General features: G+C 42.0%; 1 protein-coding gene across 10 annotated transcripts; it reads left to right on the top strand.

The window, feature by feature from the left end:
• The first annotated feature begins 2,869 nt into the window (after positions 1 to 2,869).
• msi2b (musashi RNA-binding protein 2b) lies at positions 2,870 to 237,137 on the top strand. Of its 10 annotated transcripts, none has more exons than XM_076749652.1 (15): positions 2,870 to 3,129; positions 3,456 to 3,496; positions 3,792 to 3,873; positions 4,439 to 4,523; positions 14,759 to 14,800; positions 79,887 to 79,979; positions 136,482 to 136,530; positions 174,356 to 174,438; positions 187,286 to 187,400; positions 193,040 to 193,114; positions 213,860 to 213,922; positions 226,377 to 226,556; positions 230,587 to 230,741; positions 234,059 to 234,129; positions 235,727 to 237,137. In XM_076749652.1, exons 1-14 carry the CDS (start codon positions 3,068 to 3,070, stop codon positions 234,098 to 234,100), a joined length of 1,167 nt encoding a protein of 388 aa, XP_076605767.1. In that variant the 5' UTR covers positions 2,870 to 3,067; the 3' UTR covers positions 234,101 to 234,129; positions 235,727 to 237,137. The 10 variants fall into 10 exon arrangements, with proteins under 10 accessions (XP_076605767.1, XP_076605764.1, XP_076605765.1 ...); XM_076749649.1 differs by having other exon boundaries at positions 2,891 to 3,129; positions 213,860 to 213,979; XM_076749650.1 differs by having other exon boundaries at positions 2,891 to 3,129; positions 213,860 to 213,979; positions 235,724 to 236,798.
• The last annotated feature ends 5,679 nt before the right edge of the window (positions 237,138 to 242,816 follow it).

Below are 242,816 nucleotides of genomic sequence, written 5' to 3'. Positions count from 1 at the left end.
CGCTGTAAGAGCGATCTAGAGACCCAAACCTCGAACTAGCGCTGTCCGTAAGATATGGAAGATATTTGCTGAAATATGATGTGCTACTTGACTGCAGCGCCAATCATTTTAAAGAGAATGAGGCGTGTCCGCCTTGTCTCCAGGTTGTTTTGGGTTCGGATCTGGTTCCCGACCCTTGATCAGATATTGTAAAACGTCACACCTAATGCGCCTTTTCTGTCACGTTTGCCTTCGCTCTCTTCATGGTATAACAACTGTGAATACAAAGGCCATGATAACAATGTTCAAAAAGCAGAATAATTCACAACCGCGCCGTGAAACCTGGGACCCCAGTGTTTTTATTTGAGCATAAAACAGAAGATGCTCTTCATGTGTTAAATCCACTGTGATTTTTGCACACCTTGTGATGTGCTTTAAAGCCTGTTGTTCCTCAGAGCTCATATTCTGCATCAATTTACATCCTCCCTCCTCTCTCTCTCTGCAGCTGGCATGAGAGGATATGATTTTCTTACATTCACGTTTTAAGGCCCATGCTATAGGACACTGGCACACATTTGGCAGTTTAAACAAAATAATCGTTAATGTATCATCTAGTATCAGGGACAGACCTAAAGTGTCATATTTCATTTTCTTTGACGCTACGTTGCTTCTATACCTTTGATTCAGACAGACAGCTGCAATGTGGACTGTTCCCTAAGTAAGGACTGAAGGTTTTTAGCTGTTAAACTGTCGAAAATGCTGTTATTTGGGTTTTGTCTAAGTCATTGTTTCAAAAACATGCTGCCTGGCCAGATAAGAAATTCCCTCTGATAGTGCCCCGAACAGTCAGCACAGAGAGGCCTATTCACAAAACTCCACTGAATGGGAGTAATGAAAAAAGATCAGTGGTCACGTTTCATGCAGGAATGTTTTGTTGCATGAACTCTCATGCTAAGGTGAATGAAAACTGCATTTACATAGAATCCATTGTCCGAGTTCTGCAAGCAATAATCTGGCATGGGTACAAATGCACAGCAAATGTGTGATAGATCATTTAAGGCCTCATTTGTACATGAGGTTTTTTTTTCTTGTGTTCCACTGATAGCATACTGTGCAGATAATGTATATCAAAAAATATTTTTCCCACAGCAAATGTCACACATGTTCATTTATTCATCCCTTATCCTGCTTCTTTTTCTTCAGGGTCATGAGGGGGCAGAGTCAGCTTATCTCCACATACGCTGTGCAGAGAGCAGGGCTGTCAGCTCATTATAGGTCATCTACACGAGAAGATCTATAATTACTCCACTGTATGTATGAATAGTATATTTTATTGATCCCCACAGGAAAATTCATTCCTGGCTTCACAATGAATATAGCAGTTAAAGGTCAGATCTCGGGGTCAGCTACAGAGAGCCAGTATCTTGCTCAGGAAGCTTTTCAGCAGGTTTTGAACCTGCTTGAACACAGATTTTATGACTCACGGCCTTCCTCTAATAATCAGCCAACCCTGTAATAACAGAGCCGCTCGTTCACTGTGTCAGTGTCATGTTTTGCCTCCTCTGCATGAAAACATGTTTTCATTCCATGGTCAAGTTGGCAAAAATAAATATGCAATGTCTGGTAGAATTTCAAAATAAAACTTGAGCTGAGAAACAGTTCAGGTGACTGTTGCAGTTTGGTTAGTTTTAGCCTCCAAAACTACTTGGCTATGTGTCTGTAAGGGAGTTAATTAAGTTCAGTTACCTACGTAAGTGTACGTACGTTAGGTATGTGACATAGGTTAAGTATGTGAAATAAGTTAAGTTCGTTAAGCCAGTTAACGTAAGTCGTTGACGTTTGGTTTCACAAGGGTCACAAACCCACGTCCCCTGTGTCAGAATCCCCAGGCGGACTTTGCCTCTCTTCATACTTGGTCCTCTGCTCTTGCCATTATTTCCCCCTGCTGGTACTGCACCTTCATGCATGTGTGAACTTTTCACACCTTGGCGTGGGAAAAACGTGGCATTGACACACTGTGCTCTCGTGGATCAGCGGGTCTATTACATGCTTTGGTGTGATACTGGGCTGAATGTGCCCACCTCAACGCCTCATACTGGCCACCATTTAACAGCCCCGTATTTCAAAATCTGATCTTTAGCTATGTTTGAAAATTTTCAGTGTAACATGTTTAAATGTGATATGTAATGTAGTTAATAAATACAGACTTGCATGGTTGGTCCAATAGCATGATTGTATTGACCATGATAAAACCTGGAAAAATGACCTCTTATTGGGCAAATATATGACCTATGTGCATCACAATGATGTTTGCAGGTACCATTAAAAAAAGCTACAGGGTGTTCCTGGGGATTAAACATTCAGTAATTGTTGTTTTCATACTATTGTTGTGTGTTTATAAACAACTCAGCTTGATTTCCTTCACTATTTTCAAATAAAAAGCACAATATCCGCCTTGTTTCACGTTGCATGCACCTTTCAGCTGAATGAATCGCTGCTTACGTCTTGATAAAACAGTCGTGAGCCAGAACAAACAGGATGATTTACGTATTAACACGCAAATAGGTGTTGCCCCACATTTTGCTCCTTGCTGAGGGACTATATTGCACGGCGGAAGAATTACAAACGATTGAGATTAGTTTAAAAAAAAAAAAGCACGCTGCTGCTCTGTAAAGGTTTACTTTTCAGATGAATGATACTATATACTAATTACAACTAACGTTTATTATTATTATTTTTTTATTATTTTTACACTTGTGTCCACTGATTTAGAAGAGCAATAAGCCACTTTCACCTCTAGTGGCTTATTGCTTAATTAAATGAGAAATCGGAGGATTGGTTTGCAGATTGCCTGAATTGACGTCAATTGGATTGGTTAGGTGACACAGGCAGGCTCCGCCCCCTGTGGGCCAAGGTAGAGCATGCTGAGAGAGAGGGAGGAGGGAGCAGGGGGCTGAGCTGATCCCACGTGTGACGCTTTCATTCCCGGCTCAGTAATATTCTCATAGCGGGGCTTTGCATATCTCCTGCCGTATCTGTGTGTGTCTGTCACTGTGACTGTAGTCCAAGCCTATAGTTTGAAATAGATATGGAAGGAGACGGGAGTCAAGCCACATCCGGAAGCCTAAATGATTCACAACATGACCCGGGGTAAGAATCTTTCTAAATTTAATCCTAAGGTACGATTTTTTTTTCATGTTACAACATCTTGGAGAGGACTTCGACTGCCGTGCTGGATTCGTCCCCACAGTACGCACTTAAACCGTGCACGGGTCCGTTTCCAGATGCAGTTTTAAAGACCTGAGCTTTGTAGCGAGAGTGGCCTCCCCCTTTCATGTAGATAGACTATAATTACCAAGCGCGAATGTGTTTCCATAGTCTTCCTTTATCCTTTAAGGTCGCTTTTAGAAGTAGTTAGTCGTCAAAATGGCCGAACTGACATCTGGACTCACTTCTGTTGTGTTTTCCCCTTACAGTAAAATGTTTATCGGTGGCCTCAGCTGGCAAACCTCACCAGGTGAGACTGTTATTCTCTTTTACACCGTATCTCAGGATTTCTTGTTGTTTTGTCGCTGTGACTGAGTGCTCGGTGTAGCTGCTGGCGGTGTATGTGCGAATGTGCACTGTGTGCAGTAGTGTACTGTATGGGATATCTCACCAGTGTGTGCGCACGATGTTATTTTTGATCTCCGTCCATCTGAAGTCCTCTATTCGACCCCTATGCGCATCGCGGGGTGTTTTTGAAATACAGTGACAACAGCATGCCCATATGTTTTCTGTCAAATGACCCGACATATTTTCTCTATTCACAGACAGCCTTAGAGACTATTTTAGTAAATTCGGAGAAATAAGAGAATGTATGGTGATGAGAGACCCCACGACAAAACGCTCAAGGTAAATACAGGGCTTTTCTACTTTTCCTTGCCAGTGCATGTCGCGATATCGCTTACTTTGTTCGTGTTGAGTATTAATCCAGCGTGTTATGTGTGTTTCTGTGTCCGCGCGCGCATGTGTTCGTGTGTGTCCCCGTGTGCGCGCGCCTGCGTGTGGTTTCACAGCAAGCCAGATAAGCTTAAATGCTCACTGCTGTAAAGCTGCAGCCGAATGCAATTTGACATTGACTTTGTGACTGCACCACAATGTTGGTGTAGTGTCGTCTCATATTGTAGCATAGCAGATAATGAGCAGCGAGCTCCTCAGTTTCTGCTTCAAATCTGCTACAGGACGTCCATAATGTGGATTAGAAACACATTTACAGAGAAATATTGCAACATTAATAAGGTCATAGGAATATTATGCCTACTGTTATGCAGTTTGCTGTGGGGAGTCACTGTATATTTTTTTTTAGCATTTGTATTTGCAGTGAATAAAATGTATTGTAATTTTTGCTTGTGTGTGTCTGTGTGTGTATGCATTTTAACATAGTTGTTTTTGTCTCTTTTTTTTTTTTTTTTTGCAGAGGATTTGGGTTTGTTACGTTTACAGATGCTGCCAGTGTAGATAAAGTCTTAGCTCAACAACACCACGAATTAGACTCAAAGACGGTGAGTTCATTTTTATCTCCACTTAAATACATGTCTTTGTTTTCTCATTTTGTCTGTGCCCTGTTCTACCTGTTCTGCCCTGTCATAACTGTGTGACTTTTTACTGCCTGAGGCCTTGTGGGGGAACACCTCTTAGGTTAACCGGCTGTGTGTATCAAGGTCATGTATATGGGCTAAATGCATGATGGGCCCTTCAGCGCTAAGCTCAGCAATAAAACACAACTCCAGGGTTAATATTATGTGTTCACTTTCACTTCTGTGGATGAATGGGGCTGACACGCCCCCTCCGCTGCAGCCACATGTGCAGCATGCATATATCTCATGTTCCACTGAAGGGCGTGCTGTCTCAGGCCCGCTGCCTCGCTATTGTTTGACCCAGCCGATAGTGCATTGTGTCACGACTAATGCGCTGATACAGAAAGGGTGAAAATAGGTGTGCGACGACACCTCCCTCAAATAATATTGCCCGGATGTCAAAAGCAGTCTTCTGTGTTTGTGAGTAAACTAAAGCATAAATGATGCAACTTTTTCACCAGCAAAGTGTCATTCACACTCATCTGCCACCGTGCTGTTATAATTTGATTATATGAATGTAGCAGTGTAACAGCAATCCATGACCGTTAGAGATTTAGTTTGAAAGAATCGTCTGAATTGACTTGCATAAGTAAGGCGATTGATTCACAGACGCCCACGCGCTCATTTATAAAAAACTTTGAACCATTGTGGGTTCGACTTGCCTTTTTGAAATTTGTCAGTAAATGAATAATTAAAGATGCCAGTCGTTTTTTTTTTTTTTGAGAGATGTCTGTAGTGATGGATTAGACAGGGTTCAGATGAAATTATATTTGTCTGGGATTTCTCCTCCGTTGGTGGTGATATCCAGATATGCCGGCATAGTTCTGGAAATGGATCAGTGCATGTTGAGGAAACCTCCCGTGTTTGTTACCTCGGCTGAAGGCAACTCTAGATGGAGAAATATTTTTAAGGGCTTTGAAAGGGAAATTGATTTTACTTCAAGTGGCAGTATATAATGTCCAAATCTGTGTAGGATGTGTAATGTAAGTAATGTAAATTGAAGATTTGTTGTTCAGTGGAATTTTGAGAGCTGACAAAATGTGCCTTCTGTTGGGGAGTAGGCCTTATTTATGTTCCTTCAACTGCAAAGTGTGTTTGTGTTGCTACTCTTTATTTTTATTATTATTGTTATTATTATTATTATGGAGCTCTGTTCTATCTGGCCAGTGTTCAGAACAGCTCAGTGATGGAGGCTTTACTTCTCCAAATGGACTTATGGGTTTAGTGTTTCTTCTGCTCTGAAAATGAAATGATTTAACATCATTAAAAAGATACACACACTATTTCAAAATTATTCACAACACAAAGTCTAAATGCATTATGGGGCACCAAAGATGGCGGCTATGCGGTTGTAAGCTAATTAGTCTCCTTCTTAACCCACCAGAGACCCACCTGTTATGTTTTTGAAATCTCAGGTGGGTCAGTGTCTCTCTCAAACTTAGCTGTGCATTATTGTTCCTATGCAGATGTATTTTCTGCCATGTATGAGCTCTGTCAGCTCTATTATTGTGTTATGGGAATAAGACACACAGTGGTGCTCTTGTCGTGAATCAGTGAATGTGGAGGGACAGCTAAGTTCTTGGCGGTGAAATGGCTACGGTACGACTGATGGTATTGCAAAACTTGCAAACGTCTGTAGAGGGTACATAGAAGCAGGTGAAGGGGCTGCTTGAAGGGGTAATGATACAAACATACTTTGCAGAATCTAGAGCAGCTTGATAACTTCAAGCTTGACATTTTGAATGACAGCTTGACAGTATGTGTATATATATATATATATATATATACACACACACACACACACACACACACATACATACATACATACATACATACACACACACACACACACACATATATACATATACATACAGTAAAGGTCGGGGGGGATATGTGTGAGGGAGGGTTGTACATAAAAATGTACTTAGACCTGCGAGTTGGCTGCACAGCTTCAGTCTTTAACTGGTGCGTGGAGCAGTTGTTGGTTCAGTGCCTTGCCCGAAGGCACTTTGAGGGTAGTGGCAGCAGGAAAGAGTTAAATTCCTTGTGCATTTTTAATTAGTCTGTTAAGATAGTCGCTTGTAGCACAGTGTCAAACCGGTGCTACGTAAGGCCTTTGATTCTTTTTTGTTTGGTGGAGTTACCCAGCTTTGTCCGTAGCTGTATACATAATGCCATTATCAAAATGTAGAATATTGCTGGTCTCCTTTGTATTATGCTGGAATTAAAAGACAGGTTTTTCTTGCTCCTGTGAAGCGTATTAAGTGGTATGCAAAGGTGTGTAATATTACCAGTTTTGATGGTGAGTCATCTCTGTTTTATAGCCATATAAAAATGATACAGAAGCTACAGATATCTACAGAAGTCATTGTATTATATCACACTTATTGTTGGCTGTAGCTGATATTTGGCAGACTTAGGTCATACGCTTCAGACCTGACAGCAGCTCACCCCGAGAACTGAACAGTGACATTTTAAGGTCTGACATCAAATCATCATTTTCTCTGAATTGTAGCCTCAGTGCACAGGCCCAGAGAAGTTTTCTAAACTTGCTCCACATCTGTCCTTACCTAATTGGTAAGTCACTTGAGGCTTGTTGTGAAATCTTTCCTTTTCTATTTAGAATTACCTGTCAGGTATTATCTCTCCTGAAAAAAAAAAAAAAAAAATCCATATGTTTTGGGAGTGGGTTTTCTTTCACAAGTGTTTGAAGTATTGTTTTGGGTGCCTTTTATTAGATAGCATGCAGTGGAGAGCTGACAGGAAATGAGCGAGAGAGGGGGAGGCCTGGCCGGACTCGATCAGGGGCGTTGTGATTACGTGGTCAGTGTCCTAAACCCTCAGGCCACCAGGCTGCCCAAATAAATAACTCTTACTTAGCATAATCGTATCAGATGTTGACTTTTACACAATCTATATTTAAAAAGTTCTGCAGCCAAATCAGATTTACATCCTTATCTGATGTTAATGAAACATTGTTTTTTTCTGCGTGTAATTTATTTGCTCTGTTTCCATGTATTTTGTCTCCATATCCCCAAAGCTGAAATATATTGATGATACTGATAGTCCTGTAATAATAGGGATCTCTGATGGCTTTGTCATAGTAAACAACAGATTTTTGCTGGACATCGTAATCAGATGAGTGTTTGACAGTACAATTGACATACCAAAGACCCCGTTGACTCAAATGCATGCAGAAATTGATATTTCCTCGCTGCTAATGTGCTGCTGTTTATCCGTCAGCGCGCAATAGAAGATTACAAACCTAAGGCAGCTGTCTGGGATGTTTTCCTCACTATTAGTCACTGGGCTGTATCTGCTGTGCCGTTGTATATCTTAACATTCACACTATCAAGATTGCATTGCGTTTGGATCTATCATATCTCTTGTAAAGTTGCTCAGCAGTAATGGAAAGAATGAACCGGTCCAGCAAATGTGGATGGTTCTTGATGTGTTTGCAGATGTTGGTTTGATACAAGCCCTCTACTTTTGTGGCGCTTGAATGAATCCTTACCAGTGTTTTTGTCCCTGCTAAGCTTGAAAGGAGTGAGTGGCTGGAGGTACTGTGACTGTGAACAGGTTGAGTCATATTATTCGCACAGGCAAAGTGGAAATCATACCTAATTTACATTTTTTTCCCCCCCTTGTTTGTTCATCTCGTTTTATTTTACAGATATAGTTGGATGTGTGAATTAAATGCGTATAGCTTTGATATTCTGACAAACACACATAGTATGGTCACTGTTATTATTAGTAAGCAATATTATTTAAAAACTGAAACGAGGAAGATACAAGGATTTCAGTATGGATTGTCATTTTAGCACATTTGCCTGTGGTTGAGATTAAAAGAGCCATAGAATCAATGAAACTGCCACCAGAATGCCAGGATGGGTGAAGATAGGCACCATCACAGTCCTCCTCCTCCTCCTTTTTTTTTTTTTTTTTTTTTTTTTTTTTTTAACTGTGTGCTCTGCTTTTCGTCCGGTTATGAAAACACTCAGACTGGGATGAATGTGAATGAGACATATGGGGAAGCACAGCCGGGGGCTTCAAAACACACATGCTGGTAATTCAGAACATATTTACCATTTTTCATGATGCTTTGTTCAGTTTAGAAATATGCAACTCCGAGCATCTGTTCCCGAGGATGTTTCAAGGCAGGCTGGTATGAACAGGGGAGATCATGGTACATGGTTTTGCATTTGAAAAGTAACAGTTTAGAGTTTAACAAGGCACTCGATTGATTCCAGGTTGGCTTCTGTGCTGTCTTATCTAAAGCAGTTGTGATAAAATTTAAAAAATAATAAAATTTGAGAAAACATCTTTCAGGATCTACCAAAGGTTGTATTTGAAATATGAATTTGTTTATGACGTACCAGTTTAAATGCAGTGTCATTCTTAATGTATTGTTTTCTTGTAAGGAAAGCATAGCCTGTACGGTCTTGGGGTAATTCCAGCCTTTGTTAAAGGACCCCGGGTCAACATAGGTGAGGCGGGAAAAATGCAAGAGGGAAGGATGAGAAAAGGCACGGATGAGCAGCTGTTCTGGGCCCATCTAAACTGTATTCATCAGATAGGATTTGGAGGTGAAGTCAAATCAGTGAGCTGAACTCTGACTCGTTCTTGTTTTCAGTATAGCAGGTGCTCTGTCTTCTGCAGTTAATTATGGCTGAAGGCGTTATTAGTTCATGCTGTATCTGTCTCTTGTCGGTACGTACAGAACATCAGATGTTTGTCAAGCCACTAATGTAATATCTTGTGTAATACCAGTGAATCTGGATTTTCTCATAATGGTGTTGCATATTTTTAAGGAAAAAAAAAAAAAAAAAAGATGGCCAATTTGCTTGTAGAGCGTGACATTGGTGAAATTCTCATTATTGATTTGAGGAGCATAACAAACTGCCTTTCTGAGACGTTACTCCACCGCGAAAATCAGTAAAGATTGACGGCGCAGATATGAAACATTTGTGTTTTAATTTCTTGTCTGTTCTGTTGGTATCACGCGCGCACACCTGTGGACCTGTTCACAAACTTCAGCTGGAAGAAGCTGCAAGCTTTGATAAGCCTTCTCCTTTTAGCTTAAACACCCCATCATCATGCTTGTGTAGATATGTCTTAAGAGAGAGGAAGAGAGTTTACCCAGGAGCTGCATTAATATATGAAATCCTTTTGTAAGATGTGAACTTAAGATATATGCTGTTTCTCTGCCCTGATCCCCCGCAGTTGCATGCAGAAGCGGCCCTCAGAGACCCTGTAGTAAAAGGCTATGGAAGATAAAAGATGGCGGGGTGGGGTTGGGGGGGATTCCTCTTGGTCTGTGCCCATTTATTACGGTGACATATCAGGTTGTATGATGTCTTGAGGAAATCCGCTTTTGTTTTGTGCGAGATCATGTTTCATCATCAAAACAAATGTGCATCCAAACTATTAATTTGAAAAAGTGTTGTTGGGGCGCTGTGAAAAGGGAATAAGGTGAGCAGATACTTTAAAAGTGCTCCATTGGAGAGGCCAGCTCTGCTTTAGAGTGAGGACAAAACTCACACTACACCGGTGTGAGACACTTCACCAGCAGGGCATCTCTTAGCATGTCGCTAGTTGTGCCCTTGTGCTCCTTGTGAGCCGAACTGTGGAAACTTGGTTAGATGCTTAAGATTTATCTGAGATCTGACCCACATTGCATAAGGCACACATACTGTAATTTGCAGAGCCCTTTGACCATGACATCACATTAATGGCTGCCAGTCTGTTGTGCAGAAGAGGCGCCATTAGATGGTTCCACTGATTTAATCAATAGAAGAAATGATGCCATCCATCCTACAGCCAGTTGTAGGTAAAAGATGCTGATCACAATCGTATCCCAGTCTGACCCAGAAGAATAAGACTTTCTCTGGCCGATAAGAAAATGAAATATGTGAATTGGGTGTGACTGAAGTTTAAAATTATGATTTTGCTGTGGCTTATATGCAAAGAAATACATAAACTCATTGGTGGTGTTATTTTTAATGATGCATTTTGATTGCAGTTTTCACAATTATCATTATTATATCACAATTATTTTCATCAATTAATCTGCCATTTTCCTTACAACTGATTAATTGTTTGGCTCATATAACATCAAACATTTTTTACATAGAAATGATCAAAACAGTTGCTGATTAACCTGCTGTTAGATTAATCCTCTAACCTTTGCAGCTTTACATTATACCATTAATTACATTACCATTCAGGTGCATTAAAGTCCTATTGCTTCTTCTTTCAACATGTGAAACAATCCGATTATTACAAGACAACAACAATGGGCACTTCAGTCAAGCCAATCCAAGGAAAGTTTATTTCTATGCTCCTTAATGAAGTGTACTCTCTCAATGACCTTCATACTTCCACAGTATGAAAATAATAAACACAAGAGAATTTCCAGGTGTTTACCTGCTTAATAGTGCTGGCTTCCCTCGTTTGAGCAGCTAATCTAGCAACCAATAAAACATAATGTTCAAAGGTGGAGCACATTCATATTCAGAGCAAATTGTTCATTCAGCTCCAAGTCAGGTTTCTAAATATTTATGTGCTGTTTAGTTTGTATGCACTGCTTGTGATGTTTCCATGATAAAGAAATTTCCTAGAGGGGGGTTGATAAAGTACTTTTACCTCTACTAGATAATAACCATACGGCTCCAGCTGCATGAGAGCTCTAGCTTTTCACACTGCAGTTATTGTGTCTTCAATCCATGATGATCAATACGTTGCAGGAATTATTTTATAGTGTTTAATGTGCTTTTCGGTACACGTGTTCCCAAGCTTCTACATCAGCGTGTGATTTGTTCCCAGAGTCCATTTCAACAAACCAGAGTATGCCCAAACTTTTTGCTTTCAGCTGATATAGATGGAGAAATGTGAAAATTACAGTGAAAGCAATAGCACAGTAAGGGCAGGAGAGTGTTTTCCCCCCCCCCTCCAACCCATTAAGAAAAGTACTTTCTCTAAAACAAAATGGACCAAAACATGCAAGGTAAATCACTAATAGGTATATATTTTTTCAAATTAGTGCTGACATTTTTAAGGCACTGACGGATGAAAACAGACCCAAGTGAAACAACGTTCGCAAGCGCTGTGTGTGTGTGTGGAATTACTGAAACAAGTGCACTATACCCAGGTCTGGTTGACTGATCCCAAACCTGATGGTATGTGTGTTACATAACAAAAAATGTTTCAGGAAGGAAGTATCAGGTGAAACCGAGACGGCATAATCTCTGCTCCAATGGTACTGTCGTCCAGTCAAAGGGTGAAGCATATTTTATAGCTCTCGGCCTTTAGTATGAAGGCACTTACATACATGAAAATCACATGCACGTGAATGTGTAAACCGAAGGGAAACAATTGCTACATCTCCTCATTTCAAATCTCTCAAAGGAGTCATTCATCATAAGTTGTGACCTAAAAAGGTGCTGCTACAGCATTTCTCAGAAGGATTGGTGGGTAAGTCCTCATTGCCTAGTTTGGTTGCATTGCTCGGAGTGTGATTCAACCAATCTGCAATATCATAGCCTCATTTTTAACACAACTCTGAGCATATAATAGTCTCTTTTTGATCATATTTTAAACTGACAGAAAGCAATATGACCTCCGTTGCTGCTGTGTTAAAGTGCTCTCTTGTGCATGTTGAAACTGGAAGCTTCCGAGTGAATAGGAATTCTCAGCAGGACAGGAAAACAATTAGTTTATGCAATATGATGAAATGAGGTTTGATATGTTTTGTATAGGCTTAAAAAGTAAGATACATTACCAAGTATAGGACTTTGGTATTCAAAGCATAATGTGTTGTCTTTGCTCAAATAGGGTGCACACAATAATTGAGTTTGAATTGGTTATGCCTGGGGCTAAGTGCTAAAACAAATCTTTAAATGAAATTCATTACAAGCAGGGTTGCCATACCCAGGTGTTATTGAATTCATTTCTCATTTTGACCTGATTTAGAAAGATAACAGTAATAACTGAGACTGACAGAAAAGATGACAATGACATTGCACATCATGGTTTCCCTTCAAACGCATTAAAACGTAGTCGTACTCATCGGCTTAATTGATCTGCGCAGATGGTGCGTTTTGTCCTCGTGTTCCTTGATTCATTTTCTTTCCATTGTTTTTCACAGCGGGAAGAGATGTCTTTTTCTTAAATAAGTCCATCTGTGCTGAAGGAGGAACTTTTTGAATGCACAGAATATTTAATTGTAAATATTTCAGCACAGCAAAATATGGCACGACAGGAAAATCCCCGTTAAACACAAGTGAGAGATATTATGTCAAAAAAGCTGATTATATCTGTTAATTTTTTTTTTTAGGGAAATTTTCTTTCAAATTCATCGGTATCCAGGCAAAAACAAATAAGGATAAGGTTGCTGTTTGAGATGGTTCCTCCTCATTCTAAGTGCAAGGTTGATGAGACCCCCCACCACATTGCTTCATACCAGTGAAATTAACGAGGAAAATGAAGCTAATGAGATAACAAGAACAAGATGGAGAAACAGGCTGATCTGACGCATCCTCCTGGTTATTTGGCAATATCTGGAGGCGTCACCGGCCTCAGACTCTCATTTTCTCCCTGTCATATTCAATCAGCGATTCCTGCCTAAAATAAAAGCGGGCCTCTGCTGCGACCATGACCAGCAGAATGATGGTGTGGCTGGCCTCCACATTAACTTTTTTTGTTTTTTTTTTTGTAGTGCTTGTGGTTCTTTTTTAATATATATCAATTGGCACCGCCAGATAATTTGTTAGCAGCAATATATTGCTTTGGAAACTAATACACACAGTAATTAGCAGCAGTTAATATGTGGTTTCCTTTCGTACGTTGCCTGATGCAGTGAACGTTGTGCCTAGAATGTGTCATTGAGCCCCATCAATTGTAGACACTTTGCTACAGTAAGTAATGAGGTCAGTGGTGTTGGCCAGCTGTCTTCAAATCCTCATAATAACAAATTGTGCTGCCATTTGTTGGTGCTCAAGATGCAAATTCTTGGTGTTTTTAAGCTTAAAGATCTGTACCTTAATAATCCTGACAGTCACTTAAAGGTCCAGCGTGTAGGATTTAGTGACATCTAGGGTAACATGCACGGAATTAGGAATTGATTTAAATCTATAATATATAACATTTCTCCATTAAAATGATGAGATATATGTTATTTGTTTTAAATTTTGTTGAGTTGTGTACTTACATTATCCCAAAAGCTAAAAACAGAGAAATCCATAATTGGATTCAAGGTAACAGTGCGCTGTTTGGTCACCTGTCAGTGGCGTCGTATCCTCGTGAACCCCTCGAACTTCTGGGTAAACATGAGAGACACCAGATGACACGTCAGAGAATGAGGAAGACAGGAAGTTTCCCATGTTACTTCACGACGTCCTCAAATGACGTCTTTCGTCATTGTGTTCATTGAGAGACCCCCAGTGGCAGAAATTACATAATGCGCGTTTAATAGTATTCACCTGTATCACAGCTATATAACATACTACATCACATTTTCTATCACTCTTTATTTGCATCTGAGTTATCACAGCTGGCGCACATTTGTGCAAGACAGATTGTAGCATATTTAGCAGACCGTAAGCATGACTCTGCCTTTCCTTCGTGAAAATAACTTAGCCTTAACCACCGCGAGGGGCAGAGAGAATACAGTGACGTCAAATTTGACAAAAGTAATGTCTGATTCCAGCAGACCCATTGTGTTCTAAAAATCTGCCTTTCTTTGTTCTTATTATCACTTTTGTTGGGCCATTCACGTGCACTTACTTTGTAATTGCAATAATTCTGACAGCTCTTGAATGCAGCTTTAGTTTCTGAAAATGCTTCTCCAATTCAAAAGCAAACTGTATCACCACAGGCTGATTATGCAGCTTTTGTGAATCTTAATGGCTCCGATAAATTATCAGCATTGTGAACTGAAAATAGCAAATATGAATACCTTAAGTTTTGGACATTTACCGCTATTAAGATACTAGCATTTATTCCTTACCACACAGGGTTTAAAATGACTATGTGAATGGGTGTACTCTGGTTCCCTTTGTGGGCTCAGACTTTCAGAAATATTTATCAGCACCTGTTCACTGCCTTAAAATATCACAGCTTGTCTTTTAACAACAGTGTTGCTATTCTTTTCTCATTCTCAGATTGATCCTAAGGTTGCCTTTCCCCGTCGCGCCCAGCCTAAGGTAAGAATAAATTGGTCACTAACCTTGCTCAAAGAAAATGATTATGTCTCATGTCACTAGCTTACCTAATTTTGTGTGCTCACACAGCAGATACAAAGAGGCAGCGGTTGTCTGTTTGTTATTGTCTGCAAAGACCTAGTCTGGTTTTATTGTTCTCGCCTTCCCTGTGCTGTTTCACCGAAGCAATTAAAGCTGGACATATTAGACTTAAAGAAAATTTTCGGCATGATTGGGGTTGTGTTGCTTTCTGCGTTATCTCACGGTTTTACATCGACGTCAGTGCTTTTACGCATTTATATTTCCATTTCATCCCTCATCATGGTCGTTTTTAATGCAAAGCGTTTTGAAATGAACTCTGTCTTATTCTTCTAATGACGTGCCATTGCAGCAGAGGAATTTTAGTCTGCAATCATATGAAATCACGCTTTATTGTCTGTTTATTGCAACAGAGCACAAGTGGTGAAACCATCTTACTTTGGTAACTTGTCTGTTGGCTCGATGGGGTCGTGACTGAAAGGAGACAGGCTCTAATGTATTTGCAGGGAGCGTTACCTATTGGTTGAAAGTTGTATTCTTTTGTGGAAAAGAGGAAATCTGAGAATGACAAAGTGGAATCAAGATCCAGCTTTTGAAGGTGCACAGTAATGCAAAATGGCGAGAGTTTTATTTTGAAGTGAATAGCCCAATATTAGCCTGACTGAAATGATTGGTGACTTGTCATTGACAGTGATGAACCCCATTTATTGGCTGAATTATCAGTCTATTGAGTTGTTTTTTTGTAGCAGTCTGAGTTGAATGTGATTGAATGGCACAAGTGATTTTAGAAATATCTTTAATCGTGGTGCATGCATGTAGAAATAGTCACAATTAGCATGGAAAGAATGGGTGATTTAAAAAATAAGCCAAACTCCAATCACGCAGGAACTGTCGTGTGAGCTCCTCATAATGCGTATTATCTTTTCCTTTTCTTGATTACTGGTCTCGAGCAGTTCTATTGACAATTAGATTTTCAGCGTGTGCAGATGGTGCCGTGGCGTAGTCAAGGGCTTTGTTGACATGCCCTCTCACACCATCCCCCAGCGTCAATGTGCAGGCTGTAGCACAGCACAGCACAGTACAGTGTAGCGCTATTCAGCACCGCTATCAGGGCTTTTTTTCACCTAAACCAGGTGGAAATCGATAATAGATTTTCTCCTTCCCACTGGATCAGAGAGAGGCATTGTTAAAGAGTTGGTCAGGTTTCAAATGAAGAATTGGCGGTGCGGGCGTTCAAAGCCAGAGCACATGGTGACTTAAGGATATCGGCATATGGTCGAGAAACTACCAGTGTTTGTCCACACTTCGAACATAGCAAGTATATCACTTTAACTTCTGCTGGTCTGAGCCTTGCTCATAAAAGTCGAAGGTGCAATGAAACAGCTCAGATGTTTGATGATGCTTCCAATTTTTAAGTGAACAAGAAACGACTCTTGCTGTTGCGTTTATTGTTAATCTTTTTTAAAACAGTGTTATATATATTTTTTTCACAATGACTCAGAGAAGGAAAATACAATATTTTTGAGCTATTCCACTGGTCTAAACATATTTGTCATTCTACCTTGCATGATTCATAACTCGGTGAAATAATGACACCATAACAGAATTTGTGGCACTGCAAAAGCCTTGTACCAATGATTTATAAAATGGCTATAGGGCAAGCTTGTTAGAGAAGAAAAATGGTTGTATTGAATGTGGATTATAAAGGATCTTAAAGCAATGGGATTAAGCCAGATAGATTAACATTGCATGGGTTTGTACTTTCTGTTCAATTGATTTAAGACCTTTAAAAGAAGTCCCATTCTGAGGTTCCCATTTAGAAAGTCCTCTCTGTTTTGCATTTGCTTTCTTTTGTCCCTCTTTCCCCTCCACTGTCAGGCTGCCTGGCTGCTTATGCAGCTGTTGAATAGGCCTCGTTCTTGTTTAAAGAAGCTCGCCTTGGCAGGTGCCTCGGTGGCACGGGCTTCGGGGAGCAAATCGTGACGAGACCAATCAGCGTTAATTTTCTCACGGCTAACAATGACCTCACAAGTAACCCTGCCAATGACCTCCCACTGCTGAATGCTGCAGTATGGTAAAACTATACAGTATGTACAGCACGTAGACTAATGCTGAAAACAGACAGGAAGTGAAGGTGAACACAGAGGACATTTCACTGTAAACAACTGAAGGTGTTTGCACCAGGATGACAGGATCACAGGAAAAACAACTTGTATCAGCAGGCATAACTGACACTGCCCCAAAACATGGACAGTTCCAGTGTAGAGAGGCGGTTACGGAAAGGAGTTTGCCAAGAAATAATCACAGGGCTGTATTGACGTAGACAGTCCGATTTGACGTATATGACAAAGTCAACTTGGTAAGAGGATTTGTATGTACAATTCTGTAGAATTTTATATGACAAATCAGTCACAGGGTGTGGATTGCCTCTGCTTTGCCCCTCGCATTTGCATATTGTGTTTTTTGTGACCATCTGCCCTAGAATATTGGTAAAGGGCACAAATGAGAGATAACCACAGGACCTGTCAATCAAAGCAAACGTGCTAAAGAAATGCAAAGTGGCACACACGACTAATGAATAATGTCACACCACAAAAGCTTATCTGAAGACTTAAAAGTGGACATTACGTATTAAAAATAGAAGCTGTGCTTACAACTTATGTCAAAGGTATCAATGCAGACTAGCCCACAAATATTCACGGATTAGGTTTCATCTGCAGATGATTGACAGATGAGAATGAAAGGATTAAACAATGATGATGTGATGCAAAGTGCTTTATGCACATTCATTTATGCCTTGTCTGCTCCTAGCCTATTCAGCCTGGCTGAGGTTAGCTGTGGCTTTATAAGATAGGCAGCTAAAAGTAGCTTTAGAAAACCAGGATTTCAACATAAATGTTTCAGCATCTCAACATTTAGTTTCACAAGAAGCCATTCTTAATCCATTCTGTTAATAGCAAAACTTACTTTATTTAATGCAATCCTTGCAGTAGGTACATTATAATGCTTTTTACAGGAAAATAACATATAAAAGATATATATCTCTGAAAAATATTCACATGAGTACAGATCTGAACAGAAAAGTCTGATTTTACATAACACACACGTGTAAATGAAAGCAGACTCCATCCTGTCTGACGGCACCCACCCCCTGCACCTAGTTTCAGACCTTGCCTTCGGGTTCCTGCTTAAATACCCACGAGCCAAAACCAACAGACACAAACACTCAGCCATTCCACTGCTCAGCTCCAGTAGTAAAAGGTAATATCAGGTTGACCACACATCCACGCTCGGTAAATATTGCTTGCCTTTAATTTTAGCAGTGCTGATGTTCTTAGGTCTTGTTACATGTTGTGTTTAATTGCCTTGTGTGGTTTTTGATATTGTGTGTGTTTTTGCTGCCGCACAACCGATTGCCCCTCTGGGGACAAGTGATGTTCCACTTGACTTGATTTGATGATCAAAATACATTCATCACCATTTATTATTTTTTACCATAGTGTCACGACATTACCGGGGTCGCCCCCAGGAAAGTGGTTAGTGGATGTCATACGCACCTAAGCGTTAAGAACTCAGGTTTTCTTCTCCGAGATTGCAACATGCCTCTCTTATCGTCTCAGTCAACGAAAAATACTCGATGCCGCTTTGAATATTTGCCTCCTTCATTAAGTATGTGGCCATTGCTGTGTGATGACGCGTGACTGCTAATTTCCACTGAAGCTTAAAAAGCATAATATTATATCTGATATAGACAGTTGTTTTGGAAGCACAGGTTGGGAGAGGCTGGGCAATATGGCCTAAAATTTATATTACGGTATTTTTTGCTTTTTTTTACAATGACTGTATTTGTCACAGTATTACAAAAAATAAATTGGATACTTTTCACTGCATTGGTAATGTAAGGAAACACATCTTAAGAAATAAAAATGTATTAAAAAACTAACTATTGCAGATGATTTAGCGAAATAGGAATGAAAATGAAGTATAGGCCTACATGTGATTTGGGAGGAGTAACCGGCCCCATAATGCAAGTTAATTAGTAAATGTAATGTAATTCATTCATACAGTGAGACAAATGGTAGGATTAGGCATCTCAACAGCATTTATTTGGCAGAAAAATACAGTAGTCAATGTACCATGGGGCATGCCTATCAAGAACATTTACATCCAGCAGCAATAGACACACATACCAATGCGTGCACAGCAGAGTGTGCTTTCCTGTAACAACAAAACCAGCTGGACTATTAAAGCACATTATTTTTAATATGCTAAATCATTTATCATGATAATGCCATGTTGTGGCAGAAAGTGACGCTTTTGTAATGTGACAAAAGTGGTATACGGACCGCCCCCCAGCAGAGGCTAATATATTTTCAAGTCTGTCTTAAAACAATGCTCACATTTCATATGTGTTTGGAAAGACTTACTGGTCTCCATACTGTCCATAAAGGGCACCCCTCTTTACACACCGCACTGTAAGAAATGTGGCACAAAATCCGAGTCTGAAGTTCAGCTGAAGCTAAGTAGTCAAAAATGTGAAGTATCCCCGTTTTCACCCCCAAATTACCCAAGAGTGATTTTAAAGTCCCAATCCTTAATTTTTTTTTTCTCCATCTAAATATCAAGCTCATCAAGATACCGATGATTCTTTTTTAGAAGAAAACCTGCGTGCCTTTTCAGTATTGTGGCTGTGCGTGGAAAGAAGACAGAGATGAGATGATGCTGTTTCCTGCCGTCTCCGTGTTTGATATTTTCCAGTAAGGTTCACGCTGAAAGATGTGAACGAGGCCTGCTCTCAGTCTCCTGGAGAAATCAAAGCGACGGTTTCCGCCGACATTGCTCGAGATTTACCACTCAACTGTTGGCGTCATTACCGCTGCTGCCGCTGCTTTTGTTTCCCACAGTGGAGTCGCACACAAGCATGGCATGTCCCAGCATGATTTTAATTGCCAGTGGGACTGTGGCCACTTCACTGGGAGATGAGTTCTGATGGCTTGTTATGGAAATGAAAGGAAGTAGCAGCGACCATTTACAGAGCAATGGGCGTAACCCTTTCCTTGCACCTCCATAAAGGGATTTGCTATCTAAGCCGTCCCAAACAGGTTGTCACAATGTCTCTGGCAGTCTTTGGGATGCAGCAAGAAGACTCTATCTGTGCACAAAATAGATGTGTGCTGCGAAGAAGCAGCTGTGACAACACTTCTAGATATTCTGTTTATTTTGCTTGCGATGACAGTTTTCTTTCCGGAAACGTGCCGCTTTAAACTACTTGCGTTAATGTCAGTGAGGAGGCAGGTGAAGTGTGCCAGTACACTGGTTGAGGTAATTCTGGGCTATCAGTCAAAAATACCATCAAAGCAACCAAATTTGACTCCAACCTGTGACAGCTGTGACTGTGGCTTTCCTGTTCGTGGCCTGCTGTTAGTGTCGGCCTATCCCTGGCAGCTGCAGGCCTGTCTCTCTCTTTGTCTCACTCTCTGTCTTTGCTGTCACTTTGTCTTCCTCACTTTGCTTCCCTCCCTCTCTCTCCTTCTCCCTCTGTCTCTCTCTCTCTGAATGGCAAATTGACCGGTACCCTCACCTCCTCCACTTGTCTGTGCCCCCCCCCCCCCCCTCCTCTCAGGGGCTGTGTGCGCTTTATATTCTTACCTGCAGAAAAGGCTCTCAGGTGTATTGTGGTTCTGGAGATTTCAGGTCTTAAGTTTTAATGAAGTCTAATAATAATGCTGCACGAAGTAAATACACATCCTCATCCCCTGTGCCTTTGTGCCGCGTGACATAAACACACACTCAGGCACACGACCGCGTGTACACACACTGTATGAAAGAGGCACAGGTGTGTAGTTTTATACATGAATTCAAAACAAACTTCTTTCATTGTTCTCTTTCACTTTATCTCTCACTCCCTCACTCCGTCTTCCCCTCTCTGTGCTCTTTTCTGTGCTTCTTTTTCAGTCTTTTAGGATTACAAGGCCTTGTAAATCCAGTCTTACACCTTGCTCAGTTATTTGATCTAGATTTAGCATTATGATATTCCCCTTCTCAAAATGATCCTTATTTTAAATGACACAGCTCACTGCTGGGAAAATGAAACCTCTGTAGCTGCCAGCCCCTTTGAATGTCCCTGTGAGTTTATTAAAAGCACCAGCTTCCCCGTTCCAACTCAGATCTGCACAGCTGCATGAGTCTGAAAGAATATTCAAGGACAAAAGTCTTTAATGTTGAACAGAATGCCGTATCAATATCTTTGTTCAGCTTTACAGTTTATGACAATGAGCCCTCCCAAATATTTATTATGTGAAAGGAGATTATTTCTTATTAGACATTTCTTATTTCAAGGCAGCTCCACTGTGCAGATAGCGCACAGAGTGGAAGACAGAGAAGGAATGTTATGTTGTGCAGGCTATTATCCGAATCTGACGTCGCATTTCAAGGCACATGGCACAGGTCTCATCCCAGCGAGCGACCGAGATGCCCAAGTGAAAAGATATTTGCTGTATTTCTCGAGCTAAATGCGCTTTTGCAATGGGTTTCTACAACTGACACTAAATGCACTGACGTTTCACTGAAACCAAGAGTCAGACGGAAGACGACGGGAAAGTGACAAGCGAGTTGATGGGAATTCTTCGCTGTCACTCTCCTCTCACCCCCGGAAAAAAAACACATGTGCAGCCAACATAAATAAACCCTCCTTTAGATGGAGGATGACACAAGGAGTTGTTTTTTCCCCTCCTGTGGTAATGGCTACTGTGCCGAAGCTGGAGATGGGTTTAAATCCCTGACCCGTCAGCTCCTTTGCTTTCAGTGGCCTCTGTGGAACTGCTCCAGATGAAAATGGGGCCAGAGCACAGACATATGAATGACTGTTTGTTTGGTGGTCAGACACAATCACCAACTGAGTGACCCAGTTAACGGGTAGTCAAAGCGATGCTCAGTTTGATTCGTGCATGTTCTTTTTGTGCGTTTGACACTTTCTAAATGTTTCTTCTGTCCCTTTTTTTTTTTTTTTTTTTTTTAAAGCTTCCCTCCAATGTTTACACTTCAGCGGAAAGATAAATGATGTGTAAATGTAAAGGCTAGTGTAATCACTGCAGATATAACATGAACACACATTTCTTTTGTTTGAATAATTGCTTATAAATGGAGAGTACATGCGTGCGATTCTTCTTTCCTCTGCCTCCCTCTGTCTCGGCTCCGGTCTCCTTGGTTGCGGGTGGAGAGTAATTAGGTTTTCTAGGGGATTGAGGGGTTCTTACAATGCTTACCAATGGCAGCAGTCAGGCAGGCTAGTGCTGGCAGGGCAGGGAGGACAGAGGGCTGTGCAGGAGCCTGGCACTGCTAAACCTGATGCTGACTGACAGTAATGAGGACAGCCTGCTAGCCAGGATAGAGAGGAGAGGAGAGGAGGGCATGGTCCTCCACTATACCTCTCAAGACCTCTTATCAAAGCCTCTGTGCACACACATGTGCTCACAGACACACACAACACGAGCACACACGAACAAAAACACATGTTTAATATGTTCTAGGTAGACCAGAGCAAATGCATCACGGGGCCGTGCATTATCAGTCTTATTTTGAAAGAATCAAAGATAAAACCAACTCGTATCCTTTCAAAAAAAAAGCAGCTTTGTGTATTTACAGAGGACCCAAGAAATGGTGTTTTCAGTCGGTTAAAATAGCATGTTTTTCCTCGAATGCATTAGCGGGAAAATACAACCAATATTTAAATATTTGTGTGTGTTATTGCAGTTGCTGTAAGGTTAAAAAAAAGAAAGATTGATAGCTAATAAAATATTAGTGTTTGGTTTTCTGCTGGTCCCTAATCAGACCAATGCCACTGACGGTCTAAGTGGCTGCGGTCAGCACAAACCAACAGTGACACTGACCTTGGGCCCTCCGCAGCTGTAGCACTGCTCTGTATTAGTGCGCTGCGATTATGTGACAGGTGGATTAGCCAGTCGTGTTCGGCCTTTTTCATGATCTGAACATCTTTTTTCAATCTTCTTCAGTCTCCACCCATCCAATGTGAAAAACTAAGATTGTGAATGTAGCGGAGGGCCACTTAACTTTGAAAGTCATCACTTCAGGGAGCGGCTTTGGCAGCTAGAGAGGCCGATGAGGAATGCATTTCCAATTTTTTAACGGTGACCTTTTCGAGATTGCGTTTTGAATGAAATACTGGAAACAATTAAAAAAAAGGGACGTCCAGCTTAATCAGGGTGATGAGTTCCATTGTGTTGTCAGAGGCATCACCTTGCTGTCCACTTTCGAATTCTCATTACTTCTCACCACCTTCGCCCTGTGTTTCTGCTCACAAACACGCGTCCAGGATTTGTACAACAGACAGTGAAATATGTCATCGGTAGTCAGAGAGGCTCAGGTGTGTCAAGATGCGTGCAATTATTACCAACAGACACACGCAGCTGTATAATGCAAAAGAGGCCGTGGAAGAATCATACAAGATGTGTTTCAAAGTACAATTTGTACGTGTGTTTGTGAAGAAAATACAATGTTTATGTATTCTAACGTAATTATGGTCATTTTCGTGCGGATTACATGCATTATATGTACACTATATCTTCTGTACTGCAAAGTGTTCACATACTACAAAACAGATAAATCAGCATATCAGCATGTGTGCTGTAAGTGTAATATTGCATGAAATTGACCTTAATTATCCAAAATAAAAGACGCAAACACTAAATGAATCAATCAATGTTCGCAGTGTCTTTTTGTTGTCAAGCTGCTCATTTGGTTAAATGTGTTTTTATTTGGATTTATTGTCCAGCTGCCTCTTGTTCAGTTGGTTTCTTTTACTCCTAGAGTGTGGTTTTAAACATACAGTATCTATAGTGTATTTGTGATTGTGAAAGTAAAGCTAAAGCCTGATCATTTTGTGTTGGGGCGTGTCTGTCTGATTGGAGGATTGCCTGCCCGGCTTACTGAAGTGTTCTGCCATGATTGGATCCAGGTGTCATTGTAGAGTAAGATATTGGAATCTCGCAGGCCAGATTGCTCTTTCTCACTTTGACGTTGTGTGACAGTTCATGCTCTGTAGTTTTTATGTGCTGCGCTGTTTTTTTTTTTTTTATTTTCCTTCTTTTCTTTTTTTTTTCCGGGGGCACCAGCCTCCTAGATTAAGAATGATATTCCTTTAGCAGGACCAGCCTGTCAGGTTGTGCCATTGTCGGCGGTGTGATTAACAGTGATGGCCAAGAGCTTTTGTTGCCTTTTCCCGGTTCAGCTGCGTGTTTGCAACATGTCCCTGTGTCCATAATACAGTAGTTTCAACATTTCATCCCTTAATTCATTAAAGTATTTAGCAATAATGCTTGGCTCATATGACTGCTTTGTTGTACTCATTGTGGTGGTTTCACATTTAAAGGCACAAGGTCATGGTTTGCCATTACCAAAACCAGTCTAATGTTTGCTTTAGTCACTGCTCACACATAGCGAATAGCGCAACACTCTAATAATAACCAAACATGACTGGATAGGCAAAAATAACAAGCAGCAAACGGAAACATATTCTCTGCTGTAATTACATATTTCAGAACTTACGCTATTATTTTACTTGTCACTCTCGGCAGCTGCGTGATGCGTTTCCTTTGTGTTGCGCCCCAAAATATCTTAACTAGAAGGTGACTGTGGTGTATCTGTTGTCACTCTGATGTATAAATATTATGTAATTAGCTGAAAGCATTTAGAGCATTGCGTCTTTGTTGTTTAATTAAAATATGCCTAAATTATGGGGTATTTTTTTCACTTCAACAGATGTCTTGATAAAAGATAAAAAGGTCGACAGGTTTCAAGAGTATTAGCATAAAACAGCGTAATTGATGCGACGGTCTGATGTCGTAGTAGTTAATGCTGGCGGCCAAATTGCTTGTGATAAGAATCACAGGTCCACCATTCAGTCCAAACCTATCCTCGTACTGTATTTCTGTGATTTCCACCTGATGTTAGAGCCACTGAAAGGCAACTGTTATGCACGTACTTTGCCCAGGCACTGCTTAATAGCTCCCAAATGGCCCCACTGGCAGAAAACCTGCATGGTATTGTTGGTAATAGGAAGGACTAGATAGAATCTGAGGGTTGAGCTCTAACAAAGCATAGCAAGAAAGACGTGCAGGAGTACAGACTTACAGGCATGCTGCTCCACATATATGGTGGGCACCCTCACCTGCCTTTTCTCTGCAGTCACATGCAGGGTGGTCTGTCATTCACTTCCATAATAATGCACAATTTCAGCACCTAAATGGAGATGTAATAAAATTGGTGACTCTTTGTTATCACCTCTTCTGAGCCGAAATCCCTTTGTTTATTTTATGTGATGGAGGCTGCATCGGTTGCAATGTGTCACATTGTGTGATTAAACAATAATAAATGTATGAAATGTGAAGAAATGTACGAATGTGTAAGACACCGGCCAAGTCTTCAATACTGAATTACATGTAAGTCAGGGCGCTAAAGAGCTTAGCTGTTCCTCCACATAATGCCTCGGTCCTCAGCTGTGACCTTTCTCTTCCGCACATCATTCATGATTATACTGCTGACATGTTGGCTCATGCCAATAATTTTTCATTGGAGGCAATGTCAGCCACATCATATTTTATCATCTGGATAAATTTGTGTTGTGTGTGCATGTAGGCTCTCCGTAATTTGTATTTGTCTGTTTATGTGCGCGCCCTAGAGATTAGATTTTGCATTCAATTCAACACAGAAGTGAATTCAGATGTAAACACAATCTGGCAGCAATGGGAAAATACACACATCACTGCTAAATGAGTGATATCTATGACGTGCATAAATAAGGTGTTCGCATGTATGCATGTGAGTCATGAAACGGTGAGTTTGCACAAGAATGATGCACCAAATCCCCGGCTGCACAGACTGAGAGCATGATGATCACACATCAAATGCAAAATGAGACACATTATGAAAAACAATCATTTTGTGTATGATTATCTGAACCATTTTGACCTGTAACTACATTCTAGGTGTTATTGTATATGGATGAACAATTTTCAAATACTGATTTTTTTTTTACAGCCAGAAGCAATAGTCAAAACGAATGCTTTTCATGCTTAATGAAACTGTCTCCAGAGTGATGTTGTTTCCAAGTGCACCCTATACAGCATGCTCCCGTGGCTCCAAGCTTAGAAGTCACAAATACGACTTGTTATATTTGAGTGCTTTGGCTGCAAATAACAAAATGGACCTTGACAAAAGCAGTCATTTTTGTGGCTGTTTTTTTTTTTTTTTATGTTAAAAATTAAGCAGCGTAGAGCTACTTTATGCTGCAGTGGCAAAATCCACAGGAATAAGTGCACAACAGGCATGTAATTGATGTTTAATTAGTGTTATAACAGTGGTTATTATAGACGGACAACATGTCTTTATACATTTTTCCTAACAATAGAAGTAAACCCGTGACTAGATAGTGTTTGTGCTCAATGTGCGACAGTGCTAATTAAGTCTACAGAATACCAAACAATAACATAACAATCCATAATTTCCACACTCACATCAGTTGTTGATGAAGCTGAGTCCGTTTGAGTCTGACCTTGTCATGCAACTCATTTTCTTTCAGTGCGAGGACACCACCCACTCCACTGATCGTAAATGCTACCCACTATTGTTTAACAAAATAAGATGTTTGCCACTGCTTCAGACAGGACTTCAGTGCTCTCTGTTTAATCGAAGGCAACATTTAACTGAAGTAGTTACTGCACATTATCCATCATCAGAAAAGATCCAGTTAACGTCACTGTCAAGTTTGGCTGTTCGTGCATTTGATTTATTGTGTCAATCATGAGATTTTAGCATTTTCAGTCAAATTTATTTGACTTTGAATTGTATATGATCCATCGTGGCAGCACATGTTCAGTGTCTCACCGCTTACAGCTCTGCACCTCGTAGCAATCAACAGTTTTTCTCTGTTGAGAAGGTTTTTTAGGGCAGCCAGTTTGGACTTTCATTTATGGTGAAACTGTCTGTGCCACATGGCGGGGAGCTCATTGCTTTTAAAGGGAATGAGAGGACCTAATTTAATTGACTGTGATTGACACTGGCCCCTACCGCATCTACTGGTAATTTATTCCTTGTAATCCAACCTCTTTTTGCGACTGCACCGCAGGTGTGCCACCGCTGCGCCAGCATCTTTGGTCGCAAAATTACCAAAAATGTGTTCTTGCACATGGCACATGTGGCGGCGCCATGAATTTACACCACTGCCTGTGCTTTCACCTCGATTCATTAAAAGAAGACCCCTTGTGACACTCTGTCGGGAAAATGCAAAAACAACCCCACAAAGGAAATAAAAAGCCTCCTTTCTCTGTGACGCTGCCGCGGAGTCGCGGAGAATGTGAAATAATCAAACAGAGGTAATGCAAAAGCAGGTCAAGTCCAGCTTGTAACAGTTATTTTGTGACTTAATTTTCTCCCGTGTTATCATACAATAATGAAAAGTGTTGACAGATTCATTTCCTTGCTGCTACCGCCTAAGACCATTTTGTGATTTCTAATTGATAGCTACATGCAGCAATTTTATAGCACGACACAATTTTATAGCACTTTTAATTAGTCCAACTTTGACCTTCTGTTCACTTTGCATTTATATTGCTCCAAATTATTTTTACCTTCTTTCCTCATTAACTATTATCAAAAGAATGCAGGCATTTACAACATATTAATCCATATATGCACCGTGTGAAATACGATGAGACTCAAATGAATTGATAATAGTCTCTTACATTAATTGTTTGATTGATTACACATAATTAAATCATCTGTGAAATGAATATCCGCGGCGTCTTTTGACCGCAGAGAGATTTTTTAGTGAAGTACTTACACAACACAGAAGCATATATTTAGAAAATAAGTAAATAAAAAAAATACCTCAGTGGAATGAGGCCGTAACAACCACTTAGTTGACTAATTGACTCAGAGGGGAAGCCCTTACATACATCGTTAGGGAATACAGGTGCATGATGACTCTCTGCTCAGATAAATCCTTCATATGGAACAAGTTAATCTCCCATGTAGTATTGAGAAGGTGTATATTGGTAAATGAACAAACACCACCCACAGATGAATCTCAATTGTCAAGGTGTTCAGTATTCATTTGGACTTCATCCATGGAATGAATTATTGAGCCTGTACGAACATGCGTGCCAGCATGCACACGTGCAGTCATCGCCAGCCAAACATGCCTTTAACTTTTGAAACATTAAGCTGTAACTGTTATTGTGACATTGAGTAATTTATGCTGACGCAATGTGGCAGAGCCTCATGCTGCGTGCACGCCACACAAAGTCCTTGTCTCAGACCTGGCAGTCAGGTGTGTGCAGTGCTCCTGTGCGGTGCTTTGCTCTTCTTGACAATTTGCATCCCATGTGATTCTTGCATCTAAACAAGGGCAATTCCAGAGAGACCATTTGAGACCAGAGGAGAGGAAGGGAGAGAAGGGAAGGGGAGGAGAGGAGGGGAGGGGAGAGAGGCTGAATTTACTCCCACCAGTAAAACGGGGCGGTGAATGACAAGATTCCATTCATTGCAAATGGAAGACGGCAATGAAGAGCAGGCAAGGGAGACTGGCCAGAGCAGTAAAAGCCTTTTATATTTGCTGCAGTTTTCTGCTACTAAAAGTTGACCCATAGTTAGAATTTGAATGGCAGCAAATAGTCAGTAAACCGAAATACGTCGGCTGCAATTCTCAAATTAGACCAACATGGTGTCCAGAAGATAATTAACTCGATAAAGAGGCAAAACTGCGGCTGGATTCTGAACCTTTTCAACATTAGTGGGCTAATCTATAAGTTTGTTCCTGAGAACACAGAGATTGGCAAAATGGCGAGTCACGTTGTCTGAAGTGACTCATTTGCATAAAGTCGACAGGACCTCCACTGGTGTTTACAGCGAACACGAGCATCTATGAATGCATTAAAAGTGCCAAAGAATTCATTAACAGTATTGGTAATTATATGTGGTGCGACTTAATGAGGCTCTCATTTCACTCTGCAGAGTGGACAGTTAGTAGACAGGAAGTGGAAATGTAGAAAATTAAGAGCAGAGGAGTTTCACCCGACCTCTGGCGACCTTCATCCTCGCCTCTGTCTGGCTTTCTGTTGGGCATAGCATATTTGTGTTTGTCAACGTGTGCGCGTATGTGGGCGTGCGAGCGAATGAATGCGTTTGTCTTTCTGTCCATCTGTCTCATCTCTCCACCGTCTTCGCAGTATTGGAGTCTTTATCTGCTTGGTTGACTTTATAACTGTAACACTAGTTTAATTTCCTTACCTGCTTAATTGAAATTCACATCTCTTTCTCCTCATGTGTCTTGCCAGCATGTGCGCGTCTGCGTGTGTGTGTGTGTGTGTGTGTGTGTGGCGGATATTAGCGGAGATGTATTTTCATTCTAAAAGTGGCAAGTGATGGACAGGATCTCACAGACAATGCCCCCCCCCCCCCACACACACACACCTCCCCTCTCCCCACCCCCACCACCCTCAATCTTTTTGTCTGCTGCACCTGTCTTTTAGATACCTTTCAACCTTGTCTCTTTCTTTTGCTCTCTCTATTCCCAAGTCCCCCTTTCCCTGGATTGCCTCGGCTTGATAAATCTGGTGCTAAATTTAGACATATTTCTCAAAGACACCGGGACTAGAAAGAGAGGAGGCCGCAGACAAAATGGCCTCTCTAATCCGTGTTTATCATCTTTTATTTATCTCTGTGAAAAACGTGAGGCCGTCACAGAAATCCCCCCCCCTCCCCCCCCCTTTTGTCTCTCTGTTGCTGCCACAACTTTTTCTGTCCTCCAATTAAATGTCAGTGACCACAGTCTTGTCCCAGAAGGCCACATTTAAACTGACAGCATATTCAAATTACATCATTCAGCTCAGTGGGGTTGTGCTTCATAAAATTAGGGGCTTGTTGAGATTCTAATAGAATATCTCTACCTTTTAAATTACAGCTGCAAATGTGCTGTCAGTGAGTGCGGCCTTCATTACACTCCCCTTACTTCCAAAATTCTTTGTTAGACCTAATATTTTTTGATTACAATATGGCACCCACTGACAGAAATTATGTGTCTGCCCTGGAGTGGTTTCAGCAGCACCTTACAAGCTTGACTCATCTCACTTTTGTGAAGAGACGTGTTAGCCACAGGCTAACACATTAGCAAGAAAAAGCAATAAAGCACCTGAATGTAGACATGGACGCATTAAAACAGCTCTGCGATCTTTGAAGCATTATACTGTACGATCATTCCTTCATTTATTCACAAAGTGAAATAACATTTTGAGTTTTCTAGATGGTTCATGTTCCAGATGGGTCTGTAACCGAACTGGACATGAGCTAAAGGAGCAGGGATGCACAGGTGTTATTAAAGATACCACAGGAGAGACTGGAGCATGTCAGGATATCAATAATATACGCTGGTATGTGTAGAAATCTGTGAAATGATGTTTTGTTTCTGGAGGGGGAGGGACAAGAGACGAGGTTCTGGGCAGCCCAACGTATCTGCTTGGTTTTATTTGTCGAGGTTGAAACAAAGACGGGTTCAGCGCAAGTTGATGTAGATGTTTGACTTGCTACCAGAAGTGCACGTGAATAGAAATCCAGATATGAGACTTCAAGATTTCTTATCTCTAGTCAGCTCACATATTGCATATTTCTGCTTTTGGCTGCTCCCCGTTTGAGGTCGTACAGTCGATCATCTGTTGCCGTCTCACTGGCAAACTGGCCCCGCCCAGCCGGGTGTAGAAATCGTATTTGATGCGACATCGGCTTTTTTTAACCCCGGATGCCCTTCCTGACTCAACAATCACCGTTTAGTGTCTTGCCAGAGGAGCCTTGGACATGCGGAAAGGTGGAGGTAGGATCGAGCCGACATCCCGCTCCACCTCCTGAGCCACAGCCGCCCCATTATGATGCATATTTAGCAGGGATGAAAGTAGTGGAGCTGAACTTCTTATGGCAAGCTAAATTAAACAGAAAACACTGTCCTCCTGTCGCATGACAATCTCTTAAACGTCTTAAAACCTCCCTAAATAGTTTTTACTCATGCTCAATTTGTACTTATTAACGTTGTTTTATTGCATGTGGTGAATCCTGTGAAGAGCACAGCGCTTGTAAAGTGGCAAACTATGCTTTCCTGTAGATGTATTAGTGTATTTTGTAAAGCGTGTTTGCACCAAAATTTGGAATTAGAGTGCAGTTTCTCCACTTTGTTGGATACAGTATATTGATGGATCGATCTGCTGAACAATACACACACTCCTCACTGTAGTGTCTCAAGAAGCAAGGTAATGGCTTGAACAGAAGACTAGCTCCTCAGTCTCTTTCCTTCTCATTGTCGCTGCTTTTATAACTTTCTTATCTGCCTGTTGCCAGTAATACTTCTCCTTTATCCTGTCCTCTATAGCCTGTCTTTGCTCTTGTTTATGTTGATAATGAAGGGTGGAATATTTCCTGCCTGTGCAGTAAAGTGGCATCCTGCGGTGGCCCTCAGCTACATTGTACTGTACATTTTTCAGAAGGGGAGAGAGTAATTAGTTTGCCATTTGGATTCACAATGCAATTATTTGCTAGATTCAGTAACGTTTCTGGTGCCTTTAGATAAACAGTGTCAGTCCCTGAAAAAGTAAGGCCAGGGTGATATTTCACAGAAAAGCACATGAACCACATGACTTCACAAAGTGTCTTTGCTGATTACAATGTAGTTTTTGGTATTTTCAGCAGTCTGCAACATCTATTCTCAACGCTATGTTGCTAAACCTCACATTCAGGTTTTGTTGTATGGTCCAAATCTCTGTCATTATGATCTAGAGAAAATGTTTTCACTGTAATTTTCACAGTTTGCAGTCCAGCTAACTTTCTGATCCTGCCTTTACATCCCCTCTTCAGCTGTTTGATTGGATAGTCGTAGTGCCGAAGACGAATGTAGGTGATTGCTGTTCAGTGAGTCAACTAACCTTCTCCTGAACATATAATCAAAGTTTGAAGAAACGGGGTTCTCCGTGCATCTTTCAGCACTATGCAGCTGAATCAAGTGCTTCTCAGTTCGAGGACAGCGAACTTCAAAGGGGGAAAAAAAAGGGACTGGAGCTCACTGATTGATTTGCAGCCTCTAATTGTGGAAACAGAGTGATGAATGGTAGAGTAAAAAAAGCTCTTGACTTTTTTTTTTGTTTTTTGTTTGTTTTTTTTTTTTTGACTGGCTCCAAATAAATCAGTGTGCTCCAGTCCCTTTTTTTTTCCTTTGGATATTATCCAAGGCATTTTTTCATTTTAGTCAGAAATTTGTGCTTTTGCAGTCATGTTTTAAAGTCGCCTGTGGTGGAGTTTCTCGGGAGTTATCCTCATCAGGGCATCAACCACTGATTATTTCCTTTATAAATGAATCAGCCAATTAGTGACAAACTTTGTCAGTAAAATGTCATAGAATAGTAGAAAGTGCCATTTGCAATTTCCCGCAGTCAAATTACTTGTTTTGTCTGACCAACTGCCAAAAACCTAAATATAGTCATTTTACTATCATACAAGACAAAGAAACACAGAAAACCTTCACATTTGAAAAGTTGGAACTGTCCAATTTTTGCGTTTTCGCCATCGTCAAAATGCTGATCATTTTTTCGTTGATCGGCTAATTGATAAATTGACTAATTGTTGCAGCCAAGCAGTCAGCTCTGCTCGAGCTGATAACAGAGGGAGAGAAATTAAGTCTTGTTTGTTTGACCTCTGCTCGTCGTTTGTCTGGTTTATTTCAGGAAGAAAAAAAATTCCAATTTCAACAACTTCTGTGGAAAATAGTGACGATTGGGAAATAATCCAAACTCTTGCAAATAATGTGGCAATTCATTCAAACTTTTACATTTTCACAATGCTAGGTTAGAGATTCCTGATGGCACGTACACCAGACTCCATTCTTTGCATCTTGCAGAAACAACAATATTTTTTAGATTTTGCTTGAAACCTCAAGTTCAGCTCAAAAGTGAAGCAATTTCTGAAGGCATCATGATAATATACAAAACGTATATGAAATATGTGCCACATGTCTGGAGTGAATACGCTCAGACTGACTTTTTTCTTTAACCTTACAAGTGAGAAATACAATTCTTATTCATAGTAATTGGCTGTGAGGTGTAGCTTGAGCAGACGTGAGGCTTGCATAAAAACCCTGCCTCGCACTCGCCGTCTGACATTTCCCAGTCTTTGATCGATGAGCTTGCCACTGGCTCCGTCACTCTGGGCGAGTCCTTCTCCCTCTGTCACTGAGAACTCTACAAGATGGTGAGGTTAGCACCTCCCTAAGCAAGATTAGAAGCACAGCACCTCACCGTCTCCGAAGACACTGTTACATTGTGCAGCGGAGGCATCCCCAGTAAGCAGGACAAATATAAATCATCAGCGTGTACGTTGGATGACTGTACACTGCAACAGGTGTGTTAACAGTAAGGCTTTGATGCGTCATCACCATCGCTGATTACATTGAATATGTAAATTCAGACTGGATGCATGATTTTAGTGCAGCCCATGTTTCTTTTTAATGGCATCAAGATGTTGTTGTTGTTGTCTTTGATTTGCATTCTTGCCATCCTGTGTTGCAGTAATTAAACTTAGATAATCATATATCACAGTCTTGTATTTCCAGACTTGATAATCATGCAGTTCATTGATATTGACATATTGTAAATTAGTCCCCTCAAACTCACACAATGCAAAAAATGCAGGCAGCTCTGATGAGAAAGAAAATAAAAAAAAAAAATCCTCTGTAGATCTTTGTAAACTGTTGGTACTGACATTTTTAAATCTTAATGTAAAAATATCATTGTGGTTCCTTAAAGTGAATCATCATGATTATCTTTCATTTTGAGGTAATTTGGTTTTAAATCTCTGGGTTAAATTGGGCTTTGTTATGTGGGAGGGAGGTGGAGGGGGGTGATTTAGCCGAGTAATTGCGAGGGTTTGCACCATTATGTAGTCGTCTTTGTGTCAAATGCAGCTTCATATAGCATTATAAGGACCTAATGAGCTTTACAAAATCATTAGAATTCACACACAGAGTCCATTTATTTCATTATTCAGAAAATGTCCATAGTGACACACTTGCATAGTCGACAGTCTCAGTTCATCTAATCTCAGATAGCTTGACAAATTGAACTCTGTGTAGCCGGACATCATTGTCTACATGCAAGTGGTCAACAGACCTTCAATTAAGTGTTAAGTTTCGACGTGCATTGTTTAGTTGGGGTTTAAGAAATTACAGTGCACTGATGTTATTTTACATATTTGCAGTATATCACCCTTTAAAATCAGAGAAATTAAGCCTGCATGCACACAAAACAAGACACTGTAGTTATGAATTAACCTGCAGTTAAAACAATTTAATCTATTATTTTACTTTAATTATAATCCAGTATTAAAACCTAACCAGAGCTCACAAAATTACACATTTTGATAAGTTATTTTGTAGTGTTACAGAATCTCAATTAGTAATGCTTTAGCGACTGAATGCTAAGTTGTTATCAGACAACCTTTAAAGGCAAAGATTGGCCCCTTCGGTCCCAGCTTTTACTTAGCTCTGCGTGATTGACAATGTCTGTTTGATTAGCCACACTCATCGGTTTTGTCATGTGCTGAAAACAGCACATCGTGGTGACTGTCAGCCATTTTAAGCGAGGGGAAGATGTAGCTAATAAAAGTAGCAACATGCAACAAGCAATATTTTTACCACCGTGGAAAAAGTGAATAGATATAATGTTGATAATAGATACACTGACTTTATGGAGCTATTTATTTCAACCCAACTTAACCCCTGTTGACAGCAAATGAGATTCAGCACGTCTGCTTCATGCTGTGGATATTATTTTTAGGTCGTTTATTTATCTTATGTGGTTTGCCCCTGTATTCGACTAAATAGCGACACATTCCAAGTATTTGTTGTCAATGAAACAATGCTGTTGACTTGGTGCTAATTTAAGAAATACTGCTGAGACTGTGCAGATAGACAGAACCGTACTTTCAGGTGCAAACGCAAAAAGGATTAGCAAGTTATCCCGCTCTGTTATATTTATGTTTTACACGGCGTCCCAACTTCTTTGGAATTATAGTCAGAATTATCCAGTTGTGTGAGCGTAACTTCTAACATCTTTTGTCAGAATGTGACCCATTTAAAACCTCGGAGGAAATCTTGCCCACATACTGTGAAGCAACAGGCAGCTGGTCAAAGCCCGGCTCTGACACAATGCATTCTGCAGTGACTGTTTGTGAAAATAAGGCCTTATGGAAATACACAGAGACGGAAACATCCCCCGTGACCTAAATCTAAACTCCTTGCCTTTAAACAAATATATTTTAACCTGTTATTGTCTTAAATAGGAGAAAAATCCCTGACTGGCAACGTCTTATTTTCTCACTGTACATTTGCCTGCGTAGAGCCTTGCCTTTATGTGTTTCTCCGTCAAAATGAGCCCATGTGTGTGTAAAAGCAGGAATCACGCAGTGGAGTGCAATAAACAACACCTTTAGCCTGCACAACGGACAAAAGGACAGGAAGTTCGCCTGCTCTCTTTTGTGGAATATTGTTTTCCGAACTCGGGAAGAGGGAGGCAGCTGAGAAAGCAAGGACAGTGGATTTCTTTTAGGCTCCTGGGTGGGGCTAGAGGCCTCGAGGATGAAACAGGGAGCGGATGGGGGGAAGTAAATGCCAGCGCCCTGCCGTGCAACAGGCATGAAGGCCTTTGACTCGGTTGCCATGTTACTGGCTTTTGGTCGCAGGTATCCTCTCCCTCAGGCTCACAGATGGAGGGCGATTCTTGTGATACGAGGAGGAGAGGAAGGACGGGAGAAGAAGAGGGGCAAAGTTCTTTCACCACAGCTTTGAGGGTGACGTGGTGGTGGTGGTGGTGGTGGTGGTGGGGGGGGGGTCTGGTCTTTGTGCGGCAGGTGGTGGTCAGAGTGGGACCCGTCTACCTGTCTTTGCATCTTGTGTGGAAGTGATAACAAGATTGAAGTCATTGAAACCACGTACAGCACTCGCCCCGCAGTGCCTCTTCCTGCTTGAAGGCACATAGAGTAGTGTCAGGGGGGATTGAATCTGTCATATTTATATTAACTGAATTGAGTAATGGAGATAAGATTGTGCCATTCAAGCAGACCCCTTTCAGGAAAAAAAAATGCAGGTTGTTGTTTTTCTCAATTTGATGTTAAGCTTTCATAATGGAGCCTGATGTCTGAAAGGACTCACATCTGGAAGTCATGGCGAGAGCATGGAGAGGAGCGCTGGAGGGACAGTGAGGAGGCGCCCGCCAGTGGTTCTTCACTGATTTATGGAGGCACATGTGGAAATGGTGACAGGGGCGGAAGAGAGTGGCGTGTGTTTGTGTGTTGGGAAGTATAATCTGCTTTCAATGTAATGAGTTTCCTTTACTAGAAGTAGTTATTAAAACCCAAATACCCAGCTTAATAAAAATGGATTCCGCCGTTTTGGTGCGGTATTAAACTTTAGTTACTCCTGCCTTTTTTCAGCGCTGAGACGGATCTAATGTGCCGTTTAAATGTATCGACCTGCCCAGTCACTAAATGTCAAGCGGCCAGGGAACAGTTGCATGTTAAAAATGTTTAAGCTGCAAACGGTTTATTTACACTGGTGTTGGCGTCGAGAATAAGAGCAAATGTTGTAGCTGAATATTAATGTGAACAGAGCAAATATGTTATTTGCCATCAGATACCACACCCCTTAAAAAAATGAGCACGCACACTTCCACCACTTCCTGACAACAAATCTGAATTTAGGCTTTCGTTTGTTAAGCAGAGACTGCTATTTACTGCTTCAAAGTGCAGGTCACCCCTGCACTAAATGAGTACAAGAGACCCTCTTGGTTTCCACTGTGAATTTGTCCATCATTGGAGGCAAATGACAAAATATTTGGAGAAAATTTCACCCGAGCAGTGAAGAAAGAGAGGCCCCCGGGGTTACACATCTGACTTCAATTCCACTCTTGTCAGGTAGACACAAAGCTGAGGGGCACACACAGCAACAGCAGGAAAGACAGACAGAAAGAGAAACAAACAAACAAAAAAAGAAATACATGTCATCAGGTAGTTTTCTGCAAATGATTCTTCCATCTCTCCAAACCTGAGCCAGTTTGAAACAAATAGCCTGTAGCCTCATACCAAATTTTAAAAGATTAGCCTGATTAACTTAATAAAAACCACATTAACATCATTGCATCAAAGCCTTCTTCAGCATGTACAACGAAATTGTTCAGAATATACTGCCAACGCTCAGTATGCTGCCCAGCCCTCAGATGTTAGATACCCATTGTACAGTCAGACGGAAATAGCTGCCCGCCACTGCTTTTGCTTTAAGGTCTGTCAATAAAGAGATGGCTTGTTCAGTCCATTTTAGGGGCCAAAACAAGCAGGGATATTAACCTTGACAGTGTATTTATGTCCTCAACCCGGTCGTTCTCCAACTGGGAGCCATAGAGCCACTGCAGGGCAGGGTGTGGATGAGCACAAGAAGATATGGAGTGAAACTAATTTGAATTAATATGATTTATGGAGGGAAACTAAACAAGATGCTATCGTGCTGACCTTTACTTCACTAAAATTCAGCTTGGATTCTTTTTTTAATAGCTGCTTCCCCTGTCATTGTTGATCGATAACAATGATTGATAAAAATGATGTGTATGTGTGTGTGTGTGGGGGGGGGGCTGGAACTTTTTTCAGCTTCTGGGCGGGAGAGGGGGGGCATGCCAGAAAACATTTGAGAAGCACAGTCTTAACCTTTGACCTTCCCATTTGCCCACTCAGTTGTTCTACAGGGCAAATAAAAAAAACAGTCTTTGCCCTTTGTGTGTTCACATTCTGCAGCTTTGATTGTGTGTGTGTGTGTGTGTGTGTGTGTGTGTGTGTGTGTGTGTGTGTGCGTGTGCGTGCGCGCGTGTAGGTTTGCTCATCTGAGCGAGTCTGAATTTTTTGCTTATGTATGATGCATCTGGAAAAAAAAAATTACATGCACAGCAGTGGTTACGGCGTGCTTCCTCTCAGGTCTATTTGAGAGAATAATGTCGACTGCTGATAGCAGGGCTTTGATCCGTAACCTATTGTGAGTGTAAAATCAGAAGTGCTAGGCATTTTCTTTGATAATGCGCTGGTAAATAAATTCCACATCTCAGGTGCTTATCATATTAAGTCATATGTAGATACAGTGAGCATCTAAAGGTGCTGGCTAAGACAGGAGTGCAGGTGAGTCTAAAGGGCTCTTGGTTAAGATTTTTTGCAGTGTGTTATTCCCTTGCACCGTGATTCAGATTTTGTTGGCTTTTAGGCTATACTTTATTTATAGATGATAATACACTGCCTAGAAGTGATTGCTTTGATTTTTTTTTTTTTTTTTTTTTTTTTTTTAAACTGGTCTGCCATTGCTCATGACAGGCTGCTGGTATTATTGGGGTGATAAGTCGAAGTTAAGCAAGCCAGAGTGCATCTGCACTTAGTGTTTTTATCCATGGACTAAGCTGAGGTGCTCTGGGAGTATTTAGTGCTCTGCTGTGCTTGTAGGAATTATTACTGAGGCTCAGTGTTCTGCATTTCCCCTGTTAGAGAGCGAGAGAGAACGCGACAGAGAGGGCGAGCGAGAATGAGGAAAAGGGTGAGAGGTAGAGGGAGTCCTGTGTTGTTGGCAACCACAGGCTATATCTGGGCAGTCTGCAGAGACAGGCACGCTTTGTCTCTAGCGTCATTTGCAGCTTAAACAAACAGGTGTGATGCAAGAGCCTCTCGAACAAACACACCGCTGCTCTTCAAAGTGGAGACAGGAAGAGACACCGGGCGAGCGGGAGTGAAGAAATAATGGGGGAGGCATGGCCAGTCAAGGAGAGAAAAGCGCATACGTAGACGGGAGTCGAGCACAAATAAAAGTGTTCTTTTTATGCTGAATTTAAGTCCAATCTGTGCGCTTTCTTAAACTTTAACTCATATTTGTAGGTGTTAGACCGCTATTCTCTTCATTTTAGCTTTCGAAGTTTGGAAAATAAATTGGCCCTTGTTTTTTTTTATTTCTCACCTCCACCAAAAATGTCTGTTTTCTCTCTCTTTCACTCTAGTGCTGATGACAGCCTCTTACCTTCTCTACTGCTTCATCACTCTCTCTCTCTCTCTCTCTCTCTCTCTCTCTCTCTCTCTCTCTCTCTCTCTCTCTCTCTCTCTCGTCACTTGAATCAGAAGTTGAGTGCTGGCTAAGTGAAGGGGTACACAGCGAGTCTGCTCTAGACAGGCCTGAGTGGTGCTGCTGCTTTGCTGCCTTTCTCCACAGCCTTGATTCAGCCCCCACTGATAGGGGACCCAGGCATTACTCAGGCCCCCTGCCTGCCTGATGAGCAGCATCTCTAATCCTTACAGATGTTAACCCTTGCAGCTTCTGTTCTTTACTGTCATCTCTATTCAGCAGACGAAGCATTCACTCATTTTTGTGCATTTTAATGATGCCCCGTTGTCCTTGCTTTCCGGTCCCTCGGTCATAAAAGCTCAAAGTCAAACTCAACTCTTACCCTGTCTCTTCTTTACGTGTCCAGCAGGCCTCATTGTTCTGTCCGCTGCATTGTTCGAAAGCAAAGGAACATGTTTAATTATAATGCACAAATCTGTAAATTGTCTTTTGAAAAAGATATTTCTGTTTCATACAAACAGTAACCGTTAGTGTCATATAAAGGGAATGTATAGTGAATATTTAAATGTGTTCATCTTGATTAAAAGTATTTTTCTGATTATCCCCTGAGATAATCTGTAAACTGCCAAGAAATTCATTAATACTAGATTCAGGGAAGGCATGGGCCACTTTTTCTGGGCTTGCCCCCAACATGTGCTACGGGGCTGCAGATGAGATCCACTCATCGCAGCCAAGCTGGGATCAGAGAGGATGGTGTCCAGTGTGGAATATATATGGCAGGAGAGGGGATGTTAGTGGGTTGTATGGGTGTGGAATTCAGATTTAGGGATGAGTGCCACATAAGTTAAGCAGCAAAGACAATATGGAGCTTGATGTAGGACCCAGTGTCAGCTCAGCCCTTCAATTATCCTCATTATTACAGAATGTCCTCATTTTGCAGACACTCTCACCTGCAGTGATGTATCACAGACATAAGACTTTCTATGAAGAGATGGTGTGTTATACAACCCCAAACATTACTCATCCCAACCATAAGACAGAGACAAAATAGTAGGCAGTAAAACAACAAGCGCACATCACAGGCCTAATTGATGCTCTAATGCAAAGCATCATCCAAGCAGACAGACGGAGAGAGGGTACAGGTTCTCCTTTTCACACATCCTAAGCTCTTAGGCTCAGTAGAGGTTATTTTAGTGGAGGTATATGAGATATAATGATACGTCAGTGAGATCTGCTGGGACAAGAGGAGCAGGTAGTGCAGTAGAGCAGAGGGCTGATTTATGGGCAGGATAAATGATGCGGTGGGTGTCTGCCTGTGTAATAGCACTGTGCTCTGCACACCGCACTTTCACTCAGCTGTAGTTTATAGTGTGATGTGTGATGGGGATAAATGTCAGCTTGGCTTATCTAAGAAGATCTGATATGACTTTAAACTGGCTCCTCTCAAACACTTTGACATGTGTTGAAAGGAAAACTGTTAATGGCACATTGACAAAATGGGAACTGAGATTTTGAAAATTGTGCCGTATTGTTCATAACAAGTGCATAACTGCACAACAAGGATTCATCATTGGCTGTGTTTAACGTGCCATTATGGCTTCTCTCATCTGTCAAGTTACTCGTGAAATTAAGCAGATTTTTCGGAGCAATATTTATTCTTTTGATATTCATAAGATTAAACATATTGGGTTGGGTTGAAAATGAAACCAAACAATACCAGATGCTGCTACTCTGTATTAATAGTTGAAGCAATTATTGTTTGAAAGCTGCAATATTCTCTTTTCACTCACTTCGGCTGTTTAAAAAAAAAAAAAAAGAAGAAGAAGAAGGAGAAATCTACCCATGTGGTGGAAGCCGAGCCAAAGAAGCTTATTTGCTTCTGTATCTATGGGGCAATATTGAAACAGTGAGGGGTGAAAAGTGGAATCCTGTTGCTTGCTCTGAGCATGATCTTAGAAGAGCGCACATTATTCCCATAGTCCTTGTGCAGTGCTTAGCAGCTAACCCCAGGCAGGTATAGTCTTACTGTATATACAACACTGCTATGCTGGGACGCTTGGCAGCACGTTCGCCACAGTGGTAAGTGAAAACAGACTCTGTTATGTGAAGTGTTTGATGGGCTAAGATTGGTTGATCGGAAGGCAGCTAAGAGTGGACGTACAGTCATTAATGTCCTGCGACACCTTAAAACAACACGGTAAGCTTTTCTGTTGTTTGAAGGTTTGATGACAGTGCATATATACTTCAGGAGGTTATTGCAGTTATCTCAAGGCAGGTGGAGAAAGGAAACTGTGTGTGCGTGTCTGTGTGTGTGTGTGTGGTGTGCGCACATCCTCACAGAGAGAGCAGATATTGAAACTGTGGTTTTGAATAGTGTATTGACAACATCTAGGGTCTAAAGGTTTATGGGTTACCCTTTCCCTGGGGGGATGTGAGGATAAGCAGGTGTGACCATCTTTCCCCAAGGCCCTGCCCCTCATGCCGTGTTTATAGCACTGCCTCTAACGATTGGCAAACAATACACTATGGATTTATTCTCATACCAGTACTTATGTTTTCCCTGAAATAGAGTAAGGAAATATTTTCAAAGGTAAGCTGGTTTGTCACCAACACATACACCGCTATCTGTGGCTAGTGGAGGGGGGGGGGTAAAGTCCGTGTTTATCGTATAATCCACTCCTCTCTCGTTGTTTGTACGGTAGTATTGAAATTAAAGTCTGTAGGTGCCAAGCACTGCAGATGACCTGGTAGGTTTGCTTTCCTTGCAGTTTTGCTCGCTAATTTCTATGCCTTGGCCTCCCTCACGCGCCCTGGTAATGAGAAAATGTGCTGTTGTCTTTGTTTGCTGAGCCAGTCTGTCTGGCTGCAGCTCTTCACATTGTTTGAATATAAACAGGAGCAAAATTATTAGCTCACTTGGAGTGGTTCTGCTAAGTGACACAAGCTTACAGTGTGTGGGGCAACCTGGAGCTCTGAGCACAATATATATGTCGTCCGCACACAGACCAAACAGTATCTGATTGCTGGAAAATATACACCACTGTTAATTGCTGTAATCAGACAGGCCAACGTTGCAGATGATTCCTTCGGTTTGATGTGTGATGTATGAGATAATGGAGCCAATGTTCCTCTTTTTTACTGTGTTGATAGTCAATACTAATAAAAACCTACTTGTGGTGAAGGAGATGTGTATTTAAGGTTGAGCCCAAATGTATTTGATGACAGCTGTGAGACTGAGTTTTCACTGCTTATTGATCTTTATACACAACCACAAATTGAGAGTCACACTAGATCGACTACACTGCAGCGATGATGTGCATTTCAGGGAAACGGCTGACTTAGGATTTCAAATCTTTAATGATTTTGCAACTTATTTTTGTATGGAGATGCCTCATTTTGAATATGGTTGACTTATTGGAGAGGAAATTTGCCTGTCAAGATAATATCAGTTTTCTTTTAATATATATCCACAGCTGTTTCTCCAGGAAATTGCTATTTTATTTATTTATTATTTATTTCTTGCTTTATTAGATTTAATAGACTTTGAAAATGAGAAACTTTTCGTGACAGACCTGAGCAGATTTCCCCTTTTCTCTATTGTACACACACACTAGAGATGAGCTATAGATAATGGTCAAAAATTAGATTTCCAGTGACTGGTCTGCAACTTAATTGTGAGGGGAAAAAACTACAAGATAAGAAATGCCAACTTTTGGCACTAACCCTCACATCTGCTGAGCCAGCAAATCCTGAAAGTCTGATCTCAAAATTTAATCAGTATGGCACAACAAGGCCTGAAATCCTGGCTTAAAGTTTTGTTTGCAAGAACAGGTTTAAGACAGTTAGAAATTGTGGTGGGGGGGTGGGGGAGTGGGGTCTTGTCTGTGCATACCTACAGTAAAAGAACATTTACCACAGGATGTTTGGAGCAACATCCAAGGCAAGTTTTGTCTGAGAGATGTGGAAACACAAAGTTCAGGTTAGAAATGTCGTCTTAATTCAATATATTGTTTTGCTGGAGCCTGATTCACCCTTCTATCATCAATCTGACGAGCACCACAAGGAGGAGTCATGACGTAGTGATGCCAAAACAGCCAAAATAGTAGCAAGTTGAGTGTGAGAAAATCCATTTACAGCGCTCTTAGTTTGATAAAAATATTGATACTTTGTACACGTGCATCAATAACATCGGGCATGAGGAAATGTTGAGATATTGTAATATAACACTGTATTGATTTTTTTGTCCTAGCCCTGTTTAACACCCTAATTTGGAAGTAGAATGAGGAAGTAAATGAATGGTCCAGCAGTACTCAAAGACCCATTTTATAGATTTTCAATCTGGTTCCTATCATTTAAATCTGACATAAAAATTCCCACTGTAGTGAGTATCTCCAGAGCCCGACATCACTTTGAGTACAGTGAACAACGCAGGTTATGTAGGTACGTATACTGCAGACTGGGGTCAGTTTACAGCTGTAATAGTGTTAGAACTCTTTCATGTTCCTTCAAAACCCTCTGTGTGTTGACATGTAATATCAACAAGCTTTATGTAATATATTAAATGTATTCAGACTTTTTAAAAAATTTGAAATACAGTTGAAACTCTAATGTATCAAATACATGTTGATGTGTGCATACATGTATTCGTTTGCATGCCTGTCAAAATGTGTGCGCAGGGCATGCAGTAATGAGTGTTTGGGTGACATTTGAGTATGACTGAGGGTGAATGTAAATTGCTTTTTTTATTGTATTATCTGCAGTGTCTTGTTTTTATCACACATGGTAGGCAGAATTTCCCTTAAGGGATGATAAAATTGCCATGTACTTGCTTAGAAGTTGTAGCACCCTCTCTTCTTATTAGCCGTGATAAATGTTAAAATCTGTGCCCAGCTTTATTTCTCGATATAAATATAATCCTTTGTTTGCGAGGTTCCATTTTTAAAGTTTCCCACGAACAGCCAGTCATTTTAGTACCGTGAAACAATTACTCTGATACAGCCTCTCACTTCTGTGTCATCAGCAGCATTATCAAAGGACTATATTTATCAAGTTTGAGCTCCCTAGACTCACCTGTTTTCCCCGTTCAGCGAGGTAAAGTCTCAGATGTCGGATGATGACGCCCAGATACCACACAGAACAGACTTTATGGCTCCGTTTTTTGCTTCACTGCTCGGGACTTATTTTATATTGACACAGACAGCATCAGCTAAGCAATAATAATTTTGTGGCCTAACACTTGGAAATTGTACATCTTTATGGAGCTATGTTACCCAGGCCCTAAGTTTAAACTCATCTCTTATATAAAACAGCTCTCAACCTGGCATCTCAATCTGGTCTTTTCTCTACTAGAGTCTCTTTCCATGTCATTAGTTGATTCATTTACATGACAGATGCCCTCATGCATGCTGTAGAGAGCCGAGGGGTGTACTGCAGCTGAACACCACCTGCAGTGTGAGTTTGTTATTTGAACCCACGGTCTAGAGTTGCCTTTCTGCCCTTCTCATACGCACTTCACTGCTGACCCTGACCGGTGCAGTGCTCACACTGAGGCCAGCAGTACAGTTAAATTCTCACACTTGGCTTCTTTTCTTTTCAAAGTGTTTGTGTTTACATGTGATTGTATACGTGCACCTGTGTGTGAGTGGTCACTGTTATCTGAATTCACGGGTTGCTTCACATAAAAAAAAAAGCAATCTGAATCTCAGGGTAATTTTCAGATGTTAAACATAGTCCAAACGGCCGGCTAAGTTACTATAACACTTCACTGCTGATTGGGGTTAAAAAAAGCCAGCAATCATTTTCAATCATGTACAGACATGGTTTTCTTTCTCGATGGTAGGTGGGATATAAATAAGATTGATGCAGATTTCTTGTACTGCAAACATATAATCTGTCTGCATGATAATTTAGAAAGGGTTTTTTTGACTCCGCTGAACTTAGAAATTCCTATCAGGTAGCAAAAACAGGACTTGAAGGGCTCTAATGAGTGGTTGGTAGAATGTGTTACAGATTACTCTGAAAGTGTGATCTCTTTGATTGCACATCTCTTGACTCTGAAAAGAAGTTTATGTACTTCTGGTTTCTTGAGCAGTTTGTATAGTAATGATTATGGGTGGAGACTGACATTTATATGCAGTGCAGACACAGGCTTACTTGCTACATACTGTACTAGCAGTGAAAAATAACCAATCCAGCAGAGCTATAAAAAGCATCAAAGGGGACAGAGGGACGGTATGGATGGTATGATGGTTTTATGTGTATGTGCCATTCAGCTCATTTGGGGCTTCTGGTTGCTACAAAGGGCGAGTGGCCTGTTGTCGTAGAACCAGGGTTACAATGTGCAACGGCAGTTCTCTTTCCAACAGGCTGTAATAATCCAACTTTGCAGGCTAATAGGGTTAAAGCCCACTAAGGACAGTACATACAGCACTGTGGAACAGGTTGAGCACGATAGCTAAACCAAGAAAGAAGGACAGACCTTGTGTACTGTTTCCACACAGCCATCTTTGGCCACGCTTTGTCACTGTCACTAAGGAAAAATAGATGAGAGGATTCACTGCTTCCCCTTTAAGGGTGCAACCTCTTAAGAAATGAATGGACTGATTGATTAAGCATGCACATGCAATTTTACACTACATAGATACCTAAAGGTGAGTGGCTTTGTCTATAGATAGCCTGTATATGATGTGCATTAGTGATGCGTGGCACAGAACCAGGACTGATCAAGGCGTTTTCTGATTGTATTGGGTTATTATTTCTAGCAGAACTGGAATTTTTAATTTCAAAGAGACATCAGTCAGAGGGGTGGAACGGTTCTGTAACTGAGCCGCGGTTCACACGTCCATGGTCTCGAGTCGCGGTTCCATCTTTCATGTCACTTGTGTCATTTATTAACTAATAATTTCTGCATTTTTTTGGATTTCCTCTGCTGTATCAGAAATCATGACCCTAAAACCGAGGTACATGCAGAGCGGTGAATTTTGTGTACCGTTACACCCATAGTCACAGGGGGCTTTAGGCAGTTGCGAGCTATTAACATTCTCCAAGGTCCTTCCTTTCTCCACACACGCAATCATGCATAGTGGTCTGTAAACTGGTGCTGTGTGTGTATGTGTAAGTGTGTGTGTGTGTGTGTGTGTGTGTACCAGATGTTTTCCTCCTGTGATTTAGGAGCTGAGGAGGATTTAGGAGGATGTTCTGAGATCCGTTTATTACAAACCCTCAACTGATCATGCAGTGATCTCAATTGTTCCCAGCGTTCTTTTGAGCGTCCATATAAGTGAACTGGTAATGAGCAGTGAGAATCGAGTGTGTGTCCTTTTGAAGTACGCTTAATTACACCCCACACTTTAAAAAAAAAGTTACAGCAATAACAGTTACTTCATTTTATCTGATGACATAATCCAAGGAGGAGTCATTTGGGTCCAGTCATTTGATGATGACAAATGGCCAATGAACGGAGGGTATTGGCTCGGGACAAGGATGAACTTGCACTGCAACAAAGACGCTAGCCTGTCCCTCTGCCCGCTAGGTGAGCTGTGTTAATGTAATGGTTGCATCCCTCCAGGGGGTTGATGAAGCCGTGCCCTACATGTATTTCCAGAAGAGTGAGTACCAGAGCCGGTGCACACAGTATGTGCTACATTGCCGCCGTAACACCCAGCCTCCCTAGTTTGCTCCATCAGCCACCTCTCTGTAATCTCAGGGCTTCAAAGCTCCTTATTGTCCTTCCCCGCATAAACTCAAAGTCACTTATTTTCATGAGTCATCCCACCCTGCCTCTTGATAGAATTCCTGCTGTATGTTATCTTTTTCCTCTTCCTCTGCTTTTCACTGTTTATTTACACACCACTGGGGCTGCTGTTTTCTGAAGTGTTCCCAATGATAATGACTGCTGCAAGATAAGGGTTATTTTTAGGACATTGTGTTTGCATTTGACAGAGTACTGGGGAAGCGTTTTTGTAGTAGATTCACTGTACACAGGACTGATTGCTGTTCAATTCTGACATAGTGTTTAACAATATACAGTATAGGACAGACAACATTTTATTAGTCAGCAAAGGACTTTTAGATGATTTTTTGATGACCATAAATATTGATTCAAAGCTTTCAAGTTACCCAGCATCAAGGGCAAAGGAAGCAACCACAAAACCAGGCTGTTCTTTCTGTCTTCAAATACATATTTACGCACGAGCTGCTCTCGTATGTCCCAGCTTCAGTCTTTCTGTTCTGTTCAACTTCATTTGAACAACAAATGTGTATTTCGACCATCTTGTCCTGGAAGAAAAAAGCACACAGTAATTACATCTCGTTTAGACCCCTGAAACATTTGATAGGTGATCCCTAAAGCTGTTAAATCTTTTCTTTAAAGCTACACACAAACAGAGTAGCTGCTATGGGAATAGCAGAAGGGCCTACCGTGACGCAGTCATCACCAGCACAGCTTAATAGTGCCAATTCAACTGGGCTATTCTAGGACACAATAGAGGGGAAAGTGCAAAAGTGGGTTGTGTTAATTGAGTGTGTGGGCTGGATGATTTTTTAAAATGGCCCTGTTAATTGTTCTTTAAGGAATGGTTCCCCAATTGGTGCACTCGGCTGTGGCTTGTTGTGCTACCCAGGGCACGACTGGCAATGGTTATTAAGAGGGCTGTGAGAGCAGCTCTCACATAAGTGTCATCAGGAAGGTTCCCTATTTATTAACGCTTTCATATTAATCACTCATGCCTATCAGAATACCAAAGATGATGCACACTGATAAATGCATTTTATTGAATGGAAACATGATCAAAAGCCTTGCCTCTATCAGCTACATGCAAATACAGAGTGATTCAGGCACTAGCTAAGCCAAGATGTTGTAAGTGGCTAGGTGGAGCTTTCATTTCTAAATGCACCACAGCTTGTAACTGTTTCTGTGTTCGTTTCTCCCAAACTGTTTTGGCACAGGATGATAGAATTTGTACAAGTGTTGTTTTGGTCCAGTTCTAATCAGTCACAGTAATCAGCAGCGTCGTAATGCCGCTTCTACAACACGGCCGGTCTGACATGCCCTGTCTTGAACTGGTCATTGTGTCCATACAAGACAAACATCAAACTCAGATTTCCCGGCATCTCTGTCATCATACTTGACATCAACAAAAGCACAAGATTCCTACCACTAAACATTAACAGCTAACCTGCGAGCTAACAGTTAACGCTATACAAGCACGGGCAGCAAAACGCGGCTACTGTGCAAGTATTAATACTTGAGTGTTTTACAGTTTACAGGAATATTGCTGCATAGTGGTAGCTAACTACAAACGTACATAGAGTTACTAAGTTGCTGACTTGCCACTGACTCTCAGTCGCATTCTGTTTTTTCCCTGATGCTGCACGGTGAATTAATAGTATGAGTTAGTGTTTAAGTCAGCATATATCTGATAGACTGACCAGCATGTATCTCAGTGACAGATCTTTTTGAAATGTTTCGCCTCTCTCGTCTCCCACTAAAATAGTGCAGCTAACCAATAGAGGTCGGTAGGGAGTCTTTCTTAAAGGGAATGTGCCATAATATTGTCCCTGGACATCACACAGAGTTTCAGGTTAATTCAAATACTGTGTGCATATTTTTGAAGATTTTGTCACCACCACAGAAACACTCAGAAACTGCTAGCGATTTGGTTTGATGAATGGTTTACATTCTAATCATGCTTGTTTGTATTGATAACTGATGGTGGTTGATCAGGCTAATTATCAGTTAATTGTACTCAATTTCTAACAGCAGTAAGCAGTAAATGGTTGCTTTTGTGTGTGTATGTGTGTGTGTGTGTGTGTGTGTGTGTGTGTGTGTGTGTGTGTGTGTGTGTTTTAAACTACTCTACTCAACATGATGTGCTTGATGGTGTTATTAATGGCTTCTGATGAAACTTGAAAGCTCAGCATTCCCACTGTCCTTTTTTAGTTTCTCATCAGTGTGTTTAATGTTTCATGTGTATAAAAGGGTTTTTAAGTTATTGTATGATCTCAAACTCAAAATCTAATAGTTGCATGGGTGTTGAAAGTTGCTCAGATTAATTTTGATCACTCCAAGCCCATTTCTAGACTATTTAATCATTAAAATATAAAACATAATGTAATGAGTTGTTCAAGTACTGTTGTTCATTACACAAATGAGCTACATTTTGGCCATAATGCCCCAATAAATTTGTATTTGTCAAAGTGGCCTTGTCCTAAAAATCCTGTGAGGATCCTGGGGCAGAAGAGGCTTCTGAATAACAACAAAGTTAATGCTAGCTGAGCTAGCGCTGCCGTTTTTCCTCAAAAAGCAACATGAAAAAACAGTCACCTACTCGTTATTTAGTTCTCATAACATTCACAGTTTCTCTTGAAAATGACAACATCAGTCCAGCATCGCCCGATCCCGAGGGAGTGGCTACATCAGCCGTGCAACATGCTAATGCCAAGTTCAACAGGCCAACCTCCAAAATAAACAGTGAAACAACATAAAACGGCCAATCTTGTGGCTTTCAAGTTCCAATGTACAGCTGGTATTGATCAACCTTGAGCTTTTACTGTTACCGGTGCCTGTTGAGAAGGCAGTCCGGACTAGAATCCACACGCAGTTTTCCAGTCATTGTTTGGACATTTCCATCAGCAATAAGGTCAATTCACTGGGTCGTCACTTCCTCAGATGGTGGGAGTCAATGAAGACTTTTGTGTTGGTTCTTGGAGCCAACAAGAAATTGCTGTGCTTTGCTTGCACCTTACACATCCTTGTGTTACTGGAGCAGACATTGATGAGGAAATAACAATGGCTGACAGCGAGGTCTATTCACTAGGTTTTAGTGGGCAGGGCGGTCATCAAGCTGGAGGTGGTGCTGTGTTACATAGTGATGCAGACAAGTAACAGAAGAAAAGACTGGACTACTGACAAGGCGTTTCAGACAGTTCAGGAGCAGCGTTTTCTGTGGGACAAAGTGACTGCGTTTGGCGTGGACTTCTGGATTTATAACTTTGCATACATTTTACATACACAAAAAAAGCTAACGCATGCCAAAGTATGAGAGGGCCTCTTCAAGGTGGAGTCAGTGATTGATGCTTCGACTTGCATGTAGTTGAACAGTCAGCGTCTTTTGGAATGTGAATTTGAGTTCCGCCCAGAAACTTATTGTTTCTCATGGATTTTTGATCTCAGGGGCACAGCACTGTTGGCCAAGCAATAGGACATATAATGTAATAATTAATAATGGCCCTTTTGCTCTCCCTTCAGAAGCGGAGCAAATAAGCTTCCCATCCCCATCTTCAGGCTGCTCTTAAGGCAAGACATTGTTTCATTTCACATCTGGAGTGCTGGAGTATAGAGTCCAAACAAAAACAAAGATTGGACCATCTCACTTCTTCCACACTGCACGATGCATTTGTCAGACCAGAAACCGGATTCCAACGGGACGATCGTGTTGCTCTGTAATTGCTGGATGTTCAAGTGTTTAAGTATTCGGCCTTATAAACCAGAGTGTCTGTAATAATTCAGGGCTGTGTTGCTGTGTTTTTGCCTCTTGGTGGTCAAATATCACTTTATGTACCTTTTTAAATGAGGAAGAAGACAATTCATTTGTTTTCCTAAGCTTTATGGTGGAATTTCCTCGGCCTTAAACCTTTCTTTGCATGTGGATCTGCAGTACATTGTGGAGTAGCAGACAGGCATTGGTAAGCTTCCTGTGTGTCCCTATAACAAATTTCACAGACATCTGGTCATGTGGCCTCTAAAGTGTATGAAGTGTTGCTAAAACTATTATTTTTATGAAAGAGGGTGTTGACTGCAATCTCTCCTTAGGTCTAGCTAACAATGTTAGAGTAGAAATCTCCTCTGGCAAGTGTTCTTGTGAACTCTGCTCCACAAATGGCCTAGCCATGGAAAAAGAGTTATATATAGAAAGTGTGGGTGATGCTGGTAGCTCTGGTGCCAGCAAGAGTTGCATTTGTGTCTTAAAGCCACCCGCTACCTATGAATGATTAACTCCCACAGACCCAGTGCAGCACCTAAGGAAAATACAGAGACATGCTTGTAAACAATGATATCACAGCTTCATTGTACTGCTAGCACATTGTGGGAGATTCTTTTTGCCATAAAGGGCTTCAACACAACTCTTGTGAGTGTCTCTGTGTCAGGAGGCCTAATTACACCTACCAAGACTCATCATCTTAGATTAATGATTCTTTCTGGCTACTGCAGCCAGCCCATGCTCTGTATGTTGCCAGGGAGTTCACCGTTTTCTCTGACCCTTTCTCTGTAGTTACAGGCTAATGGAGCTATAAGCTATCATTGCTAAAGTACGCTGGCTACCACATCATTCATCAAACCAATGGACAGAATCCTTAACAGCCTCTAAGTCTAGTAGACCCTGCGGGATTCATCGTACTTCAGAAACCCCATTGTTGAACACTTAATACAGTCTCATTGTCTATTTTGCAACATTAAGGGGTCTTGCGAACAAAGGGGCTCGAGCACAAAGTCTGTTTTGTTGTACTCCAAGTCGTACTGCCACTTTGGGTTTAAATGACCAGTTATCATCCCTCTTCTTCCTACTTTGGACAACGGCTATCTGTTGTGGAACCTCTCTGTCTATAAATAACTTGGGTATAGTCAAGAGGGCTTAACCAGTGTCTTTCTCAGTGAAAGAAATAGCTCTATATAAGGGTAGAAGAGGAAAAGGGAAAGCCTGGAGGGAGGGAGCTGAGTGCTTGTGCAGGTGAAGCTGAGGTTGTCTCCACCATTTCAGCCACATGTCATTATTTAAACTCTTTGTCTAGTCCTCTCTGTTGTCATTCGATCTCATCTACCCTAAGTGCTGATTGATTTAGTTTTTTTTTTTTTTTCTTCCGGAGGCTGTTGCCATGACATCTCGAGGCAACCTTTTCCTAGAAGGCTAGAAGGGCACCATAACCTTATTAATAACCTTAATAACCTTATTTCCACTAAAAGACATTTTCCTTTTTTTTTTTTTTTTTTTTGCAGAATCCCCCTACACACACACACACACACACACACACACACACACACAACCCTGTGTGTGTGTGTGTGTTTTGTTGCAAAAAAGACAGAGAAAAAGAGAGGTAGATAGAGGTGGTCAGATAAAAGAGATAGGCTCTCCAGGCTCTGTGTGAGATGGTCAGATAAAACATGACACTGCTCTTTGAGGTGGAGTGTGAAAAAGGAAAGTAAAAAAAGCAGGAAACATGAATGCCAGGCCAAAGCTTTGTTAAAACAATGATAACACTTGAAATGTGTTACTGTGCCTGGTGAGTGTTTCATCATCAAAAAGACAGGGCGGGGGAAATATACTTAAAGGAGAGAAGACAAAATAAGCAATATTGAATGGGGTCGACCTGCATGCTCCGCACTCATCCTTAGTGCTTTTAGAGGATAATTCTGGTTAGTTTTAGCAATTATTAGTAATTATGTTCAAATACTGTTACTTAATTACTTCATTGTGGAGCGTTTTGCAGCGCAGCCAGTTTGCTTGAACTGCTGCACTGTGCTGCACACCAAAAGGGCCAAAACAAGCTACAACACCTGAGGCCTTTTGATACACTATTAGAAACACAATCACAATTACCATACTCATTGAAGCAGGAGGATAGGGGATAGCTGATTTTTTTTTTTTTTTTTTTTTTTTTTGACACAAGGTAGTATGAGCTACTGGTAGCGATACTGATGCAAACAAAAGCTCAGGCTGTGGGTCGTTTGATTGGATGACAGTCAGAACTGAACAGCTGCAAATGTGACAAGGTTAAAGTTCAGATAAAGCAGCATTGAGAATATCCGTCTTCTGTATCGTGGATTTGATTTAAATGTTGAAAAAAGTGCAAGAGGGCAGATCATAACAAACCTGAAGAATAACAGTGATTCAGAGTTGGACGATGGCCTCCAGACATACCCCTCGTCTGTCCCACAGAACAAGGTTTGAGGGGGCTAACATGCAAAGACACACCAAGGTACCAAGCTGTCGCTAGCTAGCTAGCTAATCAATCTCAGCTCTGTGTTGTTAACAGCTGAATATTGATTGATGGGTGAATGTCATGATATTATTGGTTGAAATTGGATGGTTCAAGCTTAGATAAGCACACATCTTCATTGTTTCGCAGGAAGAAAAGGTGTGGATTGTCAGAAAACAAAGGAATGGATTTCTTTTGTGTAAAGTGTGTGTTTTTGACTTTATCTCCCTATGTGGTCAAAAATCATTTCAAACATCTTTGAGGAATATTTGGTAAAAACACATGTGAACCGTCATACCACCATTTCTGACCATAACTCAGGAATTCATGTGCTATTTATGACAAAATTTCACACAAACGTCTCCTAGGATAAAAGTGATAGCATTATATATTCAAAAGGTCAAAGGTCAGCTTCACTGGGACATCATAATGTTCTGCAAAAACACACAAGTCAATATCGTGATAACTTTCTACACAAAATGTTTTCAGACAACTTTTTCTTTATTCGCCCATAATGTTAAATTACAGGGACGTAACATCTCTCGTTATACAAAACATCCATTTACCAGGCTTCAGTACATTTTTGTCATCATACATACACTATTATTTATATTAAATTCATATCGATCACGCAGTATGAATCTGTAAAGTGTTTTTGTCCTCTTAGTGATTTATAGTGTACAAACTAAAAACTGAAATCTAAACGTTCTTTGTTCTTCAGCAGAAGGTCTGTGAGCAGACATCATTAATAAAAGGACTCAAGGGTCATCTTAAATCTTTTCCCTCTCATTTCGCTCTTATTTTCACTTGGCAGTGTTTCATTCCTTTCTTCTCAAAACAATTCATCCTTATTTTAAGCTGAATGACTGTCTGGATACTAAGTTAAGTCAATTTGTGTTAAGAAAAAGGATAAAACTGTTTTCTTTTTTTAGATAATTTTTTGGCTTTTGCCTTTATTGATATAGCAGAGAGTGACAGAGAGGAAAGGGATGGGATGACATGAGAGAAAGGGGCCTCAGTATATGGGACACACACTCTACCAGGTGAGCTACCTGAGCGCCTCACAATGAAAATATTTACTGAAGTTATATATATCAGTAAGTTACTGAAAATTAGATCTAGCAGTCATCATCAGTCTTTTTATGCATTTATATGTGTTTAGAGCTAAAGTTGTTTTGGTCATCTCTTTTGTATAAACGTGCAGCCTTAAGCCATTTATTTTCACTTGTACAAAACTAACATTTGTTTATTAGAATGCACAACTCTGGATAACGCTGCTGATACACAGCATAGACTGCTTATTTTCTGTATGTAACGTGTGACTTAAAATGGAAATTAACAAAGTGTGAGTATTTCACTGTAAATGTAACTTAAGACAGGATTGTGTATCCCCTCAGAAATGTGCTTTAATTGTAGTGTTTGTTTTAAGGATTTTTATTCAATTAAGTCTTCAGTTATTTCCAAAATTATATCAGTTTACATGCAGTGAGGAAAAAGAATATACACAGAAAGTAATAATATATGGTAAGTTTATCTTCAATATAAACTAAAGATGAAGCATTTTGACATGCAAACCTTCATTTTTAATGAAGTGTCCTGTGTTAAGGTTTTTCAAGGTTTTTCACACTATTTTTTTTTTCACAGTGTCTCTCTCTCTCTCTCTCTCACACACACACACACACACACACACACACACACACACACACACACACTGCAAAGCTGTGTCGTACAGGTGCTTCTGCGTTAATATCATTCATCACACAGTCAGATTTTTTTCATAGCACGTGCGACATTGATTTGAATTCAGACTTGTTGACTAAGATGTTCGATTAGATATAGGGTTGTTTTCATCCCCTTCATTCAACGTTTGACTGTGCCTTGTAGATGAGGGTGTCGCCAGCCTAAAACTCTAATCAGCTTGGTAACACCTTGCTGTAGGGCACAAATGGTCAGTCAGAATGGTTTTACATTCACCACAGCTTGCCATTCCCTCCAATGGGATGAGTGTACCTAAACCATCCCGGGCATCTGGCATCCTTGAAGAGTCACCAGAACCCTGGATTGAAAATATTTCGTATCCCTTAATGCTAAGCGAGGCAAAAATGCAAAACAAGTAAGGATAAAAGTGCAGAGTGGAGGAAAAATAGGTAGGAGCTGCAGGGGAGGCCATGCAGCTGAAAGCTCTCTGACATGATGATGCTATTTATTAAGAGTTATTTATGCAAGACTGAAGAGGTGATGGATAACAAGAGCATTGCCAAGGCTCTCCTTTGTTTTCAGGGTTAGTAAGTGTTCCATTGAAGCTGTAATGGCTGGTCAGCCTCATGTGCAGAAATAGGGGAAAATGCAAGTGTGCACGTCAATGCACGTGCAAACCACGGCCACACTTGTGTGTTGTATACTCTACGTGCGTGTATTTCTATGTTCTCCTCTGAGTATACAGTATTTGCTAGGCAACGTGTGCCCTTTAGTACATGTGTTTGTTTGCATGTTTGCACTAAGGAAGACTGAAGACTGACAGGGTCTCGAGGGAGGGCCTGAAATCTTTGACCTGAATACATATTTTCACATATTAGTGATGAGTGAGGGAGCCCCAGTGAAACGTGACAAGGCCTGTTTTCCTGCTTGTTTACAGGTAATAAACACTCTCCACCGCGAAGTTAGAAACCAGGCCAGGAGATGCTATAATATGGTCCAGGTGGAAATGGAGAAATAGTCATTGACATTCAGCATAATTAACTGTATGACTGCTGTTTGCAGCGTGTGTGTGTGCTGCAGTCGTGCCATGGTGCATGTATTACTGTTTCATGTGATATTGTTTATCTCATAAGTTCACCAAATGTCACATTCAGTTCCTGTGTGTCATGCTGTTGTAGAGATTGTAATTTTTTCTTGCATTCTTGAAAAGCGCTTTCAGCTGCTGTTTGTGGTAAATGCTTTGCCAATTTTAATTGTTTTGTTTGTTTGTTTGTTTGTTTGCTAATTTTTTTTTTACAAAGAAACCCTGATGTGCAGAGAAGCTTAGTTTTAAGATCCAAAAGAAAAATGAAACTGCAAAACCAAAAATAGGAATTTAGACCCAAAAACCAGCACATTCCTAATAAAAAGATAATGGCCAGCGTGTAACATTGCCACAAGAGAAATCACAACTCCAGGCCGCCCAATTTTAGCACCTCTGAGCGTTACAGAATCCACATTAGAAAGAAAAAGGAAATGAAATATTGCTAAAACATAGAGAATAAAAACAGCTGTGTTTTTTGTTGTTGTTGTTGTTGAAAGTGATGCAGTCTTTGTCCTTTTTTTTTTTTTTTTAAACAGAAACATCTGCAAAATAAAAGCATGTGACCAACCTAATTTCAGCCGCTCATACTGTTTGGCGATTTGTGCCAATGCAAAGTCTTATCCGAGATCCAGAAGGGACAGCGTGTTCTAAAAACGAGCCCGTGTTCCCTTTACACCGTCAAGGGGTATTGTCTTTTTTTTCCCTTGCTGTTAGAGCTGCAGGTGTGTTCAGTTGTGATCGGCAGCGATTGGATATGAAGGGGACTGCCAACTCCAAGTATGACCTCATTAATTACATCTGTCAGTGATTCCCTGCAGATCTGTCTCCTGCTCTTCACATGCTGCCACTCAGCCAGCCAACCAGCCAACCAGTCAACCAGTCAGTCAGGAAATTTTCTGCTCTGGGTTAGACAACCTGCCGGGCTTCTGCTCATAACACTGGCAGGTGGGATTGGGGGAGAGGGAGCGAGAGAGAAAGAGGAGGAAACATTAAGGATTGGGGCCTGAGGGTGGGGGTGGGGGTTGGGGGGGTACAGATGAACACATTCATGCAAACTCACTTCCATTTGATTGCATAAAAATGCAGACACACACACGCAAACACACACACACACACACACACACACAGAGGCAGACACCTCATCGCAGTGCAGCCGGAAGAATTTGATCTTTATTTAAATCCTTAAATTATAGCTGATTAAAAATTCATGGAGAGCCGTTTATATGAAAGCTGGGTGCTGTGCAGGCTGCCCTGTGATGTCTAATTGGTCTGAAGGTTGCCAACCCTTTGAACAAGTCAGGACGGAGAGTTGTGGCTGCCTGTGTGCTTAGAATGAGGATGTGAGTGTTTACCACCCACCTACCCTTCATCTCTCTCTCTTTTCCACTGTCCTGTTTTTGTGTGCTGCGAATGACGGTTGAACCTCCAGAAGTTAGCAGTGCAGCGACGAGAATTACCCGAAATGCATAAATACTGTAACTTTGATATACTTTGATATTTTAGAAAGCATTCAATTTAAAATGAGACCCACTTTTGTTTTTGCATGCTCGGTGTCTGTGTGTGTGGTTTCTGGTGGCAGCAGTGATTTCCATTTGGAGCGACCTCAGAGCTGTCTTTTTCTTTTTTTTTTCTTTTTTTTTTTTTTTGTTGGGATGTAGAAAATGATCTGGCTGTCTTATGGCACCGTCTCACTGGAGTTTTTAGGAAGGGTTTCGGGGGGCCTCCACCGCTGGAGGTCCACTACAGCCTGGCTCATACCGAGTATATGAGAAGCCCCATCTTTATTCCCTCTTCTCTCTTCACTCCCGTAGCACATGCATACGCAAACACACACACACACAGGCACACACATACAAACACACACAGACATACTGCTCAATGGCAGGGCCCTCCTGCTGCCCCAAAGCATGGAATACCACATTTGTTTGTTTACGCCTCGTTTTCTTTCCCTGAACTCTATTAACATTTATATTGCAGCTGAAGGTGTTGGAAGTCCCTCCTGCAGTGGGGGAAACTCAGCTTAGATGAGAATGAGCTTCAGTCGAGCCTTCCTAGGCACAGACTTGTGTGTTTATACCTACATTATCCAGCTATTCCCCAACTGCCTCTTTCCCATCTTGGTAGTTTTTTTTTTTTTTTCTCCTCCTTTTTTTCAGTTCATATCACCATTTGCTCCAGCTCACCTCTTATGTGACTCTTTAAGCTTTTATCTCTCTCCAAGGTAAATTGATTGCTTGAGAAGAAAAAAAAAAAATACGGTTGGAAATGCTTCTGGATTGGACAGCCTGATTGAGCATTAGCATATGAATAGGAGAGACAGCTCACCATGTCAGGGGAGGAGGAAGTGTTATGGGAAACATCCGCTAGACATCTGTGTTTCAGATGTTTCTCGCAAATTTTTAACACATTTCATCGCTGATCTGTGGGGGTATTCCAAACAGGCATTTCCAATTCACACTGCTGGGGCTTTGCTATTCAAGCAGAGGATTTGCTACCACAATCTGTACTGTCATTTCGACAAGCTCCGCCTTCCTCGGGCTCCACAAACAGAAGAGGCTTCACAACAATTTCATACACTGTTAAACAAAGAAAATGACAAAAACAGTAGAAATGAGCTGTGCGTGACGCATGCGTGTTGACATCACTTTAACTCCTCCTAGCCAGAAGACCCAGACGAACCGATAAAGCTTGTCACACGTGGCTGATGCCTGTCATGTCGATTTTCCCTGCATGCTAGACCTGCATCAATTAGGCCCTGATACTGCAGGTTATAGATCTGTATCTGTCTATATCCGTCCCCAGGACCCGGGGGCCAGACCTACAGCGGGGACACATTGCTCTGTTTGATAGTTTAGCACAGAAGGGACAGAGGCATCAAACCTATTATTGTGCAATGTGTTTTTTTTTTTTTTTGTTTCTTGTTTTGTATATCTGCTGGCTACAGTGTTGAAGATGTTTACCGTATGTGCACAATCCAGATGTGCTCACAACTGGCAGGAATTGTCAATATCGGACCGTGTGTGTCTGGATGCACAAGATGAAATTGAGTTTTGTCAGACCTGAATTGAGGATTCGTGTTCATATGTTCCAAATGCAAAATTGTGTTGTCTAAAGGACGTAGGTTTTCTAAGCAAATGGTGTTTGGTGGTTTAAACAGAAGAAATTCTGATTTTGATTGGACTATGACATGAAGAAAGAAAATTCTGGCAGCTAGTCACAGTCATTGCTTTTCACTACATATTTTTAGCTTTCTTATGTGCTAAGATGGAAGCTGAATATCAAGTTAATGTCACTGGTTTTGTGGGCTTCATAATACCATTAACAAAAGGGAGCCTGGAGCAATGTGGGACTGGGATTGCATCTATTAATGCAAACTATAACATACATATATTGCTGCCTGGCTTGTGCACTTCTAGCATGTATGCTTGGATACTCAGAGTCACTGAAATGTGCCTGCAGTCTAACCATTGTGTGCTGTAATATGTAAAAAAAGAAACGTATTAAGATATTCTGTTTTCAGAAGAAGAAACGTTCTCACTGCTCTGGGTTCTGATAGGCGGTCTGTAGCGTGGCATTATTTTGCATTGCCTTGCTTGATGTTCTTCAGTGGTTCTTTTTCACAGATCGTCTTTCATAGGCATCTGTGCTGAGTAGGTGCCGTCTACGCTTTCTTTGCTTTTATGTCCACTCTGTCCGACACACGTTGTCCTTTACATGCAGCATATGCCTCCATAGATGAGTGAATGCATTTATAGGGTGTTCTGTGTCCTATAGTAGAGATTTCTGATGCAACCTCTTCCCAAAATCATGAGTAATGCATTGCAGTCACAACATCCTTTTTCCCGCTTTCCATTTCGGTCTCTCTCTCTCTTTTTTCTCTCTCCTCCACCAGCTGTCCCCCCCCCCGTCCTCAGAGTTCACATTGGGTAGGGTCTTGTGCTGTCAGGCAACTTCTGGTTTGTTCTGCTCTTTAGTTCCCTGGGCTGAAACAAACACAGACAAACACCCATGCGCACACAGGGTAGTACACACATGTGCCCTTGCACACACACACACACGCACGCAGAAAATCATAGTGCGAGCCCTTTTGTGCTTTTCTTGACTGCGCCGTGCACCGCTGCAACATTTTACTGATGACTTCCAACAGCCAACAGCAAAGTGTCACTTTCCTTCGATTTGCTAATTTCCATTGGTTCCCTTTCCCAGCGTGATTCTGGGTATCAATGCCCACAAGCTGAATGTCAGTGTCTATTCTCAGCATACAAATATCCCCCTGATACAGTATGTCATGTATACTCTTGGACATCTCTAACATTTCATAATACCCTTGATATTTCATCACAAATTCAAATTGCTTTTTCTCTAATCAAATACCAGCGTGTGTACACTAAATATGTTCTCCTGTATTAAACACAACACCATGAACCCAAAAGGCGTACCTACTTTGTGAAAATTGATAATGTTATAACTATGAATTTTTGCATTAAAAATTGTGTTTAGTCTATTGCGTCTTGAATTAGAAGCTGATTAAATTGTTAAATGCATATAAATGTGCTGTCCCGATATGTTCTCTTCTTGTGGATTTGGAAGCAGTACTAGACCGAGCAGTATAGGTGATCTGCCATGGCCTCATCTAATCTGATTTGCATGCCAGAGAGAATTATGTAATTGGCATTTATGCAGAACAAAGAAGGATCAGCTCATGGAAAAGAAGGGTTTTCATGTAGAACTGTGTGTCTAAGCCTGTTTTCTGCAGCTCTGTGCTGCCTACGGTTGGCTACTGCGCAGACAGACAAGAAATGACTGTTGTGTGAGACTGTTTGTATGTGTGTGTATGTGTGTGTGTGTGTTTGTATCATACACAGGCATGATGTGTTGTATTAGTGCATGATGAGCTGGCACATGCCCTGCAACAAGGGGGGTATATTGGAAGCTTACCAGATCTTTCACATATGCTACCTTGAATTTAGAAAGCTTTTGACTCTCCTCTAATTATTATGTACCAATCTCAAGACTCTGCGCTGTGAATGGAAATGGCAGAGGTGTAACATGAGCCACTTGTAAGGTAGGTTTGAGAGTATGTTATGACTCTGAGACATGCTGTTGACATGATTAACTCACTGCTTTGCATTACATTCACCATCTTAAGCCATTTTCACATTACACATATTAAAGCCCAGGGCAAAACTTAGTCCTGGCCTTAGAATAAACGCTGTGTTATTTTGACCTCTTCTCATGCACATAAATGTTAGCCTCGGGCTAACCTGAGCTCAGGGCAAAGCGATTGACGATTACTGTTAGCTTCAGGTCTACTATCTAATGTAATTAAAGAACAACAAATGGTGTGTACTGAAGAATCATTGTAAGGTTTAATTTGAGTCCAGTTTTACATAAGCTTGGGGTCACTGTTTGTGTGTCTGAGGATCAGAAAAATATGATAGTTGTAAAGGTCACAATGCATACGCTCCAGAGCCTTCAAACAGCTGTGGACTCGTCAAAATTCCAACTGCCAGTTTTTTATTTTGGTAGTATTTTCAAGCCAGTATTGTTCCCATCCATGTTAACTGGCTTGCAGTGTTCTTCTTCGCCCCTGCCTTGCTGGTGCAGTGCACAACATGTTGTAATGTTACTGCCACCTGTTGATCAGTGCAGTAGTGTGACACCACTGGAGGGAACTGGCAGGAGCACGTACCCTGTCAGCGGTGCATGAGATACAGAAAAGAGGGACCTGCTCATAGAGATTCAGCTCCACTAACAAATCTTTAAAACATCTTCAAAATCCGAGCACGTGTTAACTTTTTCTGCTAAATGCTCGTTAATAATTCTAACTTCATAATCAAGTGGACGTTAAATGTCAAAATATTTGGCTGTGCTATAATGTTGTCAGTGTGGGAGGTTTGGGAGGACACCTCAGAAAAATACATATGAATGAAATTACATAAAACAAATAAAGGAAGATCATGAAAAATATGCACATATGTATGGACATTATCATTTGTTGATATTCTATTATTAGTGTAAAGTACAACATTTTTAGTTTCAAATGAATGGGTTAAAAATAGCATACATCTGCTGCCACTGTTACCTGACAGAAATGTAATAATCTGTAATGAAGTTCACATTTATTATCACATTTCTTATGCACAAGGAAATTAAATTCATTAAATAGACCCCCTTGGAAATGAAATACTATAAATGAGCCAGGTTGAAGCTTTGAAAGAGACGTATGATAACCAGTGTTTTCTCTTTTGCAGTACTCTTTGTATTTTTCAGCAGGAACGCTCAGAAGCTCAGGTTGGTGTTTTTTACTTAGCCTAAAAACACACACAGACGTTCCTTTGAACTGCACTGAGTGTGAATAGTCTTGTCCATTCTCACGACCTGCTGGACAGCTAACATATTACAATTTACCAGCCTGTTTCCATTTTTAGCTCGTGAGCAGTGCTGCTTGTCCCGGGTATCCGTTAACTGTGGTCGTACTTGAATTTGTTTTGCTCGCTGTGAGGGAAGAGCGGGGGCCCGACTCACGAAGCAGGATTGATAAACTGGATACACCTGGAACTCCCCCAAATCTGGAACATGGCCCAAGGCCAAATCTCCCGCAGTGAGCGCGAGACTCATGCAATGGACTCTAATCGGACACACTCTCCCCGCGCCTCCTATTTCTCACGCTCTGAATTGTTAACGTTGGTGTTCCTGTTTTGTGGGTACAAGCCGAGTCAGACACTAGACTACAGCCAGAGGTTGGCCTGACGGAGAGCGAGCTGTCAGATGCAGAATGGACTGTTATTAGTCTGCCTGGGCCCTCCAGTTGCCTTGTTTTGTTCAATCACGTGCGTTTATGTAAATGACGTTGCGCCGCACAGCTGAGAGAGCACAGGCGGGGAGAGAGAGAGAGGTGACAAAGAAACGGTGTGTTCAGAAATAAGAATAGTCGAACATTTGGAGGTACTGCAGTTGCACTGGCTCCATTTTATAAAGGTCAAAATATTTGCAGGACAAAAAGGCCAATTTTTCTCACTGAATTGGAGAAGTAAAGGTAGGAAGACTGAAAGATCAGAGCGATGCTGTGCTAAAGCTCTAATATGCTTTTATGACCCTGTGAAATTGGGGCTTTTTCCTCACTTGTTTAAATATTACTGGATCTCAGCTGTCTGTAGAAAAAAAAAGCACTGTGGCTGCTATAATTTTAATGACTGGAACACTCAGAGGAGACAGTCTGTCTTCTAACAACTACAATGTGCATTTTGTTCCTATTTTTCGAGCATTCTTAGATGCAGCCTGCTTATTTTCTAAAAGTGACTCAAGAAAGTACATGTATGTTTTTTTGTGTATCGTGTTTGTGAAAGATATTTTTCATACAATCTAAATATAATCTTTCCTTCACCATTTTTTTTTCCGCAGATATCAGTGGAAACATTTTTTTTATTTGTGCACAGAAAAGCAGTATTTTTCAGATGAATATATTTTTCAGTAGTTGTATGATCCAAGGTTCAAGTTTGTTTATTGTCATATTCCATACACATAGTACACAGCTGAAGGAAATGTAGTTCCCCTCAGGCCCAAGTTGCTACTACACAAATAAGAACAAGAATGAAAAGATAAAAAAAAAAAAAAGACAGAATATAAATAAAATAGAATAGAAATACTGTAAGTTGTAATATTGTAAGAAATAGAATAGAGATGCTGTTGCCCGTATCTAAACATATATATGTGTGTGTGTGTGTGTGTGTGTGTGTGTGTGTGTGTGTGTATACAATATATACACACATGTTGAACATTGACGTGAAGTGAAGATATAGCCAATCACCTCAGTGGTCCTACAAATAGGAGGCACAGTGATGATGATGGACAGGTATAAAGTGTCAGCAGTATATTCTGCACAAGGAAAACAACATAATATAGTCCAGAATGTTATAACATAGACCTGTAAACGATGCCTAACCAGTGCCTCAGTGGTAAATCCAAGTGGTGGATGATGCCTGACTGATGTATCACAAAGTCACACGTACATTTATAACACCTAGAAATCTCAGATTTGCAATCTTTTACAAATCTCGTCGACTTGGTTCCAAAAGCAACGCTACCTCCCGTAAAACGATGGTCAGCCGCTCCCACTTAATGGCACGTGCGCAGTGTGCAAAGAACGTAGAACTAAACTAGAGACTGGTAGAGAAAATCAAACCAAATCAGAGAGAGCCTTACTATTACTTAAACGCCAGTGGATATTGGATTTAATTGAGATGGCCAGAAAAATGAGGCCAAAGACATGTCAATGTCGCTCTGTGTCTGCTGGACGTCTAAGGAGACAATTGTTAGCTAATATGCTTGCCAGAACAAATAGATCGGCTCAAGGATCATTGGACTGGTGAGAGTTCACATTGAGCAAAACTCGCTCAGACTCTGTCACTATTGCTATTACTTGCTGTAAAATTCCCTCATTAAACAGTGGTGATGCATTAAAATTAAGACTATGCATCATTTGCAGCTACATATGTAGTGTGCACGGTCATGAGAGAGTTCTAGCTTAATTATTTCTTACTAATAGTTTTTCTAAAATATCACTTCTACCAAATCTTATGTCAGAAGAATTAGGGCTGAGCACATCAGGCTGAAAGCTTTTCCTCTCACCATATTTGCGCTATTATTGGATATTCTCTCTGTGTTTTCTTCATCACTTCGGATTTGTCGGTAAATCAGCATTTTGTCTGGTTTTAATATCTTTCAAGCCTCAATATTAACCCCCCCCCCTCGTCCTCCCAGCGCCGGCATTTGCTGCAGTGCATTTCTCAGGCCTGCTCTGTGCGGCTATGAACCTATGTTGATCCGTTACTGCTTTTTAAAATGCTGAGCTGTCAGCGGGAGCCAGGTGAGGCAGTTAGTTCTGCTCACCACTCAATGGACATGTTTCATTGGCACCTTGCTGGAGGTCAGCGGTAAGTGACGGCCAGAGCTGTGGGGGTCAGACCTACTACCCAGCTTTAGCTGGAGAGTGAATTACACTGTAGGTAGGGAAGGTGGGCTGAGCCAAGGCTGGGGGCTTAGATTGTGGCCCAGCAGCACGTTAAGGGTGTGTGTGGACAGTGTGCAGAAATCCATTTGACCATAGTGTCATACAGCTCCATTTATACACCTGATGTGTAAGAGCTGCTTGGAAGCCAGCAATCCCCCCCACCCCCCCATCCCCGACAGATTCTTCCTTAACCAGTAAGTATTCTGTAGGGCACCTCACTGGAGTGATGGAGTTGGAAGAAGATGTATCATTGAAGGATTAGGACTAGAGCTCATCAAAGAAAATAGCCTGGTCAGTGTGACATGCCACTTTAAAGTGACTGAATATTTTAAGAGAGCCCTCTTCCTCAGAGGAAATGAAATACAGACAAAGAGTGGAGAGGAGGAGGATTTTGTTTGTTTCTGCCACTGCTCAGGGGCAGAGATGGAAGATTTGGAGATGTGGAGTAGATTGTTAGGGAGTGAGGCAGTTGGGGCCTATTTTCACCGCAGCTGAGGCCTCCACTAGCCACAAGCAGTTTATATAATTCCAGAGATGAGAGAGCAAAATATCCTCTACCACACAAAGTAAGATTTTACTCCCTTCTCCTGCCTTTTCTATATCTCCTCCTCTCATGCTTTACTCCAATCACCTCCAGACAGCACTACCCAGGTCCATCAAGGACAGTACAAGGCACAGCAGCATCGCCACACACAGACAGCCACAGTGAGACACAGTGTAAACAGTCCCCTTTACATGACATCTAGTCAGGATCATTGTGCTCGCTCCGCCATGCATCACCTGCCGCTAAATGATTGTGTATTGTGGGGCGGGTGGATGTGTGTCCAGGTAACTGGACGCTAGCTGGTCAGGATTGCCTGGGAGCGATCCACGCCATGGAGAATGACTTAGCTGAGCCCTGCTGCTGAGCTCCTCTGAGCATGCTTAAGAGCTGAGAATTATTCCACTCATTTCTAGGTTCCTGTGAAGCATGACAAAAAACTCAAGTGCTTCATGCTCGCCCAATTCTCCTCCTGAGAGGAGCCGAGAGGCTCGGGGTTTAGAAGTTGTTCAGCAAACACTCTCCATGATGAACATTAATTACATCAATTAAGTGGACCACGACCATTGTCTCGGGTGACTAAAAACACTGTCACAAATACACTGACAGAGCGCAGCAATGAGATACAGTTAGTTTAAGGTCGCAGCCAGACTGCCAGACTGGAAATAGAGGACATGCGTTTGTTTTAATGTGAAAATTAATGATTTGAGAATGGATCAAAGTTCAGTGTGAGCGTTATCATGGATTTTAGTTTGTGATGACAACAAGGATTCATTTAATGTCTACTTCTTTAGTAACAAAAGTATCCAGTGCTTGAACAGATTAACATGATATGCTTTAAATTTTATTAAGATTAGTAAATCATGTCAATTTACTTTGCCAGGCGCTGTGTGTCTGTGTCTGCGCTCATGTCCATTGACTGCAGTTCATGGTTCTCAGTGTCAAAGATAAATCAAATATGAGCTGTGTAAATATTTGGAAGATATTTGCAAAACAGGAAGTGGACTTTTCTGGATTTTTAAATGTCCCTTATAAATAATAATAATAAAAAAGTATGAAATAACCGTGTCTGATTCAGTTCACATGGGAATATAAACAGATAGCCCCAGTGGCCGATAGACTAAAAGTGAAATAATAAGCAGAAACGACCAACTGTGATTGCCTATTAAACGCAGCAGATTAAAGTCACCTCGACGTCAGCAGCTCGCTGTGCTGCCTGTGACACAAAGAGCAGACCGCACCGTGGGGCACCGACTTTTTGACGGGGAGGAGAGTCCGGACTGGCGCCCTCCATCTTGAAAACAGACATTCTTGACCTTGAGTTGAGCATCAAACATGGCGTACATGTATAACACCCAAGATGGCGCTAATGGCAAGTTGAATTCATGTTTCTGGAGACACTGAATGCCTGATGACCTTGGTAGCCATGCATAATGATGCACACTAAAAGTTTATTTTTGGAACACAATGATCCGCATAATTAACTTTGTAGTACAATGAATTGCGCTTCCATCATCTTGGCAGTCGCCTGGAGTTTGTTTTACTTATAAATGATTAACAAGGTTGCATTCAGTTAGTCATATGTGGCTGTGTTTATATTTAGCCAACAATGCTGCTCCTGCCACTGTGAGTAAAAGTCTGTGTAAATCATTTACATGATTACATAATTAATTAGGGCTGCAACTAACCATTATTTTCATAATTGATTAATCAGCCACTGATTTTTTTTTTTTTTTTTGCCATTAATCGATTAATCTTCTTGTCTCTAAAATGATAGACAGTTGTGAAAAATGCCTCTCACGCTTTCCCAGAGCCCAAGGTGACATGTTGGAGTCGCGTGTTTTGTCTGACCAGCAGCCCGAAACCGAAGCTGTTCGACTTGAGAGTGAAGCAGGTGAAAGCAGGCAGTCCTGACACAATCCGACGACGCCGGAGAGAAAAGTTTATAATGTCAAGATTTGTCGAGCTGTGGGTTCCACTTCATTAATACGTCCTCTGGATGTCATTGTTGGCGCTCTCATTTCTCTAATGATCTGCTGCGTGTACAGTAACCAGCCACGCACCGCTGCGTCGCCTTCCGAGCTGTACATTGAAAGAAGGGTGAGACCACGTTTGAAAGAAAGCTGTCGGACTGTACCAAAGTCAGATGGATGCAGGACGAATAAACATCGCCTGCTGAAGTGACGTATGTTTTTATTACAGTGGTCACAGCCTATGAATATTCAGTGTGCACCTATTTGAACAAATTACTCCAAACAATGAGTAACATTTGACAGACAGACCTTTAGGTACAGTTTGTGTTAACTCTTTAGACCCTGAACAGTTTCTAGGTTTGTTTTACGCCTGTCACGTTTCTAGTGGCTGTGGCCTTGTTTTTCACTGCGGTGTGTGAGCCCAGAACCTCTTTGCAAAAAGCACAGTCATGGCTAGAAGTAGGGCACAGCAAATGCCATAAAACCATAAAAAAGAAAAAAGAAAAAAAACAATTTGTCTTTCTTTATTTATTTTACAAAAAATGAAAGAAAAAAAAAATCACTCACAAACATTTTCTCATGTGCCCACGAGTGTTATTGTGTGTAGTTTTTGGTTGAATTTTAAAAGAAATGTAGAATAAAATGATTTTGATAAAATAGAACCTTTTTAAGATACATTTTGTTTATTTTTTGTTAAGTACCGTCTGAAATTTGAAAATTTGATTATTATGTTTACAGTTTTTTTCTAGTATTTTTTTTATGGGCGTCTGGCAAATAAATCAGTAACATAAATTTAAAAAGTTTTTTGTTAATTCAAACGAAATTTCAACTAAAGAAATTATGAGCCCAATTTTTGGCAGATTTTTAACGATTGTTCCATTTGTTCAGTGCTCCAAAATATACAGATTCATCATATTGAGAGGATTACAGAGGGAAATTGAGCCGGACTACAAAGTGAGTGCATGTCAGTGTTACCTGCAGCTGTGTGTGTGCGTTCTAGGAGAAACCAGAGTTTTAGAGGTGGAAAAAACAAGAATACTCCCTGCTTTTAGTGTGACCTTACCTTCTCCCGTTTATCTCCTTCTCCTTTTCTTATCACATCACTCACATGACCACATTTCCAGAGATTAAGGCTCCAGGATGATTAGCTGCATTGTTTTCCTGCAGCGTGTGTGTGTGTGTGTGTGTGTGTGTGTGTGTGTGTGTGTGTGTGTGTGTGTGTGTGTGTGTGTGTGTGTGTGTGAGAGAGAGAGAGAGAGAGAGAGAAAGAGAGAGAGAGAGAGGTTGGGGGTAAGGTGCATAGTTGGAGGGCCTGTCATAAAAAGCCATTATTGTAATTGGAAGATAAAATCCCATTTGTTTTCCCCTCTAGTGCTTACTGTCAGTACTAAGACAGGGGTCTTGTTACAAAAATTAACATTTGGTGTCCGTGTCAAGGGTCATGCAAGAGAACATCAACTTATTGAAAAGGCTGTCAGTCAAAGCTGCAGCAGGAGAGACTGTTTACAGCAGAGGAAATGTTTCCCTGGCTCTGGCTCTTTTGTTTGTGATGTTCATGGTACTCGCTGTTGTTCAGAGGCATATTATGATAATAGTTCAATTTGGAGGTTTTCACATTTGGTTCTTCTGATTGCGAAAGTTTGATGTTGCCGATAGTTTTCTGAAACACTCGGCCTACGTGAATTTACATAAATTACTAGAATTGGATTTTCTCAAAGGTTTGGAGAAACTGTATATGGATGAGTAATGCATTCTGGGAATCTACCTGTCCTGTCCTTGTCCTTGCAGCCCACATGTCCTCCATGCCGTCCCATCCACTGAGCTCAGCCCTGCACCCACCTCAACCTCCACGTCCACCTAAAATGACGTGCAGCTCTGATCATTGGACTTATTTCATTTCCTCATTTCACTGGACCCATTTGTTGTATTCTTTCAATCTTCATGTTCTCTGCTAAGGTTTCTTTTCCCTACTAGTTTCTGCTTGTCTTCTTGGAAAGCTTGGACAGGTCCGTAAAGACCACTGACTCACTGTGACTCACAGGTCTATACAAATTAGATGACTCAACTTGATATAGACAGACAAAGACACAACAAAGCTGGAGGACCCTGAACCCGGTGCAAGTTCAGAGACAGGGAGAGGGCAGCAGAGACCCAAAGTAGACCGGGAGACACTAAAGATCAGAGCCTGGTCCCAAATATAGCTGTTTAAAGTGACTGCAGGGTCCTGACTCTCTCCTCTATGGGCCCTGCTGGATTGAGGGGAGGATCAAACTATGTCAGTGAGTCAACCATTGTTCGAGAACTGCTCAGCCCTCTGCCGAGGGTTTAAAAGGTCAAGAGGATTAGTTGAGCGTGGTCCGCGTCCTTTCCTCATGTTCAGACCATGTAATTACACGTTTGATAAAAAAGGTTTTATGATTTCAAAAATTAGTTGGAACTGAAATTTAGATATTTGCATTCCTGAATTACAGCAGCTAGCAGTCCTCTTCTTCTTGTTTTCTGCCTTCGTGGGCAGTTTGCTACACTTCTTTGCACCTTATTGCCACCAGCTGTTGATCAGCAGAACGGAGTGAAATTGGCAGCAGGACTGTTTGTTGCATCACCTGCGTGTGTGCACGTGCGTCCTCATGCTCAAGCACAACATCAGTGAAATGTTTACCCACTAAAGGTGTTTCTCCGTAGCAGTACTAGTAGTCAAAAACTCGACACCGTTAAGTAAAGACAAACCAACCATTTTGTTTATGAAACTATTGAACTGCGATGCTCACTATAAAAGGGAAAAAACAGAATTTTGATATTCATTAAACTGCAATATTCCCCACGAGAACTCCCTAAATGTACTTTTGTGAGACATGAGTGAGGCCCAGACATTTGTATTATTGAGTATTTTTGCAATTTTTGTTTTGTATTTCAAAGCACGACTGGCTCATGTCAAAAATCAGATTAATTTCAGCATTCTGCTTGCTAAATAGACCTCCACAGCCACATGAAGGCATGCTGTGTCTCATAACCCTGGAGTGAGTTTTAGATATCCAGTCATGTTCACAATATATTGTCTAGGAAATTTGTTAAATGTTCATAACGTGCTTGCTCCAACGTCCCACATTTAGCCACAAGAAAGCATCTAATTAGCATAATATTCATATTTCCAAAAAGCTCTTAAGAGCACTTCTGGCATTGTCCATTTCTCTTATTTGCCTCTTATTGCTGTAACGTTTGCTTAATGCCTGGCCTGTGCCTAGCGATCGCATGCTGTGCTCATTGCAAATGCAGTGTGAATGTGCTGTTTGGGTATGGGCCCATGCATCTCCAGGGCCCTATAATCAGCTCTAAGCTGCTTCTATCAATCTTCATAACTGTAGTGGGTTGAGGAGGGAAGTGCAGCTAATCAGCTCTAACCGGCCCCGTGTTCAGCCTGACTGTCACTGTTATAGCAAGACCATATGCAAACAGTGTCCGTTACACGTGTGGCCCATACTCACATCTTGGCCGTCTCACAGGGCCATTCCACAGATGGCCGGCTCCAGCAGAAGTTGGGTTTTTGAAAGGGCCTGTGACTTTCACTGAATAGCTGTTAGTGTAGGTTAATATAGGAGTGGTGGCCCTGCAGCGGTGGCAATCACAGCTCTGATCAGAGCTGGGCTTCAAAGACGTCTGTGCAAGTTGAAGCCAGAGTTGTCATTAGCTTCTGCCCTGTGCTTGACAGCCCTTCCCCGCCCCCCAACTCCTTCTTCCTGTCTCCCTCTCTGTCTCTGTCTCCCTCTTTGTCTCTCTCTCTTATCTCGCTCATTTTTTGTCTGTGTGCAAATGGCCACTGTAATCCTGGGTCTGGGTGCTTGGGCCTGTCACTCCCCATTTGCACTAAGCATCTTTCCTTCTCTCATCTCCTTTGCCCTAATTGTATTGTAACAAGCAATTACAGATCTATTTATGCACACGAGAGCTGAGATTGGACCACTTTTTAAAAGGGCGTGTAGGAGGGTGGACGTGGACCAGGCAGTGCCCCTCGCCCTGAACTTGCAGCCGGACAAAGACGCCACTGCTGCTAATCGCTCGGCTCTCTCTCTTTCTCTCGCTGATGATCTAATCCTGCTTTACCACCTTGCGCTCTCCTTCTGTTTTCTATCCTGTGCAGAACGTCCTCCAAAGCAAAAGTGATTGTGCCGTTGTTTGTTGTTTATTGGCTGTGTTCTCTCTTTGTGAGTCAGCCCTAGTGATGCAAATGAGCAGAGGCAGTGTTTACCTGGACTGGCCATGTTTTCCCTGAAAGTGTGTGTGTGTGAGTGTGTGTGTGTGTGTGTGTGCTTGAGTGTGTGCTTGAGTGTGTGCGCGTCGTGCCTGCACAACGTCTAGGCCTTTGATCATACTACATTGCATTGACAGATGCTCTCTGGTGCTTTCTGGTTGCTTATGAACGAGGCCACAGACGGGATCTGAATGCCAGTAATTATATCCCCTTGCTAGAACGATAACAATTGTGGCTTATACAACAAAGTACGATGGCTTTTTTCTATCTGTCCCATTATTTTTAGGTATGAGAAATGACATCGAAATCCCCTGTCTGCTTCCTCCCTGTCTACGGCTCTGTGTTTACAGCTGTTTGTGAGCCTGTATGTGTGAGAGGTGGGGGCCATGATAAAGGCTTACACCTTGTAATCATAGCTGGATGTGTGATCTCAGCGACCTGCCTGAGAACTGGCTTGGAGAATGGTGTGCATGTGGTGTGTGTGTGTGTGTGTGTGTGTGTGTGTGTGTGTGTGTGTGTGTGAGTGTGTGTTGGAGAAGGGAGGGTGGTGACTGAGAGATCCACTAACAACAAATTTGGAGTAAGGAACAGTCATTTGATCAGGAGTAAGACCGAACCAAAAGGTTTGGAAGCTCTGAGAACGTAAAGAACTGAGGTAAGAGCCGTGGCAGAGTGGTAGAAGTGTAAGCTTTACTGATGCTATGCTCTTATTTATATGCTATTTGTATATGTTTTATATAATGTAAAATGTAAGTACATACGGCGTCCAGTAGAAGGCAAACGTAGCAGCAGTTTTACTTAGAATTTCCAGTTTCAAAGATGCTCAATTTCTTTTTTTCAGCGGTTACTGACATGATAGTGTTCAGTGTTTGATTCAGAAAATGTGACGTTCAATGCAACAATATTACAAAATAGCAGCTAGTGTTTCTGAGCTTTTAAACATGAACACATCTGGCCAAAGGTCACAAGATCCAAGGTTTTACCTGCAACTTTGCATTTAGTGTTTGTTGATCTTTTAACATAACAATTTAACGTGGTTCTTGTCTGAATGCTAATATGAGCTAATATTTGCAAAGGATTTTCAGCCTTTTATAGTCACATGAAAGTTAGTCATGTAGTTATTTCAAATTGTGTCCTTAGTTACCAAAGTACCGCAGATTTGCTTGGGGAAATGTTTTGTTTGCTGTCATGCAAAAGGCATTTTAAGGCGTTCCTGTTCAGAGTTACAATTTATAGGAGGACAGAATGGAAATTCATACAAATACCCACTGTGTCTGACTTATTACCGCGGACTGACCACCGCGGGAAAGGAAACTTTTCTGTCCGGGAAAGGCAGGTGGAAGATCTGCAGCACTGTTTCAATGAACACACGAGGAGGAGAGAGGCGAACGCCGGGTCAAGACAGTGACGTGAGAGCGATGGACAGAGAGAGAAAACTTGAAATTAAAAGATGTGTTATGAAGTTGCTTTCCTGCAGCTCCCACATTCATCACCGCAGCACAAGAAAGAGCAGCAGTGCAACAACCTGTCATTTTTCAGGCAGCCTCACCTGTCTGTTTCCCTCTGTGGCCCCCTGCTTGAACGTGTTTTACTGGCTTTTAATGGCTCACAGCATCCAGGCCAGTGCCTTATGATTGAAGCACTGAGTAAGTAGTACATTTTTAAGAGCATAAAAGTTACGCCGTAAATCTCCCACATTGATTTTTCGTCATCGGATCATTCCATTACTGATCTTTCTGTTGAGGTGAGGACTTTTGGGCTGTTTAACTAATATATCCTCACAGCTAGCCTTCTTGTTGTGGGATGAGCACACACACTACACATGCACAGTTGCAAGATTGTCTCCTCTTAAAGCAGTATCCCAAGTTCAGCTGCAGAAACCTTTAGGTTTGTGCTCCACTGCTGTCCAGACATGCGCAACGAGCGTCAAAACAGCCTGGCATCAAGTGTTGCTTTGCTGAACTTTATGCAAATCAGATGAACTGAGGCTGGGCTCACTGACATCTGCAGTCTTAGTAAATACCCTGCTAAATTTAATAATTAAGGAGATGCTAAATTTTGCTCCCCTGACGGTAATTTGCAACAGGCTTAGTAAATATCCCTCTAAATGTTAAAATATTTGGAAGCAGTAATTCATTTATTAGATGAATGTTTTGGGATTTCTTTGAATTTAATATTGACAATTTTAATGTGTGGGGGAAAAAAAGCTTTCATTTAAAATAGAATCCTGACTGAAGAGCTGAAGGACGTGCAAGTTTCATGTTAGAAAGCGACGGCACAGAGAAAGGTGAAGACGGTGATCTGTAATCGAAGAATGAACGTTTTTTGTCAGTTTTCAGCTCACAACCTTCCACTAAAACCATTAAATGTCTCCGTCTATCACTGCCATGCCTTTCTGGTTGGAATTTAAAAGACAACGTACTTGGAGCATCAGAGTGTCTGTGTAAAATTTCCGGATTTGCATAAATGTTACACTTTTTTTTTTTTCTTACCTTGTGCCTGCTTCTCTATTTTTTTATATTGTTTCACACTATATTCATTTCCTCTCATATCCTACTTGGGGAGTTAATAACATTCACGCTTTGTCTTTGCAGTCTCAGTTCTGCACGCATGTTCAAAACACTAATAGCTTTTTGTAGGCGCAACACAGAGGCTCTTTGAATTGTGTTTGCTGCCACAGGTAGAAGTACTAAAATTTCCTCAAATAATAATAATATTGTGTGCTGCAATATTAGCTACGGGCTTATCTTTTTCAACTTCCTCAGCACTCACGGCTGCCCCCGCTTTTATAGCACATACTTAAACCAGGAGCACAATATTATAAAGGATTTGCAATGAGGTGCATTGTTTACACTTAGTGAGGAAAGGGGGAAGACAGTACACACACACACACACACACACACACACACACACACACAAGCATTCACACACACAAATGAGACAATAGATCAGAGTCATCAAAGTGAAACAGCCTGGTCTTAAGTGGCTTTGATAATTACCTGCCTGGCATGGCCTAAAAAGATATGTCCCAAGTTCTTTCTGGTCCTTTGTGAGTCAGAGAGGTGCATGAAAGTAGCCAAACTGTCAGTGTGTAGCTTTGCCAAAAATGTCACCCCTAAAGTTACTTGGAAACTTGAAGTTTACGGATGAAAAGACTCTTGTGTCCTGGTCGTTTACATTACAGTCAAGGTCAAATCTTTGTCACTGCTTGGCTATTACCAATACTTTGCAGCAGACTGGTTGACTCATGCAGGTTCTGGTGTTCCACTTGGAAACACTTGCCCCCCCCCCCCCGCAGGCCATACCAAATGATTAGGCAGATTGCTTCACCCTGAAATCAATCAAGGAAAAATCCTGAATATTCAGCATAAGAATCAGACTGCACATACGGCAGCTCAAACTTAACACCTTAATGAGGCTGCGACATGTCAGGTCCAATGACTGCACTGTGGTGTCCCACTCAGGCACACATAAAGCCATTCTCAGGTCCTTTTTGCCACACCACAAAGCACTGCAGGGTGTAAGAACAGAGAGAGTAAATCTTACTTTTGTCCAAGTCATGAAAAGAGGGGTTTCCATGCAATATGCATGTATGACTTTTTTTGTGATGGATATGAATAATTTGAATAGCTCAGGGATTTACTAGGTGTCAGGATTGTGCTCCCACTATGCTAGCCTCCACATCATTCCTGTCTACTCGCTGTGATGTGTGCTGCGAGCGTCTCACTCTGAGTGTATGCTGCAGGCTAGCAGTAGGAAATTGTTGTTGAGGTGTATGGGCAAAGTAGTCTGTTTTAAGCACTCTCCGGATGGTGTTTACATGACCTGAATTCATGTGGACTGACAATAACTGACGCTCTTTACACATAGTTAAAGCACCACCGCCAGCCCTACAGTGTGGACTATGTAGCAGCATTCGCTAGTGATTTCAAGTTGAAGGAACAGCTACTTTGGGCCTTGAATGTTCACTTTACTAACAGGCTGTGATGCACTAAAGCTACTATCCAAATGCAGAGTTTAAGCTCTTAAAAATATGGATGTTGTCAGTTTGACTTCTGCTTTTATTAAAGACAATTCAAGACAGCTATTACTGCAAAAAAAGAGTCAGTGCAGGCATTATTCTGACTTCTGGAGATGTTAAAAAAAGGGTTCGAGCTAGCGTTCAGTGCGTAAGTGACAGGCATGACGGGATAGCTTCTTCAGCTTTTTCTTGTTGACCTCATAGATGAGGTCATGCTATTTTGAGAGGTATATGGTCTGTCATTTTGTTCTGTCTGTCATTGTTAAAAACTGCTAACAGGTGTCAATAAGAGTGCACTAGAAGCTTTTTACATTTTTGTCCGCCTCTCTGTATGTATCTGCGGCATGCCTTCTATTACCATGGTAATGCACTAGGGCAGTAATTGTTGCAGCCCCTCGCACGCACAGCCTCACGCACTCAAGAAATTAGAAACACGCTCATGCGTAAGCACACGCGCGCTCTGCCGTGCACACTCATAGCTCTCCTTACTGTCTCTTAGGGACGTGCGAAAATAACTGAATGTTTGAAAAATTGGGTTAAAGGAAAAACTGGGTTGAAGAGTGGTCCATTTTTAAATCTGTCAGCTTGAACGGAAACGTTGTCGAAAGAAGACTTTTAAAATACTACACCAGCCGGACCCAAATGATCAGAACTAATGCTGCTGTAAATGCAGTGAAGGGAATTTTCTGTTCCCTAGTGGTTATTGTAGCGTAGTGTGTGGTTTGGTTAAAAAGGAAATGCATTCGGTAAAATGTAAAATGATCTGTGTCAAATTAAATGCAGTTCCAAAGTAATTTCATCCAGTCAGCTTGTTGTTATTGCACTACATAGAAAAAAAAAAACAGAAAATAACAGCCAGTCTTAAAGTAGTCAGGAAACAACTGCTACAGGGTTTTGTGTCAGTAAAAATGCATCAAACATCCAAAAAAAAAAAAAGAGATCATTAATAACCTTTTTCTCCTTCAGTACTGTCTCAAACTATGGTAGCACCAAATGGTTCAGCCATCGGCACGCAGGGGCACAATATAAAGCTTTGAGGCTTAATGCCTGTTGTCACCATGGAGAGAAAAATAGAGAAAGTAATTGTGTTGTACCAGGACTCAAGCAATCCCATCAGCTATTGGGCGGACATGTCAGGGTATAAAGACAAGGCTGAAACTTGACTGGTTGCAGCCTGATGGAACAAGGCCGAAAAATGAGCGGGGAATGGGTGGCCCAGAAGGGAAGCACGACAAACAGCTGATGTAGAGAGGCAAGCAGAGATGAACTTGTTCATTTATTTATTTATTTTTTTACCTAGATTGGCAATGATAAAAGTGAGTGATGTTGATAAATACTCGCACAGCCAGTTTATCAGCAGCTGTCTGGCTTGGGGTTGCCGGCGGCAGCATCCAAGGCTGATAACCTCTGAGGCCTGAGGCATGATGTTTGGAGGAGGAGGAGGAGGAGGAGGAGAAGGAGGAGGAGGAGGGGGTAGAGGATGATGCTGCTGCTGGGTCGTCGCCAGTGTGTAACCCTAACCTGGCCAGCTGACGTTTTGGATGTCCACCAGTAGTGGTCAGGCATGGCAAAGTAAGAAAGAAAGAACGACAGTATCGCCGTAATCTTCAGTGAGGGATTGGCTCATTATGCGGCAGGAAGTAGAACTGTTGGATGAAGGAAAAATGGGGACAACTTAGTGATTCTTAGATCCTCACCGCCTGCAGGGAAGCACAAAAAACTAGCATGGCAACATTGCATGTTAACTCCTTGAGGCTAACATGCATGTTAGCATGTATAACACTGAGCATGTAACATCATATTGCCTTGTGAGCATTTGCTAACATGAACATGAACAACGTGCACGTGACATATGACCAAATGAAGAGGAAACACAGGGGTCCTTAAAATGAATTGATGCAGCGTGATTCTGCCTCTCCACTCTTTGTAAATTGAGCTCCATATCTTGTGAAATTGTCTCTCTTTGTTGCTGAAAAGTACCTTTTCATCTTTCATGTTTTACTCCGGGCTCAAGTGTTGGCCTGAACTTGTCACCCCCAAAAGCCACGTTAGTGTGTCGAAAACATTTGGAGGACTTGAACCTGACATGTATATTTAACACCTTTAAATTATTTCCAGTGTGTGTGGCTCTGTGGTATTTTTGTATATTGTTTGTAGTGACATTTGCACCTGTATTGATTGTCTGAGATGGTCGAGTGTATTGCCAATTACTACATGAACTGTGGTTGCATATTTACCAGAAGCCTTTGGCCCGCTGCACATTTTCACGAGCCTGAAGAAGCGCTGAGTGAAATGTGTTGCTCTCGTCAGCGTAATGAAACATCCTTGATCAGATTTTTGCGCGTCGAGTGTGTGGCCTCTCCCACAAACCCTTGTGGTTACTTTTTTCCGATCAAGTATTATTGTTGCAGCTGCCAGAACCTCCAGCCCTGAAGTACATGCTGTGCGCAGAGCTCTTTCCTCATTTTGACTTTTAAGCTGGAGGTATAATAGAGAATAAATGTAAACCATTGAAATGTATTATGTTTTTTTTTTTTTTTTTTTTTTATTCATGAAAGCTCTTTTTTTTTCTTTTTTACAAAAGATGGCTTAATTGAATTTTTGTGGTAAAACAATATAATAAGAAAAACATGAAAAATCACAGAAGCAAAAAAGCTGTAATAAGAGAGGGCTCATGTGTGGGAGGCTGTGTGCATATGTGCAGGCTGTGTGCCTGTGAGACTGTGCACCTGGAAAACACTTGACAGATGGTTACTTCAGCTCGAGCTGAATGTTGCTTTTTTTCCCCTCCGTGTTAAGCCTCTTTCATAAATCGAAAGTGTTTCGGTCAGCATTTTGATCAAGGTAGACTCTTTCAACCTTCTTGATGGTTTGCCGTGCATCTCTTGAGCATGTTTATCCTGCCCCCATCGTTTATTTTTGTTTGATTCCGGCGAGCCGAGGGAGATCAGGGCTCTGACTTTCTCCCGCTGCCTTTTCGGCTCTGCTTTTTTGTTTGCCAGTAAGATTACAGAGCAATGCATCAAAAATCATTATACGCCACATCATATCAGTAAATTCTCAATCTGTAGCGTAAATGTTGCACTTTACAGGAGACGGTAAGGATTATATATGGGGGAAACATAGTTCCTGGATCACAATAATCGAACCTAGTATTGTGCTAGTTAAGAGCTTTAGCCATCCAACCTCTTACTGTTTCTCAGTACCTAGACAAAGAGTAGTGGATCACACTCAAACTGCATCGATATTGCCTCAGGCTTGGACGCCTTACGTCCACGTCAAACATGCTAAATGACTTGCGGCGCCGTCACCTTTGTGTGTCTATTACCAGAGGTTGGCTGAAACAGGCTCTCCACAGCGTTCAAGTAGCCTCTCGCAGCAAAGTCCGATCAGGCCGAAGCTCTAAACGTAATGACAGCACGGGTGTCATAAAGACACAAAGTGCTTGAGCATCTGTGTAATGTTCCCTTACATCTCCACTGTGACCTTAAAGAAGAGATACAGTACCTTTTCAGTAACATTTACTTCATCTCAAATCAAGTCTTATGTACAAGTCGAGTGTTCAGTGTCGTGTTCCAGGGAGGAAAATCGACACCTGTGCTGCCAAGATGTTTCTGAGGTCTGAGTTTAGCTTAAGTCCACAAGTTCCCGGGTTCATTTTTAATCGTGTGCGAAAAAGACATGGTCCCTCACAGATTTTGCACTGGCACTGGTGTTGAATTGTTACTGTAGTTCCCTGAGAAATTGCCCTCCTAAATTTAGCATGTACTCTCTGCAGCAGATGTTCGTGCCCTATTTGACGCTGTGGGTAATAATCCTTAATATTCTTGCTGTTTGAAACTAAATGAGGCTTTAATGCACTCTGATTCCATCTTCCAGCACTCATTAATTGTTTTTTGAAAGTCCATAAATTATTGCTGTTGTTTCTTTTTAAGTTTTGCAAAGATAAACAGAAACTTTTATGGATGAAATGGAGGTCTTTAATTCTGTGACAGTCTGTTTTGATTAGAGATTGAATTTAAAATGTCGTTGTGAGGGAAATTCACAGTGTGCCTTCTCTTAGCCAAGAGTATTTTCTTCCTGCCAAAACCATCAGCATTGGTGACCTTGCTATAATACTAAAGTTAAAGTAAAGCGTTTCTGAAACCTAATTGTGTGAATCTGTTTATTTCTGTTTAGCAACAATGTGTCCTCTCTCCTTTCTATCCTCCCCATCACAGGTGCTGCTCACTCAGTGTGTTTGAAGCCTCATTAAAGGTGTCGTGCATTGCATTTGAAGCCTCATCACTAATCTTCTCCTCTCGCCCTTTTCTTTCCAGATGGTCACAAGAACAAAGAAAATATTTGTGGGTGGCTTGTCAGCCAATACAGTAGTGGAAGATGTGAAGCAGTATTTTGAACAGTTTGGGAAGGTAAGACTTTTTCGTTATTACCCTGCACAGTGAAACTAAGGTTTCATTAGATTCCATTGCATGCTGCAGTTATCATCATTAAGATGACATGAAAGGTGTTAATTTGACCATTTGATTCATTAAAGACCACACTCAGCATACAGTCCCCCCCCAATCTTTACAGCTATCCAAAATTTGAGCTTTAAAAGAAGCCAAGGGCTCCAGTGTGGCTCCTGTCCTGACAGTAAGACAAATAAATCTCTATTGTGACAAGCAAACAACCGAAGATATGGCAGTCACACAGCCCAACATGCCTGTTCAACAACATGCATTTTGCTTACAGAGCAAACAAGCAAAAACCCCTCAGCAAAAAACAAAAGCCAAGTATGTGTTTCTCTTATCTGCGGTAGCGCGGCATCAGAAACAAATATAGCTGTAACATGAAGGGAATCACAGTTAGGGTTTTGATATTGTGACTATTCCAGTGTGGTCTGAACGAAAAAAACACATCCAGTTCATCCAGCAGAGGCTCATATTCAGCTGCTTGTTCCTGTCTGCTGCAGCACTTTCTGCAAGCTGTCCTTATGACCAGCACCCCCAGCTGAGTGAGGCATATATGCACAACCTATCATACAAGGACACGCGTACCCCACGCGCACAGACAGACACACTCTCAAGTGTGTGTGCGCACACGCTCGGGTGCGTGCACACACAAACAGGCTTTGATACAGTGGCAGCATTTCACAGATAATTTCCCCACACTGAGTGGAGATCCATTTCCCTCATGTCATATTCCGCATCAGTCAAGGTCACCTTCAGTTGATACAGTCCCTGTAACATCAGCACTTGACCTTGAGTTTAAACAATTTCACTGAGGATGGATTTTCCATGGGCACATAATGTAGCATGTCCTGAAGGAGACAAAAGAGCTGTTACAGAGTAATAAAAACTGTTATTTTTTTGCAGAGACAATATGCAACCAGCCTTTCGCCGTAAAGCCCAGTCTTATTTTCGTGACTGGAAACGAGCAAGGTGAAGGACTTTGTTTTGCTCTTTCTCTGTGGAAGTGGCATTGAAGACCTCACCATGGCCTGGTCTGCCGTTCCAAATAAAGATGACTTATTTGCACAATAGAACACGGCAAGCAAATATTCAGCACGACTTTGCAATCAATGGATCTGAGAAAGGGCTCGAAATGATTTTCGACTTGATTGAATGACATAATTGACTTGATTATACAAAGTTTTTTCCTCCTTGAGGAATCCTCAAATGCTTAGGAGGAAACAAACAAATCAGACTGATTGAGCAAGATCTTGTGCATGTTTCTGTGTGTGCCTTTATAGCCTACTTGTGCATGCTTGGATGTGTCTGCAGTACTGCTCTTGCCATGCGTGAGTGTGTCAGCGATTAAGTGTATTTATGTGGGTGCATGATTAGGGGTGTGTGGTTGCGTGTGTGGTTGCGTGCGTGTGTTTATGAGCAGGTTTGAGTGTCTTCGGCAAAAAGGAAATCAGAGCAGATATTGTGGGCTATGGCAGACAAGATACAGAGCAAAAAGAGGTATTCTCTCTCTGTTTTGTGTGTGTTCTTCCTTTCTGCCTTACACATCCCAGGATTTATTAAATAACCTGCCTGTCACTGCAACCTACCATTATCTCCACATACACACAACTCTGAGGACTTATCCACAGAAGGGAAAGCCAATTAATTCAGTTTCCCCTCCATAGAATCTTGGTGGCAGTATGTGTGTCAGTCTGTCTGTCAGTCATCACCCTGTCTTTCTGTCTATCTGCCTGCCTATGTGCATGTAGCCATCACGGTCACAGGGCAGTCAGTCCTCTGTATTTGTGGGAAGTACATTTTGAAGGACTTATCAATCATCACGCAGCTATAGCTTAAGGCACCGGCAAATGTTTATCCTCACTGGGAACAAGCCATTTCACTGATATTATTTAGTAAGCACTGTATTTGTGTGTGTGTGTGTGTGTGTGTGAGTGTGTGCAAGGCAGCGTAGGCCAATTAGCAGGATGTGGTCTACAGAGATGGTGGTGGTTGGGAGGCAGTGGAGGGGAAACAGCTGGTGTGGCCACAATTGGGTCACAGGTTCTGTCTGTAACCTCCACACCTCCCCTCCCTCCCACCTCGGTCCCTCACTTCTGTCTCCATTCTGTCAAGGGGAGAGGTGGCATTTGTTATGGGGAGAGGCTGACAGCTCTCATGCACATCAGTCTCAATGCCACTCTCCCAGCCGTCACCATTAGGAAAGAGCACATGCCCGAACTTGGCACAACTTCAGAGGAGCTCCTCCACAGCCAGATCCCTCTCTCTTTTTTTATTTTGGTCGCCTACAGTATGCATTTGAAGTGATTGTGACAGTCATTTGAAGAGAACTGAAGTGTGGTTCTGTTTGCCTGATTCTAATGCATCTCAGATGGATCCCATTACCTGCCTAATAGTAGCCACATCCTGCCCTCCATTTTTTTTCCCTCAGGCAACACACTGCACCTTAGCCCTGCAAGCCCAGATGAGACAATCTTATAAACACTGCTGGCCCTCCCTTTACATTCAAGGACTCTTAACTGGAGGCTGCTGCTGTTTCTGTCTCGCAATAAAGTCAAATGAACCAGTGTGCTGTTTGTGCTACTGTGCAGACTTAGACCTTGTAAGAAAAGGCGATGTATAGAGATCACATTGTAGTTTTTTTTCCTCACGTGTAGGCCTTTCCAGCTGACATTTTGTTGCCATTTTTATCTTATAATGTGTTCATGTTTATAGCAGGCACAGTCATTCATAAGTAATTCCGAAGCATTTACCTTCCTCTCTTTACTTTCGTGTGTGGTTTGCATAATAAGCAGAAACACTCCCAAATATCAGCCTACAGAGGTGACAGCACTGAAAAGATCTTATGATATCATTATGCATAAAATCTTTAGAAATCTTGACTCCTTTAGAGACTGTGCCTGCTCTGAGGCCAAAGGTCAGGGGCAGCTAAAGAACAGCAGATGTGCTTGTAGGGATTCAGTATCTTGCAAACTTTAACTTTTGGATGAGTCAGAGGATCGACACGCCTGCAAAAAGAGACTTAAATAACACAGTTTGCATGAAAGTTAACGATTTGATAAGGTAAAATGACTTATTTTCAGCAGGCCTCACCAGTGCTTTGTGGAAATACGGACTGTGTTCCATGCTTTGTTGTTTTTTCGTTTTTTTTTGCATGCTGGCATACAGTGCCCTCTTACTGTCCAATAAATCAGACACCTGTTTACAAAACACCCACCATCCCAAAATGTTCCACTGAGGCAAGCACTTGATTAAAGATGGGAGATGGTGTGATGACACCTTATAAATTTGGATGTGACGTACCAGCAGAGCCCTGCCCAGGCATGAAAAGAGCTCTCCCCGCAGTTAAAGGCATAATTAGCCGGGGTGGCTAATGCTTCCTCATTGGTTTATTGTAATCGGCTTTGAGTGCATCTCATAGTGCCCTTATTTGGCTCAGCTGAAACAACTCCTGCTCACTGACTCAGTGTCTGCACTTCTGTCCATTGGCTGGGCTTCGCTGTGCAAGCCTGAAGCTGACTTTTAGTTTAATCAGAGCTACTTGCTTCCATGTCACTGGGCTGCCACAATCGTCCCTTTATGTCCAGGCTGTCCTGGTTCTCATGCTCCACTGGTCTAGAGCCAGATCCTGGAGGTGGAGCTGAATGGGAGGAGGAGGAGGAGGAGGAGCTTAACCAGTTCACTGCCACTGGGCTCAGGAGGGATAAAGGTAGACACACAAGGGTCACTGGTCAGACAAGCAAAGCAGAGCCTTGAGTCCTAAGAAGAGGCAACGGTCTTAAAGTTAAAAAAAAAAAAAAAAAACGAAAGAAAAAACAGAGCACCTGTTGGAGGACAGTGGAAAGCTGGACAAGAGTGAGATGACGCAAAGATCGTGTCACAACACAGAGACGAGAGCAGCCTACAGCAGCAGCATGCTGTCCCCATTGTGTTTCACCTCTGGCCAGGCAGACGTCTGCATACTTCCTCTCATACTTTCTCTGAGAGGAAGCAGATGAGAGGAAATTATAACGGCGTCAGAAAAAGATTCCTTGGTTAATGCATGAAATTCTTTCCGGGGCTTTGGTAATCTAATACCACAGCTGACATTTTCTGTGCCCTTAGATTTTGTAAATGGCAGGAAAAATAACTGTGTGACCGTCTGTAAAGTCTGTATGAAGGCATTTCGCATTGTTCAGGCCCTTAACAACACTGGAGGTTTTTAGTAATTTCATGTTAAAAAGAAATTTAAAAAAAAAACAGCCTTAATGACAATTAAAAAAATCTGTGGGATATATTATTGTAAAATCTGTTTCTTTTAATACTTTTAGAGACTCGACTGTATCAGTGAAATGATGCGGTGTGCCTCTCAGGAATGTGCCTTTTTGCATTATTTTAATGCAGAAAGATGCATCGTTTCTTGAACTTGAGCTACTTTTAGTATCAGCCCTTACAAAGTACATCTAAATCACAGTGCTGAGATTACAAACCATCAATAATCATTGATGTGACGTTGATATCATCGTTCTCATGTTATCTTTTTGATTGCAGAATTAAATTCTACCTGGGATGACAGCGCAATTAAGCTCTTACAGTGACAACACATACACAGGGCTTAAAGTGGAAACCGTGAAAGGTGCACATTAAATGCAGTTTGGACTTCTGTTGAAGCGATGGCAGCTCTGAAGACAGCCAAACCCAAATACATTACTGCTTCGTGTCCAATGGCTGAATTGGCAAACAAGGGTGATTAATGCAGAAAAAATACACTTTATATGAGCGAAAAGAAGCTAATCAAAAGGCCACAGTCCCTCATTCCACTTCCTCAGCTAGTGCAGGTGCACATTTGCATGCCATTTACATGGTAGCTCACAGTGACCACAGCTACTCCAACGTTTGGGTGTCCATCATCGCTGACATTCTGTGATTGTTTCCTCTCTGCTGCGACTCACCCAATCAGTTGAGGATATAGTCTGGTTCCAGTGATTATAAGGAGTGATCAGAGCAGCAATGATGGAGCATGTGCCTTGCAGTGGAGATTTAGCCAGAGGCTTCAATCTCATTGCAGTCACTTGTAGTTAGTGACTGAGACTAGCAGTGAGAAGGGCAGAGCAATATAAATGAATTGCCTATGAATGTGGATACGACTGCGGTGCACAGGGGGAAAGGGCCAGTTAGACAAACTATTTCATATCCCCCTTGACCTTTATTTGCCCAGTGGCCCAGCAACATTTCCAATAGAGTAGCTTTTAAATGGCCGCTGAAGAATTGAGCTGCATTATTCACATCATTTTTTTGTGTGCGTGTGCCTGTCTTTGTCTGAGAAAGCAAGCGTGTGCGTATGTGTGTCTTTACTGCAGATTACTGATTTTTTTTTTTTTCTTAAAGGATCAGACCTTTAACAAAAGATTAAATAGATTTTTGACTATTGCTGATCCTTAGAAATACCTACCAGACAGTGTCCTCCGACAACTAGATGCTGTGCAGTATAGGCCTTTCACAAAGAGAGCTGTGGATCAGGGGAGATTGACACCTTTCTGTAGGTCTGTCGTCTCATCTCCCAGCTGCCCCTCCTGAAATGGCTCCCTCGGGATAAGCCGGGATTGGCTTGATTGTGTTATCGGCGACTGATCGGGTCATTGAATGATGGAATTTTGAGCCCCTGTTCTGCTTAAAGAATGAAATGTTTAAAGAAGATTGACTGTGATTGGATCAGATCCAGCACCTGCTCAAAGGGTCAATCAGGTGAAGGCAGGAGGCAGCAATCTCTGCTGTGCTATTGTGACATGAATAGAAGGGGGAATTAATGTGTGTGTTGGGGTAGGGTGTTGGTGGTGGTGGATGGATGGTAGAGGGTGGGGGTGGAGATGCCATTCAACTGGGAAGAGGTTGAAAAATGTCATCAGAGGAAGTGTCATGAGTAATTTGCAGCAGTCTCACCATCAGACTGGTGTGGAGGTGGACGCCTCCACCTCCACGCCTCCACCTCAGCCTTGCTAACTGCAATTTAGTCCTCAGGGAATCCCATGTGGGAGAAAACGTCCGTAAGAATCGAGATTCAAAGGCAGGTTTATTTCCCAGATGGATGGGAAATATGTATTGATATATGCTGCATGTATGTGCTGAAGATTGGCACGGAATAAAGGGCTGGAGGGGTGGGAGCCTGGCACAACAATAATTCAAGGGAGGTCCGAGGAATGCTCTGAGAAAACAGCATCTTAGCATGTTTTGTTGCAGTGGATTTGTGTCTGCTGCGCTCGAAATTGGCTCAAATTATGAAGATAATTCTAAAATGATGCGAGAGCATGAAATTAAAGGGGTCCTGTGGAGTTTTCTTGTAAACATACAGAAGTTATGTTCACGTTCAGTTTTACTCACCAGATCACATCGTGTGTATCCGTGAGGTCTAATGAACATGTCGAGTGTATTTCCTTCCTCATGAAACATCTGCAAAGCCGATTATTTTCAACTAAAACTAGCACTTTAAATCCAGCATTGTTCACATCCATGTTTATTCGCTTGCAGTCTTCTTCTTCTCTGTCTTTGCGGGCACACTGCTGTGTATTGTGTCACCTGCATGCACACACACACACACACACACACACGTGCGAGACAAACAGAACAGAAACCCACTCGCAGAAAAACAGCTCCATGGTGCTACTAGAGGTCTAAAACACCACAGGAAGCTGTTAAATAAGCTAATTTGTTCATTGTTCAGTGTGGTCACACATGCTACCTGAATATATACTGCCACAGTGTCACTTTGACCTAGCAGTTATGGTACATAGTGTTTGTTTATGCTTTCCTTTTAAGTTTATGTGATGTTGACTCGCATATATTCCATTCATGAGCCTCTCAACATCTCTCTGCACATTTTCTTTCTCAAATCAAAAATGACACGTGAAGAAATGTTTGGTGTGAATCCTGCACACAACCGTAATCCAGCTACAGCAAGATAAACCATCTGCTTTGTGTGCAAGCCTCACTTAAACAGTGAGCTGGGAGTGATAGAGTTAAGTAGCTTCTTTACCACTTTAAAACTAACAAAGGCCGTTAAGTTCCTATTTTCGGATGGGTGGATAGAATGCATTTCCGTGCTGTGGCTCAAGTGGATGTTTTAAGAGTAGCAGAGACAGGCATATTTGAGTTGAGGTCCACAGAAGCCGATTCCGGCCTCTGAGTGACAGACCTTGTGCCCCTGCATGTCACAGCCAAATGAGAAACAAAATGATGGTGTCAAAATTCAGCTCTCATGTGATAGGCTTTTAAAGAGGATGCAAAACTGCCTTTCAATCCAAATGACCCTGTTCGTCCTCATCTGATCTTAACAGAGGGTTGTCAGTGCTCCACATCCCCCGACTGTAGAGCTCCAGGAAACCGGTGAGCGTGAACCATGACTCAGCACCACCTGGCGAACAGGCAGTTGACACAGTGCAGCTCAAACGATGACGATACATTGCCGTACATCTGAGCTGAGACACACAGTTTTATGGATCCTGAGACATTCACTAAAGGTGTTTGTGTGGTCCTTCAGCACGGCAACGCCAATCGAATGTTTGAGTTTAAACTGCAAGTCTGATGCTTTATTCACATTTTAGAGGTATGTAGTAAACAGAAAATCCAATATTCCTTTATACTTTTTTTTCCCCCAAGTGTTGACAGAGTTTGCAGACTCCACCATCGGATTTTGCAAAATGAATCCATAAATGTATCTTCAGAAAAGCAGTTAAAAACCCCCCCAAAACTGACTTATCAACTCTCAGCCCAGATAAACATATAAAAAGAAAAAGATATACTGCTGAATGTTGGTTTCAGTGTGGGTTCCCTCCATGGCGGCCTGTACAGCAGCAATCAGATTTGATAGTATCCTTTTAATATACCTGCCTTTTGTGAAGTGGAACTTTGAAAATAGCCAGATCCATTAAATGAGAGCGAGGGAAGCATACTTTGCCATCAGCGTTTGCTGTGATTGACCACACTGACAGGTACACTGTCTTTTGTTATATAGCACAATGGGAATTCAGTGCAGGTGTTGAAATGACTTCAAGTAGCCCATTGCCTGTGCTTCTTCAGCCACCTAGCGTAGCGTTACCAGGTCCACAGGCAGCTCCTGCTCATGCCATGAGTGCCTCCCACGCATCGTCTTCTTGAAATCACAGGGTGCGTGTTCTTACATGGAAATGTACACAATGTGCTGGCGTCTGATGTGAAGGGCTAATGAAGTCTCAAAGGTTTCTCTTATTTGAAACACTTACTGCTCACTCCTGTGTGTCTGTGTGTGTCTGGATTTCCTCAGGTCTGTTACAAGTGTTAGATTATCTCGATTTAAGGCCTGAAGTCATCCACCATCTTAAATGATATAGTTGTTAGGAATTGCTTGTTAGGTTTCATTTCGATACAAGTGTAAAATCCAACATTGTTAGTGACAGACTCATTATATCCAGTGATATTTTGCCGGGGCAGAGTAAGTAGGCCAAACAAAATGGGGTAATTGCAGTGAAAAATGTAGTTTCAGCAAAAGATGTGAATGCAGTGGTTCCACATTTGTCTCTAACCTGTTCTAACGTCTCATACGGCTCCTTTGTTCAAAACATGTTTTTCTTCTTCTCTCTCTATTTCATGTGCACATTTTGACAGCTTTTATTCGGTATTGTTAAATCAAGACGAAGAGTCAACAACCATGCTAGCAGCCCTGTGTGGCTTACTCTAGGAACAACAGCGCTTTGAATTAAATGCTAATGTCAACATGCTAACATGTCCACAGTGCTAACACGCTGCTTGTGGACGAAATGTGGATTTAAATGTCCGCTCATGAGTCTTAGTCTTATCATCTGGGAACTGTCTGTGCCAAATTTTGTCGCAGTCCGTTCATTGGTTGCAAAGATATTTAACCCATACTTAATTGCATTGTAAAATAATTAACGAAATTAATTGCATGGTATCCCATGTTATTGAGATGTCTAGACCAGAGTGGTGGACCAAATGAAGTAGCCGTGCACAGAGCCACATTGCTAACATGACTGTGAACTCTGTAAAATAGCTTTTTAAAGCCTCTACGAATTGTGTTGTATCATCATGTACAGCTGTGTCTGGAGCTCCTCGTCTATGCCTTTGTTGGGACAGAAGTCAGTGCATGACAGAATACTCACCGTGAGTGTCAGTTTGTTCATTTATAATGGCAACACGTATACGGTGAAGCGACTCTGTCCTCATCTACTTCAGAGAGGGGAAGGCCTAGAAACTACGTACTGAACACTGTTTACACAGCATTGCAAAGAACAATTACTCAGATGTAAATTGACTACTGACTATGTGCCTGACATTATTGGTTAGAGTTTAAAATGAGTCCACTTATCCACCTATTTGCATGTGTGTTTAGTTAATAGAGCTAATCAAAGCACTCATTTGTTTCGCAAGCACTGGAAACAACCAAAGAGACGGAAGGTGGCTTAAACATGATGCAGTGCAGTTCAAGACATGTAGTTCAAACTTGTGGGACAGGTTTTCTTTTGGACTTGCAAGGCCAGGAGACCTGTCTGAGAGACTCCATCCGTGATGCAAATATTGCCAATAGCAATAGGGTCAACATCCCCAAAACCACCCAGTCATTACGGTGGACGTCTGCGCTCCCAGTGGCATATTTGCAGACCAGGGATAGCTGGATGTAATTGTAAATTTAGGTGTCAGTTAGACATATGATGTGCGACATGGATTTTAATTTTAACTACAGCAACCGCTGATTAAGCTGCATTAAATTTAATACACATTTGGAATGCCTCGCTAAACCATGCAGCAAAATGTGATACACATTTTTATTTGCAGTTTGTCATTATGTGTATCAGGCGACACATTCTTTAAAATAATATGAGTATCAGAATCAACATCTGGCTGAATTTTGGTCTTTTCTGAACTGTTTCCAGACCCAGTGAAATAACAGGTCTTTCGCTATTTACTTCTAAAGGCTTTCTGTGATGATTGAAGGGAGCATGTGTCACCACCTGATATTAACAAAAGCTCATTTTTGCTTGAAGCCACTGTGTGACAGTCAGCAACTTACAGAGGCGCTTTCTTAAATGAACAAATAGGTTTGACAGCATAATGCTAAGATTCATGTTACTTGTCACCTTCATTTGAGGCAAAATAATCTGCTCATCTCTTTACAGAATCAGCACAAGCCGTAGCTTTGTAGCTTTTGTAGTTTTGTGTTTTTTAGATACCTGAATGTGTCCCAAACGTCTCACTTGGAGTCAAATGGGTAAACCAGCGGAAATGAGACACATGGTAAAATACGATGGGGGGGAAAAAATCACCATGGAGAAATGATGATAATAGCAATAAGATTTTTATTTAACCTTACTAAACCATGTCTTCCAATTAAAAAACACTGCATATGTGTGTGTGTGTGCATCATACAGAAAATCTAAATTGGTGGAATCTAAAATTACACAGAGGATTCAAAGCTTGAATTGAAAGTACTGTCAGCGGCACTCGTCAGCGATTCTCAGTAGTGAACAGAGCTGATCGGTAATTACTTGAGACATTATTTTTTGGTCGTTAAAACACAAAGCACTTACTTTGGGTCACGGGGTGAGGGTGTGATTGGGATTAGAGTGACTCATCTTGTAGTTGTGTTTTATGTTTAGGCTAATTTATACATGTGTGTCTACATGGCAGTCATTATGTTTTCCTTTGCTCCGCTGACCTCTACATTTGATTTACTGCTATTTCTAAGCCTGTTTGCGCACGTGTGTGTGTGTGTGTGCGCGTGTGCGTGCGCGCTCTCTAAACACTGTGCTTACCCCTCAGGAAGGAATAATGCAGCGAGTGAGTGGACGTGCATACGATGCCAGAGAGTGACAACAGATCCCTATCTTAGCTGCCATGCCATGAATAATCTTTGGCTTATTTTCTCAAGTGGTATCTCAGGGTTCTGGTCGAATTGTCTAAAAGCTAAATATATCTGCTTGATTGAACTAATGGCACCGAGCCAAGATCTGGCACCCAGTCTCGTCCCTCAGCCTAATCTTTTTGTCACGGACACATTGACCAGGCTCATACACACACACGCACGCACACACACACACACACATATATGCACACACATAAACTAAAGCTCCCTCCCAGGTCACTTCCTGAATCGGGAAACTTTGAACCCAACATGTGGCCCATAAGTCCTATCCACAGGTAATTAGGTTTGATGGTTAGTTGAGCAGAAGCATGGATTTTATCCTCCTCTCTGTCTTGCCTCCTGGAGGGTTGCCTCAACTTGTTTTTGATAAGCCCACCGCCAGCCCAGCATCAGTCTCTTCCAGCTGAACACACATTGTAAAAGCCACCAAGGCGCAGCCATCCCTTTTAAAGATGAATTACCCACTAATATAAAATTATGTAGACCGAAAAGGTGTGTGTCATTACAAGACTGACTGTACATTTCAATTCTGATCTGAAAAATTAACCTCTCCATATATATTGCATACCTGACTCTTCTGGGGTAAATCACAGCTTATTTCCCCCTCTAGTGGTTCAGCTGAAGCCAGCTGTATCGGATGTGTTTATGATAGACAGGAATATGTTAATGTTCCTTCTCAGTGACATCCGGACCAACTGGTGTGAGTATTGTCCCAGCAGAAATCGTGTTTCATAAATTCATTGAATCGGCTTGACCACATTAGTGTCACTTAACATTTTTGTGAGCTTGTCTGTAGTTTTCTTTTTTTTTTTTTTCATTTCCTTTGTGGTAGCATGGAGGACAATCACACGCCCTCAAGAAAGTTTGCAGGCGATTTGTTAGACTTGGAAGGACATCTTTAAGCCTTAACAAGCAAACTATGTCACAGTGCAAGTGGTTTGTGTTAGCTGCTGGTACCATGTGGGGAGAAAAGAGAGAATTACGTTTGAAACAGCTTTGAATTAGATTTGATTTGAATTTGATAGGAGGTGAGCACAAAGTAGGACAGGCGGTATCATGCTCAAGTGACGGGTTGATTGCATTGAATCATCTGGCAGCAAGTCTTCCAGCTGCCAACTCAGTGTGTGAATGAGAGGATAAGTATGTGTAAAAGTAACTTTCAATGAAAGAAGTAAGACTAACAGGAAAGAGGAGCTGCTCATTTGCTCTGTCATTACAGCTGTTTTTCTTATTAACCTGTTCTCAGTATTGATGTTTGGGGGCCGTATGCTAAAATATGAATAGAACATATTTGTAAGCTTACAAGGAAGTAAAAAATATGCATGCGTGCACCCTACATGTATCAGTTTGATTGATTTGTTTTTGACGTTCTGAACAGAGAGACGTAGAAATACAAGGATGTGTGTGCGTGCATTTGAATTGAGTTCGCCGTTTCTTGACAAAACAGACTCAGGAAGTAATTGTCATTTTGACCAGCTGCTCGTGCCGTGCCCATTCGCTCACACCTTGTGTAATGCAGAAATGGTATGTGAATGGAAGTGACATGCTGAAACCATAGCACATCTTAAAAGGCACGAGGAGTGCACACCCAACGTCACTGAGCAAACAAATTCAAAAAGACACACACCGTTTTAAGTCATTTATTCCAAAAACACGGAGGTTAGCCACCCGCTGCAGCAGCATCACAAAGTGAATGCAGTGTTTTAGCATGTGGGATATAGATGAAGTCCATCTTCAGATAAAATATGGAAATAAATGAAACAAAAAGAAGTAGTCACTGTGTGTTGATATGGATATACCATTCTCTTGCCATAGTTTGTTCATGTAAAGCGTGCAAGGACATTTTTTTTTTCAGCCTCAGGAGTACAGCACACCAGTCATTTAAAGGGAATAGCTGCTTCCAATGTATAGTCCAAACATGGCACTGTGCCTTGCTTGTCTTCGTCCAGCCAACCCAGGTACAGCTGTGTGCTGGTGTAGGTGATTCCAGTGAGTGTTGCACATCTGCCACTGTTTGAGCAGACGTGCCCGAACATGCTGCCCTGGAGATGACCACCTGCACCCGCACAGCGTATTGTGTTATTTACCTGCTTCTGCATTACGATCTGTGGTATTGAGCCTTGTGATAATCTTAAAATGTACTTTGATTCAATATATCTGCATGCAGGCATGAATAACGCACTGGAGTAGAGCCCGAACAATACTGGATTTTGAGACAGGTACTGATATTGATATATGAGAGTTTAAAAAAATGTCATGATTTCGGGAGAGCAGTGCAGACTCTGCTTCTGAATTACCTCAGACATGTCTTTGGCATTTCTGTCCTGCAGTCTCCTGTTGCTTATGGACTTCCATATACCCTAATACAACATATCTGTGATTGGCTATTCACAATACCGTGTTATATCTCCTGAGCGTTAAATGTAGAGGTTCAGTATCGATAACAAATACTGTTACACTTTACGTGACTTCTTGTCTGATTCATATCACCATGTGTGTGATGCTAACGTTTTGCTTTTATCTTTGGCTATCGTCTTTCTTCTTTTTGACAATAAGTGCTCCAACAGAAGAATACAGATAAACACATGATGGCGGTTAATGTGCTTTAGAGAGTGAGTGGTATTTACACAGCATGAGCTCCATCCCGCGGTGCAGCAGATTCGAATTAGTAAAATGGCACATATATCAGAATTATGTCCTTACACTGGTTTAATGTTTTGCTTCTGCGAAGTGAAACTTAAAAAAATAATAAATAAAGATTTGGTTTTCGTGCAAATTCTCCACCAATGGTGTTCCTTTTTTAATTAGGAATCATTTAACTAAATTGCCACATTGCCATCTGCTTTGAGGATGAAACACATGCAAAAGAGATGCAATCTTCCATTTAAAGGAGGTGAACTTGTCAGTATGAATGGGCTTTTAGAAGTGGAACACACGTCACTGACACGGATCAAAATTCCAGCAACTTCAGGCTGATGTTGTTACCAAAGTCAAACAAAAGCTCCCACAGCAGCTCGTTTGATGTAGATCTGATCTCTAACACTCTTTCTTCGCACACCTTGTGACATTTATTATTGCTCTGTGTTGTTAATATGATTGTGTCAGTATATATAAAAACACAATTTTCGCGCTCACAATCCTGAGACGGGGCCGGCACTCATTACTACCTGCAGCCTCACAGACGCTCTCCTCAACTCTCCCACTCTGTCTGGCTGCCTGCCCAGTCATTGGCAGCTTGCACATGTGGCCAAACTGTAAATCACATTCAGACTTTCCATTCAAGTGCCCTTCTCAGGGGACTGGACTGGCCTTTATTCTGACCTTGTGGACCTTTTTATAGGCTTAGAAAAGAGCAGCAGAATAGAGATGGCTCCATAGTTCACACAGAAATGAAGAGCTGAGTGTCTCTTACCTTTGATTAAAATCTGACCTCATGGCATTTTAGAAAATTTGTGCATTTGAGGTGCACCTTTTTTTTTTTTTGAGTCTAACATTTCAGCGTGCACTGTAAATCATCCACAGTTTAAATATCCTCATGGAATTGCGTAGCGGTGTGATTTGGAAATTGCCTCGTGTGTGCTTTAGGTTTGTCGTAACTCTCATTCTCCTCTCAGAACAGAGCTGTCCTCATGGAGGGGTGGGAGCACATGTTTTGGTCTTTGTCCCCCCACAGCTGATGCTCCAAAGAGAGTTTGGCAGGGCTCAAGCTGTTCAGCCCCCCTGCTCCCTCCCTCTTTCTCTATCCCCCCGCTCTATCTCTTCCCTCCATCACACCTGATTGCATTTGACAAATGCCCCTATTGGCTCCATATCATCAGGTGCAGTGGAGGCAGCGTAAGACTATATTACTCTGCCCATATACCACATCTGTTCTCCATTTTGCATGGCTGACACACTTGCTTCTGCAAGGTTCGAATCGGGCCAAGGCTCTGTCAGTGGAACAGCTTCATGAGTCGCAGTTCCATTGGCCAAGGGAAGTCCTGGTGAGTGCATTGGACATGGCTTCCAGTGCCACTTCTAATTTTTTAGAAGGTGTGGAGAAGGCATGAGGCGAAAAATCATATTCAAATAAACTCTAATGATAGACACAGCGGTCGGGTTTGATAGCAAAAATTGGTTCTGAATTGAAGCTGGTTCCAACTGTGCAACAACTGGGGGTTTATTAAGAAATGTTCTTTTAATTTCCTCTTATTGATCGGTAAAAGTGAGGTTTGGACATACAGTACATTGCCAGTTAAGCATGCATCAGTGTACTATGTTTACAATGTGACAGACCAAATCTAGTGCTGAAAAATGCAATCTCACAAAACACATTAGAGAGACAACAATATGTAAACTCTGTGAAAATAATTTCATTCATGATGCATGTGTAATATGACCAGCGGCCATTTTTAATGGCCCCTGGTCACCGAGCCCCAGAATCAACTAATTGAGATGTCCACTTTCTCTAAAACTGTATATAAAACAAACCCTCAACGTAAAGTTAAAGAAAGTTATTCTCTGTTTCACCCCCAAAAATGTTGTGGTTGTGAATCTCAGGAGAAGCTGCTTTATTTAATAGAAATGCAGCAGTACATGTGCAGCCCTTCCACTTTGCTTTGAGTATTAAGTTTGTGTTCATATTAGCATGATGTTCTATTTGTTTAAGCCATAATAATTAAGAAAAGGGAGGCCTGAACTCCATAACACTAACAGCTTGCTAGGATAGGTGTTCAAACAGTAGAAATGATCATTCTGAGCCACAGTTCTTCAATATTAAAAAAAATCCAATTTTTTCTCAATGCCAAAATGCATCTTGCGAAATGTTTCTCAGAAAACATTTATTCCATCTCTGCTGCAGAAACTAACACTATTAGCCAGACAGTGACATCACTCTTTGCTCCCGCTACATAATGTAGATGATTGCGATGTGTGTCGAGGCAACAGTGAGCCAATCAGCCACTGATCGCTGCATGACTACGGTAGCCAGCTTGACCCGTGACACGTCTCCTTACCAGCTGATTTTTAAATACAGGCTTTGAAAGTGACTTTGGGGAGATTTTAAGTGGGGAAAACAAAAGAGCACTGCAGTGGCTCCTACCACGGAGAGACGCTGATGGACTGTCATGCCCAGCGTCTCATCAGCAGGAATGCAAGTAGGGTTGGCACAGTAGTCACCATGTGGTGGCAAGGGTAGGTCACATCAGCGGCCTCTGACTCGCATTCAGAGGAGACGCCGAAACGCAGCACAGTAAAAGCCTCTCCTTTACCCCGATTTCACTTGGTCGATATCTTTGGAATTACTTTCAATTTAGAGGAAACAAATTGAGGAAGGAAGATAAAAAGAGGTGAAGGAAAAATATTTAATTAAAAGTCACAAAGGCACAGAGGGGAGGGGCAGGGACACAAGACTGCCAGAAAGACAGAGTGCTTGAGATCTATGAGGTTCCTCGTGTGCGTCATGTGTTCTCCTGAGTCGACCAGACACTGCACCTGCTGGGTGGTAATTGGAGGGCTTCCTGGGAAAGGTGGCCGCAGCTCTGCTCTGCCTCTGAGCCACCCTCAGCAGTCTGAGCCTGCTCTAATTGGCACAGCACATCGCCCAGCTCATAGGATGCACTTACGTAGGCTACAGACTGGCTTTGTTAATGAGTCTTAATCACGAGTTTTGATCAGTCGGGATTACATTATCAATGCATCGTATCGTTTTACTGATGTTTGTTCAGTTAATCTCTCAAATGCTGCGTTCACTAAGTTCGTAGTGCAAAAAACAGCTCATGTCAGTTGTTTTCCATCAAGGTAAAGCATGCATTTTTTATTTCATAATCTCTTATGGTTACTCAATTATTAATTCCTAATAAGGCCAGTGATTGATAAAGGAAACTGCTTGACATTTGCATCCCTACTACAGACACTTTGGCTTAGGAAGTGTGGTTAGTTAGCGGTGCTGTTTCTCCCAGCCCACCCATTAGTTTAAATGGGGGGGGGGGCACTGGCACCATATGGCAGGTCCTTGACTGTGACAGACTGACACATTAGTCATTGATGGCTCACAGCCTCTCAGATGATAGGCAGTGCTTAGAACGCTGACCTACAAACACACACACAGAATCCCACACACACACTTAATTGATTCTGAAACACTCACAGTAAATATAGAGGCATTTCTGCAGAGGTCGTGCAAGCTCTGTCAATTTGACAGTAATGTGTTTGTAAAAATAGTGGAATGAGAGACACAATAGTTTGAAGAGAATAATCATGGCAGCACTAGTTATGACCCCATGATAACAGGACCATGGCTCGGTCTCTGTCCATTTGCTCAGTTAATTTCACGCAACATGGCAACATTGTGCATCTTGCCTCAGCGTTTACAAAAATTCAATGATTGGCCTGATGGTGCACTATAATTGGCACTCAAAACAAAAGATGTATTTGTCCCTGATTGGCTCAGGAGGGGGTCTGCCTTATTCTTTAGAGACAGCATTTTTCCTGTCACCTTGTTTTTCCTGAATTTTTGCAACTCAGTCTCGAATAGGTACGATAAATTCCCTTCACCAGTCATTTCTAGCATGATTAGGATTGGAAACCAATAACCAATATTTTGCTCTTGCAGTGTTTATAATTTGTAACGGTGTCTAAGAGTTGATTAAAGCTTAGCAGGCCTGCTAGGTTACAGTGGAGACGGCCTGTGTAACGGTATGGATGAGATTAGCATCAGCCTGAGGGAGCTGTGAGCCGTTCTCCCTCTCCTCTACTCCTGACTCTCCTCAACAGCGCCAAGGTGCTTGCACGTCCTGTTTGAAATGTGTCATCAGCTGTCCTGGCAGGTACGTTGCCACATAAACCTCTGAAGTGACGGCACTTCTTGCCTGCAAAGGTCATCGGAGGAGTGGGTTAAATGTCCCCTGGAGGAGAGAGCGGCAAGCCAGACAGTCTGTGATTTGTGCGAGTTTTACGCTGCTGGAGCTGCTTCGCCTCTCTGAAATGACCTTGACCAATTCTCCCCCACTTTTAACTTATAAGTCACTCTCTAGAAAACTGTCTGGCCACCATGTGTCAGATATGCCAGTAGTCATTAGTCTTAGTCTGATTGCTGATCTGAAGAAATTAAAAAAAGGGACTGCCATTAGAGGTCAAGCCATCACAACAGCAGCACACAAAACACATCCTCTGTTTTGGTTTAATCCAATTAGACATCCACTGAAGCTTCAGTTGTTTTCAGGCAAGGCTGATTAACTTTGTTGTGAATAGCTGTGCTTGTTCCTGTTATTTTTCCTCTTTCTTGTGTTTGCTCAAGGAATTATCTGCCCTTCCTATCTACTCTTAAACACGCTTTATGTCGTATTTTAGCTCAGACTATGGCTAAAATGATGATCACAATTATTTGCTTAATCAGGAGTATCACAATTGAACTATTGAACATTTTGAATTTGACATATTTACCTAGAAACTTGCTGTAATTACAATATACAAGTCTTGTCTTATGGGCTGTACAGAGCTAAAATTGACTAAATTAAAGGATCAGTGCACCCATATTACAAAAAACATCCTCATTTACCCCTTGCTGGTATCTGTTATCTCGCATATTTTGAGTCTTTCTGCCTTCAATTCAGTACAATGGAGGTAAATGGATTTCCATTTGTGGCGCTCACAGCGCTGAAAAATTACATTTAAAAAATTTAACAGCAACATTTCTAAGCTGAAACGGTGTCCCAGCTGCTCTGGATAATCCACAGACCGGTGGTCTACTGCTTTACCTTCTAGAAAATGTAAATGGCTGCAAGTATTTCTAAATAACAATGCAGCTATTGCAAACAGAAGCATAAAAATAATTCGGTCATTGTGCCCATGAGAGAAGCACCTCTGATTGGTTAGATTATATGCATGTGAACAGGGATGGCTAGATTTGATACCAACGCGAGCACTTAAAATGCAGAGCTTTGATTTTAATAAGTTTAATAAATCATGGAAGCTTAAATCTGGATGAAAATGTTAGAATATTGAATGTGCAGCCCTATAGGTCAAGTTTTTGGGGGGGTTTTTTTCTGCAGGGTTTTAGAAATGACCTGCCCTGCTCATTGTCTCTTTCATCTTTCTGACACTCTGCTTCTCACTGGGGCCAACATGTGGAGAGATCATCTCCCACCACACGCCTTTGTGCCTGAATAGAGCAGATTATACGATGGCTGTGATTTACACACAGTCATATTCACACAGCTAAAATAGAAGTGCTGCCACCGATACAGCTGCTCACTGCCGGCTGGAAGGCTGCTATTTAATGGTCAAAAGCAGCACATGTCCCGGATGAAATGAGGTCAGGTGCTGTTTTGCCACTTGAGTATGAATTAGTGAGGTATTTTTGTTGCAGATAATGATAGTCGTTGGAATCATTTTGGAAGGAAATCAGGAAATTGAGAAATTTGATGACAATGAAAGCGGAGCCGTAATTATAGAGAACAATTTCTTATTTTACTGGTCACGAGGTAGATCTTTGTACAATATCTTCCGGGTCCTCTTGTGTAACAAGGCTCTGTGGTGTGGTCTCCACTTGTTTTTAAAGACGCCATTTGGAATTCATTACCAGGACTCTGTATGCAGATTTGGAAGGGCTTTGATTAAAGCTCTAACAAGCACTTGATGGGTGGGGATATCACATTTCCTTTTGTTTTAATGCACTCTGTTAGGCTCACTCACAGTTAATAAGTCACAATCAATCTACCTGCTGTACGCACTGAGGCTTTGTAAGAGCTTAACAGGACCCCTGAGAGATGGAATAATTTCACTTCTGAAACAGACTGACAGAGTGAGTGCGTGCATTGATGTTTGCATCTGTGTGGGATCCTAACAGTTTCCATTGTATATTTATATGCTTGTGTACAAGGGTGTAAGAGAAAAAGGAGACTGCTAAAGGAAGGCTGTCAGACATTGCCTGACTGGAAGATAGGCACAGGATGCTGTCTCCTCTCCATCTTCACTTGAAAAAGGGGGTGCAGTCGCCTTAAGCGAGTGTATCATATTTGATGACCTCAGAAACAGCTCTCCCAGAATACCTGACTTATGCTTTCTAGTGTCCAAGTCATCCCATCCCGTGGCTGAAAATACCAGATTTCTTCCACGGCTGTTCAGGCAACTCACAAATGTGCACAAATACACAAAATGCGACAGAGATGCATCAAAGGTCATGCTGCACGTTGGCACTTTAGTGTGTCAAAGCTGTAATGCTGAAGACTGTCTGTGAACCTTGTGACGGCTTTAAGTTAAAGGTCCTGTTTATGGTTCCTGTGTGTTAAATGTCTTTGCTGAGGCATGAAGCACAAGGAAACACTCTACTTACTGAGTTGAGGCTCAGCATGCATCATTGCTGTTTTCTCCTCTGTGACATATTAAGCTGGCATTTTAGCAGTTTTGAGGTTGATTGAATATTTCATTAAATTCAGATTTGTTCCTTTTGATTTATTACAATAAAATATTCCTTAGGTGTTCATACAGAAAACATACCACTCTCAGACGATATGCAACCCTGATTCCAAAGAAGTTGAGTCACTGTGTAAAACAAATAAAAGCGAGTGTGACAATTTGCTAATCCTTTTGTCATATACTCAACTGAAAACAGTACAAAGACAATACATTTAATGTTTTATCTCATCAATTTGATGCAGCAACGCATTGTATCATGATTGGGTATGAAAGGGACATCATGGAAGGGCTCAGTCATTCACAAGCAATGATTGATCGAGGTTCACCACTTTGTTGAACGTCATTGTATGAAGGATATTACTACCTGGGCTCGGGAACACTTTGCAAAACACAGTTCTTTGGAAATGACTGCGTTCTGTTTTTATTCATGCTTCATACAGCCCAACTTATATATACAGTACATTCACTGTATCAGAATGAGTGTTGTTGCAGGTTACGGCGCATGGCCATAAGCCACAGCATTCCTTTTTTTTTTTCCTTGCATAAGTGCACCCTAATGGATATCTCCAAATGTATGAATGCATGTCATAAACCAGATTTAAGCAGAATTTCAACTGAGGATTTAGGACTGACTCTGAAGCAGTATCTATCCACAACGGCTTGTAAGAGGCCGATGCTCATACCATTCTGTAGGTGTTTAGTGTGCACATTCAAACTGCTGCATAAACATGTGCACCACTTTACTCCTTGTATCTTTGTTAAATCTTTAGCTAGCACCATGTCCCTGGCAACGTGCGCACATACCCCCTGCATGCTTGTGTGCTCTCCACAGTAGGCTGCAACTTGATCACTTTAAACAATCTAATCAGGGGTATCCAAGCTTGGACATTGACATTCAGGATGCACTGATGCACTGAACTCACCTGCTCAGGCAGCTCCGTGAGGGATCTTTAGGACATTTCAGAGTTCTCTCGCTGCTCTTCATCCAATACACAGAGATGCCGGGGGTTTAGTGGCTTCTTGCATCTTTTTTTCTTTTTCAGCAGTTTTCCCAAAAAGAAGCACCCGAAGCCGTTCATTTTTTACAAACAATTTTTCTGAAGGCACCGCTTACTTAATTGAAACCGAGAAAGGCCTGTGGCTAACACTATATAATGTGGTAGGGCAGAGTCAAGGCTGTAATTGTTTTGATTAAATTTGATAGCGTCAGGACAGGGAAAAGTTACTTAGCAAAGGAAAAAAAATCCAAACCATTTCTATAATCCTCTCCGGATATTTGAATAAATACCTCCGTCTTGTAAACAAAGATTGTTATGCTGAGTTGCCGCTTTGTTTTACGTAAATGGCTGCAAAAGACCACTGCCTTGATTAGAATATTAGCAAGAGAGGCGTTATTGTCAAATCTGCAGCCGTAGCCATTACTTGAAAAACACTTGTGCCCCCGGCAAAATAATCGACTGTAATTTGTTGACACAATAAATATGTAGATAATTGTCTTCTTCATCATTATGCACGGAAGATGTTGTACCCAGGTGCCACCTGTGTGACTTGGACAAAAGAAAAACTGGGGTTAAACTTTATATCCAGGTATACGTACTTACCATTAACTAACTTCTTATTAGCATACATATTAAGGCCATACTGACTGTTAATTAGTCATTATAAAGCACTCATTATACTTATGCTCCAACTATGAGGCCATTAACTAAGAGTTTTCCCTCAATAACCTCCTAATTACTGTTTATTGATAGTAAGGAAGCAAGTGGTTGCACATTAATTACAAGCTTAATAACCTAACCCTCAGAATAAGGCATTATAAAATGCTTCATAATGACTAGCAGAGAGCCACGATGCTACTAATATGTATGCTAATGAGCAACAGGTTAATGGTGAATATGTCCACCTTAATATTAAGTATGACTGGTTTTATGACGGTGATGATGATCAGCCTCCACCTTCACAGCTGACAGCTATATTCTTCCATTACAGCAAAATACCAAATTTAGTATGTCCACAGTTTGCACGTCACACCTGACTGCACTTTGCGCCAGTGAGTCACAAAAATGGGGTCTCACACATTCGCTTCACACCTGTTAATAACTTGACACCTTTAGGCCCAACATCCTGTGTATGACTGCACCGCTGGGCGCTCTCACCCGTGCATTCAACAAAGTTTGAAAAGTGGTGGTGGTTTTGAATAATTTCCACTGTCCCCAGAAACCCACCAAATTAAGGGCATGCAACCTTTCAGACACAAATCTGTTTGCAGACAAAGTTTAAGCTTGTTGATGTGTGTTTTTCTTTTTTTTTTTTTATTTCAAAACGCTCCTCACTTCAAAAGGCAGCGTATTTCTACTGTCAGAAGTTCCAGTCTGATCCTTCACTCAAAACACAAAGCAGCCAAATGCAACATTGAGCAGGCTTTTTCCAGTCCTATCTGAAAGAGATTAGAGGAACATGCATTTCCTTCTTTGAGCTCGCATTTCAAACTCTGCCTTCGCCATTACTTAACCACTGGTGGAGCGATCGTTAGAGAAAAATGAGACTATGAGCTACATACTCTAAGTAGTCCCAGTCAGCTTGGACATCTTGTTCCTGGTTTATGTTGGGACCTCAAATTAGATTGGCACAACTAAATAGCTCCATAATGGGATCACTGGGATCATTTTTTACAATCATATTCTTATCATCCTTCTTTTTCAGGTCTTTGGCTGCCGTTCTCAGCATGCTACCCCTCTACTTTTCCCCATAGCATCAACAGAGAATAAAGTCTGTCAGAGAGGAGAGGAGATGTGCGGGAGGCTGAATGTAGTGTAGTTTGTTCAGTGGTGTGTCTTTGGAGAGACCCCAAATAGCAGACAGATTTTTTCTTTCTTTCAAGATGAAATGTGCATGTGTCTTTGTGTTATTGAGGGAGAGACAAAGAGAGGGAGTTGATGTCACAGCGAGTGTGTAGAAGGTTTCTTTGATTTTCAGGAAGGTTCGATGACAGTTTGACAGGGGCTGAGAGGACATGGAAGAAAGTCCTTTGATGCTGACTGTCGACAAAAGGCTTCTACCACATACAAATGGCTCTTTATCCTCTCCTCCTTTTTTACTCTCCCACTCTCTCTCCTTGCTAAATGTTTGGGCGCTGCCAGGGTTGGGCGTTGTGGTAAATGTTCCTACTGGCCACCGTCAGCCCAATGACTGGCTGTTGCCAGTATATTCTCACAGGTGGGCCCGCCCACCCCACCCATGAACAGCGAGATTCTTTGCTTTTTAAGTTGAACAAAGAAACTAAACTCTCAAAATGCCAAGAAAAGAAATATTCTTACAGCTATTAAACAAGAAATACATTGCACGCCTACTGAATTCAAGGTTCTTTCTTTCCCCCAAACAAAGACTCAGTTCAGTCTCAGTCGCCTTCTTAACATATTGTAAAACACACACCATTCAAACTAAAACACCCAAAAACATCTTGGTTAGTCTTTCTACTGTTCCAACAATCCCCGACTCTGGTTTGGTTGAAATGAACCCTTAATTCACACAGTCAGATGTGAAAATATTCTGGCTCTACACACAGTTTTTTTCCTGCTGCCTCTATCTACCGTTGCAGCTTCTTTGTGCTGCTGGGCAGATAGCCGATATATTTGTCCAGTCGGCCAACCCTACGCGGTGCTCATCAGACTTTTGCACTGATGTGTACCGTGCTGCTTGGTGCGTGGACACCTCTGTCTTCACTGTCTTTCTTACTCTGTCCGAGCAACAATAAGCAGCAGCACATGTGATGCTAATGCCACTGCAGGACTGCCACAATGAGGCATGAAGCGATGGTTTGTTGGTGTTTGTAAACTAGACTTGATGGGTAAAGGTAGAAAGGGGTGAGTCCAAAACCAACAGCAACCACTAGCACTATCTCCTTGCAGCACAAAGCAGCTTTGCAGGCTGTGTTCTCAATTGCGACAGGTTGAATATGGCCTAATAAAAGAGAGACAGAGCGGAAATTTCACCCAATTCCTGCAGATAAGAGGGTATTGTTTCAGCAACTCGTGAGCTTTTTGTTAGAAAAATGTGAGAATTTAGATTGGCTAAAAGAAACAAGAAATCTTTTTCTTCCCCTCTCTCTTTTTTCTTTGTATTTGAGGCCCATTCTTGGTGCCCGTTTAAAAGACAAGCCACGACGACAAAATGAATCCTGAAGATTAATTAGAGTAGTTGATGGGGATGTAGACAGCATGTATATGTGCATGGGGAGCTGAGAGGCATGATACCCTGTTGGTGTGGTTTGGCAGAGCGCCAGTGCAAAGTTTTTTTTGTTATTAATGCTACAAAGACAACAAATACACGCAATTGCCTTTTCTTTGAGTGGCTAATTAAAAATCTAAAATGGCTCTCATATCTTTGCATGCTTTGTGTTCAGCTGCGTTGCTTCAAGTCGTGCCAAACACTGTTCGTGTATCTGAACGGTGTTACAGTGTGTGGTGTGTAATCTTTACACACCACACACCACAGCGCCTCAGACATATATGTTTACTTATGCACCCCTCTTTAGGGATACAGAATGTAAATTTCCATGTTACATGCATGGCCATGTCACGGCAGAAGCTGCAGTTACCAGGCTGTAGCCTCGGAGCCTCGCCTGCGTTCGTATGATTAGGGTTATAATGCCCACCGGTCTTCCTGGATAAATAATTGTTTTAAATTGAGCCGCATTTTGTTGCTTGGTCCATAGAGTCGGTTGCTCTTGTGCAATTGAATTTATTTCTCCACAGGTGTGCACATTTGTAAACAACATTAATGAGAATACATTAAAGTGGAAACACCATGGTACCATAGTGACTTGGCAACACTCCTCTGGCTAGCTATCACTGGAAGGGTAGGATCACAAAGAGGAAAGACTGAATAAGTTAAGGTAATAACAGAAGGGTGAAGATGTTTAACATCCGTTAAGTTATAATTGTTTCATCAAAAAGAATGTACATCTCAAGTGTTGTAAATATTAACATGTTACAAATACTTACGTCCCTTGTTGTATTTGCAAGAATTACATAAGACTGAATGGCATCAACTCCTTTCTTTGTGTCACTGTGGTGTAATATTCCTCATGCAGTGATCTTGGCTGTATGATTGGTCAAAGGGGACAGCATCCGTAACACCACCAGATTATATCACTTACTTTCAGTGAGCTGAACAATTAGGAGCAGTGATGGAATTTGTGTGAGTATCAAGCCATACTTGAAGATATTCTGTCTTTTTGAGAATTCTCTCAACTCCCCAAATGCCCTGTCGGATTGCAGTGTGATCACATTGGGCCGTGCAGAAATGGCTGAATTGGAATCTTATCTTCTTCCATCTTTCCCATTACGGGCAGATTGAAAGCCCTGCAGCGGTGCTCTGGCCCGGTCCCCAGTCAAGACCGCTTTTTAGACTGCAATTTGACAGCTTCTAAAAATGTCACGTTTTGTTGTTAAGATGCACTGCCAAGCACTTGAGCCATACATGCTGTGGCATCAGCACCAGTTTGGTTGTGAAGCTTCGCTGACCTTCCCTTCACTCCTGGGCATCACCCCTGGCACTACCTGTCTCCTGGTGTCAGTATGACATTATGAACTTGAAGAGCCTGATGTGTAGCAGTAGGCACAAAGCCACTTTTCCTGGCTTTCATCCCATACTCAATAGATAGCACTGCGAGCCAAGCTAAGTTCTGAATGAAAATCAGTGAAACGACGGACACTAGAAATAGTATGTACTGTTTTCACTCCATATTTACTAATGCATGTAAACAGGATGGCCACCATAGTATTAACAAAATAATAGACTTGTAGATGTTGTAGTAGTGTAACCTTGCAGATGAGTGCCAAATGTGGATAAACAAAATGACCTGTATTTGTGTGTGTGTGCAAGTCTCGTATACACGCACGTGTGTTTGAATACTGAATCAGCAACAAATCCAGACCAGAGGAGGAGGCAAAGGAGTAAAGGAACTCAAGCGCAGTCAGTTTCTCTCCTACGCCTGCCCTAATAACTTTATTTGAACAAGAGTCCACCTATTACCATATGCAGACTAACAAATCCATGATACGCCTTTCCAAAACAGACAGGTGCTGGAGGCTGAGGTTAAGCAGCGGGGGCAGCAGCATGTGCATACCTTGAAGGAGGAGAGGGTGGCTTGTGAAGAGGGTTGTGGCTGATAGGGCAGATCTGAGAAGCCTTGTGGTATCAGGGGGAAATGATTACTTGTTTCAGTATCTTTGTATCACCATGCCACCTCTAGACCAGTAAAGGTGTTTGGATGGATGTGTATCCTCAAGGTTCATGCTAAAGTGTGTCCCTCAAGTGAGATCACATTTGTTTTTGAGATAAAATAAGAAAGACAAGGCTGCAATAAGAAGGCTGCAAGAAGGTCAGATGTTTTTATGCATCTGTTTACCTTTGTTGTCTTGGGCAGTACAGATGCCCATCTCTCTGCTCTCGTCATTCTTCTCAATTGGGCATATGGGCCAAAGCTGCATCTCAGACACACTCAGGGGGGCAGCACTTCACTGACATAGAAAGTGTGGGGGGGACCCCTGCTGTCCGCCATCTGGGCAAATGGCAGGTCTTTATGCCAGCATGGTAGCCACTGAAGAAAGAGGGCACAGGGGCATCGCAGGAAGCTCCGAAGACAGACAGAGGGGGCATTTGCAGACACAGGTCATTCTTTCTCGGTAGAAGAGCCACTCAGTAACACCTGTGCTCCCACTCCCCTCTGCCCTACTTCAGACATTCTGTCAGAAAGCCCATGCTCAGCAGAACTACAGGCTCCAAACAAAAGACTTTGCAGGCTCGGCAGAGTGCGTGCAGGTGAATAACAATAACCACTTGTTCAGTTATTCATATATTCATATGTGTGTTCATATTTAGCCTTCACTGTGAGGGTGATGAACAGTGTTGGCTGAGGCTGTGCCACGCTGACGCAAGGAAGCGCTGGCTCAGTTTCTCTACTCCAGCGTGGAAGTAGTTACTGGGCAAGAAAGTGACAGGGCGACTGGTCAGGGTGTCCTTTGCGGGTCCGGTGTTGGACTTGCTGGGTAGGCATGTTAAAAGAGCACTATTGAGGAGAAATCAGACATGTCTCAGCTGAGGCAATGGAGAGAGAGCGAAGTCAGTAAGAGCTGTGTGGCAGAGCCCTTATGTTTGACTGATAGATTAGTCATTGAGGGCTCATACAGCCTCTCAGATGGCAAGCAGCAGTTACCAAAAAGCTAATAGATACTCCCACATTATTTGCCGCCTTGCTCCTCCCCAGAGAGGCTCCATACCCATCCTCTGTAAAGCATTACGTGAACATGTTCAACTCTGCGCTAAAAATCTCTCCCCCACGGCTATGGTCTCAGTGCACCCAATCCTTTCATCCTCATATCTCTCAATCCAGGTAAGGCTTGGCTGGAGACCAGTGCTCTGTAGAAAAGGAGAGGCCTTTGGCTGTGCAATCGATTTCTGTAAAGCAGAATATACAGTATGAGCGACCGTGTCAAGTGAAAATGTAAATGGGCCGAGCTCTGAAACGATCAGGCAGCCTCAGTGTGCATGGATCAGGGAGTATGTAAGCACGAGATAGCATTTACCCCTGGTTTTAACTAAAGCACTCAGGCATTCTCCTCTCTGCAGCCCTGTACTGTAATTCCCTCTGAGTGCTCGGTGTGAAAGTGAAGCACTGTTATCAGCCTCTACCAAATGCATTAGACCTCCTCTGACCGCTGAAACAGACCACCTTGTTGTAGATCATTCCCTCTACACAGAATGGAGGTGATGAAGAAGTTGTAAATTAGGATTGTATAGTTTCATGCCCCTTAATGATTACTGCACCCCTGGGCTGCACAATCGCTCCCTCTCTGCAATTTTGAGTTAAATACGATATATGCCTGTCAGTGAATGAAGAATAAATTGATGGTATTACCTGATGTCACCCGTGGTAATAATGTATGGTGATGACACAGCAGACTTCAAACCACTCTGCACTTTTTCTGCATGCCATGTGGGCAATGAGCAAGGTTGTATCTATCCAGAGTGCAGAGAGCTGAATGAACTGGAGGTGGTCAGTTTGATGGGACTGCTTCTAAGTGCAGTTTGCTGTAGCTTTTTGGGGCATCTCTTTTCTTATTGAGGTTATTTCGGTATGAAGATTTGCTGTTGTTTTTTTGGTGTGTGTGTGTGTTTGTGTTGGTTTCAGATGCACCGAGTAATTCTTGAAACACTGTGCTGTGGTGTTTTGTGTGGCATTTCGTTCCAATAGTTTTCCTTTTTCTAAATAATCCATATTAATGACAGGTTAGTTCAGCCACTGCTCTGAGGTGATCAGCACAGTAGATATATTTTGTTATGTAGTATGAATTGTCGTGCCAGTCAATGTTACATCAAGGTGGTTTTAATATACAGATGTATGAAATAACAGCAGTTACATATAAAATGTTTCAAACATTGTTCACTGCTGTCAGCCATGTTCCACTGTTTCACTTACCTGTGCCGTCAGTTTCACAACATCTTGAGATCATATCACGTCCTATGATCGAATCAACACAACACAAATCCACTTGAAGCTGATAAATGATAACATTAGAGCTAATTATTGTCCAGCAGTAATTCGGCGGAGGAATTTCTTGCCCGTCAACACTACTGCGTTACATAATCTGTCTGTCTCCCTTCCTGTTTGCTCTGTCTTTGCCTTTCTTTGTTTTTCTCTCGGTTAAATCCACACTGTAATTCTGCTAAGCTTTGAGTTAAGGCAACTTCTTCAGTACTGCAGTCATGAATTAGCCTGGATACCATCAGATACCCTTGATAAATTTGTTAACATTGGACTAACCTTCCAGTCGCATGTTTTAGCACCACTTTGCAAACAACATAAAATATCTTCTTTTTTTTATATTATTTGTGGGCAAACTTTTTTGTAACATTCAAACATCTTGTATCCAGAAATAATTATTTCATGTGTTTTGGATCAGGTCTATTTGAAGGTTACATTTTTCCATTATATTACAGTTTCAGGGAGGTTGTGGCCCTGTAGAGATAAGATGACAGTGGGGCGGTTTCTCCCCTCCCTATTCAAAACATGTCTTCAAAAGCAAATAAACTCCCTCAGCAGCTGTTTGGATTGGTTGAACTGTATTGACAATCTGTTAAAGTGCAGAAAAAGGGTTTATTTTCCCTTTTGTAGAATTTGACAGTGATAAAACTGGATTGCAGCAATAATGGCTGTCATGGATCAACACCTAGAAACATTTTACTCTGCTGATGTGGACATGAATGGGATCCAAAGTCATGTCTCCCTCTGGCTGACTGCCAGGACCTTCACAGGAGCTTTAATAAATGGTTTGTACCAGCAGACGGTCCTTGGCCTGTGTGTGTGTCGCTGTTGTGTGCGTGTGTGCACGTGTCATTGTGTGTGTGTGTGTGTTTACATGCCATAGGGATTTTAATAAGGACTAAGTGCGCAAGAAGCCTCCCGAGAGGGAGAAAGACCAATAACCTACAGTAGTACATGGTGCTACTAAAAGGGTTGAAGGAACACTGAAGGGGAGGAAGCAAAGGTGCACTAGCTATTTATTCGCAGCACTGGGGTGCACATGAATTATTCAATGTGACATTCATTCATAATTAAGTTTTTTTAATGGATAAATAAATAGACAAAGTGTAGTAGTGGAATGGGTTTTTACATGACACATAGATATGGCTTCAAGCAATGACAATACCTAAGTATGCATTTAATGAAGGGGAAACCATAGCCAGCGCAAAGCTAATGCATGTATCAGTCCAGTGTGAGTGCAGTGAGGGTGGAGGGGTTTGGTGATGCTGCTCAGCTGGGAGAAGATGGAGAAATGAGTTCAGTAGGTGGGCTGCCTCAGGCAGGTTGGTTGGTGGTGGGGCAACTTATGCAAGTGTCGGCACCATCCTGTGGGCAGCAGCTCTGAGACCTTGAATGGAAGGATAGGGTGGACTTTTGTTCAAATCTACTGGTCTTAGAGAGAGGACATGAACCACAGTGGGTGTCTGAGTGTGGAGCATACAGTGTAGTCCGTATTCTGAATGCACATCTGACTTACGTTTCAAATACCTTGGTGAGCAGGGAGCATTAATGTTACGCTTTCAATGAATACATTGCAAAATATAGATATGCCTTGTACATACAATAGCACCTGTGTGCAGGGTTTCATCTTTTGGATGATATCTTTTTATCATCTCATGCCAGACGGCGTATGTTATTCTTCATTTTCGTCACTGTCACCTTGAATCACGGAGCAGATCTCTGAAGGTGTCACTAGTTGCCAGTTGTTTCATTGTTTTCCATTATATCCGGGACGAAACAATTCTCAGGTATCACTTATTCATCTCTCAGTTTATTCACTATAACATCAGACAAGCTAACTTTGGTGTCACCAAAAATGAGTCTGATGCACACTGCTTTTCAGTCCATTTCCAAAGAGAACAACCTGTCACAGCATGCTATGAATTGATTCTCTGTTAAAAGGGTTTGAATATAATTAAAGCTACTGTTTGCTACTCAGCAATCCAAGTGGATCTTGCCATCACACTGTGAGTTGCATCCCAAATTTGTCTCCCTGAACACTATTAACACTATTTAACTTGGGGGCATTCATTTAATTTGCTATAATTGCTTTAGAGCCCCTCTCTCTAAGCTCAGCCAGTTGTCTGTAGGTTTTAGAAGGGGGGGTTGTCAGCCTGTCTGCATGTTACACAGTTTTTCTCAGTTGCTGTGTCCAAACCTGAAGCATCAATAAATTAATACATTAAAGTAATAAACTGCACTGCATCTGCACTGACACTGAACATAAATTGTGTGCTTAAGAAGTGATGAAATAATTCCATGTACTTTCAGTGGAAGTACGGATCTTTTAGCTCTTCCAAGCAACAGAAAGACATTAACAAACACCCCTATGCACTATACATGTTCCTAAGAGTGAAAACCTCTTTTTGTATTTTCTGATATACCACCACCATAGTGTAAATATCCAATAAATAATAACATCACAAAGCAGTAGCAGAGCAGCAGTTATGTTCCTATCAGGGAAAACAGTTAACATGTTGGGGATGTGAGGCTGGTGGGGGGTGCTGAGCAGGTGTTGGGCCTCCTTAGGGAGCTGGAGGTCACATTACCATACAAAAGCCACTCTGCTGGGTAACCTTTCCAGGCGCTGCTCCCTAGCCAGGGGGGCCTGCGGTCACACACTGGCACTGCCCCAAGTGCCTCACCACCAACCCACACATGCACACACAGGCACACGTGTACACAAATCTCTCATATTCAGCCCCTGAATACCCCCTGCGTTCTCCGTGACAGAAACATTGCTTGTATAGTGACATGAAATATTTGCACTCGGGGAACATAAATCACAGGGGACAGCTCTAAAGCAAAACAAATACTATGATATGGTCCATTGCCGTCATAATGCACACTAAAGAGAAAGGCATTCATGTGGAATTTAGATCCAAAGCCTAACATTTTATCTTCGCCAGCAGTCTTTCGCACAAATCAGCTCCTTTTTTGCTCCCTAAATCCCTAGAAAAGCAAGGCTGTTGTCATTTAAGCTCCACTCTATTTACAACTCGGATATGCCTTAGATGTGTGCGAAACACAACAGTGAGGAATGGGAGCGGTGTACTGGATATGGGTAGCACAAGGGAGACAAGAGATAGACATTGACTTTGCCTGGAAGCATGCGGAGGTTCTCCTGGTAGAGAGGAAGAGTAACTGGGGCGAGAAAGAAAGATTGAGAATGGAGGGAGGCGCCTGGCGGGTGGCTGTGGAGTAAATGTCGATCAAAGGGTGGGGGCTGGGCTGACAGTATGGGTGGTCATATTGATGGACAGCAGCATCAACAGGGATTTAGGTGGCTGTTAGAAATGATGCAGGTTTAATGTTGGAGTCTTTTGCTTTTTTTTTTTTTTCATTTTTGGAGGAGGAAAAGGGGAGAATTTGCAGTGGATGGTGGAGACAGGGAGGCACGGAGAGGCTGGGCGTCTTTTCCATCGGGGCTGATTTTGAGTGACAGGTCATAGGGATGGAAAAAATGTGTGTCGCGTTCCACATGTGTGTGAGCCTGTAGGTGTGTATGTGCTACCCCACAGGTAACACATGCGCACCATGTAATTATACTCATTACACGGCAGGCTGTGGATCTGCATGATATGCTAGTAGACACCAGAAAAATATCTGGATTGTTGACAGCATAGTGGCACAGGAGCTCTGACAGTCAACTACATTGTTTATGCTGCAATTACCAAGACTGAATTCAATCAGTCAGGCCAATACACTTTTTTATTGCAATTATGCAAAAGACCTTACAGCTCACTGTGTGGTGAGACGTGATGTGCAGTAGCTTATATTGATTACTTTATTTGTAAAATTAAGTCTTTAAGAAGTCCCTGTCACTCAGCCCTCACTGCATCCTGTATCACATGCAAGCACTGCACCCTCATGACAATAATAACTCTTAATATAATTGATGTAATATGCCACACGCAACAATAAGGTATAACATCTAATCACGTTAAGTAGTCATTGCCAAGCTGTAATTAAACTGTTTGAGACAAGTGATTACCAACCCTGATAGAGAATGTGAATATATAATAGCGGTGTTATGAAAATACTAATACCCCATAGCTCTAATTGCAAGGCATTTTTTTTTTTTTTTTTACTAATATTGATTGCTTTGTATATGTGTTATCATCACATTGACCACAGCGTGTGGAGAAGGCACACAAATATGGCAAGATGAAGCCCTCCTTCACTTTGTTATGCTCCACTACACATTGTAATGTTAACAGCGGGGCCCTGCAGTCTGACTGGGCTAATGGTGTGCCATCCCATCAGGCCATGCGCCCAACCAGAACATGCAGAGAGATTGTTCACATCAAGCCTGTTGGCAAATTAGCCAACACGCATTAAGCTGTGGCATTATGCTAAAGCTGTCTAAATACTACTATATGCTTAGTGACCAGTGAATGATTGCTGAAGTCCACCGCTGCTTTCCTCCCTCTAGCCTGTTGGGATGAGTGTCTGTCCTCTCAAACTGGAGTGATAGAATTAGCTGCCACAGATTCTGGTGCAATGGGAGTTAAAATGAATCAGGCTCAAGAGAGACGAGGAAAGGGTGAGAGTGCGACTGCAACCTGAAACATTTCGTTGCCTGGCTTACTGAAAATGTATTTGCTTCCCGTGCTTAATGGTGTCCTTTCACTGGGCTGTTATTTAGGTGGGGGGAAAAAAATAGAAACTCACTATAAAGCTGTCAGATTTTAACTATTAATATTTTATGGAGTGGCAGCTGGAACATTTAATGGCAATCAATTGATCACAGCAGGGGAAGGTATTTTTTTCACAGCGTGATCTGCGATCTGACCGACATTTTCCTTTCACTCTCCTAATTAATTTCATCAGACACCTACAGAGACTTGCCACCCTGTTGGTCTGCTTGCTGACCAGAGCTCCGGTTCCCATGTCTAAAATGGCCCAGCCTTTCCCAGAAACACTGTTCACCTGTAGGCGTTCATTTCCTCCCACCTTAATGAAGGTATTGTACAGCTGATAGACATGCGGCCTCCACATCTCACCTCGACTCCATGGCCTTCTCCTTAGGTTTATAGTAGTCTTGATGAGGGTGGGTGTAGACCTGTGAAATTGTTCACTTCCTGAAATACTTCTCCCTGCCCTCTTTCTCCGTGGGGTGGAAGATGTGGCAGAGTGGTGAGGTGAGGTTAGGTTAGATGCATTTGCAGCAGGGACTCTGGCTCCCTTTCATGCTCCTGTGAAAGCAGATAGAGAGGAGCAGTGGAGCGCTAAGTGGGTAAACATTCCAACTTAAAAATATATGACTACGATGTTTCCTAAGATAATCCGAAGAGCTGAGTATGCTGTCAGGTTTCATTTTCTTACCATTAATTGCTGTTAGATATAATGTATGGCATTTCCCTTGAGTAGTGTTTTGATTTAGGCAGTTTGAAGCTGCCTTTGTTGCATTTATAGAGAATAGAATTTATGGAGGTATCGCAGTGGCCTAGTATTGCATGTCATCCTCCTCTCCTCCCCACATTTGCTGTCTGCTTCAACACTCAAATAAAGGAATATATGAAAAAAAAACAAAAAAAAAAAACAAGGAACATAATTTTCTACAGGTGATACCAGTGAAGAAAGTGGTATCACAAAAAATACACATTCTGTCAGTGTTTTAAGTTGTAGACAACTTCCCGGGGATCCCCTTGCAGGTTCACAGGCATCGCTGCGCCCCACGTTGAGAACAAGTGCCAAGTAATCCCAGGTGGGTGCTGATTCCTCGACTAAGAAAAACTATTGATCTGACTCAGGATTTGCCTTTTTTTTTTTTTTTTTTCTTTTTTTTTTGGTGCTCCTATTTTGTACCTGGCAAGGAGCAGTTCTACTCTGGGACCCAGTTAATTTCATCTACGTGTGGTTTGTTGGATTAAACATCCTGCAGATATATATCAGGTTCACTTGAGAATAATAATTGAATTACATCATAAGCACAAGTTTGCCCTATTGATCGTTTCCTCTTGCTGTTTTGACACTTTATCTGCATAATGGATTATTCAATAGAGTTGTGGTATCACTGGACTTTTTACTATATTTGTGGTGTTTTTCTTAGAATTACAAGCAATGTGATTTTAGTCTGGACTCCACCAAACTCCTGGCTAACTGAAAAAATGAGAAAAAAGAGGTGGGGTGTGGGTGGAGCTGAGGCGGGCCAAATGAATCCTGGTTGCTGTCACTCACAGCGGCCATGCACATACTTATGCATAACTTTAAGCCTTAATATAAATTAAATGGGTGCATTATATAAAGAATCAATCCTGTACAAATATCACGAATTGGGAAATTATAGAGGCTCAAACATTTCTGCAGTGGGCATTTTGATATGGGGGTCTATGGGGATTGACTAGCTTTTGGAGCCAGCCTTAAGTGGCCATTCAAGGAACTGCAGTTTTTGGCACGAATGCATTGGCTTCATTTTTCAGCCCCAGAGGTTGCCGCTTGGTGCCGTTGGACTTTTAAAACATAAAAAACGACAAAACATCACTTCACTCAGTTATCTTTGCTCTGTGTGCTACATTCACGGTGGAACAGGCTCTTAAATCTACAGCAAGTGTGTCGACGCCATACGTTCAGGAAGTGGAGGTTCCAGTTGAGGTGCGTGTTCTTTCCAATGGGGCACGTCCGAGTGTGGGCAGCTGGACTGATTGCCGAGACGGCCAGCAGAGCGGAGGAGGATCAGACATGGAGAGAGAGGTTCTACTACATTACACGAGGCTTGTCTGAGCTCAGGATTTCCTCGCCTTTTGTTGTAGAACCTGGCTCGCGGAATAGCAGATCAAAGCGTCACTCACAGCATCTCACGTAGCATCATTTACACATCTGTGAAATCCACAATCATAGAGAAGACTATGAAACCTCTCCTGCATTCATTAATGTAGAACTTTGACCAGAGACAAAGGTTAGGCGGAGGACAGAAACGGTCCCGCTTTTTGAGCAGCGTTCACAACCGAGCATTTGAGTATTCACAACCGCTCATTAATTCTATTTCTACTTTGAGTATTGGTTATTTGCTTTCTTCTCTTCACTCAGCCAAGCTCTCAATTCATTAGCCGATTCACTGTGAATGTATTATTCAATGCTAGTTGCTGGCATTGGCGAGAGCAGTGTGTTTACCATAGCTCATGAAATATGTATCTGTTGAATGGGTGTCTGTGTAAGCAGCTGCCTGATATAGTCATGATGAGGGAGAGGTTTCTGTGGCAGTCACAGCCAGTCACTCAAGGACAATCCCTTATAGCTGTTTTGGTTGTGTTGATTGTTGTGTTGATTATCTTACATTAAAGCTGTGGTGTGCAGTGTAGATAACAGATTTACCTCAAGGTGCATTTCTGTATCAGGGATAACTTTTTTTTCACCCCCACTTTCACGTTGCGTGTTGAAAGATAAGCATTTCAACTTTTTTTTTTTTTTTTTTCGAAATGTAAAAGCTACCTAAGCATCTAATTTATGGGTGGAAAGGGGAAAATGCAATACTTACTACACACGCACAATAGACACCAGCAGCCACCTACGACAAAATGACCAGATTTGTATAGTAAGTAATAGTGAGGCCAGGACATCCATAAAGAGCTGTTTGTTAGATGTCAACTGCTGTAATTATAACAGAGCTGGCATGGCTGAAACTATATTGAGTGGCCTAATGGTGTCTATGGAGAAAGAGCAGAGTAGAGGCCGTTTTTTTGCTCAGATGAAGTGGCTCGCCACAAAGATGAATGATTGCTTTCTCTGCGAACTCCTGGGCTCACGGGTTGATTTAATTGAGTTGAATTAAACCTAAGCCAGGTAGAAATGGAGACAGAGAGAAAATCTATGTCGTCGATCTATAAAAGCCTTTAGGGCTTCGATCTGGATTACGTAGATTATTTTCCTGTCTGGTCACAGTCACACTTCATTCCTATCGATACAGTCCGTATTCCTTAGTTACATATTGTTTAGGTGGAGCGTTGATGGTGGCTGTCCTCGGCTCTCCTGCTCAGAACTCAGTGTAAGCGATAACGGACACGTTCATAGGCATTTTTGTATTGTCCTCTAATAAAAAGTCATTTCCGCTGGTTAGGGAGCCACCTTAAATGAGTCATGCAAAGAAAACCATGAAATGGCGTTCTTACTAAAAAACTGGAAAGAGCTGGCACTGAAAATACATGTTGTTTTGCTCTGGCAGACTGGTGGAGACACTCCTGTGGAGCTACTTCTGCCATACAGTGCGTCTACTATAAATAAAGCCTGCTGACGGTAAAGTAATTTCATTGACGTAGTTGCCTAATATGGAAAATGCATCACCTCCCGTATATGCTGAGAAGAAGCAGTGCCCGACCACGAGGGCAGGAATGCAACAAACTCAGGTGTCTCTTCAGGCCATGTTTGATAATGAGACCACGCTGATTACCGTGAAATGTTACCGTGAAGACAATACATAAAACGGCTTTAATGAGAGAAGAACTGTGCCATTGTATGTGTTTTAGTTGACTGTGATTAGCTGTGCCAATAAAGCCCAATGCCTGGCTGTAAAAACCAGCCAGCTATATGTCAGTGGTAATTGTAAAGTTGTTTGTTCCTGGCGTGTGTGTTCCAAGTCCCTCAGCAAATCATGCAGTAGTGTTAAATGGAAATTTAAAAAAAAGAAAAAAAAAAAAAAAAATCCATGCAGTAATTCAGCGATCAGCAGATGATTGGGGGCATACGTTGCAGCCTGCCAACAGACATGAGGCCGAGCTGCCAAATCACTCTTAAAAGGAAGCCTGAGCAAAGGGGCTTATCTCAATGTGTTGGTCTTTCTCTGCTCTAGCACGTTTTGCCATATGTACACAGAGGCAGGGGCACGATCTCATACGTCTTTCTTTGTCTGTATTTGTCTTGCTGTCTTTATTGTGCTCTCTGTGCTCTGTGCGCTCTCTCCCTCTCTGTCTCCTCTCTCTGTTTCATTACTGCTTCAGCCCTTTGCTCCCCTGTTACCCTACATTTCTATTGTGCTCCCATAACAGGGTTGTCATCTCCTAAGCAATCACCTCTTGTTCTTGACAGTTTCAAGACGACACGTTTGACTCTTAAAATGTTATGATTAGCCAACATTGTTTGAGCTTTCCTTTGAGTAAAGCTGCTTAGGGGCAGCAGATAAAGCCACGCCGTATATTTATCTGCTACATTTCAATCCGTCTTTGTATCATGACGGCGGAGATGATACGAGGAGAAGAGGGCGAGGTGATCCTATCCTGCTGTATTCATTTGAAGTAAAAGCTGCGGTATTGTTGGTTGGGTGGGTGAGTGGAAAGCCGCACTGTGAAGTGGACATAGGCACTATCAAACAAAATATTCATTTATTGTTGAATTACATTATGTGCCAGGGTTAGTTGTTGCTCCGGTGTTTCCTATTAATAGTGAAAGGCACGCTGCTGTGTTCAGTAGAGGTGTCATACGGGGAGTTTTGAATGGATCTGGCTGCAAGTTGTGCGTGCATCAGCGTGAAGCTCCGTAGCATTAACATAACCAGAGAATACAGGAGATCTTTTGAAACGATATCAAACTCTGGAGAGACCTCGGGCCCGCTTCAGTCCTCAGGAAGTGACTGTGTATCTGAGCAGGTTCTTTTTAGACACTGGCTGCTCTTTGTACTCACTTAGTGTTGCTGCTTGCTTACAGGTTTATTGAAAAAACATGTCTTCTTTATCCTTCCCACTGGCATGATGCTATTTCTTTTCTTCTTTTCCTTGAATTTCCTGAAATGCCCTTTATTCCATTTTAGTAAGGACAGCGATGTAAAAAAAACATGCTCTCTGTACTATAAAATTGAGATAAATGAGGCTATTTTGAAACATTGAAATGAAGAATGAGTGAAATATTTTTTTCTTCGTCAAAAATAACTTTCAAATTGAGTTTCTTTTATTGTCAACTGACACCAAACAAGACAATTTGATAACAAGAGAGCGATACTCATTACATTAAATCTTTGTGAGTCATCACGTTGTTTTTCTCGCCGTCGTTGGTGGGCGTTCAACGTCAGGCCAAAAACAGACCTGCGTTGTAACAGTGCTAGGAGCTGCACCTTATGAGACATGAAGTATGATCCAGGAGGCTTATCATCCAAAAAAAACACTGCTCAGCGGTTTATAATACTGAGAGAGGACGACCTTCCTCTTTTTTTGGTTTGTTTTGTTTTTTGCTGGAGCTCTCTGCATTGGCAAATGGCATTAGTGCCTCAGTCACTTCAAATGAAGTACTTGCTGGATTGTCTAACAGCACCTCAAACCCTATTTTCTGAGGTGAAAATAGGGGCCCTGTCTCCAGCCATTTTTTGCAACCTCCTGAAACAAAGCAACAATCACATGTCTACGCAGCAGTTGGCCGGTGTCAAAGCACAACATGGTTTGAGTATTCCTTTCAAACTCTATTTTTTTTCCTAGTCATCTACTTGCATCATTTTTGTTATGTACAAATCCCTCTCCAAAAAAGTTGGGACACTGTGTAAGACGTAAATAAAAACAATGCAATCATTTGCAAACAAACTGTATTCACTGACAGCCGTCTTACAAAGTGTTCCTGAGTCCATGTAGTAATGTCCTTTATACATTCATGTGTTCACAAAGTGGTGAACCTCGCTCCATCCTTGCTTGTGAGTGACTGAGCCTTTCCAGGATGCCCCTTTCATACCCAGTCATGACCTATCACCTGTTACCAATCAACCTGTTTACCTGTGGAATGTTCCAAACAGGTGTTTTTGGAGCATTCCACAACTTTCCCAGTCTTTAGTTGCTCCTCACCCAACTCGTTTGAAACGTGTTGCTGTATCAAATTCAGACTAAGTATATATATTTACAAAAATCACAAAGATGGTGAGGTAAAACTTTTAATACATTGTCTTTGTACTGTTGTCAATTGAATGTATGCCAAAAAGGATTAGCAAGTTATCGCGTTCTGTTTTATGTTTTACACAGCGTCCCAACTTCTTTGAAATCAGGATTGTACAACAAGTACAGCACCATGAGTGCCCACGACTAGAGACTGTCCAAACCTGTGTGTTTTTATCCTCAGAGAGAGAGAGAGCTCATGTGGGCAGTGTGATGCAGCCAGGAGTATGCTGTGACAGCATTTGATATTCGAGCGTGGCCATTTGGAACTTTTGCCTGCAGACGTGGTTGAAAGGCACAGCTTACTAACTAATTTGCTTCAAGTCTGCCGAACCCTTTAAATATTCTCATGGATGTACTTTTCCGTTCATATATAAATGCCGGCAGGAAAAGTTTAACAACCACTTTGAGTTGTGTGTCTTTGAATGTCACTCTACACATGTGTGACAGCACCTGTGAAATAGGAAATATAGATACATACTTCGATGCATGCACTCAGCTAAACAAAACACGAATTCTAGCAACATGCCTGCACGCCTGTCCAGCAAATGCAGCACCTGTCGCCAAGATGGAAAGGGCACAAGTTACCTGGAGTAATACTGCAGGAATACTGTCTGCCTCTGCATATTCGCTTCAGAAATAGCAACCTTAGTCATCTGAGCTCTATCCGTTTGTAAATACGAGATGCATAAGGGTCTGTCAGACTCAGCACATTTTTATTTCTTTATTTTTTTGGCACCTCTTGTGTGTCCTGGTTGTGTCTCTTTTGATGACTCCTCAAAAATTCAAGTGACTTATGTGTGTGATGAAGTTGTGTGTAAGTGTGGGAATTAGATGAATGAGGAGGCAGTTTGTGCTGTGTTCAGAAAAGTGCACTCCAAGCATTCACGGGAGGACGTTCTTCTTCGTGTTTTTTCAGCGCTTAGTTAATTTAAAAGCTGCAGGTGATTGCTTTGTGTTTGTGTCTGAAATGCTTATGTTTGGTGGATTTGCATCAGATGGGAGAAATAGGCTTGTTTTCTGCTGCTAGGTGCATAAGAAAGAGTACATTAGCGGACATTTAGGCCTCGGAGCTATTATAGCTCTTGTAACATGGAGGTGGAGAGGGTCCTGACACACCTCGTCGCTGCCTCAACGCAACTTTTAGAAGACCCCACATCTTTATTTGTATCCCTAGAACTGAAGTTGTGAAAGTAGTCTGAGTTATAGAGAGATCGCACAGCTAGCTGGCATTGTCAGGATGCATGAGAGCTACTAATGAGCCACTTGGCTTTTAGCTTTTAGTCGAAGTACACTCTGACACAAGTAGATCAGAGTGTAATGAAAAGAGCACGCAATAATGAAAGGGGTAGACTGAGAGGCATATTTTATCTTTGAGACTTTGGTCCCTGACAGTGTTTCTTTGGAATTTTGCACACAATTACTCACTTTGACATGCGAAACTATAAAGCGTGTGACCACTAGGGTTGGGTGTTGAGAGCCGTCGAGATATGCTAGGAAAACTGGACTCTAGCTATCGATTCCTAAAGGCAAATTTTGGACGGATTCCTCATAGCGCTGAGAAAAAAAATGATTTACTTAAGTTATGATTTTTTTTTTTAATTTTTTTTTTTTACAATTCTTCAATCTTTCGAACACATAATGGGAATTACCATTAACGTGGAAATTAGCATTGTGGCAGAGATATTATCTTAACAAATGGTCCATCTCACTTCACAGGCTTAACATAAAACAATGTGCTCATACTTGCAGGCATATACTCTCTGTGCTCTGTGGAAACCAACTAATAGCTGCTGACTTCACATCGCTAGCTCACTGCGCCTCTCTGCAGCTGAAACACAGCTACAGCAAACTGAAAGGGTCAGTAGTGCCACCACTAGGTGGAGACATGGTGTGCCAGGAAAGCAGGAGACAATACTTGCTCTGTGTGTGTGTGTGTGTGTGTGTCTGTGTGTCTGTGTGTGTGTGTGTGTGTGTGTTGCTTCATATGTGAAGGATGTTAATTTAAAGCATTTGTGCTGTACAGTTTTCAGGAGCTCTAATCATACTCTATTTATTATTTTCTAATGGCATTGGCTTGATAAGTGGCAACAGCTAAGTTTGAGTTTTTTATACACTTCGGATATTTTATTTATATTTTATAGAGCACTTTTATATGTAGTCTAACAATGATGCTGCTGATGTGCATTGTTTTTTGGAAACATGATGCTGATATGATGATGATATACAGTCTCTAGAAATGTATAATTCAACGTTTTCCTGTGATCTAGTGTTGAAGAAGCAAACAAAAATCGCAAAAAATCATAATATCGAATCGTAATGCATATCGAATTGGCACCTGAGCATCGTGATAGCGTTGAATCAGGAGATGAGCATATTGTCTCAGCCCTAGTTCCTCATTATCCATGCATCAACATATGTTGTGAGTGAATAGTGGTTACAGTAAGGTGGACTGGAGACGCTGGACGCTCCAAAGAGTGGCTGGCACAAAATGTGTGTCACATGATCCTTCGCAGCCATGTGAATGCAGGGCCCTGCATCACAAACAACTCAAGTAATAGAGTAAAGGGAAATTGTTTAAAGAAAATTAATTCCTGCATGAAGTTGGTTGAATTGCAGCCCAGTAAAATAATCCCAAGCCATCATGCCTCAGAATCAGTTAATGCTAGTCCGTCCAACTCGAGTTAAGACGAGGGTCAAGATGGAGAATGTTCATGTTTTGTCTTGAAAATAAAAGGAATAATAACCAACAGTGAAATTGGCAAATAAAATCTACACGATACGCAAAGTTAGTGTGACTCAAGTGTTGGTAAATGCATGCAAAAATGCGATGAACTCCACCATTTTGCTTTTGAGTTTTCAAGTGTCTTTAGTTTGCATGCATGTGTGCACACTTGTGTATTTGTTTGTGTGTTTTCCTGTTTTACGTGTGTGCATGCTCCCAGAGGGGAAACAGGCTGTGTGGGGTGTTATCTGCTTCTACAGAGGGTGACAGCTAATCACCAACCCTGACAAACACTGGGGGAGAGGGGAGGGAAGAGAGAGGGAGAGATGACAAACGAGAGAGAGAGAGAGAGAGGAGATGGCGCTGGGCAGGGGGATTGGCATTTGAATTCCACTGAGTAACCACAGAGTGCCTCGGATCCTGTCATCACAACCTCTGTATGAGTTTGGACCTGAGCTGGACCACTGTGCAGCCTCCCACCTGGCCCACTGACAACTAATAAACCCCCATCAGCATAGGTAGACACCAAGATAGCAGGCCGTTGAGAAAATATTGCGACAATTCTTGATGAGTTGAATAAATCTTTGCGTTTGCAGAATCTGTCAACGGCGGCTTTGATCTCCTACCCGCTGCTCGTAAATTCCCAGCCATATGGAGATATATCTGCAGAAAGGTTCACTAGTCGTCTTTATTGCGAGGGAAGGCACCTTTCAAGGGGTACCTTGTCAGGTGTAAAGACATCAGCACTTACAGTATTCGCTAACCGTGCCATTAATCGTACCCAAAGTCTATGCTCGATGCATTTGTAGACGGTTTGCCTTGCAGATGGGCTGATGCATGCTGAGTTAGTGTGAGCTGCTGGTGTCGCCTGTTGACACAGAGATCAGAGGGCTGTGAGAGATGGAGAGATGCTGTCGTGAGATGGCGGCAGGCAGGCTGCACAGGGAGAGAGGAGGAGAGAGGAGACGAGACGAGACTCCACTCTGGTTTGTTAGGAAGACTTTTACGCTGATGCATTCCCCTTAGCTGTTGTCATTTGTAGGCACAGGTGCCTATTAAAGATTATAGCAAATACCAAACTGAATGTGATTGGCAGTGTGCCTGTGCTCTGTGTGAACCTTGAATATTTTGACATTTTAATGGACGCTCAGGTTGATTACCAATAGCAGGACTGAAATATCAATCTTTTCCTGGTGGTCCAGCAGCTTCTGGCCTCCATGTGGCTTCCGAATTCCCCGCTGGAGCCAATGTGGGTGGCATTATTCGAACCAAGCGGCGGCTGTCTGGGTAGCTGTGATGGGTGTCATGCTGGGGGCCTCTGTACGGGGAGACCCTCATCTGCTCACAGTGTCACACCTCTCACCGCTTTGCTCTCTCTGTCTGACCCTGTCACCAAGGCAGAGAGTGACAGATAGAGGCAGAGAGAAAACGCGCAAGAGACAGAGAGTGGGTGGCATATCCTTTTAGACACAGGCATAGCTGAAATCCTTGCTAAATAAAATCAAAGATAGCTGTCAGATGCTTTTACCGAGCACACTGCTTCAGAGCACCAAATAGCACTATCAGTGAAGAAGTCAAAGGTCCACAGCTACTTCAGAATTGAGGTTGTCATTCATGTCTTTTAGCATACAATGTTAAGTGCTGGCAGTCTGTTTAACAGGCATAGTCTACTATCAACTCTAATACCATACAGATCCGCTCGGTAATCAGTTGCTTTATGTTGTGACTTGCTCCGTTTTTTCACGTAACCTCGCACAGGTGGATTTTTACCTCAGTTTTGTCTCGCTGCAGGTTCTTGGGTAGCGGCAAGTGCAAATATAGAATGTTGTGTTTATGTGTCTTATCCACAGATGGCTTGTGGTGGTCTGGTGTGGGTGACCGCATAGCATCTGTGTTTGAGTGTGTGCGCATCTACATCTGTGTACTTGTGTTGTGCTGGGTGCTAATGACAGTTGGCATTTGGCCACTATCAGTGGATCGTTAATTAGTATTGAGAGGTTTGGGGGAGAAGCACAGATTCCCCTCTATCTCGCAAACAGATGTGTGTTTGATCTGCTAACCCAGCTTACACACACACGCATACACACGTGCACACATATGTGCACGCACCGTCCATCCATAGCAACTCTCTGACATATGGAAATGTCTATAAGTGCGTCCCTGTTAGCACAGTGATATTGACAGCAATAGATCTAACCACAGAAAAACATCAGGAAACAAATATGGATCAGAGTGAAGTCTGTTGTGAGCCTGCCAGAGAAAAATCATAAAGACATAAATGACAACTAGAAGGGCACTCGGAGAGCGCAGACCTCCGCCAAGGCCAATAGTCCTATGATATGCTAATCCGCAACCACTGTGTATGCCTGCATGTGTTTCCAAAACTATTAGAATGATGAGAAAATACGGTTGTGTCGAGCTGAAGTCTAATGATCTCAGCTCTGCATTTGTTATGACTACACTGGAAATATTTCACGTACGTGAAATGAAAGCAGAAAGCACATGATTATCATGTACATATGTACAATTATCAAATGCTCCGAGTGAAATAACATCATAAGCGGGCAGCTTGTTATCAAAATCAGATGTGTGTTCACAATGAGGAAATTACTTCATGGTCAATATTATTGCTTGTTCTCTTGAAGTTTATTTCATTTTTCTTTATATATCTGTGGTGGAGTTTGTTGCAGACAGTTCACATTTAGATGTGAGTGTAATTAGTTTCATGGTGTGTGGGCATGTTTCCACAGCCATTTTGCAGTTTGAGAAAAAAGCGTTGTTACAGTTGTACCAGTTTTCCCATGCAGCCAAGGTCCCTGAATGCTCCATAAAGACTGCTCCCTGTATGAAGTTCAAGCAGCTACATGTGTTGGCTACCCCAGAGGATTACTGCAACCCATTATTGTGGATTGCATTAATGAGTCATCCTAATTCTTCAATTGGCTATGTTTTGTCACTACTGAACTTTACTACCATCTGCTGGATTTTAAGATGTATGGAATGTATTCCGCCAAGACCAAACGCCGCATCTCGCAATAATCCTTTAATGTAATGTAATCCTGCTGATAAACAAACAAACTGACCTGAAAATGTTATAAAAAGATATAAAAAGAAAGCTATGCTGATGCTCAGCTCACAAGTCATTACAGCATTCACGGTTTACTGTTTGATGCACTCTGAATTTGACTGGTCAGCTTAAGTTAAATCAACCTATGACATTTAAATATGAAAAAGAAAAAAAAAAAATCATGTTTCACCATTTTTAGTTCTTATCATTTGATAGTGTTTCTTGTTAGAGATTTGTTGTAGATTTTACAATCAGATCCTTATTAACACAAGCAAAAAATAAAAGGCTAAGATGCCGTCAGTGCGTAGAGAACAAATGCACACACTTGGTGGGATCAGTAATCTCTGAGCCCCTTACATCAGAGCAGGAAGTAACAGCTCGAGAAGGACGTCACTGGTGGCAGATAATAAAAAGAAATTCTGTTTATTTCTTAAAGCCAACCTTTAACAAACCTCTACAAACTCACACGCTGGAGTAAAAGATTATTATAGCTCTCACTAATGTCAGAGCCTTTGTCTATTCAGTTAATTGTAGCATAGTTGTCCTGATGGAATTGCTCTGTGACCTTTAGTATTTTTATTTCTTCAGCCCTTATATTTGCTAAGTGATGGTATTCTGGCTGATTAGCGCACCCTCGTCCCCCTAGACACACACACACACACACACACACACACACACACACACACACACACACACACAGTTACAAAACACAATGTATTCACTCCCAGAACCCCTCTCCCATTGTTCTGCTTTATAACACTGGGAAAGGAGCATCAGTCAAGTATATTAGCTGGATCCTATTACTGTCACCAGATTGCCTCTCTGAGCCATCTTAAAGAGCCCCCAGACAAAACTTCCTGTCATGTTAATCCAAGCTTTAATAAATAGAGGGATGTGTAACCATATTCAAATAGGGGCTCCCGTATTTATGCTGACAAAGAGAGACGGGCTATCACGAAATGACAGATGAAAGTGTTTTGCATGAAAAGGAGGGGGAAAAAAAAGTTTTTATCGGTGCTCATTCTCTCCCATTCTGGGCAGAAATGTCAAATTATTGAAATGGCCTTTAAAAAAAAAAAAAGCTTAAGCCTAATCTAAGTAAAACACTGCAGGTATTAGGGATGGTGGCCATTGTGAGCGAAATGAATGCTATTCAACTCAAGCTAGCTGCTCATTTCATCCCTCTTGTTCACCTGATTATATTGATATCAAAGTACATAATGCACACCTTGTCTCCTAAGAGATTTATTTTCATCAGACCTGTGAGCATACTGTCATTGAGCACTTCCCCTGATTCATGAATACAGAAGGTCTGTTATTCAATTTTATTTTCGAGTTGGTTATTCAAAAGCGTTACTAGCTGTGTCATGTAGTTAAAGCTCAGGCAGGTGCAGAGGTGGAGTAGGAGCCCTTTGCATCCCCGAGTAGTCTCAGCGCTAACAAAGAGAGCTGAAATCAACCTCTTCAATTCAAGGCCATCTCTTAGATTCACAGGTGGAAAAGAGCCAAGACGATAATGTTGTCACAGAGAATGGCATGCTCTCTTTCAGACGAGGTTCACCTCTAACTAAAAAGAAAAAAAAAAAAAAACACCCAGTTAAGCCAGTATTTCTCCACCACATGTCTGTGTATTTTACTATGCAGTGCAGAGACTTCACATTTCATTAAAAAGCTGATTGAATCTGAACATGTTTGTTCATTCCTGCCGCTGTGCGACTGAAATGTTCCATGTTTGCTGAGGCTGAATGGGTTTCCCCATTGCCAAGGTACATGAAGGATTATTAGCAGGCATCTCCATAGAATTACTGGGTACGATGGAGCTATCAGTTTCAAAAACCATGCTGCCAATTTATTTCTTACATTGCTTGATAAACATAGATAATAGTGTGTATTTAAGACCCTATCTTACATGTAGGGTAATAGTGTGATGGTGCATATCTCCAAAAGCAAAAGTTATTAAAACTAATAGTGCTAGTATTAGTAATTAATAATAATGATGTTAGTAATCTGTAAAACCACTGGTATTGCTAATGAGTAATATAAATGTTGTTATATTTAATAAATCTGTTGCTGCGTTGTTATCGGTTTTCTTTTCACCGAACACCAATTAAATGAAGACTAAAAGATGGATAGATGGATGAATGAGTGTGCCAGTGAACATGTTGAAAACGGGCTAAGACAGTTTTTCTGTGAATCACTGAGGCATATGACTGACTCACCCACAGCACTTATTTTCTGCATGTGGATTTTGACAAGAAATAAAAGTCGGAAATAAATACTGAGTTAGCCGCACCCTGAGCAAGCAGGTCGCAACAATTAGAGCCAACTAGAAACAGTTTGTGATAGATTGAATGGCTGTGCGTTATGCCTCAAAATGACTGGGATATGTATCTAAGGGGCTTCTTCAGAGGGTTTTAACATTGGTGACACCTTTACGTGTCAGTCAGCAGAAATGACCCTTACGCCTGTGCTGCTTAAGAAAGAAAGACTAGAAGACAGACAGTAAACGAGATGTTGACTGTCAGAAAATATTCCAAATAAGCGATTAAATATTAAAATGAAATAACGCCAACTAGATTATAAATGCCATATGGGAACTGTTAGAAATGAACGACCTTATGGTGTATTAAAAGTCCAATAAAAAGTTGTGTACCTAACTCCACGTTGGCTGTCCCAGTGTAATCCTATTCGTCCTCTGCAACTTCCTCACACGTTCAGCTCATTTGCCCATTTAAACAAACCTCTCCCCAGCCGTCCCTCTCACCCTCGGTGTCATGTCTTCACACAGTCTCCCCAAACATTTCATAGTATCCTCTGACCTCCTTCTGTCCTCCGGTTAATGCCGCTTGCAGCTATATTTACATTAACAAGGAGGAGGGAAGAAGTGTTTTGTGCTTGCGTGTGCTTGCGTATGTGTGTGCCCGTCGACTAAAAGAGAAATCTGATTGGCTTTCCAGGAGGAAGGACAACATTTTAAATAAGTCCTCAATGTTAAACTGTTTGCTCTAGGGCTTAGGGATTGCTCACCTCTCCAAATACTATTTTAGCTTGAAAGCACAATATTTCCCAGCCTGAGCTTTCACATGGGAGAATGAGGGAGGGCCCTGGTGCAGCAGTTTCATGGAGGTGGCTTGCAGGCATACTCCATTCTGACAGAATGAGGAGGCACTCTGCAAGAGTGTGGCGGAGAGGAAAGGGGCCCTATTAATAAAATGACTCCATAATGGGTAGTTCCCTGCAGCTTGGCAAAAGAAGACAGGCGGATTGATGGACGAGGCCAAGGCCTACTTCCTCAAGCATACTGAGCTCAACTGTGTGGACATGCCTCTGTGAGGCCAAACGCAAGGCCAGACCCCACAACATACTGAAGTCCCATTCATATAGGAAGGAAGAACCTTATAAATGGTTTCCTGTTTTGTGTAAAGGGGTCAAAGTGGCAGTTTTAAATGAGCAATACATCACATCCAAGCCTAGTCAAAAGCTGTCTTGAGATGGACTTAATCCTGTTTGAGAGGTTCAGGCTTTTATTTATTTATTTTCAAATTATACGATGTGCTCTGTAACACAGATGGCTGATTTGAAGGATGGAACGAGACAGAATCTACCTTAATTGTAATTTTACCTCAGAGTAAGAAAACGGTAAGGTAAACAAGACTCCCGGGGTGACACTATTACATTTATATAATGCATAATTGGCATTACTTAAGAGTACAGAGCAATCATGAGATGGTATTCGCCAGAAAATATGGGTTGTTTACAAGAAAAGGGTGTAAAAATATGATTCATTTGGTTTCTTTCTGCTTTTTTTGTTTTGAAGACGGGTCTGGCAGGGCTAGAGATGTGCTAATAAAATATTGTTTTGCCACAACAGCGTTACGTTCTGCCCTAACAATACAGCAGCTTCCTGAAGGCATCACTCCATCATCCTTCATTACATTTCTTTGTAACAGTACATTGATTAGAGTGGCCTCAGCATGACTGCCTTTTTAATTGTGTATTTGCTTATCCGAAAGCTGCACAGAGCGCCGTGGTAGGATCTGTACTAACCATTTCAACAATGCTCTGAGGCATTCTCTGACACACAAAGTTCATTGTTAGAATATACATCAGTTTGTATCACCATAGCGACCTCCTTGGATGCTGAGCAGGGGACCTCATAAATATGTAATCCTGACAGATTTGAGGAATTGTCTTCCTCAAGTGCTCCTCTCAAGCCATTTTGTTAATGTCAACATGAAGGAAAGTTACTGGAATAAGTGTTGACATTCAGCCCATGGTGTATATCATTAATAATTACATACATGAGAATTTCTGTCAGATGACTGCTGAAAAACACTTGAATCACGTTTTTCTGTCACTCTCATTTTTCGGTAATTAGGTATAAAAAATGGATGAATTACGTACGTGAACCCTCAAAGCTCATTATCGTGGCGTTGCCGTACACTGGGCTTCATGCTCAGTGTAATCTTTTACAGTCAGTCCTCAAATATGTGATTCCCTGAAATTAAAACGTTGCACTTGCAGGGGCGACCTTGTGGCGTCCCCCCGTTTCTTCGCTCTATACTGGCAACTGTCCAAAAAATATAGTAAAAAGATGTAACGTTCTTCTGAAATCAGTTGACGTGAGTTGAAAAGTGATAGTTACAAACCAGTCGAAGAATCCGGTTTGGCTCGAGGAAACTACAAAACAGACATATTTACTGTAAGAAAAATAAAGAGAAATGGGGTAGACAGAGCAGACAGCAGATAAGCGCCTCTTCACCCTACATCACTGTGCTTTTTCTATCTGTGTGTGTGTGTGTGTGTGTGTGTGTGTTTGTGTGCGCGTGTTTGCACGCTTGCCGTGCATTTTTATCACTTCTGCTGAGGGTTGCCACTCATCCATTATAATAAGGAATATTCCTTTTGGGAAAGAGACGGCTTGTGTTCCAGATTAAACATAGCTGGCTTGGCCTCGGCTGTGGATGTGAAAAAAACTGCTCGTCCGTCTAGGCTCACGCTTAAGAACAGTGTCCCTTTTGCCCCCTTGTGTAATTGCAAGAGCTTATAGGGAGCTAAAATTTTGCCCTCTGCTCCTCGTTAAACCACCACTTGTAAAAGCACTCAAGCGTGGACGCAGCACATTGCAGCTCAACGTTCCCAGACAATGATATAGATTTCCTCTACAAAAGAACAATTGAAAGGGTTGTCACAAATTTGTCCATTGTCACTGGGTCGCTATCATTCCTCTGTTAATTGCCATCATTGTAATAGAATATTAGATGCTCTACGCTGCAACGAGAGTGTTGATGAAGGGGCAGTGCCAGCAGTTTTCTCCTTGACCGTAACCCATATCTGTCATAACGGTAATGATAATAATGATAATGTGATACTTCATCGACCCCTGTAGGGATTTTTTTTTTTTTTTTTTTTTTTAATACCCCTTTTACCCCCTCCACAGCGAGGCAGTGGTGCAGATTCAGATACAAACTCTTGCCCCCAGAGGAGGCAGTGATTCTGTGCCTTGTTCAGCGACACTTAAGGAAAACGGATGCTTGCCAACAAGGAGGCTTAAAACCGGGTCCTCCAGTTAAACAGTGGTCTCTCTGCTCAATGTGTGTTTTTACTGGAGAGTATATTGGGATGGAAGCGGTTCAAAGTGGCTCACCTGTATTCACTGTGACTCTTGAGGTTTGGATTGTGACAGTAGAAATTCATATTCACATCTGCCAATTTTGAATTATTATGTTTGTTTTTGTTTTTGTTTTTTTAAAAAAAAGCCAAAGGGCCCTTTTAAATAATTTGAATTAACGTAAGTAAATTTGTAAAAACGTGTAACATTTTTTGAAATTCAGACATTTTATACTGTATAAAGTCCTCCTAGTGGTCATTTTCTTTACATCTGTCTATTTACATACTTGGCACAGTTCCCCAAGCAATGGCTTCTGGCTAAATCCCAGACAATTTACATCTGTCCGATTATTGCTTTTATATATCAGTTGAAGTCACTTTTGAAGGGGGAATGAGTCCATTGAGTGGACAATGTAATGAATTTAATGTTAATGAGCGATTCTTCCACTCCTGGAACTTAATGTTGTAGGTGTGCTCCAGTCATGCAAGACAGGACCTTTAGTTACTCACTGTTAATTATGATGTTGTCATTTTAGTTGGACCAAGCCTTTGCTGAGCTGCCATGCTAGGGATGAACATTTCAACCAATTTCAACTTCAACCACACACACACACACACACTCCATAAAAGGGAAGTTCACAGCAAGTGTAATGGATGAAGGTGAGGCAGAAACCTCTGTGCGCCCAGTACAAGCAGGACAAAGCCCCACCGGATGCCAGCATAAAAACAGAGCCCAGAGCCTCAACAAAAGGATGGGTCCCAGGTCACTGTCTGTGGGTCTGGTCTCCGTTCCTTTGGCATCAGATATGATCTATATCAGTGTCACCCCCAAATTGCTGGAAAGCTCCTCTGGTAGCCTTCAGCCGTGAGCTGAATGTAAATGTGCATTTGACACCTCTAAATCGCTGTCATAATTCATTTCCAGAGCTCTTAAATCTCTCCCTGTCACCTGGCACCTCTGCTGTTTTCCTGTCCAAAAACAGAGCACATTAGCCTTTATTGATGCCTTTGTCCTTTGATACATAATTCATCATTCACCAGCCATTTTTTTTTGAATGATCATGTATTTTTCTGGGGTTGTTCAAACATATGGATTGGTACAGACAAAGAGGTTGCACCTGGTGTGGAGTTAAGTCTTTTTTTTTTTTAGTGATATAGAGCTTCAACGTCACGTACCTCTTCAGTTAACTTAAGACATGTATTTCTTTTCCTGCTTGAATCTATCTGCATAACCTGTAAAGCTCACATCTTCTCCAGTTGTCATCATATTCTCACTCCTGAATCAGGTGCTGCTGGCACATCTGGAGGTCTAATGATGCAGTGTCACAGGGTTCATCTGAAGTCAACTGACGCATGACCATCATAGTTCGGTCACCTGTTAGCTTATTAAAGAAAATAAGACAAACTCACAGTCTGGAAAGCTTCAGAAGCTGAATGACTTACCACAAGAATCGCACTAATCCATCAAACCACCTGTGAGAGCAACATTGGATGCTGCAGCTAATCCGCTAACTCTGTTAACATTAGCATTAGTTAGTTATTTGACCAGGAGCTGAAGCCATCACTGTCTTTAGTGTAAGATTTATTTGATGTCTTTGCAGGCAAGTTGAATTATCCAGATTCCAATAAATGATCAGGACAATAACTGTATGTCTAAAAAAGAAGTTTAGAAACTTAGAGAGAACTTTAAATTGGTGCTGCCACACTGTGACTGTAACTACCACTCCTGCTCCTGTCATTACTCTTGCTATTGTTGAGAGAGCGCCGCTCAGGCTAGCATTATTATACATTTAAACATGGGAAATTATTTGTCCTGTTTCATTTCACGAATGCGTTCCGTATGAAAGATCCATAGAAAATTATTGAACTGCTTTTTTCTTGTTAGAGAAATTAAGGTTTGACATTTTCCACTTTGTAGAAGAGTACGATCCAAGAATAAGAGTACATTACACATGATTACACATTTATTTAATGGATCTACAATTTAAGCTAGCGCCTGCCGAGTCACATTGTGATAATACAGTACGGGATAAAAAAAAAAAAAAAAAAAAAAAAAAGCGAGGGGGGCACTAGAATCAAATCACTACCTTCTGAATCGTGAATAAAAGTGAAATTGCCGGTAAGCTAACAATTCACATACCTAATATACTCCTGTCAGCCCTTTTTTAGGAGGAGGTTATTTGGTTCAGATATGTTTGCCACAGGTTTAAGTTAAAGAGCTGCCCGGCCTTCCTCCCCGACTGTCTTCCAGCAGCCTTCTCTTTTTAAGTGGTCATGGACTGTTCCAGTGCATATACCACAGTGAAATAGACTTTTGCTCTTTTCTTCATTGTCACAAAAGGCCAGGCACTTCACTGGAGTTCCCATTCCCCTTTTACATAGTGATAAGACAGCCATTATCCTTTGAACCTTTCTTTTCACCGAGCCAGGAGAAAAGGAAGAGTGAAAGAGAAGGAGGAGGAGGACAGAGAAAGATTTCTTCCCTGAGGTGAGCCTGGCCTCACCTCTGTGTGGCGGGCTTTTTTGTGAGCAGTGAAGAGGTCCTTAACCTTCTATCAGATGGAGGCACACAGTTGTGTTCTGCTTGAATAACTACATTGAAAAGCCCTGAAGCACGGGAGATGGTTCTATAGACTCTGCAAGCGGGAGAGAGAGAGAGAGAGAGAGAGAGAGAGAGAGAGAGAGAGAGAGAGAGAGAGAGTAAGGGTGAGAGAGATAGAGGGGAGACTGTATTGTATGACCTGCTGGAGTGTGACTCTCACATGATGTGCACATTCTTTGTTAAAGTGCCCATCAGTGCTTCACTGTGAATCTGTGTTCTCTGTTGTACGGGTCTCGCTGACAGGATGGTCCTCCTCTAATAATGTCACAACAACACAGTTCACACATTTATATAATACACTTCCTTTAATAGACCTCACCTCATTTTACAAAGTAACAGTCTTTCTGCTCTCAGGCTGCAGATGGCTTTACAGCAGCAATACCATCAATATCAGAGCACACATATTTGAATGTCATGTTGCATGAAGGGCTGGCGGCGGCTGATGGCTGATGATACTGTGGGGCTGGTTTTGGAATTCAAGCCGGTCAGATTTCATGCAGATTTCATGTGCTCGTTTGTTTACCTGGATGGCAGCAATGAATTAAGTGATTATAGTGAGCTGCCAAACAAAGCAAGCTAATTACAGAAGTCGTAAATAGCGTTATGTTTTTGCAGGTGCTTGTGGGTATCATTTTACATTTTGATGAGTTTCATCTCGCCACCGAAACGCAGCACAATTCACAATGTTGTTATTTATCAATCTCTGTCATGTGTTTGACAGTGGCACCTCCATTTCTTTCACCTCCGCTGGCCATTTCCTCCACGCCTCCTCCGCCTGTGCACGCAATACAGATTCTTTTCGCTGTTTTCGGTGTTACTCATAATAGATGATGAGGTCAAATGCTGCAAATTTCTGTCTCCCATGTATGTGATCACAGGCTGTCAGCCACGATTGTCAGATTAAATCTTTATTATAGTTGGTAAACATGTCATTAAATCTTAGACCCTGTCAGACGTGGAGACATTATAAACTGTTTCTGGTGTTCTGAGCAGTAAATTAAAGGTTTCTTAGATTTAATTCCTGGACTGTGTGTTTATCTGCCCAGGTGCTTAATGGAACAATAAAAGCTACTGTACTGCGAAAAAAAAAAAAAAATCCAGAAGTGTTCTTCAAACTCAGGCAATGAAATCACAACCCACTGCACTACAAATTCCAGTTATCGCACTTCCTCTCACTTTAATGTGATTTTCATTAGATCGCCTGGTGTGAGACAGAGGTTAGGTTACGTGACATTACAAATGTCTGTTTATAAAACTGTCGCTGCAGGTGATATTGCTTGGCAGTTGTGTACTTGTACGCTCCTTTTCCATGTTGTGCGATACCACATCTTTCAGCGACACAGCAAACGTCATTATTTTTTGCTGAATTTCACATATCGGTGTGTTGTGTCAGCGATAGAAACGCTTAATGGCTTTTTGTTTGTGGTTCTACGCAAGTGCAAGCTGCAGCGCTGCATTTGTAGCGCTGGTGGTTTTATGCAATCAACAGTTAATTTCTTTCCCACCTTCTGTGTAGGACTTAAAAAGCCCTACCTGCAGCCACCTGTTGGCTCTGCTTCCCTGCCCTCAGGTGCTGAGTTTTGCAGCGTCCACACGATAATCGGTGAAAGGCATTAAATCAAGGTATACTGCATTATATTTTGAAATTTGGAAATATTTTCAGAAGGTACAAATAAAGTTCCTGGGAGCCACATGGGGCCCATGAGTCGTGCAGTGAGTAACCGGGTCCTACAAGCTGTGCCAGCGTCTTGTGTGCCAAATGTGTGGCAAGAGGGTGGCACGAGCAGTGTGCCAGCGCTAGTCTGCCTGGCTGCCAGGCACTTCTCTTTATCCAATCAGACAGTTCGGCTTGAGTGAGACCCCTATTCTTGTCTCTTCCCATCTCCTCCCGAAGCTTTGTCACCCTACCATGAAAAACACAGACGCACACTTGCGCACACATATTTCCCCCTGCACAGCATCGAGCCTCCTCGGTACACCGTTACACTTACCTAGAGACCATAACCGGGGAGCGAATGATGCAGAGTGTTCCCTCTTTTGTTTCTGTCTGCTGCTGCTCTCTAACCCTCTGTTTTTTTTGTTTTATTTATCTCCCAAGACAAAATCACAGGCTAAATGAGCATGCCTCACTCTGTTTTTTAAGCATTTCTTCAGCGTTATAGAAAGCAGAGTGCGTCTAGAGATCTGTTTCTCAGGGATGTGTGAAGAAAAAATGCTGTCTGTCTGTGTGTGGCTTTATTGGACATGATGAGGAATGATATTATGGTGGATGCTGCTGCCGCCGCGGCTGCAAGATGAGGACGGATCCCATTTGTCTCACGCTCGCTTAGTGTAATGTGTCTATCTGTCACCCTCCACAAGACCTGACTTTGGTGTTCATCAAAATAAACATATTGTCCACACAGTGGTCCATTTTTTTCACTGCTTGTCATTATTGTTAATTTTCTCTTCAATTGCCACTTTTCACTCGCATCTTTGCCACATCTCATCCAAATTCCTGTGTCATTAAAAATCACGAGCTACAGACAGAAAGGGGGCTGGTAACCTGACAATAATCTTTTGACTGCAGAATGATTATGTAGGAGAGAGGTGCTTGGAAAGAAATAAGCGTAAAGCAGCGGGAATATATATTCTAAGAGTAATTACAGTGAGTAGAATGAGATGTGCTTCAACAGGGAGAAGGTGACGCGAGGTACTTGCTGGAAAGATTAAGCTAATTTCAGTACTTTTCTTATGTCTTCCAGGTTGATGATGCCATGCTTATGTTTGATAAGACTACTAACAGACATAGAGGTAAGTGCACAGCGTCTGCTCTCTTTCTTCCCATTTTTTCTCTGTCTTTCTGAAAGGTGAGAAAATAGTCATTTTATGTCCTTTCCCCATGAGATAACACAGAACAGTTCCAATCTTACATGATATTAGGTGCACCGTCTGTTCAACAATGGGAGCGTGTCAAAGTAATCAATAAGCTGGTACGGTGTTTGGAATGTTTGAGCATTGGATGGCGCGCGTGTGTGTGTGTGTGTGTGTGTGTGTGTGTGTGTGTGTGTGTGTGTGTGATGATGATGCTGGTGTGAGTGTTTCAGAGAGGTGCTTAAAGGGTGTAAAGATTGTGAGATGGTGGGTGCTGTGCAGTCAGATAACAGCATCAGATAAGGCCCAGGAGAAGCACTGACTTTATCGCTATCTCTCATCGGCTCCTTATCTGAGATGAGGGGACGTTTCTCTCTCAAGCAGAGGACTTTCCAAAGACAGGTTTCCTCCCTGCACCACAATGCAGCGTTGCGCATTTAAGCCAAGCCGCACGCTCGCGGGCCCGACTTAGCCGCCAGTGAGCACATATAGGGCTGTCACTTCATCCGGAGCCCTGCGCGCTGCCTGTTACTGGCTATGAATCCTCGTGCAGGTGCGTTAAAGGAACTTTCAGGAGACGGTCTGGCCCTGGCTGCGCGCGTGTGCGTGCATCATCGTGTGCGCGCGGCGCCGACAGGCACTGACAAGTAGTTCCACGAGAAAAAGGAGCAGACACTTCTCCGTTTGTCACGCCAGTCAGCTCACTTGTAGGCAGAGCTGGCATCGCGCTGTCTCGGTGAACCGGGCTGAGCGTTGTTTTTGCCATATTGATGTAAACATTTGTTTGCAGCGAGCGACTCATCGTCTCAACCTGTATAAATGTTTAAGTGCAGTTGGCTTGGATCGAAAGCTGTATTGTTTTTTTTGGTAGTTTTTTTTTATTGTGTGTGTGCAAACTCTCGCTCTCTGTATCTCTGTGTGTGTAAGTGTGTGTACTCTGTGCAGACGAACTCTTTGAGTCTGGTAAACAGTTTCTAAGTGTGGAACATGTGAACTATAGTGGAAGTGATCTATGGCTTTGAGGGGATTTTGATCTGTAGTGACAGAACCCAGTGTGAGGTCTGCTTTGAGACGAAGGCTTTTCTCTCTCTCTCTCTCTCTCTCTCTCTCTCTCTCTCTCTCTCTCTCTCTCTCTCTCTCTCTCCTGTCTGCTGCACTACCAGCCCTCTGTGAGGGGATGGGCGCCACGCTCGGGGAGTGTGTTAGGCGTTTGCCTTTGGGCAGCAAAATGCCCTTCAAATGAAGACAATGATGGAGAAACAGCCTCCTTGGCAATTTTTCTGATGACAGCGGACGTATTTATATTGAGTGTGACACTGAGGCAGGTGCATTGCTTTCTGCAGCTGCTCTTCCTTCTAAATAGTATTTTGATAGTTTGTTCCAGTCTGAATTTGAAACAGTACATATTTGCTGCTTTCATCGCAAAAACACAACAGGTCTTCCAAACGGATTGCATAGAATATCACAGACCCATAAGAAAATGTGAATAATTCATCCGAGCCATTGGTGTGATTGTGTAATATTAATGGCTCAGCTGCCTCGTGACCACAAAGGAAAGGACATTGAATATATTATCAGTGAAACCGGTGCCTGGCCTCACTTTAACACTGCCTACAGATCCGGTGATGAGCATCTGGCAGCCTGCAGTCCAAATCAATTTCCCACCTGTGTTCATTTTTATCTTACAGATTGATTCATGAAAAAATAATTCCGGATTTTTCTGCAGCACTGCAATAGATAAAAATAACACATTCTTTATTTAACAATCCAAATGTTTCACAACGCACACAATTTCTCTTCCACAATTGCAAGTGCCGAAAATAACAGTTCACCTCTAATGCTTGGCACTGCAGGAAAGAGCACATTTCTAGCAACTAATGCCATTTTCCCCCGTTTTTCTTGTTAATCTTGAATGCTATCCTACCTGCAGCACAGACACTCTGTAAACCTGCTCTGACCCAAACCCTAAAGCACAACAGCAGCCTACAAGTCCAAGTCTTTTGGTAAAAACGGGGCCTTAGTAGCTATTTTCTGCTGAGGCAAAATAAGAAGGGAGGAAGCAAATATCCCTGAAGTCAGTAAGTACATTTATATTTACTTAAAAATAATACCTTTGTTTCTACAACCAAATTGCGTAAGATAAGATAAGATAAGATAAGATAAGATGAGATAAAACTTTATTAATCCTACGATGGGGAAATGAAGTTGTTACAGCCAGCAAAGTCTGAACAGATAGGCAAAAGCAGCGGCATAGAAAGATCAAGATAAACAGGATGGAGAATAAAAAATGAAAATCGGCTATGTGTATGTACATTATGTACGAGATTCTGAGAGTACTGTTGCCATTTTTATGAAAGCCTACCATTGCGATATGTTGGATTGCACCACACACTTCCAGTATATTACAGAGGTGAGTACAAGGTAAAATTATACCTATAAAAGAGAAAGCAGCAGGTATCTGTGCTGTAATTCCCAGCTGTTAAAGGTGATCTCTTGTTAGGCCTGCTGTGGCACACCATGACTTCACACCTCCTCATTTGAATGTTATCTCAGTGCCTTTTTATTTTTCCCATTAAGGTTGCTTTTTTTTTTTTTTTTTTTTTTTTTTGCACAGAAGCTGTATTGTGTATTACGATAATGCATTGTATTTTGTTTGGGAGAGTTTATTGTGGATGAGATGCATGATCGACACTTGATTGTAGGTGTGTTTTCTTTGGGGCTGTGTTGAATTGGATAGAGGACAAACGTCACACTCCACTAGTAGCAGCATTGTCCTTCAGACGGTCCCTGCGAGGCTGGCGAAACGACAGCCAGAGGAGACATTCTCTACCCTTCTCGTTTTCTCTGTACTTTTTTTCCCCCCTCCTCTCTATCTCTCCCAGTCATTCAGTCTTATTCTTTCTTCCTTTTCTTTTCTCACTATTTCTGTCCCCACGCCGTCTCCCCACCCTGCCTGTCTTCGCCATCTCTCCATTTCCCTCGTCTTTCTCTCTCTGTCTCTCCTGCTAGAGGACACTCGCTGTAAGCAAAGCTCCTCACAAAGGCACACGCTGCACACCATCTCCTTGGCATTTAAAGGAGTAGAATACAGCCAATTGTGTTGGAAATTGAACTCTCTAAAGCCTCCCTTCCCACTGCAGCAGTTCATTGTGGGTGAGTTCAGTGTCTTTGGTGAGCAGCTTGGGCTGTCCAGAGGTTGATGCCAGAGGGCGCCTATTGTTCCATGTTCTACTGCAGTGTCCCCACCACCCCGCCTCCCTTCAACCTTCCCTTCTTCTCCTGACACTCATTTTGTGACAGAAAAGAGAAAATCAGGAATGTGTATTTCACGTGTTTTATTTATTTTTTTATTTCTGGATGGTTTACTCAGCAGTGCAGGGGGTCCAGATTACAGCAATTGTGTGTGTGTGTGTGTGTGTGTGTGTGTGTGTGTGTGTGTGTGTGTGTGTGTGTGCCCTCCACAACACGAGCTACGTTCTGAGACAAGGCCGTGAGCGCAGCAGTCACGGACTACACATATCAGTCGTCATCCCCAGCACCCTCAACATGATTTCACATGCCACCCCTGGATGACAGGACGAGCTATACGGCTGGGAAATAAAAGCTTTTGGAATAGCCCTGAGTCAAAATCATTCTGTCATCCGTTGCCTACTCCCGTCCCGCAGGCTGACATTTTATCTATGATCTAAGATGTGATTTTACTGTCAAACACAATTGGTAGTGCCAAGGAGAGTGTTGCTGAGGTGAGAAAAATGGCATCTCTTAGAGGAGGGGATGGAGACTGTGATGAAAGAGTGGCAACTATCAGTATCCGCCAAAGCGTTGGGGTTTAATTTGTAAGTAAAAGGTACAGCAGATGACGGATGAATTCTTTGTCTTGCCACTCATAGGCATCCTTTATTAAGTGCTACTCTGCCACGCCGTAATTAGCCCTGCCTCTCCAAGACGTTGCAACTCTTCATCACCACATCACTCTGCGGCATAATTCCACGCACATAATCCACGCAGGACCTTTTCAGGGGGAAATACATCGTATAGATACACTCCCTGTGATTTGATTGTTCACAAGCAGCTTCTCAGCATCACGCCTAATCCGCACGAATCCAAAAAAGATAAGTATATACAATGCAAATTACTACATTGCAATCCCAATGCTAAATTACACCCTTACGATTATAAGTAGCTGATTAATTGGGTCAAAACTGCATGCCACAGTGATTGTTTGATTCATCCTCTGCAAAAAAAAAAAAAAATCTGTACTGCCAAACATCAGCGTCAGCCCTGCAGTTTCCACCAAGTTGTTAGTTTTTAAGTTTTTAGTTAATTGCGGCAAGTTCAAATATTGAAGGTGGCACCTATACCTATTCTGGGTGACACACACGTTCTCTCTCACCTTTTTAATTACACCATTAAGAAAGATGATGAAATCCCAGTGTAATTTCTTTTGCATTGTTTTACAATAGTTTGTAACCAGACAGCGCCCATTAGTGTAGCTTTATAATGACTGTGTGACTGATTGCAAGCCAAATTCCTTCTTTATTTGAATGATGCAAGTAATAGTAATGTACAACAGTGTTGGGGACCAGGATAAAGAAATGGAGGCTAAATTGTTTCAGTCACAAGGCTGCTTTGTATGAGCGAGCCACTGAGCGGGGCACATATTAGAAGCCATGTTCCTGGAGAAGAAGGGGATTCTTGGTTTTGAACGAGGACGGGGCCGAGGCTGTGTGAATTTGTGTAGAGCCCTTTTTTTTTTTTTTTTTTTTTTTTTTTTTTCTATGGGCTTAAAGGGCTGGTTTTCTTCTTGGCAGACAAACAGAAGACTGCATTGTGTGTGTCTGTAATCTCTTTACCTGGATTGGCAGCAAAGCTAGCAAGTGCAGCTCCCAGTGTGGAATTGGCACCGAGGAGTCAATGTCACACTGAGCGAGCTGCCTTCCCAACAACCAAAAACTGGTTGTGTGTCTGTGAGACCGTGTGTGTGTGTGTGTGTGTGTGTGTGTGTGTGTGTGTGTGTGTGTGTTGATGACAGTGTGCAGTTTGTTTGTTTGTTTCAGTTTGTGTGTCTTTGTTCATTTTAGAGGTGGATTTTACAGCCCCAGCGTAAGCAGTGTGGACAATATGCCCAAGCCTATACGTATGCAACAAAGTCCAACTTTCTAACAGTATCATACTATTATTATTTATTGGTTGTGGTGTTTAGTGTGTGTGTGTGTGTGTGTGCGTGCTTGTGTGTGTGTGTGTTTGTCACAATTTCAAAACTATGCTTTATAGAGCAAAAGTCTTTGCTCCAGGATACACAAGCTCCTACAGTAACAAAGGCTTGAGTGGTATTAGGTGTCATTATACACCAACTATTTGACATAAATTCGCCTCTCCCGCCTCACTGGGTGAGAAGAAAAAAATAATTGGCCTCATTATCTTTCATCTCTTTGGCATATTACATTCATTATTTTATAGAAAGACTGCCAGTATGAGTGCTGTAACCTGGGAAGCAGAGCTGCGCCTCCACAGGTTAACTGTTGCTCCCTGAAAAGCCCCGGTATTTGACGTCACCACAATGCCTCATCAGCCACCGGTGCTAGGGATTGAACATGGCCGACTGAGCAGAGGATGTCTGTCTGCAAAGTGATTGCTGGCTCATTGACTGAGTAGGAGAGGAGGTGAAAGAGGGGAGTGGGGAAAGGAAACAAGTACAGTTGGAGAAGAAATGGGAAGGAAAGGAGGAGGACGGAAAGAAGGGGGGACTGAGGACAAGAAAGGCAGGTAAAGTAGAATGAAGGCATGGCGAGGGAGAAAAAGGGAAGGGAATAAAGAAAAAGGAGAGTGCCTCAGTGGGAAGCCTCCCCCTGCTGGCTCCTCTGGCTGGAAGCTGCTGCCGATGGCTTCAAAAGAGCGCCAGGCAGTCTAGGCCTCCGCTTCTAGCAATTAGAGATCACTCCAGCGGATGCCTCCTGGCCAGCCTGCAAATCCCTCAAAAATACCCTCTGATTACTACTGTAGGACACAGGCTGTTTACCAAATGGATCTAGCACTGCTGAGAGTGAGGTTTGATAATGCCTTCTTTTGTTCAGGCAAGAGAGGGAGCAGGGTCATTTGAGTTTTAAAGATGGCGCGACTTGAGACATGAATTTCCACCAAGAGGAAGAAGAAAAGTTAACCAATTCCTTAATTTCTCATCCAAATAGCTCTGCAAAGCAAATGGCTGCTGCTGGCTTTACAAGAGAATAAGACCTATTTGGACAGCGCTCAGATAACAGTGTCTTTCCACCAGCACTTTTTCAAGGGCCAGGTCTTCTTTGATGGTTAATATCCTCCACTGCCAATCCCTTTTTAAACAACCGAATCCCTGTAGGTTCCACGGGAGTTGTAGTGTTTACAGATCGCAGCTCCTCTGTGCTCTGTGCCTACTGTATAGCAGCACTGATGCAGAGTCAAAACAATCAGCCGCTGTGCTTGACTTAACTGATTGACACAGCATTCGCATCAAGTGAAATCCGATATCCCCGCACTTCTCCTTGCATCGCTTCAGCCTTCCAACATGAGCTGACGTATTCCCCGTCGCATTCTCTCACCTTGACAGACCCGATATTAGCGATTTAGTGTGAATGTCATTTAAATGGCAGGGCTAATCATACACCCCGATCTACCTCCACCTGAGGGCCCCTCGCCTTGGCCTAATCACAGTGACAAAGGAAATGATGTGTTTAGCCACTCTTAATAACTGCTCCAGCTCATCAGCTCCTGGGCGGGCTGGCAACCCGTGCCTCAGTGGAGAGTCATAGCATGAAGCAGGGGGCCTGGCCTCTGGCCCTGCTTCTTCCTCCTCAGGGTGTTTGTTGTGATCCACGTCCTGACACCTGTGACCCAACAGACTCACCTTAAAATCAACACCAGCCTTACGTTGGTAGCTGTGTACGTTCCTGCTGGAGCTCTGCAATGAGTCCAATGAGACGTGCTTGGCAGGTAGGTGATTAAACAGTAGAGAATCCTCCTCTACTTGTCACCTGTCTGTTTTCTCCTGCCCATTGCTGACATCTGCCCCCCTATCACTGTTGCTGTAGGTGAGTGTGTATGCGTGTGTGTGGTTTTTTTTTTTTTAAGGTACTGTTATGCCTCACAGACCGGATGGGTTTGGTTTTGAATTAGAGTCTGCTGTTCTGGCCCTGCATGACCATTGCAAGGGGAAGAAGGATGAAGGCAGGAGATAGTGGAAGAAAGCCTGGGGTTTTAATCTCTTCTCCATGTTTATCTCACCACCAGGAGACAAACCATGTGCCATTAAAAACATCAGCTACTCCCACTGGTCGGCTGCACCTCTGAAGACGTTTGAAGGACAAAATGAAAGGGACAAAAAAAATTGTGCAGAAAGGCACATTTGTGTATGATAGGCACGGTCTGATTTCATGCGTGTGTAGGCAATGGAAAGCCATATTGATGGGAACTTTACTTGGATATGCAGTATATGTGAATGGAAGAGACACACAGAGAAGCCACACTGCGTATTTGCAGTATATATTCCCTCTTAAAAGCAGAGAAGAATTTATTTGGACAAAAATAAGCAAACATCTTTGGCCTCAGCTGCCATGGGGAATCAGTCTCTTCAGGAAATGAAAATGCCAGCATGGAATTGTCATCATATTGAGAGTTAGCCAACCTCTGACCTTGTAATACCCCCACAGCTTCTCTATTTGTGACCTGCTGGATGCTCTTAGAAAGTGAAACCATCGGGGAGGATCTACTGCTCACATCATCATTCTCAGAACACCTAATAGTGGATTTACCAAGGTTAAACCTCCTGCGAGATTGCAGCCACCGTGACCTGGAAAACTGAGTTTACATCCACTCGCACACAAATACGCACGCGCGGACATAGAAGAGACACGCACACGCTTTGCTTGCGCGAGACACACGCATGCTGTCCTCGCACAAGTTTGTTTGAAATTACATTCTGCACAGACAAGCTCACCTTAATCTGGGTAATATGTAGCTTTTACAAAGTGCCACACTCAAGACATTTAAACAAAGGTACAGCAAGATGTTCAGAGAACTGCAGAAATATTGTTTTTACCTCTAATGTGAGACTGTTACCGAGACAGACAGGGTAAGTGGAAGCTCTGCATTGTCCCCTGTATTTACAGCCTGATTGGTGCCTACCCAGGCGTCTTACAGCTGAGCGCAGCACATGAGGGAATTAGCTAAGTGTCTGTTGTGCTGTGTTAGTAAAATATGTCGCTTCTTGTCTTTGTAACATTTTCTAAAACATGCTGATCACATGGACGTGTTTTTTTGATTGTCTACTCGCCCACAGATGCACTGCACAAACATCTGTCCTCGGCACCGTTGTCCTCTTTTGAACAGTAAGAGAGATTTGTCAGGAATGATTTCTGCTGATTTCATAGACATGCAGAACGGTTTCTGATGCAATTTCTATTGGCATTTACATTTTCACGTTAAATAATAAGAGAAGTGTGGTTCCTTTTGTTTGGGTGAAAAGTGTTTCCACTGGAAATTCAATAACTGCAGTAAAAGAGTTTGCTTATGGTTTATGGGTACATTTACCTCTACATCTTTTTAACAGCTTTATAACAACTGTCGACTGTTGCTGCTGCTGATATACAGAAATCTGATATGTTGTAATATTCCTCAGTACCGTGTAATGATAGTCTCTGATTTATATACGTTAGAGGCATAGAGATGTTAATTTAGATTACACAGATGGCATTTAAAACCAGTCACTGGAGTTTCACTGGAAAAAACATAATTATTTGCTGCAGTGTTGAATGGTATGTCTCCTGGGACATATTTTTTTCCGGGAAGGAGCTCCATTATAACTTCAATATGAGCTAGTTCCAATAAAAGAAGACAACATAAAACTTGCGATCAAGTCTCAGCACAGCTGCTTTGAAGTTAGTGCTTTTACTGTCCTTCTTAAGTGTGATGGTGGTCAGAATGCATCAACCCAGACGGCTGAAAATCACAATCAGCCGCTTGAGCCACAGCGGTCGCTCCTCACAGAAAGATTACAAGCCGAATTAGATTACATCACCTCCAGTCCAGGCGTCTAATCTTAGATTAAAGGGAAAAGGAACAATCTCTGGTTTCTTTCCTCTGTTTTTTGGTTCATATTTGTCGTGCTTTGTGGGTCAAACTGACTGTGTTATGTCATTTCGAAAGTGTTTAACCAACACGGCAGTCATCCCCACACGTCAGAGCAATCCTCCCACCTTCTCTCTATTCTGGCACGCCGTCGTGACGTTTGATGTTTGTTTGACCAACTTTTACCACGTTGGCCCTACTGTACTTGCAGCTGATTGGCCTCCCACAGCCGCGCTGGGTTACCTCTTAAACGGTTGTCGGAGGCTCGTTTGAAGTGGAAGAGTTTTTTTTATACAGAAGCAGCCAAAACAATCATAGCACTGCAGGGTACATCCTGGCACTTACTTGTATGTTGCCAGACAAGATAGACTTGCTTTTGTGCTTTTTTTTTTGCTTTTTTTTAAGTGCATTGCTGTAAGAAAGCAGCAAAAAGAGCAATTTTGTCTGCCGTCATGAACAATGAAGCATCGGTAATAACCAGCGACTCAGAGGGGGCACATGGTGTCTGTTCCCATATTCACCAGCAGCCTTCAGGCTGCTTCATGTATTTGTAAGAACCAGGAACTTGACATGTCTGAAAGTGACACACAAACACACTTAAAGCATTACATGACCATTTCTTGACGACGGATAATAAAGATGCATTTGAATATGGCAAGCTCCTTTACATCACGAGCGCACAGCTGTTGTGATGACCTGTGATGGTCAGTGTGTGTGTGTGTGTGTGTGTGAGAGAGAGAGAGAGAGAGAGAGAGAGTGAGCTTTCCTCCACACTGTAATAAGGGTTGCCCAGCCAAGCGTAAGTGTCAGGGTGGAGATGCCTGGCTCATTAGGTACCATGGCAGGATAATGTATGAACAGAGCTCGCAAAGAGAGAGTGAGCAAGAGAGAAAGAGGGAAGCAGCCATTGTTCTTTCTCTTCTCTCTTTTCTGTCTCTCCCCACTGCCTCCTCCTCCTCTTCTTTCCCCGCTGCCAGTTTCTTCTTTGTGTGTGCGCGCCTGGGGATATTTAGGCTCCCTGGCCACATTATGCCCTGTTTTTTGATGCAGAGCTGCCACTCCACGGGTTTATACCATTTATTCATAAATGAATTTATTTATTGGTTTATTAAATTTAATTCATTGCGTCTTGCATGATGCTTGTTTTGCGGCTCTGTTGCTCGATTGACAGGTTGCCAGTCATGGTAAGATTCCATATCCCATCGGCGTCATGCAGCAGCACGTTGCTAATTGAGTTGAATGCGTAGCTCGTCTCTCCTCAGTGAATCCATCTGTCGCCGTCTTGTCATCAGTTTGTTCGCACTTGACGGGTTCCAAGTCGGTCTTTGTGTGTTTAACTGTGCGCTTCTGTGTAGGTGTGCTGTGTGTTTTTATTAATGCAAGGCCGTGTGTGTGTGTGTGTGTGTGTGTGTGTGTGTGTGTGTGTAGTACAATACCATATAAAATGGGTGGCTGCCTAGGGGCCCATTCTCTGTATTATGTGCCTTGCCCCACTGTAGAGTCCCACAGAGAACAAGCCCTCAGCCAGCCTCCCTCTTTATATGACATTGTCCACGACACAGGTAGTAATACACAAACAAACAGGCAAACACCACATCTCAGCGGCTGTGCACGGGCGCCATGCATAATGGTCTGCAATAAATCTGAATTTGTAAAATTATAGGGGTCAGGGATGACATCTGACATCATTAGGCTTATTTTTTTGGGTAATGCAGCCTCTCCCCAGCAGAAATCTCACAGCTGTAAGAGACCCTTGACATGGCAGCCCATCAATAGTTCATGAGGTTACAAAGGAATGCATGTGGGATGATGCTGTGATTAATAAGCCTCGTGCTCAGTCGCCTTTGTTTGGGTTTCGCCTCCATGGAATTGGCAGTGTAATTGGAGAGACATGGAGAGAAAGGGGTTACTGTGTGTTTGTTTGGATGTGTTTCTGTGTGTTCATTCATGTAGCAACCACATGGTCATATAAATGTGAGCTTTTGGTCCCGATATACACTTGGCTCATGCTTAGAGAGACTGAACTTGAAAGACGGTGTGTCTGTGTGATGTGTTCTCTCCATCAGTAGCTAGATGACATCTACAGTGTATTTTACCGCCACACCTTCATCACTGCCTTTCATCACCGCTGCCAGCCCCTCTCTGCTCCCCCCCCCCCCCCCCGCTCTGTTCTCTCAAAGTTGCGTGCGCCAGGAAAGATAGAAAGAGAGACATGAAGAGGACGCGAGCGCGCGTGAGGAGGAGAAGGTGTGCGTCGGCGTGTACGTTGATGGCACTTCACACAGCAGCGTGTGTCCTGGCTTTGATACAGCACGAGCATGCTGTAAGACTAGGGCGAATAAAGACGGGCCGCTGTTTGAAAGAAGAGGTTCACTGCGCTCCTCTGTCAGCAAGCTTTGGGAGGGGATTCTGTCTAGAGGAGAGCCTTGAATATTTTGTAGGCCCCGAGTGTTTCGCGATACCTCCAGAGGCAGTTTTTCTGTCTGCCTGCGTGTGAGCGATTGTGCCTCACTGTGTTTGTGTACTTGGAGCACGTGGGAACCGACTCCTTACGCACTACAAATGAGCAGCTGCCTTATCATCAATCCCGCCTTTCACGCTCATGTGAACTTTATTATAACAGATACTTGCATAAGCTCAGAGGGTTGCACACGCGCGCTTGTGCACATGCGCACACACGAGCGAGCGCACGTGCGCAGCCCTCTTTCCAAACTGCCACAGTTGAAGAGCGGTTGCATGAAAGGCAGCTGTCTCTCATCTCACTTTATCTCCATCATCTTTTCCTCGCTTTCTCTTTCTCGCCTCTGTCACTTCACACATTTTTTTTTTCTTTTTTTTCTTTTGCTCGTTCCCTTGTGCCTCTCCTTCTTTGTTTCCTACCCAATCTCTTTCTCACCTTTGCCTCTCTCTGCTCTGCCTACCTGCCAGGGAGATTCTCCTCCAAAGAGAAGTGATGTTTTTTGTTTTATTTTCATCTCCCATTTCTGGAGAGTTCCCTTTTTTTTTTTTTTTTTTTTTGAAATGCTGCCTCAAAGGATCCATATCACAGGTTCTTCTCTGTCCACCAACCTGCAAAACCCAGTCCCACCCTCCCACCTCCACCCCCACCCAATCCATCAGACAGCAGCCAGCCAGCCTCACAGACTCCTGCCTCATTTCTCATAAATTAGTCTTACCTCTCACACACTTTCTCTTTTGTTTCTTGCTCTTACTCATTCCATTCTCCACATGCCCTCTCCCGCCTTCCATCTCTCTCTGGTCCTCACATTTCATTTTTCTTCCTACAAATGCCACACAGCAGTCCCTTAAGAAATGTCATTTCTGTCTTCTCCTTTTGTTCTGTAATTTCTCCGTGTCCCTCCTTTTCTCTTGGGAATTCATTTATCGTTGGCTGTTCTTCTGTCCCCAGCTCTCTGATCTCTCTGTCTCAGTCTGCCTCTCTATGTCTGTCTCTCTGTCTTTGTCTCTGACACTCCTCTGCTCCATTTCTCTCCTTTTCTCTCGCTCTCCTTCTACCTCTTTTTCTCCCTCTTACACACAGTTAATTTAGTGCAATTGTGAAATGCCGTATTGGCATGAATGTTCGGTGATGAATTCTTGCCATGTTTTATTATTAATAATGACCGAAAAGAAGACAAACCAGTTGAGCACAGTCTGCCCAAATATGTGCAAACATTAATTATGTGTGTGCATGCCCGCCTGTTTGATGATTGTGTTTGTATACGTTTGTCTTCGTGTGTCCTTTAAAGGAATCGAGCTCTGATCAGACCATGTTTCTGTCAAATTCCATGCTTCCATGCACAAACTCTGGAATTGTCTGCGTTTGTATGTTTTATCACGCTTTGTTTACATTGAAAGCAAGAACGGTCCAACATCTCCAATTGGTATAGTGGTTGACCAACAAAGGGAGCGTCACACAACACAGAGAGACATGCTTTTGAATTGCATGTGTTAATGGAAGAATGCAACATAGTCTGCTGGTACAGAAGGCGAGAGCTGCAGCGTGAGTTTTGGTTGTAAAATATGAGGTGAAGAAAGTTAAAAAGACCAAAACACGGCATAATCAGTGAGTAACAGAAATGTACATTTCTTGAGTTAACCTGTCAGCTGTAGTTGTGTTACATAAATAGTTTAACATAAGCAAAAGATTTCATGGAACTGCTAACATCAGTATGTAGCGTTCATTTTGTGCAGATACCACTGGTCAAGATTACAAATTAGCATCTACTCTCACTTTGTATATATCCAGCAAGCATGGAAAAAAACCATCATTTTAACCCAGAGCAATTGTCAGTTATCTTTCCCCTCTGGTATTTGCGAGATAATCCTTGTCACAGAGAAACGCTCAGATCTGGCGTGGATGCTTAAGAGAAAATTGCTAAGATGCATCACAGAAATTCAGTGCTTCAAATTTGATTCTGATTCTTCTGTGCAGGGCAAACCATCACACGCTGCACACATGCTCCCAAGTGGTCAGAGAACCAATTTGTTAGGCCTCTGACAACGGACGAGCTGGCTGTACGAGAACACACAGGTCTTACCCCTGATGTTAAAACACATTTGTCAGATTTTATGTGGACCGAGTGTTTTTATGTTCAGTTTGCCAGCGTTCGTTTGCGGGGAGGGGGGTTGAAATAATGGGTTCCGGTAAAAGAAACCGCCACCAAAAAGCCACAGTTTCATCACGAGTGTTTCTGATATTGATTCGTAGTAGCTGATTCCTGGTAAATCTCGTGAGCAACAGAGAGAAGAAACTTGATCATGGGTTCAGTGCCCTGGTTAAAAATCCAATTTAATGTATCTGGTATCTGATGTGGATCCAGAAAAACTTTAACATGGCTCCACAGAAGACTTAGTGCAGCACCGTGCCCTTTCTCTCTCTCTGTTCCTGGGCCTGTTTTTGTCGAACCAGAAGTGACTCTTCCCCCAGTGGATCCCAGTGAAAAGATTCCACTTGAGAACAGTTCTCTGGCGTGCAGGCATGCAGGCGCTTGTGTTCCATCAAAATGCTAATAATATCATCTGCAATAACCAGGGCAATATTATTGTAGTGCTAATTGGTGAAAAAAATTGCTGATGGGAGCACCTGCCCACCCCACTACTCAATTATTTTTAATTACAATGGCTGAAATAAAAGGGAACACATTGTGTAATGATCAATGTTTCTTCAGTGAGGTGACAGTTTTGCACTTATTTGCTCTAGCGCGGCTGTGCCTGGCTCATTTAGATGGCGGGGAGATACTTGTGTTTGAGACGAGTGGCACAAAGTGAATGTGGACCCTCAGGAGAGGAACTTCTCTCCCCTTGGTTTTATGCGGCATGATTTATTCATCACACCACATGTCTGTAGAAGTGGTCTTTGGGCGGTTCACATGTGCTGATATGTGCAGTGTCGCCCCACACCTCCCCGTGGTTTCACAAGTCTCGAGAAGGTTGCTGTGTCATACGTGTATGAGAGGAGGGAAAGGGAGATGGTGTATGTATGTTATGTATGAATAAAGTAGCACAAAAAAGTAATAATTGCAGAAGAGTTGTTGAACCAAGTGGGAAGGAAAATCCCTTTTTTTCGAAACAATCCCTGCCTTCCAAATTGTCAAATTAACTTTTTCTGCAGCAGTGGCTAGTGAGAGGGGGTAATTAATAGCTTCTTTTTGGGATTTCTTTCCGACTATGTGTCAGTTTTTCTGGCTGCCTTCAAAGTGATAATGCTCGCCGGCTGTTGCCCCCAGGGACTGCTCCATCTTATTAACTTGTCTTGGGAGACAGGGCTGCCATGCAGCCTGCTTTACTGCCCGCAGGGATGGAGAAAGGACCGCTAAGTTCTGCGCTGTCTTCTTGTGCCCCAAACATTCACCGTTCACTGTATTTCTTTGTATTCACGTGTGGGTGGCTGTGTGTGAACTCGCATATCAACTGACACAAAAAGGGAATAGTTAAGCAGTCAAGAGACGGTGATTAAATATAATCACTTAGTCTTTGTGGTGGACTGTATCTGCAGTCAGAGGCTGCATTTGACTACACAAAGTTGTTAATGTGGCATTAAAGAGGATAGATCCTGTTACGGAAAGGCAGGTTGTGAGTAAGGATTCAATGATCTGACTGTTTCTCGCCCGCAAGTGAATCCCATTCCTCAACTCAGGGAGGACAGATCCGATACCAGTGCATTAGTTCTCCCACATGTCAAATCTGTGTACCTCACTGCATGGAATCATTTTTATGCAAGGTAACGTGAGGCCAGGGCCAGCCTGAGTTGGCAGCCTGCCCTGACTGAATGAATGTAACTAATAGTGGAAACCCCAAATTTTATGGTGATATTGACAAAAAACTGTATTAAATGCGACTCAGTCACATCGTGGCGAGCGCTCTATCTGTTTAATAAGGTCAGCATCGGCGCAGATGCCGAGCCCTAGTTGTGAGCGCAGTACGACGAGCATCAGACCAACATAACAATATATCCAGAGTCGTGGGGTCAAGCTGTCTTCACACAGAATGGCTGTCATTAATATTTTATTGATGATTTAAGTGGACGCATGGGCATGCAGCCAAACTAATACTGTGTAAACCAGGAAGAGAAGACTGCAGGCGAGGATGCTTGTTTCTGAACAAACAATGCACAGCAATAATTCTAACAGGAGCAGACAGCAGGCAGATGTATCCATTGCTGAAGTCAGCCCAGCATTGTCCTTGGTGCCTCTGGAGTTTGTCTGACCAGCGAATATTACGTGTTGCTAGCTCTCCATCACTCACTTTCTGCACTAAGAGGATGCTTTCACGCTGCACTTTTGCTTTCTGTAAGCTGTTGTCACGGCCGTCGTGTTGTATGTACGGGGAATAGGATTGACACAGAAAAGCAACATGACATGTGAAAAGAGAACTATCCAAGACACCTGAAAAAAAGCACGTTGGAAACCTCCAAAACTCTGATCTGGGTGGACAAACACGATAGCTGTGTGTGTGTTTTGCAGCCCATAGCCCTTAATGTGAAATTGGCTATTTGTTTTGCCTTTTTTTCACCAATCCCTGTTAGTTTTAGTATATGGCATTTTTTTTCATTGTATTTTATACGGGCATCTTTCATAGTGCCACTTCTAATAAAACACAAAATCATCTGGTACTCCGGTTAAAGTATCATTCTCATGAGCAGGAGGAAGACAAATGGCAGGTGTCTGCAGCGCAGCCTGTTAATTCTCACAACGTCTGACTGAAATGACACAGTATATGGAAAGAGAAGTGTCGCAGAGCATTGAATTTAAAGTAGCGAGATGTAAAAGCAGAGCTCCTCGCTGCTGTTTACTTAATGTTGTTTGTATTTGCTGAGAAAATCAATCTTAAAAAGATTTACCAAATGTAGACAAATTAGCCAGCATAAATTAGCCAGAGCATATTCATTATGCCCATCTCTCAGTGGAATACAGCATGCACTGCAGTGTCTTTATCGTTTAACTGCGCTATCATAAATGTAATCATGTATTTTATCTTGAAGTCTCTGATGGTGATAAACACTGCCTCTAAACTATTTCATAGTCTGCACCAATATACGAGTACACACCTAAGTATTAAGAAATGATGCTCTATCTGAGTGAATCTGAACAGAGATATTCCATTTATTTTAGTTAGCTTAACCTCAGTTTGAGCCGCTCTCAGCTCATTTTTCAAACCACTTCTTCTCCTGCTCGTGCTCAGCTCACTGTGTTATTGTCCTGTCTTTCATGCATCAATAGATGGATTATTATACATCCCTATTTGTAATTGGAGGGCAGGTTAGACAAGAGGATAATTAAAATAGTGTGTGTTGCTACTCCATCTATTTTCTGTTACTGTCTTGACGTGTGTGGCTCCGTGTGTTTCTGTGCCCTCCTTTGTCCTCCAAGTTAATGTTGTTGATGTGGCACTTACTGAGGACACACAGACTTGCTGACAAACACACACACACACACACAGACACTCCCACGGTTATGGAAGAACTTATCTGCCAGAGGAGATACAGCGGTATGACACACATTATATGGTGACATGTTATTCAGGTTTATTTGTTTAATTAATTTCTCAGTGTTCTCACACGTTCACTTCACAGATGTGAGGCTTTTTGCTGCTTTCCCCTCTTTTATTTCATTCATATGCTGGGCTTTGGGACTGCTGTTCAGACAAAACAAATCATTTCACATTTGACATGTGGCTTTGGGAACTGGTAATGGGCATTTTTTTTACATGAATCAGTGAATCAAAAATTAAACATAAACACTAAGTTACTGCCCAGAAACCAGCATACTCGCATTATTGTGGGTCTGGTTGTCTCGTGTGTGTCTTAGACTCCATGTACAACCTATCTAATGAAAGCTGGAGATAACCACAGATGGATTATTCTTTCCTCGGGAAAGATCACAGTAGCAGTAGAGATAATGTAAGAGCTCAGACAAAGGACAATATTGCGTGGGCTGACAGGTTGGGTTCCCAGCTGGCAAAGGCTGACCATACTAGGATAGTCGTATTGCCTCCAGCAACGGGAAAATTGGAATGACTGTGGCAAAGTCATGGATACTACAACCAAGACAAGAGCAGGGAGGCATGTGTTTGTTTCCGTGGATCTGGAGGCCAGTCCTCATTATAATGGCTGGTAAAATATTACAGTTCAGCTGACACTGTCTAAGTGAATTGTCCAGAGCAGGTTTGACAGCTAGTGGAAGGCAGGGCTAGATTATGATGGATGATGACAACAGGGGTGGTGCAGAAGCAGCATTGATGTGTTTTGTTGCTCATGCAAGAACTAACGCGTACACCTAATGTGGGACGGTTTGGTCGGTGGTGTGCAGGCACGGGCGCGGAGATGCCTGATGGGTATGTTAAAATGTTGTTCGGAATGATGTCGCAATTTTTCATACCTACAGAATTCATTCAGGACCGTGTGTGTTGTTCACAAATGGGAAAAAAAAAAAAAAAAAAATCATTATAGTTGTTTACCGTTCCGTCTGCTCGTGTGATACTCTTCTTGTGTTACTCGAGCTTGTTGGCTGGGGAGAGTTGTCCAAACCCAAACCCTTAGATTTCACTGCTTTCTTGTTTTTCTATCAATACAGTTTTAATTCATGAACATGAATAGTTCCGCTGGCGAGTGGAAAAATTAATCAGTTTATTGATGAAGAATTGATTGCAGTCTTTCAAGCCTTTGGTCTGGCTTTTTCCAATATAAAGAAGGCAATGTAACGTTATCAAAGGCAATATCAAAGCAAAGAAATAAATAAATGTTGCTTGTTTTTCTCGGTGGAAACTGAACAGCTGCACAGTACTGCTGACCACCACATGCTGTCTTAACTTTTCAGAGGTCAGAATAAAGTTAAGTCATTGAACAAGCGGCTTGCGCTGCAGTGTGAAGGAGTGTTCACAGCGCTGAAGTATCAAACGCACTCTGAAAAGCACACGGTACAGAAAATGCTGTGAAGATGAAGATGTGTGCGTAATGTGGGTGTATGTATAGAGAGAGAATGAGCCTTTTATCAGATGGCTACACCTTCCATTTTAGGGAGACTGTGAGTAATGGACACCGGCACTAGAGCTGTAAAGAGCCGAAGCTGAGTCCTCTCCACTTGATACCTCTCAAGGTTTCGCTTGTGATATTCTGTATGTGGTATAATATCTGTATAAGTGAATGGATGGCAGGATCAGATCTCTTCTTCTCCTTCCTGTTTACCTGTGTTTATCATTTTCATGTATGTACCTGAGCATCCCTCTTCACAGTTGGCAGGATCACAATATTAGAAGTTTTAGCATTACAAGTTGGCCCAAGCGACGCAGAATTTGCTTTCTGCTGCCCTTCTTTGCAGCAGATGGGACAAGGAGGACACTTCATCCCCAGGTTCACTGGTCCTTTGGCTTCTTCTGGCGTGGCCAATCCATCTCCCAGTAGTCACTCCAGCGTCTGGGTTCCTGCCCATTCTCCTTCCCTCTCGCCCCCCCCCCCCCCCCCCCAAGCAGACTCATTCACTCCCTCTCATCCACTCTCGTCTTCCCAATTTGGCCACCAGGGAGGTGTGTGGCACTGAAGCAAGCATTATTGATAGAGCATCTGTTTAGACATGGTGCAGGATCTGTGGCATGTGGGCGAGCAGCTGGGGGTTCGAGCAGGGGAGACATTATGTCATATTACATATCTTGATATGTCTCGTTCACTTGTATGCATGCCCATTTCACAGGCACACGCTCCCACAGACACTCGGAAACACAAACACATGCCGCCGCCACCCCCACCAAGATTATTGTAGTTTCCGTCTCACTTGAAAATGTGAAAACCCAGGCTGGTTCTTTACAGGGATGGTTTAAATAATTTATGGACTGTGCGCTAGAAGTTGTCTAATGTCACTACTGTGCAGCAGCAGTTACAAAAGTCAGTTTTAGAGGCCATTTCAGACCTAAGAGCCAGAGGCGAATATTCTGGCATCATGGTTTTATTGGGGCAGCCAGACAGACAGAGTAGCCCTATCCAGATAATCACCACACATCTCTTCTAGATGGCCAAACTTGTCAAAGCTCACACAGCACACTGCCAATAGATTTTCATCCTTGGCAGCTGATAAAACAGAGGATTTTATGGTATTTTACTCTACACAAAGCGTGTATTTTCACCATGTCACAGTGTGGATCTTGTGTGGCAATGAAGTGGCAACATTTTCATCAGTTGTGCACCGTCTCTTCTCTTGCATCAGTAAGAGGTATCCTGGTGTCTGTCTGCTGTATGCTTGACTGCACCCAGGTTTGGGTTCCATATCCTAGGACTAGTTCCAGGTTAGGGAAACATGGAAAACCCTGCTGAAATTAGAGAAACTACCAGAGACCCAAAACACAAGACAGCAAAAGGAAGCTATACCTAAAAAAGGGTGTGACATGCACACTGTTGAATTAAGCATGATAAAATCTAAATACTAGCAGATCCTTTGATGTCCACGTGATTTTTATTGAGCAGACAAATCCTGCTTTAAAATGATGAGACATCTGTATGCTTTTACACTTTGTTTAGTGTAACTTGCCTGGTATTTAGCGACATAGTATACAGCTCTCAGAGATGTTAGAAACCTCACTTTTTTGTCAGTATTTCTAACAATCCAATGGCCTTTACCTTTTGAAAATATTAGTTTTTTCTTCTGATATCAGCTTTACCCGTTCTCAGCAACCACCTGCTGGTTAACGTAGCTCCTCACTTACAGTGAGGGGGTTGGCAGCATGTGGAGAAGTGTCAGAGATGCATACCCTCCATAGATCTTTATCACAGCAAACATTTTGACATATCAGAGCAGGAAATGCACAAGTGTAATTAATATAAAGTGAGCCATTATTAATGTTATTTGCTACCCCTGAGCTCTTCTTGTTATAGTTAAAATGTCTACTGTGGACAACTCGTGGTCCGCCTGCACTTTTGGGCCATGATAGACTAACATCTCACTCACCATCCTGCTCGTTTTATCGCACCTGTTACTCCAACATGCACATTAGGTTTCTTATTAGTACAAGTAGTTTGTGACCTCAAATAATTCCGCGCACAGCACCACATATCTTCAGCCTTATCAGAGGCCTAATCAGCCCAAATAACTGGAAACACCTGTGAGAGCGTGCAGGAGCTTTAAAGTCCCTACACATTCCTGGTACACCCACACAGGTGTTTGCAATTATTTTGGCTGATTAGACCTCTGCTCAGTGTGGCATGCATACATGTCATTGAGTGACCTCTCTCTGGCTGGTAAGGCGAGACAACTAATGCTATGAGTTAACTGTATACAGTGTGGCAACCTCAGTAAACTTAGCTTAGCACAACATATGCTGCAGTGTAATTCAAGTTGAATGAGTCATTTACCTCCAACTCCAGAAGCCAAACTGATGCTTGATTTTTAGGCACATGGGCCCAACAGTGTCAATTTTTGAGAGTAAAACTAGTTCTTATAAATAAATATGAACCAGAAATCCCTTTTGAACCGGCAGACTTTAAAGGATTCCTCAAAAAACTACCGCCACAATAGGCCTTTTCAGCTGCGTGCCACATTGTGTGGCGAACATTTGAGGTCCTTTTTTTAAATTAACATTTTTTTTCCCCCGTTTGAGACCATATGTACTCAGATACTAATATACTCTATCCGTCTCTCTGTTTCTACTGATTGTATCGTATATCGGCCGCTTACCCCTAAATTAGGAATATCACAAGAATTCACTTGTGCAGATTTCAGGCCTTTTTTTTATTTTTTTTAAACCACATTGAACATTTGGCGCATCTTGTTTTTCAAGGGATCATCTTCATGGCTTAAATATGTAAATGGTTCAGTGCACACCTGATCTCTGCCACTCAAAGCAGAGATCAGGTGTGCACAATCGTTTCATCAAATTGAAAAGCTGTCATTTTAAGTAAAGAGACTTCGCTGAAAAGGTGCAGGTGCAAGTCCAGATGAAGATGAAGAGTAATTTTACTTTTTTTTTCCCCTGCAGCTTGCTCCCTTTATGCAGGAATATTTTGTCTCAGAAGTTTTCTTCTTTAAGCTTTTTATTAGTGCATGGTGTATGTGGGTGCATGGAGGTAAATTCAAAAAACTAATTGTCTTGTATTGTCAGTGTGATCGAGTGACTTGAGCTTACGGTGGTCAGTTTCAATAATTACATTTTCCTCCTGTTATTTATGCCCTTGCAGTGACTGTTTTTGGGTTGTCCGTCCAGCCGTCCCATTCTTATGATATCTCAGCAACACCTTGATGGGATTTCTTTAAATGGACCACAAACGCCCACTTAGATTCAAGGATGAACTGATTAGAATTTTGTGGTCAAAAGGTGAAAAAATCATACGCTAATTATGACAAAATTTCACACCAATATCTCAATAAATCTATAAAATAATGAGGCGATGACATTTTATATCCAGAGGGTTAAAGGTCTGTCTCACTGTGACATCATAATGTTCTGCAAAAACATTTTTGTGGCCATTATTCAACATTTGGTGCTGAATAACGGTGACACTAATCTTAGATCATCTGTGCTGCCAGGTTGAAAATGTGTGTGAAGCATCCATGGTTTACTTTGCAGCATTGGTTCTGCTGATATTTGAGATTGTTGTTGCACCATGTGATGAAGCTCTCTATCAGTCCTCTGTACTCCTCTGGAAAAATAGTCTCTAAGTGAAGACAGCATGTTTCTCACTGGAAATTATTCACTGGAATCATGCGTGTCAATATAGTAATAATTTCCATTTTACCAAAAATTCTCTGAATACCACTGTATATATTATGAGTCTGGACAGACATGGATGTAAATTGCAACTTGACTGGTTGGCAGAGACGCACAACCACGAGGCGGTATTTCAAGTTTTAATTCTAGTTTTGAAATTGCACAAAAGATTTTTGCTGGTCGTATCAATGAAGACAATTTGTGCTAATGTCTCATAAAAAAAAAATTAATTTGTTTATTTTAGAATAATGATATTAAGAAATTTGCATCTGCCACTTCTCGTCTGGGCTCTGAAAACCCACTGCACTATGAGTGTGTGTTTGTGGACAGAGGAGAGAAATGAATTCATTTATTCAACATTTCATTTTAGGTGTGAAGCTGCAATAAAAGGCCATGATGCACCAGAGTTACAAAACAGTCAGTGGCCCTCCTTTAATTACGTATCATAAATGTTCAAATGGTGGCTGATTTAGCTCAACTGCAGAGCGGACAGGCCATTATTAGAGGAGACAGCCATTTATTTCTAATTTCCCCTGCTTTATAAGTGTGTGTTTCACCATATTTTACAAAGAAGCCTCCCTGTTGTCTGATCTGCTCTCTTCGCTGTGAAAATTGCACTTGCTGATGTTTGCTGTTAATGCAAAGTTACCTTACTAACCGTCCATCGAGTCTTTCGCTGTGAAGCAGCTGGAGGGAGTGTTGAATTTCTTCAACAGTGGCTTAACATCGAGCCAAGTCACTCAAAATTAATTAGTGAGCCCGGTCAATGGTTCTGTTAAATCGAGTAAGTCCTAGCCACAAATGCCATGACTGTGGTACTGTGCTAATAGAAATAATGCTGTTGAAATGCTACAATGCAAACGTGACAGTCATTATAATGCAAGTGGTTTTGTTTTGCATGTCTTTTTTTTTCTTTTTTTTTTTTCTTCTTCTTTACTTTTTCTGCTGGCCTGTTTGTACAGACTGCACCCCGGGCTGTCGTATGAGACCCGCATATTATTCAAAAACCAGCTTTTATTTGAGTTTTATGGTAATCTTTTACGCCCTCCTGAGCATATTTGCATAACACTGGTTGACGGAATCACACACCGATTTGCATTTTCTTTTACCAACTGTGTATTTGTCTAAATTGTATACAACTTTTGGATGGAAGTGATCAGTTGTCCAGTCAAGTCTGACAATGGCAGCCCGGTCCGCACGCCGTTCTGACCGCAGACACTCTTAGTGGTCAGCTATGGGTTTACGGCCAGGGACAGAACTGTCTTCCGTGCCATTTGTTGTGTCTGACCTTTAAGATGATGAAGCGCAGGGAGAGTGACCTCTGGCAGGATTTGTTCAAAGAGCAACCTCTTGGTAATGTGGGGGGTCCAGACCCTGGCAGCATGCTGGGGGATTGATCAGCCCCTTACTCAAAGGCCAAATACAGAAAGCCTAGCCAGAGGAGAAGGCCATACAGGACGTGAAGCCATCCGCTGCTTTGAAGCTCTCTCCAATACCTCAGCTGTTTCACTGCATGCATAAACATGTCTAACTTCTATCTGGTAAAACTGTTCTTCTCTCCCTTCCCTCTTCTGTCCTCTTTACTCCTGGATGAGCAAAGAGTTGCTTTGCTGCAGATGGAAAGATAGCAGCGGAGGTCACAAAATCCTTTCTCTCTTTTTTTTTGTCGCCTTTTTTTGCTCTTCCCCCTTCCCCCTCTTCTTTCTTGTTTAGCTTGCACCCTCTCTCCCTGCTTCTCGCGTGAATACTTCCTGTGCTGTAGCCTTGTTGCACAGGATAAAATCCACTCATTTAGAGCTTGCATTGCTTCCACAGATGTCAGCTTTGAGATTGAAATGAGCTCCCCTTCTGCAAAGAGGCTGAGTTAAAAGGAAATCTCAGAGAGGGGAAGAGAGAAACTAAACAGAAATGCAAAGTCTTTTCAGTTCCATAAGTGTAGCCAGAGTGTGGCTTAACATGTGTGTGGGTGACCAAGGCTTAAGTGAGTGAGCGTGGAAATGCTTTAAATAATCACGGACCACACCTGTGGTGACAAATATTCTATAGGCATTTATGTTGTGCTTTTTTCCTCGAACCAGTCATGTGGTCTGCAATTGTTGTTTGTTTTTTTTGGTTTTTCTTGGCATCGCCCCTAAAACCCATGTGGACCGCAACATCATTAGAGTCTAACAAACAAACAAGTGTATATTTAAGATTTTAGCATCTTTTTGCATTTAAAGAAAATCAACTTTGTTTGCCAATTAAGGCATGATCAATATTTGAAATCCAAAAATTAGATTTGGTCATAAATAGCCACATGTCTTGATGGTTTCCTCAGCAAACCTTGTGTTTCCACCTTAAACAGAACACGTTCTATACTAAATATAGTTGTTAGTCATGAATGGGTTAGTAAAAGGCATCGAGGTGTTTGAAGGAACTTGAATTGAAGCTGCTTGGACCTGCTCACACAGTTTTAAGACAGTTCTACGTGTGTTTTCTGTTAACAGCGTTAAATTGGAGTGATCAAGGTTTATCCATGTCCACATACAGTACATGTGCATTATTTCCAATAAATAAATAACCTCAGTCCACTTACTGTATACGGCAGGTCATGTTTAAATGATCAGCCTGACGTACTTATATTACTCTGCTGATATCCAGCTTGTCGTCTGACATTATCAGGGCTGCTTATTGGACAGAAGCCGAGGCTGTGTTGTCCTGTGTGCAGCAGCAGAACTGAAGCAAAGAGGTGGCGGTCTGGGTGGTCCAGGTCTCATAAACCTCACCTCATCTGCATGTAGATCATCTCCGCACCCCTCCCAGATCTTTGCGAGTTGCTTCATTTGTTATGACTTCTTAAAGTTGGCCTTTTGTATCTATGCTAATACGAGACCATGACCTTTCTTTACCCTTCCTCAGGTGTTCTGTTTGAAGAGCGAACATAAAAGATAAACACAAATCAATGAGATGAATAACTTCAACAAAGACATAAATAAGCAGTGGTTAAGGCCATCCATGGAGCTTTCTCATCTATGCTAATCATTGCCCATAGGCATTGATGAAAGGATATTCTGAAGATATGAAGTCGCTTCGCTGTGTTCAGTTTATCGTTTGATTATATACCCAATTATAGTGCAAGTAAACGAAGCCTGGATGTTGTGAACAGACCCTGTCTGCAATTGAACTGTGCTGCTATACTTTGAGTACCCCACAGCTCTAATTTTGTGCCAGAGTGTGTGTGTGTGTGTGTGTGTGTGTGTGTGTGTGTGTGTGTGTGTGTGTGAGAAAGAGAGATGTTTGATGAAAGAGGGTAGTTCATGAAGCAGTGAAACCTGCCTTGATTACAAGGGTCAGTAGTATCAGAATGACATCACTGCGCATCGCTTGATGAGTCCATGATGTCATGCTTTGAGCCCCTGCGTGTGTGTTTTGTGAGTGCGTGCACATGGAGAATGGGGACGGCTTTCTTTGAGAACAGTACTCTTTTTACCGGAACACCATAACAGCATCTGTAAAGTAAACACAAGTGGCAGTTCCGCCTCTAAGCATTTGGCTCACTCAATGAAAGCAATCTCTACTAAATGGTAATGGGCCTCTGCAAAGTGGCATCATCAGTGTTCTTCATTTCAGATGAACTGCTACTGTGTCACGCCTTTAAATATACCTCGTGCTTAAATATTAATAACAATCTGGCCATGCAGGCAATGAGAGGCCTAATTCACTTAAATCAATTTTACTTTGCAACCCCCTTGCACGTAATTCAGTGCTTTAAAGCCTTGTTGTTTGCAGAGGATTATTTTGATTAAATGCTTTTAGTCCCTGAGTGAATTCCCCTGTAGAGGCTCTCGTGGGAGGTGTTGGCATCCGCAACATCCTGCCAGATTTCCTATTCAGACCTAAAACTGTTCTTCATGTGCAACCCTGATTCCAAAAAAGTTGGGACGCTGTAAAACATAAATAGAACAGACGTAAAACTCATTGTTTTGTTTCCCTCATCAGCTTCATTGATTTTTGTAAATATACGTTTGTTATGAATTTGATGCAGCAACACGTTTCAAGCAAGTTGGGACAGGTCCAAAAACACCTGTTTGGAACATTCCACAGGTAAACAGGTTGATTGGTAACAGGGGATAGTATCATGTTTGGGTATGAAAGGGGCATCCTGGAAAGGCTCAGTCGCTCACAAGCGAGGATGGAGAGAGGTTCACCACTTTGTGAACACATGATTGTATATAAGATATCACTACATGGACTCAGGAACACTTTGTGAAACCATTGTCAGTGAACACATCTGACAGTCACTACATTCTGTTTTTATTTACGTTTCACACAGCATCCCAGCTGCTTTCGAATCAAACTTCTGAGCGATCTGCTTTTTCCATCTCTCCACATTCACTTGCTACCTATTATTCCCCTTTTCTGATTCTCCACTTTCGTCAGGAATGAGAAATGCTAATTAAGTTTAATGAAATTGATATCTGTATCAATAGGTCAGAAAACACAAAAGGTGCATATCTGTTTCATTCATTTCAAGTCCCACGTTGCTTCGCACCTCAAAAGAAATTCATCACACTTTCTCAAAGCCTTTTGGAAAGGCTCCTGCCCCCACACCCCCTCCCCCCTCCTCCTCCCTGCATTGGTTGTTACTGTATGTGATAGAAATTGAGACATCTATTTAGCTCGGCCTATTGCTTGGCACAAAAGAGTCTGACATTGTTGAATGAAGAATCCTCTTGTGGTTCAAACCTTTGGATCTCATTACACCGATACTCCATTTGTACTAAAGAAATTCTATCAGTGTGAGCAATTATGTTCAGGTTGGTTTTGCACGGTTTCCTAACTCATATTCTAACCACTTGTCTTGCCCGCTTGCTGTCTCGCCCTCAGCGATGTTTACCTAACCTTGCTCGTATTTGTCTCTGGTCTCTTCATCTGTAGCTACTTACACTGTATTCAGCATAGAGGTGCCGTCTTAGTATATGCAGATACATATGTCTTCAGGCAAGCGCGGTGGCATCGTGAAGAGATGGAGGGATAACAGTGGCTATCGCAGAGGGGTCGTGTCTGTTTTCCCCATATGGCCACTGTCTCTGGTGCTCTGTATGTGTGTGGCAATGTGTGTTTGTGCTATGGATATTAGCCACCAGAATTGGATTACTCCAGAAGAGAGAACATTAATTTTTCCATCACTTTATCATGGATAGAGGTCCCTTCATCGATTAGGTTGGGTTCACAGTGGCTTTTTTTTTTCCCCACAACACTGTCAAACTGAATTTTAGTGATGCCACAGTGAGAAATTAAACAAAGATCAGACGAGGATATTTCTCATTTGCTCAGAAAACAAAACTGATATCTGACCATATGCTCCTAGCAGCATGCACTGTAGGCTAGATGTCATCATGGGTCCACCCGGTTCCAAATTATATTTAGTCTAATCGGGTCCTGTTCTGTTTCTGTAATTACATGTACATGTAGTGCTACTTTTTTGGACTGCTGCTGCTCATTAATTGGTGGTGCATCATGGTGCTTCCAGCTGTATTTGGTCTGTTTGGGTCAACCATATTCTGGAAAAGGTCTAATCATCCTCAGCTCTATTTTGGACAGGGTTCGGCTCCATGGGTCTGTTTTGTATTTTTGACCCTTGAAAACTTTATTAATTGGTCATTAAGAAACCGCATATAAGTGAAAATTGCAACGCAGCTGAAGTATAGGTTTTAATGTAATTAAAGTGCAGACTGAAGTTCCATGGAAACAGCAACCTCCGTGCCCTTTCTTGGATGTTACTGGACGATGATGTTAATGTTGTAGGATGGATCCACCGGGTGGAGCTGAACCAATCATCAACCACACAACAAGTGCTAAGTAAAGGTTTGTTGTGAGATCTTATAAGTGGAGAAAGAATGAGAGAGTCGTTTTTCCTTCCCCAAATGGGCTGAGCTTATCAGGACCCAGCCCAAGTATTCTCATGACCTATTTGCCGCAGACTGTAAAAATAGTTACTGTATTTGTCCTGGTTAACTGTTACTGGTAAGCTCTGTGCTGAAACATGTGTTTCTAGAGTCTAACGCCCCTGTCAGATTCAGGGACTTGACATTTCTGGGCGACACGGAATGCATGTTTTCACAAGCGTAAAAAACCATACAGAGCTCTAGTTTCACGGCACAATCGCCGTGGCAGAGTGCTAGGTCATGTGTGCAAGGACAATGAGGATGGATCTAAGTGCAGTTTGTTCAGAAATGTGCACTTCACTCTCTGGTTCGGCTGAAGTGGAATATGAAACTGAATATGTTTTGATTAAACATTAACCTCTCAGCCAGCGATGCTGCTCGTCTAATAGATTTTAAACAACTGTGCCAATAACAGCTGTGCACGATGAAAGTGACTCAACAAATGGCCAGGAATGTCCAGACCAGATCAGGAAATAATTTTCTGCTCCAAGAGGCGCTTGTTGGTGACAACATCCACTTTCTTCTATTATATTTGAACCTCATACGTGCACTTATACTCTACATTTCAGGGGGGATATTTACTGTATTGTAATGGCTAAAGATACTGGTTATAGTTAGTGTTTACTGACTTATCTTATTTGTCCCATTTTCAGGCTCATTCCCTGTGGCCAGCCTTTTATTTACAAATTGTTCGGTTGTATTAAATACATTGTTTTTTAATTTAGTGGCTACGCAGCTGATATCTTATAATAATGTGTTGGTGTTGCTGCTGTTGGCAGTAGGTCTTCCTTATGTTGTCTACTGTGACTTGTCTGACTTGTCTCTTTTTTGTTGGCCAAGTTTAGCTTCATCTGCATCTTGTTTTTTAGAATGATAATAAGCTTTATTTATAGAGGGTATATCGATCTTTTTCTTAGGTAAAAGATCCAAGTACTTCTACCACTGCATTCTCGAGAATAATAATCTGAACAATAAACTGCACATTGGAGATCGTGCCATGCTGCTGGAGCTGATGGAAAGTCTACAGTTTGGCCTGTAGAGTTCAGTTTGTCACCTTTTTGCTCCAAGGAGACACCTTTAAAGGAGGCTGCTCAGTCCTCAGGTCGACTCCTGAGCTGCGGCTGCTTTACAAATGGACAGAGGGTCTTTGTCAGGTTTGACCTGCAGGATGATTTTCTTCCATCTGATGACACAGATAAGCACTTGTGAACATGCCCGGCTCTCTGGCCGCCCACCTTTGGTTAAAAGAGGTAAACGTCACCACATTTCCTCTGCTAGTGTCAGTGGCTTCATTTTGCACTTTGTCCTGCGGAAACATGCTTTCTTCTTTTTATTCCAGTAAAGTCTTTGTTGCTTTTACCTCTGCGATTCTACTAGTGTGCAGTTTCAGAATAATCAGAATTATATTCTTGTTTTTTTCTTGACTTCTTTGACCTCATCAGCTGCTCTTTTTAGCTCATTGTGGCTTTCTGCTTTTAGCCTGCTGTCTGGGTGCTAGTGAGTAAAGGGGTAGTTAGTCACCTTCTCCATGGATAATTGCTTCCATTGAGCGAGAGCAGCCTTGTGATCATATAGGACGAGAGAACCTCACACGTGGGTATATTGTTTGGCACTAATGAGGGTCTTTCTTGAGTTAGAAAGGGTTTGAAAGTTTACTCAAGAGGTGGAGAGAGCTGCGTTCATTTCGCAAATACACACACTGTGTTGCAATTTAGGTGCCCGACTGCGCTACAACTGACCGTGTATTGACAACCCAAATTCATGTCGACCTACATGCGTTGAAGTTATGGTTAAGGGATGCTGTTAGACAAGTAAGCGTGTGTGATTAGAGCGAAAAATAAAATGAATGACACGGCACGAGTCCAGGTCGCACTCATCATATGTAATCCAAATGTTATAAATGTGTGTGTTCGTGTTTGTGTGTGTTTGTATGGCGATGGGGTGTCTCTTTAAGTAGGACAGTGGAAATTGATGGCCAACTCTGAAAGCTGACCTACATAGAGGCACAGACAAACTAGTTCCCTCAGCGTGCACGCTGAGCCCAGTTGCTCTGCAGAAAATGCAGAGGAAGCAGGCATATTGTATGTTGCTGTAATCATTTAGTAAAAACATACAGTAGGTCCAGTTTTGCCAGTCTCTCGTCCTGGTCTTATAGTAGGTGATAGAGAGGCAAATATTATCCCCACAAGTTCAAGAAGTGTGTTATATTGTGCCCTGACACAGTATGTTTTTATTCCATTGTCATTTTTATCCCTTTTCTGATTCCGTAACCTGTTTTCAGTGTCAGAGGTCCTATTTTCCCTCTTCAATTTGCAAAAATCGAGATCAATTCAGAAATGTAATTGATTGACCAGAGTTTCAGACGAGATGTCCAAACAAGTGGTTCTGAACTGATAAGTGCAAACTCACTGGGGCATGGTTAAATAATAAAGGCCAAGCATGAAGAAAACAATCATCACATTGAAATCTAATTACATCAATTTACAGTCATATTGTTTCTGTCTAATTGTTCTGTGGCCTGATGCTTTATTTCATTCTGTTATTAAAAGCTCCTTCAGTAATCAGTAATGAGATGTCCTTTGAAATGTTGTCTCAACTAATAAGTTCCAGCTTTTAAAAGCCTCAGAGCTGCTGCGGCACATACTAAAACGCCATGTGTGGTAATTGTGGCCAGATTTTAAGCCTGCTCTTCCACTGTACCCCCTGGTGCTCGCTCATGCAGCCACCTACACAGAACTTATCACCTTTATGTTTTGGTCAGATTGACATGAACACTGTGTCCAAAGAAAGATTACCTTTGGAAGGGGTTGTGTTTCCACACCTGCTTAAAGTGTTTTATTGTATTTGACATTTTCTTTTTTAGTTTTTCTTCTTTCCATCATCATTTCACAAACGTGGCCTCAGATCCCAAATTAAATACATTCTGCTCAACATACTAAAGCGCTTCGGACGAGAAAATGTCTGATACCATATGTCGAGAACTCCGGCTGGAAACACTACATTACAGCTAAAGCTGATGGCCCATTTTGATTAATGTTAAGGATAAGAGGGCGTCAGTAGATGAGTCAGACACTTATTACCTAGAATTTAAAATGCACAAAGCAGCGTTCATTAACATTGTTCAATACGGTTGGCCGATGGTTTGTGTTGTTGCAAATGCTTGTAGTTTTGGGCCTCTTCTTAAAATATACGTTTTCAGTGAGCCATGAAGTGTGTTTATATGTATATACATATTGACAATGGTGGTCATCGCTTTCAGAGAACACTTCAGTTCATTGACTCTTTTGATTCTGGGTCTGATGTCTCACATACGGCATAATATCTGAGCTAACAAAGAAAAATTTGCCGAAAGCAAAATCTAGATGTATGTAGATAGTTCATGATTCTTAGTGTTTCACATATCGCATATGGCTAAACCTGCTCACCTCCACTCTCTCTCTCATTACCAGTGCTTTGCACACTGAGGTCGTGGTCTGCCACATACACATGTGCGACCATATGTACGGAAAAACGTGTTTCGCAGCACAGCTCGGCTTACAAATTTAGACACTGTTCCAGTTCTGAACCTCGAAGCAAACATTTCCTCGAACACAATACATTACAAGGAGGAGAAATGCATCAAGAAAGAAGCAGGAAGCATTTATGTCGTGACCTTACAGCTAAACCAACAACATCCCAGGTAGTCTTATCTCCTGAATGTTGTCTTGTCTGATACGGTGGTCATGGCTCACTGTACTGTACGCTTCCGGGATTCATCTTGCATCATCCATCTTTACTTTCCCCTGATGGACTTGTGTGCATATCAGCTGCTGTAAAAGCTCAGAGGTACTGGTGGACACTGTGCTTCTGCAGTGAAATGATATCATTATAACAATATGATGTATATTTATTGGGTGCATGTGGAATACAGAAACACAGCTCATGAAGTAAATGATGTGAATTGACAAGTTGGGTTTTGTATATGGCCGTTTTAATAAGTGTCAAGGCGTTAAGAGATCTGCCCACAACACCTACCTCTCTCATGGCTACAGACCTCGTCTGACAGCTCTGTTATTTCTGTTAAGGCAGGAGACTCCTCCTTCCTCACCTTCGTCCTTTCTTCTTTTATTTCATACCATCAGTCCAGCAAAGCTTCCTCCTTCAGTGGATTGATTATCAGGCCTACACAATTTTTCATGGACTGAACTTTATTTAACTGTCACCCTCAATTCTTGAGGTGTTTACAGGAAGTTTGTTTTACAAATTCATTTTTAATACGGCAGACAGTTTGCAGTGTTTTCAAGCACGGTTTTTAATTTTAAAAAAAGCTTGTCAAAATTTGGCCATTTTGAATGACAGTATATTCTCAAATTTGATCTTCCTTTATTCTTTTCTCTCAGCTATATGTGCCTTGTGCTGTTAGAGAGTTCATGGCATTAACTGTATTAAACAGGGGATTAACGCCCGAGGCTCTGGATCTCTAGTAATAGCAGACGGAAATACTGATCAAAGGCCTCTAACTGTGCCGTGGGTGTTCGGACTGCCTCTGTCTGCTTCGCTGCATTACAAGAAGATGGGGCTTGGGGGCTGGGGCACACAGACAGGCAGAGCAGGAGCCCTCTGTAGGCTTACTCCTTATTGGACAGGTGAAGGTTTGATCATGCATAATTAGGGCAGGATAAACAATTCAGCAAGGGGAAGTATAGGAGGAGCAGTTGTAGCTGCAGGTGGGTTGCACCTATGTCCTAGTAGCTAAGCATGCACATACAGTTAGTATGTGTGTGTGTGTGTGTATGTACGCATGCATGTGTATTCTGTGTTTATGCATGCATGTATGTGCAGCGCCTGTCAGGGGGGTCCATTCCATCCATGCTGTGCCCCAGAGGACACGTCTGACACTTCCCCCTGGTTGCCCCACTTCCTCGCTCTGTGTTGACAGGACTGGTAGTCAGAACTGCTCAGCAGTAAGCTTTCCTCATTTAGGTGCAGTATACTATTTTCAAAGAATTAGATGTACATGTTTATAGGTTTGTATATTTAAAGGTGCCATATATACAAATTTTAGTTTAAGACATTAAAAAATGAAGTAAAATTATCTACAGTATGTAAAGAAATAACAGTTTTGCCATTATGTCAAAGACATCTGTGTACTGTGTTACAGAGATATCTGAAGTTAGCATGCTAACCAGCTCGCCTCGGACCTCGTAAAGCTACTTTGTATCTCAAGTGGCGATAGTCTGATGGTATGGCACTGGGTTCCCTGTGCCCCGGCCTGAAAACCTCCTCCTCCCTGTGGTCCAGAGCTCCTGGGCTAGCAGCGTAAACGGAGCCAGCTGATAGGACCACTAGCTGCATGGCTAACTGAGCTAACTAGCTCTTATATATTGCACCTTTAAGGGCCTGCAGCAACTAAATAATGTTGGCTATTTATTTATCGTCACAAACTAGCATTGCACTTATTATTGTACATGTTGGGATATATGAGGCATTTTGTGCTGAAATACACAGTAATAGTAACTCTACACACAACCTCTTAACTAAGATGCAATGTTTCCCTTCTGTTGATTCTGTTCATGCTTAATAATGACCTAGAAAGGTGTGGGTAATGAGCGCCAGGTTTATTCTTACTATATCACTGATGATACATGTGCTTTACATTCGCTCTTGTGTACTTGTTGCTGTATTTTTAGCTCCAGTCGTTAGGGAGGTGGGGGATTCCTGATGCTAGTAGCAGCTGTAAATTTATATCACCCTTAACTCATGTTCACACTCTCACAAGCTTACCAGATCTTTACAACAAGAGCTCACAGTACAACAGATAATAATGCTCCTCCTACAACCACCTCTGCTACCTCGTTTGTCTTGACAAATAAACACCACTGAAAGAAAAGACTAGAAATGAACATGTAAGCCAACGACAGAGAGGTTTTTGAAATTTCCTCTAATTATCTATTTTTGAAAATATCTGTGTAGTCCGTACGGAAGTCGTGTCAGGGATCAAAAGGAAAACACAAGAGAAGAATTTAAACACGCTTTACATTGGAATCCTGTTAAGGTTCAAACGGCTCTTAATCTAAAGCTGCAAGGCCACTTTTCAAGTCAAAGTCAAGTTTGCTGCATCAATTTGCAAGTTCTTCCATTATCAGCTCCGGGCAGAATCAGCTTTTTTTTTTTTTTTCTTCTTCTTTTTCCAGGTTGAGAGGGACCGCGGTGGGCAAAGGGGTGGGGGAACAGGGGGGTGGGCGGGTGAAAAGCATTGAAGCAACAAAAGCAGAGAAACCCGGAATGAGTGTGAAATAAAGACCGACTATGATGAAGCTGGTAAAAGGCCGTGAAAGTAGGCTCCCTGCCGATTCTGTGGAGCGATGAGATGAGGCCAAGCCCAGTTCTCGCTAATAAGTGTGAGGAAGTGCAGCCAAGAGGCCTCAGTCAGTAACCACACAACACCTATTATCAGCCGTCCTACCACATATCCATGTGTTTCCATTTACAGGGTATTGTTTAAGCTGTGGGAAGGTTCTTCAGCGTGAGCGTGTTGACACCTCTCTCCTTGTGTCTGTCAGCGCTGACAGTCTTTAATAGTCTTGCGGAGGTCAGCCTCATGCCGTGTGTGGATAGTTGGAAGAGAAGGGCTGGCATACATGAAGGCAGCCTCGCTCCGCTGACACCCTGCAGAAGGAGAATCGGAGAGAGAAATGCTTCTGTTGGTGCTATTTTGTGGCCTGTAATTGTCTGTAAGGTCTGTAAAATAGGATAGTAGAGCAAAGGACTGCACAGTAATGGTGGGGCCAGAGGTTCAGACAGTCCAGAGGGGACTGACCAAGAAGGCGTGTGCTGAGCCAAGGAGAGAGAAAAATTGGGATGTTTGTCGCGTGTGTGTGTTGTTTTTTTTTCTCTGTGTGTATGTGTACAAAACACATTCCAGTAGTAGTTTACACTACAGAAAAAATGTCTTTTTTTGTTCATTTAAACAGATCCAGTCATGGGTGGAAGGGCCCTGCTGGTGGTATCTGTGGTGGTGTGGCTTGGCCCTGACCCTAGTGGATATAATGGTGCAGTGGAAAATGTCCTGTCAGTTGATGGAGGAGCTGCCTGTAGCAGCAGGAAGGAGTGTGGCGACAGGGGCCATGTGTGTTAACCTCCTTCCTTGTCACTTTTTCGGTCCCCCCCTTTCCATCCCTGCCTCCCCCACCCCCCAGACTCCACTCCCTCTACCTACACTCCTCCGTGACAAATTACTCCTGGCGGTTGATTTGTTGGTTGTCAAAAGTGCAAAAGTGCTCCTCGCGCTGCCACGAAGGTGGGGTGAGCGTCATCGCCGGCCCCTCGTCGCCCCCCACCCCAGCTCACACGTGTGTCGCCACAACTCGGTGTTGAGATGTCGCAGTGGAAATTGATATTCTGTCTCAGAAGATCTCATCAGATTAGATGTTGTCCATGTTTAATCAGTCCACACATTAGGTTTCCAAACCTTCTTTTGACAAGGCTGTTTGGATGTTCTGGTGTTCTTGTGTCAGCAGCACAAGAGGAGTTTGTTATTTATGGAGGAGGAGCTGGAGGAGGAGCGGAGAAGAAAAATGCGAAAGAGAGATAAAGACTTTATGACAGAACTATAAATGCCAGCGTTTGATAGGCCGGCTAGTAAGCAGCAGCTGCTAACAAAGAAATCTGTCTCTCTCTGCATGATCTGGTGAATAAAAGAATAAGCATCGTAGGAGACTAATGTATTATAATACACCTCATTTTGCCACTTCTGCATGGGTGTAAATATAAAGATGCTTGAGGGGTGGCTGAAATATATGCTGAGGTGTATGTAATGTATGTGATTTAATATTGTGGTATTGGTGTGATGTGATCAGTGTGGTTAACTGTTTGTATATAAACTGATGGGATATGGGAATTGGCTTATCGAGCAAATTAAATACCTGACAAATGAAGGTATTTAATCACATTGATTCAAAAATCCTGGAAATCCAATACTGCCATAAAGCAGTCCTGCTCATTGATTCGTATCATAGCCTAAGAGATATTAAAGGAATAACTATCGCAGTGTAAACCAGAGCTGCAACTGTAAGTCCATAAATTGATTCCGTGATCAACAGAAAACAGAAAATTGATAGCCATCTGTCGAAAAGATGGATTATTGTTTAAGTTGTTTTTTTAAAGCAAAAACACCAAACGTTCTTTGTTTTCAGCTGTCTCATATTTCCTGTTTTTTTATGTGTTTTATTTTCTTCTGTTTTATATCATTGTAAACTGAATGTCTTTGGGTTTTGGACACGTAGTAAAACATGCTTTCTTCACTATTTTCTGGCATTTTATATTCCACACAATTGATAGATGAATTGAGAAAATAACTGGCAGATGAATCTGTAATAAAAATAATTGTTAGTTTTAGCCGTAATATGAACAATACAGCAAATTCTCAGGTTGACAGATGGTTTGTTTTTAGACCCTTGCACCGTATGCAGTATGTGATATGCGCACATGTGCAGGACACTGGGCTCTAACAGCTTCCTCTCGAGTCTTTGACCTTGAGATTTGTCCTGTGAAGCGGATGAAGACTGTGAGCTGATGCCTGAACGCATGGATTCCTGTTAACGGACAGGTTGATATCCACCTCAGTCAACAAGTCATATTTGAACTGTGCTCTCCCTTTAAGTGTATCAGTCCCTTTTCACATTCAGCAGGTGACTGTTTTCATTGTATCGTCTGATGTACCGTGATAACAAATTGATGCTGCTGTCTGTGCGGCGTGTGTTAGTCAGATGCCGTGTTGTCTGTAGTGACAGCTGTTTAAGCTCAATCTGAGGTGATTTTACTTCATCGTCGGGTGTTTGCCTTTTTGAAAAGAAACTCATCTCCTTTCAGTCCCACTTGCTGCTTTATTCACTAACTGTTTCTCTTTTGTGCGGTTTCCTCTCTTGCTAAAGTCATAGAATATCAGTTTTCCTTTCAACCCCAACTATACAGCAGCTAGATTGCTTTGTGCATCGCCATCAAAACACAGAGGAGAGCATTGCAATCCACTTGTGTTCAAAAAGTCTGAAACCATCTTGTCTCTCTGTCTTTGTGTTAAAAGAGGGGTTAAGCTTTTATCCTATAAATATGGCATGAAAATCCCACTGTCAACGACGCATTCATTCTAAGGCCTGCATTAACATAAAAACGAGGGCTTGTTATACAGTGAGATTTCAATAAAAAGAACACAAAATGCATTTAATGAAATTCAGATGCTGGGCCCTAGCTCCCTGAATCTCATTAAATGAGCTTTGTGCTGTTTTTCCATCTTCTCTTTGTAGAGGAGGTCCTCGAGTGCCCTTAATAATGTGGCAGATTTCATCATATTCCTGATTTAAAGAGGACAATGTCTGTCTTGTTCACTTGTTCTTTTCCATGCCCAAGCCAATCTCCACAGATGTACTTGCATAGTTTCTGGATCTGGCTCCTGATAATATTCCATCTTGTGGTGCATTTTCTTTTAGTCGCTGGAGTTTTGTTAAGGCTCTCCACTAACTCATTCTCTCCCTCTGTCTCCCCCCCCCCCCTCTCTGTTTCTCTCTGCATAGGATTTGGTTTCATAACTTTTGAGAGTGAAGACATCGTAGAGAAAGTCTGTGAAATTCATTTTCATGAAATCAATAACAAAATGGTAAGTCCACTCATTTTTTTTTTTCAATTCCAGGTGGGCGTTGAAGGATTAATATTTGATTTCTTCTTTCCCCTAGTATTAATAGCAGAGGGTGTGTGTGTGTGTGTGTGTGTGTGTTCATGTTCATATGCACAGACTAACACACACATACACACACTCTGTGGGTCTCTGGGTCTCAGGGATGGGAAAGCAGTGGTGTGTACTGCCCACAAACCGTGAAATTGTGTGGCTGAGTTCTGCCTGTCAGGCTGAGGGACGGGAGAGTGGAGCCTGTCCCTCTCTTTCTGAATCCCCTACCGCACACACACACACACACACACACACACACACACACACACACGCACACAGGTGGAGATGTCCAGGGATGCAACAGGGAAGCTACTGGCAGTGGCAGAGTTCATTAGTCAGGGATTAACACCTTCCACAGAGTCCCAGTGATGCTCGTTTTATTTACACCAGTAATATGGTCATCTCGGAGGACTCTGCAGAGTTCAATAGCAGTTTTCTAAGTCATCATGTCACTTATGATAATTGACAGCAGCCGACTTCGGTGTAGCAAGTGTGACATTAGGTCCTCCTTCACCCAGTTCCACCCCGCAGGCCTCCTGAGAGATCCCGCATCATTTGAGCAGTTCTGTGGACTGTGATTGACTGGAGGGAATACTTGTCTTACTGCCGTTCAGTCGAGCTCCTTCTCTCAGCGTGTGTCTTCACTCTCTCCAAGCCTTTCCCTGAAACTGGCTGACTGACTGGCTGTCTGACTGACAGGATCAGTGTAGTAGAACCGTGTTCACCAGGGACCAGCCCAGGTCACGTATGACCCCAGTATACATCCCCCCGTGTCTCTGCACGGCATCACAGTCGATGCTCAGGACTGCAACCAAAAAAGTCAGTGTGTGACAGAAGTAGCTGTGCGCGTATGGAAGATATTCTGTCACAATCAAATGTCTGAGATCCTTTGACATGGAGGTATGGCACTGTATGAAAACACAAGGATCACACATCAACATGAAGCATGAATGCACACGCCAGAGCATCTATTTATGCACACAAAGCATAACAATGGCTGCCAATGCGCTCAATTGTTGATTTCAGAAGCTATTTACAACCTATTTCTGCACAATTTGTGATGTTACAAGAATAGCTGATGAGACATTCTTTTACCTACAAATCTGATATCAATTCTCAGTTCTACATTGAGGTTATTCTCTGTGTCCCTCTCCATCTTTCACCTTACCTCTAAAGTCCATAGAAGGTGTGCTTCCAGCCTGTTTCTAAGAAGTTTTAATTAAATAATAAGTTGATTGTAAGCAGTAGTGCTAATTATAGAATAAAATATAATTATCATTTTAAAACAATGTACATTTGCTGTTTCCACAGCATACTATTAATTAGATAACGTGTTTGAATCGGGAATTAAAGAATTAAAAAGTTAATTATTTTAATTTTAAAGTAAACACGATTGTTCTGTCAGTGAGTGTGGCTCACAGTCGTGTTCATTTCGTGAACGAAAGCTGACGAAATATGTTCACCAACAGCCTTTTTTTCCATGATGGGGACGAGACTATTTGGAGGCAGCACACGTCATTTAACACTCACTGCCACAATATGAACACGTAGTATTGTGGATGAAAATAGAAGAGACTTAAATATAGTTTAAAAATAAAAACCTCACCAAATTCTCTCTGTATTTTTGTTAACAAAAAAAGAGGAGACAAAATATTCTAAACTTTTTTTCCTGTTTCCTGTTCTGCACGTAGCATCTCAGGGCTACACCTGCAGCACACAATGAGCACAGTCAGTCAGTCACATCATCTACTTTACAGAAAGCAACTTAACACTAACAATGCCAACAACAGGGCTTGGGAGAAATAAACAAGGTGATATTTTGGGCTCTTTTTCGTCACAGTGAGGCTAAGAAAATAAACTAATGCATTGCTTTAACAGACAGGAAGCAATGTGGCCATAAAACAGTAAAACAGCCGGTAAGAATACCACAAACCTGAAAAGACACATCAAGGCTCATCTCAAAGATTTGAGGTAGGCAAATGAAATGTTAGGTTGTATTTCTTTTGAAGATATAGTCGGCTGAGTAAAACCAAGAAACAAACAAAACGGGGGTAATGCCTGGGTAGAGCATGCAGGAGGACGAGGAGGAGGAGGAGGAGGAGGAGGACTCATCAGTAACTGATTTTGCGTCTATATCAATACTACATGTATTTGGACGTATCTGCAATATCAACGAGAAAGTGGAAAGCAATATAGAGGCAAGCAGAAAAGACTATGAAGCAGCTGCAGTCCGTAGAGTGTCATCAACACGCCCACGGGCTCGTTTTGAATTCAAAATGAATGGTCAGCAGGGAGTTGTGTACTCAGTAGGTCCACTGTAGCTGGTCTGGATGCTAAAATATCTGCTCCGGTTGAACCTTTGTATGTCCCTAATAATGTTACTGTTGCACGAACTGTTGGCATTTTATTTCCAATCAGCAAATACACTCCATCCAGAGGAGGAGATGGCACACATGTTTCTCCTGGGGGACGCGTGCTTCTAAACCTGCAAAATCCCCAGCAGCCAAGTTACTAATGTCTACCTTACCGTTTGCATCGCTATAGTCAAATTAATTCCCTTTTTTTAAATTAAGCACTTTGCTGGGGGTTTCTGCCTTAAGCCATTATTCAAGATAAATAACACCACTTGCCTCCCATTCATTCTCTTTTTGTTTTTCATCCTCGGCTCTTGTTGTATCTTGCCAGAAACATCAAAGCTCTCTCTGATGCATCATCTTAACAGTTTGCCTATGTGTCACAGTCGTGACAGTTGCTATTATGGTATCAATATTTAGTAAACCCTTGATACCCTTGATGAAGGGCTAAAGTATGAGCCCTTTTTGGCTGGAAGCTTCGAGTCACCTCCAATTGTGACCACATGCCGCTGTGATGTGATTCGTGTTGGACTTCACAGGGTGTGGCCAGAAAATGCATCAAGCACAAGAATACAGCCTGTTTCTGTTTACTCATGAAAGAAAATCACACATATGGAAACCACGTGACCCATGTTGGAGTCCCAGAAACCTTGACAGAAAAGATGAGGATTATTGAGGGGACACATTGTGAAAGGTCAGAGCTAGGGCCAGTTTTCAGAGGCTTTTGCCACCTTTATATGGGTCCCTCTTGGCAACACCTACTGTACATTAAATTTCCTAGCATGCAGGAAAAACGTGTGTCCCTCAGATCTTCTACAAAGTACTGACATCTTGGTATGTCGGCAAAGAGAAAAGAACATGGAGTGTGTTAAGAGCATTTTTCAAAGACACTTGAGGCTTTACCTTCGCTGCACAGAGGAGAGTACTGGTTATCCGGTCTCTGAAGCACCAGCAGACAAAATAAAAAATGCCTCCTGTCTTCATCTTTATGAAGTACTATACAGAAATAGACCTCATCCATCCTCCCCGCGAGTGTTATCTAAGATGGTTCTTGAATAATTGATGCAGACAGAAATTCCACCCCACTTGGGAGGGTTGTGGATGTACAGGGCACCCCACCTTCTCCTTGCCCGATCTCTCAAGGGCTCTGGCAGTGTAGTGGGTCAGTGCCCACTCAGATGTGAGTGACTGGACCTTTTAGTGACTTGGTCAATCACCCTGTGTTCATGTGCCACCGAGGCCTCACTCTCAGGAGCACTTCCTCTCTGTCACTGTGAGTTCTGCCTCATATATAATTAAAAACAGGGCGCTGCTTAGCAAGAAGCTCTCAACCTGCCCCACCGGTTGCACTGACTTGAACATTGCTCTCACCTCTGGAGAATGCCCTGCATTAGCAAATGCAGGACGTGATAAAAGTATGGATTATCCTGTGCATGGCTCCAAACATTGTAGACTCGTAGTTTACCCACAGAAGTACCAGCTCTTGTATTAAAAGCAGTAAATATTTTGGAGTAAAAATCAATAAGCCGAATGTGGCTTGACAGTTTGTCTCACCCTCTGGGTTCCACATATATGATATCATACTGTAGTAAGACAGCCCCTTGATACAGTGGAGGAAAGGTTGAGAATTCCATTTTCTAAGACAGGAGTCCCTCTATTGCTCCCCACCCTGCCGTTATGCATGCGCAGCTGATTCATAATAATATCTATCAAGTATTGGCTGTGATGAGCGAGCAGTGTGCCATTAAAATGGACTCACATTGGTTTTAGTCAAGTGCTTCAAGGTAATGTTCTTTAATGTGTCATTTTTAATATTCAACAGTAGCAAATGATCACAACAGGAGGGAGGAATTTTCTGTTAGTCGTCAATTTCTCACCGTGTCTTCCTGACATGACCAGCCAATTACTGTGCTGAGGAGGAGAATAAGCCTTGACTCTCCCAGTGACTGAGGAAAAGACTAATGCAGGAAGGCACTTATATGTCAGCCTTCAATATATAGATACGGATGTACTCTGCACAGTGTATTGCTGTAGCAGAGTGGAGAAAGAAAAACAGCATCATGTAACCCATATATTATTCTAGATACAGCTGGTTTTTTTACAACAGCATCATATAGTGCTTTTTTTCATTGGAGCAGGATGAAAGCATTGTTTTCTGTGAAATTTATCTTCACTTTACTCCTCAATAGAGTGTCACTTATAGATTAAAAAAAGGGCACAGAGCACTATTGTACTGTAACCTGCTTAGACTCTTGGAGATTTACTTTGAGGGTGGTAAAATGTTGCGGTTGGCAGATAAGTACCTCGCACAGTGTTTTCTAAGTTCAAGCTTCAATAACTAATAAAATCAGGTAAAAACCAGTTGCAATCTACTGTATGTTTGCCACAACCTGAATAGAGAAATAGAGAAAAGTAGATTGTGAAACTAAGAAAAAAGGAAACACTGGCACCATGATTATCACCAATGAGTCACGGACACATCATGTGATTTATTCCTGCTAGGGTTGGATCTCAGTGAATCTTTGCTACATGTGGATTCAAGTCAACAAACAGTGGATGCTCTTTAAAAGTCATATCATCATCATCATCAGATCATCATTGGACATGCTTCCTAAAAATGTTCATGATCTTCATGCATCATCATAACAACAAATTCTCGTAGGGGAAGTCTACAGGTTTGGGTTTCTTTTGGATGGACATTGACACAAGTGAGCATTTTTGATCTTACTTTGACACCCGTGGTGTTCAGCTCCTGCTTTTGCTGTTTAATTTCCACCAGCAACACATGACCATGTGCACATGACATATTTTCATATTGTTGCTGAAAAAAATGCAATCAAAGCTTAAAGGATAGGCTATTATACAAATTATATTAGAACTTCTGTTATACTGGTACCTTATGAGGAAAATACCATAAACCTGCTTTTGAGTTGCACAGAAATTAAGAAAAAGTGCAATAGAAATATGACAATGTAAATAAATTCGAAAGTTAAATCTAGTCACTGCAACATCATTGATAGAGGAACTTAATTAGATACTTTGATAATATTTGAAAATGTTATTGCAAAGTTTATGTGAATAAAGTGATTTTAAACATGTGAGGCACTTTAAAGTCAGAGTATGCTACAAGATACATAGAAATAGAGATATTATAGGAATATTGTGTTCTATAATTAAAAATCTTATTTTAATAATGTGATAATCTTATTTGTTTTCTCCCACATGGCAAAGATTTTATACAGTGTCAGTATATGAACGAAGGGAATTGAAATCCTTGAATAGGTCACAACTAATGCTGTGAAAGACCCAATTTTATGTTAAAGAAAGAAATTTACTGGTTGTGTAAATGTGTGTGTGTGTGTGTGTGTGTGTGTGTGTTCAGATGATAGCGGACAGTTCTTAAGAAACTTTTCTGTGCACTTACTTGCGCGTAATTTGATCATTCTGCAGACGATCTACATTTAGCCGTGATAAAGGTTCATGATATGAGTAGCTTGTGGCCTGTACGTTATGTCTATAAGCAGTGGGTCGTCTGTGATCAGCTCACCAGACATAATTACTTTTAATTAAACCCACCTTCTGAGTTGGTGAGTGCCAGCTGTACCAGTTCTGCTGTTGTGTGTCAAACCTGCAAACCAATCAGTTGCGCTGCCGATGAACATTAAAATTTACAGCCCTCAAACCAGGGGCCATTAAGTCAAGTGTGTGTGTGTGTGTATGTGTGTGTGTGTGACATTTGCCTAAGTCTTATATTGTATAAATCTTGCCTGGACAGGCTTAGTTATAGCCATAGACTAAAAAAGCTATCATTATTTTAAAGGAGGTTTCTAAAGAGAGAAAGTCTCTGGGTTGTTGAAAATGTCTTTGAAAATATTTTTTTTAAAGAGTGGAAATTTTTTAACAGTGTTTGAACATCAAGTGACTAATAAGGAAGTCGGCCCACCCTTCTGAGGTCTTTCAGTCCCTCATGGAGTGCTGCCTTACAAGTTCTGGACTGTAAGTAATTGGATGTTTACCCTTCATTGAAGGAGGAAAGCTTTGAGGGATGAAGGAGGTGGAAATCCACTTCGCACTCCGCACTCCAGGACGTTCCATAAAAGCTCACTGATGTTCAGATCTGCTGATTGAGGAAGTGATGGAAGCCCATTTGACTTCAACCTGATGATCATGGTATTACTTTTGAATGTGTCTCTCAGTGTGTCTGGGGACAATATCATCTTGGAATACATAAACATGTTGAGGGAATAGTTCTGGCACCACAGGAAGCACCTGGTCCTTAAAATGACCTCAAATTACTTAGCTTTTACATAACCATGCAGAGATATCATCAGACATAATGACTCCTGCGAGATTGGCAGTCATTGAAGGCATCGTTTTGTTTCATCCAAAACTTCTTACCATTATGATATGTGTGGCATTACTCAGTTCCCGATTTCTTTATTGACTGTGGATACAAGTGGTTCAGAATGGAGGGTCTGCTGTAAATACCCTCCTTATAAAATACATGACATACAGTTCACAGAGGTCTTAAAGTGACACTCCCACCGAAATAGATCTTTTGAGTATCAAAAACTGGACTGAGGGAATAAAAAGTAAAATATTTGCCTCTGAGATGTTGAAGTAAAAGGCTAATGTTACATAGAATAGAAATACTCAAGTGAAGTACAAGTACTTCTTAACTTTAGGACAAAGCATTTTAGCTTTAAAAGCAGGTCCTTTAATAGAGGAAGTCCAGAAGACGCCTAATTCACTAAGACCTACTCACAGTCAGTCAGCTGCTGTGAGAAGTGCTCCTTGTAATGCCAGTGTTTTGGAATGATACAAGACTAAACTTTTAAAAGCATATCTTAACAAGGTTTGGGAGGTTTGCACAACATTGCTGATGAACTCAGAAAATCTCAGCTCTCTACCAGAATTACTAGCTAAACTAAATTGCACTCTTAAGACCCCAATTTGTTTGAAAGTATATTAAGTGTCCTACAACAAAAAATCTTACTAAAGCTGGTTTCCTGGCCATCACTGGATTTTCAGGTAAAATCAGTGCTTTATGTAGAACTACTCTATTACTCTCTGTGTGGTAAAATGAAAAATATTACATCCTGGTACAATACTAAACAGGTGAATATTTTATTTTGTTTGAAACTTTTGTAAAACATCTCAAATGTTTTCAGTGAGACCTACTGGTCTGCTTTGTTTGTTGTGCTCCTGTGTAATAATGAACACCGACACTGGACACAAACCAACCAATCACTGTAGACCTCGTAAGTTCATGCATGAAACACGATGTCATCCATAGCAACAGGAGTTCAAGATTTTCATTAAAATAAATGTATGTAAAGTCACTATCTGTCACTGAATGAGGTAAGACAATGGTGATTGAGTCTGTGGCTCACTGATGAAAGTCCTTATGTTTGCAGTGCTGTGAACTGGGAGATGTGGCGACATTCCCAGGAAAAATCACACGCGGTGCACAGATAGTGAGTGTTTTCCTTCATCCAGCAATACTGGTCTGCCAGAGGGGACAGGCAGAACTAACATAACAGACTCGCTCTTCAATTCACTAATGTGTGAAACAGCACGCTGTTTTCTGTAGTGTCTGCTAGCATTGTGAGTAACAGGTTACTCTGGCCAAAAATAAGCAAAGAAAAGGTCGATGGCTACAGACGATGAAACTCGGTGCACGTTACACATGCGCCACCGTTTGGATCCAAAAACACACCTGCAGCTTATCACCATAGGTGGTGCCAAAGAGAAGAAAACAGAGCGCTAAAGTTTTTAGGTCATCGAGCTTTACGATGGATTTCCGTAGTCATAGGTTTGAAAGGATAGGAAGAATCGAGTTGTCCATAGAAAGTTGAAAAAATTAAATGTTCTCTTGTTCATCAATAGATTGAGTGAAGTCCACACACCTTTTCAAAATAAGGCTCAAATGAATCCTTAAACATGACCCAGTCAGGTATGCATGCCAGCACATCCCTCTCTCAGCTTTGTAGAGTAACATCTTGATCCAATTTTAATAGACTTTTTTCTCACATACAGCACTGCCAAAGGATTTAGCCTAAATAAAAAAATGCATTGTTTTAACTTGGTTTAATAAACCACTTGTTAAAATGCTTGTGAGAAGCCTTTTTTCTTAAGTGAATAACCCCACACCACCATGCCTGATATTGTGCATTCAGAGCCGTGACATTTCCTAACTATCCAGTCTATGTGTTTTGACTGTTCAGCTGGGAGTGGGAGCTGGAGTAAATGAATCACACTGTTTCCTTTATTCAGTCTGCCAGTCTACTGATGGAATCCATTCACTAGTGAAGCTAATAGTAGCCGTACACCTCCCCCTCTACACACACACACACACACACACACACACACACACACATACACACACACACACCACACCCACAACACTCATCCCTGAAGGACAGCCATTGCCGGTCCATCCCACCCACACCCTCCTGTTATACCTACAAGGTTAATATGTATGGGAGACGAATTGAAAAGGTCATAACTGGAGCGTTTCTCTGCTCTGTATCACAGGGTTTGTACATGATAACAAAGGCGGTTTGTTTATTTTCTTCATCAGTGGGCTGTATTCCTACACAGTGCTTGTGAGGTCCTGCAAGTGCATGCTGCTGTGTGTTTGTGTGCGTATGTGCACTCCATGATTTCAATGTCAGGCTTGGTTATTGGTAGATGGAGATAAATCTGAAAGAACAGAAACCTCAAAAAAAAGACAAAAATCCTGAACAAGACAGCATCAGAACAGAAAAAAATCGACCAAAATATTTGAGTTTTGATGATGGAGGTGATGTGGAATTCATCATCTGCTGTATTTATTTTATAGTTTGTTTTCTTACCCTGAATTTAAAGCCACAAGACTTAAACAAAACTATAATGTGGTAAATGAGCAGCAGTAATTACTTCAGATCCCCTTCCTATTTTGTCATGCAAGACTATCCCGGCATGAGTAACCACTGGCTACTGTATGTCAACATCTGTCTCCTTATAGCACACAGCGTTTTGGGGTCATTTCCTGTTGCTTTGGATTACTTTTTACTCCTGACAAACCAGGCTGCAGGTTGCTTGGACGCCATCCAAGGCCCAGTTTTTTAAACAGGGGTATGCAGGCTGGAGTCTGAGTGATTGCTCTGATGGCTCGAACTAACACAGGAAAGAGTTTTCAGTTCAGATTTAACAGTCCAAGCAGTCACAAACAGTATTTCAAATAACATAGTATAAAGAGTAATTTAAACATTTTTTTAAAAATCTTTTCATTATATGATGCAAGCTTCAGCCGTCCAACACATTCTCATCCCAGTGACGCACAAAGCCTTCCTGCCAGAAAGCCTTTCTAGCATGTGGTTAATGTTGGACAGCGGTCACAGTTTGGTTAGGTTTAGGAATCAAAACGACTTGGTTAGGTTTAGGAAAACCCTGCTCTTCTGGGTGAAAAGTCACGTGTTTGTTTGACCCATCCAGCCACCCACCTTCCTCCGTTCGTGGACTTTCTTGCTCTTTATACAACGTCGCCTTGCTCTCAGCATCTAATATTGCCACAGATGGGTTTACAGTGGAGTTAGCTGGAAGCCTGGTGCGTCTCATACAGATGCTAAAGAACACCTTGTGCATCCGTGTGAGACACAGAGGGCCGTGACATATTTGATGCTCTGGAAATGAGACCAGGGCTATCATGGTACGTACAAACAGGCATCCGTGTTCACTCAGTCCTCTCAAGTTTTAAATAAAACAATTAAAACTTTTTTTTTAAGAGTGTATAAGCTCTGCTGTCTGGCTCTCTGATTTCCTCTCTTCCCTGACTTTATCTTGGGCTGCAGAGTGACACAAATCTCAAAGATAAGCTGTCAACTGCAGGATATCAGTATTTCAGCGGAGTAGGAGGAAACATCTCGATATATGTTGAAAGCATGCAGGTTGAGGTAACCACACCTTGTCAGCACTGTGTGGCAGGAATCCACTTCAACAGTCAGCTGTCTTGCAAACTGTATATCTGTGTGTGTGCGTGCGTGCGCGCATGCGTGTGTTTGAAGCTCTCAGATCTTTCGGTGCTGTTTCCACACAAAGCGATGTAAGCATCCTGGCAGTGAAGTCAAGGCAGGTTGAAGGGGGGGGTGCTTTTTCTCAGCAAACACCAGCATTCACGACATCTACGTGAGGATCGTGATACACATATTGTGGAGTCACGGACATGTTACATCAGCCACAATTCAGGACAATGCTTAGAGTTCAGATGAAAGCTTGCAAAATTTAGTGTCGTTATCTCCCACTTCATGCGGCCAAAAGGCTCAGTCTGTGATACTTTCCACACTGCAAAATTCGAATCTCTGATTTCATGACTGCTTAACCTCTGCAGTTCTTCATCGTGAGGCGCTGAATTGTCTTGCCGTCCTCTCTGTTCTCCTCTCTTTGACTCAGTTCGCTCTTGAAAGCTCCCGCCTCCCTCCCTCACACACTCCTGTGTGTTTGAAGCAGGTGAACACCCACACGCTCACACCACCACAATCCTGGCTCCTGGCTGGTTTTAAATCCATGACAAGGAGCCCTCTCTCTGAATATCAAAGACCCACATCTGAGAGAGCATGTAGGCATGACTCACACCCGGGTCTGTCTTACTCCCAGCAGGAAACCGAGCGTCCAACTCGCTGGATGTGGCAGGGGCTACCGGAGGACGCTGATCAGACACTGTCACGTCTCCGGTGCGGGCGGAACTCAGCTGTGTTCGTCACCCAGCTACGAGAACATGTGAAAATCCCAGCAGTGTACTGAGATTTCTTTACAGACCCATTTGTCCCACCCAAGTTGCTGCTTCCACGCTGGGGGTCATTCCCTGACGATAAGAGCGCCTGTGCTCTCTTCAGCACAATGTCAAAGCATTCCAGGCGAGCGAGGATGGCAGAGTAGCTGTGACAGCTACAAAGTGGCTGAGGGAACTGTGTACTTTAGTTGGTCTGCTTCAAATGAAAGGGCTGCTAACAGCAACAAATCACAGCTCTGCAACGCAGCAACTTTTCCTCTGTGATAGAAACCTTTTTCATTAGTGTTCCCTCTTTACATATCTAGCTCTCTGCTGGATATACAGAGCTTGTTATACTATTCATTTAGCACCTTCATACGCACGTGAAGTTTTTCTTCAGTTTGGCAACTTGCATGTGTGAACCTGTGTATGATTTTGTGTGTGAATAGTAATGTGCACCGCTGGCCTGTCAGAGTTGCAAGCCCATTTGTATGGATGCCGAGCCGTACCGTGGTTGAGGTGTACACAGCACTGGCGCAGTAGCCTGTCTTGTGCAGCAGGCCAGGATGACATGTGAATCGCAGCAGCCGAGGAAGCCCTGCTTAAGTGGAGGCAGTAGGGAGAAGCAGGCGAGAGCCAGGAGGCAAACAGACAAACAGATGGACAGGCTGATGCCAAGCAGGCAGTGGAGCAAATAGATTGTGCAGCATGGTGAACAGACTCGGCCTACCAAAGAACAACCAACAGACACAAGACCATGCCACCCTTGTCAGCCGATTGCGCTTCTCTATAATTCATCGAGATAGGATAGATATGTGGTAAATAGGGCTCTCATCTTCCTCCTTCTCCTCATCTGCCCCTGTCACATCCCTCATTTGATATGTGTTATGCAGGGGGAGGAGATGTCAGTCTTGCAAGATGGGAAATGAACAAACCTGTATGTGTGAGAAGTGGAGTGGGAGAAAGAAATGCAGGAGAGAGATGAGTGCTGCAGGTGGAATTGGACTGTGGGGCACCGGGGACTTCAGCCCAGCAGACATACACAAACACACAATGCACAAATAGAAGCACAGACACATGAAATAACCATGTTGAGCTTTGAAACGCCCATTTTTTGACCAGCTTCACATTTTAAACACACTGGCCTGGCAAGACTTAAGTTGAATGAAACAAACAGTGAGCAAATAGAGATTTTGTCACGAGAGATTATTGCTTTTGAGATATTGTGTTTGGATTAAACAAAGAGCCGCCTTTCACGAGGAAGCTGGACATACTGCCACACAGCGGGACTGTGGTAATGGCATTGCAGAACAGAGCCTCTCTTACCTTGATGTCTCAGAAACTCTTGGAAAGAATTAAGCTTGTATTTCCCTGAGGCATTGGGCACATGCTCACTGGAGCAACAACCTTTGCTTTAATGCAGGAGGAGCATGATTGTAAGTTTTCCTGAGAGACTCTCCTCTAAAATGTGAGGTGCTCAGATTGACTCAGTCTTGTTTTTCTCTATGGAAAACATCTAGCGCTGTGCAAGTCAAATAGAAAACCACCTTAAAGAGCTGAGACAGCCCTGTCAGATCTGTCTGGTTGTGTACCTTACACAGTCTAATGGTTTGTCTCTGTGTGTGTGTTTGTGTGCACATATGCATATGTGTGTGTTTGTCTGTCTACATAGGTAGAATGTAAGAAGGCCCAGCCCAAGGAGGTGATGTTCCCACCAGGTACACGAGGGCGAGCCAGGGGTCTGCCCTACACCATGGATGCCTTCATGCTGGGGATGGGCATGCTGAGTGAGTCGTACACACATCCTTACACGATAATGCATAAACACGTGCCAAACAAGTGTTCTGTATGCATCCTTTATATAATATACATTTGAAATCATGCTGAAAATGCCCATCAAGCATCAATTTAGGCTTAGAATTCCTAATTTTTAAAGAGGACCCAAGCATTTTACCAGGTAGCAAATAAAAGCATAAAATATATGTATTTTGGGGGAGGGGGGACGGAGGAAGAGTCGGACGTGAACGCCGTTCAGTCATCAATTTCTGCCTTCTAAAAAAAAAATCAACTTATGCAAACTCTCGTCCAGATAGCCCCATTAGGTGGGCGCTGCCCCTAATTAGGCTGCTTCAAGGTGTGCCACCAGTGGCCACTGTGGTCTATTTCTGGTCGAGTCTGGTACAGGCAGCCCCTGGGCATATAGGAGCAGACCAGCACATTATCAGGCTAAATGAAGAGGAAAATTGGTGTAATGTCATATTAAGGATTCATCACTGTGCCCCCCTTAATGGGTAATGAAGGGGACACACATGTCAGTGAGAGATCTCATCTACAGGGACCTCAGCTGCTGGCCCACCCCTCTTCATTACCATCCAGCCCATGCCTGTGGCCCTTTTTAGTTAACACTATTGCACCCTCTCCCTCCCTGCCTCCCTACCCGCCCACTGTCTCACCCGCTCCCTCTCTATCTATCTAGCTGCCTGTCTTTCTGTCTGTCTGTCGTGCACATTTCCTATGCATATCATTTGTATGTGCGACCCAACCAAATGGATTTGCCCTCACATGAAAGATTTATTTTTGCCTTCAAAAGCAAAAGAGACATGCAGCTGATTGTAAGAGACTCGTTTTGCCGTGCAAGTAGCCCCTCCCCCCCCGCTCTTGTAGCAGGTGCAGGCTGAGCCACAGTCATGCATTTTTATCTGCACCAGGTAACGTGATGTTTGAAGCAGCTTTGATACTCGATAGCAAGTCATATTTAGCTGTGGCCTGTTTGCCGTTTTCTTTTAAAAATGGACAGAAACCAGAGGATTTGACCATTTATTGAGCTGTGGCACTAATAAACGTTAAGGGGCAGGAAACTAATTATCTACAATATCTGTCCATCTATTTATCTATCCATCTATCTACATACAGGTGCATAAAGTGTCGGGTGTTGACCTTGCCACGAGACTGATTATACAGTTGTTTGTGATGTTGGCCGAGTGCTTGTGCCAGCTCTATCTGAGTCGTTCGGTTGCATCTCATCTGTTCGAAGTATTTAACAAGCACAGTGAACTTTTCCGAACTTATTACAGCCTAATGTGTCTGCGAAGAGGACAGCACTCTTCCCCTCCATTGGGAGGCAGCAGGCAGAAAGGCAGTGATGTGCTCATGTGAGAATATTAACAGCCAACTTGTTTGGAGACATTCTTATCTAAATGAAATTGGAACAAGGACAGCGAAACATTCCTTTATATAATTTGCATTTGGAAAAAGGGACCCAAGGCTCATTATTTAAGAAAGTGTAAGCTCCTTTTGTGCCAAATCTCATTAAAGCCATCCCTAGCTCCTTTGTTTACTGCCTCTAATCGAGGCATTTATCTTTATTGTGTTGTGCCCGATGTATGTTTGCTGAAATTAATACACATTTGAGCCTGGGCGAGGTATGGGTGTACCAGATGGATAATTGATTTTAAAGTGAATCAGAACTGTTGAGCCATAAAATAGGTACATTAGCATGCATATTAATAAGGCAAATAAGAGCACTAAGAGGCTGCCACCAGGCCAGACACAATGGCAGGCTTCATTTAGTCAAATGGCAGGAAAGATAGTTGGCTCTCTCCTTCTTTCTCCTTCTTTCTTCTTTCCTCCCACTCTCTTGCGATATTTGTCGATATGCACACGCTAAGAATTTCACGATAGGAGCTTAACTTCGATGTATCTTAATCCACTTTCCCGACACTTTCGTACACATCCCTGTAGCTCTCTCCTTAGACACTCCGTGCACACATCTGGTGGCAAATTCCTCATTTAGTAATGTGAAACCCATTGTAATGCAGTACATCAGACTAGGAAAATGGTTTTGCCATTTTCAGAAAATGTTGAAATAAGGGAGTATGAGGAGCTGCGGTATCTAAGCCAGCAATTTCAGTTTGGCATTTATTCTGTTTGACAGTAAGACAGTATCAAACACATAATATCCAATATTTTGCGGTCCGTGATAGCTTTTCATTGTATCATATCACAGTTCTTTTCAGACCAAACAAACACTGAGGGGATTTGTGAAAGCTATCCATCTGTGGCTTCCTGGTGATGACTTCTCATCAGCGGCTGATGAGGATTTTTTTTTTTTTTTTTTTTTTTTTTTCTGTGGCGTAGTCTCCGTCCTACTTCATCCACACCAGGTTATGGTTCCCCTCACCGCCTCTCTGAGTTGCATTTCTTTTTGTCTGTGAGTGAGGGGAAAGGGTCTGGGAGAGGCATTTTCCCATTGGGTCAGGAATAAATTGAACTTTTTCATGGACAGCAAACACTGATTAGATATTTATGACCAAGGTCAACCTTTCTGATTCCAGCTGGCACAGGCTCTGAGGCATACAGAACAGAGCATCCACACACACTCTCACAAGCCTACACACACACACACACGCACATAGCCTACATACCCTCACGCGCATACTCACACACACACACACAGTGTCTGCATGTATGCAAAATTTGCCGCCTTCAAGCTTTAGACGCATGCATACAGGTGCATACATGTGGCCAAAGTCTGCATGTTTATAGCTCTGTGCCTGCTCTTAAACTACAATTCCATATTGTACAGATATTATTTAGTGGTATTAAGAGATATCTCATGTAGTATTTACTGTAAGCTCTATTAGTCTACAGCATCTGCAGGAATTTGTAGCCCAGAAATTACAAGCTAGACATTCAGATGTTAACGTGACTGCAGCCAATTTATCAGGCTGGTACATATCTAACAAGAACTGAGCACACAAAAGCCTGAAAGAGGTTTCCGAGGTCAGTTTCTGAGGTGTAGCTTACACGCAGTGAAGTGAGTTATCAAGGTTAGCTCCAGTGATTCATTTCTGGCCTAAAGGACTTCCTCTTATTAGGTAATTTAGTCCAGACTTATGGTTGAAGGTGATAATAGCTGGAGGAAAACAGATAAAGACTGAGACATATACCATAATTAGAGGGTTAATTATGTTTATATTACCTTTGATGGTGCTCAAATTTCCTCCCGACTCTCACACAGGCTCTCTCGCTCACCCACCCTCCCTCCCACTCCTCTCAGATTTTTTTTTTGTTTTGTCTGTATCCTACTTCCTAGCTGCATGCTCCCTCACACCCCGTTCCTCAATATGTTGCCCACAGCTGCTTCTGTCTGAAAACTGTCCTGCTAATTAACTGGTGGGTCTGTGGTTGTAATAAGAATCATGACAGCAGATGAACAATACATCTGCTGCTCTTAAATTTTTCTAATGACACTGGGTCCTCTTTGGGCCTCATTGCGACTCTTCATCTATCCAGGGATCGTACAACTTCTGAAGCAGTCTCACACAGACTTTGACTTTGGTTTACACATGACAGTTCATCGTGACATTTGCCATCCTCACAAAGCTGTATAATGCAGTGGCTGTGGTTAAATGTTATCCTAATTATAGAAAAAGTAGCACTGGCTAACTGAGCCTTGGTTTCTAGCCTTGGTTTACATATATATGTACTGTATGTAGGATCTCCCATGGTCAAATGTTGATTTAACTTGTCATAAACTGTAGGTATATAGCACAGTTCAAACAAAATACACCACAGAAAAGGCCCAGTCTGTGATGGAAACATAAAGGTCATACCACCACCAAACTTTTAACTTCCCAGATTGATTCATGAATACACACAGGCGGACAAAACGCATGAAAGCAGCCCCTGAGCCGTTACACGTAAGAAACACTCTGCACATGTCCGCATCAATCATGTTCCCCACAATGACAGAAGATAAAGTCAGTGGCTCTGACCAGGCCAGAGTTGCACACATTCGTTTGAAAGTACAGATTACGGGAAATTAGATTTGAGTCAGATTCTCTATATTCAATAGAACAAGGTGCTCCAACGCTCACGTCATGTTGCTGTCCTCAGGCAGTCTGAGGTAGTTTCTATTTAAATAGTCTGATTGGTTAAAGGCATTTATGTTTATTACATAGAAATTATGCACGACTTAACATATACATGTTTATTACTATTAGCAGCATTATTTTTATTCTGTTGGGTATTTTTTCTCATTACTCTAAATAATTATTTTATTTACCATTTGCACATTTGCATTTGCATATTTTAGTATTATTTTATTATTATGGCTATTATTATGTTAAATTTATAGTAGCTTGTAACTTTGTAGTTTTTATTACCTTTTTAAGTATTTTATTTTGAGCAAATAGTACTGCAACAAAGCAATTTCCCTGCAGGGATCAACAAAGTTTTTCTGAATCTATGATCACTGGTTGCTCTGCCTTCTTGGGATAACTACCATAGACACAAAGTTAGTTTCAAATTTAGCTTTAATTACTGGTTAAACCATGTTTCAGCCTATATAATAACACAGCCACGCACAAATGAATGCCATGCTGGAGGTGCAAATGAGGAGCTATCATCACTTCTTGCCCAGAGCGTCTTTTTAACAAACCACATTCAGCCGCATTAACACATGAACCTTTCTACTATCCTAAAGATGTGCGGAACATAAACAGATGCCAGCGTCATTTTAAGGTGCCCGCCTGTGTCATTAGGTTGAGCTGTAAAAATGCCAGAGAACTTATGGTTGAATAAAAAGTGCTATTCGTTCGGGAGCTTATCGTAGCTTTGGGTTTAAACCGTTTAAGCACCAAATGTTAGCACTTCTTGATACCCAACCCTAATGGAGATCAACCCCCTGAAATGAGTTAAAATATGATGAAGCATTTTATTGATCCACGCATACTAACTTGGATTGACTAAATGAGAGATTGTGTAAAATATTAGCAGCTGTGTGACACTCACATTTTAAATCAGCAGCATCTATTTTTGTAATTGTGGCCATTATTCTTGTAGGTTATAAAAAACATTTCAGCCAACAGGAGCAGCCTGTTCAAGATTAGAGGTTAATGTAACTGTGACAGTTGACCATTGATTGAGGGTGGTGCTTGTTGTCAAACTGCACACACAGCCAATGTTTTCCACTTGACAATCTCCCATCAACATCATGAGCATTAAGTGCATACCACCTCTTTATTAGGCTTGAGGCATGAAGATCAATCACTTCTTGTTTGCTGCAGTTTCTTTCAAGCTCGGGTTGCGCAAAACGCGAGACACACAAGACTTTGTGCATGAAAAGCATTGTTCCAAAATGTAACACTTAATCCTAACTATTTCAGGCTCATATTTAATGTTGTAGTTTTATTTTTTTTAGCCTGTTAATTTGCTTCAGAATTTGCTTGACAAAATGAGAACACTTGGGTCCCGGGGAGTTTTTAAAGCCAGCCTTTTAAGATTTGTTTCCCCTCTCAAAGTGGATATATAAGGAGCCATGTCCCTGTGTGTGTGTGTGTGTGTGTGTGTGTGTGTGTGTGTGTGTGTGTGTGTGTGTGTGTTTGTGTGTGTATTTCTCATCTCCTTTTGATCTCTTTCCTAGGTTACCCTAATATTGTGGCAACGTATGGCCGCGGATACACTGGATTCGCACCCAGCTACAGCTACCAGTTCCCTGGTGAGTTAAAGGCTTTGTTCAAATATCAGTGTTGCAGCTGATTTCTGTCATGCAGTCTCCAGCACATTCAGATATACAAACACACACACACGCACACACTTGCATGCACATACACAATGGCTCATCAATACACAAGTCAGTCACCAAATAATCTGCAGGGTTATAAGTCTCTTACGTGTCTGGATTTCTGAAGCAGCTTTTGAAAGCTGATGTATAGTGAAGTAAATTGCTTACTACTTTTTATCCCATACTTGAACACTACCATGACCAAATGTCTCAAATGGGAGAAGTTCTTCGTCTTCCGTGGGCCCAATGTATGCAAATTCCTCTGTGGAGAAGCAGAAAAATAAGCGGCGCTTTGTGTAGGCAGATTTTAAAATGTGGTTCTTATAATGGAAAATGAATGAAGTCATTTTCTGCATTAAAAGTGTTGACTCAGAGCGCCGGGCACTTTAATGGGAGTCCAAATGGGAGGCGTGCAGTCTGGAGGTGAGCAGCTGTACCTGTCTGCTGCAAGAGAGCCTGTGGCTCTGTGGCGCCTCACTTAGACAGGCATCCCGTCAATTTCATGCTTTATTTAGGGACTTTACACATACTTTGTTTGCCGTGCCAGACATTATTCCTTCCACTGATAAGGCGGAATGGGACATATCTGACAGCAGCTCAGATCTCTGTAATATCTTTGTAAAATGGATTCAGGAGTGGTAAGACAGGAGGTCCAGCTGTGACCACCTGCAGATCAGACATATGCTAGATTTATACTTGACCACAACATTATTTGACAGAAGAAAAGGAATAGCATCTACTCATCAATGTGGGTGAGCACGAGCAGCATACAAATGTAGGAATTAAGCCATTTTTTCGTAAAAGGCACAATTCAGTTTAATGACTCTTTCTTTCGCAGCTGATTGATATGATTGGCATTCAGAAGACCGGCAATGTACATGATTGTTTTTGTGCACAGGACACATGTAAGATGACATTTAGAGCTGGACAAAATGAGTTTTATCCATCCTTCAATTTTGTGAAAGCATCCTCAAAAGTTTCTGAACTTGGATACAACAAAAAGAGAGAGAAGAGACTGAAAGGGAACGAAGCAAGCAGCATTTATTCAGTGTGAGTAATTCTAGTTAAACATGGATTTTTAAAATGTTTACTGTTTAGGACAAATTAAGGGATATCACCTTCCCCGAGGCAGAATGTATGATCCTGTCCATGTTAAACTCAATTTAAAGAGTTTGATAAAGCTGTATGATTAAAACAGCCTCCTCTGGGCTCGCTCAACTCTTGACAGCGTAATTGGAATTTTTAATGTATGAATCAAACTCCTTGTCCAAATTAAATAACCTCAGGCCAAATATTGACTAGTGTCCTTCCGTACTAAGATGTGGAAAGCATCCTCAATTTAAGATCAAAAGCTTGTTCCCACTGTACACAACCTCGCTGGAACACTCCTATAAATAAATGGAGCTGGGGCCAGGCAGGCTGTATCCAAGAGGCGTAAATTGTGGGCAGCATTTCAAGGCTTTTTTACACCCAGTAAACCTCAGGGGTCCACTGTTAACAGGAAAAAAGTGGTTAGGCAATTGTCCAATTGTCAAGATAAAACAGTGATAAAACATTGATCAGTGATGAAACACTGAATTAAGTAAGAAAACTCAATAAGACATACACAGAAAAAGAGAAACCAGAGCTGACATCCCTGCAGCTGAAACAGAGTTCAAGCATAGAAAACACAACCTAAAAGAGAAGTGATATATACACAACCTGTGTTTAAAAAAAGAAAAAAAGACAGTATGCAGTGCGGCCAGTTAGACTGTCAGTCACCAGCTCAGCGGCTGTTTAACAGCATCTGACAGCTTCGCGCTCTGGTCCTTGTGACACTCCCAGTTAATTCCAACATTGATCACAAAGTGCGTTTGATATTGATCCCACGCAGTATGTTTATACGTGTCTGTATTTGTATGCCATGCCTTGCTTACAAAATTAGTCCATCATGGCACAGACATCATTACTATTTGATGCACTTAGAGATCTGCACATATTACTGATGTAAATCACAGCATCCTCTATCAGTCAGATATCAGAGCATCTCACCAAAAGGGCAAACTCAGACAGCGGTATTTATTTGCGTTTAAACTAGCAGTTGCCGCAAAATAATTTTTGGCCCGGGAGGAGAACAACGAGCATTAACACGTTACTCTGACAAAGCTAGCTGCAGTTAACATTTTTGTGTACAAGAATACACATGAAACACACGGAGGACACATGATAGATTCACATCTGCTAGCTGCATGGAGCAGTAATTGGCTGGTGTAATAAAATAGGAGTTGCAGACTTTGCAATGTCAAGGTAGAAAATACTACTAGCCTGCACGCAGTTCAGCTTGATAAGAAACAAAAAATTGATGTAGAAAAAGCCTCAGGGGACCTTTCATTGCAGAGCAGCATTTCATGTTGCACTGTAAACAGCATTTCGTGCAAAATTTGAGGATTGGAAAATTAGCTGCAAGTTCAATATCGCAAGGCCCTTTAAGATCCATTTACATTCCTCCTGAAACATGAAATCACCTGCAAATCTCCTGTTGCACGCACATTCGGCTTTTCACAAGTGGGTAGAACTAATCTCTGCACATATTTTTAGCATATGTTTGTCCCTTGTTGAGCTATTACAGAATGCATTTGCAGTGACAACAGGAAGAGGACTGAAGTGTTTGATAAAGACACCTTCTCTGATTTCTCCCAGTTTAAAAAATTCCGAGCTGTATTTTATATGCACTGCTGTAATCACACACTGTTTACCTCCAGGCAGCGTCGTTTCAGCATTATGCTTGAAAGCATAGAAGTTGGAATTGAATTTCAAAGATGATGCTGCATGCTGCATGTGTAGTGACAATCAAGAAGACAGCAATGTTTACCATCACCTCAGAATTACAAATGGTAAGGAGGTGTTACGAATGATTAGCAGCATCCCCAGAACAACAAATCTTCTTTCTATTCATCAGAGCTTTTCTTAGTAATAGTGGATGCAATTACTTGATTGTTTACTGTGTTAAAGTAACACAAGTTTTCCTCAGCTTTGTTTGTTTGTGCGTCGGGTCAGTCTCTTTCAGGAGACAGTAACACAATGACACACGGTGACAATTGTCTCTGTCTGATCCTGTTGTGACAAAAATTGTCAGAACATTTTCTCTGATTGTGCTCTTTAATGGCGAGCAGTGGTATTTTCAGCATCAAATGAAAGCAGAGGGGACTGTGATGCACGCAGGCAAATGTGATGTGATATGCAAGTGTTGTCATGTTTCCCCACATCCCCGCTCTTCAAGATGAAGAACCCTGGACTTCATCAGGCTCTTCCTGTCTTCTCGCGGCCGTCCCTCAGACTCGTGTTGCTGCACTGCCGTCATCACGTGATTTCCAAAGAAAATAACGAGTTGCCGCTGAATCTCAATTCATTTTCCGTCCCTGAAGTAGCCTCACTTTGAACTGAGCATCAGCTTTGCTTTCACCAAAAACCCTTTGCACACACCCGAGACACGCTAAAAAATATGATGTTCGGGACTCTGATAACCCCTGTTTCTGAGAGTAGTGTTAATCAATCTGATTCACATCATTTGCATAATTGAGGTTAACTTGCTGAAAAAAAAGGGAACAACATGTCAAACCCATTCAGCACTAGCAGGCTACTGAAAAGGTAGATTCACCCAAATTAAAACCAAACACATTTTATACTAAATAACTTAATAAATTTTCTCACTTCCTGCACGTCTTCTGGTGTCTCACTATGCCGATCATTTTGGTTTTACTTGCTTAGCTTTGGAGATATCAGCCCCTGAGATTGGTGCTGCCATCCCAATCAGGAATTAGTATTTTTCCTGAAAATGAGTCATTTTCCATCCTGGGAACAGAAGCACACTATCCCGGGAACTGTCAGCTACAGCCAAAACACATTGCTCATATTTTGAGCAGCACTAAATGCAACAAGAAAAAATCTATCTGAACCTATAGGTTCCTAACATGACTCCTTTAGTGTATTATTTGGTGATATTAACTGTTATTAATGCAAAGGTTTAGAATAAACGTAATGTGAACTTTGCATTCAGCTTGATCTTCGCTATAGTGCATTGCCTGTCTGTGGAGAACAGCCTCTCATGGAAGTGATGCCTGGCGATTCCTCATGGTATAAACAAAATTTGTTTAAGGAAGTAAAATCGACAATGTCACGGTTGTTCTATAAAGATGAGATGGATTGGACATTCTGTTAGCGTTCTGTAATATTAGATATAGTAATAAAGTCAACGATCGGTCAGAGTTAAAAGGCAAAGCTCTCAAAAAGCTCTCTCTGTGAGGTTTCGGATGGATTCTTTGGAAGATTCTGGCTGTCTTTCCTGTGCTGCATTTGTGTGCCAGCCAGCATACGTACACAGCAGCTGCGTGCGTTTTAAGAGAGTACACTGTCTTTTTCTATATTTCTTGGGAAACAGGAAGTGGTTTGGATGGATATTCCCAGAAATTTTGAGGACCTCCATTCACCTCCAGTGTACTGAGCTAGAGATTAGATACTAGAGTTAAGTGAGACAACATCTTTGTGTACATTCTGGGTAGAACAGCTCTTTAACAGCTGCTGCGCTGCTACTATCATCAACCAGATGCAGGAATAAATATGCTGTTCTAGTGAGCTGACAAAATTGGCAGGTATCCTGTATAACACTGTCAGATAGCTTTAGAGCGATGTCGGGGTGGTACATATCCGTGAATGTAGGTATCAGTATCACTTACACTGAGCTAAGGTGGGTAGTCGACATGTCACTCATGTAGCTTCGGTTTATTTTCAGCTTTTGAACGCACACAGAGCTGCCTGTGAACGTGCAGCTTCAGGATCAGTGTGCAAAAACAAAACAAAACAAAGGGTTGCTGTTAACATGACGTTTAACCAATTTAAACTGACAGTTGCATTCCTCAATCAAACATATATCCACTCACCCCCCCACCACCAGCTCCTTCTAACCATACATGAAATGGTGAATAATTCATTTCAGAAAGGTAGAGAACAACCTGTACACTGTCAGCGAGTTGTTCAGAATTGCAGCCGCTTTGGAGAAATGTCTGCATTAGCCCGAAAAACCTTGAGATTAACATTTACTATAAACAATGTTGTACGCTGCTCTGCTCATCCTGGATGGCAGCTGGGGCAAGAATCAAAGTATGAAAATACAGCACACATCAGCATTACTGAACTTGACTTAAATTATCAGACTTCAGAGCGAACATTTATCAGGCTACAAAGAGCAAACTAAAATTGAAAGTATCTTTGAATTAAAATGAGGAAGGAAAGGACCTCACTTTGAGTCTGTCAGACATTAAAGAGCGCACAATTCCCTAGATACTGCAGTTAAAAGCGGCTGGATAGCGCTGATTTTCAGATAGCTTCAAAAGAGGAGAAGAGGGAAAAGTTTTGTTGAAATTAGGATCCTTACCTCATGCTGCGGTAGTAGAAGTAGGAGTGCGGCTGTCCCTTTTTGAGCTGACTGACATTTGCTTTTGCTGTATCTGCTAAATTTCTCTCTAATATTTCAAGTGGAGGAAGCAGTGCTTTGCCACAATGCCACCTAGAGAGAAGCTACATTCATTTCATACTCTCCATGAATTCATGCCATGTCTATTGAGTGGAGTTTAAAATACGTTATGATTAGCTGAGGAGATGAAACCCACAGTAGAATAATCCGATATTTTCTTAACATTTTATCTGTTGACACCTAGTGGATTAGATAGGATGCTGTTTTTTTTTTCCAAACTTAAACCCAAACAGTAGCTGTGGGTCCTCTAGAAACGGGAAGAAAGCAGGAGCTGACAAGGCATAAGGAACATTACTGTACATTATTCTCGTTTCTATGCAACAGTCTAATTAGCATTAGCTAGCTGATAAATGTGCTATTGTATTATTCAACTTGCAGCGCCCAGGGGAACATCCCGAGATGTGCCGCATTTAAAGCATGAGGTGTCTAGTTTGGAGGACCTTATGTGATTAAGGCGTCCAAAGCCACAGTTGAAGAAGTATCGCATTTGATCACAGCCTTCTAGTGCATCAAACTGGTGTCATTTTTAAGATTACTCTGCGCTGAAACTGTATACGGTGACAGGTCCTTGTGTTTGCTGTGCATATTAAAATGCAAATGGCGACAAAGAAAATAGTTTTTAGCAATAAGTGCAGCTTAAATTATGCACTGTAGTTTAGGTACCGTGTGGTTTCTGCCAGTGGCGGCAGCAAATATGTAGAGGTTTAAGAATGGTGGTATACTCCATTGTGTGTGTGATGTATGCATGAATATAGAAAAATGTAATTAAAAAAGAAAATGTGGTATGCATACGTGCATTATGCATGTGAAAAAGCTGTAGAAGTGAACATGAAAAGCAGCTCATATGCTGCTCAGTACGCTCATATTGTACTTTCTATTGTTAACCAGTCTTGTATCCGTTCCTTTCATTAACCGCACATTAATGCACACACACACACACACACACACACACACACACACACGACACACACACACACACACACACACACACACACACACACACAGGCTGTATTCAGCTGAAGACTGAGATTCAGGAGCTGCATATGAAGGGAAGGAGGCAGGGGTGGAGGGACTTAACCAGGAGCTTCTCTGCGTTCTCCCGTCTTCCTGTGCGACTCGCTGCCTCCACAGCCGTGCCCTTAGAGCCTCCCCTGGCATAAATGACCATTATGGCTCCATTAGGGCTGCTACTAGGAGGTCATTATGCTACACTGAAAAACCAGGGATGAAGATGTTAGTGGGGTCCCATCAGGGGAGAGACGCAGACTGAGTGAGAGAAAGACATAACACTCAGTCATCCAGCTACTCCAGATGTCATGACAGACAAACAGCAACTCAGGTCCAGTGAGTCAGCCTCTTAAGTGGTAAAAGAATGGAGGGAAAGGATGATTAAGGAGGGGAGAGGGCAGCGGTAAGTGTAGCAGGGGTGCAATGAGGACAGAGGGGTGGGTGATGTTGGGTTACCAGTTACCTTAACACTAAAGAGATAAACTATCCAGGCTGTTTCTAAAAAAAGTAAATGTTGCATCTTTCCCAGAACACATTTTAGCAGTGCTGTGTTTGGGTAGGTTTGTTGTTGTCGGTGGATTGTTTTTTTCCATCTGTTTTTCTTGTCCTGTTGCCATATCCTTTTCTTGTCACACGCTTCATCTGTGTCAGATCTGTTTCCGCGGCGGATGCGACGCGTGGGATAGCACTGCTGTAGCCTCCGTCCCTCTGCACCTCCGACTCCACCGACCGACCACGTCTGAGACACAACAGCACACTCCATCATATCTGAGTGACAGAAAATGACATTTCAGAACCCTTAAATCAGTGTGAAGTAGATTTCTCTTTCCGTGTGGGTGTAAACAGGACTCAGCCCAGCAGGTGGTTCTGGATTCAACTGCTTCTTTTGCTACTGAGTATGAAAACCTGTAAGGTGGCCTGTTTGAGACAGTCCCATGTTGAGTTGCCCTCATTCAAGCAACTTAACCCCAATTTGCCTATGGCATAGTACATAGGGTGTGATAGGCTGAAATATATATCGAATACAAATTTATGTACGATTCAAAGGCATATGTAGGTCGCATGTTTAGGTCCTTAATAAAACATTACGCTGATGCAATAATTGATCAATCCAAGTTATTAATCCCAAGAACCTTTTTAACTGCAACTGTGCTACAGTTTAGATTGTACTCCTCAAATGTAGACCACAGTGACAGATGTTGTGTGTATTGGGGTTACACCCACAGAAGGAGCATGTTGCTCTACGCAACTGTAAGTAACAGTGAAAAGAAGGCTCCTGACCTCTTGACCCCACTTTCCCTGTAGAAGAATATGGAGGTACGGGGAGCAGCTGTCCTCTCAGCAAGTGGCATATAGGAGAAGAGAGCTGCTGACCTGCAATTGTAATGGATGCAATTGGTATGATCGTGACTGCTCCTGAGGGCTGCATGCCCCTATAAACTGGGGCAGAGGCGATCAAGCATATGATAAATGCACCAGAGGTCACACCAGGGCACTGGCCTGAAACTCCAGTTAGCCTCCCAGGGTTTAGCAACTGTCTGCTGCTGGGAGATGGAACGGTGTTGACATGGACTTTATTGAGCTGTGAACTTCTGAAGCAAAGGTAGCTTCTGCGAGGTTGGTGGTAAAGGACGAGAAGATGCGGTGGCTGTGCGCTGACGTGTCTCCTTTCAAAGGCTGTGCAGATGAGCGCAGGTGAACATGAAAAAGAACGAGCAAACCTTTTCCTATGTTAAAAGGCTGCTAAAGCAAACTCAACACTTCCTGTAGCTCCTTTTCATAGTAAAGGCCCTCAGGCTGTAACAACTCATCACAACATTGGAATCAAAGACAAACTAAAGATGTGTTACATCCAGCGAGAGTCTGACTTCAAGAACTCTGCTCCATTCATTTGAGCACAGCTAACTCCAGGTGCAGATATGCAAGCTGGCGTTGCTCCAGAACCGCTGTAGAGAAGACACCATTGTACCAGCGTTCACTAATTAAAAGTTTGGAAGATGCCTTTTTAAACTTCTGTCCAATGAAACTCTCTTCTTGCTGGCTATAGTTCATTACTTCCTGTGTGGATGATGGTGCAGTTTGGGACACCATGCGCAGTCATTATCAGCAGATCTGAAGCTCTCTTAAGTATTCAGACATCTTGCATTTCCCATTTCAGTACAATATGTACCGCAGTTCTTGGCTACAGTGCTGCAGCAGGTGGAAAAAATCACTGGCCTGAGGCTGATGAGGAGCTTGCCTGTGTCATGGGTGCATGCAACATTGTCCTCCATAAGACAGATCCCACTGTTTGTGTTTTTACTGCCCCCATGAGACATGGCGGCGGCGCACACAGCGGTGCTACTGGTCGAACAGGTTTCTATTGAACTATAGTTACACGGCAGATTGTTCCTTAGATCCTGTGACCATCTCTCTACAAGCTGGGTGAGCTGTGACCCCAGCAAGTGGTCCCACAGGCCAGAGTGAGTGCTACAGGGCTGCAAGCAGATGGCCCTCCTGATGCCACACTGACTCACAGATTGGCTTTAATTGCCAAGGCTGATCATTAGCCCAATGGGTCTGTGGAGGCCGGGGCACTCCATGAGTCGCAGGCCTTAAAATAGAGCCTGACGAGGAGCGTCGTGACCTCACACACTTGAACGGCCATGCACAACACATCTTTCTCTCACACCCTTGGAAACACATGCGCACGCACACACACACACACACACACACACACACAGACATAAAACTGACACAACCAAAGACTCTTCAAGGCTATGTATGAAGGCAAAGGAGGTGGAGGGACTTTACCAGGGGCCTCTCGCTCCTTTCCTGTCTGCCTCTCTGACTCACTGTCTCCACAGCAATGCTGACTGCACACTCACACACACACAGGGACGTGCACAAGCACACCATCACACATGCAGACTCCCCGAGCTCCCCAGGCCATGACTCTGTTCCCAGTGACAGTAGTGAGTGTGCTGCTCTGACGTCAGTGGACAGCACTGTATGTCACGCCCTATCTACTTCTTGTCTGTGCAGTCATAGGGCTAGACTGCTCTCAGATCAGCCTTGCTCTCTATTAACAGCCCTCAAATCTGCTTTATGTACTTTGCTGTCAGAGGGAGACACTGCATGTTACCAATGTGCTGTACGTGTTTTCCTGGACATTGAGTGGAGGCACCAGATGGATTCAACAGGTGTAGCAGCACTCCACCTACATTTTACAGTACATATTTTTCTGTGTAGATGCAATGTGCACAGGTCTTTCTACACGCTCACATGCACACAAGGCAGGTCACGTGCACATACACGTGTGTCTCCTCGGGTGTGTGAGCACCTGTCTTTGTACTGTCTGACACAGGCAACGCTGAAAGGCTGGCTAGTTCCTGAAAGTGAAGCGAAGCCTCACCTCATTTGCCCAGGTCTTAACTCACCCTAGGACGGCAGACACAGCCTCACACGCTGAAGCAGGCAAACAGTCTGCCATGGAGACCCACAGTCTAGGATCCTGTGGTGGGGAAGATGAGCTGCTGTAAAAGGCAGAGTGGCAATGCTAAAGCTCATTATGTCTCGACTGTTGAGCCGCTGGTCTAGAAATGGAACTTTAGCTGCCCTGCCTCGTACATGCCTGCCACCTTTAGACACTGCTGGAGACCAGCAGGAGAACAGAAAAGGAGCACAGACATGGAAGCAGGCAGAGGAGTGCAATATGTGTGTGTCTGTGAGACCGTGCTCAGTGTCTGCTGCCTGTTGTTTTGATGCCACCCACTGTTCGAGAGCTTCAGGCCCAGCAAGCTGGGTACTTGCTAGGTCTCTATGCAGCTGCCCCCTCCTTTCCCTCTGTCCTTCCATCCCTCCCTCCTGCTGACTGTGCTAATAGCCCTCCAGTTGCTCTCATCCACTCTGTCCCTAGTGCATGGACACAATGCATATGTATGTAAAGGTAATTATTTTTATTAAAAATATTTTTAGTCAAAACAGTATTGCATGACATCACAATGAACATGCAGATATACATTTAATTTTTTTTACACTGAAAATAAAAATCTTATATAAGTTATACAAATACAAGGAAAAGAGACAAAGAAAACCTCAGTGAAGAGTGTGTGTAAACATGTCTGCATATATCTCTGCATGCCACTCTTATGTGGAAACACTACTTACACCCCCAGTAATCAAGTGGAAGCCAGTGTTGCAGTGCTATTTTTGGGCCATGCCACATTTTACCCTACTTGCCCCTGGTATCTGGAGCAGTGGCAGATTGTGTAACTGCAGTGCATGGAGCTGTCTAAAATATAATGGAGTCTGCAAGTGTTTTAACATGGCTATAAAATCATGTTCATGAAATAGCAAAGCTGCTTTTTCTTCTTCTGATTACGAGCATTAACACATTATATTTTATTTTCACTCTAAAGTAGTAATTCCTGCAATGTGTTTGTGCAGTGTGTTTGTGGATTTGCACTAATCAGTGCAAATCCACAAACACATATTTAACTTGAATGGTGAAATGACACTTAATGCACTCACTTTCATTTGAGAAAACCTGAAATTACTCCCCTTCATCGTTCAGCTGTCCCCTCCACTGCCACCCTCAGAACTGGGAGATGGACATTAAAATGCATAAAAAATTAAGGCTGTTTACTTGGACACTAATGAGAGGAGGCTTAAGTAGTCTAGTTTAATTAGTATGATTGGCTCTATGGGGACCACACAGGCAGGGCCATAACAACTGATTCACTCAGAGCTCACAGGACCTTTTCATACTCTCTGAGTGTCAGAAGTGATGTCAGAGGAGATTGGACTGCAGAGACATGTTGCCTTTGCTGATCCCAGGTTGGAAAGGAGCACTGCAGTTAAATGCACTGAAGCAGACCATTACATAAGCACCACTGCAAGGTCAGACATCTGTGTCCTCCCTGTCTGTCTCCCTCTATTTAAGTCACCATCATGAACTGCCTTGGATATTAGCGTTGTGAACCAAGACCCTGTCCCATTCACAAACCAGCGTCACAGTTTAAAGCTTTTTGCCCGATCTATTCTGGCAGATTTCTCCCCTCTTTTTTTTTTTTTTTGAAATGCATTTCCATTTCCATGCCTTATTGTTTCACTCTCCAAACCTCCTTCTTCTACTCTGTGTGTGTGTGTGTGTGTGTGCGTGCGTGCGTGCGTGCGAGAGAGAGAGAGAGAGAGAGAGACTTATGTTGAGTCTTGTTTGCAAGCAGAATGTGTTTAGATCAATTCTGCAGCATAGGTGCCGTTTCCTTTTTACTGAAGTGCATGGGAAGGAGTACAAAGAAGAGGTCGGAAGTGCGGCTACACTTCAATAAAGAGCCTAGTATGTCCTCTTTGATACTATGCTGCTCTGCACTTCAGCTACAAAGAAACGGCGCTCTTGTCACTGGGAACTGAAGTAAAAGACACTGAGCTTTTCCTGAGCTCACTTCACCACATCACAACATCACAGTCACTCACACACAGTGTACAGCTGTGTGATGTGAGTGCAGAGTTTGCAGTTTGGGAGACTGGAGTTATTTCCAAGTTGAGGGTATTGGGAGTCACATTGTTATAGAACGTATTAAGTATTTCTATTAATTCTAATTTATGATTGATTTGTTCTGGGCTAAAGTCATCTGTCTAGCATCATCTGTACACAGTACCTCATGTGATCCAGAAACTGGTAAGGCAGTCTACAATTCATTATGCCTGTTTTGACAGACAACATAGTGAGTATGGAGACGGCTCTTCAGCTGAAGGGCTCTGGGTCGAGCCCCCTCATCAGCAAGATTCCGCCCTGCTGAAGTATCCTTTAGCAAATCACTCAGTCCGTACTAGCTCCAGTGAAGCTGCTCTGCTCTCACCCTCACGGCACCTCTGACCTTCCTGTGGAGAAATCCACAGGAATCACATTATATTGTTTACCATCTGTAGTACGGTGGCTTTACAAGACACGCTGCTCTCCTCTGCAGGCAGATGCACGTTTGTGTGGCACATGAATTCAGAATAAACTGCAGTTTCTCCATTTCTGTGCAGCCTCCTCAAGTCGGAATGGCTACAGTGGGTAAGATGATGTCAAACAAATTTTAGTACATGATTACGGGTTAGTATGTCTTGTAAAGGGACAGAACAGTTCTAATGCCTCATGCTGGATTTTTGTTCTCTGTGCTTGTGAAAGGTTGCCTAGTTTAATTTTTACCAAATATATCTCCTTCCTGGCCTCATCATTTTGTTCAAAGATATGAGATACGTGCGCAATTACTGCCATAAAGCCAGGCTTTGCTGAGCTCTGGGCTCACTCCACTTCTGTAATTGACTTTTTCTCTCCCCAATAAGAAGCCACAAAGTCTTAATGGCAAAGGATCAGTGTGCCAAACGGTTTCATTACATACAGAAGCCGTTACCTTTGGCAAAAAAAAAAAAAAAGAGCCACACCGTAGGCACAGGGAGACACACAGAAACAAACACACAGGCAGTAGTGAAGTCATGTACGATCATATCAGCGAGCAACAGAAAATTGGCTATCCTTATCATACTGTATAGAGGTTAGGGGGTCTCGATGTTAAAGAGTTATTATGTTGGCCCTATACTGTATTTAGAGCACTCCCAGCAGTACTAAAACATACACACCCGAGGGAATTCCAAGGTAAAAGCTCTCCAATGGCAAGCCATAGCCTGGCTGATGGTATGAAGAAGTGCATCACATCCTGTGGTTCGCTGTTGTGGAAAAACACTAAACGCAGTGGAGTGGTTGACGCGAGCAGCTGTTTCGCTAACCAACACGTCAGCCTGTGTTTCAGTATACTGGGATATCATATTGAAGCGTAGCTGTATCAGTGGTGAACTGGTGTTGTTCAGCAGTTCTTCTCAAAGCTTTTGCATTTGTACTCTAATGGCACATGACATGTTTCAGTGATACTTGAAGTCTAAAAATGTTTAGCTTGTGGCATAAAGTCATTTGCAGTGTCCAAAGACAGCTTTGATTTATTTTTTTATTTTTACTTCAACATTTTGTTTTTGTGGCATAAGTAGAATACTGCTGTATTTGTATTCATATATTTTATTCATGTTATTAATGTAAGACATACAGTCAGTTTGTACACGTTGCACGCTGTCTTTTCTCTCTCAAACAGAACAAAGGAATAAAATATCACTTTGGATGAATTTAGACTATCTTCATGTGAGCGCCTGAGTTGGCACTGTGCTGTTTAATTTTAGTTTTGTTTAACTTTTCCACCATCTCTACTCCAGCTGCTCAGTTTCAAACAAACCGCCCGGCATCCTGCTCACTGTGTGACCTTTGTGGCGCGTGCACGGAATGCAAACACTGAGGGAAACCAGACATACACATGGCAAGATTAATCTGAATGATTGACAAGCAACCCAGCCCTGTTAATCAAGTTATGCTTACTGTGATTAGGACCTTAATGTGAGTAAGATAACCCAGTTAAGGTGTTTACATGAGAGTTGCAATAATATGCGTATTGCATTAGTCTGGTTATAATTGAATTATTGGTGTGCATATAAATTCTCTTTCTCTCTCTCTCTCTCTGGCTCATTCCCAGACATCAGTCTCTGTATTTCATATGAGGGGAAACCTCTGTGTGTACTGTAGGTCTGCGCTGATCAGAGGAGAGGTGAGACATGAGCATGTGTGCAGCAGTTCATATGAAAGCCACCTGGCTCTCTCCAGCTCTGTGATTTATGCCTTTGATAACAACAACCCAGAGATGCTTTCAGCAACAACAAAGTCGCGCTGAAGGATGACAACAATGGGACACTTGTCAGTCTGGAGATGAAAAGATGTCTTGCTAGGTGGTTGCCTCTTTTGTAACTTTGATATATTTTTTTTTTTCTTTTGTTTTGTTTATTTGTCTGCGTGTTTCTCTATATCTTATCAAAGGTTATTGATGAAGCAGAATGTGAAGTGGAGTCAGTTTTCCATCTTTGACAGAATGCCTCCCTCCTCCTGTGAGAAGGCGGCAGTGTGCTTCACTGCCTCTGCTATGACTTATCAACAGACTTATTTCCGCTGGCTTGTCCTGCTTACTGTCATACAGTGACAGGAAAAAACATGCTCCTCTTGTATGATTTCTTATTTTTTTCCCACATTTTTCACATTGAATTTGCTCAGATCTTTTCCTTGGTTCATCCTTGTGACTTTCTGAAATATTATATGAGCTGTGCAGTTAAATGGGAGTGTGTACAGTAAAGCACAACACGTAACTTGACCTAATAGGATAAATGGGGCCACCTAATTCAACACTTGATCCTCACAAACCCACTGTGGATAGACAGTGTCTGTAAGGTATTGAGCATCAGGGGGTTGATACTGTTGTTAAACCTATATTAATGATTAGTCGACACTCTTATGATGCACATGCACAATAAAAAAAGTGTTTGGTTAATTAGATTTCCATAAACAGACAGACCTGCTTTTTAAATCAGTCCTCTGTTTGGTTTCCATTCAGCTGTTTACAGTGAGATTAGCCCAGTTTTAATGGGAAACTGGGTAAATAAAATTGAGCGTTATATTATCAGGACGCATCAATAGTCCGTCATTAAATACATTTTGCCACTTTAATTTTAAATTATACATCATATCTGGCCATCCACTCCACTTAATGTAAATTGAATGGAGGAGCATTTGTACTGATTTTCACTTTGGCAGCTGCATCGCAAATTGCATGTAAGCAAAATATTCAATAACTTTCTCAAATTGAATTCCACCAGGTCTGCTATTGTACAAAATGCAACTCATCAATAATTAAACACTGAGCGGGACCATTCTTCAAAATACATGCTTGAGTAAAAGAAACTAAGGTTTCTTTTACTGTTCCGTGTTCAATTTGACTCAATAGGGAAATGCAATAGTTACTGCTGGAGTATTTAAACAATATAGTGTTTATCTAATGCAAGAAATTTAGATTATTTTTCTACGACCACCAAAAATGACTTCATAACATTACCATGCAACACTAACATTGATTTAGTGCTGTATGTGCTGTGTGAATAGCACTTTATTGTAGGTGTGGCCATTATGCTTTACCTGAGTATAATATAATCTCATTTCTTGACACATTTTTCTGGTCCAAAATCCAGAATTCCATGAGAATGGATTAGACACTGGTGTCCTGGCCTCATTTCTCCCTCAATTTCTCATTCTCTTTGTCCTTTCTTCTCTTTGTCTTCCTCTTCTACTGATGTGGCTGCTGTCCTTCTCTGTTCATCAGTCTCACTCATCTCTGCTCTGTACTGTTCATCTGTCTCACTCCTGTCTGCTCCAAAAATCGACTCGCTGCAGGCTGAAAGGCTTGTTCACAAGCCTCTTTCCCAAATCCAAGCTACTGTGTTAACCAATGTAGCATGAAAACCCTGTTAGCCAGCAAGCTAATCCTCGTTAACTGCACTCCAATACTGAATTTAATAAGTAAGTCTAGTAATGTCCTTCTCATTTGCTATCATTTTGTCTTTATGCTAGTTTGCTATAATTTTGTGCTGAGTCTTTGTGTCGTGCAAGGCCTGATTAGTTTTCAGTTTCAGAGAAATATTGAAAATAAAGTGGGCATAGACTACCTCGCCAATAGGACCTCCATAGAATATCAGCTGTCCCTGGGCTCCTCCTGTGCATTAGATAGTTGACAGTCTTCTTATAGCAGAAATGACTGGAGTGCTCTGTGACTGATGGAGCTCCTTTGTCAATGACAGAGGGGGGGCTGCTGCTGGCAGTTTTGGGCCAAAGAACAGTACAGATTACATTAACATCAGTCAAGCTGTTGTCAGACTGGTAGGACATAAATAGGACCTTATTGATGCATAATGCAACAACTTTTCATTGTGACGTTTTCTGAGTAATAGGATCAGAAAGTGAGCGTGTGGCAAGAAAGGCAATATGCCAAAAAAGATCTGCAGAAATGTATCAGAAATAGTGCATCAGGGGAGAAATCAGAGGTAATATGAAGAGCTTTAGGGCTTTACTAGCACAAGTTAAGATCATACTGTACAACAATATCACGAAGGATATAGGTCAATTCGTAGGGGTCACATTCACTGCATTGAACGTCTGTGCTAGACGAGCACAAGTACCCTGATGAGTACAAGTGCAGGCAGCGTGGGGTCCAGCAGAGACCACTATCACACAGCGGCCATCTTCCTCTGACGTTAGGCTCAGGGTGGGGAGCTCAAATGCTGTTATCAACAGGATAATGCTGCACTGCTGTGTTCCAGGTTGCGAGTGGTATAAACATAGAGAATCTGACAAACCGCTGTCATTTCACTGCTTCTCGGTTCATCAGCAATCGAAAAGACAATAGAATGAGAAAATCTGGAAGCACATTGAGCCAGATTTCAAGGTAAAACAACATATTTGCTAACTCATTAGCAACCGTTAGACAACTGTTGACATTAGCATTCAGCCACATATTAGGTAACATTAGTGTTGGCAGTGTTACACCATACGATGGAAAAGGTGGAAATTAATCCTGAAATATCAACGCACAACTAGGATGCATGTATTTAAGGCTGGAATTAAAAAGCCCTAGATATAATTAAGCTTGACTAACAATAGCCAATAGGTTGTCAAATATTTTGTTTGTCTTTGTTTATCTTTGGTCCAATGGCCTTCCAGATGTTCCCTATCTATTGTCTTTCCAGTTGCTGATCAATCAGGAAATGGTAAAGATTTATCAGATTCCAACGTCTGAATCTGGTCTCAAGTCATTGCGCGGTCATCAACAATTGATCGTTTTGAGGTTAAAATCATACAATGCAACTGCTGAGCAGCTTGAAAACATGGTGACATTATGATAAGGAACACATCACCAGTGGTCCTGATGGAGTCTAGAATTAATGTGACCAATCACATCTCCTCCTTTTCTCTACTTTGAAAACAGCACGATACTCAGCAAAGTGCCTTGACTGTTCTGTAATAGAGAAAACAAAGCTTTTGACCTGGTCTGTGCAGGCACTCGGTGCAAGCAAAAATCCCGGGAAGCCTTGACACAAAAATTGCACTGTGCTGTTTGATCACTATGACACTGCCCCTACTGTGCTTCTCCTCCTACTTCAGTACAGTCAAGTTCACAGAGACTCACAAAATACAGGTGCAGGTAGAAAAGAACCGGTGTGCACCCAAGAAAAATGCCACTTTACAGGCATAAAGCGGCAGTGTGTGCTATGCACTGTCATGAAAATGGAGCCTTATGTGCTCTGAATGCACATTGTCCTCCCTCAGCACAGAACAGACAATACCATGAATATGACATCCTGTTTGGCAAGTTACTTTAGCTGGAAGTTTATTTTAGCTAGAGATGGATGTGGATACTTACAGGGTGACAGTTACACCATGTCTTTCTCTCTTTTTTTTTTTTTTTTTGAATGTTGCATGGTCAATATTCGCAAACAGTTAAAATACAAGTTGATGTCAAAGCTGTCAGGACATAGAATGTAAAGACAGTTAAAGTGTTTTGGAGTCATCTCCGAGTGGAACATTTCTGTAGAAATTTGCAACTATTCTTGTTACGGATATAAATAATTTATGAAATGTTAATGTTTTTGTGGAGAAAATGTAATTCTTTTGCTTGGAGAGAGGGTGAAATGTTTGGAAGTGCTCATCTTTCTTAAGGTCTAATCTCTCTTCCTTTCTGTGTGCACTCCTGAAGAAGGCTGAATTTCTGTGCTACAGGCTTGAGGAGAGAAAGCTGAGGACAGTTCCCCGGAGTCCGGACACCAAGGCCCCCGGGCCTCCACAGCTCATAAACAGATGTGTCCTTGTCCCCAGCCAAGCGCAGCCACTCAAGTGGCAAAGCAGGGGCCCAATAATTGTGAAGAATTGAAAGCTAAATATTGGCTTTATCTCCTCAGTAATAAAAGGGCCATGAAATTGATTTAATGCTGCAGCGCTTCTCTTGGGTGGCTTCTTACAGCGTGAGCACAAAACAATGAGCAGCAGCCATCTATTAATTAACCCACCTAATCCTGCAAAGTTAATCTCTCACCACAACTTTGCCCGCAACTAACTTCCAAGCCAGTGGGTCTATTGGGGGTGTCATGACAATGGCAGCGAGGGGAAGAGAGATTCAGCACTTAGGAAAGGAGGGAGAGAGGGGAAGAGCGAGCTGTACGAAACACTGTTCCGCACAGCAACCATGGGGACACTGTAAGTGGAAATGCAGGGGTGCATGGCCATCATTAGCATAGTATCAGAGTCGATTTGTGTTTTTGTGAAGAGGCAGAGAATATCTGCAGCGGCATAAATGCGGCTGATTTAAGTTGCCTCTTTCTTGTCGTCTTTTTTTTTTTTTGTAGTCTTTTTCCCCTGTCACCATGCCGCCTGAGTCCCTTATTCTATCCTGAGCTGTTAGATAGTTGGGGGGAAAGTGGCATTTCTTTCTCTTCTTCACCTGCCTGCCAGTCGCAGCATGACGGCACCTCACACCCAGCACACACATTCGTGGTTGTATTGTGTCGACAGAGTTGTGAATTACCTCCTTCTCAGCCAGCTGATGAAAAGCTATGTGTTTTTCTCTTTGGCTGCGGCTCATCTGACCCTGCCCTCTCACCTCCTCCCGCTCCCTCCCTCCCTCTCATCAGTCTTTTGTGTGAGCCCCTCTTCGTGGAATAACAGTACAAGGCTGACTCGGAAAATAGGTCACCCGCTAGTGCTCCTCTCACCTCCACAGCATTCAAAAAATAATCCTCTAAGGTGTCCATTTTGTAATGTCTAAACCACAGTCTCCAGGATTTGGCCAAAACATAGAAGAAGCACACACATACACACACACACACACACACACACACACACAGAGCAGGAAAAAAAAGAAATCAAGAAAAACTCCAATTGAGGGAATTTGGAGATCTTTTTTTTTTTTTTTTTTCCTCGCTAGTAAGGAAAGCATTTCCTGTGGAGATAATTTTAGGAGACTGATTAGGCATAGACGGTGTTGAGCCCAGAGTGAGGAATCTCATCACCACTAATGACATGCCATTCCTGTGCTGCGAGAAGAACCCAGGCCCTGGGCATGGACTAGCCTCTGTCAGCCACCTCTAGCTACTGTGTTCATTAAGGCCAACAATGTAATTACAATTCACAGATACTGCGTTTGGCTTAATTACAGACTGATTATTAGGTTGATATTTGTTGGAATAATCAGACCCTAAAGAAGCGGATTCGTGTTCTGCATGGTATTCAGGGCACTTTATTTGGTTTTTATGAACGCTTACATAGCCATGTGTTTCAAGCTTAAGGCTTCAGAAACCTCAATGTTGGAGCACTATTAATGTTTACATAAGAATGAAACAAGCACAAGAGACTTGTTCAGCCTTCACATTAGCTAACAGATCGAAGTCTCTTCTGAATGGCAAATCATGCGACAGATGTCTCTGTCTGATTGTGGGAAATGTTTTTTCGACTGTATATCTTGTAGACCAAAAACAACAAAAAACAGTGGAAAGGCTTTGTCTCTCGCATTACAGTGGATGATTCTGATTCCATAGAAAGTCAGAGTAATTGGGAGCACTCCTGAACAAAATGCAGGGGGAGTCCCCAGAGGTAGGGCTATTATGCCCATGTCTGTGCAGCTCAGAAGAGGCTGTAATCTTTCAACCAAAGCATGCGACATAAACACCCCCCAGAGCCAAATGCTTTCACTAATATAATCAGAGACTTGGCGAATTGCAAAAGTCAGTTTACTCACCGTTTTACAGACGAATAAGATTTTGCACCTTTTCAGACGGACGGGCATTTTCTACGAAGGGAGAATTAAGAGGAAAATAATTGACGCTAATATAAGTTATTGATTATGAAGTTTTAATCATAAGATCGTAAATGAATGTTTTCGTTGGGTGGTTTTAATATATTTTGATGTTTGCCTCATGACAAGCATGTTGAAGCGGCGCCTCACGTCACTTCTTTTTGTTTTAATCTAATATTCGGTGAGTCGCTCATGGCTATCTCTCTGTTTCTGTGTGTGGATCAGTGGATCTGCAGGGTTTTGAATATCACAGTGGGTTCAGTTAAGAGTCTGCTGATAGATGTCGCCCTGACATGAGCCCCTGTCTCTGACAGCCATGGTTTTATCCCGGAGCTCAGTGCTGGTATCAACATTCTCCTGTACCTCTGGGGTGTACTCATCCATGTGCAGGAAGTGATGTGTGTGTGTATATGTGTGTGTATGTGCCTGCAGGCTTCCCAGCGACAGCATACGGACCGGTGGCGGCAGCGGCGGTAGCAGCAGCGCGTGGCTCAGGTAGGGGGGCCCGTGGAAGAGGCGGCTACTTGGCGTACCCACAGAGCACAGGGCCAGGTAAACGCTCTGTCCATGTTCTGTGTGGCTGCTGCTCTCTCCAACTTCTCCTGCTCTGCTTCTCCCATAGACATAGTCCCCCGAGCCCACACGCACACACTCGGCAACAATTTGAGTGTAGACTGACTGCATTGTACACACACACACAGTGGAGATCGTAGCCAAGATCTCTCTATGTACACGGTGCTTGTCCACTGTAAAAACTGTTGCTTTGATCTGACTCCAAAAATCTGAGGCAACAGTTTCCAACCATTTTTTTTTTTTGCGAGTTTAGTAAACTTTTCAGCTTTTTGAGTTTTGGAAAACTCAATATTAACTGTAAGACTAAAAATTGAGTAGAGGCTTCATGAAAAAGCCAAGAAAACGAATCCAACCAACTTGATTAATGTCAGCATATGAATTACATAAACTGAAATTTAAAAGAATTAGAAGAAAGAGTTGGAATATAAGAAATACATACCAGCTCTCCTTTTTGTGTGTATTGCATCCAATCTACTTGGAATAATTAGCATTCACATAATTCACATTTTAACAATGAAATCTAAAAATCATCGTAATGTTAACATTCAGTCATTAAGTTCATTCACCTAACACTGACTAACTTCCTTTAACAAAGAGAAAATGTAAACATTGTTCATTTAAAATGTCAGCTAAACAACTTCTGAGACAGAAAAATTCTCGTCGGTCCCTCCACGAAAATTACGTTCGACACTGCAGTGTGTTTAATATCATTTTCCAAAATACCTAACCTCCATAACATGTCAGTTTGGCCATTTAGATAGAAAGTACATGTTGCTGAAAAACCTTCACAGCTCCCACTCAGCACTCACTCTGGAGCATACTTTAGCTTTACAGACACTACACAGCACTGACACATGTACTGAGGGTGCCAATATTCACTGTTTCCAAAATGACAAACCTCAGAAAAGACACACAATTTTAAAGCACAGCTCAAAGTCTCATTTATAAACACTCTCCCTTAAACCATGGACTTCAAAAAGAATTCCCCACACCGTTAAAAGAAAAAACTTTAAGCTCCACACTACCCCTCGTACTGGGCCGCACAGTATGAACACACATACTGGAGTACACAGTGAAAAGAGCCTCGCGCAAGCCGTGTCAGCCCGACAGGCTAATGTACTTGTGGGTTGCTTTCACCCTCGGTGCTTTAAGTCAAAGAGTCTTTCAAAGTCTTCTGAAGTTCCGGAAGTTTGGAAGGATACTTCAGACTGAGGGTGTATGTCAGGCCGAGGAAAACGCTTCATGCACTGGTCACATTATCAGCGCCGAGATCCCCTATAAGACACTCAAATAGACCACCATCATTATAACTACACTGTTCATGTCGTTTCATGAAAGCACAAATATTCATTCAACAGATGTCGTGACTGAATCAGATGTCTCATTCATTCAGTCTTGCTGGAGTAAAACACATTTTAACAAGTGATACTACAGCTGCTACAAGCTGAAAAGGACACAATCCAACACTCTTGGAGTTTGGTCTGCACCCACTGTGACAGTCACGTAGACTTCAAGAAAGCAGCTCTGCATCCTGCAAAGTCTTTGTTCATGTGGAAGACAGGAATTTGTTTGTTCTACAGATGCTATATAGAATAAAACTGTGTGCTCCTACTTTGTGTTCACACTGTGTTCAGACCATGTCAGAGAGGGATGAACTCAGCTTTACAGTCATTTCAAACCATGATTTCATGTTTAACAGAATCACAATCACAGAAGATGTATATTTCTATAATGTTGCATTCAGCTTAAAAGATAAATATTTTAACCAACCATATCTAAAATAGACAAGAAAACAATATATAAACGCCCCTTACTGTGTTTCCCCTATAACTCTAGGCCTATTCAAGAAATGTCATTTTTCACACATGCATACACTCACTGCAATCCAAAAAAGAAAATAACAAAGCACTTTAACCAAAAATAAAATGATGCAAGCCTGACTCACGGCTTGGGAGCTAATGACCGAAAACAAATCACCGGCTATAGTTAGTGCAAGCTACCAAAATAAAACACATACGCAATCTTAGCTTGTACTCACAATTTCATGGGATGTTACACGAAGCATGAGCAAGGGAAAGGCGGAGAACAGAGGAGAGGAACGGTGGATAAAGGCTGTGGGTGGATGTCAGGCCGGACGCTCCAACAGTCCAACACAGCGCTCTGGCTGGCAGCGAGAGTTCAGAAAGACGCTGTAGCATTAGCAGGCAGGAGACATCTAACTATACTCCTCAATCAATCAAAAGTTCATATATCATAGACTGTAGACTATATCATACGGAGATATAAATATCTCCGTATGATATAGTTTATGAGTGTATATCACAATTAGCACCCTAGCCTTAACTCTGCATTAACGTCTGGACATGTGTGCTCTACATCCACCATCTGCATCTGTTTGTGTCTGACTGGCCTGCAGCTCACTCTGAAGTGTCACCTCTACAGGTTGTCGTAAAAACACTGCAAAAAAAAAAAGTGTTTATTTGTCTTAAGTAGAGTAGAATTCCTGGGAGACTCCGTGCACGATTGACCCTAAGAAGCTGCACTGCCAGCAAAACAAATTTAGGCTGGCTCTGTGTGCAGCGCTGTCATCATAGGACCTTCTGATTTATGGAGTTTTGTGAACTCATTACGAGTTTTCTAAAAACAGTGTCATTACAGGAAATAAAGTGTTGAAATCCTGACACCTATTAATTAGGTACAACTTATATAAAGACAAATAAAAGGATAATTAATTCATTGATAATATCTACATTTTAAGTGTAGGTAGTTTACCAGTGAAGGGCCGTTTACAGCATAGGCAGTTTTACGTTTCTTCAAGGCATAAGCTGCATTTTTGGATCCAACCATAAGACCCGTGTAGGAACATATCAGCATATCCCAGCCCAGCCTCAACAAGACCAGCAATGTTCCCAAACTAGAGTCCCAGGTCTGTCAAGGTGCAGCTTACGAAGGATTCATGGGATCCAAGCAAAACTATATAAATGAGAAGCCCAGTTTACTCTATAGACAGTGACAATCATCCCACATGGAAGTTCATGGAACAAAGCTGAAATCTAATGGGGATCTTTAACATCTGTACTTGAAGCTCTTGAGGGCTCTTGACATTAAAAAGCTATGGTTACACATAATATGCCTTTTAGATTGGGAACAAGATGCAAGAATCTAAAAGCAGGCTACAGCAATTCAAGGAGTTTATCCTTGAAATGTCCTTGCATCAAATCTTTTGCAGATAGAGGTTCTCTGAAAACTCGACATTTACACTTTGTCAAAATATTTGATCGCCAGAGGAATATTTTCTCTGCCAGATAAGAAAGTCTTTTTTGTTTGATATGTTATGATCACCGCCAAACTAACCTAGTTAGTCAAGCAAGTAGCAGTGGTAGTCAACCAGTCAGTCATGTTTTCTCCTTTCCCGCCACTCTTCTTTACTTTGTCGTGTTGTCTCTGGTTTGACCTGATCAGTTTAAAACTCCTCACTGATGATTGTTTCTCATGTTGTCGCTACGCCAATGAACGCTCATGCTACCGTTGCACTTGTATGTTACACCATGTGAGTGAGAACAGATGTTTAAGAATTCAAATGCAAAGATTAGTCGGTCCTCTGTGTTTGCACTTTAATCACATATGGACGAATATCTGCCGAGAGATTTGTTCCAAAAACAGGATGCAAGTCTTAAACACGGCATCGATTAACTTGTTGGCTTCATTTAGACATCCTGCTTTTTCCACCCTTACAACTGTAGATCATTCAGAAGCTGTCAATAATAGCTCCCCTGACTGAACACACGGCCTCCAGGCTTCAGGGAAAAGTGTCGTTCCTAATCAGACATTCCTAATCATTAGAAGCTTGTTGGTGAAAATCTGTTGTAATTGTAACTCAGATGTTGTCTGGTCTGTGCAGTCGCTCACAGATATAAAGTCTGTGGACAATGGCTGTTTAATGTCACGCACTGCGATACCTGACGATGCACACGCTTGCACATGAATGCACAGTACTTACAGTACACACACACACACACGTACAGACAAACAAATTCACCCACCTGTCCTCATTTGCACTTAATTCAAATCAGCAGAGGGAACACTGGAAGCCAATCAAATGCTCTTTCTTTCACATCAGGCTATTTGATCTCGCATTTTCAAAACAAACAATTTGCCCAACAATTGCAGTGAACATCACTAAGAAGCAGGAATGTTGATTTGGGGTTAGCAGCAGCCAGGAAGCAAGAGACGTGATGGCAACCATTATGTACAGTTTAATTCTGACAGCTGCAAATGGAAGGGAGACAAGCAAATGACTATGAACAGGGGGTGAGGGTACGGAGGGGGGAGGGTTGGAGTGGTAAACAGTGACATCATGGGCCTGTTTTAGAGTACTTAAACAGCCAAGAGGCAGTTTTAAGGAAAATATCGTTCAGTGAAATCACCATGTTTCCTCAGTAAATGGCAGAATCTCTCTGCAAATCAGGAATATTATTACAGCAAGAGCAAGAACATCTGGAATATGATTGTGATTTGAATGAACTCATAAACTATCTGTAGGTAGTTACCTAAATCAGCTGTTTCCTGTTTTATTGTTATCATTTATTAACCGCTCTGTTCTCTACAGAAAAGCTTCAACAGTGCACCTTGATGATATAACCAGTGCAGTCCTTTGTTCTGTGGTTTGTGGCTTTTTGACAGAGTGAAAAAATTCTTTATTGATGATTTATGAAGCGTTTGAGATGGTACTAATAACACCCTGCATGGAATAATACATTCAGCGGTCTCTTCTGTCTATACGGACAGAGACAGAGCACAGATTGGACACAGATTGTTTAGGTTTGACCTTCCTCTCTGTGTAATGTCTGGGGATGTTGCTGCATCTCTGTCCTATCATGGTCTCATTTGCAGCACACTCAGCCCAAAACCAAGCCAGAAACAGCAATTCTAGTGGTTAAATGTTTTGCTAAATTCTCTATTTTTAGTGCAGATGAGGGTCTTTGTTGTAAAAAGGCCTTATGTGTGATGTAAGTGTAGATTCTTTGTGCTTTGACTCCACCTACAGTTCCCATAGAGCACCACATACTCTACTTTGACCCAGCAGGAGGGATGCAGGCGCGGCGCTTTGTCACTTAAATTGACATTCAAAACCACAGAATTGAAATCTAAAAAGAAAAGATCAACATCTTTAACGTATGTATCCAAGGAAAATTATATGTCAACACATGTGACATGGACGATTTAGATTCATGTTCCTTTAAGAGAAAGGTTTTTGTGTGTAGATGCTGCCTTTGTGCAGGCTGCAAGGCTTGTTTGTCAGCAGTGCGCACACACACACACACACACACACACACACACACACACACAGTGTCGTGAGATCGAGGAAGACATTTTCCATCCCTGACAGAGGGCACTTTCACCCTACTCCCGAAGCTCAACAGACAAAATGACAGCATGCTGACTTCCCTCTCTCTGACAGACCACTGCTGATGACAAGGTGTATTTTGGACTTCTCACTATGGCCTGCCACTTGGAGCAAACTATACCCTAGACGCAGCTGTGGTTGTGTACCATAACAAGAAAAGTTAGTGAAGATGAAGACTCTGCACTATCTGTCTAACTTTGCTAAGATACTGTATGGCCTACATAAACTGGATGTTAAAAAAAATCCCTTAAGCTACCAGAGAGGATCTTACTGCTTATTTTTACATATGCTAAATTTGGGGAAGTCCATCTCTCACAGTCTAGTTCAGTCCAGTCGATGTACACTTAAATACTGCACAAGAACATACTTCTTTTACTAATACAGTAGTTCCCTTACTGTAAAAGAATAGAGATTTGACAGTTTGTGAGCGCAGACGAGGTTTAGGACATTTTAGGACAGGGACAAGTACCAGTTATCACAGTTGGAAGAGAAAACACTGAGTTATGGTTTCTTCGAGGACAGGCAAGACGGGGTGTTTTATTTAGTGAAGGCTGAAGCCAAAGTGGTGTCAGTCCAAGCACTTTTTTGAAGAGGTGCGTGTGTGTTTGAAAAATGTGAGGTATTTTGCTGCCCTGATCTTCTACCAGGAGCATGTTCCCCCTCTACAGAGCAAGAACAAGGACTAGTCTTGACGCGTGTTTGGGAGGACGTTTGAGAGGCTCTGGCTCTAGGCAAGAAGTAGATCAGAGAGATCTGGCTCTTGCACAGTTTACCATCGCCTGGAGGTAGAGAGGTGCTGGCCCATACTGGGCTTTATAAGCTGGTACCATGGGTTTGGAGATGATTTTAAATACTGCAGGGTGCTACTGGAGGATGCAAAGGGCAACCACATTATATCAGTCGCGGGGGCTGAGCATCGCATAGTAAAGCAGCATGGAGGAAATTGCTAATTTGGAGATGACTAATGCATACGCCAGCACCTGGTCTGCATTTTGGACAAGTATAATCCAGCTCTGCTGTTGATATGAAGGATGAAGCTGCATGAATGAGCCACAGTCGCCACTCTGGCTGATACTGACAGGTAGTAGAGGCATGAAGTGAATGTGAATATTCAGACGTTTATGTCAACAACTTGCGTACTGAATATGCATACTGAAAAGTCATCCAGAAGGCCAGCTAATGTAACAGATTGAAGCGTGCTTTAGAAGAAGGCCAGTTATCATTCAGTTCATTTCAAAGTAGACTTGTCTGAAATCTCCTGTGCTGGTGCATTGTTTGGGGCTAACGAAAAATGCAAGTGATGCAGATGGTTCTGACAGTCCAGGGCACTTCACAGGTCCCAGTCTACTCTGGTTGAGTGTTTTCCTGAATCCCTCTGAGCTTTCTGGAAGGCTCAAATGTCAGTCTCAGATCTCAGGTCTACCTGCAGCGTACACAACGCCCCATTCAGCCGCTTTTAGAGCTCTGGGTACTTGCTATGTACAGTATGTCTGACTTGACTTAGGGGTTCAAAACTGAAATAGAGTTGGCTGTGGTCAGTGTCATGCAGAAATTGGACTGCAGTATGATTTGCGGAGGTGTCCCTGCCAGTTTTATTGGGACTCGGGATGGTCTTCACAGTTAAAAAAAACATTCCTCCCCTCAGTTAGTTGTGGCTCTTTTTTGGACTTTTCTCACTTTAACTCATCTCGCTTCTTCTCCCACTTCTTGTTTCTTCGCCAATGAAAAGAAAGAAACTCGTGCGACAGACATTTTCAGATCAAGATCATTATCAGTTCCCTCCCAACGAACTCTGTGATCTTCAGCAGTGCCCGAGAGGAGACCAGGATTGGCTGTGTGCACTGGTCTTAATCAATCTGGCTCTTGGTGAGCTCAGGTCCATTTGTCCCAGATGCTAATCTGCAGAGCTCAGCTCTGAGGCCAGAGGCGCTTTACATGCATTTGGTGCAAAATAACATGAGCAGGCATGCCAAGCCCATCCTGCTTGGGTTTTTGTTCAGGGCCCAGGGAAAGATGTGACACATCGGGGAGGGCAAAGTGTCCCTTTGCGCCTCCACCACGAAGCGGTGGCTCTCACAGCTGTGGGTAGCAGATGCTCTGAGGTTACAGGCACAGGTCTTTAGGGACATCACTACTCTGCCGTCCAGGGGCTGCATACGTAACACATTCTACAAAGAAAACCTACTGAGGGGAATAAGGTATTTTGTTGTCAGTCCTGTAAATTCAGTTATGGAATACAGTATGTGTTATATCCTTCCCATTCAGTACAGGATGTTCTGTTTCATTTGCATCATACATTTATTTTGAAGTGATATTTTCTAAAAATGTGACATTTTTTGATGATGCTTTATATTCACTGACAGTATTTGCAAGTACCTTCTTCAGTACACAAGATAACATGATATACAGTTTTATCAAAACGCCTCCAAATTGAATTTTGTAAATGTAAGGTGTAACAATATCTGAGTGAACCTGCTGTAAAACATCATTCCTCATTTAGTTCATTAGCATTTCCTTCCTCCTGTGTGTAGATGACCATCACATGAAGCCTGTATCACTCTCAGATTTCAGTCATAGTGAGTCCTAGATTTCCTCAGACAGCACAAGCCTGACCAGACATGTTTGAAAAAATGTGTTCAACCAAAAGGCCATGGCTGTCAGCTCTGAGCCTGCTCACGATAGGATAATCTGTGCCGACTGTAGATAACTGAGTGCCCTTTCTCAGTCCCAGCCAGGCCAGATCCCACACAGGTTAAAATCTGCATCAGAGTCAAATGAGTGTGCACTGATTTACTACACTGTTGCACATTGTTTTACCCGTAATTCAGTGTTCACATTTCCTCTTCCTCTGTAACTTTCCACAATCAGCCCCCCGACCGTGGTTGAGGGTAAATGTAAATCAGTAGCTCTGTTGAGTTTGTCCATTACTGGAAAGAACAGCAAGAAAAGGGAAAAGCAGGCATAAAATCAAAAGTAAAAAAGCGCAGAGGCCTGAGTATGGGTGAGTAAATGCAAGAAGAAATCATCTGTTAAAATTAATTAGCCAAGCTTCTCTGAACACAAAATGACAAGACATTAAATATGTATTATTTATGAAATGTCTGTGCTCTCTGAAAAGGGTGTCTAGTGCTGTTAATTACTCAGCCATTCATTCAGAAAAGATTATTTCAAATGGAAAGTGAAAGCAAGGCTAGACAGCAAAAGAGCTGTTTCTTTCACGCTATTTTTAAATGACATTGGTGAAAATGGAAAAGCTAATTATGGTAGCTCTAAAATTCAAAGCTAATTTGAGAAGCAGCATGTCAGGTTTATTGACGTCTTCTGTAGAGTGATGTGGTTTGATGGCCACCGAGGAATCTCAGTGGCGCCGCGAGGGAAAGGGAGGAGTGACTGCATGAAAAATTATTCCTTGCAGAAATGAAAATAACTTTTGGTAATAGATATTTATATTCCCCATTTCCCAGTATTCCCCATTTGTTGACTGCAGAAATAACTGTATATTTCTGTATATCCAAAGGGTGGACTTCTAAATGAAAAGTCACATCTTTAACTGATGTTTGCAAATATTACTGACTTTAACAAACCTTTTATAGCACAAATGTAGGTTTTGGTGCTGTTTAGTGTGCGTTCCTGTATTAAGAGACCTGTTAATCAATTTGAGGGCAATAGCGGGTTTCAGCAGCATTTTTAATTATGCTGTGACACTACTGGTGTGCTGTGCCATTGAACGTGTTGTGTGTGTTGGATAATATGTTTAGTTTCTGTGGGATTTGAGCTGAGGAGAAGCTCAAACTTTGTTTCCGAACACCGGCAAACTTATGAAAATATTTTTCATGTTCTGAAGTCCCAACAGGCCAGAGAGCATGACACTATATTTTATCATCAGTGTGATTAGTTTTATTTTCCAACTAGTGTGAAAAAGAGCAGCAGTACTTTCAAGGTTTGTGATTCCTCCTTAAAGGCAGTCACCTGGCAAAGTGGGAACGAGAGCAGGGCATTTATCCACTTACAGAGAGCCACCCCGATGATGTCAGTAACAGATGACTGCAAGACACTCCCCTCTCCATCGCCTCGCCGCCAGCTTTGGTCACTGAGGGCAGAAGGGAAAGAGGGTGGGGGTAGGGGAGATAATTACCAGTATAAATGAAGCCCTGCGAACGATGCGCACTGCTGGATCCCCTGATCTAGTCTCCAAGGCAACCTCAGCACGCTCATTTGTTTTGTAGATGAGTAATTACATCCAATTAGTGGCCAGTGGAAAAAAAAGGAGTCCAAGAAAGGCCCATTGTTCTGGATAGATTGTGTGAATATTAATAGTGGGAAGGTCTGAGGCACAGTGATATGATCGGTGATACTAATGCAGCTGTGGGCACACTCTGCCCAGTCTCATCCTGCATAACAAATCAGATAGCCACTGATGAAAATATATGGCTTTGAGAATGTTTTGTGCATGAGTGTCTGAGTCGTACTCTTGTCCAGCTGCCTCAATCCGGCAAACAAAGCCAGTTTCTTACCTGAGCCTGCCACACCTGTCGACAATGCAGCGGCACGCAGTGTCTGAAAATATAACAGTGTATGCATTACATTTCTTTACTGCATATCACCACTCACGCCACCTAGCGCTGCCCATTAGGTGGTAATGATTGATAGATTTAAAGGGTGAATAACACAAGCTTGGTGTTTACTGTCCTTGTAGTTGGTGATTGGTTTGAATGGGACTTTATGAGATTTGAACTTTTTGTAAAGCTGCACAGACACTGTAGAGACTTCTGCATGATTGGTTGTCCAAATTGTCAAAAGATCCCTGACAAACTGTAGTTAACTGTGGCTAAAACTATCTAAAGAAGAAGAACTGACAGACTGGTTTGTGTGCAGCTCCATGTTTAAAAAGGGACCTCATGAAGTAATGCTGCCTCTCTCTCTTTGTGTAAACTTTGTTCAGGACATGGTTTTGTTGCTGTTTGAATACACTTTATTGGAACTGTCAATAGACAACACCGATCAGGTTTCCATGTTTACATTCAGTGTAAGCACCCACATCAGGACCAGTCGATTGATCCATACAATGTGAGCGCAAAATTCGCAGGTTCTGGTTGAGTAGAAATGCAAATTAAATACAAGATTAAAGAAAAGAGCGTCTGCCCAGCTTGATGTGTGTTCAGTTACTTACAACTAGAACCTTTTCTCAAATGAAAATTACTTCCCTGTCCAGTTTTTAAAGCAAGACCCACTTCACTAATCAGCTGCTAACAATATTTGGATTTAATAACCATAATAGCCGGATTTTAATATAGGCTTGGTCTAGATAATAATAATGATTATAATAATAATCTTTCACCAATCTGCATTTCCTTTCATGAGTAAAAAATCTTTTATACCCTGTTTGCATGTAATCTAACCTCTTCAAAGATGCTGCAACCTTACCAAGATGACACAACACGGTTCATGGTCAATTATATGAGAGCAAATTTTGCAAATATGTTCACTAACAAAGCAAAGTGAAGGTATTATAAAATATGAAGTAAAGCCTGTTTGGTTCTGGTCTCGACTCTGTTCTAAACTGGTGACATATAAGAATGGCTTCTTTATGAATTCCCAATAACATGGTTTGTGCTATTGTCAAATGTTTTTTCCCCCATTATAATTATTCCATTGATCCAGTTTTCCTCATTAGCAAGGCCAATCAATTTTTGGTGACATTTGTCTAAGTGAAGTAAATGGAATGATTGGTCCTTGAGCTTTGTTCAATGTGTCAGGCATTATGTGACGTACGTGGGAAGCCTGCCGTATTTGGAGCCTATAATTTGATGAGTGGGCAGACAGCCCACAAGTGGTGAGATCAGAGTGCTAAAAAGCATTGGCGGGGAGAAACATGGCTGGTGCTTACATTCCATTTGCCAGAAGTGGACTGTCTCACTCTGAATGGGTGGAGGTGAAGTGGCTTTGAATGGCTATTTGCTCCAGGACCCAAAAAAAAAAAAACCCAAAAAAAACCACCAAACACACAGCAGGGGAAACCCAGCATGAAAAAGCCGGTGTCACCAATCTCAGTCCCTCCTGAGTAGATTAAGTCTGTTATCAAAGAGGTGTGAGAAGAAGCAGTTTCTTTTAATTGCACTCTTTATATGAGCAGCTTGTCTCAGATTAAGAGGACAAGCAATAAATGTCAGCACGACTTATTGCTGAAAGACATTTTGTTGATAATCCACCATCTGTGTCAAAGAGAGAATCATTGGAAGAGGCCAATCTGAGACGTGCTTAGAGTACTTAGTGCACTTCAGAATGCCTATCATCAGTAAACACGAATGTCTCTGTATCTCATTCACATGAAAACCTTATCATCTGTTGCTACTGGTCAAAAAAGAGGCTTTAAATTAATTATTGATTGGTGCGCTCTCTGTTTCTTTTCATTTAAATGACAAAAGCTTCCTTCAGGTATGTCGGCGAAGAATTGTCAGTTTGAAATGAGAAATGTATTGACCTGTGTTTTAATGATTCTTCAGTTTTATCTCACTCCTTAATGATTGCAAGAAAACATGGAGGACACGGGTCAATTATGCAGACAGCAAAATATCAAAGCCGTGGCCCTACTGTATATTTTGCATTTATTGTGATTTGGTCCTTTTGAATCAAGTCAAGGCATCAGATTAAGTGAGGAGGTTTTGTTCTTTCAGGGAGAGATAGTGTGTGTCCATGATTGTACAGCTAATGTATAAGATACAGCTGAGTGTATCACACACGGACCATATGTCAAGGGGGCCTGGCCACATGGCAGGAGCTGCTGGGGAGGGAGGGCAGGGAGGGCCAATTAAAGCAGACAAAACGCAAGGATGTAACCTAAAGATGGTGTAACGCAACACCAAGCTATGCACAACAATCTGGACATTGACTATGACAATGAAAAAGTTGATTTCCACAATGATGGAGTCCCCTCCCCTCCCCCTCCCCACCCTATACTGTATCTCCCAGGCCTCCCCGATTATGGGTTTTACTCTGCGCCCAGTGACCAGAGGGGGGGGCCCTGCTCCTTTGCTGACTATGGCTCCCTGGGGCCCCAAGCGGCTCAGATGCTGCACAGTGAGCATGCCACCTCCGCCTGCAACTCCCCCCTCCAGCACCTACACAGCCCGGATCAATTTAAGAACCCAGGTTTGTATATGCGCATCTATCTCATCCACGTTTTGGAGTTTTCAGTTTGATTCATGACATTATTCCATGCAGATGATCTAATCTTTTTATTAATTTATTTATTTACATTTTTTCTTGCTTTTGTTAAGGAAAGAAAAAAAAAATCCCCCCCCCCTTCAGAAAAAAAAGAAAAAAAATGTCTTGCTGACAAAATAGCATTGCATGTTCTTCCTCCTTTTTTTTCAATTTTTAATGTAGATTTTCTGTTTCTTTGTGAAGTTCTGTTCCAGCCCCTGCTTGCACATAAGGGGCCAACACACACACACACATACACACACACACACACACACACACACAATGTAATCCTTCATTTGCATGTGAACAAAATAACTACTGATGATGTCGGAGAGTACGCTGGCCTCTCTAACTGAGCTTAAGTTTATGTGAATTTTGAGCAGCAAAGGAATGAGTTAAGTGTGGGAGCGAGTGTCATTTTCTTTTCTTTTTTTTTTCGTTTTAGTTGATCCCTTTAAGTATTTTAAGTGTAAGAATGATTGCTCGTGTTATTAGAGTGAGAAAGTCTTAACTGGGAAATCAGTAGAGATGCTGTGCGATGTTAGACACTTAAAAGACAACATTTTTGCATAATACAGCCATTACTCTACAGCACAAGCACACTTTCAGCGTGTTTGCGCTCTCTGATGTTCTCTTATCTACCTTATGTAATTTTTCAAAAGCTCTGAAAATATACTGCATATCAGCATTTTGATACCTGCATGCAATGCATCAAAAATAATTGTAAATTCATTCATTATTTGGAGATCAGACATTATACGGAATTAACAACCTTTTTTGCCCCCTACAGTATTTCTATGTGTTTCATGACATACCACCACTGTTTATTTCATCTGAAGTAGTTGCAAGTAAAGGAGGTCTAGTTTAGTGGGGCGCCTTCATGCGATGTGGGAGATGTATCTGTGACAGTGTTGACCTACACACAGCAGTTAGGCTCCCTGCCTCTGGAGACCTGGCGTGCTCCTGCTGGGCTTGAATCCTGCCACAGCCTTCAATCTTGTGCCTCCACTACTGTGTCTCCACCTTCATAATAATAGCAGCAAAAAATATTGGAAACAAAAGGGGCTGTCCTGTGGGGCCAACTCTCCCTCTAATGGTTAAAGTGTTGGCCGGCTGCCCAAGGCAAGATGTTGGCATTTCCCACAGACTCTGCCGATACGAACTTTAGCACAGCGAATAGCAAAAAGCACAGGCGGGTGCATAGAAGCAGCTATTCAGATGGGATTTTCCGGCAGGTCTGCTGTTTTAGTATCTTTGTCGAATGCAAGCACGTTAGCACCGCAGACATAGTTCACTATACTCACTATACTCCCTATAGATCTGTTAAGCAGTGTGAAGTGTTTTACTTCATACGCAGCTGCACGTCAGCAAACACGCACCAATACCATTGTCTCCTTGATTTTGAGGCCTGTTAATTTAGAAGACATCATCATTGATCTGAGAGTAGAAAGGGTCACATCACCTCAGTTTTTTAGCAGCAGCTACTGTAAGTCCCTCCGTTGGACTGCGTGGTGGTTGTTGTGTTTTTGTGTTGTTTTTTTTTTTTTTTTGTTTAAGTTTTGCTTGGTTGGTAAAGCACAGGTTTTTCTCACCTGAGAGGACGCGTTCAAATCCTGAGTGAGTCAACACAGCTCGATTACATCGTAACACAATTTATGTGCTTGTTGTCTGTGAAATAGACTTTATATTTGTAGCCAACCTTGAGCCTAATGACATGAAAATCACATTATAGCACATTATAGTAAATAGAATCACAGTGGTACTGTTTATGTGGATGTTTGTTTTAAGTAGATAAGAGCAGAAATGAATGTTTGTCAGGAAGTATAATTGAGTTTTGTTTGTATTAGGTGCCTTCTGATGATGATTACCAGCTGTAGGTCATGGATTACCCATATTTCATTTAAGCTGTCAGCACTGTTCAAATCCTGTGGTGAGCAGCCCTGCTCCACACAAAGTGCTCACTCCACAGATGAAGATAGTGGTGCACAGATAAAGGGAGAATAGAACAGTTTCCAAATGCATGATGATGGCACATCTCATTGGTAAATGCTTTCCTTGTGCACAGGGCCTACATCTGTACTTTAGTACTGCATTTAAGTGAGTTAAAGTGAAGCAAATATAAGTTGGATGACAGAGACAGTCAGCACGGCACACAGTGTTCTGTATAGAATTATTTATTAATTCAGGTCTTCACATTTTTCCTTCAAAGTGTTTCACACACAGAAGTCACTCCCAGCATCAAATGATTCGCCTTCCAGTTTTTTGTCCTTTCAGTAAAACGTGTCTGTGCCACAAGTACAAGAAAGCCTTAGCATTATCGTTCCTTATTAAAGAATCAAAACGAATAGTAGCACCCTAATCTGTGTTACAGCGGACCTTATTCTGAACAACAATCTGACCCACATTGCACTTGGGATTGTTTTGCTCCCACAGCTAAATGCAGAACAAGTGCAGCCCCTACATTTAGAGGGAAAAAAAGAGCCTCGCAGGGAGAGGGGTGAGCCATCCTCTATTAAAAATCACCAGTCATAGGAAATGAGGATTGCCATTTCAACTGAAAAAATCCTTAATTATATAATAAGCCAGCCTACTGGGGGCTGTGTAGGCAAGATAAGAGCACTGGCTGCTCACTGTTTAAAGTCCATACAGTTAAACAGCCGTGTCAACTGCACTAGATGTGTGTTTAGCGAGATGGCTTCATTTTTCTAGAGTGCCATACACAGATATGTAGAGTATGTTTTCAGGTGCTTCTGCTGGACCTAACAAGCTCTGAGAGTGACGTGTTAAACATGCCGACAGTCATGCAGTTTGTATGCTGCGCGCATGTCCGCAGCAACACGTTTCATGCATCGCATTTAGTCTCTGTATCCCTTCACATGTGCTCCAAAGACTTCTTTCAAACATCACAGGGATCGTGAGCTCACATCTACACAAGATGGAGCCTTCTCTGTGGTCGGAAGATTTTTCTTTTTAATGCAGTTGTACAGTTTTTTTCACAGTCTGTCTTTGACTAAAGGTGAGACAGAGGGTTACGTGAAGCTGACAGCAGAGGAGATTGCTGTTAAGAGATCACTGCATTTTTCTTTCTCCCCGACTGTTTTTTTTCCTGTATTGCCAGTGTTATTGGCCTTTAGCAGGCATCTGGATTTTCAAAAGACATTTTATTAGTCTGAGTTGCTCTTACTCACAGGGCAAAGGTGGTAAGTCATGTACAGTATTTCTTTTTTCCCCCCCAGAGTTTGGACCTGCAGATGAACTCGGGTCAAGCTTTTATATTTCCCCCTTATGCCTCCTTCTCTTGTCTCACGTACCTGTTTTGTTTTATGCCTGAAGCAGACTGAAAAGCTGAAACTCACAGCCGAAAGTATCGAGAATATTTTCAGTAGGTTCTTGCCGGCATCTATGACTCATTAGGTCGTATAGGAAAGCATCAAGTATTACAAATGTCTGGGTGCAAACTGCTCCAGTGAAACCTACAGCCCTTACTGTGATAATCCCGTGTTGCTCTTCTTATTCAACAGCCGATGTTGTTTTACAAGTACTCCTTCACATTATGCATGGCAACATTTACACTGCAACCTTACTAGTTTATTAGCATGGTGGAACTATTCCTAGAAACGTGCTTGTTTTGTGTTGTGCATGATTCTACAAAGTGAATGTTACTCCTATGCATAATACACACAGCATGTAGATTACATTTAGAATATCATACTGGATTCACCCTTAATTTTGGTCTTTTAACCTAAATCCTGCAGCATTTTGTCACTTGATGAAACGAAATTGAACATGTCGTTAGCCGTATGCATCAGTAACCTGTAAAATGACCTATAAGCAAGTCCTTTGAGACAAACGTATGAATCCAGTAATGTGTTCTTTTGATTTAAACCTGTCCCTTTGAGTCAAAGCAAGTAAGAATTGCACAGATCATTGTTGGGTGTTTCTGAGCTGCTCTGCTCCCCGCTGTGTTTGTATGCAGGCACCAACCCGTCAAGGCCCGGAGGTTTCCCTGGTGCTAACAGTCCAGGGCCTGTGGCTGACCTGTACGGACCCAGCAGCCAGGATTCGGCTGTGGGCAACTACATCAGTGCTGCTAGCCCTCAGCCTGGCTCTGGGTTTGGCCCCAGCATCACAGTGAGTAGTCACATGCAGACTTTCTGCACCTTGAGCTCAGTTGCCTCTTCTGTGTCAGAACAGCAGCAATAGAATTAGACCCACTGCCCATGATTGTGACATTCTGCACAGCACTTGATTTTTCTCATTGAGCTTACTAATTATAGGACATTGTGCTCTGCCCTCGAATTGATCAAAATAACCACCACCTGTGTCTAGACAAGTACAAAGCAGCCATTAGGTACAGTGTGAGAGCTTGGGTGATTTCTTTGCAGAGAGGTCTCTACGTCACCGAGTTCAGAGGTCCCATAAGCATTTTGTACATCAGGGTAAACCCCGTCCTACCTCTGAAAGTTATCTGTGTCAAATGCAAATGTTTATTCCCCTTAGCTGCTGCACAAATCACCTCACTTCAGACTCCGTGTCACCTTCCCAGAACAAATTTCCTTTATTTTTAGAACCCCATCTGTCCCAGAGCTTGAGTTTGCTCCGTCACTAGGACAATGATCCCAAGCAGGTTTTGTCTCTCCCGGTGTCCTTGTCCAGGCGTAGCAGCTCAGCCAGGTGCAGTGGCACTTTTTCCTCTTGCTGATCAGTTAGCTGCCAGCTCCTATGTCAACTCATAAGTGTAAGATTAGCTGGAATAGTGGAGGCGGCAGAAACAAAGAGGTGCTCTCAGTCTGACTGTGGATGTGCTCTGATGTCTCGGCCTGTGTGGCAGTTTAGGTGACGTGCAGTGACCTGCTCAGAATCCTGCCTCTTGCTTTCACTGTAATCAAAAGAAGCCACTGTGAAAGCGCTCGGAGGGCCTTAACCCTAGTTTAGACAGCGGAGACGTAGCCTGGCAAGAGAGTGGCGTTTAATAAAAATTTGGCAATATCATTTACAAAATCGTTTCTTCTTTTATTATAACCCCAAGTCCTGGAGAGATCATCTTTCTGCCAATAAAAGGAGTAACTTCAGCCAAGCAGCAATAATGAAGCTGCCGTATTTAGCATTAGCTGTCTAAGAACAGACAAAGACTGCATACTGTGTTCGAATGTTAGCAAATGAATCCAGTCACATAACATTTGGCTTATTTAGCAATTAGCCCAGACACTCTGTCTCATGTTTAAGACCTTGATGTCAATGATGGACAAGGTTCACGCCTCCCAAAAGATAACTCAATCAGCTGTTTGTTTCGTTAGTCTACCTTGGACCTCACTGAATAATTAATCGAAGATTTGACCATCTGAATTTTATGGCCCCCAGCAAGGTGCACCACGGCTGCGCTCTCGGACTCACCGCCAGGCTTGTCGGGGCATGTTTGTACAGTTTTACATGACTGAACCGAGCTGCACAGTATAGGTTATGAAAATAACATCTGCTTACTGAAAAAAAGCTAATTAATGCATGGCTTAACTGAGGTGGAATAACAACAAGCCCATTAGTACTGCAAGCGAGCACTGCGAGACTACAGGGTGAAGACACTCTTCCCAAAACTTTACAGTCCACATCATTAATTTGAATTTCCAACAGTGACCAGAAATCGCAAGAAAGATTAATCTGAGGTGTTTGTGGTATTCTTGTAGTTATTTGTTCTATTTTTTAAGTTGAGTTTAAGGCGTGTTTATCATTCTGTCTGCTCGTGGCACAACATTTTGGAGATCTCTTTGGTGGGAAAAAGTAGAGATTTATCACTTTGTGCAGCGTACTGAATCAATGGGACTAAGTGTAACGGCTTAGCACGGGGAAGTGTCCCCGGGATGAAACGTGCAAATAGCTCACGAGAGGGTACAAAAAAAACTCATTTTAATGTTAGTAAATATGTGTAATTGATTTATGATATCCAAACAAAAACAGAGCTCAACAGAAAAATACGTTTTATTGGCTTTTTGCTTCCTAAGCAAAGCCTCTCTTATTAATTGTTTTGGGTCCACTGGCTATCTGCCATAATCTGTTGGTCTCAGTGTAGGAAGCAAAATATTTGTTATGAAAGACCAGGCTGGCTCATTTTCAGAGCAGATTTACCAGCAGATAGTTTACAGATGGAAATGAGGCGATCTGTTTCCATTATTTTCCATTTGTTGCTACAGTTTGTAACCACGGTTTAGAGTTAGACAATGTAAAAACAAGTCTTTCAATGAAAAAGACCGAAATTCGGGATAGAAACGTTAGGCTTTTCATCACATTTACCTTCAAGCAGTCTAACCGGGCTAATTTATAAAGCAGATCAGTGAAGAAGGTGCTGTATTTTACCCGTATAATCCAGGCTAGGTTTTGTGATTCCCTTACAGAATGTCAAATTGTGCCTGTGACGCCGCGTACTAAATCACCACTTCAGAATTACCCAGTGAATCAAAGAGAGTGCAATAAAGCAGAGAGGTGATGCAGCAGCCCTGTGACTTTCTGCTCTCGGCGAGATGATCTCTCTATTCACAGCATTAAAAAAGGAAATGATTCAGAACTAAAATGTGCTTCATAATTCATTTTTCGCCGAGGATCCTGTTGAAACCGAACGCACGTCGGATCATCATATGTCACAACCTCGTGGGTGACTTCAGAGTCACTGATTTGTCCCTCGGTCTTACGCTCCGCTGATTTCATTAATCCCTTTAGCCAGTATCAAAACAGCCAGTGTGAAGAAGCAGTAATGAACTTAACTGTTTTTTTATGCAAGACAATTCGAGTGCAATTAGCTGATTGAAGTGATAAAGACAGATAATCGCTGTTGAAAGTGCTTCTCCTTTCACTGTTGTGTGTGAATTCAAGGATTTCTTCAGACCTGTCAGCAGCAATATTCACAGTATCCTGATAACTGAGCTCCATAATGAAAACCATTCAGCACTGAAAAACACACTGATCTGAATGAGGGCTATTTATGATCCTATTCTCTGCATGCTTTCAGATAAAATCAGTTGTGTATGTTGGCATGAATAGAGATCGTGTGCGTGCGTGTGTGTGTGTGCGTGTGTGTGTGTGCTGTTGTTATTATCTCCCTCACATATTTTTCACTCAGGTATTTGAGAACGATGTTGACATAGAAAATAAGATGATTTGAAGTTACTGTATCTTGAATTCTTTAACGCAGTGTGAGATCAGTCACTTTATATAGTTTGTCTAACTCTTTTTTTTTTTTTTTTTTTTTAACATCTTTCACTGTGAAATATCTCTCCATGACAAGAATATACAACCAACCTGTGTAATATGACAGTACAGTGTCCTGCTCTGCTGCTGAACATGATCAAACTGAATCAAGAAGTTCACAGTCATGCTAGCTGGAAAACAAGTTTGATATGATACTCACTTTTCTCTCCTTGAAATGCATACTGACAAAAGCACTAACTGTACACTTTTAGGGCCCGTTGATTGCGACAGCTTTTACAAATGGATACCATTGAACAGGTGGCCGGTTGCCATCTCATCAGAGGTATTGCATTTTATTTACTGTGCATTTCTATCAGTCTCTCTCTAATATATGTTCATCACATTATTCGTTGTTTATTCACCTCCCTTCAGAATGACAGAGCTGGTAGTAGAGCGCGAGTGTGACGGCGGGTTTGTGTCCTCATTTGAACAAATTCGGCCAAATTTGTCCCAGAGATGCACCGATCCACTTTTTTCACTTCTGATCCGATTCTTGAATTTGATATTTTTTTTTGTTGTTTGATTATTGTCGATGTGATGTCCAAGGTTACGTGGAGCTGTGCTGAACCACACAGCGCTTCTTTATCAAATGAGCAAAAAGAATACAAAAAAAATGCATTGAATTGAAATGTTTTCCACAGCAGTGTCTTTGAAGTGTAGGTTAAGTAGGCCTCACATGGAAACAGGTGTGGGAGTGCACGCTGCTTTGTCTGCTCCTTCAGTGTTTGGTGCACAGCTATGCATTAGCAACCGCCAGTACGCTGGTTTCTATACATGAGTTCAAAGGTAAGAAGAGAATTAGTGCAGTGAAGTCCCCCGTAAGGTCTTTGAAGTGAACACATGAACTAAAAGTGCAGAGGAATGAACATCTACCTTTTCAGAAATATATCAAGTCTGAGTAGACGATGGAACCTGGATCGGCACGTGCATCGCTCACTCTGACATACATCAGAATTGGCATCTGATTCCAGATTTGTCCCGACTCTAGTCTGTTTGTGTGACTCACAGTATAAAGAGTCACACACACACGCACACACACACACACTCTCACACACACACATACTACCAGTTCTGCATTTTTTTTTTTCCTTTCTTCTTCTCTGATTAACATTTTGAAATGTTTCCATCCTCGAATAGTCTGACACGTATTTGACAGCGTGTCACATTCCAGTTTAGAGTGTTTTTAACGTGATAGCACGAGCTGAGCTCTGGTTGTCCGAGGACAGAACTCTCATCACACGTCTCCACCGCTACGACTAAAACAAACCTCAAATCCCAAACTTCTCACTAACAAGCCAATGGCCTTGAATCATTGAGTATTTCCCAAACAGTAAGTGTCCATGAGGAACCGAATTCTTTCAGTTTCATCATGTTTATTTTGTCACTGTTCATCTCTTTTGCTAACATCGTCCCTCATAACGTACAGTGTAAAGCCCATTCTAAACGTCTTGAGCTGTTTGTCTGCTTCCAGCTGTTTTCTGTAGACATGATGTGTGATGTGTGTTGAACTCGTCTGTGCATACGTGTTTAAATCGCTGTTTATTTCCAGCTAAGCAATCGATACTCGACTGTAGCGGCACATGCATGCACCTGATTGCTAAGTAAACAAGTGGTGGAACTAAGAAGTATAGATTTTTTTTTCCAAGTGTGAACATACATGCACCGAGTTGTTAAACAGGCAGTCCTTTATTGTAATTCTGTGTATTGTTCCTGCAGAGAGTTTTGACCTGCTTTATGATCATGTTAATGTCACAGCCAGTCTGACAGAGTTCAGTGTTTATGGTCAGGATTTCTGCAAAATGACATGAGCTGTTTCTAATGTTGTTGCTATCCTTTTTTTTTTTTTTTTCTTTTTTTTCCCCTCCTTTATCACCCAGCAGAGTATATCTGGTGGCCCAGGAAAGACAGGACGAAGTTTCTAATTGGCTTTGTGTGCAGGTGATGCTATCCAACTTCAAGCACTACAGCGTCACCCAGGCAAAAAGAAAGAAAGTCGGAACCATATGAAGAAGAAAAGAAAATGTTAGTCATCTCAGAAAAATAACTGCTGTACTATAATCCAAACCTCCTATAACTTTACAACCTGGTTTGGTCTGATGTTTCACGTCGATTTCATCCACCTGTTTCCTTTCCTGTTAGCTTTTGTTTGGATTAGGTTTTAGCCAGTCATTTTAGTTCAACCTTAATTTTGTGTCATTTTATTTTATCTTCTAGTATCTTTGTGTAAATGGATTTTTGTTTCGAAGTACGGGGGGAGGGGCGGGGTCATAGCCAAGAATCTCTGCAAGTCATGTCTTCATCTTTGTATCGGTTAGCGTAAAGGAGAAGAAGTGATTGGATGTTCCGGTCTGTCCGCAAAAAAAAAGAAGCTCAGTGTGGAGAGACTCAGAGGGGAAAAAAAATCAATTTTAAGGAAAATTTAAAGAGGGTATCTAAGTAATAAATCTTAGTAGCTGTTTTATTTCTTGTGATGTCTCATTGTTAACCATAATTACCTATTTTTGGGCAATACAAAGAGGACTCCAATATTTTTATGGTCCTTTTTTATAAGTGTTGTTTTTGTTGTTTAGAAATATATATATATGCTATAACAAATTTCATATAACTACATTGTGAATTCAAACTTGAGAAAAAGAAATGTAGCTGTACATATTATTCCAGTCACTGCATATAACCAACTCAGTGAGAGAATAGCATATTTTTGTGATGGTGTGTCAAAAGAACATGTTATAGCGTGTGAATAGAAGAAAAAGCTGTAAACAGTTATTATTATACTTTTTTCTGCTGGAAGACGGTATAATGACCCCAGAGACAAACAGAACACACTTGCTCTGTAAATACCGAAGCTGAATAATTTTACAAGTGTCATACCAGCAAATTTACAAACGGTGAGTTAAGTCAACACAGTTTTAAGGAATTAAAAAAGAAAAAAGAAAAAAAAAAAAAAAAAAAGAGCCTGATTGGTATCTTTTGTCTAACTGTTAAGATATCGGTATCATTTCAAAGAGAGAGCGAAAAAAGATGATTTAATCCAAAGCACACTGTACTTAGATGTGAAGATTAGAACTTGAACCAGGCATTTTCCAGTGCTCTGTGCATCCTGACACTTTTATACTCTTGCGAGGAACTTGTTAGTTGTATGTTATTGTTTGTTTCATCCTGCTCGTTCCTGATTCATTTTTGGAACACGAATATCTGGGCTCTGTGCTCGAGCCTTTATGTAATGCTTGTTCTCTGAATCAGTTCTTTTTGAATGAATTAGGAAAGTAAACATTTTGATACCATACCTCAGCCTTTGTGAGTTCTATTGTGGAATCATTGGCAGGTTTAATTTATTCTAGGGGCAAAATAACTGAAAACACTGAAAGGTAATAAAGCGAGTAATCATTGCACTGTGAGTAGTAAAGTACAGGCCATTTTCCTATTTGCACATGTATATGTTGGCTTTTTAAAAACGGCCCTGTGCTTTGGGATAGTATGAAGGATTTTTGGGTTAATGTATTCTCGACTAGACGAGCGCTTCAGAGTTTGAGGCGAGTTAACAGCTTGGGAAATAGTAACTGATACGTTGCAGTGTACACTTGGATTTCTTTATTAGACCCATGTCTCATCTAAAGGTATTTATACAGGGTCAAAAGATGACACTGAATTATTCACTATCTGTCGCTGCACCAGGTTTTACACAGTATGTGTGCTTAATGATTTTCCTCATGACAAAACATTTAACAGTGATATGCTCCAGAGTGCAGTCCGCTTTTTAAAGTCACTGATGGAATGAATGGTTTTACTTATTATACCTTACCTGCTGCAGGTGTACTTTGTTGTTTTCCGTTTGACCCACTTTCTTGTCTCATTTCTTTGATTTCAAAACAACCAGGTAAAGAAATATGCTGGATACTTCTAAAGTAAATGATACGAAGGTGTGATCAAGTAATAATTTAAAGAGTAAAGAGAAAAAAAAAAACCCTTGTAATGTTCAAATGTAAAAGAAAATAAGAAATACAAAACTATAAAAAAAAAAAAAAAGAAAGATGCTTCTTTGCTGATTTCAAGTTTAATCAGAGTTTTATTGATACTTTGTGGTTTATATATTAATAATTGTAATATACTATTAAAATGTACTGTGCATCCATTGCTTTCTCTCTTTCCATTCCCCATCCTCAGAGATCCTACTTCTTTTGTTGATCATTCATGTATTTCATTAGTGTGTAAAGAAATCACAGTTAACTTGTAAACAGAGTGCTGTCTTTGATACCAGTGTAGTGGTCTTTGTTGTTCTCCCTTGCTCTACCTCTCCTTTCTCTCTCATATTTATCCCTCTCCCTCTCGCGCTCTTTTTCTATCTCCTGTAATTACAAAGTAGATGTTATATAGGACTCATTAATATACTACTTGTAGTGAATAGTGGATTTAGGACCAGTCAAGATAGACCTTTCTCTAAATGATCATGTTATTCTGATATTTGCAGACAATTATTTTGATAGAGGTTCATTGTAATTTATTCCCTGTATGTTTTCTTTTTGGTTTGGTTTTGCCACTCTCACATGGTTTCAGCTAACCAAAGCTCTCATGGATGAACAATAGAGAAACCGTTGCTGTAAGATGGAATTGTTCACAAGGCATTATTTCGATCCCCACCCTTGAATGTTTTAAAAGGGGTGTGCCATACTACCTTAAATGCTAACGCTAGATATGCAAAACTTTTGTTTCTCATTATTTTCTAAGAGGGGACACAAGCTATAATCATGGAAAAAGATTTTATGTAAAAGATATTTCATATTTTTTTAAGAAGCATACCAATGATTACCACAATAGTCATGATATCAGTCATAGTGCTGTTGAAATAACCTGTTATATCTTTTAATGTTTGTACACTTTGGAAATTTCCCTGGTGCCTCTGGCACAGTTATTTTTAGATAATACCGTTTTTGATCTCTTATCGCTCTCAAAACTTTGATCAATAATTTTAATAACTTTAATCTTAGATTTTAGATTTTCTTTTAATCCGTTATCAGTGTTATTGACACATACTGACATAATAGAGGCATTACTGTAGAAATAAAAAAGACCGAGTGCAGAAGACTCCAGTAAAGGTTGATGTCGCCCAGTTTTATGTGGCTGTCCAGTCAGTGCTGATGGTCAGTGTAGTCCGTCGAGGCAGTGAATTCCTCTGTGTGTGCGATATTGACAGAGAAAGCTGAGCTCTGCTGCTTGTTGAACCATACAGGCAGTGACTACATGTACCAGCATGCATTGCGTGCAGGCTTCTGATCTTGAAGGTGTCCAGCACACCTCTGTCCATGTGAGGAGCATAACTTTAATGTATAGTAAGGCTCACACAGGCTCTTTTGTGGTTTGCGGCGGCGGCATCCAGCACAAACCGAAACTCATTGCAGCAGAATGATTGTCAGTTTCTGTTGGCGTAAGTTGCTGTTTGCTCTCGACAGCTCAGGTTCTGGACGCTCCCCGTCGGCCATATCCGGCTAATGCAGCCGCAGCCTCGGCCTCTCTCTGCTGCATTTCTTCAGCCGTATACTCTGGCTCAAATAAATACGGCTCAGCCAAGGCACTGTAACACAAATCTCCTGCTCTCATATTTAGGGATGGCATTTTCACTGTTGGAAATGTAGCTAGTTTTCAATACAAGCAAAGAGAGTAGTTTTGTTTTTGAGCAGCAGCACACTCCCCGGCTACCCAGAGGCAGAGACTAGGAATCCAAGCTGAAATAGCCTGTAGTTCCTCACTGGACACAGATGATGATGCTGGTGCCGGAAGAACAGACTTTGCAGCAGGAGAACTCGGCTTTCTCCATCAGTACCGCATGCATTGAGCTATTTATTGTTTCAGTCGACTACATTTACCATCAGCACCGATTTGACACCCACCTAAAATGTGGTGAAATTTCCCTTTAGACAGACAAGGTGTTAGAGAATGAGGTGTGTCAAGGCCGATTATTAGATGGTTAAATTCAGGTCCTGACGTTGGACCAGCACCCTAAAGCTGTGATTCATCGCTAAGCTAAATGAGAGCAGATGAACTTGAATTTAAATGCTCAAAACACCATGTCGAAGCATGTCCGCAATTCAGACCTGCTGGATTTACACACACAGCTGTGTTTCAAGCAAAAAACAAGCCTATTATAAACAAGCCAATTTAATTTAGGGGCTCAAGCTGTGTGCACACTCCAGCCACAGATTGAGTTAGTTCTTTGGTATAATTTCAGTAAAACATAATTTAGGTTTTATATCAGTTTGTTCATTTGTTTCACCTCATGGGGTCTTAACCCTTGAACACTGTCACATTAATGAATAACATCGGTGTCTTCACATCCAGTATAGACTGTCAAATTACATACAGTACGTACAGTAATGGCAGCTTTGTAACACTCATAGACAAATTATTCCAGTGAATCCAGCAAGCACACAGGACATTGTGTTGTTTAAAGGTACAACCCCCCCAAAAGTCCTCGTGCTCAGCACAGTAAATAATATTAAAGTTAAAATGATAATAGTAATTGTTACAGAACCAGAACTATAGAAAAACAAAGGAAAGCTAAAAGTCATTATTTGCACATTTTAATGTAAAAACGATCTCAACAGTAGGAAAACATCTAAAATAGTCATTTGAGTGTACCACCTTATGTGTACTAGTTTCAGTTTGACGGGATAGAAGAAAGGTGTTCCTCCACTTCATTTGCAGCGTTGTCCCTCGAATTTATCTGAATATTTGATCAAATAATCAACCACGACTCCAAACACCTCCAAACTGATACAAGAAGCTCATTAGAGCCGCAGTTGATTCCAATTTTGCCGCCATTTCATCTGAAAAACCAATAACAGTGCAACAAGTATAAAATCTCTTGTTTTGTTTGTTTCACTGTTGCAGCACCTGGTGGCTCTTAGACTGTAATTAAACTGAAACAATAAACCCCTAAATGGCTCATTTTCCCCGAGCTCACACAAGAATTGACTCTTCTATTGTTTTGTGATCCTGTAGCTTGGACTTTAAGGTAGCATGGCTCTGTTGCTGTAATTTCATTTTATCTCAAACTGACAGCAGTTTACAGCTGATGAATGTTACACATCTTAGTAGACTAGCTTATCCATTTTGGGGAGAGGGGAGGGGTCTTGGTTTAAGAAAAAAAAAATAATCAAAAAAGAAAAAAAGTCAACCTGGAAGGTGTTGACATTTGTAGTGTACTACCGTATCCATTTAAACTTGAATCTTGAGGCAAGTGCTAGGCAATGGCCAAACAATTTATCCCATCCGTTCTGGGAAAAGCCCACCCTGAAACCACGCGCGCTTGTGAGATTTCTGTCGCCTGGGATTCAAATCTGTTTTCTAGACGTGAACAACTGTCTCCCGAAAGCTGGGACATCAGACATGGACTGTTTCAGCCTCTGCTCCATTTCCAATTAATTAGACTGACTTTGAAGGCTCATTGAACGTTCTTGAGCATTTATACCCAAAAGAGGCTTATTCATAGTGGTGCTAATGGTTTTAAACCAGACAATGTGCCCTTATCTCTGAGAGATACTGGATACTGTCACAGTGACCACAAAGTGACTCTCACGAACACCACCGCTCATCGCGTCGGCTCTAACAAAGATCACTTCCTGTTCACAGATCTAGACTCGAACCCGTCGAGGTGACAGAAATAGCACAAGTTCAGCTGAGCTGCTGTGTTTTAGGGTGAATTTCCCCTTCAGTCCAAACCATTGCCATCTCACCCATGCTCATTACGAAATATATACGTACAGTTGCAATATATATGTGTATAGATGAATATATACTTGCAATTTCCACTCATTTGAACTGAACAATGTTAGACTGGAGACCTCAGCTGTATACAGAATATTCCTCACGCAGCTTGCACCCAGGTTCATATAGTCGAACCGTCATTATTAGCTTATGTTCACCAACACGAGAGTTCACCCCTGGCGTGTTGTCGAGTTTGGAGCAGACCGCATGGCCTAGAGGGGAGCCTGGAAGCTCTTCAGACTGCATGGACGGCAGTGTGAGGCTCTGCTGTGCTTCCATGTTTCTGCAGGCTGAGCACAGAGCTCTCTTCACTGCTGTCTGCCCATTCCTAACACTTGCCCCTTTTTTTTATGTTAACCGACTTTTTATGGCGAGAGACAGACAGACTTGACTGACATCTGAAAGCATCTTTCAGGTTATCATATGGCTTGCTTAAGCCCTGTTGTAAAATATACTAAAAAATAATAATAATAATAATAATAATAATATTAATAATGATAATGATGATAATAATGATAATAATAATGGATGGGGGTCTCTCACATATCAAATGTGGAAAGTCTAATTTTATATTTGTATTTTCAAATAATAATATTGACAAAAAATGTCTGTGAAAGGTTTCCATCCTCTACTGTGGTCCAGAAATTGATGTGTCTGTCTGGAAAATAAATAAAATAAACTGAATTGTTATATTACTTGTTTTCACTGTTTCATTGTATTTTTATTTTTTATTTTTATTTCTTGTAATTTATTTGCTAAAGCTGGGAAAAGCTGTGACATAATATTTGTCTCAGCCTTTCAGTATCACATGTGGAAATGATGTAGCGAACCATCGCATCAAAGAGGCATTCACTCTCCATACTGTTTAGCATCTGCTGACATCCCATAACTGGATACTGATACAAGACTGTTGTGTGTGCTTTCTGTTTTATTACAAACAACAGGGGTGGTTGGTTTTTTTTTTTTCTTTCATTCCACATTTTCACTCGACCACACACTCAGCATATCTGCGCCAGGATCCTCTGAGGTCACTCATAAGTCAGCAGGATTAATGGAGTCGGAGCACTAAGATGCATTTTGGGGTGGAAAGCGGTGAACAAACAAGAGCTGGCGTGTAATTCTGCTGCCCCTCAGTGGTCTCTCGCAGCGCTGGGGAGGATGCAGCGCAGCATCCACCAGCGCTTTAGTATTTTTCATCAGCCGTATCAC

Source organism: Chaetodon auriga, chromosome 15 (genome assembly GCF_051107435.1).
Source record: "Chaetodon auriga isolate fChaAug3 chromosome 15, fChaAug3.hap1, whole genome shotgun sequence".
NCBI classification, from domain to species: Eukaryota; Metazoa; Chordata; class Actinopteri; order Chaetodontiformes; family Chaetodontidae; genus Chaetodon; species Chaetodon auriga.
The sequence above is the reverse complement of the archived record's forward strand: the minus strand, read 5'-3'. Positions and strand labels throughout refer to the sequence as shown.

Excerpts from the sequence above, each read along its gene's own strand:
- msi2b (XM_076749651.1), top strand. The coding sequence starts at position 3,068 with ATGGAAGGAGACGGGAGTCAAGCCACATCCGGAAGCCTAAATGATTCA. Across the intron at positions 3,130-3,455 it reads GATTCACAACATGACCCGGG|TAAAATGTTTATCGGTGGCC; the intron begins GTAAGAATCTTT and ends TTCCCCTTACAG. Across the intron at positions 136,531-174,355 it reads GACTACTAACAGACATAGAG|GATTTGGTTTCATAACTTTT; the intron begins GTAAGTGCACAG and ends CTCTCTGCATAG.